Raw genomic sequence first — 243,793 nt, forward strand, 5'->3', positions numbered from 1 at the left:
ATAAGAGATCCCGTCGTAAGGAGGACAGCAGTAACCCGTCCTCCTCTGCTCTCCTCTCAGTTTCACACACACTGCCCTTTCTCCTCCTGCCCTGCAGGTGTCACTGTTGAAGCATTTCAATCAGAATTTAAATAATGGATTTTTTCCAACAAAGAGAGAAAACTATTTTATAAATGATGCTGAGATTTGGTAATGGTTTATTTCAACCAATGACTCTTTTTTTTGTGTTTTGATCTCCCTCTTGCCTCTCAGAAATAGAGGAAGAGCAACCTCCTCTGCCTCTATGGACCAGCCTCCACTGCTGTGAGCTGGGATTTAAACTCCTGAGGCAAACACATCTCTTCACTGGTACTGAGAGGGAGACAAATGTACAAAAATATAAATCTGAGGTCGACGCTGACAGAGGAGTCAGAAAAACAGTCAGCATTGTAAAGACTTCAAAGTCGAGTTCTCAGTGAATCACAGTGAGAGACGACAACACAACCCTAACCCCAAGAATTGTTAGTTTTATTTAAACCTGCATAAATTATTTATTTATTCATTTGAGCCACTTATGGGGAGCAGAAACAAGTTAACACAACATTGACATGATATGTTGAACTTGTTAGCAAACAGTTGCTTGTATTTACACATGCAGCAGTTACATTATCATTCATATGGAGTCATGTTTCTGTCCACCTGGTGAATGTAAGTCCAATTTTCACTCTTCTTTTAGTTCAGTTTTTGGTCTCCATCAACTCCTGAGGGAAATATTTGGCTCTTTAGCTTCTAAATGCTCCACTTTGTTCATCAGCTAGTTGCTAACTGTGTCTGTCTGTAGAACAGCTGCATGTTGCTGCTGAATTTAAACACCACTATGAGAGCGGTGAGAGTGAACCAAAACAGTAAAGTTGCTGGTCAACAGATAAACAATGAGCTGAAACTCGCTATAAAGCTCTGTAAAGCAGAGGGGAGCTGAAGACTCTGTAGGTTCAACACAACCACTACATTTGATAAAAATTATATTAAGATACCAATTATAACCATTTTAAAATATATATAATTTCAATAGCATTTAATGTATCCACTGTCATAAATCACAAAACAGTTTCTCTCTTATTTTATACTGTGTAATTTGACAACTAAATTTAGTTCTCAGCAATGGTGGAAGAAGTACTCTGATCCTTTACTTAAGTAAAAGTACAAATACATCAATGTAAAAATACTCCATTATAAGTAAAAGTACTGCATGAAAAGTCCTACTTAAAGGACCAGTGTGTAGGATTTAGTGCCATCTAGTGGTGAGGTTGCAGATTACAACTAACTGAATAACCCTCCCCTTCTCCTTCCAAGTGTGTAGGAGAACCTACAGTCGCGATAACGTGAAAGGCCTTCTCTAGACCCAGTGTTTGGTTTGTCCGTTCTGGGCTACTGTAGAAACATGGGGGTGCAACATGGCGGGCTGCGTGGAAGGGGGCCCGCTCCCTATGTAGATATAAAGGGCTCATTCTAAGGTAACGAAAACACAACGATTCTTATTTTCACATGATTATACACAATTAAAACATACTTATGAATATTATATTCCATTTCTGCCAAGTCTGTTCCACAAGATATCACTAAATACTACACACTGCACCTTTAAGTAAAAGTACATAACTATTAGCAGCAAAATGTAGGCCTACTTAAAGTATTACAGTAAAAGTACTGATTTTGTCACACTAACAGATAATATCATTATATATGGCATCATTAGATTATTAACCTGTAAATCAACACTGTCCCAACCGTGGGACACTTTAGCTTTAGTGGCGTTATTTTCAGGATCACTTCTACTCATTCTGACTTTTTGGTTGCAAAATTTTAAGATTTACTTTTTAAATGAGACCAGGATTATGACTGTAATCAAAGTTGAAAAACAATAACCTTATTTTGGGTAGGGGGGGAAGGTACAATTGTAACACCCATATTTTTTCTAAACCACCATGCACCTGTGACCTCATTACACACACACACACATATATATACCTGTCATCTTAGTCTCTTTAAAAAATCAGCAGGATCTGAGCTGTCATCTTCGAGATCTGGGTGAAAATCTACTTTTGTGCAAGGTAAGTGAAAATATGAACTTTTCCCCCCCTTACCAGTTCAAAAACTGAAAACTATCCATTTTTGTAGAATAACCCCCTGATGGTTTGTTAGCATCTTCTTGGCTTGTGCACACCAGTGAATTTAACTTTTGAACAAGAAAGCAGGGTCGGTGTTTGTGGTACAGTTGTAAGAGAGGTGCCCTTTCACATCATACCAATGACACGTGTGTGTAGATGTGTGTGTGTTTGTGGTGTAGATAGAGTGAGTGTGTGTGTTCACCTTGTCGGGTTTTGTCCCTCTAAAAGCAGCATGTAGGTCTAGTTTCCTTTGGCTCAGCTAGACCAGCTATCCTTCTTACCGTGCTTGATCAGTTGTGGATTTCAGTTATGTTCCCATCTCTGCGTGGTCCAAAGAAATGGTCCATTGCGCCAAAGTTTTTGGTAATAAATCTAAAAACCAATTGTTTCTTCATTTCTTGTGTCTTTTATTCATAAACTATAACTTAATTTCATGCACTCCAAGTTTCACTTTGAAGTCATACAGTCTGCTCCCTCCCAAAGAACGTGCGTGGGCATAATTTTCATCCAATCACTATTCAGTTGGAATTTTCCATGCCCTTCCTTTGCTGTAAGGTATGACAAGTTCCTACTGCATTTATGTGCACTGTTACAACTGACCCGCAACATGTTATAATTGTTCCTAATCAGTGGTACAGTTGTAACAGGCAGACCGTTTAATTTTTATATAGCCTAATTATGTGGTGTCTGTTTATTCAATGATTTAACTTGCACTTAAGAACATGAGGAGACATGTTCGTCAAAGTACACATTAAATATTTTGCCTGTAAGTGACACAGTCTCAGAGTAACTTAGTGGAAAACAAAAAAGTGTTACAACTGTGCCACTTCTCTCCTACATTATTTTCAGGCTTATGCACAAAAATGGCGTGTCAGGTAAGAGGTTAATACTGAAGCATCAGTGTTAGAGCAGCATGTTACTGTTGTAGCTGTGGAGCTAGTTTGAACTACTTTATTTACAGTTAGCCAGTGGTTCCCTACCTACGGGTTGGGCCCCTTCAAAGGGTCACCAGATAAATCTGAGGGGTCATGAGATGATTAATGGGAGAGGAAAGAAGAAAAACAAAGTTCTCATACACAAATCTGTGTCACAATCACTATTTGGTGGAGCTGTTAACAACTCATAGACATCTGAAATATGACCTCGACTACACACTGCTTTTTGTAAGACGTCAAAAGACAAAAGGGTTGGAAACCAACAGTTTAATCTTTAATGTGTTGTATTTTAAAAGTTTGTTTTATTATCCATTGTGTAAAATCTTCATCTGAAAAGTAACTAAAGCTGTCATATAAATGTAGTGGAGTAGAGAGTATAATATTTCCCTCTGAAATGTAGTGGAGTGAAGTTTAGAGTAATAACAAATGGGAATACTAAAGTTAAGTAATGCAAGTAACTCAAAACTCTACTTAAGAACAGCACTTAGTTTCTTCCCACCCCATATCCTTTTGAGGGCTGTAAAAACAGGAAAAAAAACACACATTGCTAAAATACATGTTCTTAGGGTTGCATCTTATGACTGTGGCTGTGGCAAATACACAATACAGTCATTGATAAAAGTCGTGTATCGAGGGAAACAAAGTAGAGAATGACACTATTAGCACTGCTGAGGACACTAACAACTGCTGAAAACTGTGTTGAACACTGCAGCTGACTGAGCCCTCAAGGTTACCCACTGTCATCTGTGTTCACAGTCAAATCTCGAGTCAACAATTCTTTTTATACCCACACACGACGATGCTCCGCTGCCTTCTGCGCCTCAACCAGTATTGGTTAGAAAACACAAAATAAATCAGAACTTTTATGGTTACAGATAAATTTATTGTACAACACGGCAACATCACTAGCATGCAAAGTCAGGTATGACACTAATAAGGCATTTTCTCCAAGTAAAAGCTGCCTTTGTCACTAGGTAATCCAGTTTTTAAAGTGCAAAGTTCACAGAATGGATAGATTTGACCTACAGCACTACATTTGTAAACAGATCTATCAACCAGACATGTAATGACAAAAGTAAAATTGGATTACTGTCAGTTAATATTAACATTACACTATGCAATGACAACAAGCAGATTGATAGATTTACAGTTGTTTTTTTGTTTTTTTTTCTTTCACTGCGAAAGTTGCAAGATGCTGAAAGACAATTTTACAAGTGTGGCATCACATACTGTAGGTGTCACTGGAAGGTTTAGACAGCTGCACATTGCTCTTTTAGATAGCTTGTTCTTCATTAACGTGGAAGAAGGAGTCACTGGACAAAACTGTAAACTGCGTCTGAAAGAGTTTGGTCTTGGGTCATGACAATAAAGACACACATCTGCATGAATGCTCACATTGACACATGAACAAAAGACAAACATTCACTCACACACACGCAAACCTGCACTGACAAAAACGGGGTAAACATGAAGAGCGCATACATGCACACGTACAATCTGATACAACTGGCATGTGTGGACATAAATATACACACAGAGGACACTACATTGTAAAAAAAAAAAAAAAAAAAGATAAAACAAATGGAACAAACTGGACTGTAACACATGACAATCAGGGACAAACCAAACACCGTCGATGGCTGCAATACATGCCACGCCCGATGCAGTTAATTCACAGAAGCGCAGGAGCGGGGGGCGGGGGGGGCGGTCTCTCACGAAGTCACGAAACTGAACCATCACAGCACCACAAACAGAGGGTACGATTCAAAACACACACAAAAAAAAGGATCTGCTACCTACAGTTGAGCCACGTTGGCCTGGCTAGTGCCGAATTATTGCCATTATACTTTGTTTCGATACCTGTGAACGTGGGAGTGTGTGTTTGCGCACACACGAAATGGCTTTTAGACGTGTTCAAATCTTGCTGAAAGAGACAGACGCGCTGCTCGGAGGTGGCCGCAACAGCTGCCTAGCGTAAAAAGACAAAAAGAGTGCAAACTCATTCCAGCACGACTCAGGGATGTAATGGCAACAACGCAGGTTATGTCTCAAAAATTGTGGCTAGAAATGAAGTAGAAAATAACTTGTTTTTCCATCAGATGGGCTCATTAATACTTTAGCAGGACACTTTCAGACCTCACTAGTATGTTCCATTGGCCTCCAGATGATGCAGATTTCTACTGAGGGTTGTTCAGAGAGATTTTGATTCCATGTGCTGCTGGTTGCTTATTAGAGGACGAGATTTTAACAAAAAGCATCTGAATACTCACTAAGTAGCTTTCTCCCTTATCTATGGACACAATCAGTACAGTGGCAGTCTAAAATTTGAATTAATATACAGTATATATACACACAAAAACCTCCCTACTCTGTACATCAGCTTAAAGATTTTATATATTTCTCTGTATATACACATTTATATGGGAAGGAGAAAAATAAAGGATCCTTTACTGTTTTTCTAGTGATCTGGTAAACGTCACGGTAAACACTTGTGAAGTTTATTGTGGCGCAGTATGTGTTTCAGACTGAGTGACATCGTCTGTTTTAACTTGAGTCACCTATAAGGCACACTCACTTTGGGGAGGAAAGCACGCAGATCAACAGTTATCCTTCTTTTTAAACCACTGCTAAAAAACTAAATAAATATTAGAATTGAATTAGATTCAGGAAATAAATGCCCGTCATGAAAAAAAAAAGCACTTTTGGCTAACACTAAAAAGGCAAAACAAAACATTATGGTAAAGCCTTAAAACACTGAAGACAGATGTTAAGGAGCTGAGTGATACTGGAGAAGAAGGAACAGCTTCATATTTGTGTTTATCCATCCGTATTTCACTCAGACATGCCGTACTAGTGCACAGTTGCTCAAAAATACAATTCACATACGTTCTGACTTTAAAATCGATAAACATTAAAACAAATTTAACAAATAAAAAGATCTGTTTTTTGTGATCAAGGATAGTATGGCACCTTTTAAAAGAAATGCCATTGTCAAGAATTGCAGTGCTTTTAAAATTTTCCAGTTAGAGGGCATGCAGCAGGTCAGTTCAGATAGGAAATCACTCTAAAGCAAATAAATAATTGTCAGTCTAACTTGAAAATTCCACCCAATGGAGTTCCTCCAGACATCTAACATAAACAAAGGAAATAAAAGTTTAGGCTACGGCTGTGTTTACTGACATTAGCCAGCTTGTTTTGGCTGCGATCACAGGGCAAAAAGTTAGGTTAATCATAAGAGTGGCTTGTTCTGTGGCTTGGCTTCAAACAACTGTGGTTTCTCCTCCCTCCCATCCCCTGCGGTTGTTTGATTCCACGGTCGAGTTGACTTTACAGTGAGGATCAATTTGCACCTCAGAACACCTCCTGTGACCTCAACTGTTAAAAGAGTTCTGTAACCTCGTTGTCTAATACACGCAGAGGTCCGGAAACTTCATCTCGTAGATGGGTACAGATCGACTCTGGCTTTGGCCGTAGCCTGAAGAGATGGTTCCAGATGGGCTGGGCGGGGGTCTGGGAAAAGGAAAGGAGACAAACAGCAGTCGTTATGATAATGAGTCATCATCTTCATCATCCACTTAGTCAGTATCACTGCCATCGGTGTCATTATGGCTCATTTAGAATGATTTACTGTTTCATTAAAGTACCGTCTCTTACCTGATTGTAATCTCAAAGATCTGATTCAGTTTGCTCTGCAGCAGTGTGGCCTAGACAGGACCAAAAAAAACATGTAAGATAATATCAAAAAGCTGAAACGTAAAAAACAAACGGTTTGAAAAACATTGAAGATAAAAGGAAAATGTTGTTTTTTTTGTACCCTGGCACCGCAGTGGGCAGCTATCTCCTCAAAGGGGGCTTTCTGGAACTTCTCCACCACTTGCCTCCTCCGCTCCCTCTCCTGCTCCTCCATACCCACACTGTCCACTAGAGGGAGACAGTATATAACATTTATTATAAAGCATAACAGAAATTATATTCAAGTGACAACTGGTGCTTGAAGCTCATGAAAGTTAAATTTTTTCCTGCAGTTTGTTGCAACTGAATATGTCAAAAGTTACCTGAACTAAATGTTATTTTCTATTGTTTCTACTACACTAGTCATACTAAATACTGAAAAACCACAAATGTTGATGAGTGAGAGGACGTACCGATGGCATTCTTCAGGGTCTCAAATGTGATCTCCTCTGCTGGTGTCCTCTGCAGAACAGATAGAGAGCAGCGAAATGAATTAAAAAGAAGTTTGATGCAGCAATAAGGTGAATGATTGAGGGGTGCAAAGTCACACTATACTGAAATCTTCTTGAAAGCTTCTTGGTGTTGCATAATTGAGTCCTAGACCATGAAATAGCTGTAAATGCTTTTTTGCCTTTACCTCCTCTTTCTCTGGACTGTTTCGGGACTCCACCTCAACCTGCAGTGAGATGGTTTCCCCGATGCTCTTTCTCTTGGACAGACGGTCTTCATCTGGAAAGACAGAGCGCAGATCTTTGAATTTCTATTTTATAAAGTCAGAAAATTAAGATGTTAAAGCATATGTCCAATTGATGCATTTTTGAAAGAGTAAACTCAATCGGGATGAGGCTTCACACACACACACCATACATTAATTGTCTCATGAAAAACTGAGAAACTGAGACTTTGATGGTCTGACAAATTAATATAAAAGTTAATCAGCACCCAAAAGTGATGAAGAGTTGGAGTGAGAGATTGTCCTTCAATTCAAGGATCCTGGTTCGAGCGCGAGAGCTGGAACACTAAATCCCCACTGGTTCCAGGGGAGCAGTTCAATATAAGAATCAATAAAACACCCTGACAAAGTTCTAACAAGCTGGCGAATCAATAAACATTACAATGATTTGTTATCTTTTACTGAGAGAGGAGCATGTCACTGAGAATTACTAACATTGCCACCTTGACTTTTGAACACAATGTTACACTATAACACCAGGGATATATTGTCGGGGCTCCTTACCAGTATATTGGGGAACATAAGGCGTAGCCAGTCTCTCTGTGTTGTAACCGCTGCCTCCAAGGACCTCAGTGATCTTCGACTGGAGGAACAACACATCACCTTCTACCTTCTCAAGCGAGGAAGGGAGCCTAGAAAGGAGGAGGGAGTGGTGATGTATTGTTATTTTTTTATATAGGACAGGATGTTTACATATCAAGTATAATATTGGTATGGCTGGTACATACTTGGGGTTATCAACAAAGACGTCCTCAGGCAAAAGATAGGGACTTTCTTTCTGTCTCACCTCAATTACCTGAGGGGGAAAAGAGAGAGGCAGCACATTAACATTAAGGTTCTTGCTATTCATAAACACATACACACATATTCAAAGAAGCCCAGAGGCAGACCTCATGTATGTGCTGGCAGAAGGCTGGAACGGTGGTGAGCTGGCAGATGAGGTTGAGGTAGGCGGCGGCGAGGGCGTGAACAGCACAACGGTTAAAAACAGGCAGACCTTCGTCAGTGGACAGAGCCAGGTCCTGCACAGGAAAACAAAGAGACATCAGCAAGGATCCCTGGACTGTGAGACACCTTGTCTGAAGAATTCAGCCACACAAATATACCATAATGTCAGATATGCCTTCTTAAAATGCACTCAGGCTGTGGACTTAGTTTTTATGCATCTTGGACTGTTTTATTGTTAGTTTTAACCTCTCAACTTCAAAAATGTCCAAGTTTTTACTTATTTTTGGGTATTTATGATTGTTCTTTTGAAGTTATTTGATAAATAGTTGATTCTTTTTTACATATTTGTCTATTATGACGTATCACTGGTGTACAGAAGTGGTGGTAGATTTAAGTGACCAGGGGAGCTAAGAGAGAGCTTAACTAATAATAGCAGTTGCTGATTTTTTTTCCCCCAAACTATATATTTAGAAGTAGTTAATAGAAAATATAAATCATAATAAAATATTACATGACTGCATGCACGTGTTTCAATACCTGCAAGGCGAGTGCCAGACGAATGAGGTCTACCACCACTTCTTCGTTGGCCAGCTCCACACTGAGTAGACCCAACAAGGCGAAGAGGGTCTCGTAGTGCTGCTGACCGCTGCTCTCCTCCTTACAGCCCAGGTAGATGTGTCGGTACAGCTGCTGGCCATGCTGTGAGCGGAGGATGCACAAGGAGACGGAGGAGTCAAGAGAGGCAGTCAGTCATAGAGGGTACTCCAGAGTTTAAGTACTCTAGTTTTTATGTAGTGAGTGTACTTCACAAATGTAAATACTTATATGGTCGATAAAAAGTCGAGTTAAGATACATATTTTGATGTGTGACTGAATCTTTCATTTGTGATGATTCATCTGGACTTTGTATTGAATTCCAGTGGTAGATGCAGGATGTAACATGTACCTTTTTCATGAATAAGTTGTCCTGTCTGGAGCACTTGTCAACTTTGAGCTTCAGCACTGAGATGTCCGTAATAATGCTGCAGAGAAAAGTGAAGCACAGGTTGGTTAAGTCTAACAAACCCGAGCTCCAACACACTACAAACATGTTCCCCTGCAGATGCACACAAACACTGCCACACACCTTATGTTGGAGAACTTGGGCCTGTTGTCGTGCCTGTCAATGAGACCGAGAAGGATTTGGAGCACCAGCAGCCGAACCTCTGGGTCCTCGGTTAGAGAGAAAGACAGAAGCGGCTCCAGGAAAGAGCTGGGCAGTGCTGTCAGCATGTTGGTGGTCTGGAAACCCGCCGTCACCTGAGATGTTGAGAAGCACAGGAATGCAGACCACAGATAATTTCACATGATCTAAGGGTTCATCAGCAGCCCATTCGCCTCTGGCTGCCTACTTTTAAATCTGAGCACCACAACATTTCTGGAGTTTGGGGAGAAAGTCTAATGAGGCTAAACAGCACTATGTACATGATGTTAATCTGTGGCAGCAATTCTGATAGTTCACTTTGCTTACATAAATGAAGATACTTTCAAATGTACAAAAGATAAAAGGCTGAGCCACAGGCTTGTTTTCAGTTTGGGATTCGACTGAGCATTGGGTTTTTGAACAAAATGCTAATTCCTGTTAGCCCTGGCAACCTGGATCGATGGATGCTTCCATAAACAGATTTGGGGTTGATATTGGTTTAAAAATAACGTCACTGGTGCAAACATCCTTTAGCTGGTGAGAAGAAAAATGTGAAGGCAAGCAGAAGTGCAAATATCAGATTTATAAATTTAGGTAGAATAAAGAAAGAATTGAGACGTGAAGTGTCACTCTGACTTACAGGAACTGACCTCCTGTCTACAGTGATAGAACTGTGATAAGAACAACTAGCAGTACTGTTCATCTTAAAATTATAAAATATGTACTGGTAACACAGTGAGGTACTGAGGACCCTGTCACACTCCCTTTCTCACTGTCACCTCCAGTGCACCTCATGCTATTTTTGTCATCTATCCCTGGTTCAAAAGGTGTTCATCACCATTTGCGTTGCATCTCCAAGTTAATAAAAGAGCCACATTTTTGAAATATTCTAAATTAATAGTAACAATGCAAGAATGCAGACTTACCTGGACCAAGGATTTAAGTAACATAACTTGAATCATCCTGGTACCCTCAGGCCTGAAGATGAAAGAGCAAATTAAGATTCAAATTCTAACCACACAACCACACAGATTTATTTACAAAGCACTGTTGGTTGAGGGATGGAATAAGGTAAATATGTGTCATGGATACAAACAAAGAGAAAACATTTTGCATTGTGGGATATTTGTGGGTAACCTACCCAGAGCCTGTAGAGGGCAGAACGGGGTGAATTCCAGGGACAGGGATCTTGCCCATGATGAAGAGCATGACCTCTGACCTCTGGTAGGTTGGCAAAGTGTTGGCAAATGAACCTGAAAGAGAGATACAGGACGGGGAAAGGGATGAGTATCAGATAGATAACGAATGGGATTTGGAGCGAAGAAAAACAACAAGCAATAGAGAAACGGATGTGTGGAATAGGAGGAAAAAAGAAATGAATACTAGTACATGTACACACACAGACACACACACACACACACACACACACAGATATAAACACAGACACAGACAGGGTGAACATAAACAGCATAGACAAAATGATTCAGTCCAGGAGCCTGTCAGAAAATCCTCCTACATACACACACACACACACACACACACACACACGCACGTGCACATGCACGCACACAATCTGTCTCAGACACACCACCGACAGACTCACCAATGGTCCTGATAACTGCCTCCTGCAGCTGCCTCTCCTCATGAGCTTTGATGATCTTGGTGCCGATGTTGGTGCTGCCGTCATAGGAGCCGGTCAACTCGTAGTCCACACTCAAGCGGAGCTGCCGCAGCAGAGTGTTGAACACCTCCAACACTGTCGGCCCTACACATAGACACACACAAACACAAAATGAATAATAAAAAGACAAGTCACCCCAAAAATTAATATTAACATCTGATGTGCCGGCCAGTAGAGCACGTAGTGAACAAGATTTCTCACCTACAGAGCCGCTGGCTGCGATGGCGGCTGCCTCCAGTAAAACTTCCACTATCCCGGCTCGCACTGTGGCTGAATTCTTGCTGTTAGCATCCAGATGACCGAGAAGCTGCTGGATTACTAAGTGAGAGTGCTGAGACTAAAAGAAGTAGAAATAAACAGAAGTAGGAGAATGGTACATAACAGTAAGTCATTGAACCAGATAGCAAACTAAAAGCAGTGAGCCGAGTTGAGTTACAGCTGTGAGAAGAAGAGCTGATGCCCAAATGACATCTGCAAACATCTCTCAGTCGTTTTTCAACTATTTTTGGCTGTAAACAAGTGAGAACTCTGAGAATATTGGAGCATGTTTCTACTGTGCACTCCTAAGGCATGTCAGAACCACTTAAAAATGAATAAAACATGGTAATGTTTAAAACACACAAAATGTTTCAGGGTTTCATTCCATTTGTCCGTGGACATGAGGTCAACAGAGGCGCTATTTCACTCACCTGGATGGAGTACATGATGATTTTGAAGCAACGCACTGCAAAGGTTTTCCCCTCCCATAGAGAATGGTTATCTAAGTGCCTGTGGGAACACAGACAGAAGGAGGAGAGGGACAGGGAGGATACAGAAGATGTAATTATACCGCGCCAGTGGTGATGGAAAACAGAAAGGGATAGAGAGCAAATTTGACCCAAATGTGACCCAAATGTGACTCCATGTGTATCTTTTCTTACATTTTAAGAAAAATGTAAACCTTAACAGAAGAGTAGACATAGAGGAGAGTTGCTTATGTGATAAAAATGAATAGAGACGCAATAATGACGAATTATAATGTTGAATGTAGAATTTAGAGACACCTCAACACTTAATTCTTATCTTTTATCACTGAATGTAGTCAGAGTGTTTATGCTAAAGAGCAGGATGTCAAAATCCATCAAATGTGATCAAGGTCATTACTGCTGAAGAGAGGAAACCTGCATTTGCGAGGCGGGCATAGAGTGAGACAGATTACTAGAGCGTGAACCAGACAGAAACAAGGACAGTGATGGATGGACGAGAGCTGGACTCACACAGCACCTGACAACTGAGATGAATTGAAGGGAAAATTGAGAGAAAACTGAAAATGGAAAGATCAAGGGTGTTGAAAAGAAACTGAAATTAAATACTGAACAAGAAAATGGTAACTCGAGTTGCACTCGGAGAGATTCTGGAGTTCAGATAGATCAATAAAGGCTTCAAGTTGTAATCCTTAAGATTTTCATGAAATCAAACCCTGTTTCTGAAACTATTCATGGTCAACTTTTTTAAAAATCAATAGCCTTTAAATGTAATTATTTCGTTACAACCTCTCTGTATAGTAGTTTCCTTAACACACACACACACAAAAGGGATTCACAGGAAACAATGCAGCATGTAATATAAAATTACTGTTTGTAATTGTATTTCATTGATATCAGCCTCATTGCTGTAGTCCAATCAGAATTGTATTAGGTTACTGCTAACCAACATTTCCTACTGATCCAGCTTCACATTAAAAATATTCAACTGGGGGCATTTCAATGTTTAGGGGTTAAGATGTCAACCAGGAACTGCAACATCCCTGGTTTGTTGCATTTCTCTCTCTCCCTCTCTCTCAAAAGACATAAAATGACCATCATTTTTCTTTCAAACATGGAGTGGCTTTTATGGTGAAGCGGTCCCAGGAAACTCAAGGTCAACGAGGATAGCGCTGACCACAATCCTTCAATCAAAAATGTTTCTACAAAACTAGACAATGGTCTTTTTTCTGCATTTTCATCAGTTTTAAATGTAGCAGAGATAAACGGAATAAGAGGGAAAAGCTACAGTGAGATGTTGGATGAAGAGCTGCAAGCGACATGCTGTACACATCCAGCATCTCAGCAACCAACTTTTACTATGACTTGTTGATTTGTGGAAAACAACATGTGATGTGCGCAGCATGAAATCACATTCAGATTGGTTACAATTGTTAATGATCGATGTCAACTTGAGATTTTTTTCGGTTGCACTGTTATCAGATACACCAGTTGCTCTTCTGTTGTATTTCAGACAAAGTAGCTGCATGAGGAGTGTTTTCTTTAGTATTATCTTGCATTTTCCGTTCCCATCAGTAACCGTGGGTGTCACCAAATCAACCAGGATTGAAATCTTAAGGATTACTAACTTTAAAAGTCCCTGAAATTGTATATATTGATATATTTCCAACTCTCCTGTGCATTTTAAAAATGTTTTTGAGGAAAATTTTAAAATTTGATAGCCAGTAAACTGTTTAACTATAAAAAAAATCAATATATTTCTGCAGGTTAGCAGTCCTAGCTGTGTTCTGTTTCCTGCAAGCACATGGTTCACATTTAATCTATTGTATTTCTCAGCAGATCTCTGAACTCACGTTGCTATAACTTCAATTCTAACTTCAATTAACATCATAGACATCCAGCTGTTCCAACCATATTCATTACTACAGTATAAAGGAGGAATGATTATAAACACTAGCTGAGAAAGAAGCCAAGGGGGGAAATGAATGAATAGGTAGATACAAAACAGGTTAAATTTAAAATGAAAAGTGAACTCAATAAAGAAAGCATAGATGTCAAGGACGCTGGCAGATAGAGGCAGATGAGCACATGCAGCGAAAGAGAACGACTGAGACAGATCGACACTACATTTCAAGACAAACAGTTGAGCTGAATTGATCCAAATAAGAGAGAAAGAGAAAGCGAGAGATGGACGGACGGACAGACGACTAACATTAAAAAAAGCTAATCTCACAGAGGACCAGGCTCAGAGACATTCAAAGTTAAATTAAAACATCATAAAAGATAACACAACAAGCCTGATGAAGTTGTTGAGAGAGCATGGCGTCTGTAATATCTCGTCAGAAAAGTACAATCTTGCAAGGCAGATTCTGCTGTAAATACAGTAATAATGCACAATTAAAATGTCCCACTAGCAAATCATGCACTCACATCAAGTCAGGAACAAATAAGTAACCTTGCGTTGACCTTGTCGTGCCCCCCTCGGGCAAATCAGCTAAAAATGCCGCAACAGAGCCCTGACATTTATCCTTTCCCTCGGGTTCAGTCAATACGTCAAAAAAAAATCAACAAATGCATCAAAGGAGCAAATCACAAAGAGAAGACAGATCTTGTAAATAAGAGTAGTTTGTGGGGTTGTCTCACATTAGCACGGGTGTGACGGCATTCTTGATGTTGCCGTAGGCGGCTCGTCCCAGCAGCTCCCTGAAGCAGCGCTCTGTCAGCTCCACCGGGCTTTCCTTCTCCTTCTCTGACGCCTGCAGCGGAGAGGGGGAGCGGCTGGAAGGGAGCAATGCAGGTGAGACAGCAGAAGACGTAGAGGGGAGGAAAGAGTAGGGAGGAGGCGAAGAGAGAGGGGAAGGAGAGGGGAGGGGGGGGGGGAGAGGAGTAGAGACAGCGTGAGAGAAAATGGAGCAAAGAGGCAAGAGTTTGAAATCAATTTGATCTAATAACATTAACATTTCCACAAAGGCTCTGTTTCTAACACAGAAACACTCTGGACTGCTGCGTCACTGCAGCCTGCGCTCCTGAGGTGACTTGTCCTTCTGCAGTTTGTCTGCAGTAAAAAATGACTGACTGTGTTGCCTGTCCTGTGTGTAGGCATTTGTATATGTGTACTGCACATCTGTTATCACCACAGGGGGACATGGGAGGTCGTGTGAGTGTGTGTGTGTGGGCACTTATACTGTGTCCAGCCTTTCTTTGTTCTCATGCATATTTAAAAACATCCGCTATAACTCTATCTTGGTCATGACTAGCCTTGGGTGGTCCACCAATGATGACATTATTTATTAACAGCCTAACTTTTTCATCTTGGCTGCTGCTGCTATGGAGGGAGTGTGACTTCCTGCCTCTCAGTTCATCGTCTAACTTAACTCGAAACCAAAAGAGACCCTGAGATTTTAGAGGCAAATGTAAAACAGCAAAACCAAGCCAAGTACAGAATTTATTATACTGTAAATGAATCATGAGATTTTTCACCTCAGTGCAACAAAGGTGGAAAACTCCAGCCAACTCCTGTTATTTAATCCTCAGAGACCTGTGTGGGCGTCTGTGCCCTCGGCCGACATTGCTGTCTTTCAGACACTGTAGCGAGCTCGGCTGTAAAGCTACAGTGAAGATATTGGGATCATGTGAAAATAGACGACCTAAGGCATCCATTGGTAGCGACCATGTCATGCTTGTCTAGCTTGTCGGGAGGGGGGCTAATTAATGTTCCAAAGTTAAGCTAACTTTTAGCAAGGGAAAATCCTGGCATGGCCTTCTTCAAAGGGGTCCCTTGATGTCTCATCTTAAGATATCTGAATGAAAATGGGTTCTATGGTTACCCACCAGTCTCCCTTTTACAAATATGCCCACTTTATGCTAATCCTGTGCAATATGAATGTGTTATTTTTGAATATTTCTGCATAGGGTCCCTAAACAGTCTTGGAATTGCATAAATTGGGTATGACTGGAAAGCTGAGACTCTTGTGGATTTAATGATCCCAGCTCTATTCATGTTTGATGATGTTAGTCCCCATAGAAGTCATTTCATTGTAGTGAGACCAGTCTTTCAAACTTGACCTCACTGTATAAAATGACCTATTGTGACCTCGAGGATAATCACAGCCTCTTGAAACTTTCCAACCACAAACTAGAGACCAAGGGCACAAAGACGATGTATGGCTTTCCTCAGTACATTGACAGTAAGGAGGTTTCTAAGCAATATCCAGAACAGAAATGCTCGCCATCCAATCGCCAATCGCCATCCAATTTCCTACAGAAATCTCCAGATGTCAAATTTTTTTGATATCAAATCACAGCATGAATTTTTCTATGGTGTTCCTTAAGGTCTTGGTGTCTTAATGTAGTATTTTGGAGGGATTTTTGACCATTATTATCGATTCTCATGTGGTCAAAATGGTTAAATTTCACAACAAATCTCTGTAACAAATGGTATCAGCCCAAAAATTGCTGCAACAACTTATGAGACATAACTGAGCCATAATGGGAGTGGTCATTATATACTTCCTCATAATGTTCTAAGCCCTTATGCAATTACAATTACAATTCAATGGGCTTTATTGGCATGAAAGTTTCAAGAACAATGTTGCCAAAGCATCAAAATAAACTTTCAAAATTTGAATAGGCACCTAACCAAAACACAATGTTTATTACAAATTTGTGACTAGAAAAACACTTCTATGTGGCATATACTGTTGACATGCTATCTCCCCTTAAAGGTCCCCTGTTCCCCCTTAAAAAGACTAAAATGGGTCTACAGTGGGTCTCTAAGGGTTAAAGGTTTAGCATGTTTGTTAAGCAGAAAGTCACTCTCATTGACCCGTGTCTAGCGAAACGTGCATCTTTAATACCTACTTAATTCTGAGGTCATATTGGTATCCTCTCGGTGCACGGCTTTAACTAATGATTTGGAAACTCCTAAGGAAGTGGTTGGCATAAGAAGAGATCTGCAATTAGCTAATTGTCTGTGGATAATGGATATTCTATCACATGTTCACCACATTGCAGTAGAAGCTAATTTTGTGTCCGTATATTGCCGGCTTTTTGTTCGCATTGCCTGACAAAACCCTTCACAGTTCGAAACATTACATCAATAAAGCCATTTTATGGGAGCTTGCAAATTTCAGTGTGCAGACAACCACATCAGCATTATCAGTATCTGAAAGCTTACTTGGCTACTGCAATCTGCTCTCATCAAATAAATCACACGTGCTGTACAAATTCTGCTTTGTGATTCCAAATTTTAAACGCTTACTGTTAACTATTGTGAAAAACAAGCAAGTTATACAAAAGTCTTTGACGTGTGTTAAATGCATGTTTAATGTCAGCACTGTTTCAGTTTAAATTTTCTGCAGAGGCGATGTCTGGAGGAAAATTGCTTGGGGAACATAACACCTTTTCAGGCAACAGCATATGACATTTACAACAATCAATCATGCTGGTACTTGTTGGTAAAAGAGCCAAGATAAAGCTTCTTTAGAAATCTATAAATAACTGCTCTATTAAAAAAAAATGTCTCAACTGCCAAAAGGCTGTGTCTGAACTTGATCTTTAAATGAACTTGTACATGTGTACGGGGATTAATGTAGAGAAAATGCACCATCTGTGAGTTTAATTAGTCTCTGCACTGACTGCTGTGGACTGTATGGCTGGCAATGAGTGGCTAAACTCAATGTGAGGAGGAACAGAGGATACACAGCAGGGGCAAGCTTCATAATACACACAGAGCGGAGGGAAGCCGAGAGGGAAATGTGTTTCTCGGTTGGATTGTGTCCGTCTCTGTCACTTTCTGTCCATCTGTCTCTTTTTCAATAACCTCCCCATTTCCATCACTCTGTTTTCTATTATCCGCCCTCCACCCAATCATCCGATGTTCCTCTTGCTGCCCTCCCCTTTTGCTCTCCTAACCTTCAGATCTCGGCATTGACGTCAAAGTGAATTTCAACACGTGGAATACTGCCAAGACTGGGAGGCTCCAGACTCTGCAACTCTTGCACTATTTCTGTTAATGCTTCCCCCCCCCCCACACACACCCCTTTTAGTGCTCTCCCTCTTTGTCTTTCAATTTTCTCTCTCTACCTCCTGGTGTTTTTGTCCTTGGGTGCTGCAGGTGGGAGAACAGACGTCCATAAGGGGAACAGAGCTGTCAGTGGATTCACTCAGTGATGATAATGATGATGAACGACATGGGTGATGGCTGACTCGACTGCCAGGACAAATATGGCCTAACATAAGACAAACAGCGTCAGTAGGCTACAGCACAGTGGCTCTGGACTGTGTGACAAGAGGCACGGCGGGTCAACACTGACCCATTTTGCCTCATCAACTTTCTCACCACATGTTAAATGGCACAGCCTGGCCTGCTGTAAGAGGATGATATGGTAACACCTGGGACATATTAGGATTTGTAGTTTTTGCAAGTCACTTGGCCTTTACAAACCACAAATTATGAAATACGCACAATAAAATACCACTATACAGTATATCAGTAAAAATCATAACCTAATAATAATAATAATAGATGGCCAAAGTCAAACTGAAACTGCAGGATTCTACTCCAGAAGTAGGAAAACCTCATTAAAAATCCCATTGAATCCCATTAGCCTGTTTTGGGGGCCGGCCTTTATTTGTTCATGTCGACCACACACACCCAGCCATTATCAGAGACTCAGCTTTTAATTGACTACTTGTCTTTTATCTGAGGATATACATATGAAACAAATCAACCAGCACTCACCTCTCTGTGCGCTCTCCACTCTGCAGGTTGAAAAGCAGAGAGGGGACGATCTTGTCCATGTGCTGAGGGTCCCAGATGTTGGCCTGAAGCTCGTCATTCACAGTCTTCCTCACCACACCCTGCAGACCCTTGATACCTGCCATCCGGATCCTGTAGGCAACAATCACAGACAGACAGCAGGAATCATGTGAGTGGTAACTGAATCTATAAATGGATGATTATATTTAAGAAATCTTTTTTTTTTGTGTGTCTACTTTTTAGTCTGTATCCTTCAGAGTTTCAGTTATTTCTGCAAGGCTACATTTAACTGTTCAAAGACGTCACTTTGTCTATTTTCAGCAGATGAGATCAAGATTTCTTTTAAAAGGATTTCACTTAATAAACGTCCAGGGGCAGAGGTAGTCTAAAAATAAGACTTATTGAAGTCATCTAAAAACAATCATAAGATTAATAATAAAAGAAAATTCTGCCTCCTGCTCAATCAAGCATCTGTCCACTCACTTTGTGCGGATGTCAGGGTCCTCGAAGCTGGAGTGGCACATCTCACTGAAGCGTGACACAAAGAAGTCATAACTGCGGTGGTACGATGGCGTATCCTCCTCTATGTTGGCAAACTTCACAAACTGAGAAGGGTAAAAAAAAGAAAATACATTTTTAGATCAACCAGAAACTATTCTACAACTCCAGAGATTTACAGTAGTAAGTCTGTTACTCAAAAGCCAAAGTTTATTAAGAGGTTTTTTTTTTTTTCAATTTCATTAAGCACTCTTTAATGAAATAACCCTTAATCCCCATGGTGAATATCTCCTGAATTAATATCAAACCATAGCACCAAAACATCTCATTAAGAGTGAAAAGCACAGTGCAGAGGGGGGCTCTCCCACTGGGCCACAAAATGCCGCCATTTAAACACGCTGACATTTAGCTTCACAGCACTCTCCAATTAATAAATTATTGACTGGATTTCTTTAGAAACAAGACAGAGAGGATAAAGCAAGAATTATATGATAAAGATTCAGTAAAGCAGATGATAATCAAAATACAGGTGGGATCGGTGCATTAAGGCTTGTAACAGCAGGATTTATGTAGAAACAGAACATCTGAAGAGTACCCTGGTGAATCTATTTCCTGTGTACAAAATTCATTTTTGGAGTGGTTTTGAAATTAAATGAAGTACCCTTCAGCAAATTAAATGTAGGGAACCCAGAATTGCTCCACAGCTACTCAGCTGCTGCTGTAAGAAAATATTACTGCAGTGGTTGATACCTGAAAGCTGCCCAGTATTATTACTGGTAGAAGTACTGGGCAGCTTCCAGGTATTAATGTATCAACTCTGTGTCTGCTGAAATGGCCTCTCTGTCTGATGGACAGCTTAAAGTATAGGTCTAACACCACAAGTGATGGAGGGCTGAGAGTATAAAAGGGTTTTGTTGCAACTGAAGTCGACACCAGAAGAAACTGAACCCTGCCTTAAGTCTTTTCTATCGCAGACCAATCTGTAAAAGTAACAGTGAGCTGACACAAACATTAAGTCATGTACTGGTGTGTTGAAGAGCCGGTTCTAGTTTGACAGACCTTGGCGGTACAAGGTTTTAGGTCACAGAAAGTGAGTGTGAGAAAACCTTGAGTCCTGTGGTGATAAATTCTTTAATCTTCTCCTGTCACCTCTCTCTGACACCGTTCTGCTTCAGATGAGACATACAGTGCGCACTAAAAAGGGAAAAATAAAGACAGGCTGCTCTGCGGTAGTTGCCATGCGAACATACTGTGTTTGTTTGCACAGAAAAATACAGTCTATGTATAGTTCTGTGTGTGAAGATGCTCAGGCTTTTGTCTGTTCCGAGTGTATGCTAAGACTGAACAATTACAGCAAAACTAATCCCAATCAATATCTTCACAATGTTCAACAAAAGCCATTTTGACTGCAACACTTAAAATTAGCAGATAAAGACAGAAATCCTCCATCACTAATTGTGGTAAATAGCACTTTGATGCACAATTAATTATGTGTATATGTTTATGAGTGCATCAGCACATGGCCTTACTTTTTGTCCTAAATACACAACCATGAGTGTGTGTGAGAGAGATTGACAGCAGGAAGATTATGCGTGAGATGCTGGCATGTCTCGTCAATCTATGTAAAGATAACTGCGGAGCTTTGCCAATGTGGTCTGCAGCTAATCTGATTTCCTTCACGTGTCCTCTGCTGACCTGGCCAACAGCGTTGATAGCTGCTTCCCACATCAGAGGATATACTCATCACTCCCCACTCCCTCGCTGAGCTCTGATCTTCCTCAAATACTAAAGCAGTTTTCCTCTCAAGGTTAACATCTCTTACTTTGCGCCATCGTTTCAGGAAAGTAAATCCACCCCTGTCAACTTTTGATTAGATAATGCGACTAAATCCACTGAAATGGGTAGAGTTTGATGCGGCAGAAAAGCTTATAAACGAATGCACATTAGACACATTAGTGACCAACAGTTTGAGTGTGTTGGTACTTATCTAAATTTATATCAGCAAAACAAACTATCTTAGTGTTTTTACGATTCTTGAGACCAAAAATGATGGCTTTCCATGTTTTTTTGCCTATTAAATTATATTTAGAGCACAAAGTTATCTGTGTTTGGCTTTTGCAGTAAATTGCGACTGTAAATCCTTAGAAAATCTACCTTAAATCAAGCCAAGAAGACATCAAATGAAATAAGGTTGAATAGTGCATTTGCTCTGTCCCTGAAAACTTCTGAGACTTAAAAAGTTAAAGGTTAAATCCATCACTTGGACAGTTGTTAATTATCACAGTGGCGTAATTTTGTTATATTTCACACTATAGTTTCACCAAACTCCGTACATCATATTTCCAACTGAAAATAATTAAATGTTACTCCTACAAAGCAATACAGTCCTTGAACAGCAGCTAACGATTATTTGTATGCGCTTTGGTTTGGTTCTTTCGTTGCTGCAAAACCTTAAAAAAAAAAAGTGATGTGACGATCCTGGAGACTCACCGAGTTGGTTCCCAGGATCTGCAGGCTAGGTTTGTCCGACTCCAGCAGCTTGCGCACCATCTTGAGGAAACTCTCCACAAACAGGTTGATACTCTGGCAGTGGCAGGCCATCAGCAGCTGGTCCAGGGCTTCCATCGCTATGCACACATACCTGAACAGGAGAAGAGAGACACAGGGACATATGGATGACACCATCAACCCTATAGGTAAATATAATGTCCCTGGATATCTTATATGGACACTGAAATAAATTCATATACTTGAAATAAGTAAACGCACCCAGCAACAGAAATCAAAAAGGTAATAAGCTCTGCCAGACAAACTCTGGAGATTCACATATTGAGCAGATTTCCGCTGGACTGTGCCAAGTGTAAATGTAATCTGTACAGGGTGTTTGCATTGGCGCAGTGCCTCCCAGTCATGAGTCATATAAGACAACAACTTCTGTGCTATATAAAAGAAAGTACAGACTGTACAGAAACATCACCATCGATGACTCTACATAAGTCATGTTGTTTTTGTTGAAAAGAGACAAACTCAAATCCCCATCTACTCAGCTACTTTGCACAGAATGCACAATGAATAATTAATTATAAATTAGAAAGAAAAGTGTCACTTACACATAAACTCTGGGTTTAAATGCGAGGGCATATTTTAACGGTTCACTAACCAGATAGCATGTGCGACACATGTGGCATGTTTCCTACTAAATAGACCTATAAGGGTATTTATAACCCTTAATCTTCAGCTCTTTCATAGACTATCAGGGTAAATCTCTGAGATGAAAAGCTGTTACATGCGCCACTTTTCCTATTACGTTATATCAAGCTGAACTTAAATCACTTAAGTTAATGTGTGGCAGAGAATAAAAAAATACACAAAAATGTACAAACAGTTTTATTATTCTTGAAGACTATTTTGTGTGGCAACTGACTAGCGATGCTCACCCGTATCTGTGTCGGGCCACATCCCTTGACAGCCTCTCAGACAGGTACGCTCCGATACGGTCCAGCTTCTCTGGAGCTGACAGGGCGTAGAATGTAAGCTTCTCCATGTTGGCCTTCACCAGCCCATCCTAGGAGGGTGACAGAGAGAGAGAGAAAAAAACAGAGAGAAGAGAAAACAAAAGAAAGTTTTAGGGTCTCAATCACATGTACGAGTCACAATTCTAAAGAAGTAGTTCGAACTAAATGAAAATTCAGTCATTCTCGCTGTCAACGGATATGTACATGACGCCATCCATTAATCAAAGAGGGAGCTGGCTAAGACTTACAAAAAAAAGCAAATACATTTATTGTTCCATAAACAATTCAGAGCTAATGCAGTAGTGTGTGTACTGCACAGTACTTCTTTTCAAAGCTCAAATTATAAGATTATAACTAGATCCCTGAGTTTCACCTACTCCTTTTCCTCCTTGACCTACTTCAATGCTCTTCAGTCTGGTCAGAGGGAGGAGAGAGCTAAAAACATCTAAAGTCCACTGAGATCCCATTTACATTCAGATAAGTGCTGCAACATGCAGTCAATGAAAGCAAAAAAAGAAACTAATAGTCAGGGAAACAACAGGACATATAGATACAATACACACTGGTGACCTTCTGTAAATGAGTAAGTTTTGATAAGATAATTGTGTTGTAATGTTGAGAAGGAGGCATTGCTGGCAAGTATTCCTTCATCATTTACATAAAACAGCAAAATGTAATGTCAGAGAAAAACAAAACAAAAAAAGCCTTGAATCTTTTCCTTTCATAAAACGTTGTAGGCAGACAGTTCAATCTGTCGCAATCCGCTAGAAATATGTGAGCAATAACCGTCACTGTAGATGCAGCAGAGAGTTTGCAGCACTACTCAAGCACCTTGTCATCGATGTTAGTTTGAAGTTTGATAATCATCGGCTGGATTTTTATTATAATATTTATGTCTCTGTGTCATCACAAAGCTGTTTTAAAAGCAGGTATTTTGACATAGCGGGAAAAACAACGATGAGTGGATTTAATTTAAGATTTTCCAGCTCCAGGGCACTTGTGCGCGCTGGCTTTCTGGCACAGCTAAATGAAAGAGGCCTTTATTAATGTCATTAGTTGCACCTTTAGTTGCTTTTCCTGCTATGACAAGTCAAAATGTTGCTGTGAAAAAAAAAAAAAAGTCTATTTCTCTCATCAGAGGGTTATTTTAGGGATCTTTGTACATATATATACACCCACAAGCTCACACAGTGTGACACAATTTTGAGTAAATGTCATCAGACTGCTTCATCATTCCCAAGCTGCTGGAATAGTTACAATCTCAGTGACACAGCTTAAACCCAGACTTAGAAGACATTTCTGGGAGAACATTATGCAGGTGCACATGCACACACAAAACAGGGAAATAAGGTCTGTGTGTACTAGCATGTCCCATGTCTTGCAGTTTTAGCCGAAGATCTGACAAGTAAAGTCGGGTACAGCAGTAGCACAGCGGCACTAACGATAAGTTTCCTCTGCAACAGATCAGTTCCGTCCTCTCCGCCCAAATTAATTCTCTTTATGAGTCATCTGTATCAGATCTCAGTTAATCACAGAAAATCATAGCAAAGATGAGGTCTGTGATTTGACACTAACAGCTTTGAAGCAGACAGCTACGTATTGAGGTGGTGCAAAGTTTTCTTCTCGCCTCTACATCACGCTTCCTAAATCTAAGATGTTCAAATAAAGCTGCGTTTATATTTATCTGCCTTGTGACTACAATTGGGAAGCTATCAGCTAAATCTGGTACAGCACATCATTACTGCTCACTATTTTTTCCATACATATTTAAGAAATGTGTGTTGTTCTTCACGTAATAAGCTGGTAAACTAAACAAATCTTTATGAAGACACTCTACCATGTTTGTTCTTTTTCGCAGACGTCAACAATGTTTATTAGCAAACTCCTAACAATTTCTACATAATAATGCAGACCACAGGGAAATAATTATTAAATTCGGAGCTGCTGTTTGGTTTAGAAAAACAGCATTGCTATAGAAACAGAAAGTGTCACTTGAGTGTCTCACCTCTGGGTCTTCTGGGAAGATGTTGTCTACAAGTCTCTTGTACCGAGGCCTGAGCGCCCCGCAACAACCACAAACCCCTGAGGAAGAAAAGAGATGGGGGAGGAGGGAGAAAAACAGAGAGAGAGATGGTTGATTAGACTTGTACAGCATGACTGACAGAAATGCAATAAAAACAAACAAGAAGAAAAATAACAGAGGGAACTTTTTTCATCCCTTCTCTGTGGCAGCATTATAGGTTTGTGTAAATGCCAGAACAAATTGCCAAAGTCGGTATGTCTACAAACTTAATGTTATAGACACTATACAGTAGGTAGAGTTAAAATTGCCATGTAATTGTGTTTGGACATTGTTTACTGGTTCAGTGAACACTGGCACAGTAATGAGTCAATGACTTCTGAAGGCAGCGACTGGTAATGACACCACGTTAACGACATACTGCATCTCCATAGATTTAGAACTTGATAAATAAAGAATAAACTACACAAACTATTTCAAATATGTAGCTGTAAAAACTGTCAAATTATATGTATAGAGGTGGCAGCAAAGAAAACACAGCTGCTACTAAAAAGCTAAACTAATGATAGGTAAGCTACTGAGCAATAATTGACAATAGTCTTGTCATTATTCACTCTCACACAAGTGGCACACTTAAATACAAACTTACGCATCATTAATTTTTATTAAGTGCAGCTTTTTCTAGACTGCTATAATGTGAAAAGAGTCGGCTGAAGTGTAGAGAAGAATAAGTGTGGCGGTGAGCAAAGACATTTTTATGGAGTTGCTTTACTTGAAAGACAATACAGATAGACAGAGCTACATCCATAGTTTTCATTGTGTCTGGACAAAACCATATAGTTATACACCCTGCAAAAATGCAGGTCATGATTCCGTTAATCAAACTTAGGTTAGAAACATGCAAAGTTGTTCATCTTTGTGGAGTATCTGATAAACAGAAGCTTGGTTGGCAACTCCTCGGTCCGTCCCTGCACCGTTGTACAATAACAGCCTTTATTTCCCGACACAAAACCCAGGATAAGTGAAGATAATTGTGTGCAAAGACATTTGAGGGAAGCCGAGATATGGAAAGAATGTGGTCACAAGACAGTCACAGTCACAACAATGCCAACACACTCAGACACACACACACAGACATACACACACTCTGTCTCTCTTTCTCTCAGTGCAATCAGGACAGCCTTGAAGAGAGCAGGGCAACACACTGAGCAGTGATTTTTCTGACAAGCTAGGCAGTTGGTGATAGCTGGATTCTGATTGGTCCCGGGGATTCAGCAGTGGTGAGTCATAAGGGGACCCTGGGAGAATGAAGAAACTGAAAAAAGGGATAACCTCCAAAAACCCCCCCTCCGATGAATCATTTAACCCTTCATAGAGCTCCGGATAACCGTTATTATCCTACTGCCTACGTCAAACAGAGATATACAAGTTTAGAGGTCACAAAGCTAAGGAAAGAAAGTAGGTCAGTACACCGTCAACAATGCAGTAAGGTTTGATGCATGGTTTGATAGTCTGACACTTCAAATAGAGATTAGTCAAAAGCAAAATAATCTGCAAAGAAACAGCTTTTCTTCCTTCCTTCCTTCATACCAACATTCTTTTCCTTCCTTTTTCCAAAGAAAAAATGTTACATTATTCATTATTTAGGCTTGCTGTTACACATATTGAAACCTTTTTGGCTGATGCAGCACTAAAACCCCATTTTGAGAGCGTATTGACCATACATTAACAAGATTACCAGCTGCCCAACTGCCACCTCATTACCTCCCAGTGTCAACCAGTCTGAATAACATATATATATAAAGTCTCTCTTGCCTTGTGACACTAAGACAACACATTTCATCTTTTCAGTGGACCAACAGGAACGTACAAGAACCAACACAACCGGCAACAAGCCTTGTTTCTTGTAATTAACACGCTCTTCGAACCATGAGACACCCCAGCCTCAACTGGTGCTAATGCTGCTGTTCCAAAAATCAAAACATTTATATTCTCAATATAAAAAAAATGGACCAACTGTGCACATTTCACACAGATGATGGAGGCAATCAGCTGCCACATGTCTGACTCACTGATGCACATGGACGAGTTGAGCTGCTTTTCTGTGTAATGTTGTTTATTTCCCAGCAACCATTTTGATAATAAAATAATCGTTTTAGTCATTTTTTAAAGGAAAAATGCCAAACATTTGCGGGTTGCAGCTGCTCGTATGTGACGATTTTAAGCTTTTCTGTGTCCTACATGATAGTAAACTGAATATCTTTGGATTTTTGGCGTGTTGATCAGACAAAACAAGACATTTGAAGACATCGATTTGGGAAAGAAATGATGGGCATTTTCCCCCATTTTCTGACACTTTATAGACAAAACAGTCAATTAATTGACAAAATAATCAGCAGATTGACCAACAAATTTAAACTCAGGCCATCTGAAAAAAGGAGGCATAAGGAACAACCTCCAGATGCTTGCAGTACAAAGAACCCACACAAAATAAATACGCTGCTTGAATGTCATTTGGAGTCCATCCATACATACATAAACAGTTTGTGTTAATATGACTCTAAGTCTATTGAGTGATGTTTACAGATGATTTAAATGTGGAATAGTATACTTAACTCATTGCTAAATACAATAACAAACAACATGAGCGTTTAAGAAAATGCTCTGTGTCATAAATAATTATTTCAGACATAGGAATAAGGTGGCCTATTATTTAGTTGCATGAGTGGAGACCATTTTCTAGACCAATGAGGCTCCAAAGGCAAAAAACACTCCCTCTTCCGGGCTACATCCCAACATTCGTTAGCCTCCTGGTATGTTATCAGTGACCAACACCTGGCAGGAGGGGAGGCAGCACAGGATGTCTTGAAAAGCCTTTTAATAGAGTAAAAGGCATGTTTACCATCCTAACCACTTAAACGCCGCTGTGTTTCAAGGCCTTGGTGTTCTCTCTAAAAGTTCAGCTGAACTCCGCAACAGGAGCTCTGCTAGCGCTTGAGCTTATCTCTGAAAGCTGTGTGTCTATTCATAGCACCGGTCCTGTTTCCTCCATCACTTCAAACACTAATGAAGCCTCTGCACTCCTCCCTTCCTTCCCCCCTTCCGTACCCACCAAACCTCTCTCTACATCCTTCTCTCATCCTTGCTGTACTTGCTCAGGGCCTGAGTGTAGGAGTCGCCGATGAATTAATGAAAATACAGCGGGTCCCGTGTGTAGAGCGAAAAGGGTAGAGGACAAAGACAGAGTGACAGATGCAGACAGGGAAATAGAAAAAGACAGATAGAGATGGGAGTGTGATGGGGGAGGTGGATTGTGATGTACTGAATGAGTCACAGATTAGTGCTACTTATTGCATCTTCTCTGTCCGGCATAAATCTGTCCTGTCCTCTGTCAGCAGCAGAGGAAATAGATTTTTGGGAGGAGAGGAGATATGACATAGGGGGGAAACTTCAGTAGTGCTAATGTTCAAAAAATATTCAATCTTCAGCTCAGTGGATGTGCAATATATTATGTTATTTTACATTCATGTGGTGCACTGCAAGCACTGGCATTTTCTATTACAGTGGGTTAAGTGATATTTATAGTAAAAATAACATTTTTATTTTCAAGTGTGACAGAGCTGCTGCTGTTGCCTGTTCTATTCATTTTAAATATGGCTGGATGCAATGGATAAAAATCCTCAATCACAGTATATGCAAATTCATGTTTCAAAATTAACATATATCATGATATAGTCAAATTTTTGGACAATATGTTGAGAAACTGTTGATGAGGAAAATAAAATAAAATGTTTGGCTAATCCACTGAACTAAATACCTAACAAATAAAAAGGTACATCATCACAAAAATACCATAATGCAATTCTACATCGTCCACAGCGCCCTAATAAAACTAGAGATATATGTGTGCTGTAGTATACACGGTGGCTACAACAAAATCTCCACAAATTATTATCTTATATCTTGTCCAAACCCTATTTTTTAAGTCAATTCACATCAAAATAGCAAAGTTAGTAGAGTAGAGTAGACTGTAGAGTAAACTCTACTGTCTGCCAGAGTGGAAAATTGCCTTTAGCTCACAAAAACAAAAAAGCAGCACAATAACATGGAAAATATAAAACAAGTAACATGACAAATGTCGTAAACAGATACCACTCTGTGGAAAAAACACATAGCCTAAGTTTAGAGACACTACAATGCAATGTAAAAGAAGTACAAAAAGCAGCTGTTGATGAAAAGCAGATGTTGTGTTAAGGTGAGGTGGCGAATCACACCTGCTGGATATTATATAACACTGAATGCACAATTTAAAACATTCACATATTCTGCTTTTAATGTGCTTATTATGACTTCAAAATGTAATGCAAAAGCATATTTCCGCAAGACCTGACTTTAGCTGCCTCATTGACACTTTTTAGAGAATCATGACTTAAACTACCTTTTTAAAAGAATCCCGTGCTGTTTCAGAGTTACAATTAGTTTGTGTAAAAAAACTGAAGTTTTTTTTATGTTTCTGGTGCTGGTAATGGTGGGTTAGTGTGGAAAGAGCTAGGAGAGAGGAGAGAGCAACAAGGTGGGTGGACAAGAATTTGGATGACAGCGGTAAAAAGCAAACATAACAGGGGGTCTCACGACATCCGCCCACTCTGCATGGCAAGCTGACAACACATTTAGGGGCTGGATATCGAGCTCCTCCGCTCTTCCATAAACACTCACATATAAACCCACACACAAACATGCTTGCACACACACACACTGAGGAGCATGACACAGAGGAACAATAAATTAACGGTTGTTGGTAAGTGGAGCAGAAGAACAAAGAGAAGGCAGACATCTCTGCAGCTCGGTGCACCAGAGTTGGGGAAGTCTGACTTTTAAGATATCACTTGATTGGATGCTAAGCTACACACCCATGCAGAATGAATGTGTGTGTGCATATGTGTACACATGTGAGGGGTGGTCTCCACCCCTTAAATCACCACTGCAAGGAGCCAGCCAATCACAATGCTATTTTTATCCTTGTAACAATGGGCTGGTACATTAACAGATTACACTCTCCATTTCCCCCAGGATGTCAGCTTAACGTGTCCACATTAGAGTGAGAGAGAGAGATAGAGAAAAAGGGGGGAAAAAACCTAATGTTGAAGTGAGAAAAATAGGGGCAAACAAAAAAAATACATAGCTCTGAAGAACATGTTTGTATGCAAAAACATGGCACTAATAGGGCTACTGCCCTGTGTGGCTGCACAACATCAGCACTGGACAAAAGCACACCACGAAACAAGTTGTACCTCACCAGAAGATGAGGGTGGATCAATAGGAATTTATTTAAAGGAATAAAATAGTCAAACTTATTACAAAACACACACACACACACACACACACACACACACACACACACACATTAACAGACACAAGGTAGGAGTGTGACAAGTAGCCCAGCACATCTTGCAGTGTGATATCTGCACCTGCTGTCCCAAAGCTGCTCTTGTTGTGCCCAAAGTCACGTGGCTGACAAGAGAGAGTAAATATAGTCCTAACGGCCCGCAAGGAGAATATTAAACGCGTTTTGGATCTGTGTGTGTGTGTGTGTGTGTGTGTGTGTGTGTGTGTGTGTGTGTGTGTATTCGTGTAGGTGTAAGAGAGTGCAAGATACTCATCATTACACATTCAGACTCCACCTTCCCCTGGAGTCATGCAAAGCACTGGTTTTTCAAGCCTCACTTAGTATATGCACATAAACAAACACACAGAAGCAAACAGCATACTGTAGCTACCTAAATGATGTATATATTGTGCGTCTACCTGTGCAGAATACATGACACTTCTCGAGACGGTTACAAAGCAAGTTTCCCCTTCAGGGGTGTTATTATATAAGATGGAGGGGAGGGGAGAGACAAACCAAGTCCTGCTATTTTTACATCGGCAAACAAAGCGGGACAAAACATCTTTAAACAGGAGACAGTGAAATGCAAGCACACGCCAGAATCCACAAAATACACACAAGAGTACGAGACAAGAGGCAAGGAGGGTGTAAGCAAATAATGAAGAACGAGCACGGCTGATTCAACAGCCTACCAATATGCACATAAGCTGTCGCTCGATGAGTTTGGGAAAGATGCACGGCAGCTGAGGAGATGAGTATTATGGAGGAGAGGCTGAAAGCATTAGGGAAAGCATGACACTCAACCTACAGGGGAAGAAATGTGAATTCTTGTCACTACGGCATGCAGAGAGTAACACTCTTTCAAAATCAGTGAATATATAAACACAGTGTCAATCTATCCACCCTCCTCTCTCTACCGGGGACACATCTTTAGGCTCCTGACAGGCATAAACACCGCACACACACTTTGCAGAGGCACATATATTATTATGAGTTCCTTTTTTCAGCCATTAATCCAAACACAAAGTCAGATTCAAAGCACACACTCGATCTAGTGTGGGTGGCAGAGAACATGGCTGGTATAATGCGACCGACACACTGATGTACAGACCCCAGCTGCCAACAAATCCTCGTGACACAAGGCCAATCCGACACACTATGAATCACGGTCAAACAGGCGCTGAAACTGGGCTATGAGGGACTCAAGCTCACAGCCACATTTCCATACAGTAAGCTCACCAGTGCGCTGTACAGTAAAGCCAAAGCAAGCTCGATCTTCCAATGTGCTGCGCCTGCGTTGATAATTCATTAGCCAACTACCCAGAACCTTTTTCCAATCAATAGTCTGCAAACTCTAAGCAAAGCCAACTACATTTTTAATTAGCGCTAATCAATGAGCCATATATCAACAAGTCCCAGTGACACCAGAGCTACAGTAAATGACAACATTTTACCAAGGACACCTGCTCACTTTCTGAGAAGTATTGAGTACAGACAAACTTAGCAGATACACTAATTTTTTCCCCATTTTCAAGGAAGTTTGAACATAACATTAGAATTGGATTTAAAATGTTAAAGAATAATGAAAAATTAAAGGATAACAGAAAATTAAACATCTAGCTATACAGTATGCTCGCCTACATCTCAAGCTACAACAGTTAGCTGAATATGCTACAAGTGCAGAGAACACAATGTCACCACATCGGATACAACAGAAGAAAACAATTTGAGTAAAAAGTGTATCTATTACCAAAAATAAACATCTTCAAAGCGGTGTCTCCTTTTAAGCTAATGCTGTAATTTAATAGAGTATCCTCACAAGAGTCCAAGTTCCCATAATGCGCTTTTAGGAGACGTTACTCTCGAGTGAGAGCTGCAGTCTATCACAAGAAAGCTAAGAGGAAACATGTTTGTAGAATGTAGATAAACCGGCTGAACGCTGGATGCTTAACATTACTCACATGCCAAGAACACATAGATAAAATGCACAGGCTGGAAAAATGATTGTTATTCTTACCGTACATCGGTCGTGATGTTGGAGTCTCTCACGACGGACACTTGTGTTTCCTTAATGCAGCTTCAGTCACTCATGCAGACACACCGCTGTGCCAAGAGGCACTGACAATGCACACAAACACTAACGCCGCTCACTCTGGGATAAATGCCTGCACGTGTGCTTGGAGCTGAAAGGCATATGAATGCGCACCGTGATTGGTGCAGAGCCTGGCTCGATGCAATGAATTACACACACGCTCTCTCTCTCTCTGTCGTGCCGACACACACACTCACACACACACAGAGGCGTATATATACACGCGCACGAAAGGGGGCTGAGAGGCAACACTAGAGAGACGCGTGCCGTAATGACCTTGGATTTTCCTGTTTGTCTTCTGCAACAACGTTCCTTCTCAAAGGGGTAGCGCAGATTTCACATGCGGCCGCTTCCATACACACTTGTGCTCATTTCTCTCAGTTACAGGGAAAGAAACAGAAGGGGGGGAAAGAGAGAATAAGAGAGAAATGTGCACTACAGGGAAAGAAAGAGAGAAGACCTCCCACCCACGCAATCTTTTCTCCTGCTCTCCACCCCCTGCCGGCATCACTCTCCCTCCTCTCCATCATTAATCTTCCCATGCTTCCTGCTTTGCTTACTTTCAGTTTTTCCTTCTATGCTTATGCAACTTTTTTTTTTTAAACCACATTTCCTTCCATTTTCTAACCTACCATCAAATGTCTGTCTTTTCCATTTTCCTCATTGTGTCATGGTTGGAAATAAACTTTTTCCTCTATCGGCTGCCAACACTGGTACAGCTTTTTTAATGCAAATAAACAGCAGAAAACATGTAATTAACGTTTAACAGTATTTGCATTTTTAAGAAGCAGCGGAACAGCAAAACATGTGAAATGTGATCCTTCCAAGTCCAATTATCTAAAACTACGGTGCATAAACACAATTCTGTACAGCAGCTGGCATGAAATAGTCGGATGGCAGAGCTTCTCTTCTGCGCATGAATGTGCAGAACAAACAGAACTTTTAAATCAATTCATGCTTTTAGCTGTATTACCACACAGTCATACAAACATGAAGCCAGATATGATGCTCACATAACTGCCTCGAATGAATGAATGTGCAGTAAAACCAGAAACCTCATTATGCTGCAGTGTCCTTGTGAGGCATGAGCGAGTGCTTGAAATACAATTTATGCACACTTAACCCTTTTTAGCTGAATATTGCCAATTTTTATCATTCCAAACTTTGGTTCCTAGACAACATTGCATGAATTTTGAATACTGACTATCAGCACTAAAGAAAGACAAACAACAGTTTGCTTTTTGGAAACATCCAAGATACTGCTAGCTTATATACAGTGTGAGAAAGTTAAGGCAAGCGCTAAACTGTCATTGCTACAGCAGGGAGAAGAAACTGGGCTACAGGCCAGGTTTAATAAATTAAAAGGTAGTGGACAATTGCTCTCAGGTGGAGTTACAGGCTGCAGCTTTGTGCCGAGTGACACTATCGTCCTCTGCCGGGCAGCACAGTGGCTCAGTGGTTAGCACTGTTGCCTCACAGCAATAAGGACCTGGATTCAAACCCTGGCCGTCCCAGGTCCTTTCTGTGTGGAGTTTGCATGTTCTCCCTGTGTTTGTGGGGGTTTCCGCCAGGTGCTCCGGTTTCCTTCCACCATCAGAGGGTTAATATTCCTGTCAGCGCCCCTGACCGAGGCACTGGCAAAAGAACTGGAGTTGGTCCCGGGGCGCTGCACTGCGGCTGCCCACTGCTCCTAGTGTGTGTGTATAGGATGGGTCAAATGCAGAGATCAATTTCCCACGAGGATCAATAAAGTACATCTTCTTTTACTGCAGCTTGGAGCAGATTTATCAAACACATTGTAACCTAAATGCATCTTATATATTTACTGTGTGTGTAATTAGTCACTTGTGTGCTATCACTGTGCTTGAATAACGAGGATAATTTCATAATTAAGCTTTGTTTTTTCCTGTTTCCTGTTTTTTTCCTGCCGGTAATTTAGATAAATATTTCAGTATCAGTTTTTCCTTTTAATGTATGAACAAGAAGTAAATGACAAGACTTTAAGAATCAATCAACACTGAGGCAAAAAGAAGAAAATAAATGAAATTTCCCTTTAATTATTCAACACAGTTCACCAGCAACCTGTGCTATGTACCAATCTCAGCCTGTGTTCCTTTTCAATGTTGGCCCACTAAAGTGCTCATGTATTCTCAATGAGCTATAAAAAAAGGCTGAATCAGAGCAACTCAGAGCAGGTCAAACTCCAAACAGCAGTTTCCATTTGGGGCATGACATATTTTTGTAAGGAATCATGGAACCATATGGACGAAAACAACTTCTCGGTGAATCACTGTTCTGTCCGAGCAATTTAGAAAAAGGGAAGAAGCCGGAGAGAGAACAGAGGAGGTGCTGTTGTCACTTACCCTTGCCAACGCGATGGTCCAGAAGGGTACGACAGTCCAGTGCCAGCCTCTGAGAGGCCGGGACATCAGGCGCAGGCAAGGGCATGGCAGGCAAACAAACACACAACAGCCCCACAAACACTCAAGCTGACACTACTCCTTTCATAAACACAGATAGCTTCCTAAGCAAAGCCAAATCCACACACACATCCAATTACAGATTTATAAAACTACAAGCAGCAGACTAAAAATATGTCATTCTTGTCTCACAAATCACCTCAGCAAGCCGTGCAGTCATGAAACATAAAATAAACTATTGAAAAGTAAGCCCTCTTCAATTTCACTAATTCCCTGACAGATAAGCTACAAAATTGTACTCACTCAAATGCATCCACAGCTGCTCAGTTTGTCTACATTAAACCACTACACACATGCACACATACACTTGTACTCAGTCAAGCCTGGACAAAAAAACTCCCATCTCCAACTTCTGTGCAAAGTTTTGCACCAGAGCAAACTCACAAATTCACTACAGTTCCCTGCAAAGCAACTACTCCAATGTCCCCGTCTTGAGGCTTCTTAGTAATTCATGTTAGTGCATAGGCAGGCTGACCGTATTAACGAAGAGATTAGCGATTAGTCCTTCAATAGCAGCTCTGCTCTCTGTGTGCCGTCTCTCTCATTAATAAACATCTCACTAACACAATGGACCTCACTATCCACCCGAAAGTCTCTCTCTGGGCGGGAGAGACAGAGACACACAGAGAGAAGAGGGTGGGAAGAAACAAGGAGAGAGGGGAACTATGGGACAGCCATTCAGTCAGTGGGCTTGAGGTTCAAAGAATGTGGCAATCAGCAGATGCCAACACAGGCAAAATATCTGGTGTGTGATTTTCTCATCAAGTTATCACAACAGTACCCTACGCAGCACACACATATCCATACACACACACACACACACACCAGGAACACTGATGGAAGGCTTCTTCCTTTCTTAGTCAGCAGTGATTTATTGTAGATTTTCAACAGGCAGCTCGTATAGTTTTAACTTACTCAGCAGTACATTTCTTCTGCATTGTATTACATTGACCTGAATGACTTGAATTATTGGCACAGACAGTGACAGAGCAGGTGTATAGTAGTTTCGTGTTGCCCACCTGTCATGTTGGATGCTAGTCACTAGGCGGCGTTTATCTTCCTGGTTCACAGAGGCTGAGAAAGGGGTGGCACCTCCGCCCCGAAATGAGTCTCCACCGGCGCTTCGAAAATCAGGAAAACCGCTGGATTGTCTTTGGCCTGTGGAAGAAAGTAATAAAATATTGTTGGTATTAGAACATGTGTGAGCATCAAATCACACGAGGCCTCAGTTTTCTACGTTTAGCGTTACCTGACCTGCGACAAGCAAATATTGAAATGTAGTGTTAACGTTTTCACACATCCGGACAGAAAATCAGAATTATGACAGTGTTTCCAGTAAATTAATTTAGCGTCAAGGCGAGCGATGCTAACTGATGTTACAGCCTCCTCTCTTCTAATAATTAGTGTTTTGTTGAGTTTTCCATAGTTTCGGTAGGTTGTATACATAACTTTACGTTGCTAAATCTGAAACGGCTAACTCGAGTTATTAAAATATTGGCACTGTATTAAGTTTAGCTAGCATTCGTCTATGCTACTAGTTAGCTAAAGATGCTAACGTTGACTTGACTCGCATATCGAGAACACCCTAGTTTATCAACACTCATTACTTACCATGAAGTGAACAAAATTTAAATCCTTCAAACGTCTTGCATACAGCCAGTGATTTTTATCCACCTTGACTAAAGTTCAGCTCTACCAGGACATCAAAGTTAAACCAGCATAACTGTACCACCAGCTACCAGTTGTTACTGGCTATGAGTTAATATGTTCAGCCCACCACTGGACAGCAGCTTTAGTCATGTTTGAACACATGCAGGATCTGTCCATTACATTTTGTTTACTTGATAAATATTGGCAGGATAAACAAAATATCATACAAATACAGCTGGTAGGTTAGATGCAAATAAGCAAATAAATGCTTCAAGTATCACAGTGTTTTATATATTATGAGTGTATTGTAATAATGAATTGTTGGGAAAAAATGCGTAACACCATATGGGTCCACGCCCCATTAAAGCTGAATTACTGTAAATATTATTACTGATGTGGTAAAGGAACATTTATAATTATATAAATCAGCAAATCACTGAATGTGCAGGGTTCTTATTTTTTATTTTATATAATACTGATTCTAACTTAAGAGTTTGTAATTCCCTTTTTATTAACATAATTCAGACACCTATATCCAAATTAATGCATAGATAGATAGATAGATAGATAGATAGATAGATAGATAGATAGATAGATAGATAGATAGACAATATGTAATAAAGCAGTGTAAAGAGAAAACTAAATTTAAGAGAACAAAATTCAAGCAGCAATGACTAAAAGGGATGATGCTATTAGTGCAAAACTATTGATGCTGGCCAGATGACTGGATGTGCCTTCTATGTAAAGTATTTACAATAAGTACAGCATATACAAAATACATATATAAATTAATTGGAAAAACACAAGATCAGCCTGAGATGTAAGAAGAATGTGCAGATTTACAGAACTGTGCAAATTAGGCTGATATGGAGAAACAAACCGGCAAAGTTACCTACTGGACCTGTGAGTCACTGCCCACTTCTTCAGTTTGTTCAGCAATGAAAGAATGAAATAAAATTAATTATAAGTAAAATGCTATAATAGAGTTTAATACATTTTTCTTAATATCTGTATTTTCTAGACTGTACAGATGTGGATGGGACATCCTGCTTTTGCAACAACTGGTAGTCTTCTTTTCTACCAGTTGGTGACAGCAGTGAGTCAAGGGGATAAGATTGGAGATTTTCTTAAATCTGCAAATTTCTGAGATTATCTTCCCTAAAAACTGTTTCAATGTAAGGTTAACATAACTCAAATCTGAGCATTTTGCAGGACAATACATCAAAATTGGTGGCCATTATGTGTCAACATCAACGTCACCTTTCTTTAAGTCCTTTAAATCTAAGTCCAACCTTGGTGGCTCTCAGCAGACCACTTGGCACGCCAAGGCATTTACTTCCCAGGGTCTTTTAAAGGTAACTAAGCCATCATATCCTTGAGTCTTTCATGTGGCTGTATTTTTGTCCCCCTATGCCTCCTGCTGTTCAGCCCCATTAGACGGCTATTGGTGTGTGACCACTTTGAATGGGATAACATCACCTAGGAGAGTTACATTTGTGCTAATGGTGCACAAGCTAAAGTTCAAAACAAAGGGTGTTTGGGAGGTTGCTGTCATGCCAAAATACACTAAGTAACTGCTAGTAGTGCAAGTGTCAAAATGCACTTTGTGTAAATCATGAACATCAGCAAAGGTGATGTGTAAGACCTCCGTCTTTAAGGTGAGGGCTGCTTGGTAGGAGGAGGAACCTTTTAGGTATCTGTACACAGGTGCCCATCATCTCATAATCCATTCATTTGAAAGTCTTTTTGATGCAACATATTTAAGATTTTGTATAGTCAGAGATGGCACAGTGCCAATATGAAAATGTACCTTTGTTTCACTTTGACTCTAACTGACCCATATGCGTCTTCACTTTCAAGAGTTCCGTATGACTGCCAATGAAAGTAAGCATGCCAGCACCGTCCAACTCTAGTCTTACACCCCACACACACATACATATACGCTTACACAGCGCATTTGAAACACACCAACAGGCACAAATAGAGCTCGGTGGCCAGTATCAGTGAAATGCTTGGCAAGCACGTAGGCCATAGGGTCAATTTTGTTGCTGGTTTGGCTTGAGTGCATATGAGAATCAACTGATTAGTGGACAGCCAAAGCAGTTAGACTTAATACTAATTAGCTTCTGAGGGTTTTGTCGTTTATCCTAACTCCTCCCTGAGGTGGACAGAAGTTCACAGGCACTCCAATTAGTCACTAAATAAAATTACAGATTGAAATACTTAGACACTCACAGACATTCGCTTCAAGTGCTTATAATGAACACTAAGGCTATGTTATTCCACAATGGTCTGCGCTGATTTACTCTTTCTACCTCATTGTTTCTAGTAACAGTGACATCTAGTTAAACATATTGCTTTTGTGCATGCTTGCCAAGTGTCAGAGAGCTATGCTGATGTAGTAGCAGTTATTGTAGAGCTAATTGTCTTAGACCTGGGGGCTATTTTTAGATGTACAGTAATCAGCAGGAAAGGTCTGAGCAACACAGTCACGTTGGGGCAGATGGGAACTCATTAGATCAGTCTTAGGGGCTTTGTGCGTTGCCTGGACACAATTAGCAAAGCAAGTCTCAAAAACTTTAACCAGCTTACAACCATAAGGATCAAAGTCCTGCTGATGCTATCAGCCCAGTAAGAAGTTATCATCATCAATACTGAGGTCTGCTTCACCACACCTGTTGTTCTTGCTGATATTTTCTTCTCTTGATCTGTGTCTGAGCTGACTTATGTTGATGATCTTTATATCATTATGTTGTGATTATGTCATGTTTAAAGCTGATAAAAATATACCGTCAACAGGTACATTTCTCAACTCTGTCTGGTTAATCTGAAAAACTTAAGCAAACTCATTTGTGAAAGAATAACTTGTTATAACAACATTAAGATGCATATTTCAATACTAAAACAGTATCCAACAATGCCACTAAATTTCACCTGCAATCATTAGCCGAGTAAACGATTAGTCAATTGACAGATAATTAAGCAACTATTCTGATAATCAATTAATCGTTTTGAGTGATTTTTTAAAGAAAAAATACAAAAATCTCTTGTTCCAGCTTTTTAAATGTTCAGTAAACTTAATATCTTTGGATTTTGGACTGTTGGTTGACACAAAAAAGACATTCTAGGTTGCACCTTTGGCTTTGGGAAACAGTGATTGACATTTTTCACCATTTTTTGACATAACCTTGATAAAGTTTGTTCATGAAGAGTTGCTAAGTTTATTCTAAGTCAATTTTTATTCATTTGTGTTAATATGTTTTTCCTGCATGGACAGAGCTAAGAGAAATAACATCAATAAAACATGGCAGAAAGCATAGTTTGTTTTTTTCACTGGAACACAGAGACATATCTGATGATCTTTCTGTTTTCAGGTTTTAGCAGCCACAGAGAAGCTATTGATGAAGTTGTGTAATGCACAATTATAATTGATGGGAAAGAAGATGTGTGAAACACATTGAAAAATGGTGAACCTTTCCTTCAGGTCCAAATTAACAAACATAGTCTTTAACAGATGCATAATTCAATGTGTGTTTTTTAATCATATCCCAAAGCTCATTCTGTACAACAATCACAATTGTTGCATCTTAAAAACATGAGTCAGATAGATGAGTAATAGTTTATTATGCCTACTCAGAAACACCTGATTTCAACTGCTCAGCAACAGCAGTTTCGTTGGTGTTGCTCCATTAGCTTGCTCCGTGTTGAATCACCTCAGGATACTGTTACCAGGAGGGACATGATTCAGCTTACTTATTTTTACAGTCAGCCTGGTTTCGTTGGCCTTTGAGGTAATGTGTTTAACTGTACACGGCCTGAAAGGAACTACTCACCCGTGTGTCTCTAATTGCACAGACATAAAGTGATATAACCCAGAGTATTTAGGCAATGAAGAGGCAGCACCCCTACTTTCCTTTTATGATGATGTTCGAGTAGAGCAGGGCCGTGCACAGACATTTTGGGGGGCAGGTGCTCAAGGGAAAAAAACAGGCACTGATAACTGAAAGATGAATTCACATTACATGTCTGTTGGGTCGTCTCATTGATCAGCAGGCAGTGCAGCAATAATGCTGCTGCAGTATGTACACACGCATGCACACACACACACACACACACACACACAGTGAACTGAAGAACCAACCAGAGCAACTTTGATCAATTTTATAATCAATAGGGAATCAAACTGTCAAACTATGTCTCATCATAACAAATCCTGCAGTTTTATAAGAATAAAATCAACTTGAACTTGATCTACACTTTTACATTCAGGAAGTAAAAGTCCATTAGGTTGACCTTTGAGTCATATTCACCAATAAATTCAGACTCTTTCTCAGAGTGGAAAACTATCAGAGAAAAAAAATTAAAACTATCAGTCTCGTCCTGCTTCAGCTGAACCAGAGAGGAAACTACCGACAGAGACGGGATGGAAAGAGGAAGAAGAGGGGGTCATATCACCTTAAAGATGGCTGGCAGGGTGGATTTCAAGGTGCAGTATGTAGACTTTAGGCATCTAGCAGATCGGAATTTGCACAAATGGAATATAATATTCATAAGTATGTTTTATTTAATGTATAATTACCCAAAAATAAGAATCGCGGTGTTTCCGTTACCTTAGAATGAGACCTTCATGTCTACATACGGAGCAGGTCCCTTCTACACAGGCCGCGGTTATAGAACCTTTAATAGAGCCTGCAGCTAATTGCTCCGGTGACATCTTAAAGCCTGTCTCCCCCAAAAGTCCTTGAAGCCTGAATACTGCTGCTAACAGAAGAGCTGCTGACACAGGAGGAGAGGAGAGGAGAGGACAGGAGAGGACAGGAGAGGAGAGGAGAGGAGAAGAGAGGAGAGGAGAGGAGAGGAGAGGACAGGAGAGGAGAAGAGAGAAGAGGAGAAGAGAGGAGAGGAGAGGAGAGGAGAGGAGAGGAGAGGAAAGGAAAGGAGAGGAGGAAACAAAAGCTAAAGAATAAGGAGAGAATATGTATTTGTTTCAGTTGCCTGACAAAGGAACTAACTAGCCTACCGGAGTTCACTGGTTTTCAATGACGATGGTATTTTACGCCAGACTAGCTTGCTTGTTGTGGGCTATATCCTACTGCAAGGCTGTATTGAGATGTTTTAATAGTGGTTTAATTTCACAACAGTGACAAACAATGCCGATGCTTAGGGCAAACACCATCATTACCTGACTGTCACCAATGAAGGCAGGTCAGGGAGAGTTAAGCTGAAGTGTGGGACTTTTCTTTTCCCTTTTGTCGACACATAGCCTACTCCGTCTCTACTGTTGCGGCTGTAAAACAGTGAATAAATTGTATGAGTGTCACACAACCCCCACGAAATGACTCGTTTCACTATTGATTAATTTGATTGATTATTTGATCCATTTGGTCGAATAACATTTGGAATGTCTAGAAAAGCAGCTGGATTAAATTATTTTATCTCCCTTCAAGTTAGCAGAGAGCTAACCGGAAGTTAGCCGGCTTGGCGGCCGGAAGTCTGCATTCATGCATTCATCTGGCTAGTGCGGGAACGTCAAACCCAACACCAGACTCTGGTACGGTGTGAAACAGAGAGATTTATCTGGCGGTGATAGGCTTAATCAGCATTGTGTGAACTCGTTTGGCAAGTGCTTGAATGTATTGGATGTTCATTTATATGTAACAGTTCTGCACTGCAGGTTTAACTGGTGGCTGTGACAAGGGAGTGGAAAAGGGAGGGGCAGGTGCTTGTGCAATCTCACAGAGTTAGAACTCAAATGCAGTTGTCGGGCATTACAGCTCGCTTTTGATAATTTATACCATGGGCTAAATTTAAAAACTAAAATAGAAAATAGAAAAAAATGCCTTGCAAAAAAAGGGCACTTATCTAGTCAGAGGCCAAACAGGTAGGTCCTTGAGTACCACCTGGGGTCTATCTGTGCACGTGCCTGGAGTAGAGTTGATGAAAAAGCTCTCATCGTAATGCTATTTGATTAAAAAGTGGCAACCCTGCTTTTAAAAGACTTGGTTGACTTGGCCAAAGAGTGAAAGCATTGAGTTTATCTTGGCGTCGTCTTGGTGCCAGTGACTACAAGCCAGCAAGAGTGGCTGCTGACTAATTAATCCTCTTTACACTCTTCACTGCTGCTGCTCTGCTTCATAGCAGTTACTGACTTCACTTCAAAACAGTCCAGGTGGTGACCCACAATGCTGCCAGAACGACTCTACACATCATGGCTCTCTTTTCATAAATTTTGGATACAGCATAACAGAGGGGGGACTCCTTCAGCTTAATTTTCTCTTTTATGGATCATGCAATAACCTTCAGATCTGTCTACGATTCCTGAGCAATGGAATCAGCAATTGTGGATTATGACATGCTGGCCGAATATATATGGCAAAAGCTGGACATGAGTGGATACACAATATGCAAAACAATGCAGGTCAGTTTCGTAACTGTACACAACTCTTATTTGTCCGTAATAGGTGTAGAGTATCGTGCACAGGGAGCCTAAATTCAAAAATACACGTACTAAAATGTAGAAAATAAGCCTGTATTTTATTTTAATATTGTTTACTCATAAGTGTCATAATCAGCTGTGTGGCTGGCATAGCATATCCTTCCACACCAGAGAAACTATAATGGTTGCTGTGTAGTTGAGTCACTAAAGATGTTTCCATTTTATAGCATTCATTCAGAGGTTTAATATACACCATTTTTCAGCTGTCATAATGACTTGCGTAAAAATATGCTTTCTCTAATACAAAGTGTTTTATCATATTCAGGCTGTGCAGTGTGGATTCATGGTCTTGATGAGAATCAGACTGTGAGAGGGTGGGACAGCTGCATCTAGCGCCAAAAGGACCTGGAGGAGTTTAACTCTGGGCATTAACCAGCTCAGGTCTAAATCTGGCCACCAGATAATTTGCTGGAAAGCCTTTCTTCTGGCACACACTGTGTCAACACGTGGAGCCTAGCAGGTGGCTCATTGCAACATGCTGAACGTTTGCAGCATACTCAGTTCTGTCCACATGAATCAGAATTTCAGAAGGGTTGAAACATAAGAGATTCAGTTCTTTTATAAGCTGTAGCCGCAATTACAGTATCTGGACACATGTCCAGTGTGGCCCAGTTTGTTGATTATATCAGGAGCCACAACAAGCTTAAAATCAATCACATGCAACATATTCACACTCACTAGATGACGTAGTGGTAAATAAGATAATAATCTCAAACCATCAATTGTTAAGAAGGAAACAAACAGCAATTTGAACCAAATTCTTCCATAGCTTTTACAATGAAATCATACATCTTAAATTTATGAAAGTGAACTGAATTTAATTGTGCCCATTTTATACTGAGGATGAGCTATGTTTAGGTGAGAGGAAAGTAAAATATTTTGCTCAATTTGTGTATTTGTGTGTAGTCATATTTTCATATGACTTGTCTCTTTTTTTTAATAGAAATGAAGATCTGATACAAAATTAGTAAAAACCAAGAATTGGCCTAACATGCTTAAAGGAACATTTCCATAAAATGCGCAGGTAGCTGGAAACCTATAGGCCTATTTATTTTTTTCCGTTATGTGTGAATCAGTCCAGCAAAAATAGACCCTTTGCTTAAAGATAGGGGGTGGGGAAAAAAAACGGGCGTGAGACAAGTGGCTCATGGACCCGGTTGACACATCCCAGTTAGAATTGTCTCCAGTAGCCCACCAGAGCCACTTACTGTGGACATTACGCTCCACCTCTACTGGTCCCTTTTTAAATTATGTCGAGCAGTGCAAGCTTTCCAGGTGATTTCTTTATTGTGTGTTGTATTGGTGTATGAGTGTTTTATTTAACGATTTACTTTAAAGATTAGAGAGACTGCTGGCAGGCTGGTGAAAAATGTGTTTAAAAGTCAGGTTAAAATTTGTAGTCTCCAACCTGAGATAACCCTGATGACATCACTATGACATCATCAGGGTTATTGTCTTAACAAAAAGTCACAAAAGACATTATACAACTGTTTTCACAGGCTGAGTAGTACTCACCATAACTGTCCTTCATGTATAAAATTGGTGGAGTGCCCCTTTAAGATATATTTTGCCCCCCTCATGTATGTCTTTTCAATATAATGCACCCCAGTACACCACTACCACCTACTACAACCTCAATATAAACATAAAGTAGAATTATCACCCTTCTGACAATGTCAACAAAAACTGAAAATGTATAAGCTTTGTCAATGTAGAATTTATGGCAGCGCTGTTGTACTGAATTGCATTAGATTGCACAGGTGTACCTAATTAAGTGGCCGGTGAGTGTGTATTATGTTGATATTGTTGGAAAAGCCTTTTATGGCACACAGTTTTTCACTGACGCTATCTTCTTCTCCTTTTTCTCTCATCTCCTGCAATATCATTTCCTCTGTTCCAGGCTGCCACCTCCTCCTGATCTGAGACCAACAGCTGAGGTCAGCTACACTCATCACCATGGTGACCTTCGCTGAGACAACACAGGTCTCCCCTATGGAGCTGCGTGAGCCGACCTGCCTGACCGCGACACTGTCCCCTGGGCTGCGGCGAAAAAAGACGCTGTGGCAAAATGCTGTAAAACACATCATTATCCAGCAGGAGCTCAGCGCGCAGGTGATTGATTATCCCATGACCATCAGTGCATTTGTCACGTCCGATCCAATCCTTTAAAGTGGTCTTTGCAAGTACTGCTCATAGATCAGTGTCCACAGCAAAGTTTAGTGATGATTATAAAGTACTGCATACCACATAGACCACATTTAGAAGTCTCTAGATGGCCTAAATAGTTTGGTATCTGTCGTAAAACCATTGCTGTAATGTTACAGCCTACTGATCACGTATTAGGAGAATTATATGGAATGTGAACAGCGCCTCATATTACAGTGAACATCAGTTTTCTATCATTTTGACAGGTGGGTGTGGAGCCAGCACGCAAAATCTTTGTGACAGACACCTACATGGATGAGATCAACAGACAGATCCGCAACAAGGCCTCACGCGGAGTCACGAAACGGCGCTCCTCCACATTCAGAGTCCAGCCTGCCCAGTCACGTGGTTCAATCAGCACACACAACAGTGTCAGGAGTTCTTTTAACGACTACGCCAGTGATGCCGACTTCTTTGTGCACTGGGGCCGCACTATTCGTGGTGTTTACATACCCACCCTGAGACACACCTTCAAGTCCCGTGACCTGGAGAGACTCTACCAGCAACACTCTTCTCACCAAAGACGCAATTCGTTAGCCATCACCAACATAATCGATGCTGTGGCTAAGCTACACGTATTGGTTCTGTACTTGGCTTTGGCCCCCGAGGCCGTCACAGACACTTTGCGTGGCTGCCTGACGGGAATTTTCATGGTGCTAGCTATAGCACTGTGCATCCTCGTGCTAACCTGTAAAGACTCCATGTCCCCAAGGTGGCTTCATTATGCCGGCCTAGCGAGCTGGCTGTCGCAGACCACACAGGTGCTGGGAGGACTGGTTTATGGACTAGAAAAAGACCCCTCGTGGTACGTTTTGTTCACATTGTTCGCCACATACACGCTGCTGCCGTTACCTCTGCTATGGGCCATTTGCGCTGGTTCACTCACCTCAGCACTGCACCTCCTGGTGGAGATAGTGCGCTGCTACAATGACACCATGCTTTTAAAAAAGGTGAGGAAATCAACTAACTCAAGTCGTGAAGAACGTTGACCAGTGTTAGTGCAGGTGTTATTTCTGAAATTTCTATTAATTCAATATCAGAATAAAAATGTTCCTTTATTTGATAACATTTATTTATGCTATTGCTTTACTGTAAAACTATTCTATACTACATTTTGGTCAAATTCATTACAGATTAAAAGAACCTTCTGAGCTGAGTTTTTTCTGTGTTCTCATATATATTTATATATAAATCAGATGCACAACACTGATTGATAACTGTTGTAGTCTACCACACTTCTCTATGTGTGTATTTCGACTTTGTACATCTCTCAAATTCATTCATTTATTGTGCTTATTATATTGACGCTGGAGTTCTTCTGTGGCTTTTGTTAGACAAATTTAAATACATAAATGGAAACAACTTTTTTTCTGTCACATAACAAAACAACATGTGACCACACAACAAACCAAATACTACAAACATATATTGCATACATCAGACATTATGAATAAGTAACTGCAGTGTAATTTGAACACTCACTTATAACACTCACACATTCAGTGCTTAGTCTACACAGGTGCGCCGAGGCCGTTGTGTTAAAAAAGACCCCACTTCCTATGTACAATCCTCTTTTTTTCAGCCCACTTGCATTAGGTATTCCTGGTTAAATAAAGCAGATAAATGCATAATGTCTCTTGGATGCAGGTGTTTGCCAAAGGCCTGCTGTACCTGGGTATGAACACAGCTGGCTTGTTCATCCACTACCTGACAGACCACGCACAGAGACAGGTGTTCCTGGAGACGCGACGCTGCATTGAAGGTCGCCTCAAACTGGAACAAGAGAACCAGAGACAGGTAAAGTGAAAACTGATGTTGTGCGATTATGTTCGACTTGGCACTGCCATTATGTGAGCACATTGGGGATCAGTGATCATGCTCTTTTAAGCAACCCTCACTGGTTTTATCACTTAAGGGTAGAATTTGAAAACTTAATCATACTGTAAATTTCATCAGAGCACCTCAAATTGTCCTGTTACTTGTGCATCATGCTGTTAATACCACACACTGTTTCCTCACACACACTCTAAATCTTACAGTATTATCTCACCAAATAGGAGCGTCTGGTGCTGTCAATCCTGCCCCGCTTTGTTGCCTTGGAGATGATTGCTGACATGAGCTCTTTGGAGAATGAACTCAATCCTCAGGAGTTTCACAAAATCTCCATTCACCAGTACAAAGATGTCAGGTACAGACACACACACACACACACACATACAAGTTGTTTTTTTAAAATGTTGACTAGATGTCATCTTTTTCAAATGGCAAAATAGATTTCCAACCAGCCTTGCCTAGTGTTCACTGGAACAAAACGGTCCAACAGAAATCTCAAATACAATTTAAATGTGTGCCACTACTTTTCTGTCACCTCTCTCTGTAGCATCCTTTTTGCAGACATCAAGGGCTTCACTCTGTTGTCCATGAACCTGTCTGCCCAGGTTCTGGTTCGAACCCTCAACGAACTATTTGGACGCTTTGATCATCTTGCAGAGGTGAAAACTTGAACGCTTTATGTGTCTTGGAAATAACAAATTTTTGACATGTCCATTCAAATAAGCATTAATTTTCTATTTTTTCTGGTGTCTTGTCTATTCAATATCACAGGAGCACCACTGCCTACGAATAAAGATACTAGGAGACTGTTACTACTGTGTGTCAGGGGTCCCTGAGCCACAGCGTGCCCATGCCCGTCATTGCGTTGAGATGGGTCTGGCTATGATCAACACCATACGGTCAGTCTAACAAACCTTAACTGTGTGGAGTCAATGAAGGGTTATAATACTGTCCTCCTACAAAACAAGCATCAGTTTAATTTCACTATCTTTGCATTGAAAGAAAGAAAAGCAAGAGAATGATATAAAAATTCTGGGTCTGGACTAAATCATATTAAGAAATTCAAATTATGAAATAGGAACATACTGTATATAAAGTCTGTATTTTTTAAAAATTCTGTTAGCTGAGGAAAAAAGTAAAAACTTAAAGGTCCCCTCGTCCCTGAATGTTTTAAGACCTATAAAAATACTCTGTGTGTAATAATAATGTGTGTCTGATATGTTTGTTTTTTTTAAAAATCAAAAACAGTACAACTTCCATGTTAAAATCCTTAAAATGGCATTTTCTACCTCTCCTTCATTGAAAAACATTTCAAATGTTTGACTGCTGGATGAAATATGTTCTTCATTGTAAAGTCAGTGTACAGTACCAGTCAAAAGTTTGGACACACTTTCCCTTGAATGAGAAAGTATGTCAAAACTTTTGAGTGGTACTGTATGTACACTGGAGGCTTCAAATTTTCAAATCACACTTGGAAAAGTTACCTATTGGACCAGGATTAGCTTCCAAACTAGTTGTGATGTCACAAATCATCAATCATGCTTCAATCAGGTTCACATTTTAAACTCAGATTTAAGTTGAGCACAGATAAACTTTACACTTTCAGCTGATTAATTTTATAAAACAGTCTTTTAGTATCAAACTCTGCACATACATCATTCTGCACAGTGAAGCTCAAACATCCAACTGTAGTAACAAGAAGGAAAAGACATTTTTGAATGGAGGGGAACTTTAATTTTTATTTATACTTTGGTGCAAAAACAGACTTCTGTTAAATTCTAATATAACAGTACATAACAGTAACCATCAAAACAATAAGCTACAACATGAGATAATTTTTCTAACATGGTCACCAAAACCAGGTATGTACGAAAGCAGCTCAACTTTGACATGGACATGAGGATTGGGATCCACTCGGGCTCTGTCCTGTGTGGGGTGCTGGGCCTGCAGAAATGGCAGTTTGACGTCTGGTCCTGGGATGTGGGCATCGCCAACATGATGGAGGCGGGGGGGATACCAGGGTGAGTGGTCTCTGCTGGTACCAGCCGCCAACAGAGTAGCACTTTGATGTAACACAATCGATCGCCACTTGAGTTATCACATATTTTCGCAATGTTAATGTAGTGGTGTTGTGACCAAATCTATAATTTTTCAGACCTTCAATAAGACAAATACTTTAACTTTTCATTTAACACATTTTTTTTTGTCAATATTTTTGCCTTGCAATCAGATATATTTGTCTCTCCCATTCTAAATAAAACTGCCCTGATTATTGATTTCTCCTTATTAAGATTGGATGATTGGAGAGCATTTCTTTGTAGATCACTAATAATAAATAATTTTCTCCCTCAACCAGACGGATCCACATCTCAAAAGCAACTCTGGACTCTCTACAAGGCATCTACAAGACAGAGGAAGGTCATGGCCGTGACAGGAGCGAGTTTCTACGGAGACACAACATCGACACCTTCTTTATCTGCCCTGAGGAGGAAAAGAACAAAGTTGACCACGTTGAGCCCCTCAGAGTCCAGAAAACGATCCGAACCTGGGACCCAGAGTTACCTTTTGGGAACGTCATTGACATGAATAGTGTAGGTGCAGGGCTTTGTGTTTATAGTCTTGTGTATCTAGTGTCAAGTAATAAAATGACACAAGATAAATCTCTGATTATTTAACCATAAAAGACTGAAAGAGAAGTCCCTTAACACTGAGCTGATCGATCTCACGCCATTCATATTCTTTCCTGATAGATCTTGGCCTCCTTTACGAACGGCTCACTACCTAACTTATGGCACTCAACCTCCAAGGAGATTAACAAACGCATCAAACATGCCATTGAGGTTCGAAGCAGCGAGTGCATGCACAGGGAGCACATCACTCCACTGACCCTGGTGTTCAAGGACACACACATCGAGGACAAGGTATGGAGGTATAGAGGCAGGTTCAGAGTGTGTTTGGTAGAAGGACAATAAGTTAAAGATAGAGCAACGATAGATGTTTATATACCTGAAAGAACCTGAAATGCCACAGAGCCAGAGACTTTGTGTGATCTCTTGTGTGATTTCTTCTGAATGTCCCAGTTTTCCCAGATGAGAGATGAAATGTTCAACTCCAACCTGGTCTGCTCCTTCATCATGCTCCTCTTTCTCATGGCTACCCAGGCCCTCATTCCTGCCCCTAGGTAGGAAGCAACCAACACTGTCGAATCAGAGCTCACACCCTTTGCACTTCCTATAGTTTTTATACGTTTATCAGAATAACAAGGTTATGGAAGGTGAAGGTTATGGATTGCAGCTTTAACATACTTTATAATAAATTCTTATAGTATCGAATATCTCCAATTTCTGGCTCAAAATATTGTTATAATTTCAAGTTTAAACTGGTCTAACCTAACTAAGATTTTGCATTATTGTAAGTTGTGATCATTTAAAGTTTAATTTATCCATGCTACACCCCCTTAAATCAACACTTTTTCCGAGTAATATTCTCACAAAATCTTACGCTTGTTTCTTAATTCTACCATTGATTAACATCTTCATGTCACTACCTCCTTGTTCTTTGTAAGCAGGCTGTTCCCCATCGTCCTACAGTTTTCAGTCTTTCTGCTGGCCTACATGTTGCTGCTGCTGTTGGCCCTAGCAGAAGAGTTCAAGTGGACTCCTCCAGCACTGCAGCACATCTGCTGCTGGATCCATGAAAACAACAGTGCCCGCAACCTCCTCACAATCACCGCCATCATCATCAACTTTGGCCTAGTCTCTACTGACATGGTGAGAGCCTAAACAAAACTGGGCCAGATCTACATACATGAAAATGCTCATTCAAATTTCTTTTTCCCTGCCACAGATTTCCTTTTTGTCCTGCTGTGCTTTTTTGCACATAAAACTGGGCCTTGCAAATTAATAAATCCATTGGAAGGCACAGTTACAGTTATTACATATCCTCCAGTTATTTGCATGATCCTTTCTTTAATGCATATGCATAAAGGAGAGGGTGCACCTCACCACTGATGAGTATTATTTTTTGTCTGGAATATCCTTACTTTCTAATAATGCTTTAAAAATGTAAACTGACAGAATAGAGCAACCTAAGCAGGATGAAACCCTGGTCACAAAATCCAAATATAACCTAAATATACAAAACATCTTGAATAGGTTATTTAAATATAAATCTGTTCTGTCATCCCTCGCTCTGCTTTTACATACTTTTTATGTGATTTGTGTGTTTTGTGCTGTGTGTCTGGGTGCAGGTATGGTGCATTCTCACGGACACAGAGGAGGCTGACATAATAGACAGGACCACCACAGCCTCACGTCCACTCACCGTCTGTACTTACCCTGAGGTAAAGACATGAGTAGTTTGAATTTGTACATTTTATATGGTATCTTATGGGTCCACCATTAATCTCACAACCATGCATTCAAACAAAATGTGACCACAAACATTTATTTGTTTTTTTTATTACTTTTTTTTCTTCAAACAAATGAAAAAACATCTTACCAACAAAAAAATAATTTAAAAATAATTACATTTATTTCTATAAGGCTTGTTCACGTGTCTCTCTTCTGATAAGTGACAATATCTTGTGCTATTACATGGAGTTTTCTTTTCTCACCATATTTGCATTTCTTACATGTCGTCAAGACACATTCATCCTCATTCTCCCTCCTTCACTTTTTTAACCCTCCAGATCTTTGTGTTGAGTGGCGTGATCGCCATGGTGACTTGTGCCGTGTTCCTGCGTCTAAACTCTCTGCTGAAGCTGGCAGTGTTGCTGCTGGCGGTGGCTGTCTACTCCTACCTCATCCACCTGGCCTTCCTTGCTCTCACACGCCACGATATGCTGCACAGGTCAGTGCACAGTATGCACAATACAAACTGTGGGTCACTATAGCTTAAAGTTTCTTAATGACTTTCTCTACTCAGTTTAAGAGTATTTTCAACACCTCCACTTTAGATACATAATTCTGTAAAATCTCTATATTCCACATCTCTTCATTTACTTCTGCACAGGTCTCACTATGTCAGGAGAAAAGGAATCTCCATTCTTCTAATGGTCATGTTTATTGTTGCTGTCTTCTACAATGGACGACAGGTACTGTTAGCCACAGTGCAGTTTTTGCTTTTTTAAGCTGAAATTAGGTTTGTATTTGTATAAGAATTTAATGTAATTGTGATATTAGTTGTGCCATACAGTATGGGTAGAGGAAAGTGAATTACACAGGCTTAAGATGGTGTTGTATCTGCTCTTTGCTCTTCAGTGGGAGGCCACTGCCAGACTGGACTTCCTGTGGCGTCTGCAGGCCCAGCAGGAAGTGGAGGACATGAGGGAATTGCGAGAACACAATGAGTGTCTGTTGCACAACATCCTGCCTGTGCACGTGGCACGACACTTCTTGGACCGGAGCATGAATGATGAGGTACAGACACCCTGACACCTTTGACCTCACCACTAACGGTGTCAGTGAGGTTGCACAACTCCCCTTATGTTTATTTATTTCTCATAGTAGTAATAATAATACATTGATATTTATTATATATAGAGCACTTTTCAGGGTACTCAAAGACACATTACATAAGTTAAAATGACCATAGAAAACAACACACTAGAAACATATGACACACAACATTAATCACACATTAAAAGCAGTTCTGAAAAGGTGAGTTTGATTGGTGATTTGAACATGGACAGATCAGTGCAGCCTCAGATGTGTTTGGGGAGAGAGTTCCAGAGGGAGGGGCAGCTATGGAAAAGTCTCTGTTGCCCCAGGTCTGGTGCTTGGTTCTGAGTGGTGGAGACAGGAGTTTAGCATCAGAGGAACGCAGGTTGTGTGGTGGTGGAGCAGGTCTATGAGGTAGAAGGGGGCCTGGTTATGGATGGCTTTATGAGGATCCACTGTAGAACAGGGGGCCAGTGGAGGTTCTGGAGAACAGGTGTGATCTGGTCACCAGAGTGGGAGTGGGTGAGCAGGTGAGCAGCAGAGTTCTGGATGTACTGGAGTTTACTAAGGACTTTGGATGATGTGCTGAAGAATGCCGTTGCACTAGTCAATTCTGGATGTGATGAAAGCATGGCTCAAAGTTTCGGCAGCAGAGAGGGCGAGTGATGGGCGGAGACAAGCTATGTTTTTTAGGTTGAAAAATGCAGTTCTGGTGATTTGTTTGATCTGTTCGAAGGTGTTCGAGGTTGCTGTTGAAAATGTCTCAGAGGTTGCAGATTTATGGGGAGGGAGACAGTGGAGTTATCAACGGTGAGGCAGAAGTTGTGAATGGTTTTTGTGAGGGATTTGGGGCCATTGATTATAATGTCTCATTTATCACAGTTTAGTTTGACGAAGTTGGCTTGCATCCGTGATTTAATTGCAGTGAGGCAGTTGGTCAGAGTGGAGTGAGTTGAAATGGTGATGGATTTAGTGGAGATGTAGAGCTGGATGTCATCGGCATAGTAGTGGAATTGGAGACTATGTCAATGGACGGGACCAAGGGGGAGCGTGCAGAGGATGAACAGGTGAGGACCAAGTACCGAACCCTGGGGGACGCCTTGGGACAGAGGAGCGGTGAAGGAGCTGCAGTTGTTGATACTGATGAACTGTTGTCTCTTTATGAGATATGACTTTCGCCAGGAGAGGGTAGTACCAGTGATGTTGAGGGAGTATTCAAGACGGTAGAGAAGAATGGTGTGGTTGATGGTGTCGAAAGCTGCAGTGAGGTCAAGGAGTATGAGAATGCTGAGGTGACCAGAGTCCATGAAGGGGTTAGGAAATCATTGGTGGCTTTGAGGAGGGCTGTTTCAGTGCCGTGATCTGAGTGGAAACCGGATTGAAATGGTTCAAACAGGTCGTTGGAGATGAGGTAGGCTATGAGTTGGGAGGCGACAACATGTTCCAGTTTTTTTGACAGAAAAGGGAGATTGGAGATGGGCTGGAAATTGCTCATCAGGGTTGAGTCCAGGTTTTTTGAGGATGGGGATGACAACAGCTAATTTGAGTGTTTGGGGGACTGAACCAGAGCTGAAGGAGGAGTTAATGACTTCTGTAATGAGTGACGAGATAGCTGGGAGACAGTCCTTAACAAGATTGGATGGGATGGGATCCAGAACACAAGTGGTGCTTCTCATTCTTACCATGAAGTTGGACAGCTCTATTAGGGACACAGGGGAGAACTGAGACAGGAGCTGAGCGAGTGTTGTGAGTAGTGAGTGGACTGGCCTGTGTTGAGAGTGTCTTTGTATTGTTGAAGATAGTCTGTGTAGACTTGGAGATGCACTGTTAAACCAGTTTTCTACAATTGACTTTCTGGGTTAGGGTCACCTAAATATACTAAATTTCATACTGAATTCATCAGCCCGTAAATCAGTCAAAACAAATAGTTTTTTAAGAATACAAGATTAATGTTTATTTCTTAATTTTCATTTTAGGAGCTTTACTCCCAGTCCTATGATGAAGTGGGTGTTATGTTTGCCTCCATCGCGGGGTTCAATGAGTACTTTGAGCAGAAAGAGATCAAGCATGAAGGAGTGGATTGCCTCCGACTACTGAATGAGATCATTGCCGGCTTTGATGAGGTGAGTATGCGAATCTGTACAGTAGATTCAGATTAGGCTACTTTTTGACCATATGCATTATATCAGCATATACATATATCAGGTATTGCTTTTGAAGGATAATGGGTAATTTGTGCAGAATACTATGGTAGAGATATGCAGTATATTTATCAGTACTGTAAATAAGAGCAATGAAAACATTTTCATTCATATTTAAAAGGTATGGTATGTGTGGATTGTATATATATATGGGGTTTATGTGGTATTCTCTCTATTAGGTGAATTCTGTTTTCACTGAGCTGGTAAAAATAAATTAGGCTGTGTTTAATTCAGTGTAAGTTCAACACAGGACTTATCAACAAATGGGATTGCAACATGGCTGCTATAAATGAGATTAATGTATAATTTTATCTCTTTATCTCTAAATGTTATCTGCTAAAAAGTTGCTGGAGGAGTCATACTTTCACTACGTGGAGAAGATCAAGACTATTGGGAGCTGCTATATGGCAGCCTCTGGTTTAGCTCCAGACAGACAGGTGGGAGATCTTCTTGTTCACATTATTTGTTACCGTTGACATGTGACTGCATTTTCACTCCCATGTTTGGTTGCTGCTTTAATATCTTTATCATCCTCTCTCTCTGTATTGAACTATCCATCTATCTCTGTCTCTCTCTCAGGATTCTATGGATGAATGGAATCACCTGAGTGAGCTGGTTTTGTTTGCACTGGCAATGCAAGAGACCTTGAAAGAGATGAACAGGCACTCAGCCAAAAACTTCCAACTGCGTGTGGGCAAGTGGCTGACCTCCCACTCACACACACACACACAAACACACTCATTTAAACAATGGATAGTGAACATAAACTACTTTCTCCAAGGATTTCTTGTGTCATAGACCTACTCTAAAATAAATAGTTGTCTGTGTTGGACTCAAACAGGCATTGCCCATGGGCCAGTGGTTGCAGGCGTTATTGGTGCCACCAAGCCACAGTATGACATCTGGGGGTCAACGGTGAACTTGGCCAGCCGTATGGACAGCACAGGGGTGAGTGGACGCATCCAGGTACCTGAGGCTACACGGAAGATCCTGGCAGAGTGGGGCTTTATCTTGGAGCTACGTGGAGAAATCTTTGTCAAGGGGGTGAGTAGCTGACAAATAGAGGCTGATTCTGTTCATTCTGTTGCTACTTACCAGCACTGTGTGTTTGTGAGTACTTTTTTAAAACCGTGATGGTTATAGAACCATTCTGGAAAGGTTCAATGTTCAGTCAGGTTCGAAGGCAGGGCATATAGACCCAAGTACAGAGATGCCATGAGGAATACGTTTAACTGCAGTCAGAGAAAATACAGCTAATTGTCAGACTCTCAGGAACACAGTTCAGAGAACACAAACAATCAATTTGACAATGCACGAAAGAGGCCCTTAGAGAGGACTGGCTGAGAGACAAATACTAAGCAAGAAACTGGCCAAATAAAGGAACTCATGGTGTCACGTTTAAGAGAAGAGCACTAATGAATGGCCCTGTGATGTGTTATTCACAACTTTGTAACTGGACATTTTCTGGTATCTTAGCATTCACATTTTATGATATTTTAAAAAAGGTTGGAGCAAATATAATATTTTTTATTTACATAGTCATTCATCATTTTTGAAAACAGAACAAAGAAGAGTCTTACTGCAAAAGCTTTTTGTTGTCAGTTGGCTATAACAGTGTTTATGATCTACTTGTATGACCTTACACTTGCTTACATGTTCTGTTTAAAGGCAATGTTGAATAGGCCTTGTGCAACCACACGTGTCTCCTGTTATTCTGGCTAATTAGACCTCTTCTCAAAAGTGCTTGGGCATGCACAGACAAGGAGGAGAAAATAGAGAGAGAGAAGGAGAAGAGAGAGAGAGTGCTGGCAATTTTTCAGTTTTCCAATGTCTGTTTTTCCAGTTGCCATTAATACACAGGTAGGCTAGGACTGATCTAATGCAGACCCAATACAACAGATTTTCCAGTTAGTTGGCGGTTGCAGTTTAGTTTGTTGTTTATTGAGGTAGTTGTACAAAGACATGAACACACCAGTTTGTTTCCAACTCTGCAAGTTATAGTGTGTTTCTCTGTTTCTGGTCTGGTGAGAACTGTGTTTGCTCCCCCCATCTGTGCCTACCATTTCCTGTCACCTATGCCCCTACATATACAGCACTGTGCAAAGTTGAGTTTGATACACACTTTTCACAGCAGACATTTTGACTTGTTATAGCAGGAAAAACACAGGTGTAGCTTATAACATTAATGATGGCTCTGTTCAATTTAAAGTCTCCCAGTAAGCCATCAAAGGGCCCATGACAGAATCAAAATTGGTTGTTATTGATGTTAGTAATTATATGTGTGCTTTTTCTTTCATGACATGTCAGATTTTCTACCATGAGAAAGGTTTGGGACCTGAACAAACTTATAGTATATCCACCTTTTAGAGAAGAGCTCTAATCAGTCAAAGTAACTATGGAGACACCTGTGTCAGGGTCCAAGAGATTTGACAGGTTTACATGGGCTTAGATGCAAAGCAGTGAAAGCAGTTGCTAAACCGCAAGTGTAGTAATAAACTGAGGAAAGGAAAACCAAGGGGGACATCTACTGGTGGAAAAAAAAACCCCAGTTAAATCATACAGGGACAGGTGTAGTCACTGGTTCCTCAGGTTGCATTGAGAGTCTTCTTCAAGAGGAAGGAGTGCAGGGACGTTACTGCATGAAACATTAGTGTACATACTACAATATTGTAACCGTATATCTATAGATGCTTAAAGGCCATCTGGAAGTCTGACCGCTGCTGTCATTGTAGGTGAGCGAGCGCCAGGGAAAAGTCCGCACCTATTTCATCAGCACCATGCGCAGTAAGAGGGCCAACGCTGCAACAGATGGCCGCCCGGGGGGACGGACAGGAGGACGCATGACGCTGGCAGGAGTTGTGTTTGGTCTTGTCCAAGCCAGACACAAGGAGAAGCTGAGAGAGACCAACGGGGGGTTCAGTTTGAAGCCCTGCAACCTTGAGTGCTGACGGGGACTTTTAGGATTAAAAAAACTGCAGGTAGAGGAGGACACAGTCCAGCCATATTGCTTTTACTGGTTTACCATTTTGCCATAACAAAATTAGCCACACAAAAAGAAGGTGTTGCTGCTGGTCATAGGATCCAGTTCTAATAGAGCCTTTATTCATGTTTTCCTCCATGACTGTGTCCTCCTCGGCTTTCCTGTCATCTAAAAAGAAAAAGAAATACTAAGGTTTTTGGACTGTGTTGTGCTTTAACATAGGGGGAACTCATCCATGGAGATATTTCTTGAGTTCTGAAGCTGAGCTAAAATCTTTGAATGCACAATAGAGTGGTGCGTCCTGAACTTTGCTTAGAAATGACTGAACTATCCCACTGGCCTCTTTTTAAGTTTGAATAAGCATCTTGAGAGCACCACTTTCTGTTTTTATTGCCATACATCCGCATTATAAACATTGTCTTCGGTTTTTAAGTTCATTTTGTACAAAACTAACAAAGGCCAACATGTTTCTTTTTGTGCTCCAGCAAGTCCTTGGACCTCTAAGCCAAAACACAGAATACCTCAAAACCAGCTCAACCTCTCATAGATTTCCAATGGCCTATACATTACTGACTAATTATTTTTTTACTGTGTTATCTGTCTTTATCATTCTTATCATTTTTCAGTACATTTGTAGGCCTTTTATGAGATTGATATATAATTTCTAAAAAAAAAAAAAGATATTCCATAAAGGGACTTTGGTCACCATATTTCACTCTATCAACATAATTCAGAAAACAAAAGTCACATTATTCATGGATTGGATGACGGATTTTAAAGCGTGCTCACATTTTTCTGTAAATGCTTTTCACCAGAGTAGAGCTCAAAATAAAGTTGTATTTCATGTCATGTTACAGTTTTACAGTGTTACAGTTTTTCTCTGGATTTTTGTCAAACGTCTGCATGTGACGAATCACACAGCAGTCCTTTCAGTTTACCATCTCTTTCATTACTCATTACAGTTATTTTTCCAACTCTCAGCAGTCTTCTTTTAAGGAAGTTAACTGTTGACCCCACTTTGCCAAAAGCACAGTTATATTCTGTGGCTCTGTTCTCACCTTACATATGATTCCTCTTATGATATACCAATTTAAAACCAAAGGACACAGAATTGTTTTTTTCCATTATGTAATGACACTTTATATTTTAGGTCTGATGCATATTGACAGTGTCATATGAAAACCTTGTGAATTCAAATTGTTTTTTTTTTTGTTCAACTCAAAAATGTAAAAAGAAATTGTTAATCTATGATTATGATTATGATTATGTTAATCTCTATCTTCATCCAAGTACGTAAAATGCTTCAGATTTATATGATCAACAGATTTAATGGGCTGGGCCTTCAATAAAGGCTGTGTTTTGTAAACAGTTGGCTTTCTGGAAATGTAATGTGTAACAACAAACTGCTAATAATGTGTTTCATTCATTTTCCCCAGGAATATTGCGCTTATTTTTTCATAATTTTTACTAAAAATAGTCTACATTTTCTGCTAATAAAATCAGTAATGGCAATGAAACTGAGTGGTGGTATTTCATTTTACTTTACTTTGTTTATTTATTAGAGACAAGACACTATAATTAACATATAACATCATATCAGGGTGATGTCAATGTGTCAGACACAAGGTTAATTTTCATCTAATTGTCCATATGATTCACTCTGATGTGATGTGAGACTATTTATTAAGCTCAGCCTCCCTTTACCCTGTGTTATGTGGAAAGAATAGAGACCTTGCATCATGAATAATGATGATACCGGTAACTTGTTGGGCCAAAATGCTTCCAAACTGCAAGTCACTGGGTTTCCTAAAGAACATGTTTTGTAAAGTAAGGCCTTTAAGGATAGGTTTACAATTTTTCAAGCCTGTCTTAAAACAATAGTCAGGTGCCCAAATGACCAATGACACATGTTTTTCTTGCTATAATCAGACTCCTCTTCATACTGACCATTAAGAGATCCCTTCTTAATGCAGTTTCAATATAAGTGATGGGGGCCAAAATCAAGAGCCCTCATTCTGTACAAAAAAGTACGAGTGAGTCAAATCAATCAAAGTTACAGTTTTTTTAGTGCCAAATTTCCTCTTTTTGTTATGATCCTTCCACTGCAGCTGAACAGGAAAACACTGTCCATCCAGACATAGAGAGGGAATTTTTTTACTGAAAATACTGTAACCGTGGAAGATCCACTTTATTTGACTAACTCAGACAGCTGAAGCCTCATATTATCTGCAAGTAAACTTTTAATTACATTTTTGCTCAAAACAGGGACTGCTCCCCATCTCTTACATTGTAAGTGCATTATGAAGGGATCTTCTAATGGTCAGTATAAACAGGAGGAATGATTACAGCGAGCAGAACCTATTTAAATGTCCATCTGGGCTCCTGATTGTTGTTTAAAGACAGACTTGAAAAATTGTGAACCAATTTTTAAGGTCATTTACTGTCAGTGTCAAGGTGAATACATAAAATGTGTGTCTCCCAGTAGTCGTTGCCACCTGTGCCAACAAATCACGAGTATAATTTTGACAACACCACCAATAAGTTTTCCATGAACCAGGAACAGCCTTTCCGTTCCACCCAAGCAGATCAGCTATGTCAGCCACAGCCAGCATGACCTCATGACTCTGAAGCAACCCACGCACCAACCAAGCATGAATGCAAGTGTTTGTTTGCTTGAATGAAAATCTAATAACTATTGCACCACCACAGTGCAGACTACATATGGAAAGGGCTACATAGTAAAAGGCAATATGGGAAAAATGTGACAGTTATGATGAAGATGAAATAGCCTAAAGCAGACTGAACTATTTGGGATCATCTTGTGTTTTTTGTTTCATTTTAACTTCTCTGTCTCATTCATCTGGGATGACAAAGCTTACAGTTCTTTAAAAACAAATATCATCTGAACAGTAGCCCAGCATGTTCTCTGCTTCTGATTTTGCTTCCTCTTAGAGTCTGAACGACTTGTCTGGACTCGATTAGTCCTGGCTGCGGGTAGCGCGGGTCTTCTGCTGATCGTCAACATAACAAAGATGAATCACTCGGTGGTGGGAAAATGGGACTGTCTTGAGGGTTAACCTCCATACTCTTACTTTGATTTTTTCCTGATGGAGAGACAGAAGAATTAACATTACCACTACTCAAATCAACCGGTGTGGCTGCTAAAGGTCCTGACACTGCAAGCCAACTTCAATAAACAGTAGACTGTGTAAATATAGACTTAAATCAAAGTTTTATCTGCCACCAGGGCCAAGATTTTAGAAATACTGAGATCATAAATTTAAATCCCTCCTAGCACTACATTCTCCATGAAAAAAAATGACTCAACGCCCAAAAAATGGATTGTTGTCTTTATCCATTCATTTAATTATATTTACAATAAATGTTGTCTCCCTAAATGCTTATTCATGGCCTTATCCATATAGTCAGCATATATTTCTGTTTGATAGAAATATTAAATCTTATTTTGAAATGAAGTTGATATCGGTTGGCTAAAAATCTAAAATAAAAACAAAAAAAAGATTTACAGTGTAAAAAAAAACCCAGAATTAACCTGAAAACCACCACAGTGGCTCAACAGCAGCATTTTGTTTATGACCTGATTATGTGATGTTGCTGTTTTCAAGTTTTTAAGAGCAAGTCAAGCCTTGTGTCCTGTCAAGTCAAATATCAAGTTAAGTCTCAGTCCCTGAGGGCAAATCCAAGCTGAGTCACAAGTCTTTCGGGTCTCTGAATGCAGATCATTAAAATGGTTTTACTGAGGGTTTTTTGTTTGTTTGTTTTTTACATAATGGAGACTGATCATTTTAATGCTTCTGATAAAAAATTTAAAAAAAGGTTAAATATTCAGGGTGTGTGTCTATCCAAGGATTGGCTGTTGCTGTTTTATTTATTCATTGTTGTTCTGGGATTTTGCCTGGTCTTGAACATTTTTGTTCAACTCATGTATATCAGGTGTCAGAAGAGTCAAATCTCAAATCCTCTTATTTCTGACCAAGTCTTAAAGGACAGGTTCACAATTTTTCAAGTCTGTTTAAAACAACAGTCAGATGCCCAAATAAACATTGAAACATGTTTTGCTCGCTGTAATCATTCCTACTGTTCATACTGACCTTTAGAAGATCCCCTTCAAGTCAATAAGTTATTGGGGATAATATCCACTGTCCTGTCCAAGAATGTATTTAAAAGTTTATATGAAGAGTGAAATTTGTACTAAAGATGCAGTAACTGTGGAAGACATCCACTTGATTTGACTAACTCAGTCTGCCAAGGCCTCATATTAGCTTCAGATGAACTTTTAAATACATTTTTACACAACGATGACTGTGGATTTTGTCCCCCATCACTTGTAAGCACATTGAGAGTGGGTCTTTTATTGGGATGTATGAACAAAGGGAATCATTACAACAAGAAAAACTTCTTACAATGTTCATAGTGGGACCTGACTATTATTTTAAGACAGACTTCCAAAATTTGTGAACTTATCCTTAAAGTCTACAGCCTCCGTAGCTAATAGATGAAGGAGAAGAGTGTGCAGAGTACCAATTTACATTTTTAGACCGTCAGTCATATGATGCCAAGAGAGATAAGAATTAAATATAAGAATAATTCCATCTCTCTGGAATAATTTACAACAGAGATGGACATTAGATACGCTGGTGACTCATTTCAGAGAACTAACTGAAGCTATGATTAATTCACTATGTAACGCAGTTTTTATTCCTGGGTAGTAAGTGTTATTTCCTAATTGTTTGTGCCTAAAAAGCATAAAAAATGGCTATTATTCCCTTCAAACTTTGCTTTTGTGACCTGGACAGTGATATTTTGAAATGTACCGATTTCCAATGGATAAATGGGTGAATTTGCACGTTTTAATTTTCATCAGAAAAAACAACATATGAATCAAAATTAACATGTATTTATACTAAAGTTATACAAAAGTGACTATAACAGATTTAGAAGTGAGTGAGTTTTCGAGATTTACAATTATACTGTAAATCACTTTCATGAATCAGCCCCCAAACATAGTCTCCCATCATCGCATCTAGTGATTCATATGTTGTTTTTTAATGACTTTATGCGAATGAAAATGTGCAAATGTGCCTGTTATCCCATTAATATCGTTGTCCAGGACACAAAAGCAAAGTTTGAAGGGACTAATAGCTATTTTCTATACTTTCTAGGCACAAGCAATTAGCATATAACACTTACTACCCGGGCAAGGAACAAAAAACAAGTAAAAATGTGTTACACAGTGAAATGTTTAGTGGAGATTTGTAATTGCTGCTACTTTTTTTCGTTTTGATGTGTGGAAACAGCGACAGAGTGAGAGCTCTTCACTGACGTCTCCTCTTTCGGCGGCGTGCAGGGGACGCGGGCTTCTCTCCTCTGCGTGTTGCGCTGCGCATTGATTGTTGTGGCTTCCTCGTCATCCGGAGAAAGTTCGCCTCACAGTCAGTCGATTTAAATTGTTGCTTTAAATACCGAACAACTATGGCAGACTCTCAAGAGGACAAGCTGTACAAAGCGGAATACGCCAAAAGCGGCCGCGCGTCGTGCAAGAAATGCAAAGAAAACATCGCCAAAGACTCGCTGAGAATGGCCATCATGGTGCAGGTAACTGAACGACGTCTGAATCACTGCGTCTCAAGAAACCTGCTCAGTTTTCTGCCTTATTACCACAGAGATATAATGTGGAAATTATGTGGCTTATCCGCGCTACAATGCTTGCAAATTAACTCATTGCATAGTGCGTATATATAATTTATAGCGTGGTTTCAGTTGTGTTTGGTTAGGCCCACGTTAGCATTTAAATGGCTGACATTGTCCATTGAATCTTGCTCACAAAGAGCCGTTGAGCCTTTCTCTCTCTCTTTTTTTGTGTGATCAACTTTTTTATTGTTCTTTTGCTTCAGATGCAAACAAAACACAATAAAAACTACAACAATACAAAACAAAACAAAACCTTGTGGCGACCCCCCACCTCCCCCACCACATCCCATCCCATCCCCATTGATCTCCATATAATATATGCAGGACACAAGGATCCAAAATTTAGCAATAAAGAGGAACAGTGATTTCAGCAATTCCTTGATTTTTTTTATCTGCTGAAATAGCTCCAGCTCCATGCATTCTTGCCACTGATAGCTCCATATTAACTATATGAATGAATCCATTGAGATTTTCTAACTGTAGGTTTCCAACATAAAGACAGCATCTTTATTAGCAGCAGTGATGCCAGTTAGGAGAATATGTGTATTCAAACATGTTAATTTCAATGAGGAGGTTTCATTTAAGAGTAGCACAGTGGGAGAGCATGGCACAGCAACAAACCCCACACTAAAAAAAGGCTCACATTGTTGCAACCCTTTCTGACGTCATGCATCCTGTTATCCATGAAAGTTAAGATTCATTGATTGACATGAGGATATGTTTTTTTTTTTTGGATGCATCTTGAGTTGGTGCCGTAAGTCTAGAGGTGTGTATCTGAGTTAACATCTACAGCCAGAAGCCAAAATGTCAACAAGCATCATTCCCGAGATGTGGAATCTGCTGCTGCCCCACAAATGAATTAATTTACTTAGAAGCTAAAGCTCCTTATGAGGCTGCACAAAATCAGCCTCCTGATTCATGGCCTGTGGAGCAGCTCCAGATTTCCAATCACTTGACTCTTCAAGCTGATCCAAACTCACCTAAATGAATCAGCGTGTTAGATCTCAAGTCGGCACGTGCACAGGTTCAATGAGAGGATTGTTTATTGCTTACAACATTTTAATGAATGGCCACATTTCACTTAAGTAATCAAATTTATAGACTGTCAGTACTTATAGTATAGATAAATATGAAACTGAATACACAACTACATCAGTTAGTTATTCAACCTTTTCTGTTATCCCTCAAAGTGTCATAGTTGGATTAGGTTTTGATTATTGTGTCATGCACATACAAGTGCCAGTGGACTTCACATGGGCACCAAAAATACCAGTGCAATAGTGAAACGTCTGTTCAGAAAGAACATAACATTACATTGCAAACGAAAAAAAAAGTCCTTGTCAAGATCTACAACTTTAAGAAATCGCTACAAAACAGCTTCTTTTACTAAAACACGACTCAAGTCTTCTATAATCATCCAACTAGAAGGACTCATTAGAGATTAAGGACATTTTATAATAAAGATTAGCCTTAAAATCATCATTAGATAAGAAATTAAACATAAAATACACTTAAGTTTCAATCAAAGAACAAACAAAAAAACCTTCCTGTTTCTTTAGCGAATGGTAATTTATACCTGAGCATAATTGTACACACAGAGAAGGTTTTATGCTATAGTTATAGCAATGATGAGACGATATGGTAGTAATTTAGGACTATCATTCCTTTAGAAATGAGAAACAATCTGTCCTAAATATTACTCTTATCTGTTTAAAAAAATTATTAATTCAAAATAAAGATTTCCCCTCACTAGTCCAGCGATATTCACAGTAAATGCCCAACAGCTCACTAGAATTTTCTAGTGAGCTGTTGTTCACTCTAAACATTATGTAAACATTAAACTTGTCCTCTTTGTGTTGCAGTCACCCATGTTCGATGGGAAGGTCCCCCACTGGCACCACTTTTCCTGCTTCTGGCAGCGAGCGGCGGCTCAGTCCACCGCTGACATTGCTGGCTATTCTGACCTCCGCTGGGAGGACCAGGAAAAGGTCAAAAAGGCCATTGAAAGTGGCGGAGCTGCTGGAGGTCAGTACTCGACTTTTAGCTTTTGACTTTAATTGTTAGGAGTTTGGTGAAATATCATCACGCTAAACAAAACATGTCTAGACTCTTTACAGTCCTGATGTGCCTTCATGGAGCAGGTCGGGCACATTAATTAGCTTAATGTCACCTCAGGCCTCTGACTCCTTAATTGTAATAAGAAAACAGATTAGAGTGTAAAATTTTTCATTCATAAGTAGAATATAAATGTGTTCATGAAATATGCACCGGCCTTCACATTTTTGATGACTTATTTGCTCCGATGAATATTAATGATCAGAAATCTTTCACTTATGTTGTTTGTTTTATTCCTGCATTGCTAATAGTTGATATGAAAATGAAAACTTGCTTCTTGTAGGTAAAGGTGACCAGAAGAGTGGAGCTAAAGGAGAGAAGACACTGAATGACTTTGCGGTGGAATACGCCAAGTCGAACCGCAGCACATGCAAAGGCTGTGAGCAGAAAATAGAAAAGGTTGGTGGCCACTTTAATTTGCACACACCAAAGGTGATGTTCAAATATATCTACTGTCATCTTTTTTTTTAGTAAACTTAATGGCTTTATCTCTGAAATCTGCAAGCAAATTACATAAAATAGATCTTATGTGTGTATGCTATTTATCTATGACATAAACATTACATATTGTGTCGGTTTGATCATATCGGATTGTTCCAGTGTGTTACTAAAGTCTCTCTGATCCTCCGGCTTCTCCTTCAGGATCAGATTCGTGTATCTAAGAAAACTGTGGACCCAGAGAAGCCCCAGTTGGGCCTGATCGACCGCTGGTACCACACAGCGTGTTTTGTGAGCCGCAGGGAGGATCTGGCCTTCAAACCTGAATACAACGCCGCTCAACTGAAGGGTTTCAACGCTCTACGGGCAGAAGATAAGGAGGAGCTGAAGAAGAGGCTCCCCGCTGTCAAATCTGAAGGGTGAGATGAGGAAGAAGGGATACGAATCTTTTATGCAGACTTGAATCGTGGTGCTGAACAGTACGTTTACATATAAGGTTGTGAGAACTTGTCTGTAGTTGTCTCAGGTCTGGTGTGTGTTTCGGGCACCGCCGCCCGCCATATTTGAAGCCTCTCTGTCTCCTGTTGTCCTACAGCACAAGAAGATGGCTTTAAAGGTGTCCCTGAAAGCTGTCATTGTGTACGCATACAGGAAGGGGTTGACGGCAGAGTTTACATGTGACAGGATGATGGCGGTGAGCAGCAGCTTGAGCGGGACAGGGCAGTGAGGGCAGAGCAGCAGGAAACAGTTAATAATGTGGAGCGGGATCCAGCAGACGGTGAACAGGAAAAGAACCAGAAAGAGCGAAGTAGCCGTCTTGATCTCGCGGCGCACGCTTGCCGCCACCCTCGCTTGTCCCTCCCCTCCGCCGCTTAGCTCAGAAGTGATACGTCGCACCTGTCGCTTGACTGTTAGAAATATTTTGGCATAGATGAGAAACATGATGACGAGGGGCGTCAGCACACAAACGAAGAAGTTGAAGTAGACCATGTAGGTCATGTCTACCACCAAGACAAAGAAGCAGTAGCCTGAATCAGGTGGCGTCTTGTGCCAGCCCATCAGAGGCACAAGCCCGATGAGAAAGGCCAGCAGCCACGTGGCGAGGATCACCAGCGCAGCGTTGCGAGACGTCATCAGGACCTGGTAGCGGAGGGGCATGAAGATGGCCACGTAGCGCTCCACGGCCACGGCCAGCAGGCTGAAGATGGAGCTCTGGGTGAACATTATTAAAACGCTTAGCATGAGCAGACACAGGTAGAGATTTTGACGCGGTAAACCAATATCAGTCAGGACGGCGCAAGGAATGGCGATCGCGCCCACGCAGATGTCGGCGAACGCGAGCGAGACCAGGAAGTAGTTGGTGACGGTGCGTAACTTACGGTTGAGGCCCACAGCCGCGCAGACCAGTAAATTGCCACTCGTGGAGAAGAAGGCGATGAAGAGCTCAGCCACCGTGTACGCCACATTAGGGAAAACGACCAGGTCAGCAGGCGGAGGTGAAGGTACGGAGGAGGAGGTAGTTGAAGAGTTCCAGAAAGGTTGTAGGGAAGAAGAAGAAGGATGGGATAGGTAGAAAGTCACTAGAGCACTGGTGTTCTCCATATCATCCTAAAAAGAGATATATGATTAAAGTTAGAAGTCTCAAATTTCACCGTGTAGACATTTAACTTCTTCAGACAATAAGATGCATGAAAGCAGTAAAATAACTCACCAGTCTACAGAAGTATGGATGTGTTTAATGAAAATGTGTCTCTCAAGAAGTTAAAGACCCCATCTGTGATATCCTGACAGCAGCTGTCCTGACACACCACACTTCACATTAAAGATCACCTCTGTCCGCGCAAGACCGGAGGACATTTTTATAGAATTCCCATCCTCCCCCTTGATGTCAGTTGTTGTCCGATAAGGGATGTCTGTCATCACACAGAGACCGACTGCAAGTGGACGGTCGTTAATAAAATGTGCGTGCCGGTGTGTGTCTGGCCTCATGGGGGGGGGGGGCTGATGAATTTTTCTTGTCAGGGCAAGGTGAATGATATCAGCAGCGGCACTTGGGATTGTGGAGACATGTACCAGCTTGTGTGTGTGTGCGTGTGTGTGTGTGCGTGTGTGTGCGTGTGTGTGCGTGTGTGTGCGTGTGTGTGTGTGTGTGTGTGTGTGTGTGTGTGTGTGTCCATTAACTGATGTGGCCCTGATGAATTTGCCTAATGAATAAAGGTGTCAGATTCAGGCTTGTTTGTTCCGATACTCGGCTCTCATCCGGTGTCTCTTTTGGCCTCATTAGGAAGTTAATTTGGATGTTTTTTTGTCAGAGCACCTCATTGTTCGCTCTCCTTTTTTTATCCATACGGAATTATATATTTTAAAAAAAAGTTTGGAAGGAAACTCTTTTGAACATCTGTTCGCTCTTACAGAAAGCGTAAAGCTGATGTGGTGGACGGAGCTTCAAAGAAACAGAAGAAGGAGGAAGACGATGAGAAGACAAAGCTGGAAGAGCAGTTGAAGGTACTTTTTTTTTTTTTTTTTTTTAATTTCATATTCTTGACTGAATCTCAAATTATATCAACAAAACCTAACAAATTGTTCATCAACAGAACCAAAGCCAGCTGATTTGGGGAATCAAAGACAAGCTGAAGAAGCACTGTTCAACCAACGATATGAAGGAGCTGCTGATTGCAAACAGCCAGGAGGTTCCTTCTGGAGAGTCCAATGTGAGCAAGCCTCATTCTTACTAGGCAGCTTTTATTTCCTCTGCTAATAATATATTGGCATTAAACGAAATTCAGACAGACATGTTGAAGTGATTTAAATGTTTCTGTACAAGTTGGTATGGTTTCATTTAGCTTGATTGCATCACTGTAAGTTCATATTGGAACTGTAAATTCATGTTATGTGTTAACTCACTTAACTGTAGCTCTTAATTGTTTAAATATATATGTGTAGTGACAGAAAATGTAATTACTTTTAAACTTGTAGCTCCTGTTAGATCTGTTTCATGCCAAGTGTTGTTTAATTGACAGGTGGTCGACTGCTTGGCCGACGGCATGGCCTTCGGTGCTCTTGAGGCCTGTAAGGAGTGCACGGGCCAGCTGGTGTTCAAGGGTGACGCTTATTACTGTAAAGGGGACATCTCAGCCTGGACAAAGTGTGTGTTCAAAACTGCAACGCCCCTACGCAAAGACTGGGTCATCCCCAAGGTAGGTCACCTCGTTTCAGGACGACTTTGGCTGAGAATGAATTTCCTGCCTAAATAAGCGACCATAAACAGGAGTCACGTTGTCAAGTCTGCAGAATATTCCGATTATATTTAACAACCTCCGATGAATTCTCCCTGCTTCACGTTTCAGGAATTCCACGAGGTTCCCTTCCTGAAAAAATTCAAGTTCAAGCGACAGGACAGGCTGTACCCCAAGGAGGCTCCCACCCAAACCCTGACCTCAGCCAAAGCTGAATCCCTGGCGAGTGCATCCAGCGCCCCCACTAAGCCACTGCCAGAGGGAGCACCTTCAGGTAAGTGAGGAGACCTAAAGGAATATGTTACTATCCCACAAATATTGAAATAATGTAATTTATCTGTCAAAACATCTTATTTTTAACCTTGACTTTATGATAAATTAGACTGAAATATATCTGAAATTCATAAATAAATGACTTGAAATGAAAACAAATAAAAATTGCCATTGTCTAAATAGTTGAAATACATCCATACAATATTATTGACATTGAAAAAGGATTTAAATATGTATACGTTTGTGTCCCACAGACAAGCCTCTTACTGGTATGAAACTGTTGACTGTGGGCAAACTCACCAAGAGTAAGGATGATCTAAAGGCTGCTGTGGAGGAGCTGGGTGGAAAGATAACCGGAACAGCCAATAAGGCGTCTCTCTGCCTCAGCACCAAGAGTGAGTGACCAGTCAACAAACTGATAATAAATATGAGGGACAGTAGCTGCTCTTAGTTCCATTGAAAAGCTTATTGAATCAAATTTGAGAATAAAATTTCCGTTTCACAGAGGAGGTGGAAAAGATGAGTAAGAAAATGGAGGAAGCGAGGGACGCCGGCGTGCGTGTGGTCTCTGAAGATTTCCTCACAGACATCAAGTCGTCGGGCAAAGCGCTCCAGGAACTGGTCTCCCTGCACGCCATCTCACCCTGGGGGGCAGAGGTCAAAGTGGAGGCTCAGGCTCCGTCTGCCGCCTCCAAGTCCGGAGCGCTGGCTACCAAGAGCACAGGCAGAGTGAAAGAGGAAGAAGGTAAAAGCTATAGAAATAAAATACAACAAATATGAAATGAAAATGTTGTTATTGCAGGTGTTTATGGATGTTGATGAAAACACTCAGTCATGTTTTATAAGGATGATTCATCTGAACTAATGCTTAAGAATTAGCTCTTTGGTGTATATGTGGTCTGAAAATTGTCGTAACTTCAAGTTTATAAAATACTACTTTGCAAATAATTGCATCTACTTTATTACAGGTGGTAGCAAATCCAAGAAGATGAAACTCACAGTCAAAGGAGGAGCTGCTGTGGATCCAGATTCAGGTAGTCATGAGTGCTTTACATTGGAAAATCATTTTAAAGTCCTTTTTTTTTTTTCTCTCTCTCTGAACTTGTTTGATGATCCTGCTTTCTCAGGTCTGGAGAACAGCGCTCACGTCCTGGAGCAGAGCGGGAAAATGTACAGCGCTACACTGGGCCTTGTGGACATCGTCAGAGGAACTAACTCCTACTATAAACTGCAGTTGCTGGAGGATGATGTACAGAAAAGGTTAATTAATTTCTCTTTTGTTGTTGTGCGCAAGTTATTAAAATGCACTTTCAGCTCAGTTAGAGAGACTTCAGACGTTAACTTGATTGACAGTAACAGTATTTACAGTACACTGCCCATCTGTCATGTGTGTTTAGGTACTGGGTGTTCAGGTCATGGGGCAGAGTAGGCACAACCATCGGAGGAAACAAGCTAGACAAATTTCACGACAAGAACTCAGCCCTGGACAACTTCCTGGGTGTGTACAAGGAGAAGACAGGCAACAACTGGGGTGCCTCCAATTTCACCAAATATCCCAATAAGTTCTACCCGCTGGAGATCGACTACGGACAGGTACGCACAAACACACGCAAAAATAGGAAAGGAGATATCCTACAGTGTGTTTTCTGTACCTGACTGGATTTTGTTTTTCATGTTACTGAGCAGGATGAGGAAGCAGTGAAGAGGCTGACAGCCAGCGCTGGCACCAAGTCTAAACTCGCCAGACCTGTCCAAGAACTGATCAAGATGATCTTCGATGTGGAGAGCATGAAGAAGGCCATGGTGGAGTTTGAGGTAAGACTTTTTCCAGATTATTTGCAGATTTAATGAGTGTCTATCTGTCAGAGAAAAAATCAGACAGATCAAGTTTAATTCCTTCAGCATGTTTTAGTTTAAACTTGCACCACACTATTCTACTTTTTCCTTGCTTCCTTTTTCATTATTAATGCACCTGCACTTTAAACTTGTAATTACTGTCTCAATAAAACATCAATATTAAGCAAAAGTATAATATAAATCCCACTTTCTCATATAAGCAGCATGAGTTGAAGGTGATGATTTTTTTTTCAACAAATGAGGAAAAGTTTTAATTTAGTTCAATGTCTTTTCCTGTCTACAGATTGACCTCCAAAAGATGCCGCTGGGGAAGCTGAGTAAGAGGCAGATTCAGAGTGCATACGCTCTCCTCACTGACGTACAGCAGGTTAGTAAACAAACAGCACCTCCTGGAGGGCCGTTTAACCTTTCTGTTGCGTTTCCTGTTCGACCTACTTCAACACATTTCTCTCCTTTTCTACCTTCCTTTGGATTAAATCGGACTCCTGTGATGAAAAGAAAATGCTCCTGCTGATAAATATGACTTTGAATATATTATTTCTTGTTCCAGGCTGTATCAAATAGTGTGCCTGAGGCCCAAATACTGGATCTCTCCAATCGCTTCTATACCCTGATACCCCATGACTTCGGCATGAAGAAACCTCCACTTCTCAACACTCTAGACTACATTCAAGTAAGGACACACATACTGTACAGTTTTTCCTCTTGTTTTGTCATCTTACCAATGAACCCAGTGTAGAATCTGAACACACAAATGGATTTATAACATCTGCATACATCACTGTGCAGGCTAAAGTTCAGATGTTGGACAACCTGTTGGATATCGAGGTGGCATACAGCCTGCTGAGAGGAGGAGCCCAGGACAATGAGAACGATCCCATCGACATCAACTATGAGAAACTCAAAACCAAGATTGAGGTCAGGAGCGTTAACAAATGGATAATGTGCAAGATTATGCATATTTTTCCCTAGAATAATGCTCAGATGGGCAACGGATGAAGAGATCATGTGTGGAAAGATGATGTGATATGTTTATTTCACAGGTTGTTGACAAGGCCACAGACGAGGCTGAGATCATTATGCAATATGTTAAGAACACCCACGCTGCTACACACAACACTTACACACTGGAAGTGCAAGAAGTAAGTCATTTTTGGGAAAAAACGGTTTAAATATGACAACCCCTTCATTTAAATATATGTTGCAAATACTTATAATTACTGATTGTGCTACAAACGTTAGGTCAATTCTTCTGTTTAACTTTGTTGTAGGGCATGACTTATCAATTGCTTGTATTTCCTGACTTTTTCTCGTCTTTCAGGTCTTCAAAATTGTTCGAGAGGGAGAGCAACAGCGGTACCGCCCCTTCAAGGAGCTACACAATCGCCAGCTACTGTGGCACGGCTCGCGCACCACCAACTACGCTGGTATCTTGTCTCAGGGTCTTCGCATTGCTCCGCCAGAAGCCCCAGTGGTGAGTTTTTATTGGCAACCAGATGATGCATTCAGAATTGTTGTTAATAACAACAAATTAATATCTGTCCTTAAATAATTTTCATTTGCTCCTGTTCAATTCTCTATTGCATTGCTATTTTTCTTCCTTTTCTCTAGACTGGTTACATGTTCGGCAAAGGTGTATACTTTGCTGACATGGTGTCCAAGAGTGCAAACTACTGTCACACCTCTCAGTCAGACCCTGTAGGCCTCCTACTGCTGGCTGAAGTTGCCCTCGGCAACATGTAAGTGACCGTCTGAGTTCTTCAAACTGAGCCTAAATATCAACCTTTTCTTGTTGTGGTGATGGTTTAAATAAATGGTGTCTTGCTTTGTTTTTTATGCAGGCATGAATTGAAGAAGGCCTCTCACATCACAAAACTACCTAAGGGCAAGCACAGTGTTAAAGGTGAGAAACACTATGACTCACTACAGATTTTGTGGTAAATATCTTATGAAAAGTAAAATGGAATTTGGTTTTAAAGGTTTTGTTCATGTTCCTGTTAAAACACAATCTTGTTAACACAGTAATTCAAGATAAATGATAAAAAAAGGTGCTATGAGAAGATCAATATGTGTTATTGAGTTAATTAACTCTGTCATTATTAATGCAGTACATGTGGCAACTTAAGTGCTTCTTGATAATTTGAAGTATTGGTTTCCTCTCTGCTTCAAACTTTTTTTTTTTTTTTTTTTTTTTTTTTGCAGGTTTGGGTCGAACTGCTCCTGATTCAAGTGCTGCTGTCACTTTAGATGGGGTGCAAGTGCCTCTGGGAAAAGGAGTCCATACTAACATTGATGACACAAGTCTACTGTACAACGAGTATCCTTCAACTTTAACACTCACCGTCTGGTCCATGAAATTCATAATAATGTTGCCAAATGGCCTCAAAATAATAATTTAATAGTAGTCATAGAGATGTGCAGAGTCTAAAAGTTAGTCAGTAGGTAATGTACTTGAAAATTAGTGTGAGTCAAGTTATTCAGGTTGAGCTTTCATTAATGAGCTTTTAACTTTAATATTTTGTCAACTTCTCACAACTTGACGCTTGACATTAAACTCTGTGTTTCTCTTCTGATTTCAAAATTAGATTGAATCTTGTTCACGTAGGGAGACGTCTGTTCTGGTGTTCATCATACCTTACCTTTCCATGTGAAAAGTGTTCTTTTCTAACCTTATCATGACAGTCACTCAGAGGCACCAACTGTGTTTCATACCTGCATTAAATCAGCTTCTGTGGCACGGATCTCGACATGTGATAACCACTGAGGGTTGAGTTTAAAATGGGGCAAAAATAAAAACAGGAATTAAAACCTGTAAAAATAATCCACTAAACCACAAGTGTTTACAGACCGCATACTCAGCTGGTAACAGTATAATCAAGGATCTTTCGCTCAGCGTTTCATCGGGTTTATACAAACATGCAACGGGCTAAAGCCTTAAATACCACTTCAGACAGTCAATATAGGTGCAAATGTCTTAAAAACAATATATAAAAACACCTCAGCAAAAAATAAAATAATAATAATAATAATAAAGTGAAATAAAATAAAATTTGGTGTTACACTATCCTGTCTAAGATTTAAGATTAACACTAGAGGGCCATCAGTGTTATAAAATTCATGATCTGTTAGCTTGAATCATCTGTTTTTATTCACCTCTCATGACGTTATGTGTCTGTTTTCACTGTTGGTCATATTATCTGTATATTCCCTGTTGTCCTTAACCACTGCTCCCCCAGGTACATAGTATATGATGTAGCACAGATCAACATGAAGTATCTCCTGAAGGTCAAGTTCAACTACCAGACGTCCCTGTGGTGAGAGAGAGAGAGGATGTGTCCGAACCCTCTTCAGTGAAAACAAAGACCACTGTCACCTCCAAATGCCTGGGCTTCATTCTCTGCAACAGAAGATGTTTGGCAAAGGAGTGATACTATACCACGCTTTACAATGGTCATTGGAAATCTCTAGTCACTTTATTACGTTCTCATCAGGTTTACTAGCTGATAGCCTTCCTTATTGTTGCATTAGGTACTTGCATACCTAAATCACAGCTCAGTACAGTGGTTGAAGCATACACACTTTCTACATGGAAAGGTTTTGGTTTAGAAATAAACTTCAGAAAATGTTAGTTTTCTGTCTCACAAGTGGTCATCTGGAATTTCAGAAAAGTGTTATTTCTTCATTCTTTAATAAACCTGTAGTAAATAAGACATAGTACTGCAAAATTTAGGAAGTACTGCAAGTTTTTTTTGCTGACATCCACACACCAGTGTTTATATTTTGCTAGGGTTTCCCAGAATAGCAACTAAATGGACGTTTTGTAGACATCTGGGTTCAAAGATACTGTAAAAGGGTTTGACATGTATATATTTGTTTTGTTGTCTGTCTCTCAAGCTGTCTTCCTTGCAGAAAATGGAAAAAAAGTACAGAAAAAAATGCGGTTAGTGTCTACGCCAAGTATTCTGTAAAAGAAACCACTGCCATGTAATATGGTACATTTTTTCATAGTTTCTTTTCTTGCTTACGTCAAACAAAATAAAACATTCAAGGTTCTGAGAAATGTCATGTTTAATATTCTGTTAATTGTGTGTTGTTGCACTGTATGTTTGAACATTTTGGGGTCTGATTTCTATTTAGGAACAAATGCATGAAAAGTGTATAAAAGCAATCAGGTACTTTATTGATTCCCTGTAGATAATTACGTTTCTCCTGTCCTAAGGTCATAGGTCAGGGTCAGCCACTGATGAGTTGTCCAGAAACTGGTGGGTTTACTGAAGGACTTCTGCAAGATGAGAGCTTGCTGATACATGGCTGAGTGGTTAACCACTTGTCAAGTCAATTTTATGAATGTAGCCCAAAATCAGAAACCCAAAATGTCCTTCAAAGGGTTTAACAATCTGCAAGCATACAACATCCTCCAATTTCTCAATTTGGATAAGAAAAAAACTCCCATAAGCCACTAGACATCTTGCTGTCTACTAGATGATAAATCCATGGTGTATAGACATGGGAATTGTTATTACCATAAATGCTGTTTCTCATGAAATCTACAAACTTAGTGGAGTGGATTAGTGGTAATGTGGTGCTCTGTATGACTCTGCCCAAAACAGGTTTTGGGTTTGTTAGTCAGGGAGTAAATATTTAAAGTCTCCCTCTACTCAAAATATGTTTTTCTTCTTCCTTCAGTTGGATGTTTGAGCTTCACTGTAAGTGCAGAGTTTGACACTAGAAGGCTGTTTTCACATTTATCTGCTGAAAGTGGAAAGTTTCTTTGTGCTCCTTGGAAATCTGATTTTAAGGGGTGGGCCTATGAGTATGATTTATGACATCACAAATAGTTTGGGAGCCAATCTTGGTCCAATATTCAACATACACAAGTGTGATGTGGAAACTTGAAGCCTCCAGTGCACATATACTGAGAATGGTCTTTTTAGTGAAATGGGAGACATCTTGTGTCCAGCAGTTCAATTTTTTAAATGAATAATATTTGCATATTCGTAGATTATGCATTTTTAATGAGGGAGAAGGAATAGATGTGATTTTAAGGATTTAAAAGTAGTAATACATTTTTGTGGAAAAAACATATAAGACACACATTATTAATCCAAGCAGAGAATTTTTTCATGTCTGGAAGGGATCTTTAAACTTGAGCAAAGCACTAACATCCTTTTCCACCGGAATGAATGAAATATCAGAAAAATTAAACCTGCAACAGCAGTAATTGAAGTGCTGTATGAAACAATGGAGGGATGCTGTGATTCAGTTTTCCAAGCATTTCCCTCAACGTTCAGTATGGAAAAGTTGGATTAATATTAAGTTAATTTGATAGTTAATGTGAATAAATGACACTTAGTGATTTCCTACGCATCGTTTGGGCAAATTAAAGGATTTATATTTCTCAAATCGCCCTCCAGTTAACGTCCCGACCCAGAATGCAGTTTGACAAGGTCTTTGAAAAAGCGGCGCGGCTAGTTCAAGATGGCGGAGATGGACCAGCTGTTAGACGAGAGTGAGTAACAACACAAATTCAAGGAGTTTTGCATTGTAAACACGCAACCGTCCCGTGGTGATGAAATACATATTTGGTTATAAATTACCACAGTTGTTCGTGTAATGAATATTGTAAGTTTTGGGCAGAGCTCATAAAGTTATTTTTAGACGCAAAGAGATGTGACCGGTCTGTCCAAGTCAGCTAACGCTTGTTAGCGGCTAACGGCGGCTAATGTTGGAGTTGAGCAAGTTACTTCAGCTCAACTGGGTAAACAAATAACGTTAGCTTAGCAACGAGCTAACGTCTGCTAACCTTAGGTCATTTCAGTAACAACAAAAGGGCTGCCACAACGCCTCTACTGTCAAAAATACACACGGTAGCTACTAGCTGCCTGTTTTGCTTCGCATAGTTTTTTCCCAGTCTTCCGTGCAACCTTCCATATTATATTATTCATCGTTAGTTAGCGCTGGTTAACGTTACACGGTAACGCGTTGTCTATCATTTTGACATGGTGCTTAAGAGAAACCGACTGAGTTAACCGGCCGGCAACGTTAACAGCTTGAATAACACACCCCACTCGATGTGAACGTAGTTAACGTAACTAAATATAGTGTAACGTTAGCATGTTTAGCACATTTCTTCCATATGATCTGTCCAGCTGATGCTTGACAGCTCAAACTGGGGGTATAGGCCTAACTCACTGCGCTAGCTACTGTATATTTTACTCAAGTTCCCTGGCTGGCTAATGTTTAAAGGACACTCTCATAGACGTCAGCAATTTGCAAACGTTTATAGGGGTTGCTCAAATAAACGCATTACATTGAATTTACTCGTGCAGTATTTTTTGTATGTGTGTTTATCTAATGCCACTAATGTAACCCAATGTGTCATCTCCCTCTAGGCTCTTCAGCAGAGGCACTTGTCAGTCTAAAAGGTATGTGGGCAGTTTGGTTACCTATTTTCCTGTACTTGCGTTCTTGATACTGTGTAAGTACGCTGAGTGCTACTGGAAACTGTCAAATTTCTTGTATGCCTTCACCAAAGAAGATGATGCTGATTTTGAGCTGGTCTGCCTAAATGTTGACTTATACATGAATTTTATTGCCCATCTAAAGTAGTCAGGAATGTTGAGTCCTTCATTGGATTACACCCTTCTCTATGACCCTCCATAATGACAAGCTTATGCTGACAACCCACACTTCCTTATATTTGTGAATGACGACATCTGGGATACTGTAGAAGTAATATCCTTAATCTTCTTTGATTTGCAGATAGTTTTAATTCTGATGTTTGATTGTGAGTATTTTTCACTGGGGTCTTGTATCTGTTGTTGTCCTCACACCATCTTGAATACATGCATTGGTTTTCCTACAGAAGGCAGTTTGTCCAACACTCTGAATGAAAAGAACAGCTTCCCGAGAGCTCACAACACCAGGGGACGACATTCCTCCCTCACAATGGACACGGTAAGAGACATACTGACAGTTCAGTGTCAGGATTAAAACTTGAAAAGGTGACGCATTAGAGGAGCTTCAGTCACATATTATGAATGCAAAGCTTTTGTTGAGACAGCAATTAAAGTCTCTGCTAATACAGTGCAGTCCAGTACTGCAACAACAACATAAACCGTAGCTTCAAAAAAGATCATACAGTGGAATCATTACAACTCAAAAACAATCTAACAGGTATTGTATTGAATTGCGTTTAAAGTATAAGTTATAGTGATTTTGTCCACCCTGTGTTACATCACTAAGATGTTTAATCAGAGCATGTGGTCAGTTTTTGGGAGAAAACGTGCTTTTGAGCCACATTTAGTCCATATCAGTCTTTGTTTATACATGTTTTGGCTAAAAGAAGAAATACTCTTTGAAGCCGTCACTGATTTGAAGCAAGGAATGAAAGAAGCTGATGTTTTCAAGTGTATGAATTGGCATATTTGCAATGTTTAATCTCCAAATCACTGTAGAAACATGGTGGGTTTTCTCAAGTCTTAAGTTTTGAATGAAATTGTTACTCAGTAATTAAGCAGTTGTTGGATATGGAAGTGTTATTCTGCAGATTGATCCAGTGTATTATGGATTATATGGTCGCTGTAAAGCGGTTTCTTTGTGATTGTCTTTTTCTATCTGAATAGTTGACATGGTGTGAAAATGTGCATAATTTTCACATATAATAGCTGCAGAGTAGCATGCTGTGTTCTCCCAAACAGTTTAAACCTTATGATGACACCAACTCTCCTTAATTAAAAAAAAAACAAACGTTCGCACCTATGAATGGATTGTGCTTAATTCAAATTAAGGGAATCTGGTGTGTATCTGCAGCATTGTATTGATTAAATCTAAATTTCTGCATACAGACAGACAGAAATTAGAGCAACTAATGTGGTTCTTCTACTGCATAGAAGTTTTCTGCTGGTGTCCAAGCTTTCTTTTTGTCTTTAAATCAATTTCTTTCAAGTAACACATTAATGCTGCACACGTAGATTTGTTAATGTGTTGTTGGCACTATTCATAAACTCCAGGCAACATTTGTCCTTCCAGCCCACACGGAGCTCAAAGAGGAGCCGTTTGTTTCGGGAGGAAGATGAGCAGCCACAGCAGCGTCTCCCCTCCAGATCCCCTCGGAGGAGCCAGAGGGTCACCACCACACCACAGGTAAAAAAAAACTACACACCATGAAAGTGTTACATAGTGAAAATATCGAATAATTTGTCTCCTCCCACTCTCTCACTGCTTCTGAGGGTGGTGTGAAAAGTGTTGGAGAGATAATATTTGGCAGACACCAAAACATTACTTCATAGAGCTTGTTTTGGTCCCAGAAGTCACTCTGTGATTGTGTGTGAGCTGTATGAGGTTGTGGATGATCTACAGGAAGTATTCAACAGTTGCCACTGAGTCTACCTGTGTGGCAGATTTGCCACTGCTTATGAAGGCCTTGGTTTAAGCAGGCAGAAATTGTAATATTTAGTTTATGTAGAACAGGACAGACTCAGTGATTGGCTCCAGGTCTGATATTGACCATTTATTTACATTCTTAATTCAGTCATTCATCACATTACAGCCAATTCTGCCTCTGTTATCTCCATGTGAAACTCACAGTACAGAGTTAAAGAGTCTAACATTTATTTTTTTTAAATAGGTAATTATCCTTGGTATCCTGAACAACAACTTGCTTGCTTGTTAGTTATTATGTATAGTTAATCTGTCCACTACACTGTGACTGCATCTTGCAACAGGAGACATGGTAGGATAGATAGGATTTACCTGTTAGTCTCTAGTCTTAGTGTCTATGTCAACATTTCCAATAGTGGATTTATTATAAGGTTAAAAACACACTGAATGTGATGAGGCTGCCAGGCACTGTAATAGATTTGACACTTCTCATAGAAAATTAATTGACAGCAGTAGCAACCTCCAGCTGGTAGCATTCTATGTGGTTTTTCTACTGGTGGTTTGCTAGTAGAAAGCTTTTAATGTCAAGTAGCAACAGTATTAAGTGCTTTGTCAGCAGCAGTAGCTTAATACAGCAGTAACGGCTTCAATGTAATAGCGAAACAGGGTTTGTTAGAAAACAATGAGGCTGCTAATTTGTTAAATGAAAGTATGAGACTGACATGGAGTAGAATTCAACTCCATACATACCATACTCCAAACAGAATTTACAAAGCCAGTGAGGTGCACATTGTAAGCCTTTTAAAAATGGTGCTTTGTCGCTAGACACGTGCTTAAGCACACATGTTGAGCCGCTCAGTTTATGATGATGATTTCACAGCTCTGATGCAGACCCAAGAAGTAACTGATGGACCTAAGAGTGCACCAATTGCGGGACATGACATATCATGTCATAGTGGGAGAGTAAATGAGAATTTATTTGAACTAAAGGATAAATGTTACCTTACTTTAGGCATCTGTTCTGTTATTTTTCAGAATAACTATGGAATGAGTGTGGAATGACTGTTGTTTTAATGATGTTTCTTTGCAGAAGTTTTCTAACGTGGTGACACCTGATAAGAAGGCATCTCAGAAAATAGGGCTGAGATTAAGAAACCTCCTAAAGCTACCCAAAGCTCACAAATGGTGCATCTATGAATGGTTCTATTCCAATATCGACAGGTAAAGTCTCACTTTCACTTTCAGAGGTCAATAATTCATTTTGAATAGGTGAACATAAAAACAAGATGGAGGAAATTAGGCTGCACACACACAAGTGACCTGAGCTCAGCTCACCACCTGGCTGAATGCACAGTCAATGCCAGTAGTGAATCAAAGCTAATACATTACACATCATCATGTAATTTATCTTCTGTTTATATAAGAACTGTTAAATTAATTCAGAAGAAAAGCCCTTATATTGAAATTAGACTAATTATATCCCTGGAAACTCTATGACACCTCAACAGTGTTCAAGCTTTTGATCATCTGTAATTACATCGTTTATCATACATTGTTTTGTCATCTATTTCTCTCCTAAAAGACCTTTATTTTCTTTTCCAGACCTCTCTTTGAGGGCGACAATGAATTCTGCCTGTGTCTCAAGGAGTCTTTCCCCAACCTGAAAACAAGAAAGCTGACAAGAGTTGAGTGGGGAACAATCAGGAGACTGATGGGGAAACCCAGACGGTACGCTGCAATCTGCCTTCACACATTTTCGTTCATCATGTTTGTCTTCATTCTTCTCTGATATTTTGTAGTATGTGAAACTATTTTCTGTCTATTTTTCAAAACAGTTTCCTCACAAAGAATTAGTGTGTAGAGGTGAAGGCCAACGCTCTTGTGGCACTATGTTCTGTTTGCCCATCCAGGTGTTCATCAGCGTTCTTTGCTGAAGAGCGGACAGCACTGAGACAGAAGAGGCAGAAGATGCGCCTGCTGCAGCAAAGAAAACTGTCTGACGTGTCGACCTGCAAAGACCTTCCTGATGAAATCCCCCTACCACTCATCATAGGAACCAAAGTCACTGGTAAGATGACTGATATGGACATGCACTACTGTCAGCAGCTGGGAATTATCATTGCAGTCAAATGATACCCAAAGTATCCCTGTTAACGTTTCAGTATTTGACTGATATCTTCCTAGCAGGTGAAACTTTACGATCATTTTCAGCTATGCTAGTGGCACGGCTTGAGGGGTGGCAATGTCAGTCTATCAGTCAGTTGGTCCACCACTTTGCTCCTGACAAAAATATCTCAACAACTGTTAGATGGATTCAGATGAAATTTTGTACAGACATTCGTAGTTTCCAGATGACTTTGGTGATCCCCTGACTTTTTGTCTAGTACCATCATGAGCTCCACATTTATGTTATGAGTGAAATACACAAATTGTTCTCTCAGATAAATTGTAGATCCCATAACCTTTCCAATAACACCATCATCAGATTTAATTTACACTTTGTCCAATACTTAGGTTTATGACCAAATATTTGCAAAAGGAATCACATTCACATCAGCCTCAGTTGTACTATGTGTTTAGTTCTAATTAAACTAATGGTAGTATACTAAGATGCTAGCTTATTGGCAGTCTCACGGTGCCACTAGCATAGTAGTAAACTCTTAATCTTGTTTTCCTGTTATCTAGTGGGTTCTAAATGGCTTCCCTGTGCCTCTCTCAACAGCTCGACTCCGAGGTGTCCATGATGGGTTGTTCACAGGGCAGATCGATGCAGTTGACACCAGTGCTGCCACCTATCGTGTCACCTTTGACCGCAGTGGCCTGGGAACACACACTGTGCCTGACTATGAAGTCCTGGTAAGACTTGCATGTTACTTTGCCATGTAATTCATATCATTCTGTTTGAGGTTATAACAACATGAGTCTTTTTACCATATACAAATTATAATGCAGTGTAACTAAAAATGATAATCAAGAAATTGTCAAAATACAAAGATGTACAATAGTTGTGAGGATTTTCATGACACATTTTTAAGCATCTGGTGATGATTGTGTTTTTCCAGAGCAATGAGCCCAATGAGACCATGCCGATTTCAGCCTTTGCCCAGAAGCACCGGACGACACGGTACATGCAGAACCTAATGACTCCGCCTAGAGGGCCCTACCCGTCCGCTACCACTCCTGTCCTCATGGTACTGTGACCCTACATTTAATGACAAATGTACATGTGCTGTGTCATTACACCTGGTTGTGAGTAGGTTTATCTAGCTTCTTGTAGAGGCAGCCAATCATTTTGAGAAGGTTTAGATCCAATTGTCTAGTACCTTTGGACCATAAATGTAGGCATGCAAAGGAATATTTAGATGTGCTAGTCAGTGGAGGGATTTAATGTATACTGTAAGAGCAGTTCAGGCAGTGCAATCATGTCATCATAGAAAAAGTTTGGGTTGAAAGACATAAAGCTTTCCAAAACACAAATCTTTCAAACCTTTATTCTTGTGTTATCTGCCACACCTGTATTCTTTCTCTACTGATACCAACAACTGCTTCAGTTTGAGCCTCAGTCCCTAAGGAAATGTATAAAAAGATATTGAGCAAATGACAGGACATCAGTGTGTAAGTGGTGAGCATCCTTCTGCAACTACAGAACCACTAGGAAAAACTGCATATCTCTTACTTAGTTAAATGATCCCATTGTCCATTTTTAATGACAGGACAATGACCCTCTTATCAACCAATCACCATGGAGGAGCAAACTGACCGGTGCTGAGGGAGATACTCTGGGAGGATTTCCTGTCAAGTTCCTGGTCCAAGTGGTAAATATTTCCTTTCCAATTGATTGTTAAAAGCTGACATCGCAAAAGTTTTATCAGTTGGTTCTAACAAAATCTTCTACTATTTTTGTTCCCTAGACAAGGCTGTCCAAGATCCTCATGATCAAGAAAGAGCACATCAAGCACTTAAAAGAAATGAACACAGAGGCAGAGAAACTGGTACAATCAACACAAGTCTTTAAAAATAACGCTTGTAAATATGTGACATGCAGACATCAAGCTCACCTCAAACTATTTGTGTGTTTTTGTGTTCAGAAGTCATACTCCATGCCTATTGACCTAGACTTCCAGAAGCGATACGCTACCACAGTGCTTGAACTTGAACAGCTCAATAAAGATCTCAACAAGGTGCTTCATGAAGTTCAGCAGTTCTGCTGTGAGGTAAGTCACCACTAACTATTGTCACTGAAGCTAAATACAGTTAAAGGTAAAGTCAGTGATTCTAATCCAATACACTTTTTGTCAAATTCAGTGAATATCTCCCCAGGGTCCACTAGCTGTCTGTACTCTGTGCGCTGAAATAAAAATCGGGTATTCATACACAGCTTTGGCTCTGTAATTGGGGATGTAAACACAGTGGCTCGGAGCGAGCCACACAACACTACTTTAACCAATTAGCAGCAGGTGGTGTTCATGCTTGTGCACAGGACAGTCATCAGAGCAGCTGTCTGTGTGAGGACATGACTGTCTCCTGTCTCCAGCACCTGTTGAATGGTGGGGGAGGGCTGGCGAACTGGAGAGAGAGGCCGTGACCAATTCACCTAAAAAGTGTTTCTCACGGAACAGATACCCTTCCATTTTATTAATCTAACCCTAACCCATGTATCAATCCACTCTGAATCTGAGACAGTCTCACGGAGACCCCCCACGGTTTTTTACGCTCTTAGTCTGTTTCTGTCACGTTTAGTGAAATGTAATCTGAGCAGGCAGCTGTTTAAATCACACAAACATCCCGTTGTATATTTGCTTTCAACTTATTATCCGTATAAATGAATTGATTTCTTCCCATGGAGCCGACATGCAAACTATTTTGGCTCAGTAAATTTCTGCTGTCAGTCAGCCTGGTGAAAGCAGTTTGTCTGGCCACTGTTCTCTCAGCTCCCAGGAGCAGCAGCTGACAGACGGCTGCTTCTGTGGACAGAGACGCTGAACGTAGGTCAAGTAAGAAGTGGGGATGCTGCAGAGAGGCGGACAGTGGATAGACAGTTGTGCTCACATGAGAGGGTTTTTTTTTTTTTTTTTTCTCCTGCTCGTGATAATGTGTGTGTGTGAGGGGAACAGAAGTGACTCCACAGCTGACGCATCACTCTGAATTCCACCATATTTCTCTTTTGGTTGTTGCCTCGGCAATGCATGTCCATGAATTTGGGGGGCGGGGCTTCTGAAGAAGCACGAAGGGAGGGGTGTATTTGTTTGGGTGTTAAGTTCAAATATCAACAATCTTTCTCCAGAATGACTGACTCTACCTATAACGTATGGTTACCTGCAATATTTTATGTCCTCTTCTGATTTTTCTCACATCTCACATGAAACATTGAAGCCTTGTTTAAGATATAAATCACCGATATGTGTCTGTTAAGCTCGCTCCGGATCAGGGCATGGTTCCAGCTGACCATCCCACCGAGCTGCGGCGGCGTTGTGAAGATGAGGCCCAGCAGATGGTACAGCAGAGCAACTCCTTGAAGGACGGACAGCAGAGTGTGACAAACCCCAGCCTCACACACCTCATCTCCCGTCTCACTGCTCTGCTGCTACAGATCAAGGTAAAAGATATATAAACACTGAGCTGCTGTCAGCTTTCGTTCCTGCCAACAAATGTCCTCACATACGTCAGGTTTCTCTCTGATTTTCTGTGATGAAAACAACTTGTCAGTGAGTTAATTCTGCAACATATTTATGGTGGAGATCAATTTGGCAGAAACATCAATTTGTTAATAAGTGTGATGTGAACTTATTTCAACACCTTTTTATATGTACACTAAAATTTAAATAATATACTAATACCTTGATAACCTGTTGTTTCAGTGTTTGGCAGATGGGGGAGACCTGAATTCATTCGAGTTCAAATCCCTAACAGACTCCCTTAATGACATCAAGGCATCGATTGATCCCTCCAACCTCAGGTAAGTGACCCTGCAGTGTTTCTATCTACACTTCTGCAGTCATGATTCAAACTAACATGGTGTGACTTATTCATAGTTTTGTATGTGTTTTAATAGCTAACCTGATTAATGAACATTATTCTTTTTCCTGTTATTACCCTAATCACCTGCATCATTAATAATCTCTATATTTACAGTTGCTTCCAGAACAATGTCGAGATCCACGTGGCACACATCCAGAGCGGCCTTAGTCAGCTGGGCAATCTGCATGCATTCGCTGCCAACAACACCAATGCAGTCTGAGCGCCTGCATCATCCTCACAACACGCAGGTTCACACACACATTTAAAATCGTCTCTTGAGATGGTGCTTTCATCTGAACTGTCAGAGGACTGAAAACAAAAGGCCATGTGGATGTTGTGGACCACCACTGTACAATCTGAATTTGGACGTCCCAGTGAAAAGGCTCAGAGTTCAGCCCAGGTTCCTGAAGCTTAGTGCTGATGGCAGAGAGGATGTCATAAGTGTTTTACCCACCAATTTTATTGTATGAAAATGTTTGTGCACCCAATTCAACTCAAACCTGAAAGAGTCTTTCACTATTGCCACAAATCCACATCTCCAACCTCTCAATGGTTATTTATTGGTTTCATGTGCCAAACATCGATTCTTACAGTTTTTATAGTCCATATTTATTTATTTTTTGAGTAGGTGTGTATGGTTTTGAAACAATATTTTGCTATCTCTAAAGTTTCCCCCTGTAAGTGTTGTGTTCTGTTGCTCCACTGATGGTAAGCACAGGGGAGGCTAAAGAATGTTTTATAAAATTGTTTATTGTAGATAATTGTACAATATATCTGATTATTAGGACTATCGTCGACATTTCTGCTGTGTATTCAGAAATGGCTTTTGTAATTTTGTGTGCACTGAAAAGAGATTTTGGTATTTTTATAAAAGGAGAACTCTGGGGTTTTGATGCCTTTTACTCCCTAAAATGATCTTAGCGTTTCCACATTTGGCATGGCTGTTGCTGCAACCTCCCCCCCACACTAAGCCTGCATCACTGATGTGATCCTAAAAATCCAAGTCAACTGTTTTTTCCTAGAGAATCTCCTTTTTCAGTTTTGTAAAGTTGTATATGAGAGTGCCTCAGGGCAATTGTATATAAATGTTCCTGTCTTTTTATATTAAACATAATATTGCAAAGCTGTATTTGGTTTTCTTCTTTATTTACAAGTACGGTTCACATGAAACCAACCAACAGTTTAATACAATTTTACAATAAATAAAACAATATTTTTATGCACACAAACAACTTGTATACCAGCTCTTCTGATACATGTAGCTTTCTTTATATCAGTTCTTATGATACATCACATAAAACCACCAAAGCCAACCATGGCCTCGTTTTCCCAGTCAGAGTCTGAATCAGTAAAGTCCTGCGCCTCAGTGGCATGGATCGGGGAGAAGTGACTGAACCTGTCCCCAGTGGCCCTCACTTGTTGGTACTGGATTTGACACCCGGTATCCTTTGGTGACGACCTGCTGAAGTTATTCTGGGTCGGGATGGGAGGGATCACCACTTTCATCTCTGGTCCGATGGTCTTGTTAGGTGGGAAATTGTCATATTCCACCAGAACCTTTGAACCCTGGTTTCCAGCGATGGGGGCTTGGACTGTGGGCTGATGCTCGTTCTCCTTGGGATAAAGATGGACATTACAGCAGGGGACGTTAACACTCAGCTCATGGCGCTGCATCTGCTCCGGCTTCACTCTGGTTCCCTCCTTGTCATAGATGCAGGAGACAGGCGTGTGTTCGTAGCTGCTGGGTTTGGTTGGTATACTGGTCCTGTGTGTGTCATCTGTGTTTTGGTGCATTGTCGGTCTGACACTGTCCTCTAGCCCAAATCCTCCTACCCTGTGTGCCTCAGCACCATGGTGGTTGTCATAAACTGAAAGAAAAAGCAAGAAGAGAATAACATTTAGAAACATGGCTGTGTTTTACATTTTTGAAGTTTTTCAAGCAACTTATGAAAACTTGGGTGACTTTAAATCAGGTGTAAAAATACATTAAGGAAAATATTTCAATAATAAACTGCCATATTCATTGGTAAATGTGACTTAAATGGAAGGACTACATTTTCATGTGGAGGGACAAAAACTACAGCTGAGCAAGTACACTTGATGCCAGAGTGGGAAAAAAGTGGATTTGAAGACAAAATAGAGTGAAAATATGGCTGTAATAATCACCTTTCTCGGGGCCCATCCTGCTCTGGAGTTGGCTGAAGGCTGAGGGCGGGTTGGAGACCTTCATGGACACTGATGAGCCAACTTGGCGACGAGACTTTGCTCTTCTGTTCTGAAACCACACCTGGAATTTGGGAAACAAGAGAAGCGTAATGTTACAAAAGCGAAATTGATCTTGTTTCTTTTTTTATCTGGCTACATTTATTCCCCTATCATTTTGACCAAATGGCCTATTCAAATAATCATACCACAATTTTGGATTAATTTATGTGGCATTTAAAGTAGACATTACCTGAATTCTGGACTCTGGCAGCCCGGTCAGAGCCTCCAGTCTCTCTCGTAGGTAGATGTCAGGATATTTAGTGTCTGAGTAAACTTTCTCCAGCACTTCAATTTGCTGCTGGGTGAAGTTGGTCCTCTTTCTCCTGTGAGTCAGTATTGCCACACATTTATCCGCCCTCGGTACAGAGTTTGTAGTGTTGAAGTAGTTTGTAACATCTGAGGCTCCGTAATCTGGAAACAAAACACAAATTATTTAGTTGACAACCCAGATAAATCGGAGTCAAAGAGAAATGAAACTGGACTTGTGCGTAAAATACGCACAGAATCAGAAGTGTTGGCGTTATTTTTTCTGTGACTACACTTCTGAAATCAGTATTAAAGCCAGTTTAGCCAGTGAAAGTGTATGAAATGAAGTAAGAATCCCAGCATTGTCAGCCACCAACCTGAGTTCACCATGCTGTTCTTCTGCAGAGCTCCTTCATGATACATCTGGAAGTGATTCAGATCCCCGACGCGCAGATTTCCATGAACAGCAGACATGATCCTCAACGTCTCAGACTGAGTTTGAGACCTGTGTCGGACTTGCTTGGCTTAAATCCCCCCGGTGATCAAAGGTGATGCTGTGTGGATGTGTGAATGGGGCAGCCATCAGTGCCGGCTGGCACTGCAGCAGCCGTGCAGCAACTTCAGACGTCTGCAGGCCGGCGGAGGTGTGAAGGCATCACACCTTGAACGGTGGAGCGGCCGCAGGTCTCTTTTAAAGGGGTTTTAATGGAATCTGCATGCTCAATACACATCGACAGAGAAAACATTTATCCGCTTTGGAATGGATGAAGCAATAATGGACCTGTAGCCTTCAAAGAGAGACCGTCGGAAACTGCCATTTCCTCAACGGGTCAGAGGCTCTCAAGGGCTGCAGTTTGTTGCTTAATAATAACAGAAATATATACAAGTTTCTAATGTTTCTAATGATCTGTTCGGTTAATAATAATAATGAAAAATGTTCCTTACAAAATTAACAGAGAAAAAAAACTTTTTAATAACATATCATACAGCATATGTTTATATATACAGTATATGGTCACTTCTATATGCAGGGATGTGCTTAATGCATATCTGATGAAATACTGTATATTTGATAATGAGTATATTTGTTTAGTATATGTCTCTGAAACAAGTATAGTGGATAATTAAATAAATAAATATTTTTTCCACATTGCTTGATCAAAATGTATTTAGTCTGACTTATATCCTGAAAACTAGATTACAATGTCTGTGTATGGCTGTATATGATTTTACATAGTTGTAAATGTTTGCTTTTTTGATGCTGTATCTCTCACTTATGATTAAATGTCAAAGAATATATAAACCGAAAAATGTTCAAGTCCTCCGAGGTCTGCTCCTCAAATCTGATGTATGAAGGAAATGCTTCCTGCTCCCCTTTCAGTGACAACAAAGTTTATCTCAATACACAAACCTCAGTTCAAAAGTACTCAGGCTTGGGCACTTGTTACTGAATTGGTCATTTGATTCAGGGGGGGATCAAGTCAAGAGGTCAGGTAACACCACAGACACACTAATTTGTTCCCATGTATTTGGACAAGATTTGCAGGAATGACATGGGATATTCATATTTATGACCATGTTTTGAGTGAATTTTTCATATATGCAATAATATATTACATTTTGGGTGTGGGTTCACATCATTACTGCAATACAAACTGAAAACATAAAATGATTGCAAGACTTTTAACCACATCCCTCATTCATAAGATTTATGGAATACAGCTGTAACTGGGTTGAAGTCATTGTGAAGTAGATTGGATTTTTAGCTAAAATGGATTTAAAAGTCAATTATGCTCCTGAAAGAGACCTTAAGGTTACATCTGGTAAATTTCTTGTTCATCTCTGTGTGAAAATTACAGGATAGCCATGATGTCATTTCACATCCACAACAGCACTTATTGATCTCTGTACCTTGACACATGCAGCATTGTTCAGGTAGGATGTGCTTGTTGGTAGAGTCATTCACAGTTCACAGGTTTGCTTTGTCTAGTGGCCCCTAATTGGGTATTGCCTGTGTGCACAGACCAGATTGCTATGCTAAAATCAGGCTGTTGAAGTTCCTGATCCTTTGTAACGGGGCGGTGATCAGAAAGCAGATCAAGAAATTAACACTGTACTCTTCATACATTCATTTCTGGCAACAAAGCTCTTTAGTCATAGCCAACAAAAGTAGGAATTCAGCATTGCAAGTGCAGAAAATGAATTGGCACCTTTGCATTTAGTGTTTGTATTGAGTTATAATTTTCCTCTTGGCAGCTCATGGTAGAGATTTTACATTTAAATGAGATTGAAAGAAGACAGTTCTAAGTTGATTAATGCAGATATTGCAGTTGGCAGGCTGCACTGTCAAACATCAAACAGTAAAAACACTTGTGGATTTGTACTGGCCATCTCCAGTGAGCAGCTGCCTCTGTAGACACAAACAAAAGCATATCGACACCTTCAAAGGCTGACCGCTATTTAACCCACAGTTTAACCTGACCACTATACATTTAACAGACAGACAGGTAAATTATCCTCACAAGTTTGCAAGGATATGTTAAAATCTCAGCTGTCTTATGGGCCTTTGTTATGAGTTCGGTCCTTGTGTATTTGATTTGACTTATAGAGCTGCAGTAATGGCTTCCTAATAAAATGTGCTCATTGTGTAAAGCTGCAGAAATATTATCAAAAGTGTTGGTTGAGTGTAACTATGGAGATGGTTGTTGTTATTATGTACACAGATTATGAACAGAAATGTGAATGTTACGGTAAAAAAAAAAAGTTATACTTACTAAAAGAAATAAACAGAATAATGACAGTAAATAAATTCTTTTAAACCCACAGAAAAGTTTAATGGAGATCCCAAAGATTTAAAAGATTCCAAATATATCAGGCTGAATCTTGGGAAAATGTGTATAAAATTACGCATAAAACTAGAAGTTGAATCAGAATATTTTATTTTGATGGAATAGTGGAGCTAGAAAAACATGGAGTTACTGGTTTGAATATTTCACTTTGTAAATCAGCAGAAAAGCTGAAAAAGAGTTGGAACAAGCTGAATAGCTCAATGTAATAGTTGTGAATTATTGGACACTGTGGATTGATGTTATTTTTATAATCTTGAAGTCCCGCTCCAAAAATGTGTTTTTCTTCTTGTTCTTTCATGTTTGAGAAAGCTGTTTTCACATTCATCTGAATTTCATTCTAAATTCAATTATAAAAAGTTCAAACGATGGGTGAGACCTCAAGAACTTGGATTTATGGATGTGAAATTTTCCCAGAAAAATGAACTTTCTGCTTTTTGTTTTCATAGTATGGTGTTACATCCTTGGCTTCCAGCTTAATTGAATGGTTAGTTTGAATGTCAAAACGATCCTCAAAGTGTTTTTTCTCTCCAGAATCCTGATGTATACTGACACAAAATAGATGTTTAGTTGTGTCTTCAGTTTTGTTTGATATCTTTATTGAGAAATATGGCGCATGAGAAGAGAAAACAATGTCAGTTTAACAATGAGAATCACAGTTTGTATTTATTTATCGGGACAGTGTACAGTTTTTAACATAAATGATGTGCTGCACCAAAGTTAGCTCAAAGCTAATTTACATCTGCAGTTCCCCACAATCAAAACATACTACAGCACAACAACAAACATTACAAAGCAAAAAACACACAGAACACATTATACAAAATACAAAATACAAAGCTACACACAACAGCACATCACATACACCCATAATATGAACTAGAAATTAATAATGTAAACTTGTCAAATTAAAAGCAAGATTATTTGCATTAATGAGAAGACTATAGATTAAATTTAGATTCAGTGGTTACAGAGCTGAGTGGTTTTTAGTAGATTTTTTAAATTTGGTTTTGAATGTATTGATTGAACTGCAGCTCTTCATATCATCAGGTAGGGCATTTTACTGAGTTGTGGCTTTCACAGAGAAAGCTGACTGCCCGAATGCAGTGTGACGAAATGTATCGTCACACTAAATCTTGTATAGAGGATATTCTGGAGGATCTAATAGAACTAACTGAGTGAGTGTACACAGTCACATAGTAGAGGAGGAGCCAAACCATTTAAAATTTTATAAACTAGGCACAAATTTGAGAATAATCTAAAATTCTTAAAGCTAATTAAATTGTATTTCTCCAGTACCCTACAGTGATGGAAATGCATTGGCTTTTTGTCCAGAGTTTTTAGAGTTTGTTTGTATATGGACTCAAGAGGTTTCATGGCTGTTTAATAATAATAATAATAATGATAATAGTATAATCAAAATACTGTGCATCTCAATGGATCAAAAGAAAAACAAGCCAATCTTTATGCCTTTTAAAAGTGTTTTTATACTATTCATAGTTCAAGCCCACAAAAACATAAAGCAAAACGAGACAAACTCACACACATACGTTTGTCTTTTTACCCTTGTGAGGACACTCATTGACATAATACATTCCCTAGCCCCTTACCCCAACCCTAACCATCACAACTAAATGCCTAAACTTAATCCTTTCCCTAAACTAAAACTAAACCCAATTCTAATCTTAACCTTAAAACCAAGTCTTAACCCTCAAATTGCCCTTTGAAGTTGTGAGGACTGGCCAAAATGTCCTTACAACACAGAAATGTCCTCACAATGCTGGTTTTCTAATGAAATTGAAAACACACACACACACACACACACACACGTTGTTCTGGGTCACTTTTGGGGACATTACACAGATTTATAACCACTACCTGCTGAACCCCTAATCCTAACCTAACCAAACAATCTGCCTTTCTCCAATTAACTGGTCTGTAGTCTAAAATTTGCCCCCGAAAGTAGCCTATGACACACACACACACACACACACACACACACACACACACACACACGTACGCACACACGCGCGCGCGCGCGCACACACACACACACACACACACACACACACACACACACACACACACACACAATAAATGAAATAAAATTTGCTCAAAAAAGTGCATGAATTAATTGTCTCCTTCATTTTTACAAAAATCACATATGTTATCGATATCTACACATCTTGAGACGAGTTTGTTGGTGAGATATATAACTTAATGAATATGTTTATTTATCGGCTTCGTCATTATTTACATCGAGAAAAAAAAAAAAAATCTCCCGGAACTTCCGCCAAGTCTAAACGGAAGTAGGTACGTGGCTGCTTCAGCTGACAGTCTACATGATGGCGACAGAGGTTCAGAGCGGCGACCTCGACAGTGCTACTTCTTCCAGCCGGCTCGAAGTTTCTATCGACGGCCTCACCCTCAGTCCGGACCCGGAGGGTGAGCAGAGCCAGGCTGAAGAGCCGGACCCCGAGCCCACGGAACCCGGGACCGATTCGCCGGGTGCCGACGAAGGCGAAGATGGAGAGTCTGCCAAATCTGCGATAGAGAGGAAATGGGGCTTTTCTCTGCAGGAGCTCTACGGAATGGCCCTTAAATTCTTTAAAGGTATTTAATGTTAATTGTAATCTTACATTTTTAACGCATCATAACGGCTCGCATTCGAACCGTCCGTTGAACGGTGAGACGTCGCTGGCCGAGGTTAGCCGTTTGCTAACGTTAGCTACTAGCTGTCAGCCGCTGTCAGCCGCAATATTATATTAGCTCCACAGCTAGCTCACGAGTAGCCAACACACTGCTAACAAGCTGTTAAAGGGTAAAACAAGTGTGTATGCCTCTGGTCGCTGCACATTTCCACCCGCCTTGCCTCACTTGTGTTATGTGCCCCCTGCTTTGGGTTTGAGAAGAGTAACTTGACATGTCATGAGTCTGGAAGTCATGCGCCTGCTCCACCTTCCAGTAATGTAAAGGCTCTACCCACCCCGATAATGCTCATAATGATTTGTTTGGAAGGGAAACACGCCCTGCCCAGCATCTGCAGCAGCTAAAAGGAGCCTGCAAGTCGGCTGGTAACTCGGATTTTTCTCTAAACTAACCCACTGGCCGCTGACAGTGTTCCTGCTGTGTGAGCTTAATTAAAGTTACCTCTGGGCTTAAAAACCGTTTCTTAGTCTTAGGTCCATGTTTTTAAAACAGTGTTTTTAAGGCCACGTTTTAGTGTTCACCAGGCTGTAGTCTCTGTGACCATTAGCCTGTTAACAGCTCAGTTGTTGCCTCCTTATCTATACCAATCACGCTGCTACTACTACAACCGTGAGTCTATTAAGGAAGTGTAAGTTGATCAGTATCCTTTATATGCATATAAACTGGGGTGCTTTACCCACCTTTACAGAGTTCATTTCATTATCTTTAAGACAGCATGAAAAACATATGCTTTTGTAAAATGACAACAGAATGAAATCGAAATGGAGGAAAAAAAAACAGCTATAACATGTCCTGATTTATGTTTAAACCCTTATTTCAGTAGCCTAATAATCAGACTTGCCATTTCTTTTCACTTGATTCATTCATTTGAATAACTGAACAAATGTGAGATGTAGGAGATGATTTAGCTGTCTGGAACTAGGCTATTATTTGAGTCTTGGTTCGTCTTGCCAAGTGATATGTAATAAGAAATAGCATGCAAACAGTAGGAGTCATTAACCTCACAAAAAATCTACTAAAATGTCAATGGTTGTGTCAAATGTCACTTCCTGAACACACGTAAGCCATTTTGAACACTGGGAGTTTGAACTGTTTTTATTGGAACAAAGAACTAGTGAAGACTGTGCAAACAGGTTTGGGCCTAGTTACCTTTCTGTGTGATAGTAATCTGTATTGTATTTCTTGTCAGGTAGGGTTAGGTCTAATTGTTGTCTTATATACATAAATTGCTTCTTGACTCACTTCAGTATAAAGTTTAAGTGTGATTGAAGTGATCTTTCCATGAGGTGTTACTGGATTATGTAGTGTTCATTGTGTTTGAAAAGGACAAAGGGCACAATTATCAGTGCAGTTGTTAAGTACCTCACTCGATAGTCTTGGAACAAGAATATGACACCCTATATGTTACTACTGTTTTAGAAAAACACAAAGGTTTACTTTAGTATTCACAGTCGCTGTTCACTGCAAGACATAAAAACAAATAAATGCAAACTATTTCCAAATTGCTGTTCTCAGATAAAGATGGTAAGGCCTTCCACCCGACCTATGAGGAGAAGCTTCGGCTGGTGGCTCTGCACAAACAGGTGTTACTCGGCCCCTATAATCCAGATGCTTCACCAGAGGTTGGCTTCTTTGATGTCCTAGGCAACGATCGCAGGTAACCCCAGCAGACATCTGTATGTGTGTGTGCGTGCCTGTGCATGTGACCTTTGAACTCTGGTAGACATTAGTCTAGTAATTTGCTGTGTTTCAGGAAACTTGAAATGAAATGTTGACACAGTCCAATTAACATATTTACAATTAAATCAGAAAAAATGCTTTTGGCTGGAAAAGTGAGTTTCTGTTTTGTTCTGAGAAAGAAAAAATGGTTGTTACAAATGCTACAGATATAAATATCTATTGTTTTGTGATCATAAAATGATGCCACAGCATGTAAAAAAAGTCCCCTCCATCACCTCCATTTTCGCTCTGTGCACAGGAAAGAGTGGGCCTCCCTGGGTAACATGGAGAAGGAGGAGGCCATGGTGGACTTTGTCAAGCTGCTTAACAAGTGCTGTAACCTCTTTGCTCCGTACGTCACCTCACACAAGATTGAGAAGGAAGAGCAGGAGAGAAAAAGGTAAGGTGCTCACTTCAGTTCCCCTGAGGGAGATCCCTCAGCTACAGTGTGTAAATACAGACTTGGGCTACATTTGTCCTATATGCAGCCAGCAAAGCTGTGAAGCAGCACTTACTTTGAGTGGACCGGTTATACCTGACCTTGTTAGAGTCCCTTGTCTGTTCTTGCAAGCTGCAGAATGATTTGTCATAATTTTCTCAAAAAAATAAAAATATATCACATTTCATATTTTGACAGATGGTGTATGAATACTTCTAGTTCCCATCATTTTATATCCTTTGTTTGTCTCTTTGCGCTTACCCAGGAAAGAAGATGAAGAGCGTCAGCGGCAGGAGGAGGAGGAGAGGGAGCGACAAAGGCAGGAGGAGGAGAGACGGAGGCTTGAGGAGGAGGAAAGGCTGAGGAGGGAGGAAGAGGAAAGGAGACAGGCAGAGGAGGAGAGGCTACGGGTGGAACAGCAGAAGTATGTGTGTGTGTGTGTGTGTGTGTGTATTTTTGCATAATGTGCTTGGGCTACCAATATATCGATTTGACTTCTACATGATCATGACACTCCCCTCACATTGACATCTACAGGGATGTTATCTTTTCAGCTCTGAAACTGCAACAGATTCTTTGTCAAGCTGGTTACTTTAGCAGAGTCGGTGCTTGGCTGAAACTTGATCCACACTGGACAATCTTCCTGCTCACTGCATCTCTCTTCTCTATGTTAAAACCAAACAACTTTCCATTGTCACCATCGTCTCCTCTCTGTCTTCTGTATTTCCATCTTCACCAACGCTCCCTCGCTGTTCTATTTCCCAGACAACAGATAATGGCGGCATTGAATGCTCAGACAGCGGTGCAGTTCCAACAGTATGCTGCCCAGCAGTACCCCAACAACCCTGAACAACAGCTGGGCCTCATCCGTCAGCTCCAGGAACAGCATTACCAGCAGTACATGCAGCAGCTCTACCAGGTCCAGCTGGCCCAGCAACAGGTAGGAAGTATTCAGTTACTGATTGACAGACTTTCATGCATATTGTTTGTGTGTGTATTTGTGTTTTTTTTCCCCCCCTGATGTCATGGTGTAATGTGACGAATCATTCCCAAGTAAAGAGTTAAGTAGCAAAAAAAGCCTTTGACATGCCAAAAAGGGCGTCAGTCATATGGTAATTTTGAACACTGTTCTTCATGTGTACAAAAGATTTGTTCCTTAGATAATCAAGGTAAATTGTTGAATTGTGAGTTTAGTATTGTGCAAACTCATCTTGACTATAGATTTATGCCATAATGATGCAGCTTTACATGCATACAGATGTCATGATAGCAGGAGTCTGTGCTTCATCCAACAACGTGGTAGAAACAGAACATTCTTGGGTTATGTCTCTAGTTTGATGTTGTTACTCAGCATCATCTTCCTCTTGTTCCAGGCGGCCTTACAGAAGCAGCAGCAGCAGCAGCAGGCTGACTCGATGATGCAGGCCACCCTGGAAGCCAGTAACTTCAACAGCGGTGAGCCCGTTCCCGCCTCAGCAGCGGGACCGTTATGTGCTGCTCCACCACCAGCTGGAGAGGAAGCCCCTACAGTCAACGGAGGTCAGTCGGACTCGTACTCGGAGAGCATGGACCGTGAGCCTGAGCCTGAGCCGGCAGAGGAAGTCTCAGAGAACGGGCCTTTATTAGGTTTGTGGGCTGTTTTTATGTTTGCCTCATAAAAAACAAAACGAATCATAAACACACTGTTAACGGAGTAACTGTTGACCTGACCATAAAGAATCTACAATAGTCCTTGTTGTGCAGCTAATGGCTACAGAACAGAGAAGGATAGATCTCTGTCACACTAACAAAGCTTTATACCAAACCTGAAACCTGATTCTTACCTGCTGCGTCCTTGTTGGTGTGAGCTGGAGGGCAGGGAGGAGGAGAGCTGAAACAAATGACACATGATAGTCTGCTGGTTTAGGTGTCATCCATCCACACTTACAGAAGTGTCAGCACCCGCACCAGAAATGAACGAGACCATCGCCTCATTCCAAAACATACATCCTTAGCTGAACTAACCCACTGTGGCTCGCTGCTCACTCTCAAAATAATGTTTAGAAGAAAGATTGGATGGCTGTGTATGCAGAAGAAAACTCTTTGCCATTAGTCACATTTGCACATGCATGGTCTCTCTCTCTCTGACACACACACACAACATAAACAAATTTTTTACAACACATTCAAAAAGTCTCTTGTCCCTCCGATAACAGCGGACTCCCCACCAGTCATAGCTGCTCCCTCCATGTGGACGCGGCCACAGATCAAGGACTTCAAGGAGAAAATCCGGCAGGACGCCGACAGCGTGATCACGGTGGGGCGTGGCGAGGTGGTGACGGTGCGCGTACCCACCCACGAGGAAGGCTCTTACCTGTTCTGGGAGTTTGCCACGGACTATTATGACATCGGCTTTGGGGTCTTCTTCGAATGGACAGATGCAGCCTCTGCTTCGGTCAGCGTGCACGTGTCAGAGTCCAGTGATGAGGACGATGATGATGAAGGTGAGGCGCATGTGTGAGCGGTTCTGCAGTGATTCTGCCTGAAATATGTTCAAGTGTGGCAGAAATACCAGATCTACGTATGACAAAAAAAGTCTCCTGGTTAAAATGACATAAGCTTGAAGAGTCAGTTTTACAGCGTGTGGGTGTTGGTGCCTGAGAACAGACCAACACCCACAACAATCTTATTTTTCCCAGGATTGTAAAACTTTGCTAGCTGTTCCCTCAGTTTCACTATTGGGTATAAAATGGTATATATGGGTCACAATTCCCTTTATGATCTTAGTTATTCGCTATAAATGCTATTCATCATAACCACGTCATATTCTGCTATTTATGGTATATTCAAGTCATTGTGGTTATTTACACTTCCATCTTTTCCACAGAAGAAATGTGTTGCTTTGAACGAGAATGCCTTATTCTTATCTTATGTTCAGAACTTGCCTACGCCATAGTTAAACATCCACGGGCACTCCCTGGAGCAGAGGAGGTCCTGATAGTTTTTATTGGAAAGCAAAGCAATGGTGTGAATAGTAATGAAAAATGGCAATATTGTGCAACACGATTGGCATGGTCTTGTTGGCTTATGGTCAACATTAGCCTTGAACAGATATACCAGCCCTTCTAAACTTCACTTCAAAATGTATGCTGATGTAGCAGTTGTGTATAAAAGTCTGTGTCATATTTAGTCATAAACCTCATGTATCTGTTCGGTAAAATGCAAGTTTTGCACTCTGTTTTGCATCTGAAATAGGTTCATGATGTTGTTAGCCATATTAAAGTTAATGATAGCATTTTATCATGATAGCAAAAGTGTCAAAAAGGAGCCCTCTGTGTGCAATTCACAAATTTTAATCTCTCCTGCTTTCCTCCATAACTTTATTTGTTGTTCTTGTGCCCACAGGTGATCCTCCTAGTGAGGAGGAGAAGGCAAAGAAGGAGGCAGGGAAGCCCCAAGTGGATGAGATTGTGCCGGTGTACCGGCGGGACTGTCACGAGGAGGTGTATGCTGGCAGCCACCAGTACCCCGGTCGTGGAGTGTACCTGCTCAAGTTTGACAACTCCTATTCACTTTGGCGCTCCAAGAGTGTTTACTACAGAGTCTACTACACCAGATAAGCCTGAATACAGACACAGGGGGAGCCAAGGAGTGTGTATGTTCATATATATGTGTGTGTGTGTGTGTGTGTGTAGGTGGAGATTCGTGTGATGGCAGCCTGTATGCGTGTGTGCGTGCGTGAAGGAGAAAGTGATACCAGATCTATTCTGGACACAGCCACCAGAGGGTGACAAAGAGACACATCTGGAGCCCTGGTTTGGAGATTGGACTAATATGTATGTACTTTATGTGTATGCGTGTCCCATGATACACCCATGCTAAATCTTGTCATCAAGCCCTTGGAAGAGGAGTGTTTACTCCTGTTGTATATTCACCACCTGACCTTGCTGCGCTCACGTAGATCAGGCTATAGGACTTTGCTCTTATATTGTATTTTACCACTTTTCACCCTGGGCTCTTCTCCTGTCATCGCCTCAGCCCAACACTGTCCAGCGTGGCCTTGCGGCTGCTTCTGCCCTGAATGACGCTTTCATAACCGCGAACGGAAACGCGGCGAGCCCAGCGCTCTGAGCCAGCGTTTCCTGTTCAGCGGTAATGGTGGTTGTTTATCCCACGAGAACACAGACAATGTAATGTTGAAAATCAAATTACATTGCAAATGTACTTCATAACACTATGCCTTTTGTTCCACAGAGAGCTTCTGGTCTTTGCCAAGTCTCACACACATTAAAAACACCAGTGTACACAATCTTAATCATCCTTTTTGTTGTAAAAAAAAACAGTAGTCTGTTATTCTCTTCCCTAGCCAACAGGCATATATGAATCCTCTCTGATTGTGCACCAGACATATGTTAATGGGTTGTTTGTTTTTTTTACGGCGTTTACTGGCAGAACTTATGAAGGAAGAAGTCATTCCATTGTTTAGTGAACTCTAAATGAAGACATGGGTGTTAAGAGAATAGGTACAAAATAACATGGAAAAGTATGGTTGTCAAATCAAGCATCTCAGTGTGTGATACAGGATAAGAGGTTTAAAAACAAACGACTTGATAAATATTTGCTTTCCCTTTCTCCTAGAATGGGATGTTATTTCATTTTGTCTCACTACTTTACAGTCCCTGCTTCTATGGTTACTCCACATGACAGATTACGTTACATCATCAGCTGACCAGATCTTTTGCTCCTCACGTCTTTATTAAAGTATCAAGGAAAATGAGCTAGTATTAGGACAAATGTTGTGTTAATACAATCTGGGAAGGTTTTTTTGTGTCATTCCGTGTGTTTGGAGATGCTGTACCCAGCTCTGACACACGAGAAAATCAAAGATCAGTAACCGCCGATGTTTTAGAGGTCATGACACGCTGTTACATCTCTTCAGCGCTCACAAATCGAAAATCCATAACCTGAAATACAGTGTTGCTGTTCAATCGTTTTTTTGTTCCTGGTATGAATTAATTCAATTTGTCATCTCAAATATGGTATTGTGAATAAACTGAGATGATCTAGACTTAATATTGTGTCTTGGATGATGTGCTTGCTTACTAACTCAGTTGTATCATCAAAATTTTTAAGATGAATTTCATTGTCACAATTAAGTCATTCTGTTCAGCTTCATGTTGCATTTCCATGATTTGTTGTACTTACCACCCAGGTGCATTATCAGCAGTGCTGTATGAACTGTGTTCCGTCTAAATCTGAACGATGGTTGCTGAATGGGGAATGTGTTTGGTGGGTGTCAGATATATTTGGTTTCACTTGTACGTTTTTATGTGTGTAACCAAACCTGAAAGACAAAAGAGGAGAGGCGAGTAACTTGCAAGTTGAGCAAAGTCCTTTTCTCAGTGTCAGTTTGTCATATTATTTAATTAAGAGGTCGCTCCTGCCTCCTATCCATTCAGTGATTCGTGTAACAAACTCTCACTACCTATGGCTTAACCCAAGCTATAAAGTTCAAGAAAGTTCCCATATCTTCTGATGTGTGATGTTTTGTTTTTCTTAAGTTTCTTGTTACTCACCAAATGGTTTGAGTTGATTTGTTCAAGCCTTGTATGTAAATAATTCTATAAATGAGTTTATGTATGGGTTTTTAGATGTGGAAGAAGGCTATGGTTTTGAGGATCAATGCACTGTAAAAATATGGTGAATGAGATATATGTATACATTTTACCCCGAATGAAAGTCCAAAAACTTGTAGGAGGTGTGAAACTGTAAGACTATTGATATGACAGAAACAGAAATGCTCATCTTTTTGTATTGTTTTGACTTGTTTGGATCTCTAATGAGTCGGAAGATCTCTTTTTTGGGCATATATTTAATCTTGATTAAACTTATGTTCATCTCTAGGACTGGACAGTTTGCTTACTTTTCCTTTTTTTAAAAATTATTTTAATATCTTTTCATCTCGCTTTTAATGTTTGTGTCTTTAAGACCTCTTCCGTGGGAGACATTTTGACATGTCATAGCAGGAAAAGCACAGGTGGATCTAATGAAACTAATGATTCTATTTAAGAGTCCCAACAAGCCTCTAAGGATAAGTTCACAATTTTTCAAGTCTGTCTTAAAACGACAGTCCGGTGCCCATAAGAACACTGAAAGAGGTTTTCTCTTACTGTTCATACGGGCTATTAAAAGATCCCCTTCAAGTGTGCTTTTAGGCTAATGTAAGTGATACAAGCCAAAATTAATTTTGTGCAAAAATGCATTTAAAAGTTTATCTGAAGCTTATATAAGGCCTTTTATCATCAAATCCCCCCTTTGTGTTTCCTCTGACAGTATTTCCCTGTTGCTCTGTAGTGGAACTATAGTAACAGAAAGAGGGACTTTTTGCCCCGAAGGAGGCTTGTGGATTTTGGCCCCACTTACATTGTAAGTACATTATGAAGGGATCTTCTTATGACCAGTATGAGCAGGAGGAATGATTATTGCAAGAAAAACCTATTTCAGTGTTCATCTGGACACCTGACTATTGTTTTAAAAAATGGTGATCCTGTCCTTTAATTAATGCTATTGATTACACATTATGTATTTTTTGGGGTTTTTTGCAGTGCATTGTCAAACATTGGGCTCTTTGCCTTGCCTTTAAACAGCAACAGAAGCACCAGAAGATTAAATTTAAACAGAAAAAAAGTCAATATCTGGAATGTGAGGACATCAAAAAATGACCTTGGAACAACTGAACAGTACAGGCTTGTTCCTTTTTCCACCAGTAATGAATGTGTCATCCTCAAGCTGCTTTCCTGTCAAACACATTTTGTGCTGAGGGAAGGAAACATGCGGATGTTACTCAAGTGTAAAAAGACAATCCACCTTGCCTACTATCTTTTCCAAAAATGCACATAAGATGTTACATTGTTCAGAGGAAAGCGAGGAAATCTGCATCAGCCTTTTACGTCCAAGAATTGAGTGACTCGTTAAACTATTGCCACAGAGAACATATCAGGAGGAGAGGAATTTGAAGATTTCCAGTTAGCTTAGTAATGAGAAACATGACAGCTGGAATACTTTCCTGGATTTAATATCTTACAGGCACCCGTTAAGTTGCTGTGCTCCCTTAAAGACACCAGGGGGCACAGAAAAGTCTGCAAAGACACATGTGCCAACTGCACATTGTTATCCAGATATTTGAAAGACTACTGCAGTTGTGGCTTGCATATTTTAAAACCGAGCTGGGCAAATGGTATCTCATTGATGATGAGGGTTTGCTCCCTCTGTGGAATTTAAAGAGCAATGGTGGGAATGCCAGGCGGTGGACTGGAACCAGGCCCTGGACAAACATGCCTTTTACAAGAGAGGAGAGATAAATCACAGACAAGTGTTCAGAGAGGGTTATTTTAAAAGGTATGGCCAAACAACTAAAATACCCTGGTATTGTTTCCTCATAGTAGTTGGTGGCTATGGGTTACTACCCTCTTTCTTTAATAGCTACGTTTTGCTATGTAAAATTATATGCTAACTAATTTTTAGCTAGCGTGAGGAAGGAAAGCGCCGTCTTTCGCGGCTCATTTTTTAAATATAAGAAAACTTAAGTTTTCCAAACCATTCACGAGACAACAAATATAATTAACAGGTTTGTAACACTTACACTAACAAGATGGCACTAAGTAATCTAGCTAATTTATTTAAATAACGCTAGTTAAAACAATATTGCACTGTAATTTTGCTAGATTGACGTTAGCTATAACGTAACGTCAACGTAGCTAGCGCTAACGGTACAGGGAATACAGTTTAATGTCACATCTCTGCAAATCACAGCATGTAAGTTTAATGTCTTTAATTTCTTAAAAACATTGAAATTAATGTACTTTAGTTTTTAAAAAACTAACTAAAGCTAAAAATTTTAAAACTCCATAATATCGTACAAAAACAATGGGTTCAAGGGAGGTTTAATAGAATCTAAGAAAGTTTTTTTAATGGTTTATCACTAACGTGTCTGTTATTGTTATATTTAATTTGGAAATACCCATTAAAATACCGATTAAATGAGCCCTAACTTATTATCTTAATTATAAACATAACATATTTTGAAAAGGCACTCAATCATTTCTTTAAATTTTAATTAAGAAAATTAGTCCTCCTTTCATCCCAAAATGAAATAATTATCAGTTGGATTTCCACAAATGAAAGAGTAATTTTTTAAGACACATTGTGTCTTAAATAGACATAAAATGAACAAAAAAATATTGACTGCATTCAGTCTCATGATTTCCTCTAAGATTCCTCTCAGTTTGTTGGTGGTCTTCACTCCTGTTCCAGACTGGAAGAGCTCCGGTCCTGGTTTTCATCAGTCCGCTCCACTGGCCGGAGGAAGGCAGGTAAACTCTCCTCTGTATAAGTGGCTCCGGCTCCAGTTGCTACAGGTGGTTGTAGTATTTTCCGGGTTTTTATTTGTACTTTCCCCCCTACTTTTCCTTGTGTTTTTTTCCTCCTCTCCCCAGCCTGCACTCTGTCTGGTTGAATTTGAATAGACTTTGGGATGCAACGTCTCCAGTGTACAGCAGCACAAAGTCTCATGCTTTGAAAAACAAAAATATGGCGGGATTGAAGGGTTATGCTGCTTCGCAAATAACACGGGCTACAGGACGGCGATGCGTCTTTGCGGGTTTGTTTTAAAGCTGTGAAGTTTACGCGTGAACAGTTTTCGGTCCCACTGGAGTTATTGGTATGAAATAAACATGCCCTTTCATCAGAGGAGCATTGAGCCGCGGCGTGTTAGTAGGTTATCGGCGAGGGATGGCTGGATACCGGGGGACGAAACCGGGAGACGCAAACTGCGGAAACCTGTTTTATTCTCGTCTTTGGATGAAGTTAGCTGTCACACATTGACCAGCATAATTTACCAACTTTCCGACCTTTCTCGACATGCCAGCGACATCTTCCTGGGCATCGAGATGGAGGCAGGGATGGTGTTCAGAAGATCCTGCAGGATTCAGGGGCGGCTGCACAATCTGCAGGGCGAAGTCCGCAAGTTAGACCCCAAGAAAATCCAAATCCGTAAGTTTTCATTGCTACTCACTTGTTGATAGTCTGTATGTGATTCAGAAATGTGAGTAATATTACAGCCTGTCTTGTAGTATGAGAACTTGGGTATATCTCTTATAAATTCTTCTTCATGGCCTCATACTATAGTAGTATTATAAAAGATCAAGAAAAGTCAGCATAAACATATAAATTAGACCCATAGGCATGTAATATGCTTATAACAAATGTACATACATGGCACCAAAATACTTATGTACCACAATTTCTCATCAAAGACTGATATGAACTAAGTTGAAATTAGTTTAATTTGGAAAAAAAGCATCTGGTTGGTGTGCTTATCATTAGGACCTTTGCTAGTGTGTCATAATTACATAATCATTGGTGTGGATGGAGAGATGCTGGTCAGGTCCAAGGTGAGAGAATGATAGAACCAGGGAGGAGTGACCCATGTCTCCTGAACACATGGCTTTGTTTTTCTTGATTTGGACTAATGTTAAGAGGGGCGTTGAGTACTGTCAGACATGATGGATCTCCTCTCAACGGACTGACCATCTGTGTCGAGGGCTTCAGAGGAGGACACTGAGATCACAGAAGGCCCTGCAACCTTTTTCTCCATTACTTCTTGCTGTTTTATGCGTGTAAACAAAGTTGGTCAACACAGTGATAAATGGGAAATCAATCTCCTTTGCTGGCTTTTGTTGTTTTTGATTTGTTTTGCTGCCCGTATAAACCTACCTCCTGTAGTCTCACAAACAGTAGTTACATATTAACCCAGACTTTGACTCACACTGTGGTGACTGTGCCAGCAGCTACCTAAGAATCGAGAGATAAGCCTGTCATTTGTCTGCTCTGATACAGACCCGTAGCAGAGCCTGTGTGCCCTGACTGGGCTGACAATGCAACTCTATACTACTGCTTTCCTATTTAAAAGGTTGTTATGTGTTGCTGTTTATAAACAGAGTAGTTCAGGGATAATGTTCCCATTGCTTCTCTGCATGGCACCTTTGTTTATCTTATTTGCCTCTGAAATATGTTGCAAAGTAGGATAAAGAAGACAAGCCCAAATTTTTCTGGAACATTGGTGAATGAGGAGGATTAAAGTCCTGACTCATTGCGTTTTGTTCCCTTTTTGCTGCCCTTATTCCTATCTGTTCACACGGTCTGGGTCTGAGGGTGACTCACACTCACAGATTTTAAAAGTAGTTGCAGGGAAATGAAAGCAGAGCAGACAGTAGCTAGACACAAGCAAACGTGATGTATGATGAGCAACTACATGGCGGCTACCTTACTCCTGTGTTACTGCATGGCATGACTTACCTGCTCCTATTATCTACACCTGTTGAAGGTTTGATAGAGTCCAAGGAGGGGTTGGGAGTTCCCTTTTTTTTTTCTTAAAGGTTCGTTCACTTAGTCATTCAGTGGAAAATAGCAGCTGAAGAAGACAAGGTGTGAGAGAGCAGACTGGAATGCGGTGTGTTATGTGGTGATTTGTAGTTGTCAGCTCCCACGAAGCCCCAAAGCTAACCCTGGAGTGTACAGAAGCACTGACTGACTGATTCATTACAACACAGACATGTGTGCTGGACTGTGTAACTCTCTCTACACAAACAAACACCTGGCTTTTTAAGTGCACTTCCTAGCATTACTCCAGGAAGGGACTACTGGATTTGAATGTGTCATAATACAGAGCAGCAATTGAAGTTGTTTTGAATGGGTATTTGAATGGACGTTAGTGTGTAATACACATAGCTCCCAGAGACAAAGCATCCATAGACATAGTTACGTTATATAGCAGTCCCATCCGCGTCTTATTACCCACTAGATAACACAATAGTAATCAACACACTTCACTCCTCCTCCTTGTATGTCTAGTGTTAATTTTAACCTCAAATCCTTAATGAGGTCTCATGACATACTGCCTTGGGGATATAAGTGGCTAGTTAGCCCAAAGATTGTATTACATAATTTTATCAGTTTATAGTTGCATGTTAAAGTATAACTGTGACTGATCACCCTGTTGTTATCCACTACTGTGGGTCAGGATTCCTACTCTAACCTAAGCTTGGAGATGGATCAGGTTACTGGTGAGGGGCAACTAGAGGGGCCCCTATATGCTGGGGGACTGACATTTAGATAAGGACGTAGTGTGTGTGTGTGTGTCTCGTCTTGCTGTTTGTCAGTTTGAACAGGGGCATGATAGGCAAATGGGATTTCCTCTCCGTGTGTACTTTGACTGTCTCCTGCCGCTGTTAATCCATTTGTGCTGAAGTACTGGTCACCAGTGCAGAGGGCAGAGGTCGTTTTCTGGAGCCTCCGAGGGGAACACCTGACACTCAAGAGTCAAGAGTTTAAATAAAGTCTTGTTTGGCTAGCTTGGGTTTCTGCTGCAGGCCGACAAGGCTCACCTCAGCTATGGCTGGCTATTAGATTGATACTGCTACATCCAGATGTATTAATGGCAATAGAGACTGTGGAAGAACAAGTTAACTTTCATAAAGACACTGGAAATAAAAACAAGAACAGACTGTACAGTCTTGGGACTGTGCATCCATGATGACAACATCATACTTTCTCTGAATATGAGAGGAGGATTGTGGGAGTGGTTCATTTACAGCTGACAGGAGATCAAATTTATGGTTAGATTTTCCAAATAAAACAAATTTCAATGTGCAAAAACAAATATGATTTGTAGAGGATGACAGTTTCAGGAACTGTAAATTAAGTTATTTTTGGGAGAACTCTGGATAGCCTTGTATTGCATCCATTGTGGTGATCACCAGGGACATCATTCTCCCAGATTCTGAATAGATTAAGAACCACTACTGACATGTCACAAATTTGGAGTTGACTTTTAAGGGAAGTCTGTCTTACGAAATATATCACTGGGTAGAATAGGGAGTATTGCTATTTTAATATTGAAAGTAGGTCGAACTCTAGTGAAGGTTAATTGAAGTTAGGAGAGTCCTGGGGACTCCCTGTCAGATATATTGATGCCCACTAGCTACCTGCTACTGTGGGGCTTTAAAATAGACATACACACACACACATATTAAGCAAAAAAAGACAGTCTGAAGCGGACACGTTTCTAGCTGACCTGCTAATATCTATAGTCCATCTTTCTCTCTCTCTCTCTCTCCTTCTCTGTCTCTCTCTCACACACACCGTGTGGGACAAAAAATTGATATTGCAACATAGCACGAAATTTCCACTTGTGATATGTATTGATATGCTGGTGGCAACATTTTTTTTAAACATAGGACCGCTCAGAATTGATTCAGCTACTTTGACTTATTGCTACCAGAGCACCATTACCTACCCTCCGCCTCCTTATGGCAGTTGTAGGTGACAACTAAAAAGAAATGCAAGTAAAATAACCAGCTGCAATCAGACTCTCTGTCTGTGCTGAAAACATAGAGAGTCCACTGGAGCTTTGACAATCACTAGAAGCATATTCATGCCCTTTGTGAAAGTTTCTGTGTGGTACCTGTGTTGTAGCAGAGCTAGCGGCTGTACTACGAGAGGCTCTCCGGTGTGTTTGTGTTTGTGGGGGAGTGTCAGTACATAGCCATAGCCCAGCTATGTATCATGTTAGTGTTTAGCCTACTGTTGTCACTCGTCAGCCCTGAATATCTTGTAAAGCTCTGAATATAGCACAATTAGTTATCGGCAGGTCGTGTGTTGTTTACTGCCACAGAAAAGGAATAAATCTTTGGGTTATTAGCACGACATCGCCTGTCTGTTGTCTCTTATCAGACTTGCTAACTCTACCAGCAGCTCTGTGAGAGGCACAAACTGAGGCTACAGTTTAGCAGTGTTGTGATATTCATACTTGGCGGCATTTCTTTTCTGTGAAATGAATGTTTTGAATGTTTGAATCACCTTTGTTGTGATATATGATGTGATCGTGGGGAGAATATCATATTGTGAGATCATCTGTGATTCCCACCCCTAACACACACACACACACAAAACTGGCAGTGCATTCCTCCTTCTATCCCTTAGATATTTATAGACTTATGTCTTTGCCTGATGATCTTTCATGTGTAGCATGCTATCATGGTTAGTGTGTGTTGCTGTGTTGAAGTGCTTCTCAAGGACCTGTGTGTTTGTATGTATGTGTGTGTGTGCATAGATGGGCTTGTCTGCTGATAGATATTTTTCCCAGGCTGGCACTACACTGGGCATGAGTGTTTGTACATAAACAGAGCTACTCAGTAATAACGATAACGACAGTGAAACTAAACTGCTTGAGTGAGATCAAAGTTGCGTCCTGTCACATGACAAAGAAAAACTAAACCACAGTCATGCCTGGATAAACTAATAGCTGTTTATGGATTTTTAACAAACTTCTTTTCCTGTTTGCTACCCAAACACACACTCGCATACACATAACACACCCCTGTTTATCCCACCTCAATTCCCCCTAGTCACTATTCACTCAGGCCTGCAGTGGTGCCCTCCATTCATCGATAGAGAGCAGTCATTACGCAGCCAGAATCCACAAGTCAGTTCCCACATGGATCGTTCCAGCAAAGGGAGCCTGGCCTGCTTCTAGAAGTTGACCTGGTTCTTTAAGGAACAAAAGGGAGGGGGTCAGAAAAATAGGGCAAAAGAGTGGGAAAGGCCTGTAGCATTCAGAGAAGGAAGGAATATTGCCATTGACCAGAACCTGACTTGGACTGTGTGTATGTGTATGTGCGCAAGCATGCAGTCGGCCTCTCTCACGCCTCTGTGCAGACCGCCCAGGATGTAGATGCAACCTTGGCCAGGACTCAGAACAGTTTTAGAAAGTGAAAATCCATGGGAGAAAGAAAGAGAAATGACTGAATGCAAGTGTTGTTCGTCAGGCACAATGTGTGTTTGAGGAAGTGACTAATTATCAGCAGCACAACCACAACATCTTTGACCTCTCTTGTGTTTTTGTTTTTGTGTATGTACAGTGTATGCATTTCCTACAGCAGTCTGTCAGTGTTTCCATAAGATACTTGTTGATCATCACATGTCCTGACTCCAGCTGCTTCTACTCAGCTCTGTACTGCAGTTCCTCTGCTTAATAAAACTAAATCTGTTGGAGTCTGATTTGCTCTTGATGGTATGAGACAGTAAAGTTAATAAGAAAAAGGCTAAATTTAGAGTTGTGTGTGTGTGTGTGTGTGTGTGTGCGGGGCTGACTGTGTGTAAGCCCTGGTTTGAGCAGTGGTGTTAAGCCTGTGCAGACTGCTAGAAAATCAGTGAATAGCAGATCACTCTGTACTAGTGTATTTTATCACTTATTTCATGTCAGTGTTAGATGATGGTCCTCAGCTGTTTTTCCACATTTCATGGTAGGTTCATGGCTACATTTCCTGGCTATTTCTGCACATAGTAGTGTGACTGAACCATGGACTGTAAAAAATAATGGACGTAGCCACCGTGATGTCACCTATTGGTTTGTGGACCCCTGTTTTGAAGCCTGGAGTTTGCATTTTGACTGTCGCCATCATGGATTTTCGGAGCCATAAGTGACCATATTTGGACGAGAGGGTGGAGCTGACCCTAATGCTAGCTGCTAGCTTGGTTAGCACGGTGCATTTGCAGTCTATGGTTAAATGTGATAATGCAAATGCTAATTTTCGCTGAAAAACAGGCTTAAAACCATTAAAACAAAATGTACTTTCCGGAAAAACTGAACATCCGACTCCTTAGAGGGTCTTTTAGTACAACCAAATGCTGAACATGACTTTTTTTAGATGACCAAAGTGTTACAATTAACTTTCATGAACTGAAAACACACTGAAATAGCAACAGCTATGCCTATACTCTGTGAATCGAGGGTTATGCCATGGTTACATCACCTAACCAACGTTGTCACAATGGTAGCGACTTGCCCGTGACAGCACCCACCTGTCACTCAAAGTGGCCACGCCCCTTAATTGTGCATAACTTTTAAGCCTTATTGAAATTGAAATGGGTGAGTTATATAAAAATTCATTACTGTACATGTCATGAACGGGGAAATGAGCTATAGAGACCGAAACCGTTTTTTGTACCAGGCTGTAAACATGTTTGTTTCTGGTGTAAGGTTGGGCATTTTAACATGGGGGGGGAGCTGAACTCTAGTCAGACTTTTTCTCACAGTAATTTTCTGAGTAAAAGACAAGTCATGGGATTTACTTATAGAAAGTGATGAAAATAGCATGAAATTACTTCGGCAGTGGGATGGTGACTGATGTAAGCAGAGAACAGCTGCCCTTGATTGATTTGGTCTTCCACTTCCTCATCCATATTCTTAACTTCTTGTCTGTTAAAATACCCCTGAAATAGTCTCTGTTTGGATCTAACTGATGCATGGCTTAGACATAGCCTGCGATTTTTATAGTCTTTGTCAAGATTTACACACACACACACACACACACACACACACACAACTTGCAGGTTGGCAAGTTGGCAGTTGTGGGGTAATCCAGGGTTTAAGCAGCTAGTGGGGAGATGAGTAAGATTTAATCCTCACTGTAGTGACCTCTGCTTGGAGAACGATTCATAGATGGAATGGGACATCCCTCCGACTCCCCGATCTTTCTTGTTTGGGTGTTAAGTTTTGTCTTGCATTTCAAATGTACTGAAAAGTTTGCATATTTATCAGTTTAACAATTGAGTTCACGTTCCCCATGTCTTCACACTGTTAACACTGCAGTTGTCAAAGTTGACTAAACTGTGCCTTGTTTTTCACTTCTTTTACACAAATGGATTCAGTAACCAGATTTTTTGGAATTCACGAATTCTTCTCTCAATCTGACTCGACCACCAGCAAAACTCCATTTTGCACGTTTGCATTTATTTTGTTTTCTTGCGTTAAAACTGTTAAATGTTAACATTAAAAAGATAAAATAACACAACATTGAAATAGCAATTTGCTACATTTCATAGAATATATAATGTATATACACATTGGTATGTATGTGCTATTAGATTTAATATTTTTTGATGTATTACAGCCTATTTATTCCATTACTGTGCATACTGAAGAATGATGCATTTCAGAGTAGTCGAAGAGTTCAAGGTCATGGTCCAGATTTTAAACAACTATACTTTTGGTGAAAAAATAGCCAGATGTTCTGTTCCAAATTTCCTCTGGAAAACCAAAAAAAGAGGTAAATGGACAGTAGAGCTCAGATGAAGCCGGTTGAGAACAGATGAGCCTGTGCTAGCTGTTGTTAAGGCTTTGTTAACCCACTTTTAACCAGGCAAATTGAAGATTAGCAAATATACCTTTTTAGAGAGGTTGCGTACTCCCAACACAACATCCGACACAACATTTGTAAAGCTTGTGTTAAGTGTGTGTGTGTGTCTGTGTGTGTGACTCTGCACAGATGTGACATGATGTTTCAGCATATTCCATTGTCAGTCAGTCACTCTCCCTTTTTACCTCAGCTGTCCCTCCCTCCTTCCTCTGTTTTAAACTCTCTTCCTCTTTCCCCCCTCTCTCTTACTCCCTGCCCTATATCTCTCGCCCTTTCTGTCTTCCTGTTTTTTCATATGGCTTCCAGACCTTTCCTCTCTCATCTCTGTCCATCCTCTGCACTTTGATGTCAGCCCATACTGTCGTTCTGACCACAACAAAGACAAAGCTTCTGCTTGCCCTTCATCTTTCTCTTGCTTTTTGTCTCTTTGTACATCTCATTTTTATATCTCTCTACCTTTTTGCTCTGCTTCTGTTTATGCTTTTTTTTTTTTACTGTGTTCTCTCTTTTCAATTGTTTTTGATAATTATTATTTATCTAGTAGACTTTTTGGTTATAACTGTAGTTAGGCTACTTGTAAGGAGCGGAGGACTGAGCTTAACACTCTGCTTCTTTTTGCATGCACACTCAATCAGTATAATTATAAGCATGTCACACCCTTATTATGTATGACCACATTGAGGTAATACTCCAATTAATTTATTATTATGGTTTCAATTGCCTGGTTTTTCTAGTAACATTTGCTTAATGTCTGCACGCATATATGCTAGGCCATACTTTTCTGAATAGAGCCACACAATAAGTAGGGGAAACTGCAGGGATGTTGTCGGTGTCCATTGTTTTTCATTCCATTGTCTGAATTATGGAGGAGGCAGGCGGTCTCAGTAGGTCTGTAGTCTATAACTGCATGTGGATGCAGCAGTGTAGTGTGTTTCTGATGAAGAAAAAGAGAAAATGTATGCTTTATTGTCATGTGTTATATATGTCTGTTTCTAGAAAACTTAATACACTGTATTTGTATTTTTTTCATGCATCAGGAACAAAGGTTAACATTTTGAATCCATAGTTGTCATTGTTTTAAAATAATTTGTTCCCTGTGGTTGTAATGGACAAGCTGAGTCTGTGGTGTAGCTTGGTAAATTGAAGGCTGTGTACGTACCACCAAAAGAGCTGTCAGGTGATGTACGGAGCACAGTGACAGCCATATGGAATTTCTACAGCGACATGGTAAACAGGGAGCGTGTTGATTTTTCCACTGGCTCGGAAAACAGTTGTCGGAGCAAAATGGTATTAAGATATCTAATATCAAGGAGTGGAACGATCAAATCTGCATTGTTACGTTTGTTTTGTTTCGTGATTTGATAATGCCCTTCCAATGATTGGGATCTAACTAATGATGATCTGGTTAAAATCACCGACTGATGTTATCCTGACAGCAGCTTTACAGCCAGGTTGGGATCGGCCGTCTAATTCAGCCCACACCATCAGTGAGATACGCAGCTGTTCATTTTCCCAGCTGTTGCAAACAGCTTTGTTCATTGGTCTTTACAATATAGTCTATATTTTCGGTCATCTAAGTCACCATCTGATGCACTTAATTACCTTCTATTCACATTTTCATAGATGAATAAACCTATGTTTTCAGATTTTGCTGTTTTTTCCTATCCTGGTTATTGTGTATGTAGACTATTTTTTTTGAAACAGTTAATCAAAGAACCTTGGCAGCTACTTTATCGTTGTGTTATACCCCTTTTACACAAAGCAACAACTTGGGAAAAGCCATGTTACTGTGCCATATTAAACTGTCACTATAACCCTACTTTAGTAAATGCTGTGATGACTTCTCTTAAACACAACTGTCACTCCTCTTGATTGATTATTATAGATGCATGAACAGCGTTGTAGAGTGTCAGATGTTGCAGCGTTTCATAACCGACATAATATTATGTTTTAGCAGGGATGACAACACACATCCCTACAGTACATGACGTACAGAAGCAGGTGGGAGCTCATCTTACAGGGGGACATAAAGGCTATTGTTATCCAGCATCTGCACTTTACTGCACTCAAGGCCTGGAAAAACACATATACTCTGACTCCATGACCGCTTCAGGAAAAATAAACAGGGATTTTCTGCCACATCTGTCACTTGTGCCACTTAACCAGTGCACGCATGGAGACACACAAGCGCACACGCCCATGCACACCAATTCAGTGAGTGGTACGTCCTGCAGCCATCCTCATGATTCACGTTAGAAGCTGTAGAGATGCGGCAGGAGTCTCATCCCAGTGCGCATCAAATCACACACGAATTATCAATATAGACCTGCAGAATATAGACTACCTTGAGCTAGCGCTTGATCTTAATCTGTCGTGTAGGCTAAATGAAACAAGCAACAGTTGAATTTGAGATCCAGCTGAATATTTGTAATTGTCATGGGAAGATGAGAATTTGGGGTGGAGTTTCTGCTATATTTGGATTGGCAGATAATTCCTTAGAAACAGCTGTCCCTTGGCTCTTTCCAGGAATATTTTTAGTCTTGTAAACACTGGTGACATTAGACAACTTGAATTCCCTCAGCTGAATAAACACGCCGACTAACAAGAGTGTGATTAAGGCTTTGTCTTAGGCTGGCAGACATAATATTTAGCTGAATGTGCCTCATATTTTGGATACACAGTAGAATTTATTTATTTTTTTAAATGAAAAGGTGATTTATTGTGGTAGGATTTAGGCAGATAGGTTTCTGTGATGGAAAAGTCCCAGATTTGAGTCAGTGGTACATAACATGTATCAACTATCAGCAGTGGAGATGATGGTGGTATTACATCACTGTTGGGTGAGTGAGTTGTGTTTATTATCACCCCAGGCAGTCTAAACACAGAGTCGTCACTACTATGGGAGTAAATTACCACCAGCACCACACAAATGCTGGTTAAATTTCAATCAGGCTGTGTGGTGTTTGGTGGGCAGCAGACTGGGGTAATATGTCAGGACATCATCCTCGATTAATTGAAAAAAAATGCAAAAATGTTAGTGAATTTTGAAATTCATTTGCGCGCTTGTTGCTATGTCAAAAAGGTTTCCTGTCTTGGTCACCGCTCTGCCCTCTGTGTGTTTGTGTCAGAGAATGGCGACACAATATGTTGTCCTCAATTCCTACAAACGGTCAAAGGGTCCATTGTCAACATGTTGACCTAGGTTATTATACATACTGTGTATACATACCCCACCCCCTACTGCACAACTCCCATGCACACATACGGCACAATACTCGCATCGCGCACTATGTTTATGGCTTGGGTCGTTTCAGTTTTGTTGTGCAATTTTAAATGATAAAATCAGTATAGTTCTGTACGTTTTACTTTGTATTTATTTACAAGAGTCATGATGCCCCTCATTATTAATAACTGACCATGATTAACATTCCCACAAAATGAGAAAAAGTTTGCTGGACTTAACAGCAATGTACAGACTACATTATAAGAAAAGACTATGTGAATCTCCTACAGAAACTGAGTTTTTGAGTTGGCCCCCGTTCAGGGGATCCCCACCCACCCTGTTAAGGCCAATTCATGCTTTCTGCGTTCGGCGTCCACGGACAGCTGTGAACTTGTGTGAACTTGTGGACAGCCTGCAGACGTGCACCCACACGCAGTTCCATACATACTACAATCGGGGGTCTGTGGACACAGATGCATTTCACATGTGCGTACTAGTAAACAGGGTTGCAGACTTGCTGGATCATATTTAATTGTCTCACCGGCACTTTAAACAACACACCCACACCAACACAGCCCCTTGTATTGTTTTAAAGAGGACTGTTTTCAGTCTGAATGCAGCTGAGGAGTTCCTGTATGCTGCTGAACAACAAGAAAAAGTCGAAAAAAGAAAAGTGACAGCTTCCTGTTTGCATTTCTAGCACGCGCAGTTGGCGCTTACAGTCTGTGCTGTCACAAATTTTGGGCTGCGTGTGGACGTCCACAGAGGGCTCTTCTTTTGAGGCTGTGCTAGCTAGCAATGATTAAGTTGTAGAATCTTTTTTGATGCCTTTGGCCTCTAAATTAAAGTGAAGCAGCAAAAACTGATTAAATAAAAATGGTAAAATGTGAATACCTCCTCTCTCCCATTTCTTTGGTGACTGTAGTAACATGTTTCTAATCTCTCTGTGCGTTATATGGCACTGCATGCTGTTGGACATGAGGACGTCTAAGGTCTCATAGAAAAAAAAAAACTTGGAAATCCTGAAATTTTATCTGGTTTAGAGTTAAAGACTTTGGCGTCGTTCTGACAGGTGTTTAACATTGTTGTTGGCTTAGTTTCTAACAACCCACTCGTTCATCAGATCTGCTAGTCTGTTTTTGTCCGTCTTCATGTCTACCGTGGAGTTACTTGAGAGTTGTGGAGAGACTTATGAGACTAACAATAAATGACTGTCTTCTTTCTCTGTCAGCTGTGTTGTTGTAGCGGAGTGTTTCCTCCCTCTCTTTTCCTTTTTTTCTTAGATTCAGTTTAGCCCAGTACAAGTTTCTTAATTTTCGTGAGAAGACTTGGCATCAAATAGACATTAGAGCTCAACAGAAAAGAGAAGAAGAAAAAATTCTAAATCGAACCCTCATCCTGACTTTGTTTGGTTTGGACATATCAACCTGCAGCTGGATGCCACACACACACACACATACACACACACTAACACACACTGTTTGAATCGATTTATTTAGTGTGCTAATTTGTCTATTAATTACTCAAAACAAATAGGCCATAATGTGATGCTTTTTACTTTCCTTTTCCTGCCTGAAGCATACTCCTGGCTTCATCATCCATCTCACCCCAGAACGCTGTGTGTGTGTGTGTGTGTGTGTGTGTGCGTGCGTGTGTGTGTGTGTGCGTCTCTTAAAAAGTGAGAGAAAGCGACTGTCATTGTGAAATATGACATACTCCACACAGGAATCCCCATTGACTACTGAATCTTCTTATGTAGCAGCTCTTGCTGTCTGTTCCTCCTCATCTGCCTCATCCACAGAGACCTCATTGTGTGTATTTTGTGTGTGCGTGTATGTGCCATACATGTGTGCACTTAAAGGACCATTTTGCCGATAATGTTTGGCCCAGGATCTGCTCTCCTATTGGTCAGCCCACATTAAAGGGAAACTTTTGTATTTTTCAGCCTGGAACTTTTACTCTCATCATTTTGTGTCTAAGTGACTAATGGGGACAACAATTTTTGAAATCGGTGCAGTATTGAGCGAGAGCGCTTTAGCCGGCAGAAACGGGCTGCAGTGTCATCCAATGCAGCGATTGCGCCCCGTCAATGTACGTCAAATAAAAGTGCTCGTTTTTGCTACTGACAGGCTCATATTGTTTAAGTGTCTGACAACGTTATGGAAAGGATCCCTACATAGATGTACATTGACGGGGCGCAGTTGTCCCAATGGATTACATCGCAGCTCGTTTGGCGGCTGCCGGCTGAAGTGCTCTCGCTCAATACAGGACCAATTTCAAAAATTGTTGTCTCCATTAGTCACTTAGACACAGAAAGACGGGAAAATATGGTCCAGGTTGAAAAAGACGAAAGTTTCCCTCTAAGCCTCCAGGGTTGTATATGTGAAAAACAGGTGTGTGTGTCCCCTCTCATAACAACCATATAATGTTTCTCTGTCCTCCTCCCTTTCCTTTCCTTCCAATTTTCTGTTTCCCATGTGTTCTTTCTCTCATGTATTTCCCTTTTTCTCATACATGCTTCATCTAATCTCATGTTTTCTTTCTCACTTTTTGTCTCTGCCATCTTTTTCTCATCTCCTTGTGCTGCACGGTGTCATTTTTCTTCCTTCTACAACCTTATGAATCACTCAAATCAAACAAAAATCTTCCAAATACTGTAAGTAAAGCCTGGGACTATCTCTTTAACTTCTCTCCTCTCCTTTCAGTGGTCTGGATTAGTTCAGAAAGAGCACAGAAAGTAGAAAAATCCAAAACACCCGTTGTGTAATCTGTTAGATGTACTGCCTCTGCACCATGATGAAGACACATGTACTGTGACTCTCTCTCTCTCTCTCTCTCTCTCTCTCTCTCTCTCTCTCTCTGACACACACACACACACACACACACACACACACACACACACACACACACAGTGTTTGAAGGTAATAGAAGTGCTTTTATGGTTGTGATGCGGTCTATTAAACATGAAAGTTGCCTGAAGGGAAAAAAGAGGTTCAAGGGCGCACAGATATATACACACACAACGCACAGAGCGCAATAATATGGATAAACACACACACTGACACACAAGTCAATAGCCAGATAGCATAACTTTGAGAGCATAATTATGCTTTTCAGTACATGTCATTAGTAGATGAAGCGAGCTGCATCGTAACTCATTAAAAGATAACAATACTAGAGGTTAGTGTTGACAGTTTTACGACCACACCATTATTTTCTCTTCCCAGTGAAAATTATGACCATCCCATTGGGTATATTTAACCAGAGCTATTTAACTACATTCAGATTTAAGTTTCTTCGTAAATGATTATAGAATTTTGTCTTATGGAAGCTATTCAACTTTGTTATAAACCAGAGGGAAATTTGGTTTTGCAGACAGCCATTAAACACACTGACAATTAGCTCCATTTTTAAGGTTACTTGTAGATGAAAATTAATTAGATGTTAATACAAGACAGTGACAGATAGAGCAGAAGTATTCCAAGTTTTCTAATATAAATAAGAGTCATGGTTATTCATTGTGCTGGAATTTCTGTTACAATATTTTATATCATGATAGAGGCCATTATGTGTCATTGTATGCACAAGCTGGTTAATATCAGTGTGACTGCAGGGGCAAACAAACCTCTTAAGTTGTAAGATAGTCTTTTAAAAAGCTGGAATCAGCTGTACACTACAGTATATTAACTTACTAAATCATAAAGTGATTTCAGTTTTGCAGAAAAGAACTAAAGCGATAAAACGGTGTACGATAAACATACACATTTGGATGAAGTAAAAGGATGCAATACCTCATTACTACATAACAGAACATGTTACCATATTGGTGTATTACTGTCATTACATGTTGCAAGAGACTATATCATAGTTTAATCTTTTGTCCCAACCTTATTTGTGCGGGTCAGGTTTACACATGCATATGCACTCATTGAGTAACCCTACACATCTATATGTTAGATTGTTCTTCTTAACATCCAGCTGTTTTGTCCGGATATGCAGGAGTGTATGTGGACGTGCGTGCATGTGTGTGTGTGTGTGTGTGTGTACGTTCGGGTGCACGCACAAAAGAACAAGAGAGCACATTTAGTGAGGCCCTCCCATGCCACACAGTGAGAGGGGGATTCTCGGAGTCAGTGATGGGGATTATGAGGAATATAATTTCATACGGCTATAGAATAGTTAATCTCCTTAAGCCCTGCTGGAGTCTGCACGCCCATTCCTGTTACTGCCCAGCGAAGAACGTGCAGCCGAACAGACAAAGTTCGATGTGTGTGTCTGTACATGTGTCTTACCTGATGGTTTATAAATAAGACGGGTGTGGAGACATGTCATTATGGATATCTGTAATTACAGGTTACTTTGAACTGTGTTTGAATGTTGGCATTTGAACTTGTTTTATAATATAAAATCCTTTTAATCCACGTCCCAGTGAAATGCTGCGAGCGAGTGCTGCTCACGTACTACGGCCACATTGCCATTTAGCTGCTGCTGTTGTTGGCCAGAATTTCTCTCTGTCCCAGACATTGAGGTTTGTGCTGGTCTGCAGATTCAAATGGGGTCAGATTTTATACGTAAACATGACTTTTTTCCTGCCTAAACACTTTCCCAAGACAGATTTGACTTTTTCCTGCTCCAAAGGTGCCTTGCTCAAGAGTATTTCAGCAACTGTTGTTTAGGGAGATTTGACTCGTCAAACCGTTTAATCACAGATCCGAATGTCTACTTTCAAGGTTATTGGCAGCCCTTGTCCTGGCGTATTGAATCAGCTGTGCTTTTGACCTTCTCTTTCTCTCTTCATGCGTGGAGGGAGAAGGAGGCTGTGTGTGAAACAAGCCATTACCATTACAGCTGTTTAATTAGATGTGTGCCCTAGCCTCAGGTATTTTTTAACAAAAGGTTTTAGATTCTCAGTGCTGTTGGTTCAACAATGCTTTCAAAGTTTGCACAACACACCTACGTATGTGTTTATTTTCTCAGTAGGAATAGGAAATCCAGTTCCTCCATTTTGTAAAAGATCACTCAATCCTTGCCCACGTCCATAAACAGTAGATGGGACATGAACCAGTGCACAAACCCTCCCATTAGCTCTCTAGTCTGCTAATAGTCTGTGCAAAATGTCAGAATTGACACTTCTGTAATTAGTGAAATTGCATAAGAGAAAAAGAATAAGTTAACAAGTATCTATGTCAGTGGTCCATTCATTCCAGTGTATAAAAGTAAAGTATGAGGCAAAGACTCCTTATTAATATGAGATGTTGTTTGTCTGATATTTGGGCTTTGAGGGCTATTTTCATTCTAAAAAAAAAAAAAAAAGAGTAAAACCCTTTGCATGTAGACGGAAAAATGTAGTAAGCTGCAAGATACGTCAACTCTGCTGCATTGTTTAAGGATCTGAATACATTTGTCCCAGGTGTAGGATATGAATCAGTCTCGTGCAGTGATACTAGCATATCGGGTAACACTTGTGCACTATTAATCTGGGCTAAAGTAGTTGCAGGGCAGTTTCACTCTGGCTGGATTCACTGCTGTACGTGAAGGATCTGGTTCCTACCTCTGAGGCATTTTGTCTGTATTCAGGATTTGTGTGTTGAACTGTTTCTACTGTAGCTGTACGGAGTCGTGGTGTTGAGAGTGTAATCCTTGTTCAACTCCTCACTGTTTTTGCTTCACTTGATCCAAGTTGTGGTGCTTCTTTTCCTTCAGAAAAGCAGGGAATGTTATTTAATGTTATGTTTGTGTGTGTATATGCAGATGAACTGATTTATTTGTTTTACCTGTCAGATCATCTAAACTATGTCATAACCTCTCAAGTCTTGTCAAATTTATAAACACTGTTTTTGCCCATCTTTCATCCTTAGCTGACTGTCTCTTACTCACTCACACACACACACACACACACACACACACACACACACACACACACACATTCTCTCAAACATCCCTCCTTCGTTTGATCCGTTAACCTCAATGAGGCCCGCAGCAGTTAACAGGGCGGCACCACATAAAAGAAAAAGCCCCCCATTCTTTCAATTAAGCTCTCTCAGTCTCAACAGTATGGCCTACTGTCTGCTAGAATCATGATGAATTCACCCCATCAGCTGCACTCCTACTGTCAGGGCCTCACCTCCACCCTACCCCCAACCTCCTGGGACTCTTGGAAAAACGTGGTCTAGAGGCCCAAAGGTCCTGGGTGAAGATGGGGGAGTGAAGCAGGTTAATAAGCCCAGTAAAGGCTCTTGGCCTTGGGGGAGTAGAGATCCTCTGGGTCCTTGAGACCCTGGAGTTCTGGCAATGAGACTGAGGGTCTTTGTTGTGGGAAGACTGAGGCAGTGATGAGTGGTCTGGATGAAAATGTCAGATCCCCTAGGGCTGGCAGGAAAAGAGAAATCCATCAATCTTTCTCTTTTATCAATCTTTTATGAATAAGTCTGGTCTTTGTGCTGCATGTTGTTATCTTCTCACCCATTTTGCTATTTTGTCTTCTGTGTTATCTCCTCTTTTACTCTTTCTCTCTTTATTTTTCCATCTTTGTGTTCTGTTTCTTCTCATATGAGTAAATTACAAACAAGGAAACACTGCACAGAGACTCCGCAGTAATGCAACCCAACAGACCTGTCTGGAACATCCTTCCTCCTCTCTCATGGATCATTTTGACTCCCACACACAGCTGCGAAGAAAAAGCTGAGTCATGTCGTAGTTATTACTTATTAAATTCAACAGGAAAAGAATGTATATGGAAACTTGAATGCAGAAAACATACACAGTTTACTGTTGCATCTAAAGATAGTAGAGGAAAATGTCAGTGTTTCCTCTATAATTGTACAGGCCTAGTGGGCCGCCAGGCCAACGAGAGCCCCCGACAGGCAAAAAAAAAAATTTTTTTAATGCCAAAAATAACGCCAAATATCCATTCATTCGGAAATCAATAGCATTTGGGAGCCTTTGTGCTGCACTATTGCTAGTGTAGCTCCTTTTACATATGTAATAATAGATTAATATGTAGTATTTGTGTGTAGCGGGTGAGTGAGTGGTTGAGTGAGAGAGCGAGCAGCAGAAAAGTGACGGTGAATGTGAGCGGAGCAGAGGAAAAGGTTAGCAGTAAGTTGTCAGTCTGGCAGTAAATGTACGGTGCAGACTACAGTGTGTCAGTGAATAAATGCTTGTCAAGACCAAGAAAAGTCACGTCTGCTGTTTCCCCAAGTGCTGGAAAAGTGAAGGGGGTTAGCTCCAAAAGTTAGCACCTGAAGACTCTAAACAGAGAAATAGAGAACGGAGAAATGTGCGGTGGCTGAGTCTCCCAACTTTTGCTCATACATAGAGACACCGCTAATGTATAACGTTCTCCTCTTAGCCTTTTGTTCATGTTTATTCTTTGACTCAACTTCCAAACCTCAGTCCATCTGTTGTATTTAGCTCATTGCGTCCCCTCTGCCCCCTCCCACTCTTCTCTTCATCTTCCCCTTCTTTACTCCCTCCTCCTCTCACTTTTTCTCTCTTTTTGTGTCTGTCCTGAAAGTGTTTTTTGGACCAATGTATGTGGCGTTAAGGCTGACAGGTCAGACAGGACTATACACAACAGAGAGAGGAAAATAAAGGCTAATTCCTTCTGGCAGACCAGCACAGTTACACGCTTAAAATCACAAGTAGACACACACATACACACACACACACACACACACACACACACACAGATTCTTGGCCAGTTTTGAGCCCTCCCAGTAAGCTGACCATTCTGCAACAGTCACATCTCAGTGGCTCCATAGAAAGACCGGGAGCCAAGGAAGGAAGGGAGGGAGTGGAAATGAAAGGATAACGTGGAGGAGCTGAGAAGGTGAGAGGAGGATAAAAAGTAAGAATAGAAGTGTTGGTGACTGCTGGGAAAAAGATCACAATCTATAAACATTTTATAATTGATATCATGGTCATTATATGTAAGTATTGCTACTGTTTGTCATTAGATTTATTTTTCTTTTATGTAATGGTCATTTGTAGTGCACTGTATGAGCATGAATAAGCATGTGAGACATTGAGAATTGAACCATGGGCACTCCAATGCCATATCTCAACTTTATATGTAAAGAGTTAAAAAAAAAATAAAAAAAGATGGAGATTCTTCCAGAAGTTGCCCCAGATACGACTGGGTTCCTACATAGCTCTAGAAATTAAATGAGTCCCAATACTTGCATGTGCATCGTTTCAGCCACACCCGTTGTCTTGCTTTTTTGTGGTATAAACTCACCTTGATGCATTCAGGGATGTGACATAGAAAATGAGTCAGTGGGTGAAGAAGGGGGGAGAGTCAGAAGAAAGAAAAGTGGAGAGGTTAGGAGGGGAAGGGGGCAGGGTGAAGGCAGAGGGGAGTTTATGGTAAACGCTAACAACATAACTGGGTGTCCTAATTGGCCAGGGAGGAGTGTGTATGTGTGTGTTTGTGTGTAAAAGAGAGAGAGAGTGAGTGAGAGACTCTCCAGGAAAACAGCTGTCCGCATGGTTTCTTAAGGCTGGGGGCATTAGGTCGGAGAGAGCCCCCATAACCAGCTAAGCCATCCAAACAGACACACACACACACACCCTCTCGTCTCCTTCACCATATGGGAACCCAACCCAGCAGGCCTTTCATGTGGTTGCGGGCAGGGGAAGAGATGGGAGGGGAGGCAATTTCAGAAGCAGGGAGGTGACACACGAGGTCTTAGCAGTTCTCCTCTTCCACTCCTCCTTGCCTCATCCCTTTGTTTCTTGTGCAACTCCTCAAGGCTTAGACAAGTTGGGGTGCATTTTTTTTTTTTTCAGAGATTTGAAGCAACACTTTGGTTTGCGGTTCGGGTGGTTCAACCCCAATAGCTTTCTGTTCTCTGCCAAAGTTTGGGCGGAGTGCTTTGGGTGTAGTTGACTAAGTTTTGCCACATGTGCGGTTAAGCAATTAAAGGATTGCACCCCGATACTTTCTGAAAGGCTTTTTAGCACACTCACTCAAAACACAAGGGCTGTACACGACTCAGAATTTCATCAGTCAAATTGGATTTGGCTGTTCAATACGAAGATTCGATTATCTGTTCCTTTTTTTTCCCATATAGACTATCTGGCAACCAGAAAATCCATTGGCATGAGTTTCAGTGATGATTTCAACCTCATTAACATAGTCAAATGCAACATAGTCATGGGAACATATTTTTGAGCATTTATAAATCAATAAAAGACAGCTGCATATGATGCAAGATCTGAATTGTGGCCTATTTGAATTGCCGACATGTAATGTTGGGCTACCATATGGATTAATGGAATAATGAGACAGGCAGCGCACATGTATTTCTGTTTAAATCAAGCTCTTAGAGCCTATTTTTTTGTTTCACTTTAAAGATTAAAAACATGTAAATGAATAAACAAATGAAACAGTTTAAAATAAATTCATGGCATTGCCCATTAAGAAATAAATAAATAAATACATCTGTTCTTCAACAGGATAGGCCTACATCTTTATTTCTCTGAGGCGTCTCCAACTGATAGTATGACTCATCGACTTTCAGGTGGCAGTAATACAATCACATAGACTTCAGCCAGGACTAGAATTAATCATGTAACTTCTAAATGCACTATAAATACATCTATAAAGAAAATACTTCATAGGCTTTCTTGACTTTCCGAAGAATGGATTTTCATTTTACACTGACGCTCTCCCATTGTATTCTGAATTGTGTTTGACCACAAAGTCCAGCTCTAGATAGACGTGTGCTGCTGCCCTTCCCATTTTTCCTCATTCTCTGTTCTCATTTAATCTCTCCTCCCCATCACCCTTCTCAAACAGAAGCCCATTGTATGAGCTCACGTCTACCAGCCACTCGTAGTATGGGCCAGACAGCTTGAAACATAGTAACACCATAAAGTCACACGAACACTCATATCCGCTCACACAAACACATTCCAGTTTGCACTCTGTGGTTTGTTTTTCTTTGTGGGTCACTGGGACACTGTAAATGGAATCAGGTCACATTTCCATATACCCGAGTAGAAAGATGAATGTAGACTGTAGCAGACGTACTGTTCGATTCCCCTTTCACACTTAAAGACACTGACTTGCCCAGATATGACTATCATATCTGCTTTCGGCACAAAGATCATATCCTTCCCCTCAGGTGTGCGTGCGCATGTGTGTGTATTTTTGTATCACTTTGTATCTTGTGTCACCCTCCAGCAAATCTGGCTCCTCTTTTCATTTCAGGTTATTGAGTTTGTTCACTTGCTTCCTCCTCCGTCTTTAATTAGTTTGGTTCCTTCTTCATAGTCACAGCCAAGATGAAAATGATATTGATAATAAAGAGCTCAATGTTTCGGCAGCCATTGATAAAAAGTGTAGGTAGCCCATTTAATTATTTTATTGCACTGATATGATTATAAAGGCACTACAATAAATCACTGAGGATTGGAGAAGCAGGTTTTTACATTACATAACGTACGGTGATGATGTGTATTCTGTGTCATTGCCTCCTAAACATCGATGATTATTGTATACAGAGTAACACATGGTGACCTAAAATGACATCCTGTGATGGAAACGGACGATAGCGTGACGCAGAGCAACTTCGTTTCCTGCTCTGACTCTTATTGCTCTCAGCTCCAGTGTTGAATGTTAGCAAAGTCGGCTGATTGACTTTCCGGGCTGACAGTGCTGTCAGCGGTCCCTCCTACTGAGGATGCATGGAGAGACGTAAGGAAACCATGCAAGGAGAAAGGAAATGAGGAAATGCGTTGATTGGGGAAATAACAGGGAAAAATCTGTCTAATAAATGAAGAAAGTTGTTTATGGTTCTTTTGTTGATCAGACCGACAATCAACAGATCCCTCCTCGCCCCTCGATCCTTGCTCCTTGGAGCAGAAAAAAGCGGTTGGGACGGCCTGCAAGATGGTGGACCAGAAGGATTCCCAGTTCAAGTGAGGATCGAGGATTTAAAAGCACATTTTTAACTATTTCAACTGGCATTTCTTAGTGAAATTCAATAAAAATTCATTCATGGACAAACACCCGCTATTGCTTCCTCTTTCCATGAATTGGTGTTTCACAAGAGCTGAACCCCAGAGAGGGGACACAGACGCAGTTAAATGTGTGGTCAGTGTGCCCTGTCACTGTACGGCGGTGACATTTACCGATAGCAACTCTCTTGCCGTCTTTCCTCTGTCACAGCCCTCCTCTGATGCTGTCCAGACACACACACAAACACAAGTTGACATGCACATACTGCCTCAGGGTGCAGCAGCTCTGCTACTGCCAAAACCTAGTGTTAGATATTAGACAAATTGGTACTTGTTCTCCCTGCCTGTCTGCATTTTTTTGTCTGTTCATTCCTTTGTCTCTCCCTTTTGTTTGAATATAACTCAGGAATCATGGGATACACGCCTGATCAAATGTTTCTTAAGCTCAATCAAACATCTTGATTGCTTCATTTTGTGGTCTCGCTGGTGCCAGACAGCAAGACTTTTCTTCTATTCTTGTGTGTGTGTGTGTGGGTCTGTATCCCAAATTGTGTTTGTGTGTCTGATTGAAGGCCTCGTCGACTTTTCTCATGCTGCTAATGGGTGTGAATTTGACATCAAATGCAGAGCAGTGTGAGAAAAGCTCTGGTCGCACTCACACACACACCCCTGCAGTGTGGAAGCAGAGTTAAAATGCAAGGCAGCCCATGTGGCAGTGTTTTCACTCCTGCGTGTCAGTTCAGACCAAACCCATTCGACCACAGCAGCACAGCTTGACTCTGTGTGTTCGTGTGTGTGTGTATTGGCATGTACGCGTGTACTTGTTCATATTCAAAACACATCCTGGCCTATTTGGCATTTTTAGAGGTCTTGAGGTTCTTGTGTTGTTTACTCTTTGGCTCTATTCTTCTTCATTTAGCTGTCGGGGCTTCTTTTTCTCCTGTGTGTTCATTGTCATGTTTTTATATTGGTATATCAGGAATTTTTTAGGTATGCACATGGGAAACGAATAGAGGAAGGAAGAGAGGAAATGCATTAAGAATGAAAAGGAGGAAATCCTTATTCTGTGGAAACGTAGGTGTGTGTATGTGCATTTGTGTGTGTGTGTGAATGCTGGTGCCACAGTTGTCTCTAATCTTTTTGCATGTATTGGATGGTTGACATGTACGCTGGCAGACAGAAAATAACTATGACTATTTGAGGGAGGAAGTAGGAGGCATTCAGAGATGGATGAGGCTAGACAAAGCACTGTGGAGGAAAAGTGGGATGGTGACATCAATGAAAATTCAGTCCATTAATGAGAGATTATGTAAACTATTTTGATAATTAATAGTTTTGAGTAATTTTCAAGAAAAGAATCCCAAATTCTCTGGTTCATCTTCCTCAGCGTGAATACTTTCTGGTTTCTTTAATCCACTATGAAAGTAAATTGAATGTCTTCAGGCGTTTGGGAGACAGTGATCGATATTTTTCACAATATTCTGACATTTTATAGACCAAAAAATGAATCGATTAATTGAGAACATAATCCACAGATTAATCGATAACGAAAATAATCGTTGCAGCTTTAGTATGAATTGGGGGAAGATTAAAAAATCTGTATAAAAACCTGTATAAAAACCTGTATAAAAAGTGTAAAAACGTCAATCAGACGTTTTTATGCAGGATTATGTGCTCGATTATTTCGTTGCCAGGCAACCTGTGGAGACTCCAGGAAGTTACTGGAGTTCTTACCTTATAGAGACAGGCTATCTGATGCTCATCTAAGCTAACTGGCTCCTGGCTAAAGCTACACATTACAGACATGAGAACGGTATTAATCTTCTCTCAGCAAGAAAATGAAAAAGTATATTTCCCAAAGTGTTGAACTATTCCTTTAATGTGAATTACAAGGGAAAGAATTCAACCAGTTCATCTTACTGATACCTAGGCTTTGTACGCAAGCTAACCTCTTTTCCCCGTCTACACTTCAGACCATTGACCATGTACCAGCTCTTTGTCAGAGATGCATTTGTCAGCATCCTGTGGGTGATGGCGCTGTCAACTACATCCTGTTCCATTTCCTGTCCCTGTCGCCATCCTCCGTGCACCCTAGACCCTTGACCGTACACTCCGACCTCAGAGGAAAACGCTCGTATTGCGCAGTTATATCATCCAATCACCTCCCTCAGATTGTTCCCTCTGATTGTTCCCTCGCCCAGTGTAGCGTCACCAGCCACAGGACGTGACACGTCTCTCACCGCTGTTTCCTGCCGGATTGGAAAAGTAGAGCAGTAGTGATGAATTGGCCTGCGGAAAGGGATCGTCAAAAGGTTTCCGGATGCTTTGCAAGTTATGATTAAAGCAAACAATGTAAGCACCGGTGCTGAGAGTTATTCACACACATAATTACCTTTTTCACTGGCTCTAAACATAGGTTAGGGTTTCTTTTACAGACACAAATGTAAAATGATGTGCACCAGATATGTGTGGTTGCGAGAAACGACCACGTTTTGGTTTTTCTCACCGATCAAGCCCGTTTCTCCAATCTTTTCTCCTTCAGTACATCGACTGCTGCTTTATGTGCGTGAGTGGTGCTCGTGAAAGGCCTCCATAATCACATCATGTGGCGAGAGAGCTCTTTGTCTGCTTGAGTACCAGAGAGGAGAAGATGGAGAGAAGTTGAGAACGTTGTTAAGGGTGTAGAGGAAAGCTAGAGAGGGCTGAAAAAAGGCCAAGAAGCAGAGAAAGAAAATTGCGAAAGGATGATGGGAGGCTCGAGGCGGAGGGTAAATGTGAAGAGAAAGTGAATAAATGTTGCATTTCGAGTGTTGTTAAGGTGGAATTTAGCGACGTAACATTGAAGAGAGAACCAGAATCCCATCACAGGACTGTTAAAGCTGCAAATTCTCCTAAACATACCTGCCGAAAAACATGAAAAAGGTGCATATAAAATTCAGGAATCAAAGTTGGACGGGCGGTGTACTTAAATTCAAAATTTCTTTAGTGTACTTGCACCTTTTTCAGTTCCAGTCAGCCGTATGCATGCCAGGTTCTCCTACACCAGAGTTACCCAAATTAAATTAAACCTGACCATTCTTTAGGCTTGATTGCTCAGCAGCTTAGCCCTACAAAGAACCTATTTCAGAAGTGTGTGAGAGTGTGTGTGCTTGCCTGGGTATGCGCCAATGACCCCCAACTTGATAATTGAAAAGGGCTTGAGGATCCGTTAGAAGAGAGTACGGGCCATGCCGCATTGTCCCGGCAACAGCAGCCCGTGGCAGATAGCAACTGCATCACCGTAGCAACCCTGGGGTTGGGGGGTCACCGGTTAGGGGCCCCCTTGAACACACCACTCCCTCTTCACACACACACCCCTCTTTCTGTCTGACAGGTTTTTGATTGGCCAACGTGTGTGTGGGCTCTGCACGCGTGCAGCGAGGTGGTACAGAGGTTGCCAAGTGTGATTGTGAGTGGGTGTGTGTGTGTGTGTCAGTGTGTATAGGATGTTAAGACTGCCATGGTGTGTTGGGGCCAAACCTTGTACAATGTTTGCAGCAGTAGTGCAGTGATCAGATAACATCATGCCTGTTAAAGGGATTAGAATTTGGAGCCGGAAGCAAAGGAGGAACCCCTATGCAGGTAGGCGTGTTTGTCAATGTGTGCTCTTGTGTGTGTGTGTGCGTGTGTGTGTTTGTTTTTGGTTGAATTATTTGTGCACACACACACACACACGCACATGTTCACAACTTTACAGCTCCAACAGAGAAACCAGTCCTGGCAGAGTTTTTCTGGTTAAAAAAAAATAACACATCTTTGAGGAAAGCGAGAAGATGGTGTGAACTTGGTGGAAGAATAAATCAGCTCAGGGTGAAAGAGGGAGCTAAAATGGAAAGATACAAGTGTGAACAGTGTGAATTGGAAAAAAAAGGAGGAGGGAGAGATAGAGGGTAGATACAAAGCTTGTGCTAATCAGCAAATAGTGCAGTGAAGGCTGTGAGGGTGCTTGCTTTGTTAAAGCTGCTTGTTGCAGTGATGACATGATAAAGAACAGCAGAAGACTGGAACATGAGTTGAATGGTGGACAGAAGAGTGGATGGAAATTGATGGAGAGATAGTCTTGTCATTGCAGGTGATGTGTTTCTAGCTCTTTTAATTTACGTCATATTTGGCACATTTGTTGATGGTTAATTGGTTGTGTGGTGAGTGGATCGGCTTTTCTCCTTTGACGGAAATATTTTATTGCTCATGACTGAGTTATGAAAAACTGGTCTAGCTGGCCATTTGTCATAAGTGTGGTGAAGGTGAGTATGCATTGTTTCATAAGTGATAAGATAGTCTTGAACATGGGTATATAGAAAGATACTCATTATTGACAGACGTGGCAACCTGGTGGCTTTTTCGTTGTTTTTGCAGTTTCACAGTCTTCGGCAGGTATAGCCAAAAGATAATATTATTACAGTAATACACTGTATCTATTTCCCATCCATCATTTAAATAATTCAAGCTGTATTATTGAATTATTAATTACAGGTTTCATCTTTGGAAACACATGACACAGTACACCTGCCTCCAGTTAAAGCACTCAGCTTATGCGGAACTTGATGCGTTTTGTAAAACAATGTGGTTTCAAAGGAAGGAAAATGATTTTTAGTTACACATTAATATATGCATGAATCACTGTTCTGTAAATTTCTGTATTAAAACACATACAGTAGGTCAAGAATATTTTCTAATATATTCTTGAGGACACATATCAGTCCATCAATAAATACTGTTTTTTTAATCTAGTGTTGGATTGGATTAGATTTCAACTTTGTATGTTGTAGTTAAAACTTTGCTTTTAACTGTGTAGAATACAGAAAGAAGACACCACCAGCATATGTACAGTAAATTAAAAATAACACTTTCAGTATAATATTATCTATAGCATATTTGATACGGTGGAAAATACAAGGATGTTGAGTTTTTTTTTAAGCTCTTAGGTCAGTGCAGACCTACAGCTGTCACAACAACAGTAAGCTGTATGGACAACTTGACTTGTTAATAGCGGCTGCCCAGTCGTCTTTTGTGTAGCAGGAGAAGTGGTTTTAATGATCTGAATCACACAGCAGGATCTCCCTCCCTTTCTGTTTTCTGCCAATACACACACACACACACACACACACACACACACACACAAACCAAATACTTCAGCACCCCACTAACCACATATCCAAGTCATGACATTGCTTATTAGCAGTGCTGCAACAGTACTCATCAACACATTTCTCTCTTATCGTCCCACACACATCACACTCTCCTTTTTTTTTTTTTTTTTAAATCTACATTATTAGCTATCATGCATTTATTACCTTCTTTTCATCTCAAGGATGAGATTCAGTTTTCTATGACTGTATCTCAGAATCCTTTTTCAACTCTTCTTCTCTCCAGTTTCTTTTAACTTTGCTCCATTATGTAATTTCACGTCAAGTTTGCTCTGTTTTTTCTCTTTGTCTCCCTTATGGAAAGAGAGCCTGCAGGGATCGTGCTGGAATTGTACATATTTTAATTTTGCTAAGCTCGTATTGAGCAACTGGATTCAAAACATGTGTTTAACAAATGTAAATGTATTTAAAATGCCATTTGTCAGGCACAATGTGTAATTAACCGCAGTGGTTTGAAATTCAATGTGATCTAATTATTGAATTATGTAATTTTAGTTAAATTTCAAAAATACCGTTTTGCTCACTGAGATGCAAATGAACAAACATTCAAACTAACCAAGAGAATGTGCTTTTACTACTAGTACTAGATTTCCATCTGTGCTTCTGTACTTATTATTATTAACTATTAATTCAGTAAGTAGCCTGTATGAAGTTTTACCAACTGAAACAGTTTTTGTCTCCCAAATTCCAAACAGCTGCTTTAGTTTTCTTTTCCTAAAACTTACTCGAATCACTGACTCAGAACTGATTCTGAACTGGGAAAAGAAAAATTACACACAGTGTCCTTTACATTTCTCTACATCAGTCTTAAAGGGTAATTCTGGTATTTTTCAACCTGGACACTATTTTCCCATCATTTCGGTCTAAATGACTAATGGGGACAAATTTTTTTGAGATTGGTCCAATATCGAGCAAGATCACTTCAGCTGGCAGCCGCAAAACGGGCTGCAATATAACCCTTGGGGGCAATTGCGACCGCCAAAGTACATCCACTAAAAGCGCTTGTTTTTGCCACTGACAGGTTCAGATTGTTATTATAAGTGTCTGACAACAACAGTAAACAAAGGAACTAGCCGCCTGTAGCAGCATTATGGATAACTGCATAGGGAACTACATCAGGGGCAGTTTGCACTTCGGTTTGTTTACGTCTGAGGCTCTTGATAGCTCAGTGTCTATTCATGCTAGATAAGTAGTAACTTAGTAGATGAAATAAAACAGTTCATGTCTGCAAATTTCCAAATGGCAAGGATAAAATGACCAGATCCAGATCCTAGGGAAATACATGTGTGGCAGTTTGCCAGCTAACCGAACCACCCACATATTCATCCGGGTACGCCAGTTCATTTACAATAGTGAGGCCACCACGGTTGGACTGTAAGGAAACTAAAAAAACTAAGTGTAATGATAGATTATCCCGTTTAACTGCCCAACCATATTTATTTTAGCCGGAGTTAACAGAGAGGAGATAAAACAAATGAATCACAAATGAGCAAAAACAAACAATGGAAGCAGAAAAGCAACAGGGCTGCTTGGAAAGTCAACGTACAGTAATGGTTACCTTGGAGAAACTGCTAGTGTTCCTGCTGTTAATGCTCTCCTGACGAGTGAAGAGGAAAACTTTTTCTGCAGAGTAAGATCTGTTGCTGCCAGACTCGGAAAATCTGGAAGTGTCCACGGATGAGAGTGATCCCAGCTGGATAACTACTACAATTGGATTTACAGCGTTTATCAACATTGTCGTCCTGGAGACTGTTTCACCTCCACAGAAACAACTGAATGAAAAGAGCGAGTGTTGACTGTACCAAACATTCAGCTCCACATGGTAAGAAAAATGTGATTCCAACACGTAACTGTGTCAGGAATTACAGTATGTAAATCTCTATCATCCAGCGGTAATCCATGGAAACTGAACAGTGTGGATCTTCTCATTTTATCCTTGCAGACATGAACCATTTTATTTCATCTACTAAGTTACTACTTATCTAGCATGAACAGACGCTGAGCTATCCACAGCCTCACACGTAAACAAACCAACGCGCAAACTGCCGCGGATGTAGTTCCCTATACAGTTAGCCATAATTCTGCTACAGGCGGCTAGTTCCTGTGTTTACTTTTGTTGTCAGACACTTATAACAACAATCTGAGCCTGTCAGTGGCAAACATAAGCACTTTTATTGGATGTACTCTGACAAGCGCAATTGCCCCCAAGGATTGCATTGCAGCCCATTTTGCGGCTGACAGCTGAAGCGCTCTGTCTCAATACTGGACCAATTCTTAAGATTTTTGTCCCCATTAGTCAATTACATACAAAATAATGGGAAAATGAGGTCCAGGTTGAGAAATAGTGGAATTACCCTTTAATGGCTGAGTCATATCGTCTTGAATAAAAGGTGTCTTTCACAATACTTATTCCTCTTCATTCACTTTCTCTTTCTTCTCTCTCTTCTTAGATAAAGAATTGATGTGTTGTTGAATTTGCTTTCATTTTATTCATTCTTAAAGCTTTAGCACATAAAATTGTTTGTATGTTGCCTCTTGAATAGTGCCAAAAACCACCGCAGATTTGTAAAGGGCTCATGGAAACAAACTCACAAACTAGGAACACACTCACATGCAAACCTAGAATCTAATTTGACTGGCACAGAAACATTAACATCTTGTTCAGTCACTGCCAGTAAATGAACATTTCCTCTTTCTCCAATGACATTAATCGCAAGATATTTAAGTGCTTGTCTGTTGTGTCTCTTTTTATTTTGCAATGTCTTGACAGTTCTAAGATAAGCTTCCATTATCAAACGTGTTTTAATATTTTTGAGTTCAGATTTATCCTCAGTCGATTGTATGCTACTTAAGTACTGAATTGTACATAAATAAAACTCTCCTCAGGGTATTTTTTTGGCATATTATGATCTTGTTACTCTCTCAAACGGGATTTTAGCTGCTTGGCTCCTGATCAGAGCTGGGAGATATCAAGCCACTGTGGTCAGTAAACTTCAAAATTCATAAGACAGCTCAACTATTTACAGATTGGTTCTGTAAGTCACCAGAAAGTGATTATAACACTTGGAGGAATTTAATTCACACTTCCCATTCTAAAAACAGAATATTAAAAAAAAAAGAAAAAGCTTTTGAGGTACAGTATTTCAGCAAAGATGTGTCCAACAAAATGTTCTCATCATGACGATGTCTGCAAATGATTTCTTTGTGAAAATGAAACACACTGAACCGAAGCTATTTGACAAACAACTCTGATGTTGTTCAGGGTGTCGACATACTAACATTTGCTAATTAGCACTAAACACAAAGGATAACTGAGGATGATGGAATTGAGAGGAAGAATGAATGTCTGTACAAAAGTTTGTGCCAATCCATTTTGTAGACATTGAGATAATTCACAGGATAAATGAAAATTTTGACCTGCTGGTGGTGCTAAAGGGAATGTCGGGGAGTCAGGATTCATCCTCTGGGGAACATGACTGCTTGTACCAAATTTCATGGAAATCCATCCAATACTTAGTGAGATTTTTCAGTCTGGACCAAAGTGGTGGACCAGTCTACTGTATGGAACGACCATCATTTCCATCCCTACAATGACACAGCGAGCATGGCTAAAAACTTAGCAGACTTAACCAAAAGTTGCCATCATTTACAGTAACTTTTAGATGATGTCACCTCTGATCTCTATTGATAAAGTGGTGGATAAGTGATGGTTTAATAGATTAGTGAATGTTGATGTTTGAAACATCTTATGTCTGTTGTTCTCTGCTGTTCTTTTCCAGATTTTATTGTTATTTCAATATAAGGACATTTTAAAAACGTTTCATTGCTTTAACTCTTGCTTTATTCTTCTCTCTACATGTTTTTTTTTTCTGGGATGTGACCTTCACCTGACTTCTATCTAACCCCCGTATGACCCTGCCTCCACATCTCAATAGGTAAGTACCTGTGTATCTCCCACTGATTTACAACACAACACAGTTTTCTCTCAAGAGTCCAGATGTTTTTGTAATACAATTCACTTCAGCTGCTCTTGCTCTCTTTCCACCTCTGTCCTTGTCTCCGTATTTATGCTGCGATTTACACTCCCCAGATACTCAGATGCTGTCATAGTGGCTGTTGAACCAGAACGTAAATCTCATTTTAGGCACATTTGAGAATTATATACTGATGGCAGCAATCATTTATATATTTTTTTTATGGTGATACCTGTAGAGCTTACAAAAGTGTGTTCAAGATTGTTGTTGAATCTGTGTCGCGTATTTGGAGGAGTTAGTAAAGTGTGTGTGTGTGTGTGTCAGAGTATGTTTGTCAGGTAGTGCAAATGACTTGAGGGGTTTCATCTTAACGTGGGAACCGAACGTGAAATAGTGCCTGGTGCGTGTGAGATCATTAACCTCAGTGTTTTGTACCATGCAGAGCCCGAAGGCGCCATTCTGTTTGACTCTCTCTGTCTCTCTATAAGTCACACACACACGAATCCGTAGTTAGACATACACTCGGAGCGTCTTTGTAACCACCCACAGAGACTCAGTTCCTTCAGCTCAGTCATAAAGTGTTTTCTCACTGTAGTGCGCTGACCTGCTCTCACACCCCTATGACCCATATCACTTCTCTTCACACTGGTCCTCTTTCTGTCTTGCCAGCAGCATGTAGCTACAGCTGACTTGCCCAACCAGTACAACCGGCCACTTAGACCCCAAGATTTACAAGCCATTTTCTTTAGCCTATTTAACAAGAAAAAATATTTTTCTGAGGATAGAGAACCTCCACCTCTGGGTCTTTAAGGGTTTGGGAAGTGCACAGAAGTTCAGAAAAGTGTTGAGCGTATTCATGCTGTGTATTGTTTGTTGTCGTGAAAGACAGTATATATTTTATTTTATGTATTTTGAACATTGTGTTAGTCAAAAGGCTAAATTTCAAGTGTTGTGCATGGCCAGATGTTGAATTAGCTATTAGCTACAACTTACATGTTAATATGGATGAAGTTATCCTGCAGTTATCATTTTCAAGATCTAAATCTAAAGTTGCTCACTACACTTCAGCTCATTTTGGCTCGGTTGAAAAGTGGGAAGCTGTCCGTAAAGTTGAGCAATTTTGAATGACTCGTGGAAAAATTGTTAAACCGGATGACACTATTTACTCTATCTGTTACGAAGCCACCTGGATGACAAATTATTCTCTTTTTTTCAGTGGAAAAGGCTGAGATTCTATCAGAGATTTATATTTGTGTTTCTGTGTGTGTGCAGATGTGCATCTGTGTACTCAGGCGTGGGTGTTTATTTTGGACGATGCAGGCTCTCATGGGCTTGCTTCCTTAGAAATTAGGTTAAGTGTATGTGTGTGTTCGCGTGCGTGCGTGTGTACTGTAGCGCTGTAGGCTACATTCAGGCTCATCAGTGTCTCTACAGGTTATTAACTCTCCTATTTTCACCTCATTATAAGACCCTTTGGGCAAGAAGTAGATGAACTCTCTGCTCTCTCTCTCCCTCTTTGTTTCTTCTCTTGAGTATTAAGTGTTTGACTCTGGACTGCAGAAAATGTAGGTTTAATAATCACCACATCACAAAATCCGAACCAATAAATCTTAAAGCCCCTAAAAAGTTGGTTTCAAATCCTATGCATTTCTCTATAAAATTAAATATTTATGATCAAATAAGCTTTAACATTCAGATTTTAATGACAGTGCCTCAGGAAAACAAGCAAACAACCCTGTAACTGTCATCAGATTTTAATTCAAATATTGATAAATCCTGACTGGTCCAGGAAAGATGTGACGTCACATTGTGAGCCCTGCCCACTTCAAACCAGTGAGGAGAGCATAGATGGAAAACACAAATACAGAAATCTCTTGCATGAAATAAACAAAACTTTTTTACACATGTACAGTATACTCATTGTAAGTAGTTGATGGATAAAAAAAGGTTTTCAGGGCCTTTAATATCATTTTGTTTCCCCTATAAACTGTCTAAAATATATGTAAACTGAAGTTTTCACAGCTTTCTCTCAGTTTCATCAGAAGGTCAGCGACAAAGTATGGTGCTGAAAAAAGTAATTAATGCATGTTGTGAGGCAACCGTCTTTCATCGGAGGAAATCTGCAACATTGGCTTGATGCTTTAATGAAGGAGTGACTGTGTTGTCTAGACGAGTGGGAGGTGTAGAGATTGCCCCTAGAAACACAGTGACAGAGAGCCTGTCACCCACAGATAACTATATTTACACTATTGGCTGTACCCCTCACTTAACAGTATGAGTCAATGTTAGACTACGGTCTGCTGAGTTTACGACTGGACTTTTATTAAGGGTCTGGAGATTATGGAGGCTACTGGGTGTTGTAATACACAAGAGCTGAAAAACATCAGTTGTCCCGCTCCACTAATAAAGGAGTCTTGTTTGAAAAAAAAATACTCTCTGAATATCCCCACAGTTCCCTAAAGAATATAAATGCTGCTTTCTTCTGGAAGCTATTTCTTGTCCTAACCTTTTTTTATCAGCAGCTTCAAGGGATTTGCGTTTGTATGCTGTCATGACCATGTGCTGCCAGTAGACGCATTCATCTCTGTGTGCTTCCTAGACTGGACCCATGGTTCACTCTGCTCTCCAAATTGTTTCTGGCGGGCCAGTGTGTCACATGTAGCCAGGATTTAATACTGAAGGGTTTTCCCTGGATTTCAAAGAGCCTAAACTGTAACCTCACGGTGGTGGATTTTTCATGAGCTTAGACTTGTGGATTGACTACATACATTTTTTACAGTCTGACATTTTTGCATTAGCATTTATAATGTGGTATCTGTCTCTTTCATTTCTTTGGGTGTCTCTTGCAATTGTTGGAAATGTTGCAAATCAATGAGCGGGACTGTTTTGGATCAATTAATTTGCTGATCTGTCGCTCCATTAATGTATTAATCATTTAGTCTGTCATTTTGTCTTCCGGGGGAAGACAAAATGTAAAAAGGAAAGGAAAAAAGAAATGTTGGAACAGTGATTTCTGGGATGTGTCAGTGAGATTTGAGATGGACAAACAAAGAAAAGCAAGTTGAAGACGGAAGATGAGCTTGAGACTGAGAGATATGAGACAAAAGGATGTGGAGAGATGGAGAAAGACAGATGGGGAGAAGGAAATAAGCAGAGAAATGGAGGGTGGCCAGATGGAACTCTGCTCTCAAACTTTTGACAGCTTGTGGGAGGAATTTCTTTGGGGAGCTCTATTTCTGATTGGTGTATGTTTGGATATGTGTGTGTGTGTGTGTGTGTGTGTGTGCGCTTTAACAGTCCAGTTGTGTTTTACGGTTAATCACAGCACAGAAAATATGAACTCCCGCTTTGCTTACATTACTCCCTGTGGGTGTGTTCCTCTCAGACGCTCTATTTTGAGTTGATCTATTGTATGAATATGTGTGCGTGCTCCCCATTACACCGACGGTTTGTCAGTAATGCGCCTTGAAACCCCAGCGTGTAACGGCTGGAAGTCAGCACTGCCAGCTGGTCTGGCCAGCAACTGCTGATCTGGATTCTGCTCTTAAATCCCCTGCTAACGGGATGGCTCGCTTCAGGAGCTGTTCTTGGATCAGGAGTAAGGAAAAGTAAGCCAGCGGGGCGGAAAGAGGTTGCTGTCAAGAATGTGTGTGTGTGTGTTGGTAAATTAAAGCTGGTCTCAGTCCAGCATTTAAAGGAGGTTTGTGCTGGATTGATGTAGTGCTATGAGCCAGGATAAGAGGGATGAGCTCAGAATAACGAACGACTTTTGCCTCTGTGTGTGTGTGTGTGTGTGTGTGTGTGTGTGTGTGTGTGTGTGTGTTTGTGTGTGTGTGTGTGTCAGACAGCTCCCAGCTGTAAAGGGCAGGACGCCAGGCCCAAAGTCAGCCCCTATTGTCACGGTAACGGTCGGCCTGCTGTCTGCTCGATCAGCATAATTCTCTCTGTCTGTCACTCTCGCTGTCTTTTTTTATCTTTTATTCTTTGTCTCCATCACTTTCTCTCTTCCTTCCTCTCTCTCTCTTTTCCTTTTTAACCCCCATCTCACTTCTGCGTCTCTCTCTATTTTTATGTCTTCTTTAAATCAGTGTCCATGAGTGTTTCTTGAAGAGCTGCAGATAGAGACACACAAACAGGAATGATTGGTGAGGGCCACACACACACACACACACACACACACACACACACACACTTAAGTGTGTGCACACACAGGCTGCGCTGCAAGGCTGCTGCTACTTCTCACGTCCTAGCTTTTATTAGAGTTTTCCCCTCACTGTGTTCCACTTGTGCGCTTGTTAAAATGCTTTATATATGTAAACACATGGCACATAATATTCACACCTCTTAGCAGGCTGTAAACTTGCACATGCTGATTTAAAAAAAACACCTTTGCTTACATTTTCATATTCTTGTTTTTCTTTGTATTTCTATCTTGTTCTTATTTTGTTTCTCCCTCACACTCCCTGTCAGACACACACACACACGCACAAAGAAAGAGGCTTCAGAAGTAGATGGCAGCACCTGTAGTAAGCAGGCCCCAGTGGGATTTGGTGGGCGTGTTGCCAGACTGGGCTCCTGGTGGGCTGCCAGATTGTCTGTCAGCACATGAGCTGAACTTTGTCTTTACCTCTGTCTGACTGTCCAACCTGCCCCCTTTTAGATTCCTCAGTCTGTCCCCTGAGAGTCCAGCTTAATTTCTATGAGAAATAAATCTATCACCGCTTGAAATCATAACCCAGAGAGGTTTATTTATAAAATGATGGTGGTACATCATGTGGTAAAGAAAGTAAAAAATGTTTAGCTAGAAAAATTAGTCCCCTGTCCACTGTCTCTTTGTTAGTGTCACATTATTCAGGGACCCTAGAGTCTATCGCAGCATTAGGCCTGAGGGAAGAACTCACTGTGGAATGATGAGCAGTCACAGAGCTTCATGAAAAATAACCAAAAAAAAAGTAATTATTTCACATTACACTGTAATTCTACCATAACAAAGTGGCTGCCAAGTCCCAACTAATGTAAGCAGTGATGCAGGTGTCCTTTTTTCAGTGATGTTTCTTATTATTATTCTTAATTAATGGCATGTGGGTAGCAGTATGTGCTTCATTTATGGCTTAGCCAATCAGAATTGAGGAGTGGAACCGTCCTTATAAAACAACAACAGCCCTGGCAGTGATGATACATATAGAATATAAAAAAGAGAGACTAGGACAGCACTCCAATTTGACTTTTTGATATTGCCACAAAAAGTCAAATTCTCCTAACCCCTTTTTACACAGCCTGTTCAAGGCAGGAATGCTGCACCTTTATTCTGCCTCGTTGTTCTATATAAAAGGTACGGACACGGAGTGGGGGGGGGCACTGTTGCTCCACCAATAAGCCGGCTACAGATGTAGTCACAGAGCTGGATCAATGTCTGTGTGTACAAGGGACAGTCGGCACGGTGGGACAGGGAGCTAAAAGGGAGCTGATGCTGTTGTGTTACACGTCACACCTCTAAATCTGGAACACCGGCATGCTATGTAAAAGCACACTTTGGGACGGCATTATTCCGGCTTTTGTTTGGTTCAGTGTAAAAATGCAAAGGCAGCTTAATGATGGATCTTCTATACAGCTATAACGCAGGATATCTGTACAAATGAGCCTTTAGTCTCTCTTTTTTCTGATTAAAACTACATTGAGGATCCAGCACCCAGTCTTCAAGATCTATCAGGAGTTGAGTGCATTGTGTCTTATTTTACATATAAAATATATCAGTTATTTGACATAATGCATACAAAATCTGGAATATAAACAGTATCTACACATGCATGTGCACACAACCTTAAAGTATGTACTCCAACTCAGTTGAGAAACTAATAGTAACAAGTATAGACATTAAGGCAGCATGTCTGATGGAGGTGATAGCTGAGGAGCCACTTAGCAGCACCCAGGGGAGGTCACTGTTGAATAAACACGTGTGTTTTGTCACAAGTTGTTTTCACAACCCCGTACATGGATATGACACAGCATCCAGTATTCACACTTAAGTGAAGATACACAAATGCCCACATAAACTATCTGCAGGAAGTGATCTCTTGTTTAGTATTGAAGAGGATGATAAACATCTGACAGTGAAGATCAAAGAGTTTATTTTGTGTGTATGTATTGATGAAGGTGTATGTGCCATACCTGTGTGTCTTCATCAGCATGTTTACATTATTTGAGTTTATATTCATGTGTGCGCATGTTTGGTAAAAACTTAACATTCTTCAGTCTTGACGGGTGCGCCTCCTCCAGCAGCTGCTTGTCAAACTGCTGTCACCACTCAGGTTTGGAAAAAAAAAAAAAAAAACACTCACGTGCACACACACATGCTCTCTCCTCCTTGCTCAGTCCTACCTGTGTGATTTTTTTTTTTTTTAAAACAACAGGTTCAGTCACATGTCAGAATTACACAAGCCCAGTTTAAACACTGTAGCAATGACAAACATGCAGCCTGGCAGTTCATACATGCACTTAATAGGGAACTCCTTTTGGACAGTCTCCACTCTCTTTATAAATAGGACATGAACAGTAGCACATTTCATTTTGACATCCTACTCTGAACAAATCTCTGATTTTAGGTGCCATCAACAGATATCCTGCAGTTGCTTTCTTGTGAGTGAAAAATTCTTTGTGGACAGTGTTTATCTGTGGACGCATAGTGTATTATTTGCATTGCGATATGCAAGTTAGTTTACTCAGGGCGAAACACTTAACTACTCACACGCTAGGCCAGATTTCACAATGTTCCTGTATCAAAAGGAATATTTAACTTTAACTCTGCACACTTCACGTGCAAGTTTTCACACATCACCTGCAGTGCTCTTTTTGCACCATCTGTATATGATTTTACTGTAGTCTGCATGAAAAGTTCAATGCATATGCAAACCACATCTGGCCTCAGGTCTGCTGGACTAGTTCCTCCACTCAGGCATGACTGATCAGGAATGCACGGAGTCGACCGCACCCTTTCTCCCCTTTAACCACTGGACGCAGGCCTCCTGGGTGTGTGTGTGTGTGTGTGTGTGTGTGCGCGCATGTGTTTGAGTGTGTGAATGCCCTGCTCAGATTACCAGAGTTCATTTGTCTTGTAAGCTATAGTGCCACGCCTTCCTCAAACTTTTATTCTTTTCATGCTATACCTCATTCCTTTCTACACATTTTCCTCTTCCTCCTCTTTTTCTCTCTCTGCTTTCTGTTCTAAGTGTTTTTGGTCAAACAGACTAACATTATTCTCACCTTATAAATCTACAGCATGAACAGGGGGAGTCCTACATATGAACTGTACACATCATCATGCACGCTTCAGCTTTCATGCTGGACTCGGCTGTTTCACAGATGTGGCTCCAACGCACATGCAGTTTGTGTTTCCTTGTCCTTTGTCTCGGTGATTGTGCATTTGTGTGAGGTATGTTTGTGTGTGTGTGTGTGTGTGCGGGAATTAAACCCAACATTCTCTGGGCTGGTACACAAAAGTAGAAATACTCACAGCCTGACTTATAGCCAGCAGCTGGAGTCAGCTGCTGCTTTGGGTCAGGGGTGGGAAGTCAAAGGTCATTACCTGCTTCACTTTTCTCTTTGTCTCTGTGGATAAACTGCACTCACACATGATTCTTTAGATACTCACATACACAGTCTTAAGTGCATACACCCAGTAGGGGTGCCTGAGAATGGTTCTCTCAGCTAAGCCGGCAGCTTTTACCAGAGAATAATGGAATTAAGTAACACACACACACACACACACACACACACACACACACACACACACACTCTCTCTCTCTCTATCACACACACACACACACATGCACAGTGCTTTCTGCTGCAATAATAGATGTTGGAATAATGGAGCACGTGGCCAGAGGAATGAGGGGATTTGTCTTCTAACCAGAGTGAATTGACAAGAGTTGACTCCAGGCTTAGTTTTCTGTCTAATAGCTCAACAAGACCCTGTGTGTGTGTGTGTGTGTGTGTGTGTGTGTGTGCGTGCGTGCATACGTTTGTGCGTGTGCGTCCCTGACGGGGCTACTCCATGGGGGCCACATTTAGGCCTTGAAATGACAGCGTTATCTCTAAAGATTGCCATCTTTGCACACACACATACTGTAGACAACCATAAACAAACTATTATACTTTATTCCCTTCAGGCTGTGAGATAGTGTTGTTTATTGACTTTAGTCTGATAGCGTTTGAGGCATGTACATACAAACACATGGACACACAATTTTCCAGCCCATTTAACCTTACAGTGAAGACCCAAGGCTACACTGATCAGCAGAGAAGACAAGACTCTCAAGAGAAAGTTATTTCAGGCTGATGATGCCCCCATGTGGTCAGAGATAGTAATTACATATCAACAAGACAAAGATTAACAAGGATCAAACATCACTGAACATAATTTCTTCCCTTAATTATTTTTATTAAGGATGTGAGATAGTTCCATGTTTTGCTGAAGCAGCTGTATAAGCACTAAATAAGCAGCTAAATGTTGCTGTGTACTTAAATTCAAATGCACATACTTATTACCCTGGCTGGATAAATATACATGCAGACATATACATTAAATCATATCAAAGTTTGTATTTTTGCTACTCCTACCACTGCTACAAGTAACTCTGCTTCAAGTAATACAGTTTATCACTGCTGTCTTACATTTTATCTTTATGACCCTTATGTAAGAGCTGAGCTGAAAATGTGCAGTAGAAAATGCAATACAGACGTGTAAAGATCAACAAGAGATGTAAAACAGTGCAACTATTTCATATACATACAACATATTAAGGCTGCAACTAACTATTAATATCATTATTTTTTCAATTAATATTTTGTCTGTGAAATGTCTGAAAATAGTGACAAATACTCATTATAATGTCCCAGAATTCAAGGTGGCATCTTTCAATCCCTTGTTTTATCTGTCCACCACTCCAAAATATTCAGTTAAGTACCACTTATGTCAAAGAAAAGCAGCAAATTCACCTATGAGAAGCTGAAGTTGGAGAATGTTTTGCATTGTTGCTCAAAAAAATAAACAATTAATGACAACTGAATGATTATTTGATTGTCAAAGTAGTTTTTGTTGATTGATTAATCAACTAATCATTTCAACTCTAAAACATAAAATGTATCAGAATAGATGAATATTGGGACGCAAAAGGAATCAATACTAGATCATTAGTATTGTCAATATCTTTTCCTATGTTTAGACATAAGAGCAGTAACTGGGATCCAACAGGCTTCAAAGAGGGAGTCGAGGGTCTATAACAGCGCTCTTCACTGCCAGCAGAGGGCTGTTGCTGGGATACGGGCCCTGCCCTGCCCCGCCCCCTGGAGGTCTGAAGTTGCTAGGCAGCTAACCCGATAGAGGGACATTTTATACTGAATGACTCACTTTTTCCTCTTGCTCCTTATCAATTATCATGAGGATCAGTCACTTTTATTCTCTCTGTCTTTATCTGTCACCCCCCTCCTCCTTAAACTACAGTTAGTTCACGGTCCAGTTACATAAGAAGGTGTTTTGTTCATTTGCAGCGATGGCCAGTGTGTGCAAAGGGGTATATCTTGCTTGTGTGTGAGTGTGTATGTGTGTGTGCGCTTGCTGATTCATTGTACCGAGACACTGCACACCCAACAATGATGATCTTAAGGTTGACCCCCCTTCCATCTCTCCATCATTCTTAGTGACAGTTTAAGTGCGTCATGCCACTATATGAGGTTAGTGTGGGGCTTTAGTGACCCTATTGGGGCTCAGATCGCTAACTGAGTAAGTTGCCCACACACACACACATACACACACACACACACACACACACACGCACATTAAGTCATACAGTGTATGCAGACAAATACATTGCTTGTGGTACACTTTTAACCCCCACAAGAGAGCCACTTGTGTATTAGTGTCAGTGCGAATGACACATCACCTCTTTGCAAAGCCTCATGGGAGCCTGTAGCAGTTGCCTACACTTTTGCCACATGCACTCAAGGTACCACAACACAATTTAATGTTGCTGGTTTTCACATGATGGCTGAAGGACTGACAGTGAAGGACAATTGTAGGGCAATGTAAAGAAAATGTGAGACTGTTGGCCTTTCTCACTGAGGCATTTGAAAGCCATTTTGAATGAACAGAAGTGTAATATACAGTAAAAGATGATATAAACCTATTTTTTCATGTTTATATCTGTCACATTTTACTCACATAAACAACTTGTGTTACAAGAACCTGAAAAGTAGTGAGAAAAACAAATTAATGGGGTGGATAAGAGTTTGTTGTCTATACATTTTGACATAAGAAAGAATCAGGCAAGGCTGCAAAACGTTGGTTCGAAATCTAGATTTAAAGACAGTGACAGAAAGAGATGTGGTGGAGCTAAAGAGGAAGATAAATGAGGCAGCAAGAAATGCTGCCATTGGAGGTGAAGGCCAAGCTCTCTGGTTCAAAGAAAGGTCAAGGTTCAGAGTTCATAGCATTACAGGTCAAACAGAAGTCAAGAGGTGACAGCAGATAATAACTGTCTGTAGTGTTGTGGGAAGATAAGAATATGATACAGTGCACCATCAGGGAGGCAGCTTAATGATGTGATAGGACATCTAATCAATGTCTACGTAAGTCTTTTCATCAAGGCAAAACCATGAAAGTCAATTTTATCTTTGTTGACCCCACTGCCTTCAGTCCGCAGTTTTCTTCCTTTTTCCTGGAGCAACTCCAACTTATCAAAATATGCTTTGATAAGTTAGCATGAGTAGCTTGTCCTAAAGGCACAGCTCCACACGAGTGCAGTATAGACAGTATGTATGTATGTGCTTGCTGGTATACAGTACACAAATACATTGGTACATCTGTGTATGTAAGGAGAGGAGTCCCTGCTTCTGAGTTTCTAAGACCTTCTGAAGGCACCTAATATAGAATATACAGCACACACACACAGGTCAAGCATACTTTTCTTGACTTGTATTACTTCCCTCGAGGTGTATCTCAATTTATACGATAACGGATACCCGCCTAACAATAACCCTTAAAACAGAGTCTAACCTAAGATCAGAATTCATTTTACATGAAGTTGGTAATAAAACCAAAGCAGTTACGTTCCCATAAAGTCAAATTGTCCCCATAAACTCGCGTTGAAAACTGGTTTGGCCTAAAATTTGTCCCCAAAGAATGTGGCTTAAGACAAAAAAAACCCCACATGCGCAAACAAACAAACAGCAACTCCTATATATCCGTCCAAGTAAATACTGGGTGCTGTGGGGTAATAAAAGCCTTCCGCTGTGGTGCAGCTGAACTCCTGTGTTTAACTGGCTCTATGAATGTGTTACTGTTGAGAGACATGCTGTGAAACTGCAGGGATTTAGAATTTGGCAGAGACATTGAGCTGTCTCTTTTGTGGAAAAAAAAAAGGACAATTGTGGGCCAGTGGATCCACTAAATGCTAGTTTGCATGCGTGTGTGTTGGCTGTGTGTGCTTTCATGTGTGACGTCCAGGTAGGCAGGTTTATCTATTATATTTATCTTTTTGTGTGATGGTGTCTGGTCAGTGTGTATCGATGTCAGGCGTCGCCAGATTGTGAGATCTGATTGGGTTACTTGGCAACCAGGTTGCTCTTGTGTCACCTGCTCCTGTCTGTGTCACGCAAGAGGTGACATCGTGTCAACATGAATGTGTGTATGAACCAAAGTGACAGATATATAATTTTGTCAATTTAGCAAATTCTCCTTAATTTTCAGTAAAATTACAGAGACATATGTGTTATCTCGATAATCAGTGAATTCAGTTAGTGCATCAAAGTTGTCCTTTTCTAGCTTTCTGAAAAATGTTGATGAATATCTGCTGTTTTTAATTTAGCTTGAAGTAACCCAGCAGCTGAAGTTTAGTCTGGTCCTTTGTTTACTTTGCCTCTTGTCTCCTTTCTTATCATGTGTGAGAGGAATGTCCTAAACTGACATTTGTGACCTGTATATCCTGTTTAGACAGCAGCCTCTTTAGGGTCTGCATCGTTTCCCTGCTAATCACCCCTGTGACACGCCTGCTATAGTGATATAATCACTTGTTGACGCTTTGTAACAATGTGTCACCATTAAACTGAAAGTACAGACTTTGGTACTACGTGTTGCTTGGAACCTGCAGTGTCTGGTGCTGAAGATTTTGTTTGTTATTGCTTAAGTTACTGGAAACTGTTAGGTCATCGCTGGGGCAGAAAATGACCTGTATGTGATATATACAGTATATATAAGCCGAATCTGATGCCATTAAACATTTACTTATCATAAAAGATATAATAACATTTTACAATGGTAAACTTTCTTCCTTATCAAAGCTATAGTTCTTTATTCAATGTTATATCATAAGTTCTTTCTTTTAATATTGTCTCATATTGCTCACCGTACAGTATAATTTCTATATTACAGGGATAAAGCTGAAATCACAAATATGTTTAAAGGCAAAATTGGTGATTCAAATGTAAACTAAAGCACAGGACAGATCTTATAGTGCAAAAACTACACAGCAAATACATTTTTAACATTTTCTGATACCGTGACGGATGTGTTTAAATCAGTAGTGAGGGTAAATATTGGAGTAGAACAAGCCCAGAATTTAAATTATGATCAATTAAGAAATGCAGAAAATGTTGATATTTCATCTGTTACTTAAAATCTTTATATTTGTGTGTGAATGTACTGTACCTCTCATTTAGACAGTCAAAAGATAAAATACTGAGTGGCCCTTTAATGACTATTATTTGCAGATAACAAGTATTTGATCAGGGTCTTTGTAGATACACAATCACTCAGGCAACAGATGGAAGCGAAGCTGCCAGTTGAAACCTGACAGACTGATGTTGATATTCTCTTTGGACCAGAAGCAGCCAAATCAAAGCCGTTAAATATCCACTACACCATTACAGATATCTGGTTTAACATATTGATTATTGTCACTGCTGTTGCTTCTCTCTTTATAAAAATGGAAGTGAGGTGGGGGTGGAATCAGGATGCTGACCTCTTATGATGACCTTTGACTTTTCGATTCCCTCAGAGAGTTATGGTACTAAAACAGCTTTCCTTCCTGAAAAGAGGAAATCAATAGACTATAATGGTCCTGATTCTGTGTCTCTTTCCTGCCCTGTATTTATTGTACTCTGTCCTCCATGTTGGCTTGTTGGTGTTAATAATTTTCCTCATCAAAGCCAGTTGACATCATTAACAGTGCTTTTTTTAATCATTTACTATAATTTCATCCCACTGTCCATACTTTATTCTGTCTAACTGATCCCGTCATCGCTGCACTGCAGAGAGTAATGTTGGTTAATTATTAGGATGTTGGCCTCATGTCATCAGTGTGGACAAAGGTCTTAAAAATATATATACAGTGTGTGTATATGATTGTGTGTTCTTGACATGCTCATGTTTATAAGTCAAGCTGGGACAGATCAGTAGCCGCCAGTTGTCCCATTGTGTAAACATCAAGTGCTGAGATAGTAGATTTCCTGTGTAAAGGGAAAAAGAAAATGAGGTCGGGGACCTGACAGAGCGACGGGGGTTTAAGTCTCGGTTTACACCACATCCTAGCCACAAATCTAGGCTCAGCTTTCAGTAGTGTAACGGATCCACAAATGTCAATCCACAATAAGGAGCTGTGGCTTCAAAAAGTGTGTAGACTGAACCCACTTCCTTCAGGCTTAATAAGCGTTAGTGGAAACAAGGAAGTGAAAGGAATTGATTATGGCGTTGCTGGGACACGTGTGCTTTTATACACACTTACACACACAAACACACACACACAGTGCTGGTTTATTGTCACACCTTGGTGGTCACACACTCCCTCTGCGGTTACACATGGGTGGGAAAACTCCACCTCCCTAACACACTTGCAGCGCCCCATAAAGACTTTGTTTTTGTCCCAGAGGGCCTCTGCGTGCTATTTTAGCCTACCTCAACTATACGTTGGGCAGCAAAATATGTGTTGCATTTTTCTTACGTTTAATATTTCTTATAAAATCTTGAAGACCCGATAACCACTTCACTAGTAATCTCTTAAATGTCTAACTGGTAGACCCGTAATTGTTGTTTATATTTGGTTTGTGGGTTGCTTGTGAGGTGCTTCACCCTGTTCTTTAGCCATGTTCAGGTTCTCTAAATTTGCTGTTTAACCTGTTGTTTCCAGCACCTCAGGCAAAATGTCAGCTTCAGTAATGCTATAGAAGTGTACTTAAACAGTCTGGACATATTTGAACATACAAGTAATGAGTGCATTAAACAGCTGTGGTTTCTTTGCACACTGGTTGTCCAAAGAGAATACAGTCTGACATTGCAGACCCATAGTATGTTCTCATAGTCTGCATTTGTTTACTCAGTGATTTCATTAAAATGTCTTTTAGATGTAAAACAACAAACAGTTTGGCCTACAGTAATGTGTAATACAGCCAGTAGCTGAGAGGGACTGAAGTTTGTCTCTTAATCTCAGACAAGGAAGCACCTGAGGGTCTAGAGACGACAAGGATAACATGGAAAGTAAACACAGGGACAAGTGGAAAAAAAGGTGTGAGTAGGGGGGAATACAGGAGCGAAGGAGGGAGGAAGGAGTGGTTGCCATGCCGGCAAATGGATGGAGGGGAGGGACAAAGATCAAGGATCACAGAAAACACAGAGAGTGGGAGGGAGCAAAGGAGGGAATGAGGGGAGGAAGAAGGGACGGGCTGACTCGTATTTCAGCACCGTGGCTAGTAGGGTTGGGTGTAATCCTAACCCTGTACTCACAACACACATAGTCAACTCTCACAGCCATACACTTATACTCTGGAGGACTGACCGAGATCGGAGTCCAGGGAATCCTCACCAGCACGTATTTTCTTATCAGCCCGTCTGTGCGTCACGCTGAACGCATTCAGCAGGTGTGGGCTTTCCTTCCTGATCCAACACTTTTTTTTCCGCGCCATCATCCACCTACTTGACATGCTTCTTCCTCATCCACCAGTGACAGCTGTGCACTGCGGACTGTGATTAAAACAGCTGCACACTTTTATATCAGAGAAGAAGTGAGACATAGAAAAAAGAAGGTGTTGACACGAAGTTGGATAAAATTCTCTGGAAACCCTGAGAGGTGGCATCATCTTCGCCTTCACCTGGCATCCACACACACACACACACACACAATAGAGGATCTCTATTTGGAACTTGTGGCGGGAGGATTTCACATGTCAGTGTGTTTGTGCCAGTAAGTGTAAGCATGTGTGTAACTTCATCAGGCTGGGAATAGACCCAGGGACGCCCAAGCATCTTAACCTGCTGGTCTGGTCTGGCACTGAAACGGTGCGCGTCAGCTGCTGTGTGCTAACAACTGGAGATAACAACATTCAAGGGCACACATGGTTGTAACAACCATTGGCTTGTTTTGATTGAAAAGTAACTTAATGTAATTTGGAAACCGCTCTCCACTCCACACCAAAGGAATATTACAGCCAGCAGTGAGCGTGCACATACAAGTGTGTCTATCTGCATGTGTGCAGCGGAGGGGCGGTGATTTTCCAGATTGCTGGATTGTCTAATTACCCCTTTGGGTTTGGGAATCACGCCCGGAGTCTGTAAGCACAAAGGAAGAGGAGAAAGGAAAGGAGATGATTTTAGCCTGGCTTTTGGCTCGTGACACAGAGATGAAGTGAAGGAGAAAGAGGTTGGAAGTTGAGTCCATCAGGGTCAGAGTCATGATGTAGAGCTGTGCAAGCAAAGGAAAGGCAAACAGGGCTATGGCTGAACTTCCTCCTGGAACTAATTTTATACTGAACATGGGATCTGAATAGTTTGAAGCTTTTTCTCCATGTGTGCAGATCTGGATGCTGTATTCAGAAATGTTTGGAATCTCATGATCAGGACTTAACATCTTGTGTGTATATTATATTTTCCGTCAACCTAAGAATCTACATCTGAGGATTATAATTCCAGATTAAAACTCGGTTTTAAAGAACATTTTGATCCTCCATCTTCCTGTCTTGGACTTACTTCTTCCGAGCGAGGATGAGAGGAGAAAGGAGGTCCGCTTCTTTTCGCAAGGAGAAACCGCCGGGCTTGTCTCGGGCTCTCAGCTGGCTCAGCGTGTCCACCCTCTCCCGCCAGAGCAGACACATCTTCCACAGCCAAAACGAGCTCCACGCCGTCCATAACCGTCCCACGTACTCACACTCTCACCTTCATGCCCCCAACAGAGACGAGGAGGAGGAGGACGATGACAACTGGGTGTACCAGCCACAACACAAGATAGGTGAGAGAGAGAGAGAGAGAGGAGGGAAAGGAATCAAGGGACTGTTTATTAATCCTGTTTGTTATTTCAAACGTGTAACAATAGATACACACCCACGTAAACACATGTTATTAGCATTTGGTTTGACCGCATCACGTAGGCCAACTGGCCACAATGCTCTGAGCTCACTTGAATGGATTTTTGTTCTCGCGCTCAAGCAGGAAGCCAGTGAATGACTTGTTTACATGCACAAGTAAAGCATAAAGTGGGTCACTGTCTTTTTATGGCCTCTTGTTCTCCGTCTCCACGTCCCTGCCACTTCCTTGTCGCTTTAGGGGAGCGAGCGGGAGGTGTGCGTGGTCAGTTGGACTGTTAAGGGGTCAAAGGGCACTTTGTGTGTGTGATAGGTAAACAATGATGCGTTGGGCCGGAAGAAGGGGATGTCACGGGGACGGTGATGTCACAGGCTGGTGGCGATGTGAGCGCAGGGTTTGGTGCCAGGGAGAGAATGTGTGCGTATGTTATGTGGAGGTTTGCATAGCACATTGCACAAACAACGTGATAATCCTATAGAATAATAGTCTTTATTAATTACTTCAATAATATTTCTAGTTCAGATTTGGACATCAGCCTGAGGTAAGAATGCTATTTATACTTGTCTCAAAACCTCAGACGTATTGTGTTTCTTGATTAAGCTCATTATTTATTGATCCAGTCGTGTGTGTGTGTGTTGGTATCAATAAGAACATGGCGACAATGGTTGTAACTGTAGCCTAACTTTTACCTGAGAATGGAAAGAGACACCGATGCTAGTTTGCCTCGTTAACCTTGACCCATACTGTCGTCATCTCCAGCTGCATTGACGGGACCGTTTGAGCTGAACTCACATCAGCAAGAACAGCCAGAACTTGTTTGACACTCAAATTGCCACTAATTTTAAGCATTCATATTAAAAATGCTTCAAATACTCAGAAAAACCTATAGGGAAGTGGTGGACAACATTTGCGTGGAAAAAAATACAATCTTGGAGCTTGATACAGGCTTTACATGCTATGTGTCCTTGTTTATCTGCATGGTCTTGTAGCAGGGCCTAAATATGACACTGTTTTTGCGACGATGCTGACACCTGTTTGCATAATGATTAGTAAAAAGATTAAATCAATTAAGAAAAGTCCCATTAGTCACCTCTCTGACAGAAAACTAGCACAGGTTTAAAAGTTTTCTTTTGCTCTTCTTTAGAGATGGGGTTTGATAACATTTGTCACATCCAGTTTCAAATCCGTTATCTCGCTAGATTAACATTTAAACATTTGCAAGTAAAGGCTAATCACCTCTTGTCAGTTGAGAAGGCAGAAATACTACAGCTTTTAGTGGCAGCCTAATTATTGTTCATAACCTGCACCCACAAACTGAAAATCTAGCTAGATACTTTCTCTCCAGAGAAAAGTCACCGCTCTGTCGGTCCCTGTTGAACTACAGAAACAAACAGTCCACTTGTGGGCCAACAGTGGTGTGACAGAGTAATGTGACAGAGTGATGTGTCTTTCCATTCACCAACAATCTTTGACTGATTACAGACTGCAGCTACAAAGAGCACATTAACCAGAGAACAGCCAAACTTCTAACGTTAGCTGTTACGGGATTAATATTAATTAGCTACAGATGATCTGTCATTTTAACCAGTGAAACAATAAGAAATGAGAAGCTGTTGCCTGATATGTTTTCCATTGTTCTTTCATTGTTCTTTGCCATTACAAAGAGTGTGGGGAAGATAAAAGGCGTAACAAATCTGGGTATAACAACGATCTGACTCACTCTGACAAACATTTAATGCAGACTTATTTTGCCCAAATGTTGCCTCCCAGTGAAGTGCAAACCGACTAGTATAAGAATGTCCTCATGACGTGAACATTTTTAGCCTATTGATTTATTATTGACAACAACTCAGTATTTTTAATACACGTACTGTTGCTTTTGGCCTAAAAACAAGTTGCGTATTGATCCTAAAAATACATGTCATCGCCATTTTGTTGCCTCCTAGGAACGTGTAGCTTTAGCACTTTACCACCAGTCCCTCGACTGCTGCTGATGTCGTCTATTGCGTGTCTCAATCCTCCCTAGTCACTCTATCACCTCTCACTCTATCACCTCTGAACCTGCCCCTTCCTAAAACAGCTCAGAGCTGCACATGGCTGGGATAGTTTGAAGTCCTGACATTTTTTTCTCAAAGTCAAAGGGTAGAAGCTGCAGCTGAGCAAAGATATAATGGTCACCAATTTGTACTGTCATCATTAAACCCGAAGCTTAGATGATCACCACTTTACACCAGATGCAGATGTTTTAAACTTGTTGATATACAAAAAATTCATTATCATTTTTGAAGATGTTTGTAAAACAGATAAAATATCATTATTGCTTAGACCATTTCAACATTGCAGGAAAACTAAAAAATATGGTGTAAGATATTTTTGTAAGGTTTAAACAAAGATTTAATGCTTATTATTACATGAATTTCTATTTTCCTCGGATGATTTGCACAATATATAACTAAGAATGGTCCCTGTGAAATATGAACTATCTGTGTTTGCGTGTGCAGGAATTGTTCTTGTATCAGAGCCAAATCTTAATCTGAAAATACTATACCCCATGTTTTCCTCTGTTTGATCTGTCTTGCATAAGATGATCATCCTTCCTTATTTTGAATCAGTCTTATCTTGTCACTCATGTGGTTCTTTGCACTTCTGTGCAACATGACTTTTTTTGACACACCTCATTTAAAGGCTTTTGTCGGTGATCACTGGTAATTTAATAGACTGATAGGTTTGATTTTTCATATTGATTATCTGGTGGTTAGAGTCAGGAAACAGATCCAAATTGATCAGTTCAAATCCACAATAATTGATCATTTACTTGTAAAATCTTCTTTGATTTTGTGATAATGGCATAACAACACCGTTAGAGATGGATACAATGCACTAGAGGGTGGAAAAAAAGACACTGATGTGTGTTTTAAGTCAAGTAGTTACTTTAAACATATCTTTATTGGTTTTGTACATTTAACACATTGCATTTAACACAACTGAACTTTCCCCAAATTGAACATGTGGCAGTGTATGAAATAAAACTAAAACTAATAAAAAAAACCATTTGATAAAATAAATGAATAGCCAATAATCAAGTTAAGAACAAAGACAAATATTTACAGTGAAAAGAAACATCAATATATGAAAATAGGACTTTCAGTGGTCATTTCAGAGGCAGATGCTGTCTCTTACTTTCTTTTTTTGTCTCTGTCTGGCAAACCCACAGTCTATATTTTAATATAGCTTGTTGTAAGCCAGAGACTGTGTCAGAGACAGGTCAATATAAAACTATTTCTGCCATAACACACACACACACACACGAACACACACATACTGTATGTATACGTATGCACTCTGCACACCACACAGAGGAAACATCTCATAAGAATAATACCTCTCCCGTTTGAACCTGAAGTATTTATAACATCTGGGTCTTGCTTCCACATGCCTGCCAGGACCCATTACAAGACACATGGACAGCCTGTGTGTAAATATAGCCCTAAAATGAGTGCCTGAGGCTCCAAAACCTGCAATTTTGACGCAGTCTCCAGCTTGACTAGTTGGGTGTTTGCCTTGGTTGCCAAGGTAACGGTTGTGCAAGTGAGTGTTTCCTGGTGCTGTCCAGTTTGACCTTCCAATTGGGACAACTCTGAACCAATCATGTGTAAGAGAGGCGTCTGGTATACAAGCTGCTATTGGCTGTCCTGATGAAGACCTGGTTTGTTTTGTCTTGTTGATCATTTTGGCCAGCGATTCATAGAAATCTTATTAAGTATAACTTTATGAAAGCGAGACGGGGAATTAAAGATTAGCTTCCTGTATGAGTAGTTGTACTGAAGCTAAAAAGTCTGTGTCCCAGTTCCATACTTTAATCTAATAGTGTACAGTATGTACTACAAACAAATTTCCATAATGTGTTTGTGCAGTCAAGATCATCGCACTTATACAATGATGAACGTCATTTAAACTGCAACTTTTGAATGCCACTGTCAATTAAACTTCACAGAAAGGAGGCAAACTGTCTTCCAAGCATTTAATACCTTTTCAAAGCCTTCGTTAGATAGCTTTCAGTAGATACGAAACACGAGGAGAAAAGGACCGAGGAGTGTGTGACATGCAACAAAGGTCCCTGACCAGAAGTGAATCACGGACATTGCAATTTTGTGGCATGCGTTTTAACCACGAGGCCACAAGAATGCCCTAAAGAAGCAGATCCTCAGTGTTTCTTGTGATACGCAAACTCTAGCCCGAGTTGAAAAATAGAGTTGTCTGTACTCTCTGGTGGACAAACTATACAATGGTGACACTGTTTCAAAACACATCTTATCAGCTGACATATGCGCCGATACGTTACATCTGCTATGAGCCAATATAGGCTGATATATCGGCCCGGCCAATTTATCGGTCATCTCTAAGTACACTTGCTACATACTCAAAACATGATTAATTAGAATTAGTATGCAGTGCGGATTTGGGACATTATTTTGTTTTTCTGATGACAAATAATGACCATTAGGTCAGAAGCCTGTAGGTGGCGACAGTTATGTAACGGTGAAGAAGAGGTGACTGTGTCATCACCGTCTGTCCCTACTCGCTGTTCAACTCTTTTACTCGTCACATTTGTTTTTTTTAATCTCAGCCTGTCTGCCATCAAGAATTTGAACTCACATTCCTCCTCTCTGTTTCTCTCTTTCTTTCCCTTTCTGTCACAAATGTACAGAGACAGAAAATGACCTGATCAATCAACTCAATCAACCCTATTGATGTCCCCCTACATAGATGTACTTGTATGTCTGAATCAATCACTGTGTGGGCAAGATGGCTGTTTTCGAAGGGGCCTGTCTAGAAATAGATCGGACAGTTGGGCCCCGGCGAGGCTCCTGAGAGCCTTTGGGACCGAATCCTTGTCTGGCCTGTATGGCAGCTTTGTGCTTTACATGTTTACTTCGCTGCTTCTTATATGCTGTTAAATGAACCTGATGACTCTGATTCTGAATCATTTAGATTTCAGTTGTTGGCAAGTATGCATGCACCATGTTAACATGCAAGTTTGGAGATTTAGAGATTTAGAAATAATTTTGTGGGCATGCCTCCACATGTGCTGTACGTGTGTAGATGTGTGTTTTTATGTCACTGTGTTGTCACCTTATTTAGGGCAACAGCATATTGACCTAAATATTAATCATACCTTGGCACACCAGCGTTGTGGCAGCCAGAACCAGAATTGGGTCCCACATCATAAAATGCCATTAATGAGCTGTTTATGAATTAAGGCTGTATGGAAAAAGTCTCATATTTTTCTGTGTGAGGTGCTTAGTGAAATTTGAGAGGATTCAGATGAGACCGAACTCTTGCATAACAAGCCTTTTTTTGGGGGGGAAATTTGGACTAGCGAGGGGATGGAGACATTGCCACACACATTTCTCTCTCTCTCTCTCTCACGCACACACACACACACACATCATCATCATCATCATTATGTAGTCCATGTGTAAATCCAGATTAGCAGATGATAATTCGCTGTAGGGGGAGATGTGATGTATAAACCAGCAAGGCCTCATTAAAAGACAGACACGGAAATCTGGTGATGTGGCCCACAGCCCGGGGCTCAAAAACACTACTGTACATACAAACATACACACTTCATGTTTCGTCTAATTATGGCTTTCAACTGTATCTAATTACCTTTCTCTCTCCTTTTCTCTCCTATGTGCTGACAAATATACGGCTGTCAGGTAAGTCACATCTGTTTCTCAATGACCCACTTAACATCCTTTTTAATGTCTCTATTACTTGATCCCAGATCAGTCCTACTGTCTGCCGAAAACCACTACAAAGCCCGCCACACATCTCAGTCCAGTTTTAGCCCATATTAAATCTCATTACCTCCTATTTGCCACTAAAAAACAAATCTCTGCGTTGCACCACCCACCTTTTACAGCACATTTTTTTATCATATTGTATGTATCCTATTACCGTTGTATTACAAGATCTAATCCATGGACACCCTGACTCAACGATGAAAAGGGGAGGAGGAGGAAAAAATGAGAGATTATACTGTATTTGTAAACATGATATCAATTTGTAAGGGGATAGAGGTGCTGGATTATGTTGATAGGATGCACTGATGTTGTCCCAACACAACCCACAAAGGAATTTAGAGGTCACATCACCTCATATACAGGCACTACGATGATGTCATGTGAACAAAAATGATCTTTTTCAGTCATTTTTAGCACAAATCCAATCATGTATTTTTCTCATATGGTGTGTTCTCTGAGATTTTCTATTTTTTCCTACTGATTGGGCTTATCCAAAGACTAAATCTGTTTTGAATGAGAGACCTGGTAGGGTCAGATTTTTTTGAAATACAGGTTTCTTCTCATGGCGTGTCTATCTGTCTGTTTTACTGAAGCGTCATGTTTGCTACAACAATCTCTGTTATTTAGTCTTATCTTGTGGTGACGCAGAGCTCACAGCATACAGTAACAATATGTTGTGTTTGTTCTGCACTACTTATCCTAGAAGATGTGCAGTTCTCTGAGTTACTGACTGAAGTTTAAGATATTGTCTTTGTGTCTAACATGGGACCTTTGACATGATTCCTGCCCTACAATAGTGTTTTATCCACTGACTATTTTGGAAAATGACTACAGTGGTCAGTTGGAATGCCTCTGAATGCAGTGTTCATATCCTGTGCTTAAAATAAGAGACCGCCTCATTTAGCTAAAAGAGCTGTGTTTACACGCATTTCAGTTCTAAAGTGTCCTTAGAGATGACAATTTTTTAAAATCTTTATTACCAGTCAGACCACAGTCTCAACAATTTTGACAAAAGGAAGGGGACGTGCATAATAATATATACATAATTCAAATTCAAAATAGATGTAATAAGCACAACCAAAGTACAAGAGTGGGAGGTTTACAGTCAAAGTAAGCAGTTATGTCTTTGTGACTTAGTTGTAACCTACATCATCTAAATATTCCTCTATCATCTAAATAAACATTGATACCAACCAGTTCAGTAGCTGCCTCCGCCCCATATAAAAGGCAGCAAACAAAAAAGTGTTTTAAAATTGACTAACCGTCAAAATTTACACTTCCAGTAGTCAAACATGATTGGTTTAGAACAGGAAAAGAATTCCACCTCTCTGCCTTTTTACCACATCAGCTTTATGAGAGCAGTGATTAGGCAGACCGAAAAGTGTTTCCTCTGGGCCAGGGGGTTTTTGTGGTGAAGGTTAAAGTCAAAGCCGTTTCGCAGCATCCAATTAAGGTAGACGCTTGATGAAGTAGGATTTTATTGTCTGGTTAGGTGGGTCTATTCAGAGATTTGTGTGTGTGTGTGTTTTAATCGTTGATTATTTCCAGGATTGTGTTTTGCGGCATTCTCATTTTATAAACTCACTCTTGTAGAGGGGCTCAACATCACTCACACTCGCACTCATACACACACACACACGCACACCAGTCAGCCCGTAATTGGTGACATCTGGTCGAGGCAGACGTGTCATAGCCTGCGAGCCATATTGGGGTGGGATTAGCATGTTCATAACACACACGCATGCACACACGAACTCTCTATGCAGACTGTGAAAAGTATGTTGCAGTGACAGATTTGATGAAGAGATTGAGGTAACACTTTCTTTTAGCCTTTTAGCCTTTGAGCCTTTCTAATGCTTTATGATGACATGTGTCGCAGTAATAATATAAAGAATTGTAAACAAACATAAGAAGTTATAATGAACTAAACAATCACAATTGCTATAATTGCTCCAGCACTTTTGCATGAAGGTTTATAAAGTCTTGGTGCCATACTGTCATGGATGGAGCTATAAAACCTTTAATACACTTAAACGCTATCTGCTTTAAGTAATGCACACAATATATTCTGCATGTTGCTTTTCTTATGCAGGTATCTAGAATAAGGCTTTTAACAAGCACTTTCACAGCAGGTGTTGGGAGTGTGAAGTCTGTGACTCCGCTGATAGTGTTTCCTCTCTCGTTGAAGCTGTGCTAATCAGTATAATCAGTGCAAATCGTGTTTGATGAATAACTGAAACCTACATACTCGCAATAAGTAAGACCATTACCCTGCCCAGTTTATTGATCCTACGTTATTGCTTCCTTGAGTATGCTTGAGTGTTCCTTTACCTTAACGCTTTAATCAACTGTATTTTTGCAGTCTAAGAGAAAGCCATTACAGAGCCTCATTGGAAATCAATGCCATTTTGTATTCAGCTATCTAGTCTAGAGTAAGCCTAACTTTATGTTGACACTTTTGTCACTGTCGTTGGATTATGGCATCGTACAGGCCCCTAAAAGGACACTTATGCTTTAGTGCTAATTGTGTATTGATTTGCCATTGGAGATTTTTTGATGAGGGTACTTATTTCCTGTCCTTTCAGGATATGAAAAAGAAGGCTTTGCAACCTTATATTGCAAAATCCTGGGCTACTACTTTTTCAACAGAGCCACAACAACTTCCTTTTCTCATTCATCCTGTTGCTTTTTAAAGATGTTTATCTCTTCTTAGCTATGTGTGATTGTTTTTCTCTTTGTTTGATCATTTTACGCTCATAGGAATAGGACTCAGAGCTCTGCACTCCTCTCAGTTTAAGTGATCTCCAGCAAGAACTACCACAGTGTTACTCTTTGAAATTGTTCTGGACAGGAGCTGCAGCTAAATGCCTAAAGGCAAATGATATTTTGTCTTCCACAGTCTGTGTGTGAGTCAGTGTTTCTGTCTCTCATTGCTTTTGACACTGCTGGTCATTCAAAACAGGCCAACATGGAAGGTTTGGGATGCACTGCGCTTGTAGCTGCTCCTGATAACAAACAGTTGAATTGTGGGGATTAAAGCGATTATATTTGATCAGGGCACAATGGCTCGGCCTCAAGCCGGGGCCCCCTGCCTCTCTGAACTGCTGACTGTCCAGATTCTCTACAATCACAGTCCTCTACGAGGCTTGCGCTCTGTGTTTCCATAATTTTGTTTATATTTTTGTCTGCCCTGAAAGTGTATAGATCTTATTTTAATATATTTTCATGCTAAATATACTGTATATTTATATGCATGTGTGTGCACTTTTGTATCCGCATTAAGGAGACCAATCAAGGGGCTTGTGGGTGACAGCAGCTTTGAGAGTTTTAGATGAGGCTGGACTTCTGGCTCTCTACCTCTTAACAGAGATGGAGGGGGGGGGGGGGGGGATTGTGGTAGAGAGACATATAGAGATTCAGAGAGAGAGAGAGAGAGAGAGAGAGGGGAAGCAGAGTGAGTGAGGGGGGGGTCACAAAGCAGTTTCCTGCGGTGTAGAAGTTGGCTTGCTGCCACTCAGAGCGCGTGCATGAGTGTGTGTGTATGTGTGTGTGTGTGTGTGTGTGAATGGCGAAAGAGAGGGAGGGAGATGGCGAGAGAGGCAACGGGAGAGAGGAGTGTATGTGTCAGGATCCGTGTGTCTGTGTGTGAACGCTTTGACCGAGCGGCGTAGAGAGAGAGAGAGGAAGAGAGGAAGAGGAGAGGAGGGCAAGAAAGAGGAAAGAGTGAGAAGGAAGAAGAAAGGAATCAGTATTCGTTTCTCCAGATCACATGGAGAAATAAAGGAAAAGCAATGTTCTGTCTGAAAGGTAAGCGCACTGTACGTGCGGCTGTACTTTGCATGACTGTGTTTCCATGGAGTGTTAACCCCGGTGTGAGTGTGGGGCTTTCCCCCCAGACTTTGTGAGACAAAGAAAAGTTGAACTCCATCTCTGTCCACTGTGGAAAGTAATCTCTGTCACAGCGGCTTCCTCCACACAATATCCTTCCTCATGTGTTTTTCTTTAGTGAAGGAAACCTTCCCTCTGTCTCTCTTTAATCATTTATTACTTTGTTCTTTCTTTGCCACTCTGACTGGTTCAGGTTCACTGACTTGAATCCTACCTCTCCTTTTCTCCCCCCCCCCCCCCCCTATCTGCTTTATAACGGCTCCTCTTCTCATTACTCTCTACTTCACTCTTGACTTTGGGGAAAAAATATAGAAGTAATGTTAAAACGCTTTTATACACAGCTCATTGTGTAAACTTGTATTTGCTTTCTCAAACTTGGAAGTGTATTTTAGCGGAAACGAGTGATGTGCAGAGCGGTGTGTGTGTACATATGTGTTTGTATGTGCGTTGTCCACAGTAACAGCTGGTGAAGCAGCAGTTGCTGGGCTGCTGTCCTGCAGAGTGGGGCCATGTGTTGGCTATTACTTGACTGACCAGTTAAAGTGAGATAAAGGGAAAACTGGTTCCTCTTTTACTGGCAGCCTCATTTTTGCATTTTTGTCAGAACACACACTGTTCAGCACTATGCTGTATTAACAGTATACTGTATGACCCAAGCTCTTCTTTCTCTTTGTTTTATACACACATAAGTATACACTGGTTGCACCATCAAACACGCTTAAAAGATGGAGGTATAATGCTGTTTGGGAGGCACCACGGTGCAGCGCTGGTTTTGGCATTTGGAGTGTTGTATCCAGCTGCTTCCATCATGTTCTCTTGGTAGATCAATGCATGTCAGAACATTATGTTGGTGTAGTCATCGATCAGGGATCTCTCTGTGTGCAGATAAGTGTAATCTAATACATAGAGAATTAAAACGATGATGTAATTTGGCTGAGTATTTCCCAGTAACGGTCAGCTTACATCGTAACGAGCACAAAACAAACTCAAGAGCAGGAAATAACCTAACATTTGGAAAATGTGTGGATTTCTAACGTGAAAAATATGTTGAAACTCAAAACCTACAACAGCAGTAAGATTTTTAGAATCTTCATTTGCATCTGCATCTTTGGCACAAACTGTTCTTATCTCAGAAATGAGGAAATTGTCCTTCTTGGGTAACCAGAGTATTTTCTCTTTCTGTAGCTTGTAGATTTATGGCTTCCAGAAATGAGGTAACATAAACTGTAACTTTAACTATTTGTGGCAATGTCCCAGTTCGTCAGCTGTATGCAGTAATTTATGTTGTCGGTTACACATTTTCCACACTCTGTGACTCTGGTCAGACTTGGAAGATGGAGCAAAACAGATGTGGGAGTTCTGTTGTAGCGTGAATTCTGATTTGTTAAATGTAGGAAATTAATATATTTATACAAGATCGCCGGGTTTAACTTTGAATGTTTGACTTTGTGTGCTTTAACTTGATGACCCAACCAATTGTGTAGCAGCAGGAACGTCTTTTCCTTTACTAATGTACACATTGTAAAATGTTTATAAGTTGTCATAGTCAGATTAGGTAACACCAGTACCAGTCCTCTCAAGCTTTCCAAAGACATGACAAACTGACCCAAATACTGTGATTTACATTACCCACAGTGATCCCACCAGTAGATTACTTTTGGTTGCCAGTTACAGATCGCCTGCTTATGTTATGATTTAAACAAGCTCTCTTGGCTGAGGTTGCCAACGTGGGGGCAGATGTGACACATTTTCAGTCCATGTTCTTCCACATCCAGCTGTGGCCAGAGTGGATTCTCATCTGTTTCAACTACACGCTCACTCCCCCTCTCTCCTGCAGTAAAGCCTTGCATTTTAGTGAAAGCCCTTTGCTAGCTGTCCTAGTGTGACTTTTTTGGATGTTACATAAGTTATTTCTGCACTTGAGCCCCACTCGAGCAGAATATGTCCAGAAAGCAGACTTTCGATGAGGCTGAGTAGGGATTAGTCGGAGTGATTTTGGAGACCTCGTTCTCACTCAAATTAGAGGTTCCCTGCAGTGTTAGGGGTATGGAAATGCAACATGGCTGTGAATGTAAGTCCTCTCGAGCAAACGTATTGGAGAGAATTTATCCGACCTTCTTGTAGCGAGGTCAGTTAAGGTCAGCTCGGGCCGTGTCCAATCTGGAAGAACATTTCTTTGGCTGAGTGGGACTTGGTCCAGCGTTCCCTGGTTTGTGTTCAACCGCTCTGATTGCAATTCACTCAGATGTGTGAGCATTATACAGTAACAGCTTCAGATGTTTTGGTTGTGGTCAGCAGTTGAGGGGGAAGGGCAGATGTGCTGATCCAGATGCTCCATTGTTGAAGAATATCTTGTCTCAGTCAGTACAGACTGTATGGAATAGCCTGAAACATCATCCAGTTTGAAAATGTTTGTTTAGTGTAATTAAGTCATAATTAGAAATGTTGTACAAGGCATATTTAATGACTAAATGTAATTTATTGTTTGTCTCTAGTAGATCCATGGTGTATACTAGATATTTTTAATACCTTGTGTTGATTGGGATTATTTCAACTGAAAGTTTGAATATGAATAGAGGATGATAGTACTTTATTAAATTCAAATCCAAAACCATGTCAGCATATCAAATCAGAATCCTTTTGAATCTCTTATGGAGTGTAATCAGGTTGAGCTTTCAATTTTTTTCAAGTATAAATAACTAGAACTCATCTGTAATCTGTGTGTGTAATCACCCTTTATTGGTTTAGAAGCAGAAACACTGCAGTTTTTAGCGGCAGCTCAATGAATGGTCACAACCTTTAACTTCAATCTGAAAATGAGATGAGAAGAAAAGGATTGAATCTTTGGCCAAGCACAGGCACTGACTTGCAGAGAGCATGTTAACCAGACAACAGCCAAAAGTTTTACAGAGTCTAAATTAATTAGCGACATCTGATATAATCTGCTGATGCGGCTGTTGTTATTTTAACTTGCAAAAGTAGCAGTTAGTTGAGGGTAAACATGAGAAGCTGTTACCTGAATGTCTAGAAAACAGTATCCCTAATTCCAGTCTGGTGTGTTGGCGTGTACTCTATGTGTGTGTTATGGAGACACATGTTGGATCGTGTTTTAAGTTGTGTTTCACAGTATCTATTTTTGAAAGACTCTAATTGAAAGATATGCTGAACATATAGAGATGTTTGCGAGCATCTGTGTATGTATACACTGGTGTGTGCGTCCTGCGTGTGTATGTTTGTGTGAATTGAATTCCAGGAATGTGTGTGTGTAAAAGTAGAAAGGCAGCAGGAGCCGTGTTGGATTCGGCCTTAGGGGCAGTGACCCGTATAGTTATATGTCTACACCTATATTTAACCTAAACTCTGTCACGGCATTTCACTTCGGATTCTCACCACCTATTCTGTACGTACACAACGGACGGACTTTGGATAGTGAAGCGCAGTTATGGACAAAAATGGGTGAGTGATTAGCTCATTAGAAACATTTATATCTCTATTATTAAAGCAACTGAATTTTTATCATTGGTCCATTTTTTTGCCTCATTTTAACATCTTTCAGTACTTCTAAGTTAATAGTTATGTTTCCATATTGGCAGATTTGCCTGCATGTATCAGTTGCATTTTTCATTCTGAAACTAAATTGTCTTAAAGTGCAAATGTACTGCATCAAATAGTATATGTTTGCACAGAAAATTTCACTTTTTCATGTGTTTGCATAACAAATAAATAACATCCTATACAACCTGGTAGGCAATAACATTTCATCGTGTTGGGAGGAAGTAGCACTAATCAAAATCAGAGATGCTTTTGATTTTTAGGAATCACTACAAAGTTGTAACTAACAAAGTTGTTGACAACCATTTTTTTCAACCTCATTAAACTCACTCCCCGGTTAACCTATTTGAACTTGCACGAGGGCAGTTCTTCAATAACCAATGCACCTGTGTTGTGTGTCTGGAGAGACTGTGACCTCTTGACCCGAGGCTGACCCACTACCTGCCCTCTGGCCTTGTGGGTTGTGGTGTTGATGGATGTTCTCACACTCGATGTGGCAGGCTGCTTATCTCCAGTGGAGGGGAAGAGAGGACCGGAGAGGACAGGAAAGAGGTGTTTATAGTGTAGATAGCAAAGTAGCTGTCAGAAGCTCACCTTTTTTGTTAATTAATTCACTGTTTCAATGTTATAGCTTTGCATAGTAAGTCATTTGAATTTACTGGTAATGAATTCTGTCACATTGAGGTATTTGTATGTTTGTGCGTATTCCTATCTTCATCCTGATCTAAACAAGTCTGTATTCAGAGTCACAAGACAAAGTCAGACAAGACAATTATGAACTCCACCTAAAAGTCAAGTCCAGCTATGTGTTACTGTGCACAACTGTTGGGCAGGGAGTTCTTTATATTTATTACTGTGAATGACACTTGGATTTCAAGAATCTGGATTTTCAAGTAATTATTGGCAGCTTCTTAGTAGATAATCAGCTTCATATCAAACTAACTTTCCCCGCCAAGTTTAAGTAGTTGCTCCTGGGTTTGTTTGCTAATTTAAGTCTTGTCTGCAGTCCATAATCATGTGTTGAAGTAATGCTAGTGTTTAAGATTGCCTCGGTAGAAATGAAGTCTATGTGTTGTAGATTTTTGCATTAGTAAATCATGCAAACTTGTAAATCAGAACATTGACTGGTGTCTTCCAGAGAGGAGGAGCTTCCTGGTGTTTATAGGTAGACAATAGATGGTGAAGTTCTATTGACTATGAATGGACTTTGACAGGACTCTAGTGAGGCTTTTGTCTTCTTAAAAGAGCTTAAAAAACAATAGCTTTTTGGATAGTTTAGAAGAAGCTTAGGAGTCAGTAACGGGAACTTAACTTTATTTTTAGTATGAGATGATGAATCTGCAGAAAAAGTTATGTAGGAGGCGAACGTTTAGCTGTGAAGTTTCCAGTGACAATGCTGGAAAAGTTTTGTCGTGGTTGAAGTTTGCAAACACAATGGCCGACTCCCTGTGGATGACTTCCCTAGACAGAAGACTAACACAGCATGCAGGTGCTCCTCTCACTCCATTCAGACTTATGTGTATCCATGGCTACCATTGTCCCTCTTCCAAAGCCTTCCGCTTTAGTTGCCCCCCCCCCGCCCCCCCCCCTCACAAACACACACATACACAGAAATCTGTGTGCACGTTAGTGTTCATAGACATATAAGAGAGTATACACACACACACAAGCATGTAAACAAACACACACACACACACACCCACTAGCCACTGTCCAAACCTGAACCCAGCATGACTTGAGCATGAATTGTTTGGAAACTAATAGCACACACACACTCATCACCTAACTAGTAATAGTTCCCATTCACAAGCATTGGACTGTGATAGTCTGTCCGCCGTGCGTGCTGGTCCTGGGCAAGACGTGAGCATCCACATCCAATTACGACACACACGACATTCGTTCTGTATTTGTGGGTGTATATTCACGCAACACTGTCACCACCACACAACTACACCTGCTTGTAAAGCAGCCTTAATGTGTGTTTGTCTGTGTGTCACTGTAAAAACACCTCCTGTTGTGATGATGACTCCATGAATGTGTGTACATCTGCATGACTATACACCCCCTGGTGTTGGATGGCCTGGATGACCCACTGTGTGTATGTATTTCTGAATTTAGGGCAACAACAGTGTTAAGTGCAATTTATGCCACAGCCAGAATCTTTTAGCTTGTCCAGTGTGCTGTGTGTGTCCATACACACTGTTTTTTTTAAATCTATGTGTGTGTGTGTGTGTGTCTATGTACATGTATATTGTGGTTTGTCCATTTTGTCCATTATGTTCTTTGTGTGTTTGTGTTTTTGTGTGTGTGTGTGTGTGTGTGTGTGTGTGTGTGTGTGTGTGTGTGTGTGTGTGTGTGTGTGTGTGTGTGTGTGTGTGTGTGTGTGTGTGTGTAGTGGTTTTGGTTTTGTAATCAGCTTGTGTGTTGGCTGACTCACCATGCTGTGGAAACGATAACCATCAGTAATGGCTGTTTTAGCCTCTAGCTATCTGCTGAGGCCTGGCAGTACAACAACAACCACACACACACACACACTCACACTCACACACACACACTCACACTCACACACCCACTCCCTATATCCCCAAAGTTCCAATGGGAGTATGAGCATACTTTTTAAAGTATTTTTACGTGCATATAGAGTACTCGCACCGGTGTGGGGGTATGTTTTTGTGGCAAAAGTTTGAGCCACCACCAGAGGGAGACATTTGCCTTTAGTACTATTAAGTAGTTCTCCCCCTCTTTTAAATTTTTCTTTCCTTTTTAACTTCATTTTCATTCAACTTAATGTCTGCATATCTGTCTGCAGGCCAGACTTTCAGTGGCTAACAGTCTATCAATCTGATTATATCAATAAGGTTTAACCAACCTACCACACACACCTTCACCTGGCATGTAGTCTGAGGTTTTTACCGCTCATGACTACTCTCCTCCTCCTTGTTTATCTGTGCTCATGTCTTTGTTTGCCACTTATCTTTTTATCTGGTTTCCGCTGCGCTTACATCTGCCTGTGTTAGAATGACAGGTATTACCTCTTAGTCCATCTGTGCCTCACTCTGTGCTCCTCTGTGGCTTCAGCTCCGATTAGATTCATCAAAGCTTTCAAAATATATCTTCACTGGATATGTTTTGGCCACTTTAAAGCATGATCTTGCAATTTTTTTCAATTAGATTTGTGCACTTGGTAACAACAATCAAATGAAAGTAGAGCTTAGCCAGTAGTTTGATATTTGGTCCACATGCAGCTTGATGAGTTTGCGTCATCTGAGTTAACCTGCTGACAAACAAGTGGCAGGTCTTCTTGAACTTACACACATTTGAGCGCTGGAGGTGATGCAGTTAATTATCTACAGCCTGGTGTCCATCTGTGTAGTGTGTGTGTATGTCTGTCACAATCAGAGACTAGAGCTGGAGGCTGGATAATCTGGTTTTACAGATTAGAACAGCAGCGTTGAGGAGCAGAGGAAAGAGGGAGGAGGAGGAGCTGAGAGGAGAGGCCATGTGGACGCCACTGGACAATGCTGGTGCTCTGTCTTAAATGGACAGAGGGAGAGGACGGAGGATGCTCTTAAATGCTGCAAACCTTTCTGAACACTCATTTAGAGGCATCTCTAATTTACCAAATGAGGTTCCAGCCATCTTTGGACATGCACTGGCTTTTACACACACACACAATGGTTTCTTGACTTTTTGTAGCTCTTCTTTCATGCAATTTGTGGTGGATGCTTCTGGGTCACTGCTAAGGATAGCACAGTATTTTGAAGACAAACATGCTTTAACCACAGTGCAAAGACACTGCCCTTTGTTTTTTAATCTTATTTTTGGATCTTTTGAATATTTCTGACATTTTCTGTGGTCATTTTTTGGGGTCAGAATTTCTGTTTTTGCAAGCTGACAGGATTTCCAACAAACCGCCAACTGATCATCATGCATGATTTTTGATAACCTTATGCTGCAATAGTTCTGTGAAATATTTGTTCTGGAGTTAAATCGTGTAACCTAACACTGTGCACAGCCTCCCTTTGTCAGGCAAATCAATGCAAGTCAATAGGATCCCCTGAGAGAGGCAAAGGAAGGACAAAAACATAGGAGGAGAGAGAGGAGGAGACAGAGGGGGGATTGGGTCCCCTGTGGGTTACAAAAACCTCCAAACCTGTCTTCCCAGAAAGAGAGGGGGAGGCCTATTGAGGGTTTGGGTGCAAGGGGGGGGTCTTCCACACACACCCTTCACAGTCACCCCTCCATCCCACCACCTCAAGTGAGGGGTCCAGGGAGAGAGAGGGTCGTGCAAGAAGGAGGAGGAGTTGGGGGCTTGGGTCCTGGAAAGAGCAGGGGAGGGTGGGTGGTGGGGGGCGTAAAGGTCTTAGCCTGGGATGATCACATACGTGCACTGCCTCTCCTCGGAGCCGGTGGTCAGCTGCTGGCACAGGGCCTGCTATGAGGGCCCCCCTGGCGAGAAGCGAACTCTGTGCTCCTTCCAGCCCACCACCAAGATGGGGAACAGCCTCCAGTCCGAGGCCTTCCCCAGCCCCAGGCCCGCCAGACCAGAGGGCTGCCTGCGCAAACGCCTGCTCTCAGTGTCAAAGGTCCACCAGAAGCAGGATTCTCTCTGGACACCCAAACCGCTGCTCGGACCCATTGCTAAAGGCTCACCAGGGAAAATAGAAACCTACCAGGATGGCAAAGGTACAGAGCAGAACATATTTATTGTTGTGAAGTTTGGTAGCTTGCAGTTGTGGAGTTGGAACAAACGAACTGTTAGTTTTCCAGAGTTTTTAAATGTTGTGTAATGTTAAAGCTTCATAGTGCTTCTATATATTCCAGACTGTTGTTGAGATTTGACAGCAGCTCAGTGAGGCAATAGACATTTAAGCTGAAAGACATTGTGATTACAGGGTTCCTGCCTTCATCTTTAGGGCTGGACTACCCAGGTAGTCATCTCTGTGAGCCTCTTAGTAAGACTTAACACGACACCATATTGCTGTTTCGCTCCAGTAATAATTGTGGTGTTTGTCTTGGCTGGGAAACAGGCTCCTCTTCAAAGTGTACTTGTCACCTGAACTGTTTGTGGGAAATGATTACACGCTGTATGTCACAGTGCCAGGGAGTCACGACACATATGCGGAAGCTTTTCCAAAGCCGGGCTTTGTCTCTTCTTATTAGGTGATTTCCATCCCCTTGCAACTGAGTGATCTGTGCCGTCTGTCTTTCGTGTGCAAGTGTGCATCTGTGTGTGTGTGTGTGAATGTGTGTTTTGCTGGGAGTCCCGTGCGGCACTGATGCAGATTGTGGCTTTGTGACATCTGAGACCTTTGGCCTTTGGTGTGGTGGTAGGAGTCTTCAAGCACAAACTGGATGACCCTGAGACAAGGGCTTTTATGAATTCTGTCATTAATGCATAAATACATGACCTGCAGTACAGCACATTGTCAGTGAAATCTGAGTCATGGCCTCTTTGTGAGCGCATGTTTGTGTATATGGGTCCATGTGCGTGCTTGCATCCAGACCCTGCTTCCCCCTCTGTTGAGACAGTAGAACATCATAATCGAGGATGGTCCCCCTCGGTGGCCACCCCTGTGAACAAGACACAATAGCTAACAGCTGGAGGTGATGGGCCAGGCCTGCAGGGAAGAGTAACCGAGCTGACAGTATGGGGGTGATGAAGCTGACACTGCTGGGGTTACAGAGGTGACCCACTTTCACCTCTGCCACTACATAAAGGAGCCATCACGAGAGTAAGAACAGTGTGGAAGGATAAAATAGAGGCTTAAATAAATGCCTTTGACCTCGGTTCATAGTTCTTCTTTTCCACTTTTTTTTGTCACATAATCAATATTCAGTTGAAGGAGTACTACTCACAGGATATGACATTATTCTATTTTATAGTCACTGAGTATAATGCCAGTGATCTATAAATTCATGAAACAAAATGTCAAATATGAAAAGTTAATTGGAGAAATAAGGCTAAGAGACGTTTTTTTTTAACAATACAGCTTTTGTAACTTGTTTTCTGTGTTTGTAGTTATCCCATATGAGTCTTTGTTTACCCCACCCCTCCCCTCCCATAAAGTACTTTCCAATGTCATCCTCCGTATATGCCTGTCCAAAATTGAGTCCCTTATTCCTGTGCATTTAGCGTAACAAAACACTGCCAGACGAGCATGGCCCGTCCTCACGCCTGCTTTGGCTAACACGCCGTGACAGCTCAAGATGTCGCCGCCATGGGTACAGTATTGTCTGGGCTCTGTAGGTTGAATCAACCACTCCAGTCATTTTGTATTCATGCGCCGCTGAACAGACGACTCTTATACACACAAACACGCACAAATTGGAGTTTGGGTAATACGTCTTTTGTGTGTATTTGTTTCTGTCTTCCTGTATGTCCACTGCTTCTATCTGTTGTATCTGTTTTTACTGCCTTGCATGCCTTGTGTTGTCTTAACCCTCCTTTTCTACACAATTCACCAATTCTTTACATAAATCTTAATTCTGTCGCATTAGATGTCATTGGTTACACTTTTTTCTTTCCTTGACTTCCCCTCAAATCCTCGTTTATTTTAATATCAGTTTAGAGGTGGAGCAGGTGTTCCACCGGATCCACCCGTAATCCTTTAGTGGGAAGGCACGTTCAGCTATCGACCAATCAATGCCAACAGCTCCCAAGGGAAGAACACCTGAGGGAGGCTTGGCTTGTGGAGTAACTAGATGAAACCAAATGAAATGGATTGACCGCATTTATGGGGGAAGTGCTGCTGAAAATCAGTTTGGGTAATATAATTGTGGTTTGGGCCTCAGCTCTTTGTCATTGTCTCCCCTACAGTGTTCTACATTTCCCTTCTTTTCAGGGTGATTCAAACCAGTTTTTTTAGGTCAACAAATTGAGGATGGCATTAACATTGTCAGAGTTGCAGGTTCATCTCTTATTTGAGCCACAGTCCCATTAAAAACATATTCACTCAAAAACTCGAATCTCCTATAAATTGCATGTTGTCGCTGCCCTGAGAAAACCAAAATGTCTTTTCACAATCTAAGAAAAACAGCCCTGTTTTGTGACAATGAATTTTTCAGATAATCCAATGGGTTATTAAACGGCTTATTTAGATGAAAAATTAGGAGAATTCTCAACCCATACAGAAATATTTAATCCTTTGGTTGCCTTCAGTACCCCCCCCCCCCCCCATCTATTCCCAGCTCTCTTCCTCAAAATGTGACACGAGACAAAAGAAGAAACACTGCCCATTTCTTCTCCCCCGTCTTTTAAACCAGTCTAGTTACCCTAAACCAGAGCACCAATGTCTTACACTCTTTTTTTGACGTAAATGTGACACACTGGCCAGTTAACTAATCTTGCTGAACAAAGACAATTTTGTGACCAAAGCAGCTTGTCTTTCCTCTGACTCAGGGGTTTTAGGTGAGGTGAAACACCACTCATAATAACACAATGAGATTCTTTTGTTGCCCTTTCAAGGCTTATACCTACACAGATGCACACACGCACAAACATAGATGAGTAAAGACAAGTACACACTCAGTCCTGAATGTGGTTTTAAAAAAAAAAAACCCCAATAGCAGGTTGGAGGGGGAAGAACAATGGAGTAGAGAGCATGACACACAGCTTAATGAGATGGAGAGAAGAAGGAGTTTTCACACACTCACACACTTTCGGGAACAGGGGTCAGGGGTTTAGTTAGGGTCATTCAACTGTAAAATGGGTTAAGGCTCTGTTTTCCTTCAAAGCAACTCTGTCTACCTCAATCTTTTTCTCCCTCCTCCATCCTTTCATGAAGTCTTTAACCCTGTTTGTGTCTGTGTTAATGAGTGCATGTCAGTGCATGTTTTTGTGTCTATCCATTGTGAATAAAGACTACTGCAGTCAAATCCACATCTTTCCTGTACACTTCCCTGCAGACATTCATTTGGATGGGAGATAAAGGAGGTGAGGAGTAATCAGTGGGTAATAGCTTTCTGTGTTTCTAACAGACGGGGACGTCTCTGCTTGTTAAAGGCCTAATATGTAATGGCTGGCTAGTAATTGACTAACCAGGTGCTATTTCATCATGTGTGAGCACAACCTAATGAAGTCATCACTGACGAATATCGGGAGGTAATCGAGTTGGGTGGAGTTCTCTGTGTGTGTGTGTGTGCGTGTGTGTGTGTGTGTGTGTGTGTGTGTGTGTGTGTGTGTGTGTGTGTGTGTGTGTGTGTGTGTGTGTGTGTGTGTGTGTGTGCGTGCCTCTCTGTGTCTGTGTTCATTAATCCAGAGATTACAACAGTAACAGCTCTAAGGATGGAAATGTTGATGCACCACTTTGGTCCAGACTGAAATATCTCAGCAACTATTGGATGGATTAAGAGATTTTGTACAGATGTTCGTGATGTCTGGAGGATCAATCCTACTGACTTTGGTGATCCCTTAACCTTTCCTCTAGCGCCATCGTCAGGTCAAAATTTCAGTTTCTCCAATACTTAATGACCAAAAAAAAACAATGTAATTTCCACAAACCAATAGCTATAGCTCTTCTTTTCTTGACAATTATCACATTAGCAAGTGTTAAATGTTGTTTCATTCATTTTTCATCTTTAGTGCTTAGCGATTATTGCTGAAGTGTTTGGTGCTTCATAGATATTTTCTGCATTGACTGAGTTTGAGTTTGCATTGGTGGACCTATTTTCATTGTCTGTTAAGCCATGTTTGCTGTTGCTGCTCATGCTAGGCATCCAGTTCTTCTTCAATGCAAACTGCGGTTTCTTAGCCTGAGAACCAGACGAATCCGCCGAGCCTAGTCTGGCGATGCCAGGCTGGTGGTTTCTGCCACTTGAAAAGTAAAACATGTCAGAGGTTCAGAAAAGCTAATTGTTGCTTTCAAATGACAACTTTGTATCCCCAAGATATCATATTTGTTAAATTTTGTGGTACCTCAGTTGGTTTTAAAAGGGTTTTCCTACGTTGTTTTTACCACATATAATATCATGTAATTGGTCAAATTAAATTCAAATATGAGAATCACTTAAATAGGACGCTTTCAGTAAACCAGTTATATCCTGTTTCGTCCTGTTTTGAAAAACAGATCCAAAGTCACATAGACAGACTGTGAAGCTAGTGTGCCTTTGGATTTCCCAGCAAAAAGTTGTTGTTTTTCTGTGCGAGTTTGCATGACAGATTGTTGTAAATAGATAATGTTGTCAGATTAATAGAGTGGGTCTGGGCTCAGCTGGCTTTTCATTTGGGGGACTGGAAGCAGTGGAGGAGGAGAGAGAAGAGGAGTGAGTCAGGGAGAACGTGTATGGCAGGAGGGATCAGGTGTAAGAGACCCTCGCAGCTCCCACGTGTAGAATTGAGTTTTACCTAATGGCTTGATTATCACATCAGGATATAAGAGCCAGATAATCACTAGGATCTACTGAGACGTTTATCCTTCAATTGACTGTGTCAGAGGAGGGAAACGGGAAGCTGTCTTGATCACATTTTCATTGTGCATCCCTTTCTCTCAGGGCAGATTTTCCTTTCTGTTCTAATTATTCCATAATGATGTTCAAGTCATTGTTTGTTTGTGTTTTATTCATTTCTTTGTGTCTTCATTCACTCAATTAACTTCCATTTACTGTAGTATCATCAGTTTGTTGTTGTACCCCTGCTGCCTGCTCCCTGTTGACATAGGGAGCCTCCTGGAGGTTGGGTAAGAGTACTACACCATATGGCACCCAGGCTCTGGCTTAACAAGATGAAGAAAGCTCTTGATGAGATGATACATGCACATCTTCAGCTAGCGTGTACGATCTCGCTCTCCCTCTTCTCTCATCTCGTCTTTCTGGTTTCTGTTGCTCAGATTTTTCAAAGTGACGATAGTTTAACTGTGCACTGGCTTGTGTTGCAGACACATGATGAAAACATCATAGCTGACACTGCAGAGCTGAAATAAGAACAGGACCTTATGGTTTGTGTGTATGTTGATGACTGAGGAATACTTAGATGTGTGTGTGTTTGATGTTTGTTTATTGTTCTATATGTCATACATGTGCATGAATGGAGTCAAGTGACATACATCTGTTTTCCTCAAGCCTAAACACAAAAACAGTTACACGATGAATGCAAGAGTCTGTCTTAACACTCACATATTGCCAACAGACCTTGAAAACGAAATGCGATTCCAAGACTTCATCTGAGCAGCTTTTTCCCTCTTCATCAGCCTCACTCAGTTCAACAGTCCTCCTGTTGTTAGAAAGACAATCTAATTGAAAAATCTAATTGTATTGTAGTGCAGGATAAGTCCGTTTAAGCACTCCATGGCCGTGCAGACCTCAGTCACAGCTCATTTCTTTAATGAGAGCTGCTATTAGAGGGAGCTTTTTTTCCACCTCATGCTGCTTCAAGTCTGGTCCACTGAGGATTCTGGCCCTGTTTGACCTACTGACCAGTCTGCTTCCCTGTCTGCTCATACAGTTACATTCCTGACTCCTACTGTATGGTTCACTTAAAGTGCACAATCTAAAAAAAAAGACTAACCTCTGAACTGAAAGAAAAGGTTGCTATTATTTATTTGGGTACCAGTGATGTACAGTAAAGCAGTCTGATCACAGAGGTGGTGCTGAAACAATTAGTCGATGAATGCATTAGTCAGTCAACATAAAATTAATTGGCAACTATTTGGATAATCAAGCAATGGTTTAGGTCATTTATCAAAACAAAAACAAATGTAAGAACTGTGATGGTGATCAGCAATTTTCACAATTTTGAGACATTTTACAGTTTTTATAATGAAAATAATGTTAGTTACAGCCATATACAGGGTTTAGTTCACTGTATTTGATCATGGCTGGTGTCAAAATGAACAACAAATTGTGTCTACAACACTGATGCACAGTTTACAATGATCCTATCGGTTTCTTTGATCATTTAATAGAAATAGGAATATTTCAAGTTTTGAAGTATATTGTTATGTCCAGTCATAGTCTATAAGCCTCCCCTGCAGTGCACTGTGTACTTTACTTTTACTGTTGTCGTTAAGCTCAATACTCGATATTGTTTTTATTTGCATGAACTTAAAAATCACAATTTAAAGAGAAAATCAAAATAAACTAATTTAAAAGAAAACTAAAAACGAATGTAAACCAAATAAATCTATGCAACTGATTACATATGTGAATATACTTATTACCACAAGTAATATTACAATATACGATTTTTTTGGTCAAGACTCTTTGCGCAACCATCTACCCTGGCTAATCTTTTATTACTCCAACACTCTCATCCGCTCCAAACCCCTCACTTCTCCGCCATGTACCCCAGACTCCGTCTCCTTCTTCCTGCCTTCTCCTCATCCCCGGGCCTCCTTTATGTCCCAATCAGCTGGAGGTTCCATTAAGCCTCAGAAAGCAAAGCCTCTGAAAAGCTCATGTCCCCCCATAGAGACTGATTATAAAAGGAACACAAGAAGGGAGAGAGGAGAGAAAGTGATTTTAAGAGGCTCTTTAAATCTGTCTCGTTAATGAGTTGTCCTCACCATGGCAACGTCTCTTTTCGAGGGTTTAAACTCCACATGCGTAGATGGATTGAGGTTACAGACAAAAAACAAATGTGGAGGAAGGAAAGCTATAGCCATTTTTCTTTGCTTGTAAAACCACAGGGGAGAGTGCCCTGATGATAGTTTTACTCTAATTTTGTTTGTTTATAGCAGAAGCTAAATTCCTAGGCTGTTGTTAACTTTTTTTCAAAGAGTTACATTGGACGACACTGGAGAACCAATTGCATCTGTTTCCCGTTGTTACTCGTTTTCCCCACAAGGTGGCATTATAACACAGACAAGCAGAGGGACTCATTCAGTGGATGAAACAGCAGTCCTCACTTTTGGTGATATTTCAAAGTTGATTATCTGTGAACCATCCTTTTTTTAAACCAATATAGAAATTACTTAATGGTACATAAGAAAGCCTTAGTGTGTGACACAAAATTAACATGTTGATGGAGTTATGGTAATTACCAAATATAATTAGAATCTGATTAATTGCCCATCAGACAGAACGCACACATTTATCTACACCAGAAAGAGACACATGGGGTGTCACAAGGAATTTAATTTGGAATAATGGCGGTCCTAAATTCTGGGGGTATTTGATCAAGGAGCTAGTCCAGTTTCCCTGGGGGCTCATTAGAAGGGCGCACACACTGCATCCAAGAGAGGTCTGCTCTCTCTATTAATGCCTCCATCCCTCCATTATTGCTCAGATGGGACAGAAGGGGGGAGGGATGGAGAGATGGACAGGGAGAGGGAGGGGTAGGCGAAGGGGTGGGTTAGTGAAGAATGAAGGGGGGGGTGGAGGAGATAAGGAGGGAGGGGTTAAGTGGATTTGGGGTCCTGCTTTTTTCCCAGACAAGGTCTCAGGATAGGATTATCATTTGAGGAGCCTCGTTTTAGTAATGTGCACGTACATACACACTTGTGCAGATTTACCCCATATCTGTTTGATAAGTCAGATCACACCACCAATCACGCGCTGGTTTCAGTGGGTGTGTGTGTCTGCCTGCGTACATAGGTGTGTTTTACAGATGATACTGATCCACGTCATCCTTTGAGCACTAAGCCTGTCCTGAGACATATTTAAACCCCTCTATCTTTTACCCTGGGATTATAACACACTCATTGTTATATTATGGCAGGGTTGTATTACTACAGTATAACATGTATGTCTAGTACTTATGGTGATAATGATAAAACCGATTTAGAGAAACTATTTAAAGAACATAGTTTTCGTCAGTAGACATCTGCCCTCCTACCCTGTTCTTAAGTGAGGCACTGAATCATTACAAGCCCAGGAATGGCCGTGCTGTAGTTGACCATAACCTATGACCTCCGTTTGTCCTTGGAGAGAGTTTATGCAATATCACATCATAATTATGATGATGATGATGATCATTATTATTATTATACTCTGTATCAGTCACATCAGGTACATTATAGTGTGATTCAATCGATAGCCTGAGGGCTGGTGCTGCTATCATACAATAATCAATAATATAATGTATGACTCTGGGCCTCAGCAAGAACATTTAATCTCTCTTAACTGATGTCTATGAGGGTTGGTCATATTGTTCCAAGTCAGATTCAGCACACAAACTTTTCATGAATTGCTTGTTTCCACTTGAGAAATGTGATTATTAACGACACCCCCCCCAAATTCCCATATAAGGCTGCCTGTTAAGCTCTATATGGAGGCAAGTTTCATACATAAGAATGTCACTGAAGAATAAAAGAAAAAGTTCACACTGTGGAGCTTGAAGTCCTGCTGTTGGAGACATGACAGATTTAACATTGTTAGTAGTGATTACAGGACCTGAAAAAATGACTGTGACAGAAATCAAGAAGGTCTGGTTTGACGTGAAGTTAGATGCCAAAATGTCTCACTAATTCAAATTGGTCCATAACCTAGGTGGGAGGCAATAAAGGGTATGTGATGGCTACAAAGATAAACAAGAGAAAAGAGCAAAATTACAGGAGATGTTAGACTGTTTTGTACAAATGAAGACATTCCTCTGGACAGAGATTTGCAAAGCAGGGGTTGAAAGTCTCTCTTAACCTGTGAAAGCAGTGTAATCTGCAGAACATTCTTTAACAAAGCAGCTAACAGAGAGGGGGTGTAAATTGGATCAATGTGAAAGGCCTGATTAGCAGATCCAAATCCAGTGATGCATTGCAAACGTATTGGTCAATGCCAGTGATCAATGCCAGCCACCAGAACTTCCGATTTCAAATCTAACCTTGTGATTGTGCTTCCGCCTCAAGGCTGATAGTCTCGTTCACTTCCATAATTTGTAGTCATCGGTCAATTGGTTGTATTTCTGATTCTTGATTGGATGGTTTGATGCTGCGACTACCCCTCCCCTCCCCAAATGACCTACTGTTGTTACTGATGAGCAGTGAGGTGCCATGTGGGAAGTGGGTCAAACGCTTTAGTGTCAGTTTTGCTCTTGTAGCAGAGGAAGTGTAGAAAAACACACATGCACACGTTGTAGTTGATAGGGCTTTAACCTGTTCCCATTGGTACACCACTTCGACCCGATACACGCACACACACGCGCACATTCAGTGATCCCAGTGATGCAGGCTAGCCCCAGGTGGCTTGTTGCTTTGTGCCCTTGAGCTACTGGAGGCACTTAACCTAAATTAACTCAGTCTGTCTCTGTGCCTCTGTGTCTAAATCAGACATGAGCCTCTCGTCAGCAGCACGAGCTCGACACAAGGGTTGTGGTAACAGCAGACATGACACACTACTGTACACATTAGCTTATATGTACAACTGTAGAAACAGAGCAATATTTATTACCTTGCTTTCTGTTTTTCTCACTCATGCTGTTCGTTCACTCTGTGTCGTGTTTTGCAGGTGATTGGAGATTATACTTTAGTTGCTGTCGTCTTGGTAAATCACACCTTCAGTGTAAAACAGGCAGTGAAATATTGATGCTAATGAATCATATTGTTAAAGCAAATGAAGTAATACTCCAGCTGCTACCTATTGATTGCTGTCATTATTCCAGCTTGGGCATCATTCACCTCTTACTTTTAATTAAGCCAGTTGTGAGGTTTATGTGTGAAGCTTTAAACTCACAAAAAACACTCCACACACACATACACATGCACACAGAGGACCACTTCAAGCGCAGCACTCCGTGGTGTATCGTATCTGTGTGTTTTTGTCAGATTTATGGCATTTTGTGTGTGAAGTTAATTATGAAATTTGATTAACGATTGTGTGCAGAGGGAGAGTGTACACACAAACACACACACAGACCCTTAGGAGAGAAGAGCAGACAGCCCTGGTGTTGAAATGTAGGTCAGGAAACCAGTGCAGCAGCCAACATACTGTTGTGTGTGCAGACGATGCTATGTGGTGATGTGTGTGTGTATATGCGTGTACGTAATAAGTTATATGTGGTTACATGCTTGCATGCATGTAGACTATAGGCACATGCATGCACATGTATGTATTGTATTATAACCTATATATCCACGAGCATGTGTGAATATCAGAAGGAAAGACAACAAAGATAAAGGGATGCAATACAATAATCTAGACCTCCTTTATGGTCCAGATTGTAATATATGACCAGGTCTGTTGTCTAAATGCAGTAGGTTGTAGAAACAGCTGCAGGCACATATTCACACATGCACTATTACATGTACACACACACATGCGGAATGATGTCAGCCTGCTTTAAGCCATCATAAGGCAAGGGACCGATGAGACATCTTATCAGTATGCCTAGGACACACACAAACTGTACACACACACAGACAGAAACACACTCAGGCCTTGTGGTTATTGATGTTGCTGGTCCTTAGAGGTTCCTCTGGAGAAGGGCTAGAAGTCAATATGAGTGGAGACAGTGCGGCTGGATGGTAATGGCTCTTAATGTAGTCTGAGGGCTGCCAGGGCTCTGTCTTTGTGTTACACTACCAGTGGCTGGATGGAGCTTTCCACTGGGAAATTATTTTGTTGATAACATGTCAGACACATGTTACACCTGCCAAGTCAGACAGGACAAAACAGGGATAATAAAGTGGAATAACTGAATGGTTAGAAAACTGCTTACTTTAAGAAATGGCTGTCGGTATTTTTGTGTTAGACAGTAAAGACTGAATGACTGACTGCTTTGCTGTTCAGCCACAAATCTGTTTGCTCTATGCAACATCACAGCCATAGTGTCAGACATGAAGACAAGGGATTATTGACCAGAATTCATCAGACAAAGTTAAATATTGATAAAACAATCTCACACCCAGGTTAAAGCACTGAAGAGGATGTTGACATTTAAAGCTCACAGTCAGGTAGTTTGAAGAAAAAACAACGTGTTTTGCCGCTCGCTTTAACAGTCATGAGCCACAACAGGAAAACATTCACTGAATGTTGTCCCGCCAACCTACTAACTCTCCAGTCTCCTACAGGCTTGTTTCAGTTTCAGCTTATTGTCCTGCCAACTTCGGGGGGCGGGGGGGTGACAGGCCAGTGGGGTTAGATTGCATTAGATTTAAAACTATGTTGCCTGGGAGGAAACGGACCGTTAGCTACAAATCCACCCTGACGGTGGACATAAAACGCTTCAAGTCAGCAACAAAACTGCCACCTCCTCTGAAGGCACCAAGAGATCAGCCGTACAAATCAACCTGCTCGTAAAATAACAACGTTTTAACTCCCCGCTCAACAGGCGTGTACGTTTTAAGAGTGACCCGCCTTTTATTGTGCTGAAGCTAAAATCAGGCTGTAAAAGTCTCCTTGTTGAATGAATATATAGGAAAGACTTATTTAACGGTTGCACGCCTCCCTGTCAGTTTTGGCTTCTTGCGTTGGTGCTCTTTCAGCTGTTATTGCCATTAGTTGACCTGGTTTTTATTTTTTCTTAGTTCGTTCTTGTTTCGCTACCATACTATGGTACAGAGATGACATGCACAACAACATGTTTTAGCTAGAGATCGAACTCTGTCAGTCTTGTCTGTCAACATGGTCAAACAAACATATCCTCTAACTGCTCTTTCTGGCTTTCACGCTCTTTCATCCCAGCTTGAATTTCAAAGGGGGTCAGTAGGGAGCGCCTGGGTCAGACGCCAGGGGAGAGAAAATTAGGCATGACCGCCAATCCCGCTGAGCCTTTGTGTATGTTTTCATGTCTGTCTTCCTGTGTTTAATATCTGTTTTTATTGAGTCTTTACCTATGGATGTTTCACACTCACACTCCATCTAACTCTCACCCTTCTCGCTTCATCTGTTCCCCATACCCTCCGCCCCTGACTTCTCTCTCTCAGCTGCCTTTATCTCCTCTCACTCGCTTCTTTTGTCTCTGTAAACGCTGCCTTTTCTATCCTACCTCGCATCGCTACTCAGCAAAATGGCCCAGCTTTCACCACATCAAAGAATCTTTCAGCATTTTGTGGATGCAAACTTTACTTCCCATCTCTTTCTTCTTGTCCTTTTTGAAGGTCTTTGTGCAAAGTTTTGCTTTTTGATACCATCTCCGTTTTCCCCTCTTGTTCCTCAGCCCACATTACTATTGGGCTTCCCCCTTTTTTCTCTGATTTGTACACATTTACATACATCAACTGTGTGAGAACAGCTACATGGTGTTTGAACAGAAAACACAAGCAAAAATGTGTCACCACATCAAGGCTAAAATATTCACATACATATGCTTGAGCAATAACACACACAAGAAAACACAAAGAAAGTGGTCTGATTATGTTAGTGATGGTGTGTGCATGCTCAGGGCGTAGTTTGCAGGGTTTTCTCATGGATCACAAAGGAGGGGCAGCCTATAGAGGGAGGCCCCACCGCCTTTCAGTGAGAAGAATACCCCAGCACACACACACAGACACACACACACATTTCAATTACAAGATCTCCTGATTTGCTGAAATGGATAAAGTATTGTACCTTGCTAAATGCTCACTACACACAAACCTTTTTTACTGAAATTACATGAATCACTCCAGCAGTATGTAGTACAACAGCCTCTTCAGTCTGACCTCTTATAACCCCACTTTAATCTGCATGTGATCATGCAAATACACGGCTGATAGGCCCATTCAGAATCAGCTAAAACAAAAGCCTTGTTGCTAGTGACTTTCTGATTTTGAATAGTGAGAGGTTTGCTGTCTGCGGTGACAACTGTCTGCAAAACTTGTAGAGCCACAGAGTGAATAGAGTATCGCATGATGCGTGCGTGGAGTCTAATTGTTGTGCACATGTGTACGTTCAGACAGCAAGTAAATGAGGGCAGTTGTGGCACAGCGAGATCGTCTGTGTGAATGTATGGGGTGTGTGTGATGGAATCCCAGCTGCTTCAATGGAGTAGGTCAGACGGAAAGACCAGAAGAAGGGTGGGGAGGGGGAGGAAGGAGGATCGGAGTTACCCAGTAACCTCTGAGTAGGACAAGAAAGACAGACAAGACAGAGACAGAGAGACAGTTGAGTATAAGAGACAGACAGGGGGGGGCTGGGAGGGAGACAGCAAGAGTTTTGTGTCAGAGAAAGGTCATTCACCAAGTGCGGGAGTTTATAGTAAGGCGGCAGTGTGTGATGCATGGGAACTTTAGCCCATGCTAAAGCCATTAGTGCCAGAAAAACAGATTGTTTACTCAGCCGAGCCCCTCTGACACATTCTCTGTGTGTGAATGTGTTATTTTTGAGAGAGAGTTGATGTTTATTCAGGAGGGAGTTTAAAGTTTAACTTGGCTTAACTACCTTTTTATGAGCGCCATAGAGAGTTGTCACCTTCTTATCCATGTTGACTTTTCTGATTCATCAATGCTGTCTGGCAACATCATCGAAACACTTCTATATTGCCATTGTACTGCCGTTTTTAATCTAATAGCTCTGTAATGAGTCATTTAATTTTACAGTAAGGTTTTTTCTTTTAAGTACACAGCTCAAGGACATTATACAATGCTTTTCCACATGTGTCATTTCCTGGTCAGACTGGTATTGATTGCTGTAGTGAAGCTGTATCAGTGTGACAAATCACAAGTTAAATGGCAGAATTACTTTAAAAGAGGTGTGTGATCATTAACCCCTATACCTTCATCCTGCCATACTACCTTCTTACCGCCCCCACTCCTTGCTGATAGATAATTCATGCCTTGCTCTACATCTCGGAGAAGACCAAAGCGATCGGATTCCCATTGACCCCTGATGCTTCGCTTTCATTCACAGAGATGTAGGGATGAAAGAAAAGGAGGGAGGGATGAGAGAGGCGAGTCTGGTCCTCCACATGCTATAAATTATAGATTTTCATTCAGAAAACCTGAAGGAGAAGGAGATGAAAGAGAAATATGATGTACTCCGTTTATTTATTTAGTATTCAGAATATTTGGTACATATCCTGTTTGAGTTATCCAAGTCAAAACTGTTTGATCTTTATAAGTGGTACGTTTTTGGTGTCACATTAAGTACAAATATGAAACATTTGCTGCTTACAGCTTTGAAAATTTGAAGAGCTGCCTCCCTTTAGCAGACTACTTAAGCAAGATCGTGACTCATTTTCAAGTAAAGGATTGTTATATATATATATATATATATATATATTATAAAGTGGAAATATAAACAATAATTTGATCGAGAATGAAAATCGGCATTAATGAACATCAGCAGTCAGGATTTCTGCTCTTCGGCTTCAATGCATCAGTCAAGGGTTCAGTGCTTTGATAAAAGGCATCTCAACCTTGTTTACAGAAGATTGAGAGATTTTTGTTCACCGGGCCCAAATTCATGGATTCAAACCAGTGACCTTCCAGTGACAAGCCTCTTAAAATCCACTCTGCAACCTCTCTGCTACTCTTGTGTTCCACGACGTCGCACATACACAGATGCAGAGTGTTTGTGTGCACCCGTGTGTGAAAAAACACTTGGCCCATTTTCCACTTCTCAGGTTTTCCTGCTTTATCTCCACCTCGCAGGTTTTCTACCGAGGGGAAGGTGTGCAAGGTCAGAGCCTGAACAAGAGAAAGCAAGAAAAGAAAGAAATGAGGGGGAAGAGGGGAGCATAAAATCAATGCAGGATAGATTACATTAGCAATCGTGAAAGCGTTCATGTTTCAGAAAGGAAAAGAAAGGGAGAGAGATTTGACATTAGCGGACATGGTAGAGTTGAAGGCTTTTAGAGGGTCAGCTTAGCTCTTTCTTCTTAAATCCAATTAGAAAAATAAAATCTGGGTTCTATCAGATGAAGAAAGAGGTTCGTGTCTGTGTGTAGATGCCAGATAGACACTCTTTGGATATTTGAATGAATATTTGAGAGACTGTTGAACAAACCTGGTATATTGCTTGACTGTGTATGTGTGAAATTGTGGTCAATGTGTTACAGGAATAGTCAGTGGTCGTGTCTATAATGTGAATTCCTAGATATTAAATGTTCATCTGCAACTTTCTGTAGTGGTTCCAGTAATATTTGTTGGTAAAGTTCACTAAAGTAGCATCACATGACATGATTAAGCTACGTTTTAATCCGAAAAAAAGGTTATAAATGCATTTGATGGAACAATACTTTAAACTCACATCTTGGGATGTTTGATTTGAAAGAGAACTTACTTTAATTTCAATTATAACTATTCTAATTACCTGTTAACTCCCTCTGCTCTCTCGTCTGTTTCACCCTGTGGATGTCTCTCATTTTTCACTCTGCATTGAGTATTTTGTCAGAGTGATGGTTATTTGGGGTGCTTTAACTGCGCTCTCCTTCATGCCTCTATGCGCCCTTTTTCTGCCTCTTTCCCGGTCAATGATCATGGGGACTGCGGTGGAAATTGTAAATGAAAGTTTTGACAGCACTTAGGCGAAAATTCAGGGGGCTTATCTCCGCCCAGTTACCACAGTTACAGTCAAATCAAGCGCACCTGCAAAGCAGCCGCCCCACACTAAACTGATATAACAGCTGCTTGAGTCGCATGTTTTACCTGCAAGACTCGTGTTTTAATGCTGTTGTTCACTGTTTGTGATGTGAAAACGTCTGAGAAATAAAAAACTTGCGTCCTTGTATTAGTTAGGTTATAAAATCCAAACACCTGCCAGCTGCTGTCTGTTTAAACAGGAGTTTAGGAAACTCCAACACTCGGTCAGCTGACCAATGGTGTAACTTCATCACTCACTCAGGCACTCAGTCATGGACGACCGCGGTTCTAGGGCTGGTCTGTTTCCAGACGGGGGAGTTGTGTGTGTTTTTGGGATTGATCGAATGATAGAAATAAGACTGGAGGGAAAAGGAGTAAATTCAGCAGTCTGGGCTAAAAAAATATAAAAACTAGTGTGTGTGTGTGTGCAGCTGCCTCTGCTGGGTTGATGGGAAGATCCAAATGAGGTGTGAAAATGGGACGAGGGATAAAGAGGGAGGGCGATGACAGGAGGAAGAGCAGGACTCCTTCATCAATCTTTCTCCTTTATTATCACTCTGCCACCTTCACCCTCAAGTCTTAATTACAATGTCTAATGCAACAAGAATTGTTAATTATTCATGTCACCCCCCCCCCCAAATTTCTCCTCTTTCCCCACAGTCACCACCTTCTCATGTGAACACGCTGCTGAAGACATAATTGCATGTCTTGCCATAGGCTCTAACATGTTCACTTGATACAGTCATCAGTTTTATCACCAATTACAATAATCAAATAGCTAGAAAACCACACAATCACCGGTTGTAATTATCTGAAGGAAATGCTTTTTCTTGCAAGAATTAAAGAATGTACAAAGCCTATCTCATGATTTTTTATGACTAGGTTGTACAACAGAAAGAAAAATATAATATTGAGCTGAGGTAATTAAGTTTTATTAATTGCATAACCAAGTGCTAATAAGAGTAGGATTGCTTTTAATCTCATTCATAATAATCTCTCATGTTCGCCAAGCTGAATGAGCTTCCTTCTGAAGTCCACGCTTCATCCACCGAATCTCCATGCGTCCCTCAGATGCTGCTTAGAGTACGAGCAGATGAAAGATTGATATTGTTTGGGCGGCGGTGTAGTGGGGGGGCTTCCATTCTTCAATGGGAATGAGCGGAAAGGATGTATGGACGTATGGCTGAATGGATAGATAGCCCTAATCCTGGAGGTGGCCTAGATTTGGAGCCCTCCTTCAGCTGATAGAGTTGTTGACCTGTCTGTCACACTGTGCGCGTGTGCGTATGTATATGTGTGTGTGCGCGTGCATGCGTGTGACACTGTCCTGAGAACAATAGGCTCTTTAATGAGAGATGCTGCTTGGGCTCGCGTCTGCATGAATTATCCTAATACTGTACGCGTGCCAAACAGTTTGATACAAGCCAAACGGACGCTACTGACAGAACATCGGGACTTGGATTTAGAGAAATTAGAAAGGTTAGACACATGGAGAAGGGCTTTCTATTAACCATTTCAGACCAGAGAAAAACCCACATTTACAGTTGATCTGAACTTTAATTGCTGCAAGTACAGATATCATCAATTAATTTAGTAATCATTTTTTGATTGATCAATTAACTGTTTAGTCTATGTAGTGTTCAAAAGTAGCAAGAAAATAACCATTCCAGTTTGGAAGTCGACAACTCTGTCTGCACAAATACATTTACACATGGTCTGGTTTATTTCTACTGTTATGTGTATGGACCCATGTCTGTGTTTGAGAACTGATGACAGGTTATTAACCCATAACAGCCGTACTTTATGAGAAGGCTGAACTCTTAAGAAGAAAATGACATTTACAAAGACATATTGCCCACATTCAGAGCTTCATAACTCAAGGACAACAAACAAATATTGCAAACAGACACTTGAAACAGCATACAGCAGACTGTGCAGAAACACTGACTGTTACCGAACAATACAAACACAGACAAATCCAAACTGTTGTCTGCACACCCGTACAGCTGAAAGGTTCAGATGAGCAAGGTCTTAGGGGAGAGGGAGGAGGAGGAGGAGGAGGGGGGGGGGGGGGGCCTTTTTACCCACAAATTCAAGGATCATTTGCAGTCCCATTCAAGCTCTTGTTGCAGCCCACCCCCTCCCTCCTTTCCACACACCCTCTCTCTCCACTCTCCAACCATTTGGGCTGAAAAGAAATACGGCTACAGAAGGAGGGGCAGTCCTGCGCTCTATGGGTGTGTGTGTGTGTGTGTGTGTGTGTGTGTGTGTGTGTGTGTGTGTGTGTGTGTGTGTAGGTGCGTGTTGCGTGGGTGTGTGTTTGAATGGATGGGTGCCCGAGTGTGTGTGTGTGATAGATTGTGAGCAGATCGGACAATAGGAGGATTGTATGTGATCTATATTCATGTGGCACAGATTCAGTGGCCATGTGCGCACACAGCAGACTTGGAATGATCGGACAGAGGAAGGAGGGTTGATTTAAAAAAAAAATAATAATAATAATAGGAAAAAAGGAGATTTATGTAGAGATACTGAACACAATTTAATTTTTTTAGACACTTAATGTAGCTGAGAACTTGGGCTGAATCTGCGTTATCTTCTTCAATAATGGTGTTTTACTCACCATAAATATCTACAAAATGGGACCAAACAAGATAAATTACAGTGCATTAGTGAGATTTATGGTAAAAATGATGTTTCCTGTTTGCATGCAGGTGAGAGCTGCATACATCCTCCTGAGAATACCTTGTGAAAGGATGTACAAGGTGGAAGGTAGCTGATAGTTTAATTAGATGCATAAATATTCCCCAGATGAGTCTGTCGTAGCGGTGAGAGAGGCAACTTTTGCAAGAGCAGAATAAAAAAGTAGGGAAAAGAAAGAAAGAATGAAATGGGTATCGACATCCACAGTAAAATAGCACGAGTGTGTCTGTTCGCTCTTATAAAGCGTGTTTAACTTTCAGCTATATTCAGAGTCCCGCAGAGCAAAGAAGAAAGAAAGCGTAGAGAGAGAAAGACAGCGTGGAAGAGAACGAGTGATGATGAGAAATAAAGGGAGAGGCAGCCAGAACTCCTTGGTAACCAAAGCACAGAGGAACAGAGGGGCCGGTCCTACACCCCTCCCGCTGTGTGTGTATCTATGTGTGTGTGTGTGTGTGTGTCTCCGAGGACCGGACTGCCTCAGGGAGGGAGTGGTGGTGGTTGTGGGGGGGAGTGGACCGTGTGTGTTTAGAGAGAGAGAGAGATAGGGGTAAAGGCTCATTGTCAGCGTAGTAGACACTCTCACACACTCTCCGTAAAGCCTCTGTGTAGTGAGAATGTGAGCGGAGTAGAGCCGATGTCAGCACTCCTTCATCCCGTCTTTCTCTTATTCCCTGGATTTGTCTTATTTGTCCCTCGTTAGGGCACTTTTTTTTTAACGAGAGAGATACACACACTCAACCGGAATAATGGTGTTTATCGGGACCTCGTTGAAATCTGTGATTAAATACTTCAAAAGGAAGGGTAAGATATGTTTACTTCTTCATATGAGTAGTTTTCTCAACATTAAAACTAGACAAATAAGTTTGTTAAAATTTGAAGAGATAATCAGTCTTTTTGACAGGAATATTATCTGGGTCTGAATTTCCTTCAGCTTTCCCTTTATTTAAACTAATTTAATTTAACATGTTAAATAGCTTCAGTAAGGTTTTTCTTGAGCCTTAATGAACTGTATAAAAATTATTACAACTAATGGTTTTCCTGTGGGTGTGTTACCTTCACTGCTGCCTCTGCTGAGCCCAGAGACCCTCTGTTGCACCCTTGTTACCAGGTAACCACTGGGCCAAGACTTTACAGAGCTGACAACTATTAGTACTAAATGGCCCAACAGCATTTGTAAAGGTGGCAGCTGGAGGCATTTAAAATCACAGCCAGTTTATTACAAATAGTTTGCATCTGTCCTTGCTTCTTGGGACAATTTTGAAGTTTTCTTATGTTTATTAAGGTCTAATTTGATCTTGATATAAAAGGAAATCATTCCAGGTCTTCATGCCATATATGTAGATTATCTTTAGGAGGATTAGTTAATGCTCCAAGGCTATTATTTTATTAAAGCCTGTTTATTAAGCACGTGAGGATGTGTAACAAAGACCTGGTTGATGCAGGCCAAGCTGCTTGTGCCAACTCTAATCTCAGGTGTATTTATAGCTTGTGTGTTTGTGTGTGTATGTGTGTTGAAGTCAAGGCTGAGGTGATTTGTTTAATCATTAGCTCAGCATTTTTGTACTTCTCACTTCTTATCCTGCTATCCTGCACATGTATGCACTTTGCTCCTTAGTTGAGCAACTTGGCCCCCCACTGCAGTCCTGTACTTATTATTTTGGGTCCATGTCATCATGAGACTACAGATGTTGATGAAATCAAGGGTGCACAAACTTGTACTTATTGAAAGAGGAAGGGTTGTTAATTAATTTTGGTCAAAGTTTAAAAAATGTCCCCAAAGGATTAGTGCATCCTTCACATTTCACTATTTGAATTGTGTTGTTGTTTTTTTCCAGATTTTACAGTTAAGAGGACTTGTAAAGAGGCTCTTAAAAAAGAAAAAAACTGAGACAAGGACCATCATTTTGCCTAGTATGTTGACACTTTATGTTATGTTTCAAAAGCTGATCTGAACCATGGCAATGCTGACCCTTGTGAAACACAGAAAGTTGTATCATGCGTGAAAGTCAATACACGATTGGCTAGTGGGTGATCTGGGACCCAGTTCAGGGTTAACATAGATATCGTCAGCACAATCAATTTTATTGACCAAAACAGTGAATCCCTCATGTGTATGTATGTGAAACAGAGTGTGTGTGTGTGTGTGTGTGTGTGTGTATGTGTGCAGATGTATTTTCCAGGGATTACTGTACAAATTTTTAGCACTGATGCACCTTGTGGATTGTTTGTGTCCTTCAGAGTTTTCAGTAGCCTGTTTGCGCTCAGTCTGTGTTTGTTAATGGGCATAGGGAGAGCTGGGATGTCAATGGACAGAGGGATTAGTGGACTTCTGAAAGACTTTCGCGCCATAGTCCGGTGTGGACTCTTGTGTGTGTTGAGGGGCTAGAGGGTATTGTGGCACTGAAAGGCCTGATGTGGAGACTGATGCAGAGGGACAATACAGGCTTTGTGTCCACAGTCCCCATGTCCTTGGTGGGCCTATAGCCCGACTGAGGCCTATTCAAACCCCATGGTCAGAGAGGAGGGTGGGGGATGGCTACCTGTGCTGAGTGTGTGGGGGAGAAGTTTTTAAAAATTGGGTATGTATAACCCCTATTTAGCCTGGCGAGCTGATTTAATAATGTGCTCTGATTCACACACAGCTGGGGTGTCAGTGCCTTGCTCATAGGTGTGTCGTGACAGTTATTGTGCAGGAGGCGTCAGGCCCGGATTTAAACCTGGTCTAACCTTCACAATTACCTCTACAAGTGAACTGTGTGTTGATTTTGTGGTAGCTGTGCAGTTTTGTGCATCTGTCTCGTGCAACTTTCCGATTCTGACCTGTGGTCAGGCAAGTTTTGCCTCGTGATGTATGTGATTGATTATTCTGACCAGGGGAGGCATGCTGCAAGACAGCATGTGTAACAATACAGTTATACAATCACATTTACATATACACACACTATCTAGCTGTTTTCACCCATCACACCTATCTGACAGTAGGCGTTTACTATAACCCCCTCAGCTATGTTGTGTGGCACTCTTTTTGTCACATTAGTATCAAATGACATTTAGTGACTAACAGATGGGTTTGGTTATAAGAGATTGAGTCAATAAGATAGCAAGCAATCAGTCATCAAAAATACACTGAATTATTTCCTGGTGCCTTTATTTCTGCAGCTTGTAAAAGCCATATGGGTGCAGCCTTTTCAGTTGGATCCAGGCCTGTTGTCTTTGTGTATAGGTTTGAAGGTAGCAGTAAAGGTAGATGGGGAGAGAGTAGATATTTGTGAATGAAGAAGACACAACTCAGAAGAGTTTGTAACAAAGTGAAACATGAATAAACACAATGACCCCTCTCCTCTGCTGGAGACGCAGTCAACAGCCGCCCATTCCTCAACAAGCTGTGGAGACAGACGTTAAGGTACCGTTAGTCATCAGCAGCAGGATCATAGAAGCAACACAACCGAGTTTTATGGACTGTCCCATTTTTGCTGATTAAACTAGTAATTTAAACATAACTATACTTATTAGGTTGCAGACCTCTCTTATGATCACATATGGTCCAAGACCTCTTTTGAAATGGTCAGTATTGAGATCTATCAGTTAGTTATACGTACTTCAAAGCAGCTACACATTGTCTCACACTTTCTCTGATGACCAATTTGCAGTCGTTGGCCCCCGCCCTGACCCACTGCCTCGGAGGCCTTCTCTCCTCCCCCGACACAAACACACACACACACACACTCACTACGCATCCTACTATGGCTCATTTGCACCTGTGAAAAAACTCACAAACAAAAACACTCTGCACACACTCCCATCCCCTTTCCTGACCCATCCCCTTCCTCCTGGTTCATCCAGACTTCTCCCTCTGTCCCAGTCAGATGGACAAGATGTTTTGGTCAGGACAGGGACACACAGACTAAAGGTCTTTACTAACATTTGGCTGTTTAAATGGAGATAGTACTACATCCACGATCACCAACTTTGGCTTGGATACGCTCCCTTGGTAAGCCTAACTTTTGAGTAGTGTGTGTGTGTGTGTTTATTACATTGATATTTTCACCTCAGCAGTTTTGCTTATATTTGAGTGAGAAAGCAAGCAATGAAAATAGGCCTCAGTTCCTGGTTCATCAGCATTACAAGTCACCAGTGGCGAGGGATGCAAAGATCAGCATCATGAAGCCCTGTTAATATTTCATTGTTGAGTGAGAGAAGTGCTCTTAGAAATAAAAAATACATGAAGAATTTGGTAAAAATTGTTGTTTACTTTCTGTTCATCTTAACCAGCTGTGTAAGTTGTGTTCAATTTTGTGTTAACTGACCTTGCTTGGAGTTGAGCTCAAAAAGTTGGCTTGCTTGTTTACAGTTTTGTTGCTTTGTTTCCTTGGAGTGACTTTCCCTGGATTTTATAAGGATAAAGTAGCTTACTTCAGGAGGTTTTAGTGGCCTGTTTAAATTGTCTGTGCTTGGTATCAGCTGGTCAGTGTTTCCCTCCAAACTCTTCCCTCCCCCTTTGAGGTGTGTGGCTTACTGTGATGCCTCACATAAGTGTCATGTTGAAGGTGCGGAGGCTGACACCTCGATGCAAAGCACCTAATTCTCCTCCCCCTTCCTCTTTTCCTCCAAACACAAACAAACCTCCCCAACAGCCGGTACTACTTGTTGAGGGAATATTCTAATCCGTGATGACTTACTGTTTTCCAAAGGTTTGATCCTAGAATGGGTGAACTGGTGCAACTGAAGCACTAAGCATATTCCAAGTTAATAAACCTGAGTTCTGTGATATTTGAGTCTGACTACAAATGACATATTTATTTTTACATTTTTAGTAAGATATGAAATTCACTTTCTTGCCAAGAGTAGCATCTACTTGTTTCACAATCCCACTGTGAAGATAAATGATATAGACGGGACAAAAAGTCTTAAAAATGTCTTTAACGTTCATGATCTGTGTGTCTCTGCAGCGGTGTCTAACCTGGATGAGGAGAGCAAGTGGACGGTTCACTACACAGCTCCGTGGCACCAACAGGAGAACGTCTTCTTACCAGGCAGCAGGCCGCCCTGCGTAGAAGACCTGCACCGCCAGGCCAAAGTCAACCTTAAGACCGCCCTGCGAGGTAAGAATCATTACAAAAGGGACCACCTCTCTGACAAAATTAGGTTTAGAGGAGTCATTTGACAGCTGCTGGGAGAAGTGTTTACTGTCAAATATTTGATGAATATTAACACCTCATGAGGGGAAACTCAACGTCACACACAGCCTTTTGACTGTTTCACAGGCCAAATATAGTTTGTAAAATAACCTTAAAGTAACAGATGGTTATACAGTATCCTGTAGGAATTTTGATTGTAATTTGGCTGTTGATGGTTTAACACCTTGCTGTAACATCAGCTGGAGAAAATGCAACTAGGAGGGCAAATATGCAATTTGGTGATTGTTGTCTATGCTTGGGAGTCCAGAGCAATATTGTCTTGATACACACAGTGTATATGTGGTAATGAGTAAAGTGTTGCATTACATGAAACACAGAAATGATCAAAACAGGAAAGGAAAATTAGTTTATTTACCTCATATAGTATCAGCCAGATCAACCAAAATATACACACTAACTCTTACCACACTCACTAGTGGGAATGTTGTTATGTCATCCTATTTGTTATGGCATCAAGGTGAAGACCCCTGCATGCCGTGTTTGTCCACAGTGTTGTAAACGTGTCCAAACCTGTAATTTGTGTTCAGGCCAAAGTTTAGCCAACAACACAACCGTGTGAGACCCTTTTCTTTTTGTTTGTCCAGTACGATCAGACAAGAAGGGACACTGCCTTCTTGTCAAACAAACACAGGGAGTCAAGTCACAACATAGTGGCAACTTTAAAAAAAATACTCAAACATTCCCAGAACAGGAAGTAGGAACACCAGTAAATGCCAGCACTAGCTTCGCTTAGAGTTCCTGGGAGGGTTGTGTTTTCCACCCATTTCTCGGAAAAAGGCTTGAGAGGCACGTGTGAGGGAATGAATATCAGTGTGTTGTAGGTGTGTGTGTGTGTGTGTGTGTGTGTGTATGTGTATGTACATGCATACATTGGTGGATGTGTCACAGTGTGAGCCTGTTGTTTACATATTAAGGTGGCCTTGTGTGCCAGCAGATAAAAACGAGACTGAGATAAAGAGAGAGAGAGATAAATGGGGAGGAGGTGGTTGTAACTGGATGCTTACGGTGTGTGAGTCACCTGTTCACACATACACACACTGTAGTTCTTTTCTTTGCCATTGTTTGACCCCTGTGCTGTTGTATATTACTTCCTGCAATATTGATGTTGCTGGGTACGCAAACACCACCTGGGAGGTGGGATTAAAGCAGCTCCCCCCTCATCCTGTCACCGCCCAGCCCCAGGGGTCCTAACTGAAAGCCAACAGGTGTCCAATGAGAGCACCTGTGCTGTCCATTTGATTCTTGGTGTGTGTTTTAGCTCTTAAATTCCTTGTCCACTCCCAGGAAGTTGAGAGTGAAGTTTACCCAAGTTACAGTTTAGACATGTAAGAATAGATTTAGGATTTTTCTTTTCAGTAATGAAACTGTCTTTGTAGCAATTAAACTACTAATTCTATATTTACAAGGCATTTGTTACATTTTATAATTTAGAGATTATATGATGAGGTTAAACCATGTGCAGTCCCTGCTCTCATGTACATGTAACCAGTCACACTATCCGGTGACACCAGCATGAGCATGGCAAGGTACACGAGTTTTGTCTCTGCTCTGCAAAGCAGAATAATCAATAACCAATCAGATGACAATGTGCATCCTCTCTGTTTTCTCTGAAACACTCACATGGTATTCGAGGCTTTTGCAGGCGGCTCGCGAGTTACAGCAAACGTGCCAACGTGCTCGAAATACATTAGAGAAGTTGCGTCATATGATTATTGTCAATAACATCCTAGAATTGTGCATTAGTTCAATTACTGATATCACTCATTGATAACCAGGGTCAGTAACAGAGACAGAGTGAAGGTCACAGGGCCACTGCTATGTTGTGGACCAAAATGGATCTAAATGAAGTTTAAAAATACTTTTTTTATGGTTCATTATAGTTAACTCAGGCTCCAAATAGGTGTAGTTTTTTAACATATTACACACTTCAGTGACAATCTTTTGTGGACATCTGTGACACTAAATAGGCACAGAACTGCTAGAGTCAATCAGTATTACACATTTAATTTACATGCCACTGTAAAATATACACATATGCAAACACCCTGCTCATATCATTATATTATTTCTTCCCACAACGTCCTTTATTCTCTCTGCTTGTCTCTCGTGTCACTTTCCGCTCCCCTCCCATCAGTTCTGCCTAGCAACAAGCAGCTCATCAGAGCTTATTTATTTTATCAACCGTCCCCAATCACGCAACACCAATCATCTTAACAGCTCTGCTCCCCGTAATCATCCTCATTATCATCATGCTTCCCGAATCTCTTCTTCCACACCGCTGCCACATCAGCTCATTGTTACAGTAGCTACCTTTTACCAGCCCCTTTAGGACCCATTAACTGACAGTATTATTCATACGCGACGTGTCTGTCCATAGAGATGGATGGTAATTAGCTGTGGAGATAGATGACACAAAAAAGGGATCAAAAGCTGCATATTTGAGGTGCCCAGCTTGTAGTGATGTGCATGTGTGTAGTACACATCTATAATACACCATGAATAAATGCCAAAGAACAAGAACATGCATGCTTGTCAGTTGATATGCTACTGATGTAGGTCAGAGGGACATGTTAATATTTTTTCATGTTGAAGTTATCTGCTTTATTTGGATATAAATAAATTTACCGTCACACTGTTTATTAGATTTCTTTATCTACAAGGTTATGGAAATCAGCAAAAGCACACAAATCTCTACTGTGTGTTTTTGTCGAGGCTGTAAAAATAGTACTACTTGAATGTAATCAGCTATTTAAACACTAGACAGAATTCATCAGTAGATATTTACAGAGAAAGAGAAGGAGGGATGATGTGCTAAATGCCCCCTGAGAGAAGGGGGTGGGAGGGGGGGGGAGAGGGACAGTTCTGCCATCTGTGTGTGACAGACTGAAACTGATACCCCCTCCTCCGGTTACATGCACACACAACACACATTTATGAAGTTAGCTCTTATCTCACATTGATATACACACACCGACACACATATATCACAACGGCGTCACAGCAGGTGGTGACGCAAGGAGGTGTGAGCAGCACTTGGCAGCATCCAACAGGGACTCACGTGACTGACACACACACACACACAGACACACACACACATACACAACCAATGGTGTGTTCTACTGTACACAGATGATAAGTGTTACACGGCTATGTCGGTGTGTGTGTCTCCTTTCTTTACTGTACTGTTATTGAATTATCTGTTCACAAATTAGCTTGTGTGTGCAGTGTGCATAATACATTTCTTGAGATGAGTATTGTATTGAGTGTCAAATGTGTTAAAATAGTCAGTTAAATTAAAAATATTAACACATAATAAATGTTTTTTAGTTCAGTGAAAGCAATGAACTCTTGATCATGTTTTTTTCTCCAAACTGTGTGCATATTGTGTATCATACTCTACAAAAGCTGTGCTCTCAGACTGGATTTTCTCCTGATAAATTCTTCTCAAATTGAGATTTGTTATCATAATGAGTATCTGTTTTCGTTTGAGACAAAGATCATAGCTATCAAATGTCATTTTTGTCGGTAACATATTTCTCTCTCTCTCTGTCTGTCCTCCAGAATGTGACAAGTTGAGGAAAGATGGTTTTCGGAGCTCCCAGTACTACTCTCAGGGTCCCACTTTTTCTGACCCACTACAGTCCACCAGCAGCCTGCAGGATGAGGAGGATGATGAAAATGATAAGAAGGTAAACATATATGCACAGCATGTATACACGCATCCATACATATGAACACTGCTTTCACACACACACATCCAGACACACAAAACTGTCTGGGTGCAACTACATTTTGAGATATAAAAAGTGTAGTGTGTGTGTTCACAGGACTGGTTTGCAGTCTTGTGCTGATTCAGCAGCATGGCAATTCAGTGCCAGTGATTCTCACAGTGTCAGTCTGCCCTCCAGTGGTTGGAAATGGAAATGCATGTTTTATCCATTGTCAGTCTTTAATTTTGCACATTAATTATCTCTCAGCTCCTGATTTATTTTCTCATTTATATTTACAATAAGACAATTAGCAGTTTTAGACCAAAAGATTTTGGAAAGTACCTAAAATATGTCTATTCATTGGTCTGGTTCAGTTTTTGTTTGTTTGTTTGTTTTTTTAATTCAAATAGATTTGTCCAGTGAGTTCTTCCACTCTTATTGGGATTGTGCTAGATTCTGTTGTATTTGATTGGGATTAATGGCACATGGATAACCAATGCTAAGCTAACCATTGCATTTAGCTGCAACTGTCAGAATGCATTGTGAAAAAGATGAATTGATTGCTCAACTCTTTTTTTTAATTTGTACTCTGCCTGGTCTGTCATTATTTTTCAAGCAGAGGTAGGGAATAAACATATACTGACTTATGTTGTTTTTCCTCTACACTTGTCGGAGCTGCTGTTTGTCTAATGTCACAGAACTGTAATTTCATAGGAGGGTGATACATGGAGAGAGAGAAGGGACAGAAAAATAACAAGAGACAGAAACTATTATTTATTGCTCTTTTGTCTGGCAGACAATTAGTTTGAAGTGTAAATTGTTTGACAGCCAGATATGCATCCTCTCCTTTCCTCTGCGCTGCAGTTTTTGTTTCTCAGTGACACAAACAGCCACACATGATATGAGGGGTCCTGTAAGGGTCAGAGGTTCTTCCACATAGTTCTTCCTAATTATCAGGTTCTCTTTTGTCCCACAGAGCCCCTCGATTCCAGCCGTGCTCGTTTCATTCCTGCCTCCACCCTTGACCTTCATAACATGTTGTTTCGCTTTCTAAACTGTCCACTCCCATCTCTCTTTTTTTGTCTTTCTACTTTCTGCACGCTATCCCCCTCTTTTTTTTTTAACCCAGGCCAATCCCCTTCCTCTCTGCCTTCCGTCCCCCTTCCTCCGTTCCGCTGTTTGCTCCCTTTCCCCATCACTTCCTGTTGTCCTGAGTTCAGTGAGCCTAACTTTGCCTGACAGCAGTTTCAAAAGGAGAAACAGGGCTCCTGGTTGAGCCACAATGATGCAGAGTAACAAGCCACGCTTGCTACCAAATTATCTATCGCTGAGGTTTTTTTCCGTCCATCCTCCTGTCTTCTCCTTGTTTTGGTGCCCCCTCCTCCCCATTTATCCATCCATCCGTGCTTTGTCTGTATAAGAGCAACAATAGCCATCTTTTCCAGTCATTCTGATGTTTGGGAATGTCTAGATAAACACTGACGGACATAGGGAATACTATTGTAACATTTTGGGGATTCTGGAAAACTGTGCTGCACTTCTTTCCACCTCTGCCCAACAAAATTGCTTTGAAGACATCAGTTTTTTTTCCGTGGCAGAAAAACTGAAGGTGTTCCACGCGTGATCGATCAGGCAAAGATTGAATGATGCAGTGAAAGTGACAAGTAATGATTTTTCTCCTGGAATTGATCTATAATCAGAAAAAAATGGATTATTTGTGTTCACTGTCCTCTGGACTCAGGTGTGTAGTCACATTCATTTAAGAATATAAGCTCATACGGACGTGACATTGACTTAAATATTCAGCAAATTGGACATGAAAATATTTTTAGTTATGTTTGAGTCAGTATTTTGAGGTTTGCTGTTCACTAATAGGCTCAATTTCAAGCCTGAATGTTGTAGTAAAATGTCTGTTGCCTCTCTGCAGTAAAACCTACACTATGATTCAGAACTATTTGTGTGTGAATACAGTTTAATGCTCAAGTGATTCTCTCTCTTTCTTCACACTGTTGCTCTCTTGCTTTTATCCTGCCATCTCCAACCGGTGTCGGTTTAAGCTGATAGGTTTTTGTGTGTGAGAGAGTGACTGTACGTGTGTGTGTGTGTGTTTCCATTTGGGCATGATTGATCGCAAAATACGTTTACAGCACTGCAAGCTTCTAAAGGTCACAGTAGTGTAATAAAGTGTGTTTGTATGTGCCAATATATCCTGGACAGTTATAGTTTTGGAAAATTAAGTTCTATTGTGTTTTATTGTTCTACTCCCACTCACATTTTCTTCTATCATCTTTACAATTCAGCCTGATATTTTTCTTAATCCATCTTTCTGTGTTGTAATTCAGTGACTAAATCTTTATTCTCTATTACCTTTCATTACCTGACATCTCTGTCACTGTATTTTCTCTTTTTCTCTCCCCTCTGCATTCATTTCTCTTCCTCCTCCTCCTCCCATCTCATCTCACTCACCTTTCTTTGTCATTCTTTCATTCTACTATCCCTGTCCCCTCTTCCCTTTTTCCCCTCTTCTCCTCCTGTCCTCTACTCTTTCCATTCCCGTTTCTCTCTCTTTTCTCCAAAGTCCCTCCCCACTTCATGTTTTACAGCTCGTTAATCCCTTCTCCCTCTCTCTCATGCAGTCTACAGCTTCGTCAGTGGAGGATGACAAATCTCAGCTGTCCATGAGGCCCCAGACCCCGCAGGGAGGCGGCGAGGAAAGGGAGGTGTTAGAGGTTGACGGAAAGGTGGTATGGACCAAATCCGCACCCCTCCCCACCCCGGAGGAGAAGATGAGGCAGACGGCGAAAGCCGTGCCCACAGACATAGTTGCCATCAACGTCACAGGTATGACCTCTTGGCAGCAGCATTCATCCAATCATTTTGTCCATCTCTCAACCACTAGAGAACCAATCTCCATTAGTGTCAGTAGTGGAAAACAAATATCCGGCTCCTGTAGTTCCATTTCGCGTAGTGACCTACAAAGATCACACTACTCTTGAGTTGGATCTGGCCTCTTACATCCACGGTGTCTATTCTCTAACATTAACTTCTCACCATCAATCACACATTTTGTTTTGTTTGTCTAAAAGGAATTTTCTGACGTTTTTGGAAATTCACTTAAATAATGGCTTACTGAGAGTTAGATGAGTAGATCAATATCAATTTCATGTCTGTGAGTTTTTAAAAGAAAGATAACTCCATGACATGTTTTAGCTCAGCAAAAAAAGACTGGAGGAGACATCTAAACTCCATCAAAAGTAGAAAAATATGCATTCCAATAATTTCAAAACTATTATATTGATCATCTCTAACTCTCAGTAACATAGCAAATATAAGGGAGCCAAACAAGCCAAATGTCAGACTGTTCCTTAAATCAACCCTCTGTGGGTGAGTGGATATAGACTAATCAATTACTGTATCCAGTCATCCACAGAGATAAAAACTGTACGCGTCAGTCATGGACGTCTGCCTCTCCTGCTGTACCTCTGTGTTTTCTACCCTCTTCCATCATGCTCCTTGGAAATTGACCTTCACCTTCCTTTATGCGTGTGTGAGCGAGCGTTTGTGTGTGTGAAAATGGTTTGACATCTTATCCAGGGATCAAGGCTTTTTCACTGACTTTATGTCAGATCACAGGGCGTTTGACAGATGAACACTCGTCACAGTAAAACGTGTCGAGGCAATTCCCTTGTTAGAGTGCCACATTCTTCAGTGCTACTTGCCACCCAGGAATCATACACATAGATATAACATCTCATTCTGATAGTTCTGGCGTTAAATTTATATGTTAGGTTGTTCTATGTTCTATGAGGGGATATTGTGTATTATTTGGGTTATTTGACTCAAAAACTCTCAGTTCAGTGTCAACATCTGAATTTAACTGCTGTCAAGGGAAATATTACTGCAATCCCACGTCTTTTAGACACTAATGAGTGGTTAATGCGTTCCCACGTCACACAAATCACTGTTGACTTCATCTGCTGTCACTTTAGATTACTGAGAAAGAGAGAGTGAAACACACACACATACAGATCAGGGACTTTTCTGTCACTTTGAGGGGGGGCGGGTTGTGATAGACACTATGTGCACTCATATCAATTTCTATTTCCCTAACGCCTGCAGGCTGTCACCAGCAAGCTAGATAGCAGAAAGAGCAGTTCCTAGTGAGATACTGCAATTCCTTCAGGGAAGCTGGACAGAGAGTGAGAAGGATATTGAGAAGAATGAAAGATGTATGCGTGTGTGTGTGTGTGTGTGTGTGTGTGTGTGTGCATGCTTCACCTCATATCTGTCCTGTGCATGTGTGTTTTTGTGATTAGAGCATGTACCCAACATCTCACATATCTTACATGTATGTTTACAGTTTTTCACACTGCTTATTGGAAATTAACACAAACCGTCAGCCACAAATTTAAGGATTTGCCAGCCTTTGTTGGGACACAAGTCAAGTCCTCGCAGCAGATTCTCTATTCTTAAGTTTAAGCTTTTAAGAGTGAAAATGGCTGGTGAATTTTGTGTATTTTAAGCATCTTGGCTGATTAAAGGATCAGATCAACCAAATGACATAAAAGATTTTCTCATGTACATCTGGTGGGATCTAGCAAGGCAAAAAACATAAGAGATGCATCTCAAAACCTTGGCAATGAAACCAAAACTAGCTGCATCATTGATTGATACCACCAGAGAATATATGGGAGTTTTTTTGTAATTTGGTTGAACTGTCCCTATACTTTTCCTGCTCTGTTAACGCTGCATGTTCAGCTTGAGAAAAAAAAACAACTCTCTGCATGTTGTTGAGTTTGTTCCTTCCACTAACTGACTACTGTTTGCCTGTGTGTCCGCCTACCTTGCTCTCGCCCTCCCGGCTACCAGGGGCAGTGTTTGACCGACAGGCGAGCATCCGGCGCTCCCTCATTAACACTGACACCGTGTCCCGCCGGCCCAAGAAGGTCAAACGCAGAAAGACTATATCAGGGCTGCCTGACAACTTCAACCAAGAGCTAGGTATGGATCACTGTGGGGCAATATGTTGTCCTCTACTGTCCACAGACCTGTACCAACACTCTGGACAAGCATCCCTCCATCTTCCATTACTTCATTCCTTCCTGGATTTACGCTTTTATCAAGTATAACTGTATACACTGAGTCAAGAATGAACTCACCACCAGTATTGTTCTGAGTCATATTCAGACGGAGAAAAATGACCCATGCAAGTCCACAGTGTTGGATCAAGGCCCTGCAGTTGTTCCGTCTTTCCCTGTTTCAATTCTACACACCATGTGTCACTCATTTGCTCCGCTCCACCCTGTTTATCCACAGCCAGGACTTAGTTATGAAATCCTTCTCAGTAGTTTTTATGGTTTTATTTCTGCCCTTTTCCCTCATCTAGAAACTTCTGCCATAATAGAATCTCATGTTAGACTTTTCCTGTTGTCAAATCATGTCACACAAGAAAAGTTCCATCCTTAAATACGTATTGGGCCATAATCCCTCAGGGGTCAACTTTCTACAGCCCTATCTCTGTGCGTTGTGTGTGTCTTTGTGTGTATATGTGCCTTAATCCTAGGGCCATATTGAAAATCTTAGTATGTGTCTCATCTGTGTCTTACTTTTCCGAACATGGACCGATTACTACGACAATGGGCCCCTGATCAAAAGGCCTCATACCATCTTCATTTCTTTTGCACTCTCAACATATGAGGGTTGTATGACAAATATGAAGGTTCAGAGGTCCCCTACCCTTAGTTATTCAGCTGAGCTGGGTGTTAAGTGAGCACTAAGCTCACTAAGCTGACACTATGCTGTGCTGATGGCACTGCATGGCTGAAGTTTATTTACACTTCTGTGAGCTGTAGGATGCAGCAGCATTTAAGGAGAATGTCATTTCTCTGTGCAATAAGATCACCAAGGCTGATAGGGAAAGAGCTTTAAAGTCCAGTTAGTGGCCAGCTGACGACATCCTCTGAATGTCATGATTACTGGGCCGGGGTAATTGTCCCACTGCTTCATCCCTCCCTCTCCTTGCACTAGAGCTGCGAAGTAGACCTGCAGCTTAATCTATCGCAGCAGCAGCAGCAGCCAAGCTGTCACTCCAGCTTTTAGCAAAGGAGGAAGAGAGTGTATGTGTGGTTTAGAGAGAGCGCGAGACAGGAGAGAGAAGAAAGGACGCAAGAGTATATGTTTTGGGGATACGAGCATCAACAGGAGAGCCACCGCAGATGGGAGACACACTAGACATCCTCTCCTGTTTTACAACCCATTCTTCAAATTGTTTGTTTACAATCTGGTATGTTCGGTGTGTGTCTTTTGTGATGTCTGCATGTTTGTGTGTCCTTGTCTCTACATCTATCTGCTTGTTCTGTATGCTCTAGTCTGTGTGACTGTGCGTGACCATGTCAACATTGTGCATGCATGCACATGTGTCTCTCTATTTGTGTCCATGTATGTGTTTGTGTGTTGGCTGCCTCATACCCTACCAGCTGCCTGTCCTGGACCCCAGGGGTCTATTTGCTTTTCTATCGGACTGAGACAGAGCCAGAATAGGAGGGGAAGCATATTAGGGAGTCTTTTTCTCTTCTCTCTGTCACCCCTCATATCCTTTCCTCCTTAATGAAGACCAGAAGTTATTAACGCATGAGACAAGGTTACAGCAAATCAAATTAATTAGCTTCCCTGTGACCACAGTTTATCTGACAGTCCAACCAGAAGAGCAGAAGGCTTTGTGGCTCAAGAAGTTATAGAGAGGATTACAGGTAGTGGAGCAAGAAGAGAAAACAACGAATATTTATATCAATCACATGTTTATCATAGTTTCTGTTTTCTTTTGACAGCAGCAAAAGGACGCGGCGGAGAGCTCCGGCCGCATTCCATGTTCATCCCAGGACAGTATTCCACTTTGGGCCGAGTTGGAAGTGTCAACTCAACGCTCCGACGTTCCCAGACGCGAGACTCGGGCTGCCAGACAGAAGAAGTGAAGATTGTACCCCCGTCTATGAGAAGAATTCGGGCTCAGAGAGGGCAGGGGATCGCTGCTCAGATGGCCGGCATCTCTGCTTCCTCCTCTACAGGAAGCATATCCATCTCCAGTAGTGACAGCTCCGGGATCTTGATGCTGCCACATCAGTTTAACGGAGACCCTTCCCGTTTTCACAGTCTGCCCCGACAGGGTGCCAGGGTGTCCCTCAGTGCTGATCCCATCTACAGCAGCACCCCCATAAAGTCAGAGGAACAAACTACACCCCATAGGCAAATTGGAAAGCTTCAGGTTGACAACACAGTTGTGCACATGAGGAATGCCCCAAGGACAGGCACCCTGCCCAGGCCCAAGTCTCAGGAGGTGAGGGGGACGCAGTCCAGTGAGTGGGGTGGTGGTCCAGCTTGTGTGGTCTCCCCACATGCTGCCTATTCCACCTCGCTCATCCCCAATGCCACCCTTTCTAGCTCATCTGAGGTCATCACCCTCAACACCTCCGGTCAGCTTTCCCACTCTCCAGTCTCAGCTTACCCCACAGTTCGACCACTAAGTGTAGCTTCCTCCACCAACACCGACCCCCTGATCTCCAGTCCCGCAGCATTCACCCAAAGCTCCACCTGTCCAGCCTTGGCCACATCCACCCCTACTCACACACCACACGATAGTGGTCTGATTGCAGCAGCACCTGCCAGCGAGTCAGGGCACTCGGACAGCAGCGCACACAGTCACAGGACCTTGGCCCCCACGCCACCATCCTGTCTGACAGAAGAGCAGTGGATCTACGACACACCAGAAAACGTGGCTGTCCCGCACCGCACTCTGACCTCCAGCTGTTCCACTCCTATCAACCAGCTGTACAGCAGTCTGGAGCTATCCTCCAGGACCACTACTGACTCCAGCTCCCTCTATTCCCAGGACAACGATGGATATTACACCTCCATGCATGTCGACTCGGGCCTGCGCTCACGCAGCCATGGCAGCGGGCACGGGGCAGCAGCTGGACGGGCGGCCAGACACAGCATGTACGAGTGCCGCGAGATGGCCAATCAGGAAGACTCTGGAAGCTTGTACAGTGACCGCTCTCTATCCCGCAGCATCTCCCTCCGCAAATCCAAGAAGCCCCCGCTGCCCCCAGCTCGTACAGACTCTCTCAAACGCAAGCCTGGTGCAAAAAAGCCCCTTGGAGGCATTAGCGCCATCAGTGGTGCTAACGGGCCAAACGGCGCCATGCTCAATGAGACTCTAATTGCCAGCTTGCAGCAGAGCCTACAGATGGGGCTGAGAGGAGGGAAAGGATGCGCCTCTCCCTCTTCACCCTCCCACAGTCCCAGCAGTGACTACGATGACCCTTGGGTGCTACGGCCAAGAAGTCAGAGTAGCATTAGTGCAGGTAGCTCTGCAGCATCGCTAGTAGCTAACGCAAACTGTGGTGGTGTGTCTAACGTATACTCGCTATGCCACGTGACACCTGCTCACAGTGACACCAGCAGCTTGCGTTCTGACTACGCTGATTCCTGGGGCTACTACATGGACTACCCTCGTAACCATGGAGACCAGAGGGCACAGACCCCTCTGGCCCATGCCACAGATAATATGTCGGCCGGGCCTCACCCAGGAGAACTACAGAATGGAGGTGAGATTCACAGCAACAGCCGGGGCCCTGGAGCTCCAGGCCAGGAGGGAGGGTTGGCAGTGAAGCCCAAAACAGCCACCTCCTCCCCTGACAGGGTACACAGACTGACTTCTCCATCTAGCGGCTACTCCAGCCAGTCCAACACCCCCACAGCTGGAACCCCAGTGCCCTCACTCGTCAGGTCTATGTCTCCCTCCAGCAGCCGGCCTAAGCCCAAAGTACCCGAGAGGAAGTCCTCTCTCCTATCCTCTGTTTCCATGTCCTCCTCTTCCACTTCCCTTTCTTCCAACACCTCGGACTCACTTAAGAGTTCCGGGCCTCCTCCGCCACCACCTCCACCCCTGCCCCTTTCCTCATCCTCAGCTCCGAACACCCCTCTCGGCCCACCTCCACCCTTCCCTCCCCCTCTACCACCAAATTCGGGTTCCCCCACTCCTCTGCCAGCTCCCCCTGTTACTCCACAGGGTCCAACTCTGAGCCCGCCACCTCCTTGCTGCACCTCCCCAGAATTCCCTCCTCCTCCATCCCCTGAAACACTAATCCACCCTAGTCTGTCCTTCAATGGGAGCTTCAGTCCTCCCCCTCCGCCTCCCCCTCCTGTTCCCACCATGGGGCCCCCTCCACCTCCTCCACCGCCTGCTTTTATCCCACCTTCCTCCTTCCCATCTGCTGTGAAGGCAACGAAGGATGCTCCTAAACCCGCCGTTTCCAACAGCCCTACAAAGTCACCTAAGCCCCTCATCACCCCCTTTGCGCTGCAGAGTGTTCAGCTCCGCTCAGTCAAGCGGACAGAGAAGGAGATCGACAGCAAAACGGACAACACTACAGCTCAGGAAACAGGGATGGACCTCATCAAGGGTTTAAAGCCCCAGACCCTTGGGAAGTCTCACTCCCAGGAGCATCCCACTGGGTTAACCCAGTTCAACTTCTCTCCAGAAGAGGATTCACGTAATTCCTCACCATCACCTGTGTCAAAGCTCCTAGAAGACTTTTCATTAGACTGCAGTATCACAGACGACACACCAGATTGTGCTGTCTACAATGGAATACCTGAGGATGAGAGTTGCTTTCTTTTAAACGGGAAAGAAAAAGAAGCATTGCCAAGTCCCTCACAGAGCTCCCAAAGCTCCCCTGTCAAACAGCCTCCAGCAATCTCCAAGAAACCTCTCTTCTTTGTCCCTCCATTTAACCCCCAACCAATCAAAGAACAGGTTCCATCTCCGCATGAAGATACAAACAGCCTGTCCAGAACAGAAGACCAAATAGATGCACCACAAAGACAAGTAACAGAAGAAGAGAAAGAGAGGAAAAGTGAGCAACAGGAGGAGGAGGAGGAAACTTTGGCAGAGAGCAGTGAAACATCCACAGAAATCCAGGATGAGTCCCAAATCACTGCATCAGCCAGCCAAGACACAAGTCTTGACCAAGAGCTGCGTACAGATGGAGAGGATCATGAAGAGGAAGAAGAGGACGGAGATGGAACGAGTAGCACGACTGGATCCATCAGCTCCAGGGAGGACGACACAGGTGAGTCATTTGAAGATGATTTTGATTTATTTTTCCTCAAATCAGAATGGGAAATGCACAGACTTTGTGAATAGAGAACAGTTTGAGTCAGAACCATCATTTACTCATTACTTAAGCCCATTACCATAATCCTATATGGTTAGTAGCTGTGTGGCCAGCTCCTCAGGCAGCTGTGAAATTCATTTTGCCCTCCAAAGCAAAAGGAGCCAAACTTGAAACCACAAGCTTTAGAGGTCTGAAAACTGTGAAAATAGCTCAGGAGAAACGGCTTATCACTGGGACAGCAGAGCTATAGCCTCATGAATTCATCCACCCCAACTCTCTCTCTTCTACCCATCCTTCTATATTTCATATACAGAGATCTTGTGGCTACTGTCCCTTCCCTTCTCCCCTCATTGTTCTCTTCTCTGCCTCCCCACACACCTCATCCTCCACTGTACTCGACTGCTCTCCGCCATCCATCCTTATTTCCAAATATCCATTTCTGCTTTTTCCTCTTCCTTTCTGTTAATCTCTCATCCTCAGTCTGTTCTACTCGGCCCCTCTCTATCTCTGCCTGTCCCGCTCCCTATCTATCCCTCCTTCTCTCTCTGAGGTAAGGGAGGGGGGGGGGGGAGCAAGTGTCCCGGGGGAGATGCTTTTCGTGGTTGGAGGGAGAAGGGGGAGGGGCTCCATCCTATCAGAGGGGAGGGGAGCAGATCTGTTAAGGGGATGAAGGGGAGGATGGGGGAGAGCGCGTAAAGTGAGACTGCCTGCAGCGGCTCAGGCAGTCGAAGCGCAGACGTGAGTGAGGAGGTTGAGTGGAAGAGGAGGAGGAGGAGGAGGAGAAAAAGGCTGAACTAGAGGAGAAGAAAGGAAAAGAGGAAACCTAGAAACAGAAAGAGAATGTAAGAGAAGCAGTCCGGCACCACCTCCATACCACTTCAGATCTCATAGGCAGCCAGGTTAAGGCGACGGGATGGAAGCTACATGAGTGTGCGCATGTTGTGCAGAGTAAACCTGAAGTGTGTTTACTCTCCTGTAAATGTGTAACTTAAAGTGAATGTCTCTTCGTCTCAGGTGACGTGTTCGACTCCAGTACGGCTGAATCGTCTCCGGCCCCATCAGCCAACGGGGCCTCAGAGGAGAACATGGTGACCCCGACTCCCACACGGACCCGAACCACTGAGGACCTGTTTGCCGCCATTCACAGGTACTATGATGCACTTCTTTTGCACCACTTGTCACTCGTTTTATCTCCTCCTGCTCCAACTCTCCTCACTTGCTGTTTATCATAGTTTGTACCATTAAGCTAGTTTATTTTTCCTCTCTTGTCATTCTGTTTTCTCCGTTTGTTTTTCTCTCCGCCTTCCCCCTCTTTCTCTGTCCGTATCAGCATCTCATTCCCTCTTTCTCACCTCCTCATAAAACCACAGCGCATCACCCTGAACTCTAAGCTCCTTCCTCCCCCTTCACCTTTCAACCCATGATTTCTCTTTTTCCATCTCCATCCCCCCTCCTTTCATCATCCTCTCCTCCTCCTCCTCCCCTTCCTACCCTCCACCTCTCAGTCATAACTTTACCCGGCGCTGTCCCATCTGCAAGCGTCTACATATCTGTCAAATAGCTGGTCTCTGGAGTCTTCCAGCTCTGGAGAGAGTTGCTCTTTCTGTTCCTGGTCAGTTAAAAGGCCACGTAGAGTCAACAATTGAGGATGCAGCATGAGTCAGTAGTAAGATGTTTCCCGAGACATCTGTGTTAATGTAGTCAGAATAGTGTTGTTCATTCTCAGCAGGAGAAAAACGGCTGTGGCTTCATTCATTATTTAACTACTCGACACCCTCTGGTCCTAATCTAGGTTAGAGGCCACCGGAGAGAGCGACTAGTGCTTTTCTCTCCATCTCTCTCTCTCTCTCTCTCTCTGTGTTTCTGTCTCTCTCTGCTCCTGTGCACTGCAGTCTCTGACATATATTGCATACGTGCTTCCGTGCTTCAAAAGGAGAACACACATAAATTTCTCATGCGGCCCGCCAGTTTGTGTTTCACGGTCACGTGCAGCGGCAGTCGGGAGTTCTCTTGAGCATCACAGGATTTCATTTCACGGGATTTTATTTCTGCTGGCGACAGAGTGTCGATGTATTTATGGTGCATGTACGCACACGTCACGTGTGCAAGTGCGATTTATTGTGCGGTTTAATTAGACATGAAGAAGATTGCATAACAAAAGACAGAACTGTTTGTGTTTACCATTCGCCTTACCGCTCTCCTCCTCCATTGCACCTCCTCCAGTATAGAACATAGAATCACTTACAGATTTTGGAGAAGTGGGAAGTGATGATGGACTCCAGGTTGTGCTGTAAAACTCAACTATGTATATAACGGCATACATCAGTCAAGAGTTAATTTGCAAAAAAGTGGACTCCTGTTTAAAACCATCTGAACAATTTAGATTAAAAAAAGGTTTGATGTCTTTTAAAAGCATTTGTCAAATACCTTTAAGAAAAGAATGCTTTGTACATTATTTTGAATGTTGAGAGATGGATTCCAAGTAACTTTCTCACATCGACGCTGTCCACCGAACTTACGTCTTCACCTCTCTGATACATTTCCTCTCCCCTTCTCACATGTCTAATACCTTTCTTTTTTACTCTCTCTCTCTCTGGGAAAACAGAATGAAAACACTGAATGAAATGCCTTCAGAGCCGCAACAGAAAATACAACTTGTCTGGAGGGAGATCCTCTAAACCAAATGTAATACAGCCAAGAGAAAGAAATCGATCATGTTCTCTGAGCTGGGTTTTATATTGCAGTCTTGTTTACCTCTATAACTGAGATTGGTATCCCTGCCTCACCAGTGTGGCTGCCTGCGTGTGTGTTACGGTCTTTGTATTTGTGTGTTTGTCAATATGAGTTTGGCACAGAGCCGTCCTGGTTCGCTGGATTCAGGTGTGTGAGTGTACGCATGTGTGAAAAGCTGTTATGTAATGCTGATGGGCTAATGTGGCAAGCTCAGCTTAGAGGAGACAATGCTAGATGGAGGTTGAATTTAGGGCACAGACACATACTGCATTTTCCCTTTTTTTTTTTTTTTTTTTTTTTAAACAGAAAGCAGACACAGATTCTCGCTCAAACCATTTATATCCTCCCTCTCCCTCTGACCTTCACCAAGTATGTTCTCTACAGGTCTTTATGGAAGAATTTCTTTTTCCAGATCTAATCTGAGGATTAAGGATTTTGTCTCACTGCGTTCTTCAATCCTCCCTTTACGTTTTGCATGAAATTGTTCTCCCATATCACAGAATCTGTATTTTTCATGCCTTTAATCATCTTTGTCTCCCCTCTCCTCCTCTCTCCTCCCCTGTGCAGAGGGGGCGTGCAGTGGGTGGGTGAATCCGTTCTAGAGAGGTGCGGAGTGGCAAGTAGCCCCTTCCCTTTGATTAGCCAGCCCCATTTCCACCATTACAGTGATGCTACCTTTTTGGATTAGCAGCAGTGCCACCCCTGGACTACACATTAATAAGTCTGTTTCCCTGCTAGCCCTAATCCCCCGTACTCTGCTAGTTGCAGCTTTATTGCTACGCTTTGGTGCAGGAGTTATAGATAGTGTAGGCTAAGTGTCGCAGTAAACGACTGATACCCCCTGCTGAGAGGAGGCTGGATCGTCCTTGTGTGATTAAAACCGCTTTGGGCACTTTTCTCAGTTTGTGTTTTTTGATTAATTTCATTGTGCCGTGTCTCGAGCTCTCCTGCAGAGTTGCAGCGTCTGCAGCTTTTCTTGTAAAAAACTCATTGGATCTCTTTGATGAAAATGTATAACTCTCATCGCCCTGCCTTTCTTTTTTTTGAGCATATATGCCACTGATTTCTCCTTATGATTTTACTTTAATATCCACACTGTAGCGAGTGATTGCTGGGGGCAGTGCTGACATATGGCAAATTTGGGACAAAAATTTGAGCCATACAGGCCAAGTATTTTTAAGTAAAATCTTTTTTTTTTTTTAAAAGCTGAAACACAGAAACAATCACAAGGCTGGCCTGAGCTTTCTGCTCAGTTGTATGAAATCCCAAATGCTGCAGCAGTATTTATTTTGAATAATTTAGTCTGATGTCCTCGTTTCCTCACAGAACTGCCCCCAACTCTTGCATATATACTTCTAATGGATTTTCTTCTTGCGCTTCTGTCAAGTGAATATTTGAATAATTTTTTTTTTTAGTACAAATTAATTAACCCAGCTTGCTTTCACTGACTCTGCAGGATTTCTCCAAGCATGTCATTAATCTTAGTATCTACATCTCACTGTCCGCAGGTCCAAGCGTAAGGTCCTGGGTCGCAGGGAGTCTGAGGAGGAAAAGTCCCGGGGTGGAAGCCACTCGCAGTCTCCACCCGTCACCCCCACAAGCGTGTCTCCGAGCCCGGTGTCCTCACTGCCCCGTCAGACAGGCTCCATCCAGCGCAACCTGCGGAAGTCCTCCACCAGCAGTGACACCTTCAAAGCCCTTCTTCTTAAGAAGGGCAGCCGCTCTGAGACCAGCTTCAGGATGTCTGCCACCGAGATGCTTCGCTCCACCGACCCACGCTCCCAGCGGACGCGCTCCGAGTCCTCACTAGACCCCCCCGCTGCTTCGGCCTCCTCACCGACGGCGCCACACAGTCCCTGTACCTCCCCCGGTCGCGGCAAGAGGGCAACAGATGAGTGGAGCCGCTACGAGGCCTTGGCTCTGTCCTCGCCGACTTCATCATCATCCTTCTCGATGAGCGGGAAGTACGGGCGGTCACGCACGCCGCCCTCTGCTGCCAGCAGCAAGTATAACGCACGCAGCCGAATCCTCAGCAGCCCAATGACAGTTATCTGTGAGCGTGAGGGCGAGCTGGCTGAGAGCGAGTACGGAGACACTGCAGAGAGCCCGACTCTCCCTGTACTCCAGGACTCTAATGGCACTTTATCTGAAGAGAGCAGAAGTTAAAGAGCAGAGAGCGCCCCACGGACACGGGGGAGCTGAACTCAATTGTCGTAACCAGGGTAGGGGGCAGGAAGAGGAGCCAATAGAAGGCCCTCTTCAGACTCTGACATCTTCCTGAGCCCCACCCCCTCGGCGCCGCCTCTGAGGGAGTGGACATGTCGGGACCTGATGTGAGGTCAGAGGTCACCCCGTCATAGACCAGGCTGAAAATCGGTCTGAAGTGAAGAACTGGTTCTGCTGCAGCTTTTCAAGACTCCCATGATTCTCATCCTTCTCTCCTTCGTTTGGTGACTCACCCTTTGTGTTAAAAGAATAGTGTTTCTTTTAAGCCTGGTGTTCTTAGTTTGTTTTTCATTGCTCAATTGCTGTTTTATTTACTTTTATCCTGTCAGAGCTCATGTTAGCTCTCATAATAAGCAGGAACCCTTTAGTGTCTTTGAAGGACAAGGTGAGATGGCAAACTAAGGTGAATTGAAGGAATTGAAAAGTCACAAGGTGTTTGCTTAACTTTGCTGCTGTGGTGCAGTTGGAAAGAGTGGAATGTAAAATCTTCTCAACTTCTGCTTCTCTTCCGTTGGCTCTGGAAAGTGTTCGAAGGCACCACGGCTCGCAAGTGTTGGCTCCAAACAGCCATGTGGAAAGAACGTGAGGACGTGGTACAACAGATGGCTCCCACGGTACAACTTCAGCTACGGTTATCGCCAGGTTTTTTCGCTTTCTGCTCTTAGGTCAGTGGTTTAGTTTGCAGAGCTGGTGTGTTCAGTGGTCCATAGAAAGTGCAGAGGGCTCAGTGCTGCCACTTAGTGATGGACAGGAAGTGGACAGTGGTTGGGTGTACATAGGCTCAACCAAAACAGCAGATTAACTCTATAAAAAAAAAAAAAGGCTCATAAAACCTCTATTAATTGAATTTTAGTTTGTTAGTTTTGCACTGTGCATAGGTCTTTTTCTCCGTTTGTGTATGTTTTTGAAAGATTGTTTTAATAAACAAGCGATGTCATGACTTGTGTTTGGGGAATAAAGTATGAATCTATAAATGTAAAGCCAGAAACGACAGATGGAAAACAAAAAGCTTATTTTACTGTCCCGGTCTTTTAGTGATCATGTTGGTTTACCAAAGAGCTGAAAATTGAACTTTAGCTGGCTGTTAATCTGGACGTGAACACAATCTGAGAGCGCGACCGCTTGTCTGTTAAGTTTGCTGAGACCTACTAGAACCTTCTATCTAGAGCTTAAATGATTTCTATAATGCTCTTTCTGCTAAGTTTATCCGTTTGCAGTTTTATATGGTTCTGTATGTAAATACATAGAGAAAATGAGTTTTAAGTAACATTTGACTTATTTTCAAAAGACTTTGTACATTTTTAGAGCCCTCTGTTTGCTGGAAGGGAGTGGTTTCCTTTTTTTTTTGTAGATTATTTATTTTCACATAGCAGGGCTGCAGTACAGTACAGCATCCTGGTCAGACTCATTGAACAAGGTGATGGAGGCAAGACGATGAAGGATCACATTTACTAAGCTGGTCCCACCGGGCGTTTTTTTTTTTTGTTTTTTTTTTAAAAAGGTGCTTCTTCAAAAATGCAATAATGTCAATATTTATGCTTAAGCCTTCTACTGCCCTTAATCTTGAGTCATGCAAATCTCACGCCGGTGCTCACAGCTGAGTAAATGTGGTCTCTTCAGCGTCATAAACTGACGTGACAGGCGTGAGACTTCATAACCTCCTAACAGCCATAACACCCTGCGGTTTAATCACCTGTGACCAAAGTGTGTCCTCCAGCTCCCGCCCGGCCATGATTGAGCACATGGGGCCTGGGCTTTTCTCATGACGGGGGAACATCTCAATCCCGGTTTGCAAAAAGCAGACCGGGAGGACAGACGAAGACGTGAAGTAGTGGGAGTGGAGCTGAAGGCGGGCTGCTAACGCTCTTGTGTATGTCTGTGTAATAAAACAAGGTGATATTTAAAGATCGGGTCTCTGTGTCATTTCTCTGTGTGTGCGTGATTCACGGCCATCTGCCAGCCCTGCACCCAAAATCACCGCCTCATTAGCGCCGTCGCCATGGCACCCACACTCATCCATCATCTGGAAAACTCCAGAGGCCCTCGTTTACCCCTCCTTCCCTCCCCCGTGGGGTCATCTGTTATCTCCCCTTCTGGACATCCTATTAGGACACACACTGAATCACAGACTCGGCCCTTAATAGAGCACTCCTCTGACAACTGTTGAACCATCCTGACTGACTGACTTACTTGCAGTACGTAGCACAAAATGTGATCTCTCTAGAGCCAGTGTTTGGTTTGTCTGTTCTAGGCTACTGTAGAAACATGGTGGTGCAACATGGTGGCCTCTGTGGAAGAGGAAATGCTCCCTATGTAGATATAAAAGGCTCATTCTAAGGTAACGAAAACACAACGATTCTAATTTTCAGGTGATTATACCTCCATTTCTGCCAAGTCTGTTCTGCTAGATGCCACTAAATTCTACACACTGCGCCTTTAATGAAAAGCACTCACAGACAGCCTCTCAGTATTTTCAATGAGGTCCCTCCACCTCCGATTCAGCAGAGTCACCTGCGTGTCCTCTGACGCTCGCTGTGTCCATCTGGCTGTCAGACAGGAATCAATACAAACTCCTCCCCGCCATAATCACACTATTGACACTTCAGTGCCTCCCTCCTCCTCTTACATTCAGCACACGCTCTATAGTTTCCTTATAAGACACCAACGTATGAAGTGACAAATGAAACAGAACACAGCAGAGAGTCCAGGAAGAATAGACTTTATAGAGTGACTCAGCCATTTCCACAAACACTTCACCAATTATTTAGTCAAAAAAAGTGAAATACAATATTTGTATTTTCGTACTTATTTATGGTCCATTGGTAAATAGAAAAGTAATTGTTTACTTAGGGCCTTTAAAAGTGGTTTTACTTGTATTAAAATGACTAATTTCCAAACATAATGAAAATGTTTAGATTAATTTCCTAGTTTCAGGCAACTGTCAGGTTCAGTTCATGTCACTAAGCTCCAAAAATCAACTTGCAGAAGAAATGTTTAGTCACCTTTGTTTCACCTAAGTTTAATTATCTTAGCCTGACACTGCAGTTGTGGGACTTTCTTTTTCTGAAACTTTGCCTTGTTGATGTATTTAATTCAAAGACTTGAGTCAGCTGATGACAAGTGTTGCATTCACTAGCTATGATGTCAAAAAGAGGTTGTCTTAGATGTCAGATTTTCACACTATTACTTCATTCAGTGGTTCCCAGTGTATTTGGCTTATGACCATTTGTCACAGGTTGTATATGTTTATGAGCACATCAACTGAAGAATCATGTTTCCCCCTCAGGTTTTCATCCTGAAGACAAAACTACAACATAAATGCACATTTAGATTCAACTAAAAACAATTTGTGTTATAGAAACACTTTTTTAAATGTATTTCCTCAGCTTATCTTCCCCTAACCACAGGTTGGGAACTACTTGCTGAACGCATCCATATTGCTTATTTGCAACTGTGCTGCGACATAAAGATAATGTAACTTAAAAGATGCAGACCAGGAAATATTCACCTTCACTCTGAAGTGTTAAGTCTCTGTTAGTACACTTTGTATAATTATAACTGTACTTTAAATGGACGGAAACAAATGGCATCCTGGATATGATGAAATAAAAATAACATCCTGCTTTGGTGAACAGTTGCCAGATATGTAAATTTCACACTTTCGCAAACAACACAATCACTCACACACCTACTGACACCTCCAGTTTGGGCTATTAAGAGTCTCCAGTCTGCTGTGATTTGCAATAATATGGGATGTGGGAGGAAACTGGAACCTTCGGAAAATCCGTAAAAACTGCATTACAGTGTATCACTGCATAATTTTCATTAATTTCTTCCATTTTATATCCGTCACAAGAAAATGAGTTTTGTCATGGAGGTATTTTTATACCCCGTCCTCTACGTCAACTTGAGGTCTGCAGCAGGCTGGAGGGTGTAGAGATAAAACTAAAGACCGTTGTTTGGAATAAAACTGTGAACCTCGTTATACGTTTCCTGTTGGCAGCAATGTTTCACCTCACTGAGCACGAGCCAATGAGATCGATCCGACTGGTGAACAACACACTAATATGGAGAGTGTGTATGTGCGTGTAGAAGACTTAAAAAAAAAAAAAAAAAAAGATTTCTGCTGAGTGTCTGAACATGATATCGGGAACAAAACTGCCACAAATAAAACGAATGACTCAGCAGACATCAACCTGACAGCGACGACGAGAGCGGGCGAGGAGAAGGTGAGCGAGGATAAAAGGGTGAAGTGAACTGTGGCAGGAATTTCAACCGGCTGATCAAAAGGTCACGATCATCAGAGTGCGGATGACAGTCAGATCAAAAGTTTATCCGCTGCAGATGAGACAACTCGCACTGAAGCTTTCTGTGGCAAATTTGCTTCAAACTACATTAAATAATCCCTGCTGAAATAGGGAAGACAAAAATATAATTACACAGTGAAGATGGAGGCATAATAATCGATCATCTGAGAATGAGTTATATTTATTATTGATGAGATAAATATTACATTTTAAAACATAATTTATAGGCAATATATCACATGATTCATATATTAGTGCAGTGCTTATGTCATTATTCCTTTATCAAGTACCATGTAGAATCCCTTCTTTAAGATTAATAACACATGATTAGCTTTAAAATGAAAATGAATGAAATGAAAAGGAGGTCAAGTCAGATTTAAAAAGGCTTAACATTTCTGACAGCTTATAAGTGTGAATCTTTGCCAACTAACACCCACCAAGTGACGAAAATGTTGGCAGATCTGAGTTTGAACAACACAGGCAGGTAACTGCATATTTATTAATTCATCAGTGGGGATGTTTGTTGCAAATGACACCTCAGTGATGAAGCGATGACTCGTCCTGACTTGCTATGACTCAGACGTTCATCATAATGGGTGACAGTAAGCGACTTCTGAGATCAGATAAACTGAGATTTACCAACGTTTTGTCAGGCAGATGCGACAGAGTCACCTTTGAAACGCAACCGCTGACTGACAGGAGAGAAACCTGCTGTCAGACATTACAGGTGACCTACAAAACTTAAGGATAGATTCACTTTTTTTTTTTACCAATTAATTCTTAAAGCAACAACCAGGTGCCCAAATGAACATTAACTCATTTTTTTCTTGCTGTAATCATTCCTCCTGTTCATACTGGCCATTAGAAGATCCCTTCATAATGTACTTACAATACAGACATGTATTTAGGTTTATTTGAAGCTAATATGAAGCTTCAGTCATCCAAAATAGTCAAATCAAGTCAATATCTTTCACAATTAGTCTTTTCAGTGCCAAATTCTTTCTTTTTGTTCGGATCTCTCCGCTGCAGCTGAACAGGAAAACACTGTCCATCGAGACACATTTTTACTAAAAAGGACTGTAACTGTGGAAGATCCACTTTATCTGACTAACGCAGATGGCTGAAGCTTCGTATCATCTTCAAATAAACTTTTAAATTCATTTCTGCACAAAATGAGGACTGTAGATTTTGTCCCCCATCTCTTACATTGTAAGTGCTTTATGAAGGAATCTTCTAATGGTCAGTATGGACAGGAGGAATCATTACAGTGAGCAAAACCTGTTTCAATCTTCATTTGGGCTCCTGACTGTTGTTTTAAGACAGATTTGAAAAATTGTGAACCTGTCCTTTAAAGGGCAGATTCAAATTTTTTTCAATTAATAAAAAATAACAGCATGCCTGTTGCTGATTGGTCGCTGTAATCATTCCTCTTGCTTATCTGACAGAAAAGAGCCCCCTCTCTAATGTGATTTCGATGTAAAAGATGGGGGACAATATAATCAATATGGCCCTTACTTCAAGAAAAAAAAATACATTTTATTGTTCAACTGAGGTGAATATGAGCTATATGAGCTAAAATCAAGTGGAGATTCTTAGTAAAATTACAGCTGCAGTGGAGGAATACTAATACCAACGGGGGAAATTTGTATCATTTGGAAGATTCTCACTTGATCAGACTCCAACAGTTGTAGACTTCACAAAGTATTTTTGTACACAATGTGGACTCTGGATTTTGTCCTCCAACTGCAGTGACTAATAGTACTTTTATTGTTCATAACGGCATGCAAGTATTGTTGAATGTGAGCCTTCCCTCTATTTCTTCACCCTGCACAGTCTTGTCACAGTAAAGTTCAGGTGTAAACAAATACCACATGACTCAGGTATTTTAAGTATTTTTTGACCTTTAAGAATCACTGAATAAACAGCAATCAGCAATGTGAGCAATAAAAAGTGAAGAGGCACTTGTGGGTTTTGTCCTAAGAAGATGCACCAAAAGGAAGAAACGTTTCCTCACTGTTTAGCTCCACCTGCTGGAAATATTTCCCCACTGTGGCCACGTCTTCCTTCTGGTTTATTCACTAAATGAAATGATGTTTAGCCTTTTTATTCAGACTGAGAATGAGTCTGTATTTCAGTAACTTTTAGTGTGTAGTCAGACCCAAAAAAAGGTATTTAATGATGTCTTAATATGACCTTTGAAGCTTCATTTATCACATTCATATAAAAGCAACAAATTTGTGCCCTTGAACATTGATGAGTGCTGTAATGCCAATCTCTGAGAATTTGAATGTGAATGTTTTCTTCAGGGTGTTTTGCGTGACCTTTGAACTCTCTACTGTTGCTCCTCTTCCTTCTTGAGGATCCAGACTTCGTTCCTGCGGTTGGTCAGTTTAAAGGGGCTGTCATAGCCGGCTGTGTAGAATGGCTGGTCCACATATGGGACGCCGTCCCTCTGTAGGCTCTGCAGAAGTTTCTGGAGCTCCTCGTGCTTCATCTTCTCATTGGAGAAACCCCCGTATGTCCTGGAAGAAGGAATAAGAGATAAGAGGGACATGTGTAAGACTCTGAGGTCTCTTTTTTCAAACTGCATTTTCTTACACATTACCAGCTAGAATTTACTCTATTCAAATTAGTCCCTCAGTTGTGCCTCACCTGACATAAGCCGTGAACTCCTTCCTGTGCTCCACAAACACCTGTGGGTCGCTCGGCTCCGGTGGATTTTCCTGATGCTCCTCCGGGATGTAGAAAGATACAGTGAACTGAGATTCACATGCGGGGCCGGCTCCAGGGTCCACACGACACGTCACAGGGGCTGTCATCTCAACTTTGACTTCTGAAGAAGCGGAAGCATGAAAAATGATCAGTTTGACATGTGATCAGCGTTTGTAGGACGCACAGATATTGAATTAACCGAATTAACACTCAGTCGCCAGCTGGTAGGTCAAAACTGTGGTGTGTAATAACACCTGAACAGATGGTGGACATATAATCACAATGTGTGGGCAGATGTGGAGGATTAAACACCATGTTTAAAGGCCACACTCTCCTTATGCTGCAGAGTTCAGTAGTCAACAGCACAGACAATATGTATTCTCATAAATAATGCTTGTGTAAACTGCTGAGTGAGACGAAAGGCACCGGCGCTGTTACAAACTGCTGAGCGAGAACAAAAGTGCAGTTTTTCTTTTGCATTTATTCATCAACTCCCTTGTCTTTGGACCTAAAGTTAGCCATAACTCCACTCTGGAACATTTGAACATTATTTACTTCCCTCATCGTGTTTCATGAAGTTTAATCTCATCTTGTCAAGGTTTACTGTTTGCTTATAGCAACAAGAAAACCACCACAACATCCTAAAGCCTCAAAAACACCTCAATCTGACACAATGCATATTATAAGCTACACAAAAGTTGATTCCCACCAAGCAGTTTTTCATTTTTGAAACTCACTGTTATGATTGTTGCCTTGAATGTAATTGAACAGTCTGCGGAAGCCAGTGTTCAGGGCTGCGTCCCACTGCATCGCACTCAGAGAGGTGCTCACCCATTTAGTGGCGTGGTAGGTGCGGATCTCATAGTCTGGTCCCTGCAAAACACACACAGAGACACACTTAGGCTGCAACTATTGACAATTAATTGTTTATCAATTAATTATTAAATGTAGTCTATAAAATGTCAGAAAACTGTGGGACCTGATGAGGAATTTCAGCTGCATTGCAACTGGAAACATTTTTACTTTGTTTTTATTGCTGTTACAAAAAAGATGATTCTACAGTATTTAGAGTGCAGCTGAAACAATTAGCTGATTAATTGATTAGTAAATCACATGAAAAATTAATAGTTTGGATCTTTTTTGATCCCAGCGTCTTTGTCTCATATTAATAGTAAATGTCTTATCTTTTGGTGTTGCACTGTTGGTTAGAAAAAACAAGTGATTATCTTTTATCTTGGGCTTTAGGAAATTAATCACAATTCTCACTATTTTCTGACATTTAATGGACTGAAAGATAGAAATGTAGAAAATAATCAGCAGATTAATTGATAATTATTAGTTGCAGTCCTACTCTACACAATTTGATAGTTCTTAGCACATATTTTTACACTATACTATTTACATGGGTGACAAACTTGGATAGCCATAACCCCAAGTGGTGACATTGTAATATAAAAATATTTAAAAAGTAAATATCATAATAATATTATATTAATAGTGTTATACATTTTGAGAGGATCAGCTTTCACAATATCGCCACGTGATGTGCAAATCTGCTGTTTGAGCCAACAGTTCAAAACCTAAAGAGGGTCGCTGGATTTAGTTTGACTGTCACATTTGAGAAGAAATCATTGGAAGTTTGGCATTTTGCTTGATAAATGACTCAATGAATAAATGATCGATCAATTTTTTCAGAGTCAATTAAGGTTTTGTTGATCACCTAATTGATTAGTTGCCTAATTCCACAACATTTGAGAAAAATGTTCCCAAATTCCCAAAGCCAAAAATGACTTCTTCAAATATTTGTTTTGTCAAACCCAAAGTCCAAAACCAAACATTTACAATCACATAAAACAGAGAACAGCAGCAAATCCTCACATTCTCTTTAATAAATGACTTCAACAATTAAAACAATTATCACAGTTGTTGAATCATTTATCAACTAATTCCTTTCAGCACTAGTTAACACACAGCAGTCAAACCCATGTTTACCCATGTTGTTGTGTTTGTCCCATGGCAGTGTGACAAACACAACAATTAACATCTGTCCAAAGGTCTGATACTCTCTTTTTTTACAAGGTAATCTGGGAAACATTTACCTTTTTCTCCTGTTCTGTGAATTTGGGACTCTGCAGTCCAGTTGAGAAGAGAGCTTGTCCCACAGCTTTCAGCATGACAGCTGTGGAGCTGCTCAACACTGATCTGTTCAAGTTAATTATTGTAGTTTCCAACCGCTGGAATTAATCAGAAGTAAAGTTAAACAGGATAAAACTGAACAGTTGTGTAACTGTTGAGTCAGGTCATGTGTCCAAACAACTAACAACTCTGAAAAAACATCAATTTGATTATATACATAATGCAAAGACGTGACGTCATTCTCTACCGTCTAATTTAACGCTTTTTTTTTTTTTTTTTAAATTGACAAGTTGTAAAATGATTGAATGAAGATAAACAGATATTATACCTGAGCGCGTGCAGTTGCTTCTTATCAGGGTGTGGAGCGCGTTTGTTTTCATAACGTTCACTTCCTGTTACATAAACCCGAGCTCTGATTGGCTGGGAGACCCCGGACTTCAAAATAAGAGTCCCTATCTTTAACGTAAATAAAAAGACAGAAAAGTTCAAACTTTGGCCTCCTTTTAATTTTAGTGTTGGTGTGTTTGAGCTCAACTACACTCCTAACACAGTATGTGTGCAGGAAATTCAACAAGGTCAAATGATGCCACAAAAACAAAAAAGTACACTAATGTCTGATTACATTAAAGATTGTTTTAAAGATAAAATATTGAAAACATAAAGTATCTGCTGAAGGTTTAAAAGATTCAGTTACAACCAACCTGGTATTAGACATAAAGATGACTGATTTAAATAAACATTAAAAGAATGAGATATTTATTTTGAAAATCGGTTTATTGGCATTTCCAATTCTAACGTGTACAAATCACATACTGAATCATTTTACATAGTAAGTCCCTACTCTCCCAGACCCTCTAGGTGTAATATAATTTAGAAAAATGATAAATTACACACAGCTACATCTAAAACAAACAGAGGAGAAAGAATTTTTTTTAAAAAACAGCAAAAGACAGTAAATACCACACTGTTGAATCAATCAGGAATACAAATAAACAAACAGCACCGACATTGTTCATAGAAATCTCTCATCCTACAATAATACAAGTTGGGCCATTCCAGACTCAAGTTGAGAGACATCCCAGTTTGTTACATTAGTTAGATTATCAAAGTAATCAACTTATCCTTATTAACCCTTAAAATGAATTTTATCCTCTCCAACTAAAGATGAAACATGACATCCCTGATCCATCTGACATGAGACAGAGGTTTTGAGATCCTCCATTTTAAGAGTATTAGACATCAGGCCAATAAGGTAGTAAAAGCCACCACATTATACATGTTTGATGATGGCCAGTCACATTCTACAGGTCTCACAGCAATTATAGCAATGATGTGCACCCTTGAGACTATCTGTGGTTAAAAGAGTGTCTACTGATGTCCCTGAGATACTCAGGGTATCTCAGGGACACGATGGTAACTCTTGTGTACAAAATGCTAAATGGTAGAAATGAGAAAATGGTAGATTAAAGTTATCAGCCAATTGATTGGATGATGCAAATACCCCATTGATCCCCCATAGATCCAGCTTGGCTGGGTTAAAGAGGTGGTTTGGCATGATAAGTGCCATTAAGGAGGCTAATTGGAGACCAAATGGTTTCCTAAATTGAGACCATACTCTGATTGTGAGCTATAACTGGATTGTTGTATGATGTACCAGTTGCCAGTGATAGTGGGGAAGGAGCGAAGGAAGATCACGTGATTCTATCTTCACACATTCAGGTGTAAGTTCAAATGAACTGACTTGGACATTCATGACAACCCTCCCAGGTGTTACTAGGACAGTAATAGAGATCAGTTATAGCAATCCCTCCCCCAATGCTTTGGGTCTTCATTAGAAGGGCTTATGTATCCGAGGCTGGCTGCCACCCCAGATAAAGTTAGAAAAAGAGCTAAAATGCTTTTTGGGAATGTTCTGAAAAAGATATAGGAATCTAGGTACAACAGTCATTTTAAGCAGGCTAATCTGTCCAGTGCTCCATAACTTATTTGCATTTGTCACCTTGATCTAAATGTGAAGAAAAGGCCTCCTGCACCAAAATTTAAACACAGGACTGGAATCTGTTAACACCAACATCACTAAACCAGACTGGACCATATATATTTATACATCCATAGTAATATTTTATGTAGTGGTCCTTTAATTTGAGAACAAATGAGCGTTATCATCCAGGATGGATGATAAACTGAGCAGAGTGGGCAGTTGTACCACGACCCCTGACCTCCAGGGGCCACAAAAGCCCCAGATTCACTGTGTGTCAGTTGCTTTATATTGTTAATTTGTTTGGTAATTTTCACATCAATCGGGTATTGCTGTGTAATCCTTTGACTGTGTCTTGTAGAGGGGCTGTGTCTAAATCTAGTTTTAATACCTTTATTATTATTTTGATGTATCATCATCATCATCATCATCATCATCATCATCATCATCAATTAAATTTCACTGGGCAGTTGAGAGTAATTTCTGGGAAGCACATTTCCCATTTATTATTATTTACATCAGAGATTGATAGACAACTTTACAAGAAAAAATAACTAATTTGCAGTATTTAAGAAACACACAGTCCAGGCAATATGAGGCACAATAACAAAGAGGTGTCGGGGTAGAAACAACCTAAAACTTAACAGGACACCTTCAGAAATCTTTAACTGACACACTCACTCGATGACAGATCAGGTATGAAGAGGAAAAAGCTGCTACATCTGTAACTGATATGTGGAAATGATGTTAAGGATAAGCTACAAGATGATAAAAGTGTATTTGTTGTTGTTGTTTTTGGGAGGGTCCAGCTACAGATTTGCAGGAGCAGCAACAAGGAGCTTGTTGTTGTGAGAGACCAGGTAAATAGATCCTTGTTACAACAGCGATGACAGGAGGAGCAGTCGTGCTTAAAGCAGGCGTAGACTGAGGCGAACAGGACTGTGTTGACAGATATAGATGCATAGTTTAGCATTTTGTAGCTTTATCTAGCTTCATTCAGTTTGCAGATGCTTCTCTCTTGTCATCGCTAATGTGACATATATATACACACACACACACCCACACACACACAAGCATGGCATGTATGGAAACAGTAAAATTCGATCAACAGGGACATGCAATTCAATGTAGAGACAATGGCAGCAGCTTTTGTCTCCATATTGTCCTGTGAGACGACTTCTTTTCATTACAATTCATGGAGCCAAGGGCAGTGGAAAAGGCAGAAAGACAAAGTGGTTTGTCAAGTGTCTGTTGCTTATAAGGAGACCAGCTATCGCTGCTAGAAACAGCTCCAGTTACAACCTGGTTATCTTTACTCTTTAGAAACATAGTATGGAGGGTTTAGAGGGCTTTGAAATGGTTATAAAGCAGTTTATTAACTGATATTCACTGGACAATAAAAGCAGGGATTAAAAAAAAACTAAGTTTCAGCTTTTCATAACAAGCTGAAGTCTTTTTTATAATCCCTCAAATATCAAATAATGAACTGCATTATAACGATTTCTAAGGCTGTGTGTCCTCCATAAATTAGTGCATTCTGTGTACAGGTCGAAGCCGTAGCAGAGCTCCGAGCCTTTCATGGTTGGTAATTCTGGTGGATGAAGGACAGCACATCATCTTTGGACAGTTTCTCAGGGTCCATCCGTGTCTGAGAATCATGAACGATGACTCCTTCCACCCAGGCCCAGAATAGACGCTCTGAGTGGCAGACGCTGAGGACGAAGACGAAGAAAGGATACGACTCATTCATGAGATCATCAAGGTTACCATCATTTTCTAATGTACAAAAAAACAAAATCCCCATTATAGAACTGACAATTTCAGATACAAAATTCAATTGGATGGTTAAGAAATTCACAGAGAGGATGGTACATACTGGAAGGGGGACGCAGAGTTTGGTGGCATTTCATAGGTGGACTCCTTGGTTGTCTTATTATAGAAGAACTTCATCTTGGAGTTTTTACTGTACGCCATCGTCCACGGCTCTAAGGGATGCATTTAAAGTTGATTAAAAGTTGCAACAGCAAAGCAAAATTAATTTACCATTTTCTGACACTAAGCTGCAGCACACACACACACACACACACACACACACACACACACATACGAACCATTGACAGTCTTAATGATGTAGAGGCCTGTCGGAAGGAAGTGTCGGTCATCTCTGCCGGTGTAGGACAGACGCGGGACTCCTCCTGAACTCTTTGTTACCTTCATCTCTAGTCTGGATGAGCGAAAGACGAAAAAAAAATCAAACAGGAGAAAATCTTCAACATTTAGAAAATCCCTTCATGTAATAGTTCATGTTGACTATTAATCATCTCGTCATACCTGACAAAGATTTTCTCCATTTCCTCCAACCTGTAGACCTCCTTCACTCTGTTTGGGAAAAGACGGATGTTACATTAAAATACCATGACGATCGTTTTTAACAAGAGTTCCTTCACATTTTTGCTTGGATTTCTATTATTCTTTATCACAGATGCTATACCAGTATTTGTCAGTATCTAGAGTACTGTCAAGAAAATTGAACATGTAGGATTTACGTAATCAGAAAATGCATTACTTGGATTAAGACTAAATCTACCTGCAGCCAAGCTTCATGCTCAAATTCCACAACATTTCTAAACATTTTCTCATGTACCAGTCAAAAGTTTGGACACACTTTCTAATTCAAGTGGATTCGAAAGTGTGTCCAAACTTTTGACTGGTACTGTAGCTCATTTTACTCCTCATACTGTCCAATCCAGTGCTCCTGGTGAGAATAAGACCCCTGCACATAAATGACAAAGTGACGACTTGGTCAGATGAATTCACAGTAGTACCTGATGGGATTCATGTCTGGTCTGCTGGGTTTGGCCACTGCCTTCACAAACTTCTCAGCCATCTGGATCCTGGACACACAATTATAGTAAACAAATATAACACTTCCACTGCCTGAACTTATATGTGACATGTGTGATATTAGCAGTTTGGTGAGTATGACGATGGAAAGGTTTGGTGCAGGATTAGAGGTAACATTGTCCTACCGTTGGTTGAAGTGCTGATCTCTTACGTCTGTGCCATTTAGTATTAATGCATCCATGACGTGAACTGCGTTGATTCTACGCTGAGCTTTGCCCTGCGGACCAAACATGTAAAACCACAGATATAAGTGGCAAATACGAGGTCTGTTCAGGTGTATTGTAACAAAATGCAAGTTATTTTTAGCTCTAATTTTTAAAATCATGAAAAAAAGGATGTCTAGAACTTTAAAAACAGCCAAATCATGATACAACAAAAGTTCAACAAAGTTCTTGATGATCACATCTTATGACTAATAATGAGATTATCATTGAAGCAATAACAGAAACAGAGCCAGTGATAAAGAGTTTGAAATACTGGCTCCCATATTTCATCTATTTTAGCTCTTCAAATTCTCCACTCCCTCCTCTCACCTCGCCCTTCAGCTCTTGGACGATCTCCACGCTTAGAAGTGTATCTCTTGGCAGCTCTAGCTTGAAGTTCTCCAGTTTCCTCCAGCGCACAGGCATTTTCCCATCCCATGTGTATATCTGGGACTTCTATATAAGTCAGTGGATAATGGGGAGAACAGATATGACGATGAAATCGGTGTCAATAGCAGGTTAAAGTGCACAGAAACAGTAAAGCCTCTCTGGCAGTCAAGTTAGCCCCTCTAAGAGTAAACAGAACTCCCCATCAGCTCTGGATTTTTATCTTTTCCAGAAGAGATAAAAATGGTCTTGTACATAAAATATCCAAAATATCAGGAAAACCTTGAAAAAGATAAACTGTTTCTTATGGATGCAAAAAGAAGTTGATTGTGGGAGTAATGTGGCAAGACAAAAGACAAGTTCAAGACCTACATTTTGGTGCTTTGTGTTTTTTTCCACTCACCCCCAGCGCAAGAAGGAAGATCTGCTCTCCACCTCCCACAATGCACCTGTGGTCCAGGATGTGACGCAACTTATCGATTGTGCTTGAGTTGAGAGGTGTGAGCTTACACTGGAACGACTCCACATCTGAATTCTGAGGTGCAACACATGTAAGGCGAAACAGAAAGACAGACATAGACAAATGTAACATTTAAAACCAACCTACTAATAACAGCGTCTCCCATTACTAGAATTTATTTGGACAGTCCGCCTTAACACTCACAACTAAAGTGCTTCTTTTATTGATTGTTTACTTGTTTTAAAATCTGATTTTTTCAAACCACCACAACTAAATTCTCAACATCTAGGAAATACTGTTAAAACTTTAACACACAAGTGCACAAAGATGCTTTACTTTCATGATTAATTAATTAAGTGGGGAAAAAACTGACAGCACACATGTATCAGCGGGAGTTTCTTTAATCTCAGATTTATTAACTGACCTTAACCAGTTCGTAGAATTTTGACTTTGGGTCTGAGGAAGCAGGAGTGACTCTGGCTTTGTCTGGGACCTGGAAATAGACATATAATATATTTAGCAGTGGAACTACATAAACTATTTATATCATTATTATGTTTTCAATTATTTAACTGCATTACTTCTGTATCCCACACTCACCCCCCAGAGCTTGAGACACTCCTTCCTTATGTTGGCTTGTCGCGGCTCTGAAAGGGTCCTAAAGACACCAAGAGAGTCACACAGTCAGTTATATACATAAAGACAATCCCTGTACACTGGGGAATAGTGAAATAGTGGTTAATAGTGTGCAAGACAGGTTACTCACGGATCTACGACAAAAGCATGGATCTTAGCCAAAGCCTTGATCTGGACCGCACAGAGGCTGCAGTGAGAGTTAATGTAATCACCGTCAGTCACTGTTTTAAATGCGATAATCAAGGACTTTTTCTTTTTTAGCATAGTGTGTCTCTACCTCTCATTGGAGTTAACCATATACTGGTAGAAGTCGGTGTCTTCCTTGATGATGCTCATTGGGACCACTTCTGTAATGTCTCTGTCTGTGTTCCTCAGCTGGTTGAGTTTCAGGTTGATTCTGAACATATATTCCCTGACAGCGTCTGAACCGGGCTTTAAACCACGGCACACTATGTACCTGTGTGAGAAAACATTTACAGCTTCACTTATGCAAGAATGTTATATAATAATTCACTTTTCTTAGTCTAAATCATAAATTGGATTGTTAACAGGAAAGAGTGTCCAGCTTCATCTGATTGAGATGCAGCAGAGTCACTTTTTCTGCTCAAATATCACATCATAAATTCAGTTTTATGATGTTTTTCTGGAGGGAAAAACATGAAAAAAAAAATCTGAAGTAATGTCCAACATGGGATCTGATGATGTGTTGGAAACCGAGAGTCAAATGTGCCTCCATGTCATATCATGTGGTGATGTGTCTTACTGAGTTTTCCACTACTGTGTGTTGCTGCCACTTTGTTTCCCAATCAGCACTAAAATATTAAATTTAAAACCAATTACCACTGTAGGTGTGTTCATGATCTATCATCTGTTTTGTCAGCCTTGCTTTGTTTTTAATTGGCTGAATATTTTGGCAGATATTCATGCTTGAAAATGTATTTGGGGCTGATCAGCCACAAAAAAGCTGTTAATGTTAGAGAAGTAGGCAGATTACTTATGTTGCATTATACAGCTTGTAGGTATTATAGTCTAGTGAATCCAACAGAAGAGTGCAGCAATAATGTGACAACATTCAATAACAATTTAATAATGACCAACTTGCACTGAATAAATTACAAAATCCACACAGATTTTTTTTTACATATTCATATTCATTCTCACCTCTCAGAGTTGGCTGGCCTGCTGGTGACAGGTTTGAAGAGAGAGATCCTGTCAAAGCAGAGGTAGAGCAGGTAGACCAAACCCACACTGAAGGGGGTGAAGAGGTCAAAAGTCTTACAGACGAAATGGCCACCTGGAGAAGTCAAAGAGACACTATGATTTAGCCTAAACCTAAATATACCATACATGTATGCAAAAACTGATGAAAATACTGAATAATTCATTAGTTTGATAGAAACAGCAGGAGCTGGGGTTTCATATATTTCACAGGTATGCAGACTTCATGCACACACATACCTGTCCTGAGTGTAGAGAGGGCCGTGAGGAACTGACAGAGCAGCAGCTGTTTGCTCAGGATCTCCTGGATGTTCTCTTGTCCTTCCACAGAGAAACCCTGACAGTCACAGAAACAGCTGTCAAACCGAAAGTCTCCCAGAAAGCTAAAAAAATCACTTCAACCTGTCACTTCATTTCCTGTTTAATATGGAAATTTAGGATTTTTGCATGTTTTGAGGACGAGCAGTGAATACAAATATACTAAATGTGTGTGCCTAGTAGTCTCACCCCATCTGCCATGAGTAAGTGCAGCCCTCTTCTCTCTGTACTCTCCAGAATAAAGTTTCGGAAAGCGGTCACATTTTCTGGCCTAGTGATGTCACCGTCCCCATCCACCCCTCCTTCACCTGGGACACACAGAGGTTAAAATTTCACTCAATCATTCATCATCTGAAACATAACTTTTTTTTTTCTTCCTCGAGTGTGAGTTTTTGTGAACATACCATAGTATGGCTCAAACAGCTCACTCGGCGCTGCAAAGAAATCCTCCAGTTTGAAGTCACAAGGTCCTTTCAGTGTCATGCCAAAGCCCTTGGCATGCCAGCGTCTTTTCCACAGTATGTACTCTGAAAAGCCTCCAGGCCCTGCACACACGTCACCGAAGTACAGAAGCTCGCCCTCGCGGTCCTTCGTCAGAGATTTCTACATAATGAGAGACGGAGGAGACGTCGCCATCTGTTTATATGGGTCTGTGTGTCCTGGTCCAACGCAAGTTCAAAGCGGCAGTTTGCTTTGACCAACTCACCCCTTGTGAATCCCTTGGGTTGGTGAACATATTGTCGAAACAGTGGTCGATGTTGGCCATTTTCATAGCTGCTCTAAATACAGTGAACACATGATAGAAGTTGTCATTGTCATGGAAACGCTGGCAAGCAACAGACTAACTGCACACCTTGTAACTGAAGAAGAAAACCTGTTACTTCAATCTCTATTTCATATTTATTAATAGTAATGTGATATCGTTTTACTTTCACAGAATATCATGTACAAATGACATCTAACAACAATCCACTTCACTGTAACTCAACTTTTTTCAATATGCGCAGATTAAGTAAAATGAAAACCCACAATAATAAATTAGTAATTGTGTAAAGACTGACCTGTTGAGGAAGATTCCTCCTCTGATCGTCTCGTATGGGTTGGAACGTGTCCGTGCTCTCCTCATCTCCTCGCCCTCCAGGTTATCAAATACCGTCTGACCATCGACAGACAAAGTGGTTACACAACTCAGCGATATTACAGTCACGTAATTTAGGTCTATCCAGTGTAGAAGGTACAACAGAGCTTTGCACACAGTGAAGTGCTTCGTTACTACCACTCACCTTGCACCTCAGAACAGTGTGCAGGAGGTCTTCAGTGCAAAACTCTGTCTCATCCTCAATCTTAAGTTTTCTCTGTAAAAAGTCAAAAACAAGTATATACCATGTGTACGACGTGCAAGGGTGAACAATAAACACAGGATTTATCTATGTATCTAACTCTGTATTTACCGGTCCCAGTGTCATCCAGTCCCTCAGCTCATCTGCGTCTGGCATCTCTGTGGTGCATTCTGGGAACCACTCGACCTTCTCTATAGAACTGGGCTGTACGGATAAACAGTGAAAGAGATAGAAGAGAGGCAGACAAAGGGAGAGAACAATGGAGATGAGAAATACAAATCATAGAAAAACGTTATCATGATGGATACAGCAGAAAATAGTTTTAAGGAGTAATGAACATAATTTAAATTTCGATTATTGACACATAATTCAGAAGAAATGGTCGTTATTATACGCTGCATACCTCTGGTTCATCTCGCCAGTCGACATTGAGCTCCCCCTGGAAGCCCTGCAGTGTGAGGCCAAGACCCCTTCTCCCTCTCTGCGTCGAGGCCTCCACTATTTCCTTGCGTCCCTGGCCAAACTTCCCCAGACCCTCACCCTCACGGAAACCCATCTTGGCCTGAAAGTTTAAGAGGTAACAGAGAATAGAGGAGTTAAAAAAGGAAAAGTGAGACATTTTGTATTTCATTTGAACACTTTGCAAAAGAAACCTGTCTAAGATAAAAGTGTCGGCAATAAAAACTGAGACAGTCAACTGTTAAAGACCTTGTGTTCGTGAGGGTTTTGGATACATTACCATGAGCTTCTGTGACACACTGTTGTACATTGAGAACTTGGAGGTGTCTGAGGAGGCGTCTGTGTCTTGAGCATCAAAGGATATGGAGGGCATGGAGAATCCTGGTCTGTGATCTTCCTGGTCACTGAGGGAGTCATTTTGGCTCGAGTCTGTACAGGACAAAACCAACAGACACACATTGGTACCATTGATGTAGAAACAGGAACATCAACAAATAAAGAGATGGCACCATCTCGTGCTGGGTTGCAGCCTGTTGCAGTAGCTCCCATTGAGTCTTTTGATTTTTCATCACTTTATCTTCCTGTACGTGTGTGTGTTTTTTCAACTATTTTGTTTCAGTGACTGAGCAGCAATGGCTATTTTTTGTTTTGCAATTTTTCGCATGGTTGTACTGTTACTTTCTACACTATTTGTAACGGCGAGTCATGCAGAGAGAAGTGAAGGCATTGTTTACTAATGCAGCCAGCTGATCCATTGAGTAAACCAGTGCTACTGCTTAGAGAGGCCTGAAATCCCAGAGGAGCTGCAGAGGCGACGCTGGGGTTGCAGAGCTGGAACTTAGCGGAGAGAGAAGAAGAGGAAATATAAACCTTCCGTTCCAGCAATCATCATGGGGAATGCAATAAGATGGATGAGCTCAGCACGCTGATCAAGACCCAGAAGGAATACCTTGAGTACAGAATTTTGTGTTTCACGGAGACATGGCTGCACTCGCACTTCCTGGACCACACTGCAGCTGTATCTGGCTTCAGGACTCTTAAGGTGGACAGAGATGTTATAAGGAGCGGTAAGAGGAAGGGAGGAGGGATTGCACTCTATGTGAGTGAAAGGTGGTGCAAACCCGGACATGTTAATGTGAAGGAACATTTCTGTATTATGTTGTTATTACATTTTAATAAATTCTTTAAATTTGACCATATGGCCATAGTGTGGTACTTTTTTTTTTTCTAAAAGGCAGTTATATCACATTTGATATCATGTAGCCTTTAAAGAAGAATTAGAAAATTTAAATGACAGTTGTCAAGGCATAATAATTGAAAGTCAAATCGAATCGTGGATTTGGAGAATCATGACACTTCTACTCTTTTGTGTACGGAGTGATGTTGCACTCCTCTACCTCATCTGTGTTACTATCTTCAGTTAACTTGACTTGCTAACCTTTGCGAGGACAGTCCTTGGCCCAGTGAAACGTGGTCTGACAAACAGTGCACTTTGATCTGCGACTGTACCTGTCCAGTGGGGGTTTGTGCCAAGCAATGGAGTCTTCTGTTGATCCTTTTGGGGCCATAACTTGCCCCTCTGCTCCGTTATATATGCAGTTTCTTGGTTAGTTCCCATGCTGAAAACAGACGTTTTTCCTCCAAATATCCCCTTCAATGCTGATTTCATTAATGAAAAAGTCAGATCTGTACATGCTGTGAGAGCTAACTGTTGATCTTTCGTATCCAAGCATCCAGCATCCAGCAATTTGAAAGCTAACAGCATCGGGAAGATCCATCTTGTACTTCTGCATCCAAGAGTCAAAATCGACTATATAGTCCGTCACAGATACACTTCAGTCTTTCCTAATCCGGTCGAAGCTTGAGTAAACCTCATAGGCTCAGCCTTTTTCTTTCTTGAGAAACAAACTGTCATGTTTCACAAGTAAAGTGTTCATGTTCTCTTTATTCAAATCACCTACTGATATTTCCATCACCATTATGATTATTATTATTATTATTATACAGTTATTTGTCCAACTGGATATATTGCAACCAATACAAAAATATTAGTACCTGCAACTTAACAAAATCCTCGCCTGACCCTCTGCAGTTTGCATACCAACCTCATCTTGAAGTGGATGATGCCATCATCCACTTGCTGCAGCAAGCTCACTTGCATTTGGATGGAACATGTTGCACTATGAGAATCACATTCATTGATTTCTCCAGTGCATTCAACACCATCCAGCCATTGCTACTGAGGGAGTAGCTGCAAGCGATGAGGGTAGACACGTCCACCATCTCCTAGATTACCAACTACCTGATGACAGGGCAGTGCTCTGTCTGAAATTGTGGAGAGTAATACAGGAGCTCCACAGGGAATTGTGCTGTCTCCCTTCGTTTTCCCTCAGACTTCCAATACAACTCCAGGTTATGCTATTTGAAGAAGTTCTCTGATGACTCTGCAGTGGTTGGGTGAGTAAGTGATGGGCAGGAGGAGGAGTACAGAGCACTGGTGGATGAATTTGTGGAGTGGTTCGGAAGAAATCGTCTGCTTCTGATCTTGGCCAAGACATGGGAGATAGTGATCGATTTCAGAAAGAAGAGGACAGCTACACAGCTCCTGTATATTCTGGGAGAGGATGTCGACGTGGTGGAGGATTACAAATACCTGGGTGTCCACATCGACAACAGACTGAACTGGAAGACCAACATCGGGGCTGTATATAAGAAAGTGATGAGCAGACTCTATTTCCTGAGGAAGCTGAGATCCTTCAAGATGTGCAGGGAGATGTTGGAAATCTTCCAGCAGTCTGTTGTGTCCAGTGCACTGTACTTCGCTGTAGTCTGCTGAGGGAGCAGCACTGGAGCCGGCAACACCAACAGACTTAATAAAGTAATTAAGAAGGCCAGCTCCATAATTAGCTGCAAACCACACACCTTTGAAGTTGTAATGGAGAGGAGGACACTAAACAAACTGTTATCCATTATGGATAACACTTTCTCTAACACACTGGTTCAACTTTGCTGTAACAAGGACCAATACAGGAAATCTTTCCTGCCCAAAGCAATAACTCTCTACAACACCTCACCTCTGCCCAACAGAGAACTCTCAGCTTTACAGTTTCTGTCTCAACCAAACTCCAAACTCTTTTGCTTCTTCAATAACTTTGCTCATGGTGAATTTGCACATCTTTACACACTTTGCTCACTTGTCTAATGTATATAGTATGTTATCCTGTGTTTATATTTTATTATATGTATAGTGTATTCTAGTATGTTATTTACATTGGGTTTATGTTGTATACTTGTTGTATTTATTTCTGTATAGATATACATTTCTCTCTTCTAGTATTGATATCTATATATACTGTCCCATGCAATGCCTGAATAACTTGCTGCTGTAATAGAAGAATTTCCCAATCGATCAATCCATCCATCCATCCATCTAAACCTCAAGACATAAATTATGGCACAAAATTAGCTGACCTAAAATCTTGCAAGACATTGTTTAGCGTGGGAAAATAATTTAAATAAAAACATTATCTACCTTGTCTGGATAATCTTGACTCTTCATCTGAACTGCTGTCATCACGGCGCTTCTTGGCCCCCAGCAGGGCTGCCGACGATGCGTCGTTTCTTCTCTTCATTATGGCTGGAACAGAGCAGAGAGGACAGTAAGAATAAAATACTCTGTCAGATGGATCAGGTGCAACAGCTCAGATAAAACCCACAACTGTGACAGGAAATAAGCAACCATGGGTTAAGGTCATTTTAAATAGTAATTTTTAAACGTGATATTGAACAAAGCAGCAAGGTCAACAAAACAACAAATGCAGACTATTCCAGACAGCAGGTATGACAATGATGCAGATGTAGCCAAAAGCACTGCAGCATACTAACTGCTGAAGCTTAAACAATTAGTCAATTAACTGATTAGTGGGGTGATCGAAAATCAAATTTTACCAGAAAGGGAGAACTCTGCATACAGTAAACTGCATCACATTACACTGTACTGGTTATTTATACAGTAAAAATACCAAAACATTTGCTGCAGCCTCACAAATGTGAAGATTTGCTTATTTTTTAAATGTCATTATGAAATTAATACTGTTGTTTTTCTTTATCTGTACAATAGAGCAAGTAAGCAGTTTAAAGAAATCACTGTAGGCTGTTGAATTCTGACTTGACAAATTGCTTCACATTTTACATTATGAATGATTAATTATCTTTTAAAAATTGTTAATGATAACTAATAATGAACAAATGTTCTCAGCTTTAAATGTGGCCCAGGGGAAAATTACCAACACACACACATCTAAATGGAGGAAGTATACTCAACGTGTACAAACCGTGTGTATGAAAACAGGAAAACAAGAAAGACACTACAACAGTGCCATCAATATTACTCAGCTCTGATCTAAAAAATGTTCTTGAAGGTGGAAATAGTGCAAACATACTTTATTCTTTGCTGTTTCATAAGGGATTCAAGTTTGAAGAATTGCAGTAATTCACAACATTAACAAAATATGTATGCTTAGGTGTTAGGTGACAGTAGTGATTTCTGTAGTAGGAAAACACAACACAGCCATCAAAAATGACTTATTATCACTTGGTTATCTTGGACATTGAGCCTCAGTTTGTGCCTCTCATGTTTGAACATTATGTTCATGAGAAGTGCAGACTGGAGCTACTCGACATATGACATGGCTGTACTTTCACAACCCTCGATCCTCCACGTAACCACAACTTGACGATTATAAAGTTACAATCTCAAAACCTGAGAAAACCTGGTCTTAATATGAACCTTTACCTCTTGGTTATGTTGTAGTTAGCAGCAGTCAGACATTAAAATGAGGCAAAGTCGGTCCATACCACTCTCCAAAGATATATTTCTGCAGGATAACTCGGCTAAAGTAAACAGTTTAGTGTCAAGTGGGTGTTTTCTGTGAAACGAAACTGCGCAGCTATCAGCTACCAGCTTTAGCTGTTAGCTTAGCCAGCTAGTTTTTTTTACCAGCTCAGAAGGAAAACTTCACTCCTCTGTGGTGAGACAGCATCGAAAGGACGTTAACTCCATGTGAGCTTCAATATTTCCCAGTTAATTTTTTTGATTTCATGGAAACTTTGGCGGTAAATACGCAGTTTTTTGAAGTTTACATTAGCCCGCGTTGTAATTTACAGCGTCCAGGGGTCCTTCTGTATTGGACGGCACGTATTAATGATGCTCGTGACGTAAGAACTGTCTACAGAAGTGCCTGTGTGTTTTTTTTTTTATAAACAAATAATTTCAATTTATTTCACTTGTTTATTTCATTTATTTATTCTATTTATTTATTTGTTTTTAACCATTTTTTATGTAATTTAAAAGCATCTAGGCACGGGCATTGCAAACTAGCTTACGCTATAAATGCTGTAGGCTAGTATGGAGCATAAATTCATGCATTCATTCAAATAAAATAAAATAAGGTAAGATAAGATAAAATAAAATAAAATAAAATAAGATAAAAAAAAAACAAAATAAAATTAAATTAAATTTAATTAAAAAATGAAATAAAATCCATGCTTGGATTATTTTATAATTGTAACTTAAATTATAATGTATAAATGTATATATATAATCTCGATATAAATAATCTCTATATAAAAATCTATTTATACATATATATATATATATATATATATATATATATATATATATATATATATATATATATAAATCCAGGTGAGTATAGTATTAAAAAATCTGTTAAACAATCCTTGATAAGTACCACACTAAAGTAATTATGATAACTTCATACTATTGTCAACGCAGACACTTGAAGTCTTTGTTTTTAATGGAACAATCAAGGGGCTTGTATTTTCTTGTGCCCAAGAATAACATTAGCTTAGATTAATTTGGATAAGACTTGAATTTCATTGTCTTTTGTGCAATTAAGTGATTAGATTTTCTTTTAATCATTCTTGCACTTCTGTAAGATTGGGCTAATCAGCTCATGGCATGTGAGTTAAGGGATCCTGAGCTGTCCATTAAAACAATTACTGGCCTATTTCCAATGGTGCTTGGTACAATGGTTTGTGAAAATATTTGTCTATGCTTACTGTGAGAAATTGAAGCACTCAGGAACATGTCAGCATAACCTTTGTGGCTCTAGACTGTCTGCACCTTGAGTGAAAGTTATTTTTCCTCTACAGGCTTAATTTATAATCTTCATGGTGTATTTTCAATGTGTGAGTGCTGAACAAGGCAGTGACTGTAGGTTTATTAGGTTTCCAGGAAATGTTGTTCTTTTCGTGATGCGGCTTTAGTCAAACCTGTCAGTGCGTCGCATGCCTTCTTTGATGAGTCTGTGAAATCCTTCTTAGAAGAAACAGTGTCAGTTCCCCGTTTCCGTGACACCCAAGAGATAACCCAAGGAAGCAGCCAAGCTCTGCTTCCTGACAATAATTCTTACAATACCCTGCAATACAAAAACAAACAACTTTATTAATCCCACAATTATTAGACAAATTTCCAATTATTGTATTGCACTTTTACAATCTGCATTAGAGGGCAGGATTGGTTTGAACAGGATGCTGGAGAGGCTATGTGTTTTCAATTAGAACACAAAGTCTTACAGCTTGTGTTCACAGAGTGTGTTTCTGGCTTCACCCTTTCATAAAGTACATTTGACTTACTTGCAGCACTTGCAGATATTGTACACAGTAGTTATGCTACGGTGTAGTAGTTATATCATGTGTTATTTGTATTGTATCTTCTGGTTAGACAAACAATAAATCAAGTAGTGCAGAGTTTTAAAAAAAATACAAACACAAGATCAGGTTAATTGAATGCACATACATAAAAATGTGTGTGTTAATGTGTTTCTGTGTCCAGCCATGTCAGAGGGACTTCTCTGGGAGGTTTTCCTGCCTTTCAACCAGTCCATGCTGGGAGAGACTTCAGCACACTCATGAACCTGAACAGGTAAAGGTATAGAAAACGGATGGATGAACCATAACTGATATAAGATATGAGAATATATATTTTTGCTTCTCTTATGCCTATAGACACCTGTGCCAGAACCCTCTGTACCATTGATACAATGCAGTTTGCCTTTTAATTGTCCCTAATTGTCAGCCTGACTCTCTGTGACCTCGACAGACGTCATTACACTGTTTCTTTGTCATCCGTTGATGGGGTTATGTGTTTATTTCCCACATAATTGGTGGCCAGTGAACTTAGAACATCTCTCACAGGTATATTAATCCACCACAACTCCAGTGGCTCTGCTAATCCTCGGCTGACACAAATGGCACCTACACACGAACACAGGCCAACACCACGTGACCAGCTTATGCAATGAAGCCACGGCTTTATATACTTCCTATAGGGACTGGACTGTCTCTAGGGAGATCATCAAAGTGCAGGTGTGTGTCTGAGTATCTGAGTGAGGGAGTGACAAGTTTGTGTGTGTGTGTGTGTGTCTTTGGACACAGGAGAGATCTGCTGCTGCTGCTACATTCATTCTAGTGGAGGAGACCGAGGCCAGAGAGACACGGAGGGCGAGAAAGCAAAGGGACTCACGGCGATAAAGTTGCCTAGCAGAAAGTCCTGAGGGCTGGTTGCAGAGGAGGTTTTTGTGGTCTCAGCTGTGAAGCACTGGAGAAAACAACAATGTTTTTTCGCATCCCTCGACTGACCCCTGGATATATTAGATACCTCCAGGTGCGTAAGATGCTTTAGGGTGATTTTCTTCTTTAGATAGATTAATGATTAGTTTTAGACATCAAGGGACATCTGCAGTGGTGCAACAGTGGAGCAAATTCCATTAGAGCCTCTAATAACAAACAACTGTTGAGATCTACAGCCCATGCCCTTTTTCCCCCTGTTTATACTGTTTCAGTGAACAGTTGGTGTTTTATTACTGTAAAACAGAACCTCAAGGGGTAGATTTTACATATTATGCCTTTGGATGTGTTAAATGTATGAGTTAAACCTTCTTATGCATACCCAAAGAAAATGTCAACTTAAGCAGATATTAGATTTGCCTTGAATTGTATCATTTTTCTGCTCTGAAAGCTCATTGCGAACCAATGCCATTGACTCAGCACTGGGCACAAAGTGCCCATTTGTGTGTGTTTGTGTCATGTCAGGATTTAGAATAGAGGATTACAGCAGCCTGTTTTTGAATGGATTTGAATCAGAGATGCCTTAGCTCCCCAGGGTCAGGTAAATGCCCTCTAATTGGATCTCCAGAGGAATAGCACGAGATCCATGTTCCCAGTCATCCTGGTGGGTATTTCAGAAGCCTGCAGCTGCATTTAGACACCTATGGCTTGTGTTTGTTATTTAAAAATGGGCAGCGTCAATCCTCATTATTTGTGTCTCAGCTCATCAGTGTTCACGTTAGATAATACTTACTGGTACATATAATAGGTCAGGATCTATGTCATTTGTATAAACAAAACTCAAATGGTAAAACCTTTTGTGCGCTTTTATGAGTCACAAATGAACATTTTGTTGTTTTCTGTGAACTGTCAACGTTTCATGAGCTGCGAAAAACAGCCCTGTTTACAGCTTTGTGGCAATGCATTTTTCAGATAATCCATTGGGGTTTTTTTTTATTTAGCCTTAGAAGTATGAGAGGTTTGTCAGTACAATTATTCCTTCGGTTTATCTGAAAAATTCAAAGTCACCAAATTTGGAGACACATGGGTTTCATTGTTCAGCAAGTAACAAACAATGACAGTGATTATCTAAGAGAATAACTAAATATATATGGGACTTTAAGACATGTCTTGGACTGGCTCAAAATTTTGAGATGTCCATTCTCTACAAACCTGCAGAGGACTGACACAAGAAATAACTGTATGGGTTGGTGAATACATACTGAAACTTATGAAAATGGAGATTCTATTGCAGCTCTTCCCTTATGGTACGACCATCGCTGCAATGAGACAGGTGTGTGATTAGGATCACCTCTTTAAGGACTCTACCATGGCCAGAGCCAGGAGGAACATTGCTGACACACTGTCATGGTCATCATTGTCCCTGGTGATGATTGTGCCTGGTGGTGGTGGTAGTGGTAGTTGTCGCAGCTACGAGGGTTGTGACCCCTGCTCTCTCTTTCAGACTCAGGCAGCCCAGACTGTGCTGCAGAGCCGGGAGGGCCCTGTGATGCAACGCATGGCCATCCTGATGGGTCTCATGGGCGTCGGCATGTCCGGCTACAGCTCCCGTCAACTCACCATGCACTACAAACCATCGAGTCACCTCTTTAGATGAGATGGACGGAGGACGTGGAGCACATGCACACACACAAACACACACACACACACACACACACACACACACACACACATTGAACAACAACATCAAAAAACGAACAAAATTGAGAGAAGCAATGCTACCAGGTTCTTTGTTTCTGTTGTTTTTCTCTGTGCATCCCAATCATTAATCCCTTCTGTGTGGTTCAAGTTTAATCTCACCCTTGTTCTGGATTTCATTATGATTTTGTTGTGTTTGAGTTAAGATTGTTGCCTTAAGGCTCTGCTTGTGCAGTAAAAGTAGTCTCCCCATTTTAAAACCACCTCTCCTTTTAAGCACATCACAGGTTTTTTCCCTCCACTGGATTGAGTGTGACTGACAAGCAGAGAAACAGAAAGGCAGCTTTTGATGTTTCTGCTGAACTTGGTCGACATTGCACTTGAACCGTTGTCCCTCCCCACGATCCCGTGCCTTACCATGGGAGTATTCAGTCAGAGCTGACCTTCAAAATTTGATTCACAGGTTAAATCATAAGAACAAATTTATTAAAGCATTAAACTAAAGTTATTTTTTAAGACCCCGCTGAGCTGAGGCTCAAGAAATCTCTTCCAAAATCCTCAATCTTTTAATCATTATTACTTTCCCTCTGGCATTTTGGCAATTTCCATGTTGTAACATAGAGCTCCCAGGTCCCTCCTCTTTGGGAGGACAGCCAGTGGCGTGACCTGTTTGTTCTTTTTGTATTTTATTTGGTAAGATTGCACAAGAGAGAAATGGAGAAAGACATCACATCAGAAGCATCTTCAAGTCAGTGAATCAAGACATTGTGTTTCCTGTTTTGATTCCTGATTCTGGACTTGAGAGTATGAGTTCTTGACCTCCTGATATCTCTTTCCAGTATAACAAAAGACTGAATTACTCTTAACCTGTTTGGCTGCACTACTGACAATGCACAGAGAAAATATTCAGACAGAAAGATAAAAAATGACGTTTGATATGTAAACACTGCTTCTTTGCACTTATTTTGTGTATATATCCTGTACATAATCGTGTACATATCACTTTGATGCTGAATGAGATTAGTAGCATATGTCATTGGGTGCTACCAGCCTGTGTTTTGAGCTGGACTGGGAGACATTTAGCTGGATTGACACTAAGCATTGCTGAGTTGTTGTCAGGCAGAGGAGCCAGGACAACCACCCTGGAGACCACCTGAACCAACATGTGAATCCACCCAGATCTCACCCAGTTGCACACCACTGTTGGACAAGATCGATGTAGATGCATGACCACTAAGGTCTCTTAACATAGATAGATTTTTCCCCCTGTATTTTTCTCTGTATCAATGCTTTGTAATGTAAAAAAAAACTTTGACAGCGTATGAATGTATCACCGACAAGGAATGAAAATTAGCAGTTAAACTGTGATGGTGACTGTGTTATAATCTCCTAGCTCAAGCAAAGAGAGGTTTTGACCATAGTTTGAATGTATAAGAAAAGATTAGCATGTAAACAGGTCACAGTGCGAGTGCAGTGATACCGTGACCCCTGACACAGATCCTATTACGATATATGTCTTTTTTAGACCAGCTTATACTTACGTATGAGAGGTGTCACTAATCCTGAAATGGAGACACAGATGAGTTTGACAGAGCAAGAAGCGTGGTTATTTATGTCACTGAAACATGCAAGAAGGGGGTTCAGGTAGTATGACACTGACAATGGAAGGGTGATTTTGAATCATATACTTGCTGTGTAACCAGTTTTACTGTGATTTAATTGCAGGTAAATCTGATCTCACAAAAGACACAGGGGTGCTTTCGCTGTATATATGCACTTAAGTTTATGAGTGTTATATATGTTGTGATTTTGCATTTTGTATAGTTAGTTAAATTCTGTTATGGTGTGATTCTTTAGGTTTGCCTTAGTGATCTGAAGCATTCTAAATGCATTACAAAGCACCTTTGAACCTTATGATTTAAATGTTCTGCAAGCATGATTAAATCAGTGGGAACTTCAGACAAGGTTTGGTTTGTGTCTTCTTTGATTTACTGAAAAAAATACTGTGAGTGTGTTCCATGATAAAAAGAAGAAATACTCTCTTCATGCACTAGATGTCAGCATAGATTTTCTGCCATTTCTCACACTGCAGCAACAAGTCTCCATTGACAGGGTGTGCAAACGGGCAGGTTGTGCAGTGTGTGACCAGTGAAAATGACCCTGCCGACCCCTACACAAGCAGTGGCATTTGGTCAGCAAACCAAATATTTTAAGGAATGAGTGGTATTTTTTTATTCCTATTCCAGCAAAACAATTTTAAGAGTCAACATTGCTTTCAGAAATGCACCAACATATGTTGCTTGAATCACTTGTAAACAGGTTTTGTAGACTGTTTACTTGAAAGTACAGTTTTTCAAAATGACTGACTTAGCTCAGGTAAGATGGTTTGTTTTGTGTTTGCTAGTTAGTTAGCTGCTAGAAAGTCATGGTCAAGGCTGAGACACAGAGATCTGACCCAGTTGTAGCTCTAAGCTGCTTTGGGAACAAGTCCAAATCTTTCCCAGTAGGAGCCAGTCGGGGTTACAGTTGTGCCACTGTGGATTTAATGGGAGCTTAGAGTTGAGCTTTATGGAGAAAATGTCTGGAAATAAACAGAGAGCCCCTAACACCTTACTGTAGAGTGATTAGCATGAGGTTTGACCAGTGGACGCTTATAAACACACATATACAGCAGTGTGGTTGTCAGAATAACACACCTGTGCGTTTGGGTTGTTTTTAAATCAGGTTTCCTGAGGGAAGAGGGGAGTCAGGGTCAGACAGACACAACTTCTACTCTCCCTCACTCTCTCCAAGTTCACACACACACACACATACACACACACATACAGAGGTCCATTGTGTGTCTGTTTCAGTGCCTTCTCCTCAGGAGGCTCTTGTTACCGTCTCTTACAGCCAACAACAAAGAGCTGAATGTCTTTGCTACCAGAGAGATGGGTGAGAAGGAGCGAGGGACATATCCACAAGGTCTTTTACATATTTTTAAGCTCAATCCCACGAGTGTGTATGTGTGTGTGTATGCTTGTGCGTGTTCATGTAGCGTATGTGTCCCCGGAGGAGGTTTTAACATCACATCTCCTAATCTTACACTACCATACCTGTATCCAGTGAGAGCAGATACCAGGAGTAGCCTGATATTCTGTAGGTATGTATGATGTACAGCTGCACCTGTGTTCAGCTCTGCCTCGGGTGCATCAGTTTAGAAACATTATTCTATAAGTGCAAGAAAAAAATGGTAATA

The 243,793-nt window shown here is 41.0% G+C and overlaps 10 protein-coding genes across 23 annotated transcripts; 5 read left to right on the top strand and 5 right to left on the bottom strand.

Moving 5' to 3' along the window:
• Positions 1-3,943: 3,943 nt before the first annotated feature.
• LOC121882351 (protein EFR3 homolog B) lies at positions 3,944-36,781 on the bottom strand. Of its 3 annotated transcripts, XM_042390554.1 has the most exons (24): positions 36,465-36,772; positions 35,873-36,011; positions 24,881-24,957; positions 22,798-22,925; positions 21,851-22,001; positions 19,346-19,467; positions 18,845-18,994; positions 14,746-14,880; positions 12,049-12,127; positions 11,561-11,696; positions 11,282-11,443; positions 10,820-10,931; positions 10,605-10,656; positions 9,622-9,794; positions 9,442-9,517; positions 9,033-9,194; positions 8,438-8,569; positions 8,276-8,343; positions 8,052-8,179; positions 7,452-7,543; positions 7,228-7,276; positions 6,897-7,003; positions 6,737-6,786; positions 3,944-6,592 (listed from the first exon to the last, which is right to left on the bottom strand). In XM_042390554.1, exons 2-24 carry the CDS (start codon positions 35,877-35,879, stop codon positions 6,487-6,489), a joined length of 2,454 nt encoding a protein of 817 aa, XP_042246488.1. In that variant the 5' UTR covers positions 35,880-36,011; positions 36,465-36,772; the 3' UTR covers positions 3,944-6,486. The 3 variants fall into 3 exon arrangements, with proteins under 3 accessions (XP_042246488.1, XP_042246486.1, XP_042246487.1); XM_042390552.1 differs by having other exon boundaries at positions 11,282-11,696; positions 36,465-36,781; XM_042390553.1 differs by lacking the exons at positions 35,873-36,011; positions 36,465-36,772 and adding an exon at positions 32,299-32,509 and having other exon boundaries at positions 11,282-11,696.
• Positions 36,782-44,904: 8,123 nt separating this feature from the next.
• On the top strand, positions 44,905-59,162 carry si:dkey-206f10.1 (adenylate cyclase type 8). Its single transcript, XM_042391511.1, has 20 exons — positions 44,905-45,111; positions 45,411-46,154; positions 46,852-47,001; positions 47,262-47,392; positions 47,585-47,696; positions 47,809-47,936; positions 48,900-49,058; positions 49,394-49,628; positions 49,788-49,958; positions 50,118-50,218; positions 50,606-50,807; positions 51,287-51,379; positions 51,728-51,888; positions 52,051-52,132; positions 52,299-52,457; positions 54,455-54,601; positions 55,024-55,116; positions 55,259-55,373; positions 55,521-55,723; positions 57,412-59,162. The coding sequence occupies exons 1-20, from the start codon at positions 44,956-44,958 to the stop codon at positions 57,625-57,627; spliced, it is 3,558 nt and encodes a 1,185-aa protein (XP_042247445.1). The 5' UTR covers positions 44,905-44,955; the 3' UTR covers positions 57,628-59,162.
• Positions 59,163-63,011: 3,849 nt separating this feature from the next.
• On the top strand, positions 63,012-75,350 carry parp1 (poly (ADP-ribose) polymerase 1). Its single transcript, XM_042391144.1, has 23 exons — positions 63,012-63,275; positions 65,234-65,396; positions 65,770-65,885; positions 66,129-66,343; positions 68,339-68,429; positions 68,519-68,635; positions 68,945-69,121; positions 69,272-69,434; positions 69,688-69,828; positions 69,939-70,178; positions 70,402-70,467; positions 70,561-70,693; positions 70,831-71,026; positions 71,120-71,248; positions 71,574-71,657; positions 71,841-71,963; positions 72,080-72,208; positions 72,334-72,432; positions 72,612-72,764; positions 72,902-73,029; positions 73,132-73,193; positions 73,493-73,607; positions 74,527-75,350. Exons 1-23 carry the CDS (start codon positions 63,153-63,155, stop codon positions 74,606-74,608), a joined length of 3,045 nt encoding a protein of 1,014 aa, XP_042247078.1. The 5' UTR covers positions 63,012-63,152; the 3' UTR covers positions 74,609-75,350.
• Positions 66,447-67,607, bottom strand: LOC121882749 (adenosine receptor A1-like). The gene has a single exon (XM_042391193.1). It carries the CDS (start codon positions 67,524-67,526, stop codon positions 66,447-66,449), a length of 1,080 nt encoding a protein of 359 aa, XP_042247127.1. The 5' UTR covers positions 67,527-67,607.
• Positions 75,351-76,724: 1,374 nt separating the features above from the next.
• lin9 (lin-9 DREAM MuvB core complex component) lies at positions 76,725-86,816 on the top strand. The gene is made up of 15 exons (XM_042391454.1): positions 76,725-76,799; positions 77,683-77,715; positions 78,156-78,247; positions 79,322-79,435; positions 80,763-80,893; positions 81,275-81,400; positions 81,583-81,740; positions 82,395-82,528; positions 82,735-82,863; positions 83,386-83,487; positions 83,584-83,664; positions 83,761-83,886; positions 85,086-85,268; positions 85,531-85,628; positions 85,805-86,816. Exons 1-15 carry the CDS (start codon positions 76,769-76,771, stop codon positions 85,908-85,910), a joined length of 1,644 nt encoding a protein of 547 aa, XP_042247388.1. The 5' UTR covers positions 76,725-76,768; the 3' UTR covers positions 85,911-86,816.
• Positions 86,817-86,918: 102 nt separating this feature from the next.
• Positions 86,919-88,846, bottom strand: mixl1 (Mix paired-like homeobox). Its single transcript, XM_042391075.1, has 4 exons — positions 88,579-88,846; positions 88,146-88,366; positions 87,857-87,977; positions 86,919-87,558 (listed from the first exon to the last, which is right to left on the bottom strand). Exons 1-4 carry the CDS (start codon positions 88,673-88,675, stop codon positions 86,981-86,983), a joined length of 1,017 nt encoding a protein of 338 aa, XP_042247009.1. The 5' UTR covers positions 88,676-88,846; the 3' UTR covers positions 86,919-86,980.
• Positions 88,847-93,331: 4,485 nt separating this feature from the next.
• On the top strand, positions 93,332-101,804 carry acbd3 (acyl-Coenzyme A binding domain containing 3). The gene is made up of 8 exons (XM_042391180.1): positions 93,332-93,660; positions 95,272-95,413; positions 95,735-95,875; positions 96,180-96,338; positions 96,680-96,854; positions 97,288-97,540; positions 98,110-98,397; positions 99,299-101,804. The coding sequence occupies exons 1-8, from the start codon at positions 93,390-93,392 to the stop codon at positions 99,511-99,513; spliced, it is 1,644 nt and encodes a 547-aa protein (XP_042247114.1). The 5' UTR covers positions 93,332-93,389; the 3' UTR covers positions 99,514-101,804.
• A 1,195-nt stretch (positions 101,805-102,999) lies between these two features.
• On the top strand, positions 103,000-213,697 carry nhsl1b (NHS-like 1b). 11 transcript variants are annotated; one of them, XM_042389943.1, is made up of 10 exons: positions 103,000-103,291; positions 104,167-104,265; positions 104,389-104,944; positions 193,114-193,266; positions 196,924-197,051; positions 199,709-199,913; positions 201,942-202,073; positions 203,900-207,202; positions 208,262-208,394; positions 211,489-213,697. In XM_042389943.1, the coding sequence occupies exons 3-10, from the start codon at positions 104,626-104,628 to the stop codon at positions 212,144-212,146; spliced, it is 5,031 nt and encodes a 1,676-aa protein (XP_042245877.1). In that variant the 5' UTR covers positions 103,000-103,291; positions 104,167-104,265; positions 104,389-104,625; the 3' UTR covers positions 212,147-213,697. The 11 variants fall into 11 exon arrangements, with proteins under 11 accessions (XP_042245877.1, XP_042245881.1, XP_042245884.1 ...); XM_042389947.1 differs by having other exon boundaries at positions 203,903-207,202; XM_042389950.1 differs by having other exon boundaries at positions 103,001-103,291; positions 104,820-104,944.
• A 4,172-nt stretch (positions 213,698-217,869) lies between these two features.
• On the bottom strand, positions 217,870-221,774 carry hebp2 (heme binding protein 2). Its single transcript, XM_042390774.1, has 5 exons — positions 221,690-221,774; positions 221,325-221,459; positions 219,963-220,098; positions 219,166-219,346; positions 217,870-219,035 (listed from the first exon to the last, which is right to left on the bottom strand). Exons 2-5 carry the CDS (start codon positions 221,397-221,399, stop codon positions 218,846-218,848), a joined length of 582 nt encoding a protein of 193 aa, XP_042246708.1. The 5' UTR covers positions 221,400-221,459; positions 221,690-221,774; the 3' UTR covers positions 217,870-218,845.
• A 2,042-nt stretch (positions 221,775-223,816) lies between these two features.
• On the bottom strand, positions 223,817-236,464 carry cmtr1 (cap methyltransferase 1). Of its 2 annotated transcripts, XM_042391059.1 has the most exons (25): positions 236,264-236,464; positions 236,060-236,157; positions 234,797-234,901; positions 231,545-231,693; positions 231,209-231,367; positions 230,917-231,009; positions 230,749-230,820; positions 230,527-230,621; positions 230,172-230,244; positions 229,870-230,068; positions 229,655-229,773; positions 229,388-229,484; positions 229,091-229,223; positions 228,207-228,386; positions 228,060-228,116; positions 227,894-227,951; positions 227,718-227,786; positions 227,237-227,368; positions 226,777-226,902; positions 226,369-226,460; positions 226,165-226,233; positions 225,671-225,718; positions 225,451-225,563; positions 225,216-225,324; positions 223,817-225,051 (listed from the first exon to the last, which is right to left on the bottom strand). In XM_042391059.1, exons 3-25 carry the CDS (start codon positions 234,894-234,896, stop codon positions 224,916-224,918), a joined length of 2,478 nt encoding a protein of 825 aa, XP_042246993.1. In that variant the 5' UTR covers positions 234,897-234,901; positions 236,060-236,157; positions 236,264-236,464; the 3' UTR covers positions 223,817-224,915. The 2 variants fall into 2 exon arrangements, with proteins under 2 accessions (XP_042246993.1, XP_042246994.1); XM_042391060.1 differs by lacking the exon at positions 236,060-236,157.
• Between the last annotated feature and the right edge of the window lie 7,329 nt (positions 236,465-243,793).

The sequence above is a fragment of the Thunnus maccoyii genome, chromosome 17 (genome assembly GCF_910596095.1).
Source record: "Thunnus maccoyii chromosome 17, fThuMac1.1, whole genome shotgun sequence".
Classification (NCBI taxonomy): domain Eukaryota; kingdom Metazoa; phylum Chordata; class Actinopteri; order Scombriformes; family Scombridae; genus Thunnus; species Thunnus maccoyii.

Coding starts and splice junctions, on each gene's coding strand:
- si:dkey-206f10.1 (XM_042391511.1), top strand. CDS start 44,956: ATGGTGACCTTCGCTGAGACAACACAGGTCTCCCCTATGGAGCTGCGT. Junction 47,002..47,261: donor AACAAGAGAACCAGAGACAG/GTAAAGTGAAAA, acceptor CTCACCAAATAG/GAGCGTCTGGTGCTGTCAAT. Junction 49,629..49,787: donor ACGTCATTGACATGAATAGT/GTAGGTGCAGGG, acceptor CTTTCCTGATAG/ATCTTGGCCTCCTTTACGAA.
- cmtr1 (XM_042391060.1), bottom strand. CDS start 234,896: ATGAAGAGAAGAAACGACGCATCGTCGGCAGCCCTGCTGGGGGCCAAG. Junction 230,622..230,748: donor ACACTGTTCTGAGGTGCAAG/GTGAGTGGTAGT, acceptor GTCGATGGTCAG/ACGGTATTTGATAACCTGGA. Junction 228,117..228,206: donor ATGGTTAACTCCAATGAGAG/GTAGAGACACAC, acceptor CTCTCACTGCAG/CCTCTGTGCGGTCCAGATCA.
- hebp2 (XM_042390774.1), bottom strand. CDS start 221,399: ATGCTGAAAGCTGTGGGACAAGCTCTCTTCTCAACTGGACTGCAGAGT. Junction 220,099..221,324: donor TCACAGAACAGGAGAAAAAG/GTAAATGTTTCC, acceptor TGTGTTTTGCAG/GGACCAGACTATGAGATCCG. Junction 219,036..219,165: donor GAGTTCACGGCTTATGTCAG/GTGAGGCACAAC, acceptor TCCTTCTTCCAG/GACATACGGGGGTTTCTCCA.
- parp1 (XM_042391144.1), top strand. CDS start 63,153: ATGGCAGACTCTCAAGAGGACAAGCTGTACAAAGCGGAATACGCCAAA. Junction 71,658..71,840: donor TCCTCACTGACGTACAGCAG/GTTAGTAAACAA, acceptor TTCTTGTTCCAG/GCTGTATCAAATAGTGTGCC. Junction 72,765..72,901: donor CTCCGCCAGAAGCCCCAGTG/GTGAGTTTTTAT, acceptor CCTTTTCTCTAG/ACTGGTTACATGTTCGGCAA.
- nhsl1b (XM_042389943.1), top strand. CDS start 104,626: ATGCCCTTTCATCAGAGGAGCATTGAGCCGCGGCGTGTTAGTAGGTTA. Junction 197,052..199,708: donor ATGATGAAAATGATAAGAAG/GTAAACATATAT, acceptor TCTCTCATGCAG/TCTACAGCTTCGTCAGTGGA. Junction 207,203..208,261: donor CTCCAGGGAGGACGACACAG/GTGAGTCATTTG, acceptor TCTTCGTCTCAG/GTGACGTGTTCGACTCCAGT.
- acbd3 (XM_042391180.1), top strand. CDS start 93,390: ATGATGGCGACAGAGGTTCAGAGCGGCGACCTCGACAGTGCTACTTCT. Junction 93,661..95,271: donor GGCCCTTAAATTCTTTAAAG/GTATTTAATGTT, acceptor TGCTGTTCTCAG/ATAAAGATGGTAAGGCCTTC. Junction 96,339..96,679: donor CTACGGGTGGAACAGCAGAA/GTATGTGTGTGT, acceptor TCTATTTCCCAG/ACAACAGATAATGGCGGCAT.
- LOC121882351 (XM_042390552.1), bottom strand. Junction 19,468..21,850: donor AGATCCTGGGAACCAACTCG/GTGAGTCTCCAG, acceptor TACCCTTCTCAG/TTTGTGAAGTTTGCCAACAT. Junction 8,344..8,437: donor TCTGCCAGCACATACATGAG/GTCTGCCTCTGG, acceptor TTTCCCCCTCAG/GTAATTGAGGTGAGACAGAA.
- lin9 (XM_042391454.1), top strand. CDS start 76,769: ATGGCGGAGATGGACCAGCTGTTAGACGAGA. Junction 81,741..82,394: donor CATAGGAACCAAAGTCACTG/GTAAGATGACTG, acceptor CTCTCTCAACAG/CTCGACTCCGAGGTGTCCAT. Junction 85,629..85,804: donor ATTGATCCCTCCAACCTCAG/GTAAGTGACCCT, acceptor CTATATTTACAG/TTGCTTCCAGAACAATGTCG.
- mixl1 (XM_042391075.1), bottom strand. CDS start 88,675: ATGTCTGCTGTTCATGGAAATCTGCGCGTCGGGGATCTGAATCACTTC. Junction 88,367..88,578: donor GAACAGCATGGTGAACTCAG/GTTGGTGGCTGA, acceptor TTTTGTTTCCAG/ATTACGGAGCCTCAGATGTT. Junction 87,978..88,145: donor TGCCAGAGTCCAGAATTCAG/GTAATGTCTACT, acceptor CCCAAATTCCAG/GTGTGGTTTCAGAACAGAAG.
- LOC121882749 (XM_042391193.1), bottom strand. CDS start 67,526: ATGGAGAACACCAGTGCTCTAGTGACTTTCTACCTATCCCATCCTTCT.